The sequence below is a fragment of the Nilaparvata lugens genome, chromosome 7, assembly GCF_014356525.2.
Source record: "Nilaparvata lugens isolate BPH chromosome 7, ASM1435652v1, whole genome shotgun sequence".
NCBI lineage: Eukaryota > Metazoa > Arthropoda > Insecta > Hemiptera > Delphacidae > Nilaparvata > Nilaparvata lugens.
The window spans coordinates 62,725,225-63,013,582 of record NC_052510.1 but is presented as its reverse complement, the minus strand read 5'-3'; the positions used below and the strand labels follow the sequence as shown (position 1 = coordinate 63,013,582).

The 288,358-nt window shown below is 35.4% G+C and overlaps 7 protein-coding genes, 1 long non-coding RNA gene and 1 other non-coding gene across 11 annotated transcripts in view; 4 read left to right on the top strand and 5 right to left on the bottom strand.

The window, feature by feature from the left end:
- LOC111058203 overlaps window positions 1–16,994 on the top strand; it is a 42,854-nt gene extending 25,860 nt beyond the window's left edge. Inside the window, exons 9-16 of the mRNA XM_039433364.1 lie at window positions 3,867–3,979; window positions 5,325–5,507; window positions 7,589–7,805; window positions 8,864–9,078; window positions 10,918–11,103; window positions 11,648–11,789; window positions 13,103–13,653; window positions 16,122–16,994. Coding sequence (XP_039289298.1) covers window positions 3,867–3,979; window positions 5,325–5,507; window positions 7,589–7,805; window positions 8,864–9,078; window positions 10,918–11,103; window positions 11,648–11,789; window positions 13,103–13,653; window positions 16,122–16,343 — 1,829 coding nt within the window. The 3' untranslated portion in view covers window positions 16,344–16,994. The remainder of the gene's footprint in view (window positions 1–3,866; window positions 3,980–5,324; window positions 5,508–7,588; window positions 7,806–8,863; window positions 9,079–10,917; window positions 11,104–11,647; window positions 11,790–13,102; window positions 13,654–16,121) is intronic.
- The window catches only part of LOC111058202 (constitutive coactivator of peroxisome proliferator-activated receptor gamma), an 80,470-nt gene extending 37,399 nt beyond the window's left edge, over window positions 1–43,071 (bottom strand). The window contains exons 1-7 of one of the 2 annotated variants that reach the window (XM_039433366.1): window positions 42,855–43,071; window positions 39,842–39,989; window positions 31,130–31,345; window positions 30,311–30,580; window positions 27,433–28,030; window positions 25,817–26,019; window positions 20,540–20,696 (exon numbers count right to left, since the gene is read on the bottom strand). In XM_039433366.1, the coding sequence (XP_039289300.1) occupies window positions 20,540–20,696; window positions 25,817–26,019; window positions 27,433–28,030; window positions 30,311–30,580; window positions 31,130–31,345; window positions 39,842–39,989; window positions 42,855–42,940 (1,678 nt within the window). In that variant the 5' untranslated portion in view covers window positions 42,941–43,071. Of the gene's footprint in view, window positions 1–20,539; window positions 20,697–25,816; window positions 26,020–27,432; window positions 28,031–30,310; window positions 30,581–31,129; window positions 31,346–35,542; window positions 35,759–39,841; window positions 39,990–42,854 lie in introns of both variants that reach the window. The other variant, XM_039433365.1, reaches the window with a different exon arrangement.
- Window positions 15,601–16,123, bottom strand: LOC120352503. The gene is made up of 2 exons (XR_005571887.1): window positions 15,902–16,123; window positions 15,601–15,799 (listed from the first exon to the last, which is right to left on the bottom strand). It is a non-coding gene; the product is annotated as an uncharacterized LOC120352503 (long non-coding RNA).
- An 8,815-nt stretch (window positions 43,072–51,886) lies between the features above and the next one.
- LOC111051915 (serpin B5) lies at window positions 51,887–74,528 on the top strand. The gene is made up of 8 exons (XM_039433370.1): window positions 51,887–52,038; window positions 54,076–54,185; window positions 57,755–57,934; window positions 61,708–62,344; window positions 65,098–65,321; window positions 66,596–66,778; window positions 71,206–71,344; window positions 74,277–74,528. The coding sequence occupies exons 1-8, from the start codon at window positions 51,984–51,986 to the stop codon at window positions 74,393–74,395; spliced, it is 1,647 nt and encodes a 548-aa protein (XP_039289304.1). The 5' UTR covers window positions 51,887–51,983; the 3' UTR covers window positions 74,396–74,528.
- A 5,505-nt stretch (window positions 74,529–80,033) lies between these two features.
- Window positions 80,034–230,206, bottom strand: LOC111051914 (transmembrane protein KIAA1109). Its single transcript, XM_039432017.1, is given in 49 exon segments — window positions 80,034–90,813; window positions 95,028–95,166; window positions 98,102–98,319; window positions 99,145–99,288; window positions 102,058–102,262; window positions 108,058–108,404; window positions 113,009–113,156; window positions 115,869–116,029; window positions 118,080–118,239; window positions 127,531–127,659; window positions 130,489–130,647; window positions 131,780–131,960; window positions 134,118–134,264; window positions 136,508–136,601; window positions 137,907–138,054; window positions 141,064–141,105; window positions 141,107–141,169; window positions 142,886–143,058; window positions 146,855–147,056; window positions 149,025–149,168; window positions 151,491–151,758; window positions 155,026–155,146; window positions 158,343–158,534; window positions 160,420–160,522; window positions 166,697–166,873; window positions 169,285–169,401; window positions 171,925–172,060; window positions 173,021–173,235; window positions 173,979–174,258; window positions 176,168–176,180; window positions 177,828–178,068; window positions 180,891–181,050; window positions 182,478–182,723; window positions 188,588–188,716; window positions 189,646–189,854; window positions 194,934–195,182; window positions 197,736–197,855; window positions 200,048–200,242; window positions 204,109–204,327; window positions 207,830–207,952; window positions 209,109–209,298; window positions 209,987–210,147; window positions 222,858–222,955; window positions 223,811–223,966; window positions 225,990–226,140; window positions 226,919–227,056; window positions 228,390–228,497; window positions 229,462–229,560; window positions 230,171–230,206. Coding segments are annotated over 49 exon segments (14,505 nt in total). The 5' UTR covers window positions 230,192–230,206; the 3' UTR covers window positions 80,034–83,947.
- Window positions 230,207–230,245: 39 nt separating this feature from the next.
- On the bottom strand, window positions 230,246–251,710 carry LOC111049669 (transmembrane protein KIAA1109 homolog). Its single transcript, XM_039432016.1, has 7 exons — window positions 251,488–251,710; window positions 249,639–249,955; window positions 239,966–240,109; window positions 236,038–236,196; window positions 235,390–235,505; window positions 234,473–234,619; window positions 230,246–230,374 (listed from the first exon to the last, which is right to left on the bottom strand). Exons 2-7 carry the CDS (start codon window positions 249,880–249,882, stop codon window positions 230,246–230,248), a joined length of 939 nt encoding a protein of 312 aa, XP_039287950.1. The 5' UTR covers window positions 249,883–249,955; window positions 251,488–251,710.
- Window positions 251,711–251,955: 245 nt separating this feature from the next.
- On the top strand, window positions 251,956–252,039 carry Trnal-uaa. Its single transcript has one exon. It is a non-coding gene; the product is annotated as a tRNA-Leu (tRNA).
- Window positions 252,040–252,760: 721 nt separating this feature from the next.
- Window positions 252,761–280,006, bottom strand: LOC111059784 (malonyl-CoA decarboxylase, mitochondrial). 2 transcript variants are annotated; one of them, XM_039433361.1, is made up of 11 exons: window positions 279,525–279,996; window positions 278,031–278,159; window positions 276,830–276,979; window positions 273,110–273,265; window positions 270,849–270,919; window positions 268,171–268,298; window positions 266,594–266,700; window positions 265,186–265,330; window positions 262,472–262,681; window positions 258,535–258,640; window positions 252,761–256,696 (listed from the first exon to the last, which is right to left on the bottom strand). In XM_039433361.1, exons 1-11 carry the CDS (start codon window positions 279,639–279,641, stop codon window positions 256,582–256,584), a joined length of 1,434 nt encoding a protein of 477 aa, XP_039289295.1. In that variant the 5' UTR covers window positions 279,642–279,996; the 3' UTR covers window positions 252,761–256,581. The 2 variants fall into 2 exon arrangements, with proteins under 2 accessions (XP_039289295.1, XP_039289296.1); XM_039433362.1 differs by having other exon boundaries at window positions 253,381–256,696; window positions 268,171–268,295; window positions 279,525–280,006.
- Window positions 280,007–286,198: 6,192 nt separating this feature from the next.
- LOC120352499 overlaps window positions 286,199–288,358 on the top strand; it is an 8,927-nt gene continuing 6,767 nt past the window's right edge. Inside the window, exon 1 of the mRNA XM_039433360.1 lies at window positions 286,199–287,124. Within this exon, the coding sequence (XP_039289294.1) occupies window positions 286,523–287,124 (602 nt within the window). The 5' untranslated portion in view covers window positions 286,199–286,522. The remainder of the gene's footprint in view (window positions 287,125–288,358) is intronic.

The window sequence follows — 288,358 nt, the reverse complement described above, 5'->3', positions numbered from 1 at the left end:
CTTAATAAACTACAAGACAAATAATGTGCCATTTCTTGAATCAAACTAAATCAGTTTCGTCTCTAGGTCGATAAATCATCTAGTGAAACGCCAATAAAAAAGTTGAGAAATATTGAGAATTGACATAATATGAGAAAAAACTGGATAGTAAGGAAAGATACATTTTTACGGCTAGGATAATAATTTCATAGAATATTATTGATAAGATTAAAGTATCTTAATTATGTTGTAATTGCCATATCATTTATAGTATACTTTTGTTCCTGATATTGATTTCAATAAAGTATTATTTTAAACAGAACTGTTAATTTTATTCTTTCGAATTACCCAAGACTTTCCCATCAAAGATCGAGAGAGCAGATAAGAAGAAATGAGAAGGGGATATGTGTACTGCACTTCAACATAATATTCAATCAAGTCTTAATGCAAATACTTTATGGCTGGATTCAAAGAGAATAGTAAATGGATTTTCAATTCAACTACAATCCAATTTCTCAGACTTCTAGATAATCATACAGCACACAAGTTCATAATAGAAAATATTCCAAACAAGAGAATATAATATTTCATATCTCTGAACCAATACCAAAGGTCTGTGTCCAGTAGAATATCCCGTCATAAACTATTTGAATGGATTTATTTATTTGCCAGAGACAAAACACAATACTATTTTATTGGAATCAAACTTTAACCATATCTTAAAAAAAAAGAAGATACATCAAAAGTCTAAACATCCAAACAAATATGGATAGGCTGTCTGTCAATCATACCCTAACAATTTAAACATATTATGAAATTATGACTTCATAGAAAAAAATGTTTAAAAGACCTATAACAATGTCAAATAATAATACAGTAAACCACTTCCAAGTACATTATTGAGAGAAAAAAGGAATAAAATTAAACTAAAAAATCTAACAAAAAATAGTTACTATCGCTTTTCATAGACCATAATAATAATTCTTACTAACCAGGAATCAGATTGAACGATAACATACAAAACTCAAACTAGATAAGTTCGATGAATGGAATCAGGAGCTACATAACAAGAATATAACATTTTTTCACGACAGTTTGGAAGCCTAATACAGAATGTTTCAAAAATTAGAACACTTCTACTAATACACTGATAGAAATCCAATAGACAGCATTGAAGTCAATGCGGGATTCGAACCCAAAGCATGAATAAAATCATTGATTTGGTACATGGGTCACTACTCTAATATTATATCATATAAACTCAAAGCATGATTTCAATATAAACCACACCACTAACACAACAAAAACTAATTGTGTAGTTAAGTACTATCATTGAAATAAAAAACCTCAAATAGCACATAAGCTAATAAGATACACAAAAACATTTAATAAGTCAACGCGTGATACTAATAAATCTATACTATAATCAATTAAAGAACTGGCTTATACATGTACGGGGATATGAAAATTTATTATGTTTGACGCATCATCTGAACTACTGGACTGATTAAATTGAAATTTTGCATAAAGATTCTTAATTAACCGAGGATGGTTATAAGCCTATTTTCAATTTCTTTTAGATTTCATTGCGTCAAGTTTTCAGTTTGTTTTGAAATAGCTCCATGCTGAGCACGGGTTACCTGCTAGTCAACACTAAACTAATTGAAGCTATCAGAAATTTGATACAAAATGGGATGTGAAAAAATGATCCTGTATCATGTTAATAGAAGATAATAACGTCAAAATGGAGCAGCAACCAACAACATGAAGAAATCGTTACCAAAACGTCCAAGATAATTCAGCTTTAAAGATTTGGGTAAGGAATTAATAACTCAGAATAGACAAGGAATTTTACTTTACAGTGCATAATCAGTTACTGAGAGTCTAGAGCAACAAAAATGTTGTAAAAAAAACACTTCAAAAATCTATTTCAGCTGAAGTCAATAGGTAAAACTAATCTACAATCAATGTCCAAATTAACAAATCGGTGTATAAATTTAGCTGAAGTCAATAGGTAAAACTGAACTACAGTCAACGTCCAAATTAAAAAATCGGAGTATAAATTTCAACTCTATCAACAAACGAACTACTGAATCAACAAGCCCAATTTGTAAAAGGAAAAATCTATAATCAGCTTAATTGAATTGCACAAATCAGCAAGTGCAGGCGATATCATTCGCAGGTCATCAGGTTAAATACAAAATCAGTCAACAACAATATGAAATACTTCTTCACTCACTTTCTAGTAACGCCTCTGATAAGTTCATAGTTCAGTTCAAAAAGCATTAGAAATGCATCAAAAGTAATTTACAATACTTCTTCATAGTAGCAAATAACACCAATAAATTAGATCTGTGAATAACTAAGGAAATAGAACAGTGTGAAATCCAAAGCTAATTCTGAGTTTATCTATGGTATAAATAAAATAGGGCATTCAAGTAAAAGAAAAGTGCTTAACAATAATCGTGATTTCAAACTATACTGTGACGATAAAGAATTAATAATTGCATTGTAGTTTAATAGCATACTGTGATATAGTGCAGATCTGCAAGATAGTTATTTTGCAACACAGTATTCAATCTAGTGTTTACTACAGACAATATTTTATTTACGATTATGGATAAAAAATTGTGGATAATTCTGCAAATAGCAATTATTTGCTCGGCTCAAGTAACCAAACAGCCTGAGTTACAAGGTAAGTCGTAAATTTTGCCATAAAATTTGAATCTTGCAATCATAGAGTCTATTTTGATATTTTACAATCATAGTACATAAAATCTAATTTTAACTTTCAATTAACCAAATTATTAGAAAATATAGCAAGATAATCAAGATCAGTGTACATTAGGTCTATTTTCATCTTTCAATTAACCAAAATATTGAAAAATAAAGCCGGATGACCAATTATCTCAGACAAGTTTCGAGTATTTGAAGTTTATTGGTGTTTAAAAATATGACAAAATCATAGTAACTATGTCGTAATCACTGTGGTAAGGAGGAAGCTATTATTTCAAGGTTAAGAATGATAAATAATTACTATTTAATGATGCACTCAATAAAAAATGAATAAAGAGTATTTTCAAATTGTCTACAAAGCGAATTTTCTACAATAGAATTTTGTCAAGACCTTCTTAATAATAAATCGTTTAGAAAAAAATAAAGAACCGCTGGTTTAAGGCATATTTCCAAAGAATTTGAGAATTAAGTTTCAGTTTTGAATAACATTTTCAGTGAACCAGTAAAAAATGAATTGAGAGTATTTCCAAATCGTTATCAAAGCAAATTTTCTACAATACATTTATATTATGACCTTCTTAATAATAAATCGTTTAAGAAAAAATGAAGAACCGCTGGTTTAAGGCAAATTTCCAAAGAATTTGATAATTAAGTTTCAGTTTTGAATTAAATTTTCAGTGAACAAGTAAAAAATGAATTAAGAGTTCACAAAGAGAATTTTCTGGTTTAAGGCAGCTTCCCAAAGAATTTGAGAATTTAGTTTGAGTTTTGAATATAATTTTCAGTGAACCAGTAAAAAATGAATTAAAAGTATTTTCAACTAGTTTACAAAGCAAATTTTCTAGAATAAAATTTTATCAAGACCTTCTTTAAAATTAATTCTCTAGGAATAAATGGAGAACCGCTGGTTTAAGGCAGATTCCCAAAGAATTTGAGAATTTAGTTTCAGTTTTGAATTGAAATTTCAGTGAACCGGTAAAAAATGAATTAAAAGTATTTTCAACTAGTTTACAAAGAGAATTTTCAAGAATAAAATTTTATCAAGACCTTCTTAATAATAAATTGTCTAGGAAAAAATGAAGAACCGCTGGTTTAAGGCAGATTCCCAAAGAATTTGAGAATTTAGTTTGAGGTTTGAATTGAATTTTCAGTGAACCAGCAAACACCGCTGTTTCTACAAGGCAGTCTCCCTTCAGACCTCAACCGAAATATCTACCCAAGCGAAATTGAACGTATGTCGTTCTTCGATGCAGAAATACTGGATGTAAGTTCAATCAAAATATATTACTTAAATATAATACATAAGGTTGTCTTTCTACTGAATCAAGTGAATAAAACAATCATAAAGAGCAGTTTTGGGCTATAGTGAGGTCCACGTTATAATGGCAGTATTTGATTAACTTTGGCGTTGCTATCCTTGTCTATCATTCGACAAAGCAGATAGCGCTATCCTTTTCTAGCTCTACAACACTGCCATATATTTTTTTAACAATGTAGAAATATAATTATATGACCAAATATTTCCAATAATAATTTATTATTTAATTATTGAAAAAAAATATTTCTAAACGAATAAAATACAATAATTGATAAACAAGAATGAACAGTTATCAGAATGAAACGGTATCACCTAACTACTATAGAAGGCAGTGGCAAGTCTGTTTACCTATAGTGAGGTCTACGTTATAATGGCAGTGTTTTATTAGCAATGGTATTGCTATCCTTGTCTATCATGCAACAAAACGGATAGAGCTATCTCTTTCTCGCTTTGCTCTGTTGCCAGACCGTCTTTTAACAATGTAGAATTATTAACTAATTAATAAAATATTTAATCTCAATTATGTGAATTTGCAATTTAATTATTGAAAAATATATTTTCTAAACAAATAAAATACAATTGATTATTTGATAAACAAGAATGAACAGTTAATTATTACATAGGATATAAGGGTATCAGCTATCCTCTACATAAGGCAGTGGCAATACAGAGAATCGGTACGCTGTTCCGATATATTTCTTCACTGCCATTATAACGTGGACCTCACCATAGTTTCAATTACTTTTACTAATCGGCGCTATAGATATAATGGAACAGAAGTTGGGGCTGATTTTTTTCCATTGATATTGTAATAATTTCTTGTTTGATTCAATTTAAAAAATCTATATTATCTTCTAACTGAAACTTGTGAGGACGAGACCATATTAGGCGTTTTTAGACTAGTCGGCAGGGCAGGAAACTCGCCGATAACGTGAACTTCACTCATCATTCTGATGATACAGTATCATTCTGATGATACAGTATCATTCTGATGATACAGTATCATTCTGATGATACAGTATCATTCTGATGATACAGTATCATTCTGATGATACAGTATCATTCTGATGATACAGTATCATTCTGATGATACAGAAGTGACCTTGTGCTTCTTCATAAAGGAAGTTATCCTTCTTGAAATGTTTCCGAATATACAAGTGAAAATTTTGCTCTACTAGTTAGTAGTTGAATTGATAAGATTATTAAATGAAACGAACCGTTGAGAATAGTTTGAATTTTCAATAAATTCAATCTTCAACTATTTATTAAATAAAAACGATTTGAATTGCAGGAGGTCTGCGACAAAACCGAGGGCAACGTTGTAATATCACCGGCCAGCATCAAGTCAGTCATGGGTCTTCTACTTAACGGAGCCACTGGCAAATCGGCCGCGGAAATACAACAAACCCTGAGACTGCCCGAGAATCAGGATTCGGCCAAGGAGCAGATACAGTACGTTCACAACACATTGAAGGTGAGTGAAAATCCCAATTTATACATATTTAATAATAGCCTACATTGTAAAATTAATACTTTTTAAACTGAAATTGACCAACTTGATACAACAAAACCTGAGACTTCCCAAAAACCCAGATTCGGCCAAAGAACAGAAGATACAGTACGTTCACAACACATTGAAGGTGAGTGAAAAACCCAATGCTATAAATAAATATTATATGATTACATTGTAAATTATTATATGACTACATTGTAAAATTAATAATTTTTGAACTGAAATTGACCAACTTAATACAACAAAACCTGAGACTGCCTGATAACCAAGATTCAGCCAAAGAACAGATACAGTACGTTCACAACACTTTGAAAATGAGTGAAAATCCCAATTTATACTTATTTAATAATAGCCTACATTAAATTTTTTTTAATTTTTAAATTTTTTCAACTGAAATTGACCAACTTAATAGGCTACAACAAACCCTGAGACTTCCCGAAAACCAAGACTCAGCCTAAGAAGAGAAACAGTACGTTAACAACACATTGAAAGAAGTACCAAATCAAATAAAAATATATTTTCCAATACAATCACTGTGAATTCTCAACTAACCAATCAATATCTTAATATTTTGATATCGATAAGTGGTAGAGTATACATTACTGTTCAAAATTCTCCACTTACGTCATCAAATAAAAAGTCATTTCAAGTCAAGTCATACTAACCAATCCATCTCGATATTTTTCACTTTGATAATTTGACAAGTTTTGTATACAACAATAATCAATATTGCACAAAGGTCAATCAAGTTTTGATCCTTGAATCCTCGATGAAATATAGATTAGACATGAAGCATCTGATCAATATATTTTTAAACTATCAAGTTCTTCTTCTTATTATTCTCCTGTCTCCTTCTGAGAATAATCTTTAACCTCAGTGCCCGAACATCCTTTAGACCTCATTTTATGAGAGAGAGTATTTATATTAACTTTGCCAGCCATTTAGTTTCTGGATGTCATCACGTACGTTAGAAAAAAATGGAGGGCATTCTCATACGTTGTACCTATCATTCCTACTCATCATTGTTTTATCATAATGATTTACCATCATCCGTTGTACTTGATCATTCCTACAATACGAAGAGTGGTGGCTCGATCCTCGGTTACCCGGCACATAGGCTAACACTTCTGGAGAAAGACCCACACTATTGCGCAATAAATATTATAAATAGACTCCACCATAATTTTAAAGATTTCTCCAACTTTCCAAAGAGGACCGGAAGGATAAGGGAATTTCTGTTAAAAATAGCGCCATACACGTGGATGAATGTGTGGATGTATTGAGGGAAGAAAATTGAATATCATAGAATTATTACAAAATAAAAATTTCCTTTAAATTCACTGAAATTAAACGATTTCTTCCACGGGGTGCTCCTAGCGGCAGTGTTGTTTTTGACGTCCCCTCCTTGCACTATTATATGTTCTGTGTTTTATTATTAATAAACGATGTATTATTATTATTAAGTGACGATTCAATCTTGCGAAGCTTGTCTTTTTTATGCAACTGAATAAATGAAATTTGATTTGAGTTCTTTTTCCACGTAGATCAACCCTCAGCACTGATTCTGCTGCTGTAGGTGTACATTTCTACAACTCGTAGGCTCAACTCACACTTACGCGACTCAGGTCGAGAAGAGACTCGACTCTAGCCGAGAGCATGTGTTTTCAAATGGTGACGTCGCGGAGACTAGAATCGACTGGTCTGAGACCAGACCAGTCAATTCTAGTCTCCGCGACGTCACCATTTGGACACACATGCTCTCGGCTAAATGGTGACGTCGCGGAGACTAGAATTGACTGGTCTGGTCTCAGACCAGTCGATTCTAGTCTCCGCGACGTCACCATTTGAAAACACTTGCTCTCGACTAGAGTCGAGTCTCTTCTCGACCTGAGTCGCGTAAGTGTGAGTTGAGCCTTAGTTCTGTCCCTATTCCTCCTCCTCCTCCTGTCTTCCTCATCTTCTTCCTTTTCTTCTCATTCTTCTCCTTCTCCTGTCTTCTTCCACTTAAATTTAACCTTCATCTCTGTTTTTGCGATTCGCAGAACGCCTCCTCGCCAGGCGTCACCCTGAAATCGGCCAACGCGCTGTTCGTGGCCAAAGATCTGCGTCTGGCAGACGGCTACCGGCAAACGGCCATGTCCGAGTACCAGGCGCATGCGCACTCGGTCGACTTCCGCTATCCGCAGACGGCCGTGCGCACCATCAACAACTGGGTCAACCAGACTACCAACGGCGCCATACCCGCCATCGTTAAAGCCGGTTAGTTCACACCACAATAAATCAAGAGTTCAAATCAAGATTAATAAAACAGTGATCAAAAATTAAATTAGAAGTATCATAAAGTGATCAAAAACAACACGTTTGCCTCCATGTTTTTGTTTTGCTCTTTTTGACCTCATTCCTTTTCAATTATTAAAAAATACATGCTGATTATGTACTTATAGAACATTAAATTCTCTTCAATTTGATGAATAATTCCTCTATTTTATTTATTTATTTCATTGGCAATTACAGATCATAATTATAATAAATATAATATGATTGGGAGAAGACAACAGGCATAACCCAAAACTGTCTTCTCCCAAATTTTAACAAATAAAAGTTTCAAAAAGAATAAGGTTAAGATTTCACTTTCACTTCAAAAAGTCCAATTTCCACTTCAAAACTAATGACTAAACTAAAAATTTTGATCTTTAAAAACTGATTAAAACAAAAATATTTCACTCAAAACTCTACAAATTGGAAATTTTTGAGTAATTTTGCAAAATTTTGAGCCTGAAAAGAAACACAACTTCACTATTAGCACAGCTGATTATAACTTATGCATTTCTTTCAACCAATGCAGCAGTTCAATGTTGAGTGTGAAATTTTTCACTCTTAGATCAAGTGACAAAGGGAATTCTTGGAACTCAATTTTTGACTTTGCAGCTTTGTTTGAACCAGTTGGGAGGTGAACATATCAAACGTTGCATTTTTTCATTTGTTGCTTACACGCTTCTATCTTGGGAACAATGCGGTCCATCGACATGACTAACCATTCAAAAAAGGAGCTTGAAGAATTTCCTACAATGTTTGTCAAGTTGAGTTTTGTAATACCTTCAATATTTAATTGAAAGTGTGAGTTTTTTAAGAACACAGGTTTTCATTCAACCTTGAATGAATCAAAACATGCAGTTTTAGGGCTTATAAATCTCCAAAAATTCATCGAAAAACTAATATACTAATCGTAGGATTGAAGAGCATTATATTCTATTCAATTTCATGTATTATAAAATTTTCAATTAATATTATTCAATCTTCATATTTTTGGTTGATAGGTATGCTGAAACCAGAAAGCAGCCTTGTGATAGTGAACGCCATCTACTTCAAAGCCAACTGGCTGACTCGGTTCGAGGCGAGCGAAACGAGTGTGCGCCCCTTCCACAAGACAGCCAACCAGATAATGTACACTCCCATGATGCACACCACCAACTTCCTCAAGCACAGCTATGTGCCCGCCCTTCAGGCCCAAGTGGTGCAGATTCCCTACCAGGTAACACCATACACAAAATATACCATGAGAAATTATGGTATAAAATTCTACACAGTTTTATTTGGTACAGGACCATGGTTTAGTGACCACACACGTCATATTTTCAAGCTGACTAAAGTTTCATTATGGAACGGTTCTACAACATCGACAGTGACTCAGTCGAATACCATAAGAAGATGGGTTAGTGCCCACCCTTTCAGTGAAAACGTTAACAATAGTTATTTGTGCAACTAGTGCGCAAAGTGACAGTTTGCTGCACCGAAAGAAACGTTTACGCACGAGCCGTAGGCGAGGGCGGAATGGTTTCTTGAGTGCAGCAGAGGAACTTTGCGAACGTATTTCACATTAAATTTTTCCTACAGTTACCATTGAATATGAAAAGTGGTTGATTATAGGTAAAATTATGGCTGAAATCCATCAAATGTTTGTCTGTATAATTTTGTTATTAATAACAACTTCAATTTATTTTAAACTTGATAATCCAATTGAAAATTATTAATCGATAATTTCTTCAAATTAAAAATTAAATTAAACCAATTAATTTGAATAATTTTGAGTAAATCTTAATTTCTAAATAATTTTTCAACCAATCAATTTATGATTGAAAAAAATATTATTTGAAATAATGAATAATTAGTAATATTCAAAATGTATAATTTAATGAGTTCTCATTTTTATTTATTTGGAAATCAGAAAAAATATAAATAGAACAAATTCGCATTCAAAATACATGCGAACAATGTCAACAGCTGATTGGGATGGCTGCAAGATAATACGCAAAGTATTAAGAGTACGCAAAGTAATACTTTGCGCACTAGAGCGGAAAAGTGATTCTTTGCGGCCTGCAATAAGTGCAGAAATGGTATCTGTAGGAAAAACTTATTTTGAGTTGATATATTTTGAGGATGAAATAGACTTGATACCCAATATTCAATTATAAATTAGTATATTTGACTTGTTACTGTAGAGGAAAGATAGCATAAGAGGATATCCCATGGTATAGGGCGTTTATATTCCAAATTTCTTGTTAACTCAAGCCAATAGTCCTAGTACTTGTTTACGGTTAAGCTATGTGACGCTGGTAGTCTCTCAGCGTGAGAATATCCCATGCTCTGGGTGGCTTATGTTTCAAAAACCAATTTATTACTGTCGATTATTACGTTTTTGGCAGGATGAGAGTGTGAGAACGGCTACTACCTCCGTAGTCAAAACCATAGTGCATTCTGGTGACGTCAGCACAGGTAGGGCTCCTACACCAATAAAAACATCAGCTGATATAGATCAGCTGAAATCAACGAATTTTCATTGGTAGTGCATTCTGGTTAGGTCAACACAGGTAGACCAACGTTCGGTCAAAACAATTTACAAACATTGACAATAAATAAGGCCCATTGACGGTTCAAATGATATATTCAGGCGAGGTGGAGCTTCCCTACCGACAGAAAGCCATGAGGATGCATTTTTAAGTTATTTTATGGCAAAAACTTCTACGATTCTTGTCTGTATTTATGCCAATTGTCTAACAATTATCATCGGTAATTTGATGTAGGCAACTAATTGTTTAAAATTAATCATATGTCGACAATTTGATGTGGGCAAACCATTGTTTATGACTGAGCAATTGTCCATGTCAACAATGTTATGTGGACAACCAATTGTTTACAATTAATCAATTGTTGACAATTTGATGAGTGCAACCAATTGTTTACAATTAACCGATTGTCAACAATTCATTTGCATGACAACAAGCACCACATGGTGATAGTTCTGTCTCCACATGACTATGTTTTGACTAGTAGATTTCCACCGCTATATTTGAAGGTTGATTGTTGCTCACAGGACAACAAGCACCACATGGTAATAGTTCTGCCGAAGAAGAAGGACGGCATCCACGAGGTATCTAGGGACCTGAAACACAACACCCTACTCAAGGTGCTTCCTCAACAGCAACCGTCTGAGGTCATCCTGCAACTGCCTCGGTTCACCATCGAATTCGACACTGATATTGTGCCAGCCTTGCAAGATGTAAGTATCCCTAAACTATGAAACGATATCTAATCCATCGAATTTGACACTGATATTTTACCAGCCTTGCAAGATGTATGTATCCCTAAACTATGAAACGATATCTAATCCATCGAATTTGACACTGATATTTTACCAGCCTTGCAAGATGTATGTATCCCTAAACTATGAAACGATATCTAATCCATCGAATTTGACACTGATATTTTACCAGCCTTGCAAGATGTATGTATCCCTAAACTATGAAACGATATCTAATCCATCGAATTTGACACTGATATTTTACCAGCCTTGCATGATGTGAGAGTAAACATTATTTTTATCAATTATTGCTACTTTAAATGAATTATTGCAACATACAGCATCTATATATCTATAATAATATAATAAAGGAAAGAACTGGCTTATACACGTACGGGATAGGAAATACACTCTTTGTTAATATACTATAATTATTCAATAATTCAGAACTAAGCAACTTTTGCCAAATTTCTATGGTAACCTATCCCAAAAAAATATAGAAATGTGAAAATTTGTGTTTCAGCTGAAAACAAGGGAGATATTCAGCGATAAAGCTCATCTACAGAACATCGCTGAGGGCAACAAAAAGCTGAAAGTGGACTCCATTGTGCATAAAGCCCGTATTGAGGTCAATGAGAAGGGAACCTATGCCGCGGCTGTAACCGGTAACATACTTATCTTAACTTCAAATTATTATTTGCTATTAAGTTATATATTTAATGGTAGAAACAGCATAAAGCTATAGACTACACACGTATAAATCAACAAAAAGGGTTTCCCATAAGGCCGCTACAATATTTCAAGATTTCAAGCTATTTCTTGTGACTGAACTATATATAACATTAGGAGCAGATAAGGATTGAAACTTGTCCAAATATCTATATCACATTGAAACTACTTCAGTATTTATTATTATTTATATATTATTTGAAGCGAATAAATACAATATACATGAAAGAAGAGATAGATAATAATTTCCCAAACTTCTATTTCTTAATTTTGTTTCATAAACCATTATGGTTGAAATATTTAGTTATTATCAAATTTATAAATAAATAATTCTATCAAGTCAAGTACGATGATTGATATAACCTACTCTAGAACATGGTACGCCATAGTGGAGTAGGTCAATTTCCACACAGAAAAAACTAAACAAGTAGAGGACACATTATAAGAATTTTTTGTAACTAACTATTGTATGTAATATTGTAATTTATCTAATTAATATTGTAATTGATGTTGTAGTTTTAGTTTTTTGGGAAATAAACATTTATTTATTATTATTATTATTATTATTATTATTATTTATATCAATAATTAGGATTACAAGCGTTTGACAGGAAGTTGCTGATATTATATGTAATTTTTGTGAATTATAAAAATTGGTATAATGACCTCATTTAGACTGTAGGCCTATTAACTATCTAGTTTTAATTCAGTTTTGGATTGATTCTGTTGTTATCTCCCAATCATAGTTTTGATTTTTTGCTTGTGTAAATATATCAACCACAAACGATTTCAAGTGCCTTTTGCAGAGTGCTAGTTTAAACTGAATTAAATTTCGTTTGTTATAATTTGGTACATTTTGAGGATAAACCATTAGGGCCCCTTTTGCATCAGAAAAAACAAACTAATATTTATGTCATTTCCTATTCTAATAACCAGTTGACTACTAATATTATTATTTTGTATTTTCTCATGCAATAGGCCCCTACTGATTCAATTCAGTTCAAGCTTTTACTGTGAAAGCAACCCATATATTCAGTTGCACAAAAGCCTGTTTAATTTTAATCTTGATTAAATTTCATTGGAAACAATCTGAGCAGGCTTATTTGAAAAGAAGGCTTCTCTTATTGGTTCTCGTGGCATTTAATTCAGATTAGGAGTTAAAAGTTCAACAGACTTTGGTGCAAGTAGGTGTTTCTCAATAATCTCTCCACTTTTCGCTAACCCTCGTACAATTTCTCTCCGTTCACAGAAGCCGGTCTAGTCCCACTCTCCACCCCGCAACAGGTGACCTTCACCGCCGATCACCCCTTCCTCTTCTTCATCTACAACAGTCAGACGGGCGTCTTTCTGTTCGAAGGCCGCGTGAGTCATCCCGAAGAATCCACGCAAGCGCAGTACGAGCAATCGCTCAAAAAAGCTGACAACAAGAACACAGTCATCGACCGAACTAAACCGACTCAACAGTTCGACATCAGACCACCACAGAACAACCAGTTTCCAACTAACCAAAACCAGTTTCCCACAACTAATCCTAATCCAACACAGTTCCCGCCCGCCAGGCTACCTGCAACCAATCAGAGCCCAGCCAGGCTTCCGACCAATCAGAACGTGCCAAACGTCCTCCAATCAGAACCCGGCACCCAACAGCCTTCCATAGTTGTCACGCAACGATCAACCTCCAACAACCCAACTGTCAACAGTTTCAACCACCAGCTCACGCCGCAGAAGAACGTGGTTGTAACACAGCAGTCTAGCAACGGACTGCCGCAGACCACAAACTTCCAGACCACCAAGAAAGAGGTAGTCACTGCTTGAAAACTGCGGTGATGGTAAAAACGTTTCAAGAAGCCGAATAAACATTATCTGTAAATCCTAAATTAGGCTTTGGTGAAGGTGGTTAAAACGTTTTGGTTGGGACGTGATCATATATAATCTATACTATATAAAAGAGCAAAGAATTGGCTAGGAATGGTACGGTGGTGGTTTAGAAAGGTTTTTCAAGTTACACGTAGCAATATCTTCTCAAAGTGAGAACAGAACGAGTAAACCTAACCAAGATTTTAATGGTTTTACAATCCGGCAAGACTAATTCAACCGACAGATGTTATTATTCTGAACAAATTTGAGGTTATGTTATTGAAGCGGTGACCATTCATAAGGCATGCGCCATAAGAATGCTCTGTCGCCAGTGTCAAGTGCTATCTGCAGTCACAACAGATCGAAAACTAACCTCAAAAAACAGAATCTAATATCAGCTAAATACACTTCTCTACTTTATTAACGGATGAAATTCATTCATAATTTAGCTCATACTTTGAATTTTGTAGTTTTTTTACCAAAAACTAATTGGAAGACAGCTATCAGTAGGTACTTAACCGGCGTTAGTTGGATTTAATTCCCCGTGAATGGCCTGTTGAAAATATTTTACGTGGATTAGTTTAACCGACGTTATTTTTCGATTTTTACTTTTGGGCAACCAAATTTTCTTCTTTTCAGCTAATCGCCGTTAAAATGGTACCAACTAATCAGAATTAAAAAATTTTTTACGCCGGTTAGTTTAATCGGCGTTATAGCTTGAAATTTCTGTTTTGTGCAATCAAAATGCATCGGTTAGCGCTAATCTCGATTAAAGTATAGCATTTTATCATGATTAAACGTTAACCGATGTACGTGCAACTGGGGGTGAGAAAGTAGCGACTGTTCGACACCTTGGTGGTGGTTCAAAGGTATACCTACAAGTAGCAGTGTATATTATATTGTAATTCCTGAATTATCATGAAGGTAGTTTTAAATGTTTCGGTTCAGACGTGACAATTATTAAATAGTAACATTAATGATGGTCTAATATTGAAGCATAACTATTAATATAATAGATTAGAACTAGATCACTAGATCAATTTCAATCGGAGCTTAATATGAACACTTGGAAAAACTTATAAAACAGCTCTATCATGCTCTTTTTGCGCTGAGAACTGTGAGGACTGCATCCACTATAAAGACAGCTCAGAAGGTGAATCATGGATATTTTTTAGCACTAATACGCTACAGCATCTTCTTTTGGGGGAGTAGTAAAAATAACTTATATACAATATTTAAGATGCAAAAGAAAGCACTAAATATTTTTAGCACTGATTCGCTACAGCATCTTCTTTTGGGGGAATAGTAAAAATAACTTATATACAATATTTAAGATGCAAAAGAAAGCTGTTCGTGTTTTGGAGGGCTAGCGGCCATCCAATTCATGTAGGCCCATTTTTAGAAAATACAGGTTTCTCACGGTCCCAGCATTGCACTTCCTTGAGACTGTAAAAAGAGACTATAGCACAAGAGCAAAGAGTTCAGCTGTATATCAGTACCCCGCTCACAGACTGACACTTTTGGAAAAAGGACCATATTATTCGGGACTCAAGCTCTTCAATTGTCTACCCGAAAGAATACGGTTATGTGGTAGTCATAGGCTTTTCTGGTCTTCAATTACTAATGTACTTGTGCAAGCGTGTCCCTATACAATGGAGGAATGTTGTGGTGCCTTCACACTTTGAGTTGATACAGATGCATATACTTTGCATAGAAAAATGTTCATGACATGTTACATGCCACTTGAGCTCTGCTCAGATTTGTGGCTTCACGTAACAAATGACAATAATAATGAATAAATAACATGAAATGCAATGAAAATATAATCCTTTCTAGACGGAATTTAAGATTTTGGTGAGGGTTAGACGTTTATTTTTCAAATTTTAAGTACCAATATACTGTCATCACCGAAAAGGAAAATCTAAGTCACGGTAGTAGAGCACTATGTGGAGGAATTTGGAGGCCAAATTTTCAAAATTTGGTGGAGGTTAAAAGTTTTCATTTCAATTTCAAGTAGCAATACTGTCATCATTAGAATAAATAATCTAAATTTTGGTGGAAGGGAAAAGTAGAGGCCAACTATTATTACCTCAAGTATTGATTTCGGTGGAAGGGAAAAGTAGAGGCCAACTATTATTACCTCAAGTATTGATTTCGGTGGAAGGGAAAAGTAGAGGCCAACTATCATTACCTCAACTATTGTTAAGAATTATTATTATCAACATCTCGGTAAACAGTAATATCTTATTGATGCCTCGGTGGTGGGGATATGAAGAGGCTAACTACTATAACCTCTACTATCACCAATCTATCAACATTAACATTACGATAAACATCTCATTAAAGTCTCGGTGGTGGGAAAATGTAGATGCCAACTACTGGACTAATTTTGTAAAAATTTCCCTCCTCAGTCCCACGTCTACACTCAACCAGGCCACATTCCGGGCACTTCACAGCAGATATTCTACTCCTCCTCCTCCTCCTCAGCGAGCAGCAGTCACGTGAGCACCTCGTCCGAGTCGAAAAACACGCACACGTCTTCGTTCAGCTTCACCCGCTTCCCTAACGGCGTCAACGGCCCCTATCAGACAACTGACGGCTCCGATATGCACGCGATACGCTTTCAGCTTTAGAATAGAGTCGCTCAAAATTTAGATTTAGGATTGAGTTTCAGATTTAGAATAGAGGAGCTCCAAATTTAGACTCAGAATTGAGTTTAAGATTTAGAATAGAGTAGCTCAAAATTCAGGGAAGAGTGTATTTTCCTACATAACTCGATTGAGGGAGATTCAGATTTTCAGAATTGAGTTCCAGATTTAGAATAGATTACTTGATAATTCAGGAGTATGAGTGGAAAAATGATTTCAGATTTAGAATAGAGACCTCGAATGAAACCGTGGGTTAGCGATACAATTTTATATTTATTAGAATAGATTTGTTCAAAATTGAGGGTTATGAGTGGAAAAATGTATTAATCAGAATCAGATAAATCAGATTTTCAGAATTGAGTTTCAGATTTGGAATAGAGAACTCAAATGGAAACGTGTATTAGCGATACAATTTTATATTTAGAATACATTTGTTCAAAATTTGAGTGGAAAATGTATTAATCATTTTTAATTATCATTACAACCTACATTCAGCTTTAATATTTGCTCAGAATCAATGATTCATTTGTGGAAATGTAAGAGAGATTATGTAAGGCAATAGCTGTCTAAAATATCAGCCTACAATAAAGAGATATTGGACAAAAGTGGATTCAATAAAATCTTTTCATAGAAATACTTGCTTCAATGTTGTCGATAACCTTGCCTACATCCTGAACAATCAAGAACTGAATGTCAACGTCACTCTAGCCTATCTAGGAGTAACTGTCTAAAATATCAGCCTACAATAAAGAGATATTAGACAAAAGTGGATTTAATAAAATATTTTGACGTGACAACGTCTTATAAATTGGTTTGCCGGGTGACACTTCAAGAAACTGCGTTACGTTCCCACGTTATGCGCTCACAATGAGAGCGAGTGAGAGCGTTCGTTTCGGTTCACGGTCGTCTGGAAAGAGCACGAATAGGAGCAGTGGCGAACAACGCAGCAGCAACAGCAACAGCAACCGGAAGGCATTCACCTGGAGAGAGAGTGAAACGGAGCAATCTCCTGCGACTGCGCCACTACTTAGTGAATAGGTTATGTGAATAAGTATAAGTGAATAGGTAGGTATAAGTGTAAGTATAATAGGTATAAGTGAATAGGTTATGTTGTAGTAATCACAATGTTGTGGTAGTTTTCAATCACAAAAGTAGTATAAATCGTTTCTCAGCCAATAATAATTTGTTTAACTTGAAAAAATGAGCGCGACTTGCTATGTAAAAATTGAATCGAGCACAGTTAGCCCGCCTAAGAGCGAGAGAGACAGAGTGATTTTGTTGAAGATGTGTGAAGGTAAAAATAAAATGTTGTTAATATGAAATTCAGTGCGAGATTCTTTGTATAAATTAATGTTTTAAATATAATTCTTTGTATAAATAAATGTTTTAAATTGATACTATTATTTCATCATTCTTCCTACTATAGGAATGAATATTCACATTCAAATTATTTTACCACTCAAAGTCGTTGTCACGTAAAAACTTTCGCCCGTATACCAACTTTACAGGCAACCATGCAATTTTTCATAGAAATACTTGCTTCAATATTGCCGATAATCTTTCCTACATCAATAACAATCAAAAACTGAATGTCAACGTCACTCTAGCCTATGCATCAGGAATATATGCAAAAGAAGAATACTCTGATCACAAGAGGTATTATCTAAAACTTCAGAGCTGAAGTGCGAACGCCATAACTATCAATAGAGAACTAACCACAATCAACCAATCGACAACCAAATTTCACGACATTATACTACCCAAGTTTTAGGATTTCAAATAAACAATAGGCGTTCTAATTATTTAGGCATGGTTGCACAAAAGCCGGTTAAATTTTAACCGTGATTAATTTCCAGAGAAGGCCTTTTAGAAAAGACGGTATCTTTGATTGGTTCTCGTGAAATTAATCACGGTTAAAAATTAACCAGCTTTTGTGCAACGGGGCCTAAATAGAAGGCCTTCTATGATTGGTTCTCGTGGAATTAATCACGGTTAAAATTTAACCGTCTTTTGTGCAACCGGGACTAAATGCTTCTGAAGTGTGGTGTTGGAGGCAAATGCTCGAAATAAGATTGGACTAACAGAGTCACGAATGAGGAGGTATTCCAAAGGGCGGTGGCAAAGAGATCTCTTCTGAATTTTCTCAGGGACAGACGACATTCTTGGGTTGGACACATAAAGGTGCGTACAGATTTACGCGCCGCGAACAAGAGCAATTCACTTTTAATCAGCTGATGCCAAGCTTTTTATATCTGTATCTTACCGTTTCTGTAAAAATACAGATACAATCAGCTGATTAAGAGTGAATTGCTCATGTTCGCGGCGCGTAAATCTGTACGCACCTTAATAGGACACAACGCATTCACGTCAAGTATTCTGGAAGGCACAGTCCGGGTCCTGTAGCTTTGCCTATCAGCGGAAAGCCACTAGACTACAATACTACCCGTTCAAAAATATCGAACATCTGTAGGAAGCTTCCTCCATCTAAGGATCTAGGTGCTATGGAGCGTATGTTTTTTTAAAAGTAGGAATATCACCCCGCGAACCATACCTTGCCAATATGCCGTTTCAAAGTCACGGAGGCAAAGCTACAGGGCGCGTAGTATACAAAGGGGTCGTGGAAGACCCCTGAAGCAAATGACGAAGTTTCTGGGTGCTATGAGCTATGTACAATGGAAGAGAGTAGTAGCAATGGACAGATTTGGGGTAACCGTCCACTGGAACCGTATTCAACCGATCCGTTCGGCCGTTGGATCAGACGAATCTGCCGGCCGTTAATTCGGCCGAATATGGTCATCCATTGGAACCGTTTACGTCAGTCTAGGTCAGTAGTTGGCAGAACGATTGAATATTGAATTAACTAATATCATAGCCACCAAAATTTTTCATAAACAATGATTATATCGAGGTTTTGAAGATTGAATAAACAAATATCCACTATAGTTGACCAAGCGAAACTGGGTCTCTCAAGGCCACTGCAATGTTGCCACTGGTTGCTGGTTGCCACCCCTAACTCGACCAGTCTATATACATTGACAATATTTCTACACCCTGAACATCGCTTTTCCTTCTCATACCTTCCCTCTTCCTGTTTTCCGTCACTACCTGTCACAAATTCTTTTGAGCACGTCAGGTTCAAAAGTTCTATTGTGTCATTCTTTGAAGTTAGAACAATAACATCCCCCGTTACCTCCTCCCATCATCCGCTATATTCTTCAACATCATGAAATGAAGGAAAGAATATTGTTATGTATAATGTATAACTCTTTCTTGAGTCATGACATCAAGAAATCCAATTTTATAATGATGGTTAGATTTTTCTTTATAAATGCAACTATTTATAAACTGAGCTATTACTTCATAAAGGTTACTTGAAGACTTTTATAATAATTAATTGGAAGTGGAGTGATGTAATTTTATTTTATTTTAGTCAATATTCTTGTAGTGCCCACTTCACTCTGCATTTTTCAATTTGCATGAATTCTCATTTGATTCCCATCACACTTCATCCAGGCTTTGGACAGATAAGACAAACAATACTCCTCACAATAGCAATACGTCACTATCACACCCTCTCTCACACACACATTCACTTTCTCTCTTACTAGCCACCCTTAGTACAAAGTGGCAACAGTGTTGGTAGAGACGGGTGGTGGTGTCAAGAGAAAGCTTTGACCTTGAGGGACCCATTTTCGTTTTTGGCCAACTATAGATTAGTTATTCATTACAATAATCTTTCCTTCAGATCCTATTTGTTCAGTATTCTTGTCCACCCACAGATTATTTTGAACATCATGAAGATGATATCTTTTGTCTCGCATATCCCACAATGGAACATGCTCTTGAACCAAACTTATCAACTTTTCAATAGCAAAAACAAACAAGACTGTGAAACAATTTTAGGTTAGGAACACTTTGTTGTCTCAGCTCGACTAGTTAGTTCGGCCGGATAGAACCGGAAAATTCCCGGATCGAAAAATTGATCGGCTGTGTGAACCTGTTGCAATGGACGAGCATCTATAGCTTTCTTTGTTGGGGGATCGTTCGGTCGCGTTCAGTAGTTCTCGGCCGATGCTAGTGCGGACGAAAACGGTTCTAGTGGACGGCCCACCTAAGATGGCGGGCTGCCAACCAATCAAACGATTGAGCTGGACGAAGAAGAAATGGATAGTGAGGCTTACCTTTGGGCATCCACGCTTCGAGGTGCTTTGGCTGAGGATTGTTGCGGAAAGCGCGGTCCACACACCACTCGAGCACCTTGTGGCAAGTCTCACCGGCAGGCAGTGGCTTCTCCATCAGCAGAATGCCGTAGATACGTCTGCGCAGGTTCATCGTCAACTGCAAACCGACATTTCAAGTTCTATCATTCTATCGACAAGCTCTGTAGTTGAATATTGTTGGCAACCGTACAAATCCCAAAGATATTATGTCACATAAATTGATTTTGAACAAATATAGTGGTATTCACAACATCTTATTCTTTCAATTGCGGAGAAATACCCCAACATCGCCCATACAATTAAATTATATAGATATGTTATTTAGGGCCGGTTTCCGAGCTCGGGATTTTGCTAAGTCCTAGACTTTAAACAGCTGGAGACAGAAAATTGGCTTTCCAAAACGGGGCATAGTCGCAGTATTTATAACAGTAGTCGCAGTTTTTAATTTCTCATTTCTATAATTGGAAAAATTTTTCCTTGACGGAATTAAACATTCCTAAATAATTCAAAATAGTTGAAACTTTACACTATTTTCTCTTCATTTTATTTTGTGTTCAATTTTCTAGTTTTTCGAAATTTGATTCAAATGTGACTATGACAATGACTGCAACTACGCCCAGTTTCGGAAAGCCAATTTTCTGACTCCAGCTGTTTAAAGTCTAGAACTTAGCCAAATCCCGAGCTCGGAAACCGGGCCTAAATTTTGTTTATGAATTAAATAGAGCCCTCATACAACAACAATTAGGCCTAAAGTGAGGTCCAAGTTATAATGACAGTGTTTGATTGGCAATGGTATTGCTTTCCTTGTCCATCATTCAACAAAGCGGATAGCGGTATCTCTTTCTCGCTTCGCTCAATTGCCAGATCATCTTTCAACAATATAGAATTGATAATTAATTGAAAAAATATTTCATATTAATTATGGAAGTTCATTATGAGATTATTGAAAAATATAATTTCTTGCTTAATAGAATATAGTTGATTATTTTAAACGAGAATGAACAGTTACATCAATAAACCTGTATCAGCTACCGTCTATAAAAGGCATTGGCAAGACAGAAGATAGGCAACGTTGATATCCTATCTTTCTCCACTGCCATTATAACGTGGACCTCACTATACAGCAATTCAATCACACAGAAAAACAGCAGAGCAGACGACAAAACAGGGAACAACACGCACTGGTTGACAAGAGTGTGGATGGATGGTTTGACAGCGCTGGCCTTCATTGGCCTTCGCTCGGAACGATGGCCAACAAAGGCGAGCGCTGGCAAACCAGCCATCCACACTCTGGCGCTGGCCGTCATTCGTAAGCATTGGGCAAACGTGTGGATGCGGCATAGTAGATCTTAATCAGATAGCTTTCTACTGCATAATGGGACCTTAATAATACTTGAAGCGAATAGAGCAATAATAGCTCCCCTAGAGAGAAGCTCTAAAGCCTGGTTTTCATTAGTAGAGTTCCCTGAGCAAGTACTAACTATCTTGTGAATCCCAAAACGTTCATGGTAGAGTACTAGTTTTTAGTAGAGTAGAGTGGGATAGCACCGTGGGATAGTACTCTACCACTTGCCTTCCCCCACCACCGCTCCTCACTCTACTCTACCACTACTATGCTAATGAAAACAGTCTCGAGCTAATAGAGTAGAGTCGTGCGGTAGGCTATCAAGTTTAAGAAGTATTGTTATTTATTAAAATGTTTAAGTGTTAATTCATTAAAAAGTATTGACATTTCAAGGTTAGTTCTGTTCACTAGACAACACACTTAACCTACTATTCTCAATTGTAGTGAAAACAGTTACTCGACCAAGGAAGTAGAGTAGAGTTAGTATGCCAGTTACTCGACCAGTGAAAACCAGGCTTAAATTGTATATAGATTGTCTATAGTCCTATTGAGACTGTCATGCTAGACTCTATTTGATTTCTGTATATGTATTAATGAGTGTGAAATAAATAAATTTAAATTTGAGTCCATTCTAGGAGCCGAGAGACGATGTTAACAAACAAGCGCGGGTGAGACTGGAATCTTCAGCACCAAGCGCGATTCACAGTGTAGCCAACTAACATCTTTGAGGGTATCAAATGCAACTGCACTGAAACAATCAAAGTAAAAGTACATCGTGATTCATATGAACGCATTGTGAACTGGTATCTACGAGTCCTACGATTGATGATCACCAGATGGAAATTACTGAGATATTGCAATGAATTAATAATATTATTTAACGAAAATCCAAATTAAATGCTGTAAATCACCCCGAAGACCTCTGCTACTGCAAATATTGACAATAGGTTAAACAGCTAGATGGAAATCCGATTTACAGTATTTAATTTGGATTTCCATTAATAATAATTATTAGATGGTCACCATTTACATATGTACACAACAACAAATTCAATATTATTATTGTCTCACCTTTTTGACATATACTAGTTGAATTGTGAATCTGATCATTTCCATGCACCGACTATAAGGACGAGACCACATTAGACGTTTTTTAAGGCGCCAACCCAATCAACCAATCGGAGTCCTTCCTGCCCTGCCGACTCTGAAAACGCTTGAAAACCCGCCTAATAAGGTCTCGCCCTAATAGTTGAATAGTTAATTTTAAAGATTTTTCCAACTTTTCAAAGATGATCGGAAGAATAAGGGAAAAAAGAGCGTCATACACAGTGGATGAATGTGTGGATGTCTTGAGGGAAGAAAATTACATATCATAGAATTATTATAAAATAAAAATTTTCTTTAAATCAACTGAAATTAATCGGTTTCTTCCATGGGGTGCTCCTAGAGGCAGTGTTTTTCTTTGACGTCTCCTCCTTGCACTATAGTATTTTCTGTGTTTATTATTGATTGTGACGATTCAATGGGCCATATGAATAAAGTTGAGCATTTGCTTATACTTCTAAAATATGGAGCATTTGCTTCATTTTCTATGAATAAACGTGAGCAAAACCGTTTGCTCATGCTCATCAAAAAATAGTTTGAGCATTTGCTCAAGAGTAAAAGCTTATACCCAAAACTGTATGAATAAACTAGAGCATTTGCTCAACTTTTGAAGCAAATGCTTCAAAAAAGGTAAGTCTAGTCTAGAGCAGATTATCACCTCTTGCTCATAGTAAAATGTCTCAACTAATTTGTATGAAGAAGAGGAAACTATACCAGATACGATCACAACCAATAGTTGAGAACTATAAAACTCTTTCTAGATTCAACCATGATATATATCACCATTATCCCTACAAAAGAATAAATACAAAAGATAGCTACCTGATATCAAGATAGCCATCACAAAATAGGAAATAGGCATTTAAGAAGATGAGTGTAGACGATTATAAGAAGGCTGGCTATTGATATTATAAGAATATGCTAAAGATTATTACAGAGATGACATTTTTTCACGCTATTATTCAACTAACCTAAAACTCTATTCATAAATAGAAAACAGAGCAGACGACGCAAACACAAGCGGTGCCCCCTACTTGCATATATTATTTAGCGCTTCCGTGAGCTATAAAAACAAAGTAAGGCTACAAAAGCGAATCAGCTGATGAAAAATCTTTAAAATACGTGAGCATTTGCTCCAGAGTTCAGGAGCACAAGGTAAGAGTATAAGGTAGAGCTTATTCATATATAAAAATGAGCAAATGCTTTTGCTTCTACCTTTTGCTCATAAGCATTTGCTCTGGTTTTAACATAAGAAGATATCCCATGGTATAAGTCATTTATGTTCTAAATTTCAAGCCGATATAGTGTTAACTCAAGCCGGCTACTGTCTATTATTACTGTTTTGGCCGGGAACGACCCGTTTATGTTCCAAATTTTAAGCCAATTCTTTGTCAACTCAAGCCGATTACTGTCGACTACTGTCTATTATTACTGTTCTGGCCGTGTAAGAGTGTAAAGGTGCGTACAGATTTACGCGCCGCGAACATGAGCAATTCACTTTTAATCAGCTGATGCCAAGCTTTTTATATCTGTATCTTACCGTTTCTGTAAAAATACAGATATAATCAGCTGATTAAAAGTGAATTGCTTATGTTCGCGGCGCGTGTATCTGTACGCACCTTAAGAGCGGCACAATATGAGAGACTACCAGCGTCACATAGCTTCACGAAAAACAACTACTAGGACTATCGGCTTGAGTTGACATTGAAATCTACATAAACATAAATCTTCTACATATATAGAATATATCTGTAAACGCTTAAAATTTATTTCCTTTATCTTTCATAAAGTCCGTAAAATATTAGACATTAAATTACTTAGGGTCCTTTACTTTGCCTATGTTCAATCGGTGCTGCAATATGGGTTAGTGGTATGGAGAGGAGCGTATGATGTTTTCATGAATAAAATTTTTACATCTCAAAAAATGATAATAAAAGCAATTCTTAATAAGCCAAGGGCTTTTTCTAGTAGTGAAACATTTGCCAAATTTAAAGTGATGACAGTACGTCAAATTTATATAAAGTAACTTCTCTATTATGCATGGATGAGGAAGGATGAATTTACAGTGAATAATAACGTTTCTATGTATAACCTGAGAGTTACATCTCATAACATTTATGATATCAACTATTCAGATTTGACAATAGTGCGAAGACAATTGGGGTATCTTAGCTCAAAAATAATAAATATCATGCCAAATGCATTGTCAGAATATCTTTCTAATAGGGGCAGACAGAGGATGGAACAGATAAATAAGTGGGTGATACAAAAATTTTTCTTCGACATCAGTCAAATATTATAATTACTAGTAATTTATTGTTAACTTCGATTTTTTGTAGCTTTGATTATTAGTAAATAAATTTTTATATTGTCTAAACAGCTGATACTCTCACTCAGCGGTCAGGGTTTTGCCCTTGCTGGGTGGTGCCATGTAATTTCAATTTATTTGTAAAATAGCATAATATTATAATCTAGAATATTTCTTTTGTAAGTTTTTTTTATTTTGTATTTTGTTTTTATGGGGGAAAAAAAAACACCCTATATACAATTGGATATCAGCTTATGAAATGAAATAATTCTTTATTAGGAGGAGAAGTCCTGTCTACCACTCAACCTCACTTATGCTATTATCAGATCCTCCATTTGAAATTTTCTTGATTGGGGATCATTTTTGGGATTTTCCCGGGTGCTCACATACTGTTGTAAATAAATAAAATAATAAAGTAATCGCAGAACAAACCCACAAACGTACACCGACTCGAGGCTCTAGTCACTCGTTCAATAAATACCTCGGCTCCGACGGGCAGATCGCGCTTGTAGAAGTCCTCCAGACAGCAACTGAGCTCGAATGGCCCCCCCGTCAGGATGGGCCAGATGTGGGTGGTGGCCAGCCCACTCCTGTGTCGCTCCAAGGCCACCGTCAATATTTCCTTCCACTGCTCCCTATTCTCCATGCCAGCCACCAGGTCGTCTATCACTACATCGTCTGCTTCTGCAAACCAAACAATAAATTACAATCTTCTGCAAACAGGGTAATCATAAATTATTGAACACATTCCATGGATGAATAAAAAAATAACAACTCTAGTGGAGTCTTTTCTCGTGGCAAACATTGAAGTAGCTTCTATAATTTGTTCTTAAGGGAAAATAAATGAGCAAATAGAGTAGATGACCTCAAGGGTAACCGTCCACTGGAGCAGTATTCAACCGATCCGTTGAATCTGCCGAATCTGCCGGCAGTTAATTCGGCCGAATATGGTCGTCCATTGGAACCGTTTACGTCAGTCTAGTTCAGTAGTTGGTTGAACTATTGAATATTGAATTAACTACTATCATAGCCACCAAAATTCTTCATAAACAATAATTATATTGAGATTTTGAAAACTGACTAAACAAATATCCACCAAATTAGTAATCTTATCTTCAGATCCTATTTGTTCAGCAATCCTTGTCCACAGATTCCTTTGAACATCACGACGATGATATCTTTTGTCTCGCATATCCCACAATGGAACATGCTCTTGAACCAAACTTATCAAATTTTCATTGACCATAGTTAAAACTTTATAAAACAGAACAAGTTCAAAAAGCAAAAACAGACAAGACTGTGAAACAATTTTGAGGTTAGGATGATGTCTCAGCTCGACTTCGTCCGGATAGAACCGGAAAATCCCATTCAATTCGGATCGAAAACTTGATCGGCCGGAGACGGCCGTGCACGGACGTATGAACCTGTTGCAATGGACGAGCATCTATAGCTTTCTTTGTTGGGGGATCGTTCGGACGAGTTCGGTAGTTTTCGGCCGATGGTAGTTCGGACGAAATCGGTTCCAGTGAACGGCCCACCTTAAAATAATCAATTATATTTTATTCGTCAAGAATAAAACCTGTAATGGTGGACCTTCTATTTTTACAGTTTTCAACCATTCAAAATGAATAGAAATCAATAGTGAGGTCCACGTTATAATGGCAGTGTTTGATTAGCTACGGTATTGCTATCCTTGTCTATCATTTAACAAAGCGGGTAGCGCTATCTCTTTCTCGCTTTGCTCTGTTGCCACATTGTCTTTTAACAATGTAGAATTAACAATTAATTAACAGAATATTTCATTTTAATCATGAAATTATTGAAAAATATAATTTCTTGATTGATATTATATAACTGATTATTCAACACGAGATTGTACCGTTAATATTACATCAATAAACCTGTATCAGCTACCGTCTATAGAAGGCATTGACATAGACAGAGGATCGGCAACGTTTTTCTCCTATCTTGCTCCATTGCCATTATAACGTGGACCTCACTATAGTAATTTTTTTTAATGAATGAATGAATTTTATTTGCCAAAAACAAAATTATAGAAAAATTGTAAATGAAATAGAATTGTTTGATTTTACTTACCACTCAATTTATCCAAGTTGTGACATTCCACCGACTTCTTGAGAAGTTCCGTGATCTCCACCATTTTCTTCAAATACTCCTCCGAATTCTCCACACTTTCTTCGACCGCTTTCTTGTCTCCGTTCTCTGCCACCTTCTCACCTTCTCCCTCTTCTTCTTTCTTCTCCTTCTCCCCTCCATCCACCTCCATCTTCTCTTCTTCCTCCTCCTTCTTCTCCTCCTCCTTCACCTCCATCTTCTCCTCCTTCTCCTTCACTTCTTCACTGTCGTCCATTTTCTCACCCACTTCTCCCTCACCTTCTTTCTTCACTTCTTCACTCTTCTCCTCCCCTTCTCCCTCCTTCTTCACCTCAGGCTTCTTCTCCTCTTCTCCGTCCTCTTTCTTCTTCTCTCCATCCTTCTTCAACCCATTGTTCTTGCCGTCATGCCGTCTCTCTTTCGATTCTTTTACTCTGGGCTTTTTGTACAGTATGTCGGCGGCTATTTTTTTATACATTTCATCAGTGATTTCTCCCTCGATTTCCAAGCTTTTGATGTAATTGGCGATATCTATTTGCTGTTTGTAGTGATTCTTCTTACTGATTCTATGGTGGAGTTCCTGCAAAAATAGAAAAAAATCATTAATCAGCGACAATCATACAGCGATGCAAAACTTTCAAATCATCGAAGAGCAAACAGTTCATTCTAAAGATGTATTCCCATAAAAAAAAGTAAATTCGTATGGCTTTTGTTGGTGGGGAGTCCCTTGCGGGAAGATCTCACCGCCTGAATATATAATTTAAGCCGTCAATGGGTCATACGACTGTCATACTTCAGCCGGGACCGACAGTTTAACGTGCCCAACCGATAACACGGGAGTGATCTGGTTAAAAAAAAAACTTTTGGTATTGAGAGGGTTTGACCCCGGGATCTCTATGCTGCCACGCAAGCACTCTATCCACTAGACCACGGATCACTCCAAAATATATATAAATTTATATCAGTATTCCCATATATCAGTAAAAGAGTCAGTGACCGGCACAGGGGGAAAAATATAATTCCCTTGATTTCCCTCTCAGCCCTGCCATAGAGAAAAGGTAGCATAAGAAGATACGGTATCCCTTTGGACTATTCCCTTTTAGCCCTGCCATAGAAAAAAAACATAGCATAAGAAGATATCCCATGGTATAGGTCGTTAATGTTCCAAATTTCAAGCCAATTTTTCGTTAACTCAAGCCGATTACTGTCGACTATTGTCTATTATCACTGTTTTGTTGGGGTGAGAGTGCAAGAACGACACAGTATGAGAGACTACAGCGTTACATAACTTCACGAAAAAGAAATACAAGAACTATCGGCTTGAGATAACACTGAAATTTGCAACATAAACGCCCTATACCATGACATACCTTCTTATACATGGTGCGCCAGAGAAACTCACTTATTTGAAAAAAATTCCGCGCGGTGAATTGGTCGTGTAGAGGGGCATGAGGGGTCGCATCTGGAGGAGGAACTTCTCAAATTTATCCTCCCTCAAGTAAGTAGCCATCATGCTCTGGTCTAGAGAGCAGCGGGCCTTCGCAGTTGATAGCTCTTTTCTAATAGTCGATCACTCTTTCTTGCTACGCAACATTCCTTCCGCGCTCGATTTGAAATTCCTCCTTACAGACTCGTTCCTGGCCGTCCCTGTCGTGGGTTGAATCATTTTGGGGAGTGTGGAAGTGTCGCTAAACCCAGAAATGAACTTCAACGAAGTTCAACCACAACTCCAGAAAATATCGAAAGAGTGAGGCAGTCAGTTGTGCGTTCTTTCCGGCGTTTGGCACGCAAACACGCAGCTGCTATGGCAATTTATGTTTCTACTGTTCAACGAATTTTCCATGAAGATCTTAAATAACATCCATATGAATTGGCTGTCGTTCAAGAATTGACTGAACGCGATTTTGTTGACCGTCAAAATGCATGTGATATGCTGATTGACTACCTGCCTGAAGACGCGGTCATTTTTTCAGTGAAGAGGCTCATTTCCTCAATGCGATTTTTTATGGGGTTATTTGAAATCCCTGGTTTATGTCGATCGACCACTGGCCATAGCACACCTCAAGAGCAACATTCGCGACGCTATTGCCAACATACCGATTGATACCAGCTGCAACGAGTGGATACAAACCTTAAAAATCAACTTCATCAGTGTATGCGAAATGGGGGTCGCCATTGATCTGATGTAGTTTCCAAGACTGCATTAAAAAAATTGAGATATTGTATTTTCATAAAAAAAGATTGAAACAATAATTAATGTACTTTTATTATTAAACGAAATCCAAATTAAATGCTGTAAATCACCCCGAAGACTTCTGCTACTGCAAATATTGACTACAGGGTAAACAGCTAGATGGAAATTCGATGAGCGCTACTATACAAAAATTATTTGTCAGCCCGGGAATCGAACCCAGTACCTCCTAATTGCTATATAGTCAGGAATACTGCACCTTAAATACCTTCAGCTTCATCTATTACCCACATTTGAAATTCAGCATTCCTGACCGGCAATTAGGAGGTACTGGGTTCGATTCCCCGGGCTGACAAATAATTATGTATAGTAGCGCTCATCGACTTTTCCATCTAGTTGTTTACCCTGTTGTCAATATTTGCAGTAGCGGAAGTGTTCGGGGTCGTGATTTACAGCATTTAATTGGGATTTCGTTTAATAATAATCATTCATTAATTAGCATTTGAACAAATGAAACTTCTAATTTATTCCCATCTGTACTATTTTTTTTATTGACCTTTCAAATAAATAAGTTTCTCTGACACACCTTGTACTATCTTTTCTCTATGTTTGAGTCGAAATACAAGAATTGAATATATTCTAGTTGATTTCGTAGAGGCTATGACTTACCTGTAAAAGATGTCTGGGCATAATATCGTTGCCGGACAACGTGGAAAACAGCGGCAAAAGTTCGACTTTGATGCTCAAAGTTTCGGCCAACTTTTCCCGGTCGAAGAGGATCGTCTCCATTGTGTTCAAGTTGAGCTTTTTGGCCGAAAAGTAGTACTTGGCGCCTCCATAGATCAGGAAATCCGTGTCCTGAGCCAGGATGCCGAAACAGTTGTTCTTTTTCGCGTAGAGCGCTATCTCCTCGTCGTTTTCCTTCACTGACGTGTGAACCTGTAATTATTAAAATATAAGTCTCAAGTCCTATTCTGACCTACAGGAATACACGACGATACGATGCTGATTGGGTGGGCGTCAGGGAATCAGCTGATAAACAATATTATCTGAACTAGAATATTGTTTTTAAAATGCATAATTTTGTTACGAGCAAATTGGATTAAATTGGATTTTCAAATGTACCGCCATAATGACCCCATAAAATGGCCGCTCCATAAGGAACACGAGTGTCATGACCTGTATTTTATAGACCTTGGATCTCTAAGCTGCTATAGTGAGGTCCACGTTATAATGGCAGTGTATGAAGATAGAAGAACAGCGTTGCCTATTCTCTGCCTTAATTAATTATATTTCTACACTGTCAAAAACAGAGTTGGCATCGTTGCGGAGCTAGAAAATGATAGTACTACCTGATTATTTGGATGATAGACAAGGATAGCAACATCAAAGTTGATCAAATACTGTCATTATAACGTGGACCTCACTATAGGCAAGCACTCTACCTACTAGACCATGGATCACTCCATTATATAAGTAGCAGCTCACCTCGCATCCATATTCCAGCTTGAGGAATAGCCTGGCGACATTGCCCACACCGGGCGGCAGAATGAAGTTCTCGTGGCGTACATAACGCCCGGTTTCCAGGGCGTAGAAGACGCGTCGGCAGTCGGCAATGGTTGCTAGGCGACGCTCCACCCAGCGCGGTCTCTTTGCCTCAACCGTTGGTCCGTCGAAGAAGAACACCAGTTTCACGTTCAACTCCTGCAATTAATCACAACAAAATCAACTATAAAAAAATCGAAAAACATCTACGGAACAATATCAACCTTAATACAGCTAATAGTATATACAACAGCCAGTTTAGTTTAGCAATATGGCCGCTACTCAAGTGGAAAAAGCTTATTGTGTTCTTGAATTAGCCAAAACAAACTCTGTTACTGTTGTGCAGCGTCATTTCAGAACAAAATACGGTAAACCACCACCAACAAGGCAATCAATTTATGACAAGTATGAACGTTTTGAAAGCAGTGGATGTGTGTGTAGAAGAAGAGTACTGGAAGACCTTCTTTACAGAAGAAAAATTGATAGTGTTCGTGATGTTTTGTACGAAGTCCAGGAAAATCGACTAGATCAGCGAGTTTAGAATTGCAAATTCCTCAACCTACTGTGTGGAAAATTCTGCGGAAACGTTTGAAAATGACACCTTATAATTGCAGTTAGTAAAAAGTTAAATGACAATGATAAAGTTGTACGTAAAAATTTTTGTCAAGAGATGAAACATTGTCTTGAAAATGACGACACATTGTTTAATCGCCTAATTTTCAGTGATGAATGCACTTTTCACATTAGTCGAAAAGTTAACAGACATAATGTACGAGTATGGGGAACAGAAAACCCAAGAGAGACTGTACAGCATATACGCGATTCTCCTAAAGTGAACGTGTTTTGCGCTTTATCTTGTGAAAAGGTTTACGGGCCTTTCTTCTTCCAAAACCATCAGTAACCGGAAGAATTTATCTGGACATTTAACCGAATTGTTAATGCCTCAACTCCATGAAGATAGTTGTAACTTCATTTTGTACAAGATGGAGCTCCGCCTCACTGGTACTCAGACGTCAGAGGTATCTGGATGAACATCTTCCTAGACGATGGATCGGCCGTGCAAGTGAGGAAAACGTTGTGTTTCAGCCGTGGCCACCTCGTAGTCCGGACCTTACGCCCTGCGACTTTTCTTGTGGGGCTATGTAAAAGACAGAGTTTTCGTACCACCGCTTCCTGTTGATATCGATGATCTTAAACAACAAATCACAAATGCTCTTGCTACAGTTAACCGTGAGATGCTTAGTCGTGTGTGGTCAGAATTTGACTACCGTGTTGATATCTGTCGTGTTGCAAATGGTGCACACATTGAACATCTGTGAATTTTCAATAAAAACTTCAAGAATTCTTCTATGTAATCATGTAAGTAATGATCTAAACTTTTAAATAATAAATTCTCTTCAAGCTATTAAAAATGTCTATTTCATTTGTAATCACCCGGTAATTATGTATAGTAGCGCTCATCGACTTTCCATCTAGCTGTTTCCCTGTTGTCAATATTGCAGTAGCGGAAGTGTTCGGGGGATTTACAGCATTTAATTGGGATTTCGTTGATAATAATCATTCAGTAATTAGCATTTGAACAAATGCAACTTCCAATTTATTTCCATCTGTAAAGTACTTTGTTTTTATTGGCCTTTCAAATAAGTAAGTTAGAGTTTGGTTGAGTTATAATACAAGAATGGAATATATTCTAGTTGATTTCGTAGGGGCTATGACTTACCTGTAAAAGATGTCTGGGCATAATATCGTTGCCGGACAACGTGGAAAACAGCGGCAAAAGTTCGACTTTAATGCTCAAAGTTTCGGCCAACTTTTCCCGGTCGAAGAGGATCGTCTCCATTGTGTTCAAGTTGAGCTTTTTGCCGAAAGTAGTACTTGGCGCCTCCATAGATCAGGAAATCCGTGTCCTGAGCCAGGATGCCGAAACAGTTGTGCTTTTTCGCGTAGAGCGCTATCTCCTCGTCGTTTTCCTTCACTGACGTGTGAACCTGTAATTATTAAAACATGAGTCTCAAGTCCTATTCTGACCTACAGGAATACACGACGATACGATGCTGATTGGGTGGGCGTCAGGGAATCAGCTGATAATCAGCTGATCGGAGAGCTGCTTCCTGCCCTGCCGATTCGTCCGCCGCAAGTGCAAACCGCCTGAAAAGACGTTTCATGTGGCTTGGCTCTAAAGGTGCGTACAGACTTTCGCTCTGCTCCGCAATCGAACGTCACTCGAGCAGGTGATCGAAGTGGAGCAAGAGTGGAACGCGAGAAGAGCTTGGCAAGCTCCTAGGTCGAACTAACCAATAGTTGAGCATGTTGTGGTCAACGTTTTTGTTTGTAATGTTTGTTAATAGTTACGATCTATGTGTTAGCAAATAAAATTACCAAAATTGATAATCATTATTAAATTAAATAATATAAAGTTATAAAGCATTTATAATAATAGGTACCGCGGCATATATTAGCATTAGAAGAAAGAAGCTGAACTCCCAATCAAGCCTTTCACCTTTGAAACATTGACAGACATCACCTTTTATAATAAAACATTAAATCATTTATATACTATAAATTTATTATATAAACATAATGTATTATTAGGCTACCCAGCAATCCACAGGTCAGATATTTATTTAGTTTTGTCACCCGATCAGCTGGATTGAACGTTTCAGATTTTTGTGAGGTTAGGTTGTAGCGAAGTCAACAATAAGAAAAGAGCGGATCGATCATCCTTCGAACTTATTTCGAACCCTTGCGTAACATCTCGCGTAACGTTCATGATCGGAGTGAGTGCGGAGCGTGTTCGAGGCGCGTATAACTGTATGCACCTTAAGATAACACGTTCTATAATATGATTCAGTCTCACAATATATCAGTGGCCTTATGGGAACCGAGCGAGCTACTTTTTATAGTGACTAAGCCTACTACAATTAATTTGGAGTGATCCGTGGTCTAGTGGATAGAGTGCTTGCGTAGCAGCTTAGAATTCCCGGGTTCAAACCCTCTCATAGCCAAAAGTTTTTTTAACAGATCACTCCCGTGTTATCGGATGGGCATGTTAAACTGTCGGTCACGGTCGAAGTATGACAGTCGTAAGACCCATTGACGGTTTAATGATATTCAGGCGGTTGGACCTTCCCGCAAGGGACTCCCCACCAACAAAAGCCATACGAATTTACTTTTTACAATTAATTTTTTTATTAATTTATTCCTCATAATTACAAAATAAAACAATAAACTATACAATATGCACTGCAATTATTGAATTAATGTACAAAATAAAATATTAGGAACTAATATTAGTAAGAATAATATTCGTATGGCTTTTATTGGTGGGTAGTCCCTGACGGAAGTTCAACCTCGTCTGAATACATAATTTAAACCGTCAATGGGCCTTACGACTGTCATACTTCAGCCGGAACCGACAGCTTTACGTGTCCATCCGATAACACGGCAGTGACCTGGTCAATACCTGTTGGCTATGAGCGGGTTTGAACCGTGATCTCTCAAGGTCTATAAATACAGGTCATGACACAATCCCGTGATGCATTGCAAAATCGCCATTTATGGGGTTCTAGTTCACCAATTTTCAAATTTATCAGCTGTTATCATTATAGATTGAACAACATGATGTGTTATATTGTTCAAGGGATATTGATGGCTTTGAATTGTAAGATAAATTGTTCCGACAGAATAATAATATTTAGATTCCAACTAGGAACTGAATTGTTGATTTTTAGATTAATGATGGGAACTTGAACTCTTTTTCAAGTTGGCCTCGCATATTTCTGTCTTGTCCTAATGCCTTATGAATCATAATCCTTAAGTTACAAAAATAAGAACAATTTTTGATAATGAATAATTGAAGCATTTATAATTGAATTTTCATTATTAAAAATTGAAAACCTGAATTCATATATTATCTGAACTAGAATATTGTTTTTAAAATGCATAATTTTGTTCCGAGCAAATTGAATTAGATTGGATTTTCAAATGTACCGCCATAATGACTCCATAAAATGGCCGCTCCATAAGGAACACGAGTGTCATGACCTGTACTTTAAGACTTGGATCTCTAAGATGCTATAGTGAGGTCCACGTTATAATGGCAGTGTATGAAGATAGAAGAACAGCGTTGCCTATTCTCTGCCTTATTAATTATATTTCTACACTGTCAAAAACAGAGTTGGCATCGTTGCGGAGCTAGAAAATGATAGTACTACCTGATTATTCGGATGATAGACAAGGATAGCAACATCAAAGTTGATCAAATACTGTCATTATAACGTGGACCTCACTATAGGCAAGCACTCTACCCACTAGACCATGGATCACTCCATTATATATAGGTAAGTAGCAGCTCACCTCGCATCCATATTCCAGCTTGAGGAATAGCCTGGCGACATTGCCCACACCGGGCGGCAGAATGAAGTTCTCGTGGCGTACATAACGCCCGGTTTCCAGGGCGTAGAAGACGCGTCGGCAGTCGGCAATGGTTGCTAGGCGACGCTCCACCCAACGCGGTCTCTTTGCCTCCACTGTCGGTCCATCGAAGAAGAACACCAGTTTCACGTTCAACTCCTGCAATTAATCACAACAAAATTAATATTATCAACTATCAAAAAATCGAAAAACATCTACAGAACAATATCAACCTTAATACAGCTAATAGTATATACATCAGTACTAGTCATTCGCAATGAAATTCTTCCAGCACGTCAAAGAAAAGACCAGTTTCACGTTCAATTCCTTCAATTAACTACAAACAGATAAAAATTCGACTGAGTCACTGTCAATGTTGTAGAACCTTTCCATAACGAAATAAAAACACACATATGTTGTCAAATTCTACACAGCTTTATTTGGTACAGGACCATGGTTTCGTGGCCACACAGGTCACATTTTCAAGCTGACTAAAGTTACAAGGTAAACATCGAATATGAATTGGTTCCATACATCTTTTTACACCTCATTCAACTAATTATAGTTTTAGATCAGTAAATAGATGCTTTGTTCCTCGAACAGATCTAACTATATGCAGAAGACAATTCAACTATACAACAAAAAGCTTATTAATTTTATGCCAGAACATTTCATTGCAGAAAACCTACAAAAGCACTTAAATTAAAAATTGAAAGCTGGATAAAGACAGAAGATATCATACCTAAAATATTAATTTGATGTACATAATATACTGTCTTCCTCAGTTCCTCTTAATTTATTATTAGTAGGGCTATACTCCCAGATTAATTTTCTCTCTCTGAGTTTAAGTTTTATTTTTTGTGTCATGTGTACTGTATTGTATTGGTTTTATAATTCTCTCTTGCTTACAAAAGGAATTGCATATATGCTACAAATGAATTACATTATGTTACTAAATGGATTACATATGTACAGTGAATTGTAGATTAATAATTACATGAATCATCTCTTTTTCTTTTGAGTTTTTAAATTATTATGAATTCATTCTAGTTTTTCTTCTCTCTTAGTATTTCACTCTTAGTACTTCTTCTTTTCGGATGAAATTTTTTCTAGTTTTTCATACATTCCATATGTTTCTTTTTTCTTTATTATATTTTTTCTATTTTCGACTGAATCTCAAGCCACTAATTATAGCCGACTTCACTATAAACTCGTTGCCGTCGCTCAAACTACTTAGTTTTGCTGGTAACGCCAATGATATATTATAATCGATTTTAAATGGAAAATATTTTAATTTTAAGTTTTTGTAATGTATTGTATATGAAAATTTTTATATTTTTCACATTTGTAAAGTTTGTTTAATGATTTTGGCAATAAATATTCTTTCTTTCTTTCTTCTTCATGTTAGAAATTTCCAATTACTATTTCTTTATATCAAAATGTTTAGTAAACTATTCTACTCAAGTTATGTTGGCTAACATGTACCAATTCATATTCGATGTTTACCTTGTAGCTTGAAAATGTGGCCTGTGTGGTCACGAAACCATGGTCCTGTACCAAATTAAACTGTTTGAATTTGACAACATATGTGTGTTTTTATTTCATTACAAACAGATAATATTATCATCTAGCAATATCAAACTTGATACAATAAATTATTATTATTATTAGTAAGTACAAGCATGAAGAAAATATAATATAAGAAGATACCCTATGGTATAGGTCGTTTATGTTTCAAATTTCAAGCCGCCGAGTACTTACTACTATCTATTATTAATGTTTTGTTGGGGTGAGAGTGTAAGAACGGCACATTATGAGTGACTACCAGCGTCACATAGCTTCACGAGAAATATAGGACTATCGGCTTGAGTTAACAGTGAAATTTGCACATAAAGCCCAGTAAGCTTACTCAAGCCGAAAGCCTAGTAGTAATTATTTTTTGTGAAGCTATGTGACGCTGGTAGTCTCTCATACTGTGCCGTTCTTACACTCTCACCCGAACAAAACAGTAAAATAGACAGTAATAGGCTTGAGTTATCGAAAAATCATCTTGAAATTTGGTACATAAACGACCTATACCATGGGATATCTTCTTATGCTAACTTTTCTCTATGGTAAAAGTCATTCTTACTCCTCCAGTCCGTCAAAGAAAAGACACGTTTCACGTTCACGATGCCGCATCCACACAATCGCCCAATGCCTACAAATGGCGTCGAGCGCGAGAGTGTGGACAGCTGCTTTGCCAGCGCTCGTCTACACTGGCCTTCGCTTGCCATGGCTCCGATTTTTGTCGAGCGAAGGCGAGTGGCCAGCCGAGCATCCACAAATGGTCACATTGCAGTGTGCATGGCAAGACCAACGTGACCAAGCTTACCAGCATGGAGTGTGACTTGGCAAGCTACTTGGGCCAATGTGTGGACAAGACATAACAATAGATAACTCGACTTAGCTGGCTAAAGCTGGGTTTTCGTTTGTGCGTAAATGCCGTCGTCGCCCACGACGGGGCGAGGATCTCTTTGTCTAAATAACCTAAAAGATTATGTTCAATTATGCTTTAATGAGGGAGGTTGATTTTATATTTTTTTACGCTTTTCAATGGCAATATGTTTATACTATTAAAAATGTTTTGATTCTCGAATAATAAACACAAATAATGAAAAGTTATTTGATCAGCTGTTTTAGCACACTTGAAATTTTGCCAATATGAATATAACAATGCTTGCCGTCGTCGACTGTGGAAATTTACGCACAAACGAATTTGCACCTTTACTCAAAGATACCTTTAATACCTTCTTTTTCATTCATTGTGTGATCGATGGCGTCATTGTATTCAATACACATAATTACAGAACAACTATTCAAATGGCAGATAAAACAGTGACCACTTTTAATGAAAATTCAAATCATCAATCATAAATTCATTCAATTATATTATGCATTATCACAAAGCAGCTTCCTGACGCCTGGAAGACAAAAAGGGATAGAATACGAAACACCAGAATAAGAGAGGAAGTGGCATGAGAGATGTAAATGTGAGGCTAGAAATGAGGCAGCTTGAATGGTATGGACAATGGACATATACAGCGGATGGATGACAGTAGAAAAGCGAAACAGTTTGTGAATGTGAGAGTGCAGGGAAGGAGAACTGTAGGACGACCGAGGTCCTCATATGAGGACAGAATTGAGGAGATTGGAAGGAGAAGAGGGAAGACTGTTCCGGAGATAAGAAGAATGGCGATGGACAGATGGAAGAATTGGGTCGAGGCTACCCCAACGCTGTAAAGGCATAGTGGGGAGAGACAGAGAAGAGCTTCCTGACGGCTCTCTTGAAGGCGGCCTCATCCAACTGCTTCACATCAGGAGGCAGCTTGTTGAAGAATTTTAGTGCAGAAACTCTATAACTGGCCTGTGAACGGTGGAGACGTCTCCTGGGGACACCCAGCAGCTCACGGTGCCTGGTGTTGTGGTAGTGAATGTCACTACGGCCAGCCAGGAGTATGCTGTATCTTCTTGACATACACCAAGCACAGGAGGATGTAAACCTAGCTCCGCAGTGCAGGCTGGTTGCTTGGCTGAATCGGACTAGGCGCTGAGACAGCAAATAAGAGCAGCGTTGATGGGAATGCGAGCGGCCGCAGTAACATCTTCCACCCAGCAATGGTCGGCGTAGTTCCGCCTAGCGGACAGACGAAAGATCAAACCAGTCGGTTATTTAATCCCTCCAGCCAGGCTCAGCCAAGCAGCCGAGACAATAGAACAATGGAGTGGCGGTCTTATTCGCGTTCATCAGCAGTTTTCTTTCTCATGATGATTTTTAATTATTTAAAAACATTGTTGACATTCTGGGCCTTTAGGCTAAACTTGGGGTTGCTGAGAACGAATCTGCAATCAGAATTTCCCTATCACGAAAAATAACGAAAAAAATCCAGCTGTTGATCTTCCGGCAACCGTTAACAGTCATCCTGCAATGCGGCCGAAACACTTCCAAGCCAGACACCCATCTCGAATGACAACAACGCCAAGCTGTGAGAAACCATCCTGCACTGCGGCGCTAGGTTAATGGCTGAAGACCGTCAGAACACCAAGGCGAGCAAAGATGGGCTTGCAGTGGGCAAGATGGTCGCTGCCTGTTATAATTCTTACAGCCCTCTTTTGCAGCCTCAGGACATCAGCAGCCCCCGCCGAATGATCCCCCGGGAGCAATATCGTGAATTCTCCCACTATTTGCAAATCAATATTTACCTTGAATTTGTCGAGCAGCTTGTTGACACGCTCGTGAAACTCTTTGAGTTGACCTCCAGCGATCCAGTCAAGGTCACCGTAGAGGGTTCGCAGGCAGTTGGTGCCATCTACCACGATGGTCGCTGTTTCAACAAAGTTGTTCTCCTTTCTGAAACAAACACGATCAAATAGTAAAGTAACGTTCAAATAGAAAAGCAACGTTCAAATAGTAAAAAAAACGTTCAAATAATGAAGTATGTAAATTAGAGTCGCGTACTAATTCAGGAGGGAGATGACAGAGTAGAGGAGGACCAAGAATGCGGTACATCGACGACGTAGAAAAGGACAGACGATTAAGGCTCAACTCACACTTACGCGACTCAGGTCGAGAAGAGACTCGACTCTAGTCGAGGGCATGTGTTGGTGACGTCGCCAAGACTAGAATCGACTTGTCTGAGTGTCACCATTTGGAAACACAGGCTCTCGACTAGAATCGAGTCTCTTCTCGACCTGAGTCGCGTGAGTGTGAGTTGAACCTAAGAAGTGCAGTGAATGGCCATATAGAATGATGGCAGCTGATTCCTATATCTACCTATAGTGAGGTTCACGTTATAATGGCAGTGTTTGATTAGCAATGATATTGCTATCCTTGTCTATCATTCAACAAAGCGGATAGCGCTATCTCTTTCTCGCGTTTCTCTGTTGCCAGATCGTCTCTTAACAATGGAGAATTGATAATTAACAAAATATTTCATCTTAATTATGAACATTCATTATGAGATTATAAAAAATATAATTTCTTGCTTAGTAAAATTAATTGATTATTTTAAACGAGAATGAACAGTTGATTAATATCATCAATAAACCTGCATCAACTACCGTCTATAGAAGGAATTGACAAGATAGTTTCGGCAACGTTTTTCTCCCATCTTTCTTCACTGCCATTATAATGTGTACCTCACTATAGTTGTCTTTTCAATAAGCAAACCAAGATACTTGTTTTCTCCTCATTTTGTTCAAGTTTTTTGCAAGGAAACCCAACTTAGCTTTTTCTATGGACCACAATATAGACGACTTGAAAGAAGAGAATCGTTTATGTATATGGAGGATATGAATGCATACCAACTTGTGCCATTTGAGGAAAGAAATGCTTTACATAATCTAGATAAACTTTTTGTATGGCTTTTATTGGTGGGGAGTCCCTGACGGAAGTTCCACCTCAGCTGAGCCGTCAATGGGCCTTACGACTTTCATACTTTAGCCGGGACCGACAATTAACATGCCCATCCGAGAACACTTAGGCTAGACTCACACCAGTTAGTCAATATTATAAGACAAGACATGATCAGACAAGTTTAGTCACAATACTTCACATTGTTGCTTATGTCACAGCTCCCACTGATTAGTCATTGCAATTAGACATGTCTTTATAAGCAACTATGTGAATTATTGTTGACTAAACGTGACTAGTCTTGTCTTGACTAACCGGTGTACGCCCAGCCTTGTTTAGTCACAATACTTCACAGTTACTGGTATTCCAGTAAAACATGCTCTGTATTACAATGTAATCTGTATTTTGTATGGAATAAAGAATATTTGAATTTGTGTTGCTTATGGGGTCTATTTGCAATGACTAAGCAGTGAGTGTTGCATCATAAGCAACTATGTAAAGTATTGTGTTTGATCATGTCTTATCTTGACTAACTGGTGTGTGTCTAGCCTTAGGATTTGATCCAGGATCTCTAGGCCGCTACGCATGCACTCTATCTACTAGAACTAGACCACGGATTATAGTTCTCCTTCCAATCCCAAGGAGATAAATCTGGATTATACAGTGTGGTAGTAACTAAATAGGTAGCTGATACAGCAGCGGTTTTGTGATCAAGAAGCAGAAATATGAAAGACTTGCCTAAATGCCGATTACCCATATAGTTTGCCTGTTAAGGTGCGTACAGACTTTCGCTCTGCTCCTCAACCGAACGTCACTCCAGCAGAGCGATTGATGATCGACCGGGGAGCAACAATGGTTCGACCGGGGAACGCGAGAAGATCTAACATCTTCCGTAACGTTCATGATGGGTGCGTGGGCGGCGCGACTGTAGTTCGATGGAGGAACGAGGGCGGTACGAGGGCGGTACGAGGGAGGAGCGTGCTCGGTGCGGGTTGGAAGAGCGTATATGTGTACGCAGCTTAATATCCTGATTATTTTCTAATAAAGTTGAATGTATGTAGTAAGGTGCGTACAGATTTATTTTGATTAATTCACTTTTAATCAGCTGATGCCAATCAGCTCATGTTCGCGGCGCGTATAATTGTACGCACTTTTAGATCGACGTTCTCTTGGTTTTTATTCAAGTTAAATCTACCAATGAAACAAATTAAAAGTTTGGAATCACAAAGCTAAAGAGTTTAAGGAAGAATATGACAAAAACGCCTGTTTTTCTTGCATTAAATCTTTAGCTTTATAATTTCAAACTTTAAATCTTTTTTTGTAGATTCAAGTACTATTCAGGAATCGTACCTCCTAATGATCTTATTAATTAAACTTAATTATTATTTAATTAAACATAAAATACAATTATTGAGGTAGTTAATATAAAATATGGTCAACCACAAATAACTTTGATTCAAATAAAAACCGTGTCGCCAAATTGTTTGGGCCAACTGACATGACTGGTAGAATACTAACCTCACATTAGTCGTTGCATCATCAGTCACATGTATTGTAAAAATAATTAATATAGGCAAACAATTACCGATTAGTTTGATAAAAAAACAGAAAAACATGAAGAAATACATAATTTATTAGTTTTTTATTATTATCAATAATTGCAAAAACATATTACAAAATGTATTGCTTAGTCGGCAAGTAAACTAATGCACACGGTAACAAGAAACAGGAGGTGCAAGAGGTAAGTTAGTTTAAATCTAATATTAAAAATATCAGGATAAGAGTAAAAACAATGGAAATTCTAATAAACTAAAATGAATTACAGATATTTAAATTTAGTATTGTTAGTGAAAATTGTATAACCTGTATTCCTCTAGAAGAGTTTGGATGTTGACCACCTTTGGGCTACAGTTGTGTTCGTAGAACGATTCTAATCTGAATACTCCCATTGTCAGATATTGTAAGTCAACATTAACTGGATCAAAATGTTAACAAAAGAGTAAATCTAATTAAATTTTACTACAAATTATCGGTATTTTCAACAATGTGGCAAATCATTTACACAAACACATTAGAGATGTGTCGTTCGGTCATGACCCGTTCGAATTGAACGGATCATTAAGGTGAACGAATGATCCGGATCACATTTATTCAAAAAACCCGTTCATTTGACCCGTTCATCAACCTGGGGTAAGCCCCTGTTTTTACCGTCTTTACACATCAACTGTGGGGGACCACCTTTTTTTTTTTTTTTTTGCTTGTCTATAGGGAGGCTATAGAAAATTAACCGTTCAATTGAACGGGTCTTTTTGAACGGGTCGCGGCAGTGAACGTGAACGACTGACCCGAATCAGTAAAGTGATCCGAACTTCCCATCTCTAAAACACATAGGTTACATAGTCCAATTCCCTCCAATCGACAAGCACACACCAAACAAGCAAAAACATGGTGCCAACAATGCCACAAAAATTTACCTAATGTGTCAAAAGCGTGGCTTCCTTTTCTATTTAACCGGCAAGTTTTAAACTGCTAATTGTTGTACAAAATACAATGAGGAGTACTTGAACTCTTTACTGTGCTGAATTATAAAGGATTAAATTATTCGATCAGGAGATTGTTCACTTATAACTTTAGAATATTACTGGTTTCATTGGTTAACTCAATCTTCCTGTATCATATAAGTTAGAAAATATTAGAAACACCCTTGAAAGGGTGACTTCTAAAATATGCTCCCAATAAGTGCCTAATAGATTAATATTTTGAATGTCTGCTTAGAAAAATCACTTTCTAAATGTTTAACGCCTACCTGAAGATGAAGTTTTAAACTTCAAAAGTATACTGACAATTTTTTAAAAGTCAAAACCAAAAACTTGAGCCGCGCAGTTATCAAAATATGAGCCCTCAGCATAAGATGCGGTGTAGGCCTATATGATCTCCATATATACAGTAAAATTTCATATAATAATATTAATAATATTGGACTCTTACTTTAGATACTAATTTTACCATAGGCCTATAGGTAGTCTTGAGAGAGAGCTGCAAATTTTATAGCAAGATAAAACTTTGTAATAAATGGTAAAAATATATTATTTAACTGCATACTTTTCGTAAAAGTTCTGAAAAGTCTCCTCATTATTTTTAAATCTGCAATCACTTTTCAAACTATCATATAAATGATATTATAATCCCCATATTCAAATGCCTGGCACAAGAATTTTATTGAGAATTTGTTGAATTACCGTATTATGTCATATTAATAAATAGAGTGTAGCATAAACTTGTCCTTATTAATGTGATCTATGATAAATGAAAAATGGTTTTCAACAATCCCTTCTTTTCATTTTTATTCCTCAACTTAATTGTTGCATAATAGCACTGTAATTGTTTGAATAGAATACTAGTAATTCTGTGAACAGTAGACCTCACGCAGTATTCTCATCCACAAGTACCTGATTGAAACTATAGACCTTATGGAAATACAGCAATAGACTGGCTTCATCTGTGTGATCACTTGTCAGCTGATTTATGATGAATAATATTCTATAGTCTGATTTTTACTCTAATGCAGTATTGGCGTATGAAGGAGGCTCATTTTTCCTTTTATATTATCCTTGAAATGCAAAATTTCCAAAAAAAACTTGTATATACGTCGACGTGCAATTAAAAAAGGAACATACCTGTCAAATTTCATTAAAATCTATTATCGCGTTTCGCCGTAAATGCGCAACATATAAAAATTAAGAGAAATACCAAACCGTCGACTTGAATCTTAGACCTAACTTTGCTCGGTCAATTATTATAACATGTCTCTTAGTCTTAATTTTATAATCTTGGATGGAATTGTGAGTATGAGCGGTGTAATGAATACAAGAGGTTGAATAAAAATGCAATTGTTAGAAAGACTGCAGAACTTGCAAAAATTCAGAAGACGAAAAGTAAAGGACTCTAATCCTACAATTTTTTGAGATTGATGTGAAGAGAAAATTATAGAAAGACCCATCAACATGAATATCAAGAGCTTATAAGAAATTGATAAGAAATTTGCTTGAAAAAATACCTGTTCTGTTTGTAAAAAAATGAGAGAGAGGCGAGAATGTTCTTCCAAAAATAGAATGCAAAAACCAAAATCATATACTAGATAGCCATTTAAAGAGATAATATCTTAGCATGTTTTGTTGAAAACCGGTTGGTTTATAACGTTCATTGCTCATTTCTTGTTAAGAGTCGTGGTGCACAAATGAATTTTGTAAAAAAGAAAAAAAAATAGTAAACTCGTTTTGGTGCATTTTCCTTGCTCAAATTTGTATTTCAAACCGATCTTGATCCTCAATTTGTTTCCATTTCAATATATTATTCACTATCGAGCATATACTATCATAATATTTTTGTTAATAATTATTATGTTATTCTTTATTGAAATTTTGGAGAGGAATAGTTACTGGCCCAGCCTGTCTATCCCAATCATATTTCCATGATCTGTACTTAAATTATTGTATTCACAAATAAATAAATAATTATATCTGGATTGAAAATTTGAGAAATAGTTTTGTGCATAAAGCATGTCGCTTGTCTCTCTCAATCTATTATAATGACTATAACAATCATGATAATGAATTCAAAATTTAAAAATACCAATATTGAAATTTTATAATAAGATTTATACCGGTAATAAACTACTTTGAGAATCAAGCTGATGATGTCATTAATTAATTAAACTGCTTTTACAATAATTATGGATGCTTTACCTCATATTGTTTACCCTTCTCCTAATCATTCATGTGATTAGCGTACCTGGAACTGTAATTTTTATAGAAAATTGTTATTTATAATCATTATGGAAATTAATAAGTTCCCTTTTCATAAAATCTATCTATTAAAATGGCACTAGTAATTTTCCATAATAATTAAAAATTCAAGTAGTCGTATTAAAATACTTTATTAGATTTGTATATATATAAATAACTAGCTGGCCCGGCGAACTTCGTACCACCAAATAGTTAAATGCATCTCATGACAAACTTTAGCTGGATGCACACCTGAGGAGGCGCGATGCGGCATTTTATGTATATAGATAATTTTCCAACTGCAAAATAAATAATTTACTAAAAATCAATCAATTCTGAACACCGAAGACATCAAAATTATTCAAAACAAAGGAATGTCTTAAGCGCTTGTAAGTCTTTAACCTGAGGCCGCACTGCTAGATGGATACACACAGAACAGTCATTTTGCTTTTACTCGGGGCGTTTAGAATAAAATTCATGGGCGGTTAAGGAGCTGCACTAACTACCAACGGCTGTTGTATGACGCAATGATTATAACAGCTGATTTTCATTTCTGAGTGTGGCCAGCTCACAAATCTTCTCCCAAAAGGATTACATGTAAACTTTGAAGGGCCGTAGGAGAGAGTCCTGAAGTTGGATTATAAATTTGATGGGCCATAAACCTGGTCCTGAACATAACGAACACAACTATAATTGTCCTGCGGCAGCTTGCTAGGCTGAATGATAAAAAACTACTGTTAACTGCTTACCATGGACTTATACTATCTCATATTAGGTATGCTATTTTAGTATGGGGTAATTCATCTCAACAAAATATGGACAGGGTGTTTAAGATTCAAAAGAAGGCACTCAGATGTATAGAGAAAGTGAATAGGTTAGACTCTTGTAGGCCTTTATTTAAAAAGCTTGGTCTATTAACTGTGCCATCTTTGTATGTATATGAAGTTGTAATGCATGTGAAAACGAGTGGTGTGATCCAGAATTCAGATGTTCATGAGTATAATACGCGAAACAGAGCAGATTATCATATAATGGGTCACAATAGTAGGTTATTTGAACAAAAACCAGATTATATTGGTAGGAAATTTTATAACAAGCTACCTCAAATCTTGAAAAGTAATGATGATTTGAAGATTTTCAAAAAACAAATTAAAAAATATTTAGTTGATAGAGCTTTTTATAGTGTACAAGATTCCTTTCAAACCTAAACTAGGTTGAACTACTTAGTGTTAGAATTATTATGTAATAACATGACTTGTCTTATACTCCATGACTGGAGTCTTTAGGACGTAATCTTAAAAAAAAAAATAAAATAAAATAAAAAAATCATCAAATTCGGAGCCCACATGAAAAAGTTATTGAATGTCAAAATTTGAGTCTCGATTTTTATTTATATATAGATATATATTATTCAAATTACTAGTAATTCTCCATAATAATTGAACATCCAAGTAAACATTGAACATCATATTAAAATACTTTATTAGATTTGTGTAAAATAGGTACATTACATATAAAAATCCTGTAGAAATTTCTGGCAAAATATGTTTTCGCAAATACTTTATAGGTACTCTAAATAAAAATCGGAAGTTTAAAGGGTTAGTGACCCGGTGTAAGGGTCACCGAGATCAACTACAACTTTTCTTATCTCTGCCAGCACTGGCAAACCAGTTTACTATGAAAAGTGGTTGACACTTCATTACGTTCACATTCACTTTAAACTGTCAGAATTCCGTAAATCTCTGCTCCCCGTTCAACCAATGCTGATTGAATGCCCACTGAAGAGAGATGAACTGCCCCTGAATAATCAACATAATTTATACCCGTCCAAATACGAGAAGGCTTGTTTTGCAGTAGAGTAGAATAAATATTATCTGATTATCAACTATCTGAACTGATTATTGTTCCAATTATGTTATACAAACTTTATTTATTCATTTAGAATAGAATTATAGTACTTTTTTGAAATGAAGGAAATAATAGATTGAAAATACAAATTATTACAACTAGCTTCAGGTTTTTGAAGATGGTGTGGATCACTGAACTAGTTGTTATAATTTTAAAGTTTGTATTTTCAATCTACTATTTTATTCATTAAAAAAAATACTATAATTCTATTTTATGAATAAATATAAGTAGCCTTGAATTCATACATTTATTTTATTTATTCTATTCATTCCATAATCTCAGCATCAAAATTTTGAAGCATCTAAATTTGAAAATCCACTTTGTGAGTACTTTGAGGACTGAAAATGTTGTGAAGTGAACACCTACAAGTGACTTGACCTATTTTGGACTATGTGTAACCTTATCTAAATTTGGGAGAAGAATAGCACAAGGTTATCTTATTTTTTCTCCCCTATCATCATTTTTTTTTTTTTTTGATGATGTACTTATTGTATGTTTGGTTGAATCAAATTAATGATTGTGGGAGAATCAATAGGATGAACCCAAAAGTCGTATTGCCTTTTTTAAAGTAAATAAATAAATTATGAAGAATAATAATGAATAAAATCAATGAAATAATTAAGGTGATTTCGACATATCTCCACAGAAAGTACAGATCTAGTACAGATCTGTACTAGATGCCTTGTAACCAAATTATATATCGTAAAAATCTCCACTTCAGATTAGTTATTGTTCTCGTTTCTCGTTTTACTACTGTATTCAATGTATGCAATAAAAGTATTCCATCATATTATTTAATCTACTTTATTCAATCATAGAATATTTGTGAAATGATAATATAATAATAAATAATAATTTTAATATTATTATATTGGGTGAACAAAATGTTTCCCAAAAGCTAAAGAAAAACAGGGGACAAAAATAAGGGCGACAGAAACTTTACTGTTCAAATTCAAGAGTAATACTATAGAGAAAATATAGCATAACAAGATAAGAAGATATCCCATGGTATAGGGCGTTTATGTTGCAAATGTGACTGTTAACTGAAGCCGATAGTCCTAGTAGTTATTTTTGAAGAAGCTATGTGACGCTGGTAGTCTCTCATACTTCTTACACTTTCATCCGTCCAAAACAGTATAATAATAGACAGTGGTCAACAGTAAATTGGCTTGAGTTGGCAAAGAATCGGCTTGAAATTTGGAACATAAACCACCTATAGCATGGAATATTTTCTCAAGCTATATTTTATCTACGTTTTATTTTCTCTAACTACTTATGTAGAGATTGTATATAGAGTAGATACGGTAATGTAATTTTCCTATCTCTTCAATCTGTTAATTTTTATTCAATGTGAAGATATTTTAGAGTTGGCCTTTTATAATAGGCCTACACATTTTTTGCGAATATCAATTCTATTGTTTTTCATTTCAACCATTGTTTTTCACTGTATTCCGTAATTATATTTGGGTAATTGTATCGATTGAGATTTCCTTCTCTTTTCATTCATGTGTGGAAATTAAGGAACCTCATTGAATTCCATTTGTTTTTCAATAATACAGAACTGATTACTTGATGTGCTACTTTGAAGATCCTGCACTGCATATTTTCATCTCCATGTGCCAAAGGCTCCAACTAGATCAACAATAACAACCTGATAAGAGTTAGAGGATCAGAAGGAGAACAGAGAGAAGGAGAAGAAGAAGAGGAAAAAATTAAAAAATAAGAACTTGATCTTGATTGTACAGTGCAGACCTGAAGGGCAATCTCTGGCTTGAACTTTGTGAATAATAAAGTGACTACCGTACCGTTAAACCACTCGAATCAGGTTCTTCTACTGTCATAATAATTTAAAAAAGTCACCTCTGGCTCAAAATGTATATATGTATGACTCCAGCAACTTAAAGGGCAACCAGTCGAGTCATCTTGACTCTACAGTGATGTCCATGTTATAAAGGCAGTGTTTGATTAGCAATGATTTGCCATTCTTGTCTATCATTCAACAAAACTGATAGCGCTATCTCTTTCTCACTCTGCTCTGTTGCCAGATTGTCTTTCAACAATGTAGAATTAATAAATATTTCATCTCAATGATGAATATTCATTATTTAATTATTGAAATATATTTTTTGCTTAGTAAAATATAATTGTTTATTTTGAACGAGAATGAACAGCAGTCAATATTACATCAATGAACCTGTATCAGCTACCGTCTATAGAGGACATTGGCTATAGAAGACAGAGGATTGGCAACGTTGATCTCCTATCTTTCTCTACTCCCATTATAACGTGGACCTCACTATTGTGACAGTTTATTTGAAAATTTGATTTCCACATTAGTTTTTATTTGAAAAATTGAATCCAATTTTTATTATTATTTTCTTGTTTTGAAAGAGCTCCTTTTGTAAAAATTGTTGATCCTTCATGAACTTCAAACTCAGCAAAATCAAAATCAAGAATAATTGTTATTGTTATAGCTTGTTGAATGAGAATTGATAGGTATAGAAGAATTTTTCCATAATTGAAAAAACTGTATTAATTTATAATAAATGTTGATGTGAAAAATAAAACAGTGTTTTTCAAATTGTTATTGTCATATCCAAATTACAGACTCTAAACATTCATTCTATTTAATGACAAAAAGTTCCAGTAATCGATAACAAAAAAAAAAAAAAAAAAAAACAGGCAATAGCCCTTTTCTAACACAATTTTCAAAAATCTGGTGTGGCGCACTCACACAACTTTCCTTGCCGTTATGAAAATTGATCACCTGACGCTAGTGTTCCCGCGCATCTCAAGTCTACTATTCAAAGATTTGAGCCAGCTGGTGACAGGGCAATAACGCTGGAGACCACTACCTCCGTAAACGGAGGTAGTGTGGAGACACACATGAGGTCTGCAATCTCTTCATAGTGAATGATTTTATAGAATCAACCATAATTTGCAATTGAATAATCACATTTTCTCGAATTTAAAGCTTATTTTCAATTTTAGGTGAAAATGTTACTGAACATTAATTGTAGAGATTTTCATGCTCAATCTACTCCACTTGATTTTTTTCGTTTCAATTGTATCTGAAGCCTGATAATTGGGAATCTATCTGCATTGATGGGGCGGAGCTCCTGAAATTTTTACAGATATGAGACTTGTGGCAGTTGATAGAGCTTATCAATGACTATTTTACCTATAAATTTGATCTAAATCGTTGGAGCCGTTTTCGAGAAAATCGTGAAAAATTCTGTTTTTGACAAAATTTTCGCCATTTTAGCCGCCATATTGGATTGCATCAGATCGAAATTGTTCGTGTCGGATACTTATATCGTAAGGACCTTAAGTTCCAAATTTCAAGTCATTCAGTTAATTGGGAGATGAGATATCGTGTACACAGACGCACACACACTCATACACACACACACACACACACACACACAACACACACACACACACCACACACACACACACACACACAACACACACACACACACACACACACACACCACACACACACACACACACACACACACACACACATACAGACCAATACCCAAAAACCACTTTTTTGGACTCAGGGGACCTTGAAACGTATAGAAATTTAGAAATTGGGGTACCTTAATTTTTTTCGGAAAGCAATACTTTCCTTACCTATGTTAATAGGGCAAGGAAAGTAAAAATATAGTCTAAATTTACAGGTTATATCCAAGCCCATGTTTCATAAAATCTAAGAAGTCCTGTAATACAGGAACAGCTGATTTTATCGGCTATATTAAACATGTAATTGGAATGGCGATTCTCCTGTATTACGTGACTTATAAGTTTTATGAATCAGGGCCCAATTTTTATTATTTTTAAAATAACATCATAGTACTCTTTTTTGAAAAGTTTTTGTGTTTTTAATTCTGTTTTTATAAAAAAAAACTTTTCAAAAAAGGGTAATCTGATGTTATTTTATGAATAAAAAAATGAGTAGCCCTGAATACATTCATTTTAAGGAGATATTTTTAGTTACTTTATTCAAACATGAATTTGAATACATCAGGACTCCAGTGATGACTCTTCAAATATATTCTTCTTAGTCAGTCGCGGACTCTGAGATCAGATTGTATCAAAACTACAGTTATATCGATGGGTGACTTTGCGAGGGTGGGTAGCAAGTTGTCGGCGGGGGGAAGGGTCAAAAGGGGGCTCCACCCCCCCGGACCCTGGGCTACAGGTCACTGGCTTCTGCTTGCATGTCCCCAGATCTCAGAGCAACTTTGGCTCCAAACTCAGTTACAGTCAACAAGTCACAGGAATTGGAATCAGCATGACCGGCTCTAATCAACTGACATTCGTCAGGGTGTTTCTACTAATATCGATAAGTAATTAACATTATTTTATTTTATTTACTAAAAAAACTGAATATTATCATAGTTTCAAAGAGTTTTTGATGGAATTAGAAACAGAAATAGCCTACTTGAGGTTAAGAGATTTTCCCAATAATTTTGAATTATATTTGCATAATCTGTTTTGAACAATTTTCGACGATACAGTCTAAAGCTGCGTTTACACCAAAGTTATTAACAAAATGTTAATAGCTTAATCCTTATAGATTTTATAAGATTGAACATAACTTATTATACATATGATGAACATATGTGTTTGTCAAGTTCCGTCCAATCTAATAGAATCTATAATGATTAAGCTATTAACATTTTGTTAATAACTTTGGTGTTAACACAGCTTAATAGACTGTAGTATGACTGTGTCGTCGAAAATATTTCAAAACGGATGATTAACTTGCAGTTCGTCGATCGTTATAGATAGGTAGTAAAATAGATGAGTATAATTTTTTTCTATACTCAACTGACCTTTTTGGAGTGTTTCTACTGATATGGATAAGTAATAATTATTATTTTATTTAATGTACTAAAAACACAGAATATCATCATAGTTTCGAAGAGTTTTAATGGAATTTGAGACAGAAATACTTGAGGTTCACCGGTTTTTATTCTCCCAATAATTTTAAATAATTTATAAGTGCATGCAGAGAAAGCAATATTATTTTTCATATCTACTCAATCGAGTTTGGTTAGAGTGTTTCTACTAATATCGATAAGGGATAATTATTATTTTACCTGACATACTGAAAACACAGAATACTATAATAGTTTCGAAGAGTTTTCAGTGGAATTTGAGACAGAAATATTTGTTTTTCACCGGTTTTTTCTCCTAATAATTTTGAATTATATAAGTGTCAATTTTCTCAATATTAATGTAATAATTGACAAATTTCAATGAAGTTGATTCACGTAGAACACATTTACTTTGAACAAAAATCGTTTAGTAGAAATATTATACTTTTTTTTTAATTTTGTAGATGACTTTGACCCTGCATTATTGAAAAAATATCATTCTCAATAAAGAAATTTCTATTCCTTATTCTATAAAAGTAAATTGTTATTTACTTGACTATAGCTTCAATAATAATATTGTCGTATCATTCTAAAATATATTTAGTATAATGTAGGACTACAGAGTTTAATTTGAGCAGCTTATATTGATACTTTCCACAATCTCTTTTTTCAATATGGAAATAGATCTTAGTTTATTTCTGATTGCCCTAATGTGTTTTGCTGATAAAAGTAGCCAATCTATTTTTCATTTTTCACAATACTTACTTTACTTTACTTTCGCTGGCTCTACAGTCCGGTGTGGACCTTGGCCTCCCTCACGATTTGCCTCCATGCTTCTCTGTCTCCTGCCTTTCTCCTCCACGACCGCACTCCCATGCTATGTAAGTCCTCCTCCACATCCTTTAACCACCTCTTCCTTGGTCTTCCACGCTTTCTATTCCCCATCATTTGTGCGTTCATCAAGTTGTTGGGTAACCTGTCTATTCCCATTCTTGTCACGTGACCAAGCCACCTTATTCTTTGTCATTTTTCACAATATATGACATTTTAATTTGCATTATCTATTTCTTGAGGTGAAATGGAAGAGATGTTGTCAGTTCCACACTTAATTTATTTAAGCGAAGCTAAAGTTTCAAGTGCATATTGAAGGCAAACTATAGTTTGTTTCAATGCACTTGAAACTATAGATTAACTTGAATAAATTATTGAAACTGACAATATCCCTTTCATTCCAACTTAATATGAAGAATTCAACAGTATATCTGTTCTTAGAGTGAATTTTATCAATTTTTGGTTGACGTTCATTGATGTGACTGAATGATTCCTTTTTTGTTATTAGTTAGAAGTCAAATTTCTTTAATAAAAAAATTTATTCACTTATTACTGTGTCAACAAGATCTTTTGGCTCAATGATTCCTTCTAATTTTCTGATTAAATCTTTTAAAATCTTCTGATTCTACTTTATTGTATGAAAACTAAGTGTATAATTCTACATTTTTTCAGTAAGCATAGCGGCACACCATGGATTTGCAGCTTCTACTAGCAAATACATTCCACATAGCAGCAATTTTGTCGGGGAAGGAACCAATGAATTGGCGACAGCTCTGTTACAAGTGAGTATCCTACTTGAAAAATAGCTATAAAAAGTATATACAAGTAAAACTGACCTACTTGTTGAATTTGTCAAAAGTTGGTCGTATCAAAGATTCATAAAAATAGAATGGAAAAATGTTTGAAATAAACAAATAGTTGATTAGATCTAATATTGAGCAGCGGTACCTATCTACTTCCATAGAGAAAAAATAGCATATTAATCTTTTCTCCAAGCTACTTCCAAACACAATAATTATCGAACAAAAATTTCAATATCTTGACTAATTTATTGAAATAGTTATTTGTGCAACTAGTGCGCAAAGTGACAGTTTGCTGCACCGAAAGAAACGTTTACTGCCCGAGCCATAGGTGAGGGCGGAATGGTTTCTTGAGTGCAGCAGAGGAACTTTGCGCACGTATTTCACATTAAATTTTTCCTACAGTTACCATTGAATATGAAAAGTGGGTAATTATGGGTGAAATTGCCTGAAATCCATCAAATGTAAATCTGTGTAATTTTATTATTAATAAATAAAATAGAATCCAGTATGTGTGTTTGAATGGCTGTGTGCTGTCAACTGCTGTCATCCACCACACTCCACCCCATCAAGATTCTTATAACGTGCACCAGTCACAGTTACCAACTTAATTTTGATTTTGCTGCACTGGTGCTCCAAATAACCTACTAACCATATAACCTATTTTGCGTTGCCATGTTGCAAATCTGGAGTGCAGGAAAAATTTTTCTCGCACTAGCGCACGACTTGCACTAAAAATTACAGTTTATCTGTTTCTACTACTTTCCACTGAATTTTCAACTTCCTTGGGTATTACTCGGATTTTTTTATTTTAATAAAATTGATAAGAAATTATCCTATTAGTGAGTTGATTGAAAAATATTTTTCTCATGAAAACCGATATAGTGAGATCCAATTTAAATTGACAGAATTCTTTATAAACAATATCAATGCTTCTAACATAACAAATGCTGACAGTTAGCAGTGGATATAATTTTACTTATTTTTAACCGAATTTTAACAGGAGTTGTGGAATGTATTTCAGACACATTTGCATCAGTGGCTTGAGAAAAACACACTCTATTCTTTAAATGAGTTTTTATCAGAGTTTTTTTTTATTTTCATTGAAGTAAGTTAAATAATATTTACTTTTATTACGGTACCCATAAACCATTTCATATTTGTGGAGATAGAAATAGTTATTTGTATATCTAGAGTGAAAAGTATGACTTTTTCTCCCTGAGGGAAAAAGTTTGAAGCCCGAGGCGAAGCCGAGGGCAACAATTTTCCTGAGGGAGAAAAAGTATTTTTCGCTCGTGATGTACACAATATTTTTCCTCCATCTACATTTTTTTATAGAAACTGCAAATTAAATCATTATAATAACTTACGTATTGGTGACAATGTTTCCTAACAACATAACCTAAAAACTAAAACCTAAAAACCGGTCGTCTGATAGGCACTGCTGATTGCGCTATCTATCGGCCAAAGTTGTAACAATCATATCAGCTGAGCTACCAAAAATGGCTGACTGCAGATCACGCGGTTCAGATTTGAATTGCAGAATGCAGATCAAGAATATTTGTTGGCTGGTATTTTGAATAGAATAAAATATTTTAAAAATTGTATAAATTTTTATCGTCTACCAATATAAGAATATAATATCATACAAACATATATTTCATGAGTTGATCAAATTTCTGGTTGTGGTATTGAATTCAGTTGACTCAATGACAGACACCTCTATTACGCTTTCTCATCTGAGCTTAGACCTTCTAACCTATTACCATGTAAGTTTTTTAAATAGAGATGCTTCCCATGTTATTTAAATGGAGTCACTTTTACTCCCTAGGGAGTTTTTCTGTTTTTTACTACCTAGAGCGAAAAAGTGACACTTTAGTATTATGTTTCAGGGAGTAAAGTAAGTACTTTAGCCAGTAGCTGGAGGAAAAATAAATTTCATATTATAAATTCGATTTTATTGATGTTTGTTATGGACCACGTTATAATGGCATTGGAGAAAGGTAGGAGAACAACGTTGCCGATCCTCTGACTTGTCAATGCCTTCTATAGACGGTAGCTGATACAGGTTATTGATGAAATACTAACTTTTCATTCTCGTTAAAAATGATCAATTATATTTTATCAAGCAAGAAATTATATTTTTCAATAATTTTATAATAAGTTTTCATAATTGAGATAAAATATTTTGTGAATTAATTATTAATTCTACATTGTTCAGATTCCTTTATTGATGTGTTTAACAAAACATAATTCAACTTACGTTCTAGCGTTAAAAATAAATACCAGTAGCGGTAAAATGACATGGTGAATCATATTAAACTAATGAGTTCTACAATAATATTGAGCAAGAAAATTGATGAAAAATGCAAAAGTTAAGGTACTACTGTAATGTTTTCACATGAAACGGTGAAGTTTGGACCTTAAGAAGTCCATTCTCAGAGAGGGTTTCAAGGATACCCTCCCCTTCAGCACTTAACCGTAAATAAAGTTAAAAATTCAAACGAAATATTATGTCTAAGCGAAAAAAAAATTAAGACTAAAAATATCAATAAGTAAAAACCAAATCATAGAAATGATAAATCATTCAGAGTTAAATCAATTAACAGAGAAAAGGATAAAAATAAAGAAAAAGTTAATTCCCAATAATATTAGAAAATCGATATGATATAATAATTGGAATAAAGAGGGAGTGAAAGTTATTATTAGAAAAGAGATTTGTTGATTCAAATCCAAAAATAATGTTAATAACAAAGGGAAATTATTCTACAAAAGAAATTAGTTTATGTAAATAACAAGATAATATGATTATGAAAGTTCATGAAGAAATAATAATAATAATTCTAATTAGGGAATTATGAAGGAGAAATTATAATACAAAAGAGAGGGTAAGGGATATAGAATGAGGTTGCTAAGATCCACTCGAGGAAGAGTTTGAATAAGAAACAATCTTATGCTAAATTTATGCACTAAGCTTATGCTAAACTTATGCGCATTTTTTATGCTAAGTTTACATGAATGAAATAAAAAGAGAAGACCCATCATTTTTACTTGGGAGTGGAGGAAAATAATTATTATAAAGGATAAGGATAGGGATTAAGGAAGGTTTAATTGAGTGTCATGCTGCTTTAGGGTTGGACAGTTTCAGCCATTTTTTCTAAAAGATAATGTCTCAATATACGGGTGAAGCCCGCTCGACTCTCTATGGACCTAATTTGATTTGGGAGTGCATACCATGCATTTTTAAGAGACGATCTGGCAACAGAGCAAAGCGAGAAAGAGATATCGCTATCCGCTTTGTTGAATGATAGACAAGGATAGCAATACCATTGTTAATCAAACACTACCGCCATTATAACGTGGACCTCACTATAGAATAATGTATTAATAGAAATAATGATTAAATTATTAGAAGACATAACCTTAATTCGGACATTTTATGTTACCTGAATTTGGGAGAGAAATAGTACAAGGTATTCTTAGTTTTTCTCTCCCGATCTGTGCTCCATTGTAAAAAAGAATAAATAAATAATAGATTTTGATAATTTCAGGGTTTCGTGAACGAGGAGAGGAATTTTGTGTTCAGCCCGTTGGGCTACTCGGTGATACTGGGCGTGATGGCAGAAGGGGCCAGGGGCAAGACTAGGGGCCAACTGGTGGAGGCCCTTCATTTGCCCGAGGACACAACGGCGGTTAGGGGCACATACAAAAGTGTCCTCAGCAGTATGAAGGTCAGTATAAGCCTAACAGTTACAAATTTAATTTAAAGTATAGAAAATAATGAGATAAATATCTAAATAAATGGATTTCCTCTCTAAAAAAGGTCGATTCATATTTACCTTGATAAATTAACAATCTTGTTGTTGTTGTTGTTGTTGTTGTTTTTCTTCTTCTTCTCCTTCTCCTTTTATTTTCTTTTTCTTTTATTTCTTCTCCTTCTTATTCTTCTTCTTCCTCGCATCCCCTGTCTTCTTCTCTTCCTGTCTCCTCTACTGCATTCATCTTCTTTTCCTCTTGCCTTCTTCGTCTCTTTTCTTCTTCTTCTTCGTCTCTTCTCTTCTTGTTCTTCTCCTATCTTTTTCTTCTTCTTCTTCCAAGTATTTATTAAATATGTAGAAAAGGATAGAAAAATGCTGCTCACTCCAGTAAGAGAAAGGAGAGGAAGAAGAAGGAAGGAGAGGAAGAAGAAGAAAGGTGATGAAGAAGAAGAAAGGAGAGAAAGAAGAAGAATGGATAGAAAGAAAAAGAATGGAGGAGAAGGAGAAGAAGAAGAAGAAGAAGAAGAAGAAGAACTACTTCTAAAGAAAAATATCAGCAAAACGTTTCTTCAAAGCCCCGTAGCTCTGTTAGTTATGTGGATAGCGATTTCAAATCATGTCTATGTTATTTGAAAAATAATTTTAAATAAAAATTGTTCTCATAAAAATTTCTTGTTCTCATAAATTTGGCTAGGATGCATCGTTCAAAAGTTATAGACAAAAAACCGAGGAGACTGCAATTTTCCAGCTGGGGAACTCTACTAGGGTTGGCCTACCTAGTGGAAATCTCAGGCCAAGCCTCTTGTCAACCAAAAAATTGAGAAAACTGCACGCTTGCGCCATCTAACGTAGAAAGCTGTAACTAGAATACTACAAAAATGGACATGCACTTATATTTCTCAAGATTCCATCTTTATCTTTTGTCCTATTCGAAAATGTCAAGGGACATAATTTGTAGAGAATTCTATGTTCTATCAGATTCATTGATTGATTTTTTCGATTCCTTAATCGATAAATGTACAATTTGATTGAGTTTACTCAAAAAATGAGAGCCACAGTAGTAGAAAGTAACCTTCAATCTATGACTATTGTGATCGAAACTCTCAAATTAATGCTCTTACTCTATGTAGTCTTATAGAAAATTCAATTCTTCATAAATTGTACTCAGGAAAATTTTTCATACGATGAGAAGTAAGACCGAAATTTTGGATAAACTAGGATGATGTCTGGTTTCTGTCGAATTCATCTTTGCCGCTAGATCCAACAATGGAGTAGTTAGTTCCGACTTCGGCCGACAGGTAGCAGGAGCGTTCACTTTTCTTTCAATTTTTTGTCAGCAGTCAAGGCAGAAAATCTCCTTCCTCATCTAATATGTGAAAACTGTTAGATCTATGTAAAAAATTGCGCTCTTCTCGGATTTTTGCTTGTAACTTCTAAACGGTGCGTTGTAGAGAAATTTCGCTAATGGTCATTTATATAGAAAAAATATTTCTCTATAAAATGGTGGTATTTTAGAATTAAATATAGAGAAACAGAAGGAAAACAGAGCTATAAAGAAAATTACAGTCCAGATTTTCACACACAGTAAGTTGTTCGTTACTAAAATATATTGAACAGTTTCTCTGAATCTTCTTCTTCTTCTTCTTCTTCTTCTTCTTCTTCTTCTTCTTCTTCTTCTTCTTCTTTTCTTCTTCTTCTTCTTCTTCTCTTCTTCTTCTTCTTCTTCTTCTTCTTCTTCTTCTTCTTCTTTCTTCTTCTTCTTCTTCTCTTCTTCTTCTTCTTCTTCTTCTTCTTCTTCTTCTTCTTCTTCTTCTTCTTCTTCTTCTTCTTCTTCTTCTTCTTCTTCTTCTTCTTCTTCTTCTTCTTCTTCTTCTTCTTCTTCTTCTTCTTCTTCTTCTTCTTCTTCTTCTTCTTCTTCTTCTTCTTCTTCTTCTCATCTTCTTCCTCTCCTTTCTTCTTATAATAACGCAGTTATTAATAATAAGGCTCTATGATAACGCAGCATTAAGCAAGAATCTAGTTATTTTGTGTAGGTATTCAAGATTCTATTGACAAGAGAGGCCTAGCTCTATCTATGTAGATCAAGGCTAATAAACACATAAAAAACACATACAGTAAGGAAGCTAGAAAGTCAAATAAAATTGGAATCACTGAGGAGAGAAAAAATCTGTCAAAGAAGTTAAAGTTTGAAGAAATTTGGGATGAGGAAAAACCTGTTCTCTAAAAGCTGCTTTGTAGGAATATATTGTCTCACCTTTTTAACTATTAGTACCGTATCTCAACTCATGGATATATACTGTATGTCTTCTCAGCATCTTACATTAGCCACATGGAATTTATAAGAAATTAATAATAAAGAATAGGTACAAAAAAAACAAGTAAATTATTATCGATGGCTTCTGGAGAGAGAAAATAATACCGCTTTACACAAAAAACTTCAGAGAGACTGATTATTAATAATGTTTATTCTACTATTAATTAAATTTATTATTATTAAATGGTAACTTCCTACTTATATGAGTACGGTACCTAGCCCCAATAACAAGAGTGACTCCAAAGATTTCTAAACATGTTGTCTTGAAATAAACATTTGAAGGATGTTGAAACATATTAGATTCACACTAAAATATGAAAGTTTTACACTTGAAAATGGCTCATCTTAAAGAGTTCAAACTAGGTGTTGTGATACAATGAAGGGTTAAGCCTCTATTTAATATTTTTCATTGTGTTTCATTACCCTACCCTACTTTCAAATGCCCTTAAAATAAAAGTGACTATTGAAATAAGGGTGCAATGATTTTCAATTTTTATTATAGGCCTACTATTTAGACCATTATTTTAGTATCAATGTTTATCTACCACTTGAACAGTTGGGTACCATTACTATATTTTTTCATGTATTATTTATTTTTAAACATTTTCATGCACAATTTGGATTTAGTCGCATGCTAGCTTTACACAGAAGAAGAACAATAAGCCTAGATTTAAAAATCTACTTTGGGAGAATATTATTAAGGACAGAAAATTTTGTGAAGTGAACAACTACAAGACTTAACCATAGAGAAACGATAGCATAAGTAGATATCCCATGTTATAGGGCGTTTATGTCGCAACTTTTACTGTTATCCCAAGCCGATAGTTCACATAGTTCTTCCCTATGCAGCTGTGTGACGCTGGTAGTCTCTCAAATTGCGCCGTTCATACACTATCACCCCAACAAAAAATTGACAATAATCGACTTAACAGTAAAAGTTGCGACATAAATTCCCTATACCATGGGATATCTACTTACGCTATTGTTTCTCTATGACTTAACCTATTTCGGACTATGTGTAACCTTATCTAAATTTTGAAGCGGAATAGCACAAGGTTACCTCATTTTTTCTCCCCATCATTTTAAAGATATGTAGGTACTTATTGTGTGAGGTTATTATTGAATGAAAGGGTGATATGATTTTTAATTTTCATTGTAGGCCTGATATTCAGATAATTATTTTTGTATTAATGTTTATCCTCCACTTTAAACAGTTGGGTCCTGTATTTTTCCATGCATTATTTATTTTTAAGCACTAGCAAGCACATTTTGGTTTCAGTAATGTTTGTTTTACACAGAAAAAGAATTAACTATTTATTCTATACTGTATTATTATTTTAGTATTAATGTTCACCTTTCTCTTGAACAGTTACTATACTATTTATTGTATTATTTATCCATTTTATTTAGAATTATTTTTATGATTTTTCAGTCATGCCTGCTTTGTACCGATGAAAACTCAGATGCCAACGACCCCCGGCCACAATTCAAGAACTGGTTCTACGTCTACAAGAACTTCTCAATTCACGACAACTTCAGAAAAGTGATCGAGGAAAACTACAACACCGAGGTGAAAAGCGTGGAAAGCCCTGACTGCTACGAGAGTGAAATGAAGTTCACATTTTCCTCTTTTGACACCAGCGGTGACAAGAAAGACGAAGTGGTAGAGGAAGAAGAAGAGAAAGAGAAGAAGGATGGAATGAAAGTGGAAACAGTGGAAGAAATAAATAAGGACGGGAAAGTGAGTGAAAAGAAGGCGGAGGAGATGAAGGTAGCTGATATGAAAGAGGAGAAAGTGAAAATTGAAGAAATGAAGGAGGAAAAATTAAAAATTGAAGAAATAAAGGAGAGTGTTGAAAAGGTTGAAGAGGTGAAAGATGAGAAAATGAAGGAAGAAAAGGTGAAAATGGAAGAAGAGAAGAGGAAGACATATGTGAAAGAAGAGGATAAAATTGTGGAGGAAACGACTTCATCGTCAGTCGAATCTGAAACTGAATCTAGTGCTACATTTAGCATGGAGCCGATTTCCTCTTTGAGTGTCAACAGAATTGCTGGCAAGAGTAAAGATGGTAAGTTGGTAAAAATTTTATATTTTTTGTTGGAAAATTCAAATTTTATCGTAACGGTGTAGGCCTATAGGCCTACTGATGGCGAATAACACTAAATTTTACATGGGATCCTTATTTTATTCCTGTATTTCCAATTTCTTTGAGATGTTGTGTAGTTTTCGATCAGGAGAACATAAGTAATTCATTCTTTTAATGATTGTTTTATTATTATCTTAAACTTTTACAACAGTACTCATGATTTTGTTGTTTGTCGGACGCGTTTATCAATGTATTCTTGAAATGTATGAATGCAGGGCTATACTTTATTTTATTTATAAAATAGAATAAATTATAGTACTCTTTGAAATTAATAAGATATAATAGATTAAGAATATATTCAATTTATTCTTCCTATCCCCCTAACAACAATGATCAGAATAGAAGCTTTGTTTTATGATAGTACTAACTTAACCATACTTATTTGATTTTATGAAATAAATTATATTTTTTTATGTAAAGATGCCAATGAGAGTGTTAGACGTGTGTATGAATTTGTATGATAATAGATACCGTATTCAGTTCTATGAATTCATGATATAATACGATTTTTTCAAGTGATGATGCCGATGAGAGAGTTAGACTTGTGCTTGAGTTTTATAGAGGAATATGTTTAAATAACTTATCAGTCAAGACGACTATTTGAAACTTTGGTTTTGTGCAATTTTGGAAAGAACGGTATCGCCGATTATAGCTAAAAAATTAAAGAAAATTGAAAAATAGGATATACAAAATTGATGGAAGATTGTCATGATGAGAATACATTGTGTCCGTATATTTTTGTTGTACACTCTGTAAACAAAGAAGAATATCAATATCAATTGAACAGATAATTTAATTGATATTAACAATATCAATTGATATTCAAATATTAATAATTAAACAAATAATTTAATTGTTATTTGATAATTTAATTGTTATTAATAATTTAATTTATATTGAACAATATCGATTGATATAGGTACTGAAAATATTTTTAATACTGAAATATTTAATCTGAGGTAGGTACCTATGTGTCAATAATTGATATGTTGTTAAACTGATAAAATTCGTTCCTGATATTATTAATAAAATCCACAACATAAATACCAGTTGGATGCTGATATTAATATTATTTATTTATTTATTGGAAAGAGCCAACAATACAATACAAAAGAAAAAACAGGTTATTGCCCAAAACTTTTATATTTCCTATTTTTTTCCAAAATATTTGTTGGATATATATGTCGTCAAACGGACGAAATTTTTGTGATAAAACTCAGGGTTTCAATCTTTTATAGATCGGTATAACCATAGACAAATAGGAAATTATCAAGGTATCATACTCTTAAATTAAATGTTATCTTCACTCTATGGTATGACTTATATTGGCTATTATAGTGAGGTTCACGTTATAATTGCAGTGGAGAAAGATAGGGAAACGTTGCCAATCCTCTGTCTTGTCAATGCCTTCTATAGACGGTACGGTACCTAGCTGATATTGATGTAAATATCGGGGCACCGAGCTTCGCTCGTTATTTATTTATTGATAAACAGAGCACAATTCTTCAAAATGATTGGGGAAGGACAAACAGGCACAGCCCAAAACTGTTTCTTCCCCGAATTTTGATTTATACACTATAAATGGTCCAATAAGTACCTAGGTTATGTTTCATACACTTGGATTCAGGTCCAATTTTCAGTCAAAATATTTAAAAACAAAAAAGTTCTAATTTAGATTGTTTACAAACCAAATTGAATAACAAAATAACACTCACTAATCACTTAAAATGATATACCGGTACTCTAATTTAGAGTGATAAACCATGTCAACAGATCAGATTATTTTGATAGGTCTATTAAAATTTCTAGATAATATTTCTCGCGAGATACGGTAAGCTGTTTGAATGATTACACAGCTGATGTCCCACACAGGCACACGCATCTTCTGTTATCGACAGACTACGAAATCTGTTCTTCCAAGGATGAATTTATTATCCTTCTAATGTCCTTCAGAGAGTTTTTCCAGGGATGAGACCTAGTGCAATCGAATCTTTATTTTATAAACCTACTATGTTCTGAATTTCGTGAGAATCGTTAGAGCCGTTTTCGAGATCCGGTGAAATACAAACATATAAACATCTAAACATCCAATCATATAAACAGAAATTGCTCGTTTAATAGTATAGGATATTAACTGTTCATTCTGGTTAAAAAAAATCAATTATATTTATCAAGAAATAAATTATATTTCCAATAATTTACATACGGTAATTAAGATGAAATATTTTGTTAATTATTTATTAATTCTACATTGTTAAAAGACAATCTGGCAACAGAGCAAAGCGAGAAAGAGCTATCCGCTTTGTTGAATGATAGACAAGGATAGCAATACCCATTGATAATCAAACACTGCCATTATAACGTGGACCTCACTATAGGATTCGATATTTTATAGATAGGTATAACCAGAGACGAATAGGAAATAGTCAAGGTATATTTACTCTTAAATTAAACGGTATCTTTACTCTATAACTTGTATAATTAAATAATGAATAATATATATAATAAAATTTCAAATTAAACAGCTTTTATAATGAAAAAAGGCTTCAATAATAAATAAAATTATAGCCTAGGTAATTTTAATCTCCCAAGAAGAACATTTAGTTGAAAGAAATTTTTGTGAGAGAGAATTCAAGGATTGGTTCGAATTTTTAAAATAAAATTATAATTTTCAGGATCCGAGAAAAACATACACTCAAAGATGATCACTTTCAACGGCCTCTATTACCGCGGCAAATGGGGATTGCCGGTCGAAAAAGTAGCAAATGACTCTGGTGATATGACATTTTATCTGTCGGAAAATGACAAGAAACAAGTGTCAATGTTGAGGGCCCAGGGAATGATTGAGAGTGGAAAGGTTGATGCGCTCAACTGCGATGCTGTTGAATTGCCGTATGAGGTAGGCCTATGCATTTTCATTAAATATTCAATTTATTAATAATTATTCCACTTTGAACTATTTTTACGACACTACAGAAGCATGTAAAAGCATTTAAAAGAAGCATTCAAAAGCATGTCTGCTTAATTATTCTATCAGAAAGATTTAGTTCATATTTTATCATTTTTCAATAGTTAAGCCTACTATATTTTCTTGCTTCTATTTCACTTGTGTATGATATTATTACAAAAATTGTAGGTATGTTGAATTTTTCTAATGAATAAAATATTATTCCATTATGATTAAATCCTTCAATTTTAATTAAATAATTGTTCATCTATTTCACTATACATGACGAAGTTAATAATCCGTTTTTGACGACACTGTATACAGTCTAATTTTTGAATAATAGGTAGTTAAAAAAAATAGGTAGATAATTAAAAAATAGTACTCACATGTGAAGCGCTTCCGGTATTTATAAAATAAGTCTACATATGAGAAAAAAATTAGAAGTTGCATTTGTTCAAATGCTAATTGATGAATAATCATTATTATGAATTATTATTCATAATTATTATTATAAAATTCGAAGAAGAAGAAGAAGAAGAAGAAGAAGAAGAAGGTCATGTGTGAAAATTCCCTTTTTGGGTACACAAATTCTACATTAAACTGTTCTACGTCTTTTATGACAAAATCTGAAAAATTGTTGCTAAAGTGCGATATAAAGTACTTTTAACATGAAGAGGAGAAACCCATTTCTCCCTCCACAGTTTGTAGTGTGGACACAGACGGACATCCTGCGCACAATTGGATGCGCCGTGTCATTTTGCTTCATGTTCTTGTGATGAAAACATCTCTGTGACATACACAAACCAATATACCTGCTGACCAGTACACTACTTGGAACATTGCCAGCAATAGATGGAGGGGAGTGTTGCCGCGTCGCGCTACAAAGCTCTCTCACTCAAAGGAGAATGCTGCTAGGTAGTGGGAATGATTAGTAGAGGATAGAGCATCGGACCTCTTCGTCTTCGAGAAAGAGAAAGAGCCGTGTTGATAGTAATTTATCTCGCACTTTAGTAGACTAAGTTATAATTCTGAAACAATGATAAAATTTGTTGAATAAGAATTAATATTGTGGAATTTTTCCAAAATTGAAAAACACACTTTTATTTTGTATGCGTATGTGACAAAATAAAACAGTGTTTTTTAATTTTGAAGCAATGATTGTATTAAACTGTTGTATTATTCAAAGGAAGAATAAAGTTCATTTTCATTTTTTAAATTTTTTTCAGGGAGGTAAATACTCAATGCTTCTTTTGCTACCAAACAGCAACGGCCTGAACAAGCTGATAGCAGATATGGCTGGATTTTCACTGAGCAATATCTACAAAGAGCTGAGCTCAGCACAATCCGAAGTCTACTTCCCTAAATTTATGTTCCAAACCATCAGCAAACCAGAGCAAGTTCTTAAGAAGGTAAAAATATTGTGTCAAAAATATTTTTCAAGATTAATCAAGATAGAGAATGTATTTGTAACGTTTAAATAAACTAGAGAGTAATATTAAGATAGTATGTATTTGTAAATAGAATTTGTAGAGTGGAATGGCGGCAAATGTTGGAGGAGGCCAAGATCCGCTTTGGATTGTCGAGCCAATGAAATGATGATGATGATGATGATGATGATGATGTATTTGTAACATTCAAATAAACTAGAGAGTACACCGTGATTCAAAAAGAATACCTCAACTTTGAAAATTGATAACTCTGCAAAGAATAAACGGAGAGTAAAGCACTATCTTGCATCGGTTTGAGGAAGCTCTGAAGTTGGTTAGTTCCTTATTTAGTCCCATTGGCACTCATCTGTCCGTGCCTATTTGAATGAAAACTATCCGAGGCAATGGATCGGCTGCTAAGCAGCTCGAGACAGAGCACTTCATCACTGGTCTCCAAGAAGCCCTAACCTCACCCCCTGAGATTTTTTTCTATGGGGGTACGTTAAAGATAAAGGTGTATCGACCGCCTCTACCAGCTAACATTGAGGAGCTCAAACAAGAAATAACAGCAGCTATACAAACTGTTACGCCCGATATGCTACTGAGGGTGTGCAACGAGTTCGAGTATCGTATTGATATCACTCGAGTGTCTGGAGGGGGTCACATTGAACATTTGTGAACTTGTTTTCTAGTGGGGGAAAACTTAATTTTCGCCACACTGCACAGAAAGCAGTTGTTTTCCAGTCCCTACGTAGATCTGAAAGACATTGTTTGCAGACGACTCTCGTCTGACGTCAGAACAGGTTTCTTTCCGGCCGCTAAATTTCAAGTGTGCTAAAACAGCTGATCAAAAACTTTTCATTATTTGAGTTTATTATTCAATAATTAAAACATTTATAATAATATCATCTTATTGTCATTTGAAAGAATAAAAAAGTATAACCTCCCACATAATTGAACGTAATCTTTTAGGTTATTTAGACAAATCAGAATTGAATGACCGAAACCGGTCTTTCTAATTATCAATAAATCAGTGGTTTTTTGACAATTTCTTAGTCTTTCATTCAATATGAATAATTACCACAATATCAACTTCTCAAAACTACACAAAAAGTAAAACAAATCAGAATAAAAAATAAAAATACTTGGACAATATCCTGATATTCAGATTACCTCAGATTTGCTAGAGCTATGACCTTCCACTTTTGCTTTCGGAAGTGCTTAATAAACAATAATTATTCTCATATAAATATTGTTTATTTTTTGTGTGGCGAAAAATAGCGTTCGCACCACGGGCAAAAATGTTTTTCCGGCTCTAAATCTTTTCTAGTCCTCGGCCTACGGCCTCGGACTTGAAAACCGGAAAAGTCTCATTTTCGGCCCTAGGTGCGAAATATACTATTAATACTCTTCATTTTGATTCATAACCCAAATTTCTATTATGTTTCCTTGATTAAATAAAGATTTTCAAAGTTGTGGTATTCTTTTTGAATCACTGTATAATGAATTAACATCATGGATTTTTGCAGAATTGTCAAAAATTAAAATAGCTCAAACTTTCAGGAATGATAGTAGGCTACTTGACGAGAGGAAAAATAATATTGTTTTTAGAAAAAAATATTTTTAAAAAATATCTGACTGCTAGTCGTTTTTTCTAAAAGCAAAAAGTGATTTAATAATAAGCAGTTCGTGATGGAAAACAACATTGAAAAATAATATTGTATCACATTGGCGAATTCACTCCTATTTTTGAGTTATATAAGCATTTGAAGATGAGTGATTTTCCTTCTCGCAGAGTGGAGGAAAGGTTTTTGTTTCAGTGAATAACTCACCCTGTATTGTAGCAAAACGTGTCTAATATTATAGCACGACACTTGTTAGGTCAACCTCATCATCAAAATCTGGGAGATTTGCATTTTCCATGAAATCCATAATTAAGGTACAGTGTGTATTTGTAACATTTAAATAAACTGGAGAGCCCCCGGGCTGGAGAACTCGCTCAAAATGGTGCTGATATTCTGCCAGCAGTACGGTACTATTAGAAGCAGTGGAAAATAGTTCAATTTCAATTTATTTCAATTTATTTAATTTCAATACACATCTCATTAAATACAAAATTCATATATATTTTTAATCCCTCTAGCTTTAAGCTATTTGAGAAATATTTAAAAAAATACTAAAAACTATAGAAAAAATACTAACGTTGCAAACTTGCAGTATTAGGGTGGGCACACACCAGTTGGCCAAGACAAGACAAGACAAGACTAGTCACGATTAGTCACAATACTTCACATAGTTGCTTATGGAGCAACACACGCCGAGACTAGTCAAGACAAGACTAGTCACCATTAGTCACAATACTTCACATAGTTGCTTATGGAGCAACACACGCCGATTAGTCATTGCAATTAGACGTGTCTTCATAAGCAACTACCGTATGTGAAGGATTGTGACTAAACGTGTCTTGTCTTGTCTTGACTAACTGGTGTGTGCCTAGCCTTAGTACAGGGTGATTTTTTAGTCCTGTTACCCAATTTTTGATTTAATTTATAAACGGAAATTTGGGTATTAATAAAAAAATAATATTTGTTATTTACAAAAGAAAATTGATATTTTATTACTCACATTTCTTAGTTACTTGAAATTATTACACCATATGCTCAAAATGTCCACCCATTGAGGTTATACACGCTCGGACTCTTTTCACCATATTAGCAGAAACCTTTTTCAGAGTTATATTGGAAATATTCGTGATTAAGTCTGTAATATTGGCTTTCAGTTCATCAATATTGTGAGGATTGTTTTTGAAGACCTCAGACTTAATGTAGCCCCACAAAAAGTAATCGATTTCTTAGCAAAATATTGTTTCAGAATGAAAACCCGTTGTTCTATGGTAAAATACATTCTGTTCATAACACGACCGGAATCATCACAAAATGTTACACAGCTTAAGGATAATAAACTCGCACTGCCTTGTGTATACTGAGTGAGTAGGGCTACCAACTTCGTGCAACAAAACAAAATTTCCCTTTATTAGGGAAAAATTACCATGTATTAAAAATAGGGTAACATGACTAAAAAATCACCCTGTATTAAGTTATTCATGAGTCCAGACACTATATACATTGGAGCTTGCAATTTATATTGTCGTTCTCATTTTTTAATATGTTTGGATACTTGAGAGAAGTCCAGAACCAATTTTCCATGCTGAATTTCCTTGTGGTAGATACAGAGTGGCCCAAAAACCTGTATTTTTTTACTTTACTTGCCCTATTACCATAGGTAAGGAAAGTATTGCTTTCCGAAAAAAATTAAGGTAGGCCTACCCCAATTTCTAAATTTCTATACGTTTCAAGGTCCCCTGAGTAAAAAAAGTGGTTTTTGGGTATTGGTCTGTATGTGTGTGTGTGTGTGTGTATGAATGTATGTGCGTCTGTGTATACAATATCTCATCTCCCAATTAACTGAATAAATTGAAATTTGGAACTTGAGGTTCTTACAATAAAAGGATCCGTCACGAACATCTTCGATCTAATGCAATTCAAGATGGCGGATAAAATGGTGAAAATGTTGTAAAAACAGGGGTTTTCGCGATTTTCTCGAAAACTGCTCCAACGATTTTGATCAAATTTATACCTAAAATAGTCATTGATAAGCTCTATCAACTGCCACAAGTCCCATATCTGTGAAAATTTTCATAACGGCAAGGAAAGTTGTGTGAGTGCGCCACATTTTTATTTTTAAAATAGAATTATAGTACCCTTTGAAATAAATAAAATAATAGACTACAAATAATAAGAATACAAATTATAACAACTGATACTTAAAATAACAAAACTATTACGGTAGTAAACGTTTATTTGAAATTCATTTGTAAAACCTAATGATGGTGTGAACACTGAAACTAGTTGTTATAATTTTTATTCTTAGTCTATTATTTAATTAATTTCAAAGGGTACTATAAGTAATTCTATTTTATAAAAGAAAGTGCCTCGTATTTTTAGTTAATTGTCCAGTTTTCAGCTATTTCCGCCAATTCGCTCTTTGCTCTGGAATTTTTTTAAAGACAAATCTATCATCTTTCAAAACTCAGAAGTTGGTGCATTAAAATGATCTATCTAATTTCCATCTAGCTGTTCACCCTATATTGTCAATATTTGCAATAGCAGAGATCTTCGGGGTGATTAAGTTAAGTCTCATCACTCATCTGAGGAAACACAAAGGAGAAAGACCCTTCGGCTGTGAATTATGTGTGATTACAAGGCAACACAGAAATCACATCTCATCATTCATCTGAAGACACACACAGAGAAATTAATTTGGATTTTCGTTTAATAACAAAATTATTGATCTATCTATAATATAAGGTATTTGAAAACTCACTCAAGCAATGTTTTTCTATATTTCAGTACGGAGTTGAAGACATTTTCACTGAGGAAGCAGACCTTTCTGGCATCAGTGAAAATGAAGGATTATTTTTGGATGAGCTAGTTCAGTTGGTGACTATTGAGGCCGACGAATCCAGCTCACAGGCTAACTTCTTTTCAGGTGCGTTATTTAAATCTTAAGATTCATCTTCAACATTATTTCATTTACAATGAAATGAAACCCCTTTCAATTCCCTTCACAAACAAATTATTTTGCATATCAGAATTAAAATTGATTCTGGGTAAATTAATAGATCAAATAATAGGTACCATTGCTTACTAATAGAATCATTACCGTATTCAACTTCAATGATTACCGTATTTTTTTATTTGTTGATTAATATTTAACTGCAGCAAAAACACTAAAAAATCAAAATCCTTTTGGATATTGTAAGCAAGATATGCCTTCACCAAATATGTAAAGGTGGGAAAAAGAAAAACAAGATAAGATCGTACAGGTTTTTGATATTTTAAACAAATCAATAAATTATTTATTACAAAATTAGAAATTATGAAATAATAATAATCAGATGAATATTTGAGGGGCTACTCGCTTTGCTGATCTGTGGTCGTTCAGTTTATGATAACAATAACAATGAAAAACTATTTAGAATTATGGATCTTACTTTACCTTAACAAAATCCTTTGGCCTGTTCTTCAAAAGGTCCAGTTAAAACACTCCCGAATTTAAAATAAAAAATATAAAAAAAACTCTGCCAGTTGATGAATCAAAAACACCAGTTTTGCCTACAAGATTCAAATCCTGAAAACACAATTATGTAGGTTTAAACTGCCCGGACTGTGACAGCCTATAATTGAATTCTCAAGACAGAATCCTTCAGGTAACTAATGCCTTAACTCAACAACTCACTTCACAAACGGTTCAAGTATACGGGCCACGAAAGAAAAATTCCAAATCTATTTATGTGAAAAACACATGCAGCCTTGATTCACAGACCAAAAGTCAACTCACTCTTGTTTGTATAGCATGGAGCTAAAACCCATAGTATTGTCTTCACGAAACGTGATAAAACACACGTTTCATCTTTGTACATTGGAGATCTTCTCGCTTTATCAATTATATTTAATAATTAAATCCGCGACCAGATTTCCAATTCACAAAATAATATTACAAAAATTGAATAGGTTCTGATGTCATGTATGACAATATTAATTGCGGATATCAAAATTAGAAATAGTTCTGAGTAAATCGATAGATCAAATAGAGCAGGTATCATTGCTTGGTAATAGAATCATCATTTAACTGCAATCGATTATTATTCAGTTGTTGATTAATATTTAACTGCATCAGCAAATACCATATTGTACCTACAATTTAAAGGATTGTATATAATTGAACAATTTTATGAGGCTAGTATAGTAGCCTAATAAAATTGTTTGATTATATATAATTAAAAAATAGTTTAATTATATAATTAGGCTAGTATAGTAGCCTAATAAAATTGTTTAATTATATAAAATCCTCTGAACTGTAGGTACATTGGTATTTTCGGTTGCAGTTGAATATTAATCAACAATAATTATTATTTTGCATACTATTGATTTCACTTCAAAGGTCATAAAAATCTGGTGTGGCGCACTCACACAGCTTTCCTTGCCATTATGAAAATTGATCACCTGACGCTAGTGTTCACGCGCATCTCAAGTCTACTATTCAAAAATCTGAGCCAGCTGGTGACAGGACAATAACGCTGGAGACACATGATGTCTGCAATCTCTTCATAGTGAATGTTTTAATAGAATCAACAGTTGTCAACAGTTTGCAATTGAATAATCACATTTTCTCGAATTTCCAGCTTATTTCCAATTTTAGGTGAAAATGTTACTGAACATCAATTGTAAAGATTTTCATGCTCAATCTTTTCTTGAAATTTTTTGTTTAAATTTTATCTGTAGCCTGATAATTGAGAATCTAAAATCAAACTTTGCATAGATGGGGTGGAGCTCCTGAAATTTTGACAGATATAGGATTTGTGGTAGTTGATAGAGCGCTTATCAATGACTATTTTAAGTATGAATTTGATCAAAATCGTTGGAGCCGTTTCCGAGAAAATCGCGAAAAACCCTGTTTTTGACAACATTTTTGCCATTTTAGCTGCCATATTAAATTGCAATTGATCGAAATAATTGTTCGTGTCGGTTCCTTATAGGAGAAGGACCGTAAGTTCCAAATTTCAAGTCATTCCGTTGATTGGGAGATGAGATATCGTGTACACAGACCAATACCCAAAACCACTTTTTTGGACTCAGGGGACCTTGAAACGTATAGAAATTTAGAAATTGAGGTACCTTAATTTTTTTTCTGAAAGCAATACTTTCCTTACTAGGAAATAGGGCAAGGAAAGTAAAAATAAATCAAAGTACTGAGGTACTTTTATTTTTTATTTTATTCATTAAAAACACACAAAACTAGACAAAACAAAATTACAAAGAATTACGAAACAAATAAAACACAATAAAATGTTACAAATATAAAAAACCATGGGCTTTGTGTTTGGGTGTGTTGGAGAAGAGAAAAAAAAGAGAGGAAGATACCTAGCCAACTATGGTTTCCCATGTAATAGGCAGGCAAAGAAGAGAAGAGAAGTAATGAGGAAAAAAGGGAAGGAAGAAAACAGAGGAATAGGTACTCAAAATAAAATCTAAATCTCCGAGTACCTTGCATGAGAGTAACAAATCTTGGCCCGGTTGCACAAAAGCCTGCTAAATTTAATATCGATTAAAACCCATGATAGAGTACTTTATTGAAGGCTTCTTGCATTGGTTCTTGTGGCATTTAATCATGATTAAAATTTAATATGCTTTTGTACATTTCATTAATGCTCCTCATTCAAACAGTGTTGCCAGATTGAATGAATTGAATCTAACTGTTAGAATTAGAAACCTCAGAACTGCTTCCAATTTTGAATTTTCTCATAATTCTCAATTTCTTATTTTCAATATTGTTCTTTGCTTATAAAGTTGATCTACTTTTCTTCCATATAAATTATTTTGTTTGTATTTTTTCTGACAAATCTACTTTGTTCCAGCAGTAGGCGCTGTGACCAGAAACAATTTCCAGACAATCAAATTTAATCGGCCATTTTTGTTCTTCATTCGAGACAAGTCTGAAAATGTGATCCTAGCTGCGGGAAAAGTCATTAACCCATAGACAAGGGTTTCATAAATTATGTATTTCTTGAAAACATTTTGAGAAAGTTCTAGAAACTTATAACTTATTTATAAACTAAGTTATTTATTATTATTGTTTGATAAAAAATTTGCCCATAAAAAAATTGGCTCCTCGTTATTTATTAGCCTATTATTTTAGAGCTCCCTAGCACATTTGCACCATCACGGTTTAAACTGAGATTGATCAGCTTTGGGGTTAAACTACAGTAACTATATAACTGGTTATAATATAAGACGTTTCGCTACAATACAGAGTGGGTTATTCACTCAAACATAAAATCTTCCTCCACTCTGAGAGCAGAAAAATCAATCTTCGAATGCTTATAACTCGAGAATTTATTCATTTATTAATTTAATAATTTAGAATTACACAACTTACAGAAACGTAAGCCTGTGGTACGTTTCTGTAAGTTGTGTAATTCTAAATTATTAAATTAATAAATGAATAAATTCTCGAGTTATAAGCATTCGAAGATTGATTTTTCTGCTCTCAGAGTGGATGAAGATTTTATGTTTGAGTGAATAACCCACTCTGTATAAGCCCAAAACGGTTCCAATTATTCTAATTTATACAACAGTCCAAATGTAGCTAGGTTATGTGTCACTTAACATTCTTCAATTACACACTCAATTTACAATAAAAACACAAGAATTATTTTCAAATTGAAAGAACATTTCTAAATAAAATTAAATCAATTAAAAAATTCCAACCTTTGAAAAGATTATAAAATTTTAAAATAAGATTTAAATAAATTTTATAGAATAGGACAGAATTTCTGTGTTATTTGTGATGCTGTGGTTTTTTGTAAAGTGTGAAGTTTTTAGCTCAAAAATTTCTAGTTTCATTTGAAAATTTATACTTTTTGAATGATTATTAAGTTACTGTTCTGGATTTTTTGTTTTTAGACTCTAATAGTATCTACTTGATTCAAAATTTGCTCGTTTATCAGAGTATTGAAGAGCGTAAATTGTATTTTGAAAAGTGAAAGTGACATAACCAACATTTTGATTTGGACAGTATAGTATAAATTGGAAATGGGACAGTTTTGGGCATGAGCCTGTTGTGCCTTTCCTCTTGTTAAGTATTTGTGCACAATGTGATAAATAAATAAATAAATAAATTTCACCAATGTGGTGACATATAATTTTTTTTCTCGTCAAGTACTATATCATTCCTGAGAGTTTGACCAAAAGTAGGGTATCTTAAATTTGTCTGGAATTTGCATCATAGACAGAGCTTGACTTCAGAAATGTCGGAGCCAAATAAGGCCCGCCTAGTTACTATACACGGTAAGTTATACAGCTACAAACATCAAATTTGCAAATATTCAATTGGCCATATCTCCTGAACGGTGACGAATTTTTCAATTTCGATTGCAGAATCGTGTTCCTACAACAAGGAGCATGAGTATTCCAAGTGTCAGCAATTTTTAGATTTTAAAAAAATGGGCCTTATCTCCTGAATGCATGAGTGTTTTCTCAATTTTATCAGATGCCTGAGTTTGTATCATCAAGATCTTTCTATCATTTAGTACCAAATTCAACTAAATCAGATAATCCGTTGTGAGTTCTTTAAAATTCATGATGTAACTATATATAAAGCACTTATTGAAATGGGCTGCTTTTAAATTAATAAAACAAAATAAAACTTGTAGCACCCTTTATTTATTAAAAAACTTAAAATAGTTGAACAACTAGTTTCGGTTTACACCATCTTCAGGTTCTAAAATAAAAATATGGCCATTTTTATTTTAGAACCTGAAGATGGTGTAAACCGAAACTAGTTGTTCAACTATTTTAAGTTTTTTAATAAATAAAGGGTGCTACAAGTTTTATTTTGTTTTACCTATATATAAATATACATGATGTATTTTTCCATGAAAATTTATCAGTAAAACCAAAAGTAACTTAGATTTGGCTGAAATTTGCACCATAGATAGAGCCTGACCTGCGAAATGTCAGAGCAAAATTTGGCTGAAGAAGAAGAAGAAAAAAAAAGAAGATGAAAAAGAAGAAGAAGAAGAAGAAGGAGAAAAAGAAAAAAGAAGAAGGAGAAGAAGAAGAAAGAGCTTTGAACATACAATTTTTTTAATGGTCATATCTCCTGAACGATAGGGAATTTTGCAAATATGATTCCAGATTCATGTTTCTCGCATCAAATACCATAAGATCACAAAGTTTAAGTGAATTTTTTTCACGAAAAATTGATGTAATCCATTGACTAAACATCGCGAAACACACTGAAACGAAAAGTATCTCAGATTTGGCTTAAATTTGCATCATAGATGAAGCTCGACCTGAGAAACGTCAGAACCAAATTTCGCACCCCCATCTATACAGAGTGAGTTATGAAGCTGCATACATAAATTTTTCAAATTTTCAAAATGGTCATATCTCCTGAACGGTAAGGAATTTTGCAAATATAATTATTCCAGATTCGTGTTTCTCGCATCAAATACCATAATATCACAAACTTTGAGCGATTTTTATTTTTCACGAAAGATTGATGGATTCCATGGACTAACCATCGTGGACCATACTGAAACAAAAACTATCTTAGATTTGGCTTAAATTTGCATCATAGATGAAGCTCGACCTGAGAAATGTCGGAGCCAAATTTGGCACCCCCATCTATACAGGGTGAGTTATGAATCTGCAAACATAAATTTTTCAAATGGTCATATCTCCTGAACGGTACGAAATTTTGCAAATATAATTCCAGATTCGTGTTCCTCGCATCAAATACCATAATACCACAAACTTTGAGCGATTTTTATTTTTCACAAAAAATTGATGGATTCCATGGACCACACTGAAACAAAAACTATCTTAGATTTGGCTTAAATTTGCACCATTGATGAAGCTCGAGCTGAGAAATGTCGGAGCCAAATTTGGCACCCCCAGCTACTATACAGGGTGAGTTATGAAGCTGCAAACATAAAATTTTCAAATTTCAAAATGGTAATCCTGAACGGTAACAAATTTTTAACTTGGATTGCAGATTCGTGTTCCTCGCATCAAGTACCATAAGTAAGCCAAGTTCCAGCAATTTTCAGATTTTTCAAATAGTCACAAAATGGGCCATATTCCCTGAATGCATTAGTGTATTTTCAATTTTATCTTATGCCTGAGTTTGTCTCTTCAAGATGATCTAGGTATGATTTGGTACCAGAATCAACCAATTCCGATCATCCGTTCTGAGTTATTAGATGAAAGATTTTTATTCTCAATCATTTTTGCAAAAATTCATTGATTTCATGAAAAATGCAAATGTCCCACATTCGGGTGATATTCTGCTATGGATAGAGGTTGATCTAAAGAGTGCCTTGCTATAATCATAGAGAAACAATAGCGCAAGTAGATATCCCATGGTATAGGGCGTTTATGTCGCAACTTTTACTGTTATCTCAAGCCGATAGTTCATGTAATTTTTTCCCGTGAAGCTGTGTGACGCTGGTAGTCTCTCATATTGTGCCGTTCAAACACTCTTACCCGGTCAAAACAGTAAAAATCGACAATAATCGGCTTGAGATAACAGTACAAGTTGCGACATAAACGCCCTATACCATGGGATATCTACTTACGCTATTGTTTCTCTATGCTATAATATAGCTACTGTAGGTTTAACCAATAAGAAAACACATTATAATAAATTCGGCAATACCTTCATGTAATCATAGATGGTGCGTAAGATCATTATTCTCAACCTTATCAAAAAATACTTGGATTTGTTTCACAACTATTAAACATGCTTTTCATTTTATTCTATTATTCATCAAAATATTATTCGATAAAAGAGAGCCTAATAGGCTAACAATCAGAGGATCAAGCTATGTGAGCCATTTGGTTAGTTTTAATACAAATTATTGTGTCTTTTTTGCAATAATTGTTGTGCAAGTGAAGAAGAATCAATAAATCATTATTATATTATTTCCTAAATAGTAAATAAATTTATAAAACCACCGAATAAGATGTTGTGACAGCTCCAAGTATTTTTACAAATAAAGTTGATAACTTATAGTTTGGAATCCACTAGGGAACGAAGTTAAAAATCTGGTGTGGCGCACTCACACAACTTTCCTTGCCATTATGAAAATTGATCACCTGACGCTAGTGTTCACGCGCATCTCAAGTCTACTATTCAAAGATCTGAGCCAGCTGGTGACAGGACAATAGCGCTGAAGACACACGAGGTCAGCTATCTCTTCATAGTGAATGATTTATTAGAATCAACAGTTGCCAACTGTTTGAAATTCAATAATCACATTTTCTCGAATTTCGAGCTTATTTCCAATTTTAGGTGAAAATTTTACTGAACATTAATTGTAGATTTTCATGCTCAATCTTTTCCACTTGAATTTTTTTGTTTAAATTGTATCTGCATCCTGATAATTGGACTTTGGATAATTGGACTAAAATCGAACTTTGCATAGATGGGGCGGAGTTCCTGAAATTTTTACAGATATGGAGCTTGTGGCAGTTGATAGAGCTTATCAATAACTATATTAGGTATAAATTTGATCAAAATCGTTGGAGCTGTTTTAGAGAAAATCGCGAAAAACCCTGTTTTTGACAACATTTTCGCCATTTTAGCCGCCATCTTGTATTGCATTTGATCGGAATTGTTCGTTTCGGATCCTTGTAGTGTAAGGACCTTAAGTTCCAAATCTCAAGTTATTCCGTTAATTGGGAGATGAGATATCGTTTACACAGACGCAAATACACTCATACACACACACACACAGACCAATACCCAAAAACCAATTTTGGACTCAGGGGACCTTGAAACGTATAGAAATTGGGGTACCTTAATTTTTTCGGAAAGCAATACTTTCCTTACCTATGGTAATAGGACAAGGAAAGTAAAAATGTAAGAGGTATTTAGAAGGAAATGAGAACTAAAGGTGAGACCATGTTAGGCGTTTTTCCAGGCGCCATCCCAATCAGCCGATCTGAGAACTTTCTGCCCTGCCGACTCTGAAAACGTCTAATATGGTCTCGCTCTAAGTCTATTTCTCCCTAACCATTCTCGGTCCACGTTATAATAGCAGTTGATGAACATAGGACTACAGCGTTGCCGATTGTCTGCCTTAATTATATTTCTACATTGTTAAAAACGGATATGGTAACGTTGTGGAGCTAGAAAAGGAGAGCGCTATTAGCTTTGTCGAATGACAGACAAGGATTGCAACACCAATGTTAATCAAATACTGCCATTATAACGTGGACCTTACTATAGTGTGAATCTGACTTTGTATCAGTCTGCAACGAAAATTTGACGAACTGAATTGCTCGAATTCCCATTTGTTTCAGTATCTCAAGAAATGTTCAAAATAGGTGACCTTGATGATATGAGAACCTCCTGATAGGTTAGGTTAGGTTAGGTTAGGTTTGGTTAGGTTAGGTTAGGTTAGGTTAGGTTTGGTTAGGTTAGGTTTGGTTAGGTTAGAACGTGTAGCTAGTGGAGGAAAAACTGTATAAGTATGAGAAGGAGATGAGAAAAGACAGAGTTTCAGTACACGACCTTGGTGAAATGAGACTCTTCTGATAGAAGGAACGTGTGGATAGCGGAGGAAAAACTGTAAAAGAAAGAGAAGATGAGAAAAGACAGAATCATATCAATGGTTAACTACATTTTACTTCGATAAAAAATACAAATAATTGCAGTTATGACTAGAAGGTATATGAACAATGTACAATATGTTCAGCTGCATACTACACGGTCCAATTTCTAACCCTCAATTATTGGCAACACCACCAGGAACCAAAACAAAACATAAATTACTGATGAATAATAAATTGACCATAAAATATTTGGGTAGAATAGTTGATAAACAAGAAAACTATTACTTAATTTCTCTTTCAAAACATTACACAGGAAGGAGAAAACATATTTTGTTCTTAGAGCAGCAGGACAGATTAGAAATACCATTTTCATAAATTAAAAATTAAACTGATACAGAGGATATATATAATCATGGAATAAACTACCGTAACAGATATACTAACTAGAATAATATAGATGTATATTTCTTGGTTGATAGACTATATTTGGTCATGAGAGCGTTTTCCAAAGAAAAATTCAAGTTGTTAAATTAAGCTGTGTTTACACCAAAGTTATCAACAAAATGTTTATTTTTCCGTCATTATAGATTCTATTAGATTGAACGGAACTTGACAAACACATCTGCACATCATGTGTATGATAAGTTATGTTCAATCTAATAGAATCTATAAGGACGGAAAAATAATCATTTTGTTGACAGCTTCGGTGTAAACACAGCTTAATGTTGCACAAATCATGTGTAAAAATTAGAATTACAATACCGAAATTTAAAAATATAATGTTCAAATCTGAGTAACTACTGTATTGCATTTGAAATTGTAAAATTTCAGTTTTCTACTAACAAATTGCAATTTTTAAAAACCAATCATCCAAATCAATAATCCACCAAGCTAGAAATATAAAACAAATTTTCATAAATATATATCACCGATCAACTAACTAAATTACTGCTTTGAGAGTAAATTATAATATTGGATAATAGTTAAAATACATAACCAACTCATCAAATATTACACATTTATACAAGTGAAAACACTTAATTAAAACTGGCTCCACAACAATAACAATATTTCTTTGGACTTAACACGTTATACAATATAAATTTTATATTATGGCACTGATCTATAGTGAGGTCCACGTTATAATGGCAGTGGAGAAAGATAGGAGAACAGCGTTGCCGATCCTCTGTCTTGTCAATGGAGGGTAACTGATACCGGTTTATTGATGTAATATTAGTCTAACTGTTCATTCTCGTTTGAAATAATCAATTATATTTTTTCAAAAATTTCATAATGAATTTAGAATTAATTTCATTTTTACATTCTTAAAAAACAATCCGGCAACCGAGTAAAGCAAGAAAGAGATAGCTCTATCCGCTTTGTTGAATGATAGACAAGGATAGCAATACCATTGTTAATTAAACACAGCCATCATAACGTGGACCTCACTATAGCAAAACTACACATATATACACTGTGAAATCTACAAGCATTTCATAACCTTATTTACAGTAAACATAAAATTATTATGAGCGATAGTTGATACAGAATGTAAAATAAATTTCTATATAATACAGCTCTATGTGCATTTTGAATCAATTTCAATTATTTTTGAGCTGCATAACATTTAATCTTGTATTTACAATAGAAGGATAATCACAATGATAATATCAAGTGTACACTAAAACCTACTGTGGAACTAATAAATTGAATAAGAAATATAATTAAATACACTGAATTAAGGATATGGTATTATATATGGCTCAATATAGAATGTTATCTACATTGATAGAGTTCACTCATAGCTTGGACTCTTAACCAAAGTGTGAGATTGATTAGATATATGTATTGAATGAAAATCTTCTACAATTCAATATCTTGTCAATTTCCACATTATTTTGGAAATGTCAAGGTTCAATTATATAGCTGTTTTCTTGATATTTAAATCTGCATTTGTTTTTGCTACCGATTCGAAAGATGCTTTTAATTGTAATCTGTTATTTAATTTGATAGATACAATTTTCTATATGGATTTCATTTGATAGTATTAAAATTTTCTATACTCTATATGGTACAGATATATCCTATGATTCCCGTCACATTTGCAACATAAAAAACTTAGAAAGACATGCTTCAAACTGTCCAAAAATAATCGAGACAAAAAACTTGGTGATTAATTTCGTCGTGGATCAGAAAGTTTCAGTGCTAATCAAATTGAAAGCAGAGTTTAAATAGAATAATTCAAATAGCCAAGCTAGATTTTCTCATAGGTTGCGTTTGATTCTTCTTTTATTGGAAGTGACTAAAAATGAGCATTTTCGAAGAATAAGATTGTCTAATTCAAGTAATTTGTTGAGCGATCTTTCTTACTTCTCATCAATTTCAACTCCAAATTATGACGATCAAGTTAATAGTTTTATTTTATCTTTAAATAATGTGCTCTACATTCAATTATATCAAATAGTTCTTTTTAACATGCATATAATTCCTTACTATTATAGAATTCAAGTTACTACATACATAAAGATGAAGAAAAAAGTTCACAAATGATCCATTTCAAGCTACGAAACAAAATTTCTCAATTTTTACTGTACTCTACAATTTTTCACAACCAATTGGTTTTTTCCAATTATTTGTTTCAAATAGTATTAGGAATGCTCATTAATTTGATTGCCCTAATCTTGATCTAAGAAATCTCTAGGTACAAAACAAAAAACTCCAATTTTGTAAACATTTTCACAACCGCTTCTTTTATACTTTCAGGATGTTTCCTAAATGAATATCAATTTCAATGATTCAATTGCCTTAAATGCTGTAATTTTCTACCTGTAGCTATCTATCTAACGCTATATTCAAAGACATCTTCACAACCTGCTGCCTTTCAAGATAGATTTTCTGCCAAATAATAATAAATAATTCGATGGTACGACGCCTTAATTGTAGCAAATTATGGTGATTACAATTGATATCATCTGCGTTTGAAAGTGCTGGAGAAACACAACCTTTCTAGGACAAATTTTAATGTAGGAAATGAAATAGTATAAGCCAAGCCTCTTTATTCATTACCAATCCTTCTATGATCATTATTGTGTAAGAGCCATTGATGATGAATAAAATAACAGATGCTCATATCTATTCATCTCTACAAAACATAAATATTTGTATTTTCTGATAATTTTCACAACCTATATTGACTTGCAACAAATTAGATATCTCTGTCAAATGGTCATCAATTCAACTTTTCGACATCTTGTCTCTTTCATAACAGTTTTTGTCAGTAAAACCTAAATTTCAATGATTGGAACAGACCGCTTTAATTGTAGAAAATTATGATGATGAATATGTCTACAATTTATCCATGACAAATAAGAATATTTCTTCTTAAAATGTATGTATTCAGGGTAACTTTCTTTATTTATAAAATAGAATTATAGTTCCATTTATAATTATAACACAAAGTTATAATTTGCATTCTTAATCTATTATTTTATTAATTATTCCAAAGGGTACTATAACTCAATTTTATAAATAAAAGAATATTTCTATTTTTACTATTATTTGACAACCTGTTGACTCTTTCCAAGCAGTTTTTTCAGGAAAATTGTTATCAAATCAATGATTCAACCTGTTGACTCTTTCAACGCCGTTTTTCAAGAAAATTGTCATGTATTCAATGATTCAAATTGTTGACTATTTCAACGCAGTTTTTTTCAAGAAAATTGTCATCTATTCAATGATTCAACCTGTTGACTCTTTCACCGCCGTTTTTTCAAGAAAATTGTCTTGTATTCAATGATTCAACCTGTTGACTCTTTCAACGCCGTTTTCTCAGGAAAATTGTCATCTATTCAATGATTCAACCTGTTGACTCTTTCAACGCAGTTTTTTTCAAGAAAATTGTCATCTATTCAATGATTCAAATTGTTGACTCTTTCAACGCCGTTTTCTCAGGAAAATTGTTTTCAATTCAATGATTGGACCGCCTCAACTGTTGCAAATTATGGTGATACCTATGACTAGCCGCCATTTTGGGATCCTCCCTAATAATCTGCACCATCCTCATCACCAGAATCGCCAAAACTTTGTCCAAAGGATCCATGAAACCTCTCTGCATCCATTTGGGTATCGTAGTTCTAGCATGCGAGAATCCCAACTTCTGTAGGATATAATCGACACCGTAGGGCTCGATACTTTTACCACCCCACGACAAAAGCCGGACGGTAGGCTCGAGATGCCAAGTTTTACACAGAAAGTTTCTCCAGTCGTTGGAGAACTTTTCGCTAGCCTCAAACGCAGCCTTCTCGCGTTGTTTCTTCTCCTCACTGTTGCCCGCTCCAAAACTGTCGTCTCTACTCTCAGACGACCCTCCTCCTCCATCTTCGGGCGACCTCTTCCGCGAGGTCTGAGGCTCAGGACTGCTAGCCCTCAACCCTTGTCCAAAACCGGTCATCCGGTCTTTCTCCCTTATATACGATGTAATCAAGTCATGCAGGAAAAAGAACGCCTCGGCGTCAACTGTCACAAAAATATGGTCCTCAAACTCTGTCACAAAACTACATTCAACCCGTGGTTTATCGTCAACTACATCAGGAATCAACGGCGGTTGCAGGTGTTCGGTTTTTAGATGTAGTTGCAACGAAGGTAACGCGAAAATTACCTCTCTAGTGTGGTTAGGATCAGTTGGTTTGTTGGCAGACCTGGTTCTAGCCGTGTTAGAATCACTGTTCTCCATACGCTCCTTCTCCAAACTGGGGAACCTATCAATACTATCAATATCACTGCAAGCGAACGCATAATGAAACCATTCCGACAACATACGGAACTGCGGCGGGAACAAAATGTTCCTACTAACCTTACAAACGGTCGCCATACTATCGTGTTGCTGTATGTGGGGTTGCTCCCCCGTCATACCCAAACTGAAAGTCAGCGTCTGCACAATATGCACATCGAGGTTCTCGTTGGTGTCACTGGACATCACTTCCTGAGCCTCGGTCGTGAACGAGATGCAAGGTTCTTTGAGGGAGAAGAGAGCCCACGACTTGGATTTGAAGTGTATGCCGTGGAAGCAGGCCAATGAGATGTTGTTGCCATGGAGTTCCATTGTGCCGCCGAGAACGGTACCTGAATCGGGCAGCGGGAGACGAACTGTTGATAGATGTAACCCTGCTACCTGTGACAAAACTTTCTGCCAATGTCGGTGGTGTTTTGCGTCTTGAATCACCTTGAATGAAGTTTGTTGGGGTTGGGGGTTACTTATTTCCCCGCCTCCTTTTTTACCCCTAGCGTGTTGTCCCCTCCTTCTAAAACTACTACCCTGGTTGTTGCTCTTATTCCGCTGGGAACCCAAGGACGAGAACACCCTCTTACTACTCTTAAACTGCTGCGAGAAAAACTCATCTAGCTTGTAAAACATCTTCATCAAGTCCACAGTTGTTGACTTGGATATCATCAGCTGCAACTGATCCCAACCCAGATCTCCATGCACAAAGATTGTTGCCGGGCGTCGAGTGGGGTTGAAAGCATCGATTGACGCCTTCCTATCCGTCATCTTCCACTCGTCTCGTAACGACACATCCAGCGAGCTGACTCTGCACATCAACACACCTGTCCCCATGTAATCTAACCTCAACTCCAACGCAAACAGCTTCAGACCGATGGTGTGGTCTGGTTCAGTACCGGGGTCCTCCCTGATCAAAATGAAAGTGTCCACTTTACTGATCTCAATCGTTCCACCTACTATACCTCCCTTAGCTTCCAGGGCACTACCTCCTAGTCCTAGCCCTATAAACATATTTTTGTGACCTGTACTCCCTATCGACAGTCTCCCTTCAGACCTGAAGTTTTTCGACAACCACTGAACGTTGCCCATAACGTTACCCATGTTCATATGGACATTCAACCGTTTAAAGTTCACCGCAAACAGTACTAACGTTTCCCAAGCAGACGCTGTAGGTTTGAGATCAGACGGACTAGCACTTTCAGAGCTTGATCCACTTTTGCCTCGTTCTCTCAACCTGGCATGTCGAGCTAAATCACTCTCCAGATTCAACCTCAAGTTTTTATCTCGACCTGAGCTCGATATTATCGGACTTCGCTCGCTTTCTATGTCGTGATCAGGACTTGAATCTTCACTGTACACCGCCATGGTACTCAAATCACCTAGAAACAACCTTCTAACTATACTGCGACGGTACCATGCTTTGGGGAACGCTAGAATCTCGGTTAACCGTCTCATATCATACTTAAACGACGCTGAACCAATATCGATAATCGTGGAAAACCTGATGATCGCTTGACTTAGGTCAGAACCACTACTTTTCATCCCCTTAGCACTCTCGTAGTTAGTTTTCCGACTACGAGACAAATGAAACTTGACAAACTCCACATTAATACTCAGGGAATCCTTGCGTTCACTGTCACTCAACGGTGACCACTGTGTTTCCTTGTGGCTAGTCTTCTTACCACCGTAGGGGTGGAAAATATGCACGGAGAAATCAGCTAAACAGCCGGTTACACTCAAACCGCCCATAGCCACAGACGGGGACGAAGTGGTGTTGAAACTAGCATTCATGAAATCACTCTCCAACTCGGCTCGTTTCGACGAGAACACAATGTCTAAGCTGGGTAGTTGTAGCATACATTCCACCCTGGATACAGGCAGACACGAGAATCGAAACGTTGAGGGTTGCATGTGGAAGTAGACTATCACATCTACCGGGAATGAAGCGTAGGCATATTGTCCCCCAGATGTAGCCCACGGACTAGGGGTAAGTTCGTCATCTCGATCCATAGCGAACATAGAGTTCATGGGCCGAGAGTCTGGGAACGGTGATGTCTTTTCATTAGCTGGTATCGGTTCCAAAGTCTGCTCCAAAAACTCCAAGATATGCGGGGAGATGATAGTTTCCTCGGGGATACTCTGTAACGTGGTCCAAGCAAACAAACTGGCTTTCTTAGTGCCGCTAGTCTTACCACGGGACATGGAAGTGTTGTTACTAGCTTCTGTTCCATCCTCAGGGATGGTTTTCGACTCGTAATGGACCTTCACATCCAACCCAGGTATGTGGAAGATGGTCAGATCGGCCTGAGTGATGTTGGCCGCGTTTGTTTGCATTTGCAGACTCTGGCGCAATCTGGTGGTGGACGTGGACGCTTGCTGGTGGCGATCCTTATGTGAGCGACGGTTCAAATTCGGACTGGAAGGCGGGAAATCAAACATACCTCCCGAACAACTTCGCTCCTTCTTCATACGGGTTGAAAACTTCAACTCATCCTCCCTACCTAAATCTTTAGTATGCAACACACACTTCCCACTGTTTATCAACACTTTAACATCCAGTTCAAAATCGATGTTAGGTTCGTGTGGTTTCATTTGAGACGTTGTAGGGTTACAAGAGGGGGAAACACCGCCTCCTTGATCTCTCGTCGTCTCCGGTTCAACTAACAACAACGTGCTACCATCATTCGAATCAAAACTAGATTTGTTGGGGGATAATTTAGACCTCAATAGCTCTGTACTCTCATTGGTCGCCCAGTCCAGAAGATTGTCATCAAGGGGTAGACTAATTTCCGAGCTCCCACTGGGTAGTGACGTTTGTCTTTCACAAAATGTGACCTTGGGGGGTGCCGCCCCCAACCCCAACCCCTTAGTTGTCGCCCTTAACGACGCCGACCGACTGGGACCCGAATGGGGGGAGCTTTCGAAACTCGCCGACGTACTAGCAGCCCTAGTTTCATCGGGGGAATCCAACTCCAAATGTTGTTCCAAAGTTTGAGTGGGAACTATGAAGGAGCGTGACCTACAAGCGTTAGTTTTCGAGGCGCCTTTCGATTTTACATCACTAGTCTTCACGTTCTGTCTGCGCAACCTCTGTATCATGTCACGTCTGAAATCTTTGAACACCATCGCTTCCAACTTGTGCAGTTTCTTCATTTCATGTTCGATTGTACCTTGGGACGCCCCCAACGATCTCAGCACATTTATAGTTTTAGCTTGCTCGTTCATCTCCTTCTCAATCAATTTAGACCGTATTTTAGCGTCGATTGAAGGATCCAACGCGAATGCCGGCAGCCCATCACAGGTTAGGTTGTGACTTCTCTTCAACAACATACTCTCCTGAGAGGCATCCTGGTTATCAGCGGTATCCCCATCATCACTGTCGTAACTCCCCGGTATAATTATCTCGTCCTCTTGTACAGCTGTTAACATAGTCAATGTATGTCCCAGAGCAGACAATTGTTTCCCAATGTTCACATCTAGATGTATGTCGACACCTTCCATGGCCCATTGCACATTCAGGAACCACTTGGCGTTCTCAGACTCCAACCTCTGAGCAGCCACTGTTCGACTGCACACCTCGTAGGTGCCTTCCGACACCACACACAGGTTCATTGCAACAGTCGTCTCACTGGTGTCCGGTTTCCAGTCATCCAGGGACGTTTCAAAGTCATCCGCAAACCTCAAACACAACCCTACAAACCTACCCTTACTCACTAGTGACCCTGAGCTGCAGGCAGATATACTGGTAGATTCCAAGGTCACCACCACGGCAGCACACGAGTCGCTGTCTATGAATAGGGGTCGGTTCAACCCCCAGATACTGGTAGGCGGGGGGAGAGGGTTGAGAGGTATACAAATCCCCATATCTTCCACTGTCAACTGGAGAAACAGCGTGCCCAAATGGGGGCTGGTGGTTAGTTTCTCGAAGGGGACCTTCTCAAAAACTTGTTGTGTTGCAGTCAACACCTCCTTGTTCAAATTCGACCTCTGCTCACTCCAATATTCATACGCGTTCTTATAATTCAACCAAACCAGTATCGCTTTATCTACAGCTATCGGCTGAATATAGACTAGGGGACGTTTCAATGTGATCAAAACCACTTCCTTATCCTCACTTCCAGAGCCAACAGTCTCACCTTCAAACGCGTTTCTCAACCCGATCCTAGTTTTGAAAAACGCAAACTGTTGGTACTCTGGTTCGGCTTCCTCAAACAGCACATTCCTAATCAACTGTCCTAAACTGAGATTAACGTCAACCGCCGCTTTACAGAACACTTTTAACGAGGCGTTAAGCTGTTGAGTACAACCGGACACGTTTTGAACACGGTTAGACAACTGGAAATCTACTGCACCAGTCTCCAGTCTCACGGCACAGCTTGTAGGAGTCGTAGCAGTCAATTGTATGCGTTTAATATGTATTACTAGGGAAAACAAAATTCTCTTGATACTGCTTGATGATGAATTAGCATCGTCCGAGTCCTCACACCACAACGGCACCGGTTTCTCGCCTCCATACACCTTCTGCACCACCTCGTTCACCTCCTTCATAAACACCTTCTGCACAAACACCAGATGATTCAACAAATCCGTTGTCAACGAGTGTTCAAACACCCCAATATCAGCCACTGCACTGATGTAGTTACCTTGTCTCAAAACTACCCCATCAGCGAAATTCCCATCCCTCGTGCTTGCACCATCTTGAACATACTCGGCTTGCACATGGACTTTGGGCAGTTCTATGCTAGCCTCTGAAGGGAGGTTAGCTTCGGTGACTTGAACTTTGGTTGAGAACGACAGGGAATGACGTGGGAGATCTATGATGAACTTGGCTTTACTACCGGTCACACCTTTGGAGGTGACTTGATCCATCTTGTATTGTGCTTGGAGGGAGGGTAACAGAGCGGCTGTTATACTCAGACTCTGCAAAACCACGTTGAACGTCATGACGAGTGGTTGTAACAGAGGGTTCGGCTCCACCATCTGGTGTTTGACACTGGTGTGGGTTGATGCAGGGTTGAAAACCCTCGCCTGACCGGGAGACTGTTGGGTGGCCGAGTCCACATCATCTACCGTTGTCCCCCTACTCATTCTGCTACTAGTTCTTGTAACCCTCAGTTCCTGTAGAGTAAACGAAAGCTCTTTACTACTCCTAGTCATCATACCATGCAACGCTACCGGGTGCTGAGGTATATCCACACTGACCGCGCCAATAGTCAACAACCCCGAGTTCTTATCCTTCATTCTACGAGTTATACTAGAGTACAAAGCCTGTGATTTGCCCACCGTAACCTTCACGACAGTTTGTTGGTTGGGTGCTACACCCTCCAGTAGAACAATCATGGTACGACCGACATGTCCCGTGAGGGAACACTCCATACTAGCGGGGCGTGTCTTTTTCTTAACGGTTAAACTAGAATGTAGGTTTGTGATTTCAGCTTCTAACTTTAAACCGCTCAACGTGGCTAGTAGCCTGGTACGATGGATTTTAGCTACAGCGAGAACTTTTAACCTTGTACGTTCTCCGGCTACGAGGTTCAACTCCCGGGGTTGTTGGGAAGGGACAGGGGTTGAAGGGTTCTCCCCCCGCTCGATATCATCAGTAGATTTCACCTCAGGTAACAAATCATACTTTCTATTACCTTTATAGCCTTCCGACACATCTCCCGCCACTGAGAACCGGCTATGCGCGACGGTTTTCGTTTCCGGCATGGTTGCGTACAGATCTAGCAGATAGTACACCGTTTTCCAGCAGCGTGGTGTCATGGTGACGGTTTCCTTTTCGGTGGTTGGACTGGGCAGTTTGACGCCCGCCTGTCCGGTCACCACGTCGCCCAGGTTGATGTAGCCGCGCACGCTTTTGCTGGTTTGCCGCAGCTTCTGCGCGAACGTCTGGTGTTTGTGGGGCGATTTGACGGATGATGACGGCGAGACTAGCGACGGGATGGCGATGTTCAGCTGTTTGGTGCTGGGAGACCGCGGCAATGTTGCCGATTTCTTCTCCTCCTCCACTGAGAGCAGGCTCTGCGGTAGGGCGAGGTCTGGTAGATTTAGACCTGAAGAAAGGAAAACAATTATATTGTTTCTTTAACATGTGAATATTTCTTATTTTATAATTATTATTGAACGAAAATCCTAAATAAATGCTGCAAATCACCCCGAAGACCTCTGCTACTGCAGACATTGACAACAGGGCTAACAGCTAGATGGAAATTCGATGAGAACTACTATCCAAAAATTAGTTGCCAGCCCGGGAATCGAACCCGGTACCTCCCAATTGCTAGTCAGGAATGCTTGCCCTTACACCAAACTGACAATCTCTGGTGTAAGGGCAAGCATTCCTGACTAGCAATTGGGAGGTACCGGGTTCGATTCCCGGGCTGGCAACTAATTTTTGGAGCATTTATTTAGGATTTTCGTTCAATAATAATTATATATTAATTAGCATTTGAATAAATGCATTCTCTATTTAATTCCATCTGTAATTTCTTATTTTAGTGATAATAATGTAAAATGTTTCTTCTATGTTTGGTTTTGAAGCATCTAAATTTAAAAATGATCTGCTATTTAAAGAATTTAATGTCATGACTGTAAGGCAATTATAATTGAAACATTTAGCAAAATATATTATTAAGTATAAAAACAAATCTTTATTAAATGATATAGTTCAATATGATTTTAGACCAAATACAACCTATAAATACAAAACTAACAGTAGTTAGAAGACAGCTCATTTATAAATGTACAAGATTTATAAATGAATCTGGAAGCAAGAATTAATTACAAAATACTTTACTAAAAAATTGGATAATAGAAAACTATTTCTTTTCAATTGAAAGCATTATCTAATTTTCTAAAACATATTTTAAAGCGTGGATTATTATTTTTTCTCTATTATTGTATAAAACCAGGAAACAACCAATGTAACAGATTTATTCAAGCATAACTAACTGATTGCAACTCTCACCAGCGGGCATTCCTTTTGCTGGTGATGCCAAATTACACATGAAAAAATATACTTTGTGAAAATAATTAAGAACTGAAAATTTTGTGAAGTGAACAACTACAAGACTTAATCTATTTTGGACTATGTGTAACCTTATCTAAATTTGGGAGAGGAATAGCACAAGGTTACCTTATTTTTTCTCTCCCTATCATTTTTGATGGTATACTTATTGTATGAATCAATCAATAAATAAATATTTCATTGACAAGTAGGACTCCGAAAGGGTCTAATTAAAGACTTGACAAACTGAAATCTTGATCTACTGAAATCTTGAAGAGTTTAAAATGGGCCTATAACCATCCTCGGTGAATTAGGAATCAATATGCAAAATTTCAAGTTAATCAGTTGGGTAATTCAGACGTGTTGATGCGTCATTCGAGAATTTCCTATCTTGTACGTGTGTAAGCCATTTCTTTCCTTCATTATAATATTTCATATGTTATATTTAAAGCATCCAGTGACCTCTTATTAAAGGGGTATAAGGACTTATCATGTCAATTTTAAAGTTGAGTAATTTTTCTTTTGATTGATAAAATCACTGGAGGATGAGTGATTGCAGTTGAAATTCTCATTAAACTCACGTATCGAATAGAAACAACATTTAATAAGCTCTTTTTTTAATTCACTAATTATTTTTTTTAATATTAAAATTTTTATATGTAAAATATAAAATATGACATTATAATAGATAATGTCAAGTTTATTGTAATTAACTCATTGTCTTATGCAATACGATTCAAACTAATTTTCACAATTATTACAACAATAATAATTTTGATGGAGTACTCAAAGTGAAACTATCATTTATTTATCACATTGTGCACAGATACTTAACATGAGGAAAGGCACAACAGGCTCATGCCCAAAACTGTCCCATTTCCAATTTATACTATACTGTCCAAATCAAAATGTTTGTTATGCCACTTTCACTTTTCAAAATACAATTTACGCTCTTCAACACTCAGATAAATGAGCAAATTTTGAATCAAATAGATACTATTACCCCCAGTTTTTCGTACGTCAGTTAACGTTTAATCACGATTGAATGCTGTACTTTAATCGAGATTAGTGCTAACCAATGCATTTTGTTTTCACATAACAGAAATTTCAAGCGATAACGCCGATTAAAATAACCGGCGTAAACAATTTTCAATTCTGATTAGTTGGCACCATTTTAACCGCGATTAGTTGAAACGAAGAAAATTTGGTTGCACAAAGGTAAAAATTTAAAAATAACGCTGGTTAAACTAATCGACGTAAAAGATTTTTAACAGGTCATACACGGGGAATTAAATCCAACTAACGCCGGTTAGGTACCTACTGATACGGTAGCTGTCTTCCAATTAGTTTTTGGTAAGAAACTAAAAAATTCAAAGTATGGGCTAAATATATGAATGAATTTCATTCATTAATAAAATATAGGAGTGTATTCAGCTGATATTAGCATTCAAAATTAGATTCTGATTTTTGAGGTTAGTTTTGTTGTCGTCTGTTAGCAGCATAGCACTTGACACTGGCGACAGACAGAGCATTCTCATGGCGTATGCATCTGTATTGAATGGTCAAATTCACCGCTTCAATAACATAACCTCATTTTTACCTTGAAACATACCTATCATTATCAGTTTTCTATTATGTAAATATTCTCTCCTATTAGAATTGAAATCATACTCATTTTTTCATTGTCTAATAATATTGGACCATGATCTCGTTTGTCAATATTTTTTCAGTTTCAAATTCACTGTTTCAAATAACCTTAATTATTTTGTGTCAGTTAAATTACAGTGTTGCCGGATTGTGAAACCTTGAAATCTTGGTTAGTTAATTACCTGTAAACTTAATCGGGATTAAAAACTAACCGATCTTGGTGGAACAGAAATGAATCCGTAAAACTAACGCTGATTTGTCAATCGATGTTAATGTTCATATTTAATATGGATTAAAATCAATACTGTTAAATATGGACATTTACGTCGATCAAGAAATCAGCGTTAGTTTTACGGATTCATTTCTGTTCCACCAAGATTTCGGTTAGTATTTAATCCCGATTAAGTTTACCGGTAATTAACTAACCAAGATTTCAAGGTTTCACAATCCGGCAACACTGTAATTTAACTGACACAAAATAATTAAAGTTTTTTGAAACGGTGAATTTGAAACTGAAAAAATATTAACAAACGAGATCATGGTCCAATATTATTAGACAACGAAAAAATGAGTTTGATTTCAATTCTAATAGGAGAGAATATTTACATAATAGAAAACTGATAATGATAGGTATGTTTCAAGGTAAAAATGAGGTTATGTTATTGAAGCGGTGAATTTGACCATTCAATACAGAGGCATACGCGCATGCGCAATAAAAATGCTCTGTCTGTCGCCAGTGTCAAGTGCTATGCTGCTAACAGACGACAACAGATCGAAAACTAACCTCAAAAACCAGAATCTATTATTGAATGCTAATATCAGCTAAATACACTTCTCTATTTTATTAATGAATGGAATTCATTCATATATTCATACCATACTTTGTTTTTTTTTTACCAAAAACTAATTGGAAGACATCTATCAGTAGGTACCTAACCGGCGTTAGTTGGATTTAATTCCCTGTGAATGGCCTGTTAAAAATCTTTTATGTCGATTAGTTTAACCAGCGTTATTTTTCGATTTTTACCTTTATGCAACCAAATTTTCTTCGTTTCAACTAAGCGCGGTAAAAATGGTGCCAACTAATCAGAATCAAAAATTGTTTACGCCCGTTAGTTTAATCAGCGTTATCGCTTGAAATTTCTGTTTTGTGAAACCAAAATGCATCGGTTAGCACTAATCTTGATTTAAGTACAGCATTTAATCGTGATTAAACATTAACCGACGTATGAAAAACTGGGGGTTAGAGTCTAAAATCAAAAAATCTAGAACAGTAACTTGATAATCATTCAAAAAGTCTAAATTTTGAATGAAACTAGAAATTTTTGAGCTAAAAACTTCACACTTTACAAAAAACCACAGCTGAGATGACAAAACTGATTATTGAAGGATATTCTGAAGTATGACTGATACTGAAGGATATTTACTCACAGTAGTCCCATTACTGAATGATATTCTTGAAGCGTTTTTTTTTTATACAATATAATCAGTATTTCAAATTCAAATTTACTTGTTTCTTGTACAAAATTCATACATAGTCACATAATTTTTGTGAAAGTAATCATCAATTGTTCAAAAAATAATAAATTTAATAAAATATTTTAATTGCAATTTTACCGGAATTATTAGCTGGAGGCGTCTTAGGGACAGGTTTCGAGTTGTCGGGTTGCTGCTCCTTGAGCTCCAGTTGTGTCTCCTTCACATTCTGATACATGTTGCTGATCTGATGCAACAGTCTCAGTAGAGGCATGTTCACCTGCACATTCCAATTCAAACTATCAATAAAACTCAACATATTCACACAATTGCAAATAGTACTTACATTTGATTTTACAATTGTATTTAAATAAAATCAACTTCAAACAATATTGACTTAGTTTCAACAAATAACATAAGGGTAAGATTACATTGGATGTATGTCTGTGCAAGTTCACTTGGGGTCATTCATGACCAAGCGCGCAGATGAGAAACAGAATCTTGAAAGAGCCATAGAAACACGTGTGAATATAAAGAAAATAAAAATCTCAGTACCCTTTTTTTGAAATATTTTATCACTACATGTTTCGGACATTTATGCCATTTTCAAGTGATATGAAGTAAATAAATTTAATACTACTGGAAGATTCTTATTTTGATCATATGTTAGTGTATTCATATGTTTTTATGAACTAGGACTGTAAATTTTGGGTTTAAATTTGCATGATTCTATCAAAAATGGGGTTATTGGTGTCTAATTGGATTGAGTTTATTATTTTATCTCTGTTTAATTTTGCTGCTTTATAAATATGGAATTCTTCTTTGACATTCAGTTTTTGACTTCTATTACCATAATTAAGTATTTTCATATTGGAATTTATATCTGTAAAATTATGGCCTGAATCTATCAAGTGTTCAGCAAATGTCGACTTTTTTGTATAATTTTTAGATTTTAGTGCTTGGATATGTTCTTGAAACCTGATATGGAAATTTCTACCAGTTTTCCCGATTTACAATTTGTCGCAATCACTACATTTAAGTTCATAGATTCCAGATTTGTATATCGGGCAAACGGGTAGAAATTCCCATATCAGGTTTCGAGAACATATCCAAGCACTAAAATCTAAAAATTATACACAAAAGTCGGCATTTGCTGAACACTTGATAGATTCAGGCCATAATTTTACAGATATAAATTCCAATATGAAAATACTTAATTATGGTAATAAAAGTCAAAAACTGAATGTCAAAGAAGAATTCCATATTTATAAAGCAGCAAAATTAAACAGAGATGAAATAATAAACTCAATCCAATTAGACACCAATAACCCCATTTTTGATAGAATCATGCAAATTTAAACCCAAAATTTACAGTCCTAGTTCATAAAAACATATGAATACACTAACATATGATCAAAATAAGAATCTTCCAGTAGTATTAAATTTATTTACTTCATATCACTTGAAAATGGCATAAATGTCCGAAACATGTAGTGATAAAATATTTCAAAAAAAGGGTACTGAGATTTTTATTTTTTTTATATTTATATTACAAGTAGCCCTATACAGAAAAGAAATAAAAACACGTTGTGACTTGTATGTAGCTGCTCGCACTGAACGCAACCAGCAAGTGCACGCGTTCAGTGTCAGTGTTTCTATTGTCCTTTCCAGATTGTTTTTCATCGCATGGTCTTGCTTGAACACGCGTGTACTTGCACATCCAATGTGATCATACCCTAAGAAGTGAATCCACTCACCCGCCTGCAGAAATACGTCGAAGACACAAAAATTCGTTCAGGTTTTCGACTGTACTTGCTTATCGCTCATGATTATTGCAACGTTAGTGGCCAGCCTTATGGTCAATCGCACGAAAATAGTCCGATGGAAATGAAACGGCTGGGTACCTACTCACTCCCCCGCACACATAGACGTTGCAAATTGTCAGGTGTATTAATAAAAAATATCGGGGATCGAGCTTCGCTCTAGAGTACAAAAACATGAAAAATTTATTATGAAAGAAGAAATTATAATGACATTCATACAGAAATGTTCTATCTAATCACAGTAAATTGAGATTAATTCCCAGAGGAATGCAAAAATTTCCCTCACAAAGGCCCAGTTGCACAAAAGCCGGTTAAATTTTAATCCTGATTAACTTCACGTGAACCAAATCAGAGATACCATTTCAAAAAGATGGATCTACTGGAATGAATCAGGATTGAAAATAACCCGGCTTTTTTGCAACCGGCACTTAGTACCTGATTGAATGATTACAAAAGTTCAACAGCTGAGTCATAATTTTGACACAGTCCCACACACATGAACTCGCTCACTCATTTCCATCACCAACAGACGATGAAATAATTATTATCAGCTGTTTTTCCAAGGATGAATAACAATTATCCTTTTAATGTCCTTCAGCGTGTTTTCCCAGGGATGAGACTAGGTGCAATCGAATCTTTATATTATAAACCTACTATGTTCTGAATTTCGTGAGAATCGTTAGAGCCGTTTTCGAGATCCGGTGAAATACAAACATCTAAACATATAAACAGAAGTTGCTCATTTAATAGTATGGAATTGAACAATAAGAATATTGATTTTCATTTATAATCAGCTGTGGAAAAATTTAAGGGTCGTTTCAGCTTACACTGAATTCAATCTGCTGGTGGATTAAAACTCAAAACGGACCACATTATAACGGACAATACTTGATATAGATCCAGTTTGAAATGGAATTGGTTTAAACAGTTACTGTTACTGTGCCACAGAATAGATACAGAATGGAAACTTGTAATCAAACGCCTATCTAACCAATGCTTTTTACATTACCCCAATACTAAACACGTCACGTGACCTTGGGAAGTTCCAATCCTGGTCTTTTGATTGGCTCGTGGCAGTGAACGAGATCAATTGATCCGGATCATTAAAGTGATCCGAACCTACCATCAATACTATTACAATGCGGCGCTTCCTAACAAGATGGCGGATTTTGGCGTCAAGGTATAGCCAAGTTTCCGTACTGTATGTATACTGTGACTGTGCAAACGGCACTTACCTGGAATGTTGTGCACTCATCTGTTCCAATTTCCATCAGACTATTTTTGTGTGGTTGACTTTAGTAGTAACTTGTTTATACTCGATATTTCATCAATTATTATAGTATTATGGTTTTGTGAAACTAATGCTGACATTAATAAGTGATTTTGACGCACCTGTTGAGCGATATATCGCACCGACACATTGAGGTTGAGTGAGGTGCTGAGATGCTTCTTTAGTTGACCGCGCGACACATAGAGCATGTTGCGTCGCTGCCGGCTGAGGTCGTCCACTATGGTCATATCGGCCACACGACACACCTGCAGCTCCACACCCACGCGCTCGCACAGCAGCGCCGGCGTGTCCGGGGGCATCTCCAGCCAGAACTTGGAGTCTGCAAGCAAGAGAAAACTCAATTAAAATGCGGTACAAAATAGATGCAAAGTGAAATTTGTCTTTCAAAGCTCGAGAAATGCGCACAATTTAGAAGAGCCGGCAGGATCTCCAGCCACAACTTCGAATTATCCATCGAGTGTTAGAATGGCACAGTATGAGAGACTACCAGCGTTACATAGCTTCACCAAAAACAACTACTAAGAAAACCATAAGCTTGAGTTGACAGTGAAATTTATAACATAAACGTCCGATACCATGGAATATCTTCTCATGCAATCTTTTCTCTATGATGATACTTTATCCACAAAGCAAAGGGAACCAGACAAACTGAAATTTTGCACATCTGAAACTCTCCCGATCAGCTGATCCTCGCAATTTTTGAGATATAGCACATATGATCGATACCTGAAATCTCTATACATCCATAGAGCGTTCAATTATCAAGGTCGCTGGAAACGTCTAGGACAGAAAGATGCAACAGAATCGTTATGCTTATCATCTTTTTAGGAGTAAATTATATCGACTCTCTTTCAATTTTTGATTGGCATCATTTCAGAATGGATGTTTAGTAGTTTTCAAACAGTCAATTTGAAATTTATAGCAGGAAGAGTCAGTAGAGATATTTGAAAATTACAGGCAAATATTTTTCTAATATTTCTCTCAGTGAATAACTAACTCAATCAAGATCTTGTAAATGAAGAAGTTCAGTTCAAACAGTCATCATTCCTGTGCCTTGTAAAATTATAATGCACATAACTATGAGTGCAAATCTACTTATATTTGACAAACAAAAACTTGAAAAACTAATAAAATAGTTTCTTACCAGATTTGGACGATAGAGGCTTCTTGACCTTCTTGTCTTGCAGTTTGCCCACTTCACTGACCACTATGTCGATTCTGATCGCTTCCATGCCACCAATCAACGACAAATTCGAGCCCCATGAGTCCAGCGAATTTGTGCCTCCACCTAAAAATACATTCACATTTATTCATAATTTACAATAATTGATTTAACAAACACACAAATAATTGAGTGCGATAGGTAACACAAAACACAAACACAATAACATCAGTCTCACTATCCACGCACAAGTCTAGAGCTCATGTGGGCATCATCCACAGCAAAAAATAAAAATAGAAATCTATAGAGTGAGACAGATCGATTGAGAAAAATTAAATCATTGCTTGCACAAAACAACATAATAAAATTTTATCTAAAGATGATAGAGCATATTAAAATTAACTAGAACATCTAATAATAATATCGAGTGACCTGGCTTGGCTCATGTCTGGTGTCAGAGTTTTCAGGTCGCAACTGATCAATTTCAGGACCTCTGACATGACCTAACGACTGCTTTATAGGCAGCCGGGACCGACGGTATAACGAGTCCATCCTAAACACAGATAACATGTAATTGACTGAGGAGTATAGTTTCGACTCGATTGGCTTTTGTCGTTTTGTTTGTACCGCAGTTATTGTCCGATTTGGATAAAATTTGGTATACAAGTACTTTGAAACAAGTCGCAGAAACGTATGTGTAACGATTTTTGATAAGACTTCCGGTTTTTTTGTAATTTGAAAAACCGCAGACCAACCTCCTTCCAGAAAGTCAATTTTTTGTATCTAGCGCCGTTATTATCATACCTATCATACCTATAGGTATACTCATACCTATTATCAGTAAAATTATAGAATTTTGCCTGCTTATACAATTATATGAATATTTCATGAATAACAGCTTATTGTATCCCTACCAGTATGGTTTCCGACCTAATCACTCCACAATTGATGCGGTTGAAAAAATTGTGGACCTAATCTTGCAATGCTTTGAGGAGAAATGTATGGTAGGATCCAGTCTAATAGACCTGAGCAAGGCCTTTGATTTGGTTTCGCATGAGATATTATGTAAAAAACTTGAATATTATGGTATTGTAGGCAAGGAGCTAAGTCTCCTAAGAAGTTATCTTCAGGGTAGGAAGCAAAGGGTTATCATAGATGGTAAATGTTTCAATTTCTTGAATATATATGCTGGTGTTCCACAAGGATCGGTACTTGGACCGTTTCTCTTTTTGGTATTTGTAAACGATTTTAGCTTCAATGTATCGGGTCTTTCCGTGATGTATGCTGATGACACCACCTTAATTCAGTCAGATGTGAGCATAGAAAATATCAATAAGAAGCTTGATGGATCTTTGGTACAAGCTAAAACATGGTATTCAACCAATAAGCTTAAGATAAATGAAGAGAAAACGGAGAAAATAATATTTCAATTGGGACACTCAGCAGGTCTTGACAAAGAAGTTTTGAAACCAGTGAAACTTTTGGTTATAATCTTGGATGCTAAACTCAGTTGGGAGGAGCATGTTGATGGTCTATGTAAACGCTTAGCCAGAGTAGTATATCTTCTGAGGCGACTGAAAAATTCTGTAAGCTCTGATACAGTAATGATGACATATGGTCTTTTTCACTCTCATTTGGCTTATGGTGTTAGAATGTGGGGGAACTCAACAACACACAAGAGAGTCTTCATATGGCAAAAAAAAAGCTATTAGGGCTATCCTAGACCTTCCCCAGAGAGAATCATGTAAGCCACACTTCATTAAACATGGTATTCTGACCTTGCCATCTTATATATTCTATATAATGTTATGCATGTGAAAAAAAGATTACAGAACTTTCCCAGACACAGTGATTACCATACCTATAATACAAGGAATAAAGAAAACATTGTTACCCCTAAAATAAGACTGACCAAGAGTTTGAAAAGTCACATGTTCTTACAATTCGCTTTGTTTAATAAGTTGCCAGTAAATGTTAAAAACCTGCCTGTTAATAGATTTAAAAATGCAGTTAGTTTGATTTTAAAACAGAATGGTTACTATTCGGTCGACGAATATTAAAAATCATGATGATGTTTGGTGCTTTGAAATGTAGTAAATGTTAGTGTATAATCAGTAACAGTGTGGTTTTCCAGGTGTTTATCAAGTACCATGCAAAAATAATAATAATTACAATAGCCTGCTTTTTTATAATATTTTATTGAATTTTTAATATTTTGATAGTATTGTATTGTAATGTTTCCTGACTTATATTTATTATTAAGTATATTTGAATATGACTTTTTATGTGTATGTTTGTATTCTAAAGCTTTACTGCATATTGACACTGCCTATTGCGATTAATTTTGTTCAACGGCAATAAAGAATTCTTATTCTTATTCTTATTCTATTTTGCAAGATACAGCAATTTTTATTCATTTCAAAATGAAAGATCATTTACAGTACGTTAAGAGTAAATCTTGCCCGCACGCAATAAATATAAGTCAGAAAATTGGCTCTCATTTTTTAGAATAGAAATTGTGCCGCTCTAAAATGCGCTGTATTTAATGAATGGTATTGATGAATGATAAAGGAATGCTATCGATCTACTTTTCGATGTGGCATGTGCACTGGAAAACCTGGCAGATGATTAGACACATGATTTTGTTGCACAGTCGTCAGAAGGAGCTTATTTATGTCTTACTTTCATTAATCTGAAAATTAGATTCATGAGCGAAGTCTAGTGTACGCAGAACTACTAGTTATAACTAGATTAATAATTGAACATATTGTCGGCTAATAACTTGGTGTTGATTTTTTGCTGGGTGCGTTCACCATGAAGCCGACGAAACATTTCAACAGATGCACTAATTAAAACAACCGACCTAGGTGAATTCATGAACAAAAATCTACTAACCATAGTTGCCAATCATCTGCTGAGGCATGACTCCCAGACTGGAGAGGAGTGGCTCGAATATGAGATGGGCATCTAGCAGACGTAGGGAGTCGTGCATTGGATAGAGGCTGTAGCCAGCGGCAGCCAATAGCAGATAGTCCGGGTTCACAATGCTGCCATCGTGAGTGGTCACGTTCACCTGCGTCATCTTTGTCTGGTTGTTTGTCTGCAACATAAACCACTCAATTTTCACTCGATTCATTGTCAGTAAAGCACAAAATAGACACTCAATACTAGTAGTTCTGTAAACAGTAGACCTCACGTAGTTTTCTCATCCACAAGTATCTGATGTCACCTGTTCTAGTTGATTCAGTTGAATCACAATTCACAGTTGAATCATAATTTACTCTTACTAGTAGTTCTGTGAACAGTAGACCTCACGCAGTATTCTCATCCACATGAAACTGATTGAAACTATAGACCTTATGGAAATACAGCAATAGACTGGCTTCTCCACACATCTGTGTAATCACTTGTCAGCTGATTCATGATGAATAATTCTATAGTCTGATTTTTACTCTAATATTGGCGTATGAGGGAGACTCCTTTTTCCTTTCATATTATCCTTGAAATGCAAAATTTCCAAAAACCTTGTATATACGTCGACGCGCAATTAAAAAGGGAACATACCTGTCAAGTTTCATGAAAATCTATTATCGCGATTCGCCGTAAATGCGCAACATATAAACATTCAAACATTTAAACATTAAGAGAAATGCCAAACCGTCGACTTGAATCTTAGACCTCACTTTGCTCGGTCAAAAAACTGTAATTTGCTTTCTCCATGATCAAAACTCACTTATGTTAATAAACTCAGTTCACGTTTGAATTTGTATCCCATATGATAATTTATGCAGGAAAATATTGATACTGATGGGCACGCATCATAAAAAATATTGAAACCCTACCTTATAGAAATAGACACGGCCAGACATCTGTGTAATGCATGCAATGAATAATTCACTTGCCAGCTGATTGATTATGAATAGTTCTATAGTATGATTAATCCTATCTTCAAAGTAGATGATATATATAGTGATATCAGAGTATGGAGGAATTCCTTTTCTTTCCATATTATTCTTAAAATGCAAAATTTCAAAAAACCTTGTGTATATATCGACGCGCAGTTGAAAAAGGAATTATATTCCTGCCAAATCTCATCGAATTCTATCAACGAGTTTGGCCGTAATCGCGTTACATACAGACAGACAAAAACAAATCGATTTAAAACATAGACATAGTATTCAAACTAAGTAGAGTTTATTGATTGTTTCTTCTTCATCATGATTCAGAAATATTGTTGTTAATTTATTCTGTGCATTATACAATAATACAATCATAACTACGTTCGGTCAATTATTGTACAATATTGAAAAACTAACTTATATGATCAGGCCACATGGACGTTTGATCGAAAATCTTATAAAATCATCCATGCACAAGCTAACACACATTAAGCGTTTTTTCAGGCGCTAATGAGCCAATCGGAGCGCTTGCTGCCCTGCCGACTCTAAAAACGTCATCTGAAAACGCCTTAAAAAAACGCTTAATATTGTCTGGCCCTAAAAGCTCATGTGGGCATCATCCGTAATGGAAAATCTCACTATAGGTGCCACGGACCACAACTGAACTATTCTCGAAGGTACCATCCCTCAGACTCACTATTGACAATATAAATAACCTTAGAGAAAGATAGCATAAGAAGATTCTTTTATTTTTACTTTCCTTGCCCTATTACCATAGGTAAGGAAAGTATTGCTTTCCGATAAAAAATTCTAAATTTCTATACGTTTCAAGGTCCCCTGAGTCCAAAAAACTGGTTTTTGGGTATTGGTCTGTGTGTGTGTGTGTGTGTGTGTGTGTGTGTGTGTGTGTGTGTGTGTGTGTGTGTGTGTGTGTGTATGAGTGTATGTGCGTCTATGTACACGATATCTCATCTCCCAATTAACGGAATGACTTGAAATTTGGATCTTAAGGTCCTTTCACTATAAGGATCCGAGACGAACAATTTCGATCAAATGCAATTCAAGATGGCGGCTAAAATGGCGAAAATGTTGTGAAAAACAGGGGTTTTCGTGATTTTCTCGGAAACGGCTCCAACGACTTTGATCAAATTCATACCCAAAATAGTCATCGATAAGCTCTATTAAATGCCACAAGTCCCATATCTGTAAAAATTTCAGGAGCTCCGCCCCATCAATGCAGATAGATTCCCAATTATCAGGCTTCAGATACAATTGAAACAAAATAAATCAAGTGGAGTAGATTGAGCATGAAAATCTCTACAATTAATGTTCGGTAACATTTTCACCTAAAATTGAAAATAAGCTCCAAATTCGAGAAAATGTGATTATTCAATTGCAAATTATTGTTGATTCTATTAAATCATTCACTATGAAGAGATAGCAGACCTCATGTGTGTCTCCAGCGTTATTGCCCTGTCACCAGCTGGCTCAAATCTTTGAATAGTAGACTTGATATGCGCGGGAACACTAGCGTCAGGTGATCAATTTTCATAACGGCAAGGAAAGTTGTGGGATTGCGCCACACCAGATTTTTAATGTTGTTAAATCGTTAGTTCAGATAGCTCACCAGGAGATGAAGTATTCTAAGTCGGGTACTTGTGCTATGTAAATCGTCGATGATACAGTCTGACTATTTAACATATTTTTGTAGGCTAAACTTGAATTGATATAAGTTATTGATTGTAGTTTTTACACTATTGTTACCTGTATAGATTAGGTACTGTGCCGAGCACTCCTTTTAATTCAGGCCTTTTCCCAAGTTATAATAGTAAATTTAATACGCAATAGACTAGAGCCATTATTGTAAGTGAGTTAGCGAAATAAATTATTTTCTCTCTCTATTATGAACGGCCATGACTTCGAGTTTCCCATGATAGATATTTAAAAATTGTGGCTCCGAGTCGTCGAGGAATGTAGATTATGGAATTATCTCTAAAACTTAGCCTTCTTGTCGCGACATAAAGTGCGATAAGTTGGAAAACAGCAAGCATTGAAATTATAACAAACTACCGATTTTGCAGTTACTATTTGGTCCAAAGGCTCTAGAAGCCTCGCGACGATTGGTCAAATTGATTCCTTTCGCCCAATAGGAGACCTGTTTCTAAATACAGTAGTGGGGGGATTCCCCAACCGCGAGACCAGATTACGTTTCGGAGGACACTTTGCTAGGAGCACTACGAGAGTAAAGATGTAGTCATTATGTTTCGCCCTTTTTGGGCAAGTTTATAAGTTTATTTTATTAGTTAATGTAGGAGCTAGTTTTATTTTTATTAAAGTTTAAATTTTCTAGTAGTGCCATGTCCTGAAAAGTTTAATTTTGCTTCTTCTTCATGTACGAATAATTGTTTCTTCAAATAACCGCTAAGGTACGTAAAATAAGGTTAGAATATAATTTAGGGAATTTAATTAATTGAAACTTCAATCAAAAGATTTTATCAACAAAGCCTGTTATTTTTCAAGTTAATAATATTGATTGAGAATAATCCTTTTGATTTTATTAGTGATGGAAGATAATTATAATTTTTTTTTCTAAAGAAGTATAGAAAGTTTTCAGTTACGTTACATTTGAGTTATTGTTTCTGGAAATATATTATCGTAGAGTATCGCTGAAAGTCAGGAAGATAGCCTTTAAATTGGAATGAAATTTTTAAGATTATGTTCATATTGAGTTTATGACATTTTTTTAATTTATATTTTTCAGACTCTGTTTTCTTATGTCATTAAGGCTTTCGAATGATTTAGTAAATTTTTTATGATAGAAATCTTAATAGACGAAGAAGAAAGTTTTTCTTTTCCAGGAAATTAATGTTAATGAATGTTCAAATTTTAATACAATTTAAATTATTTTCTATGTGTCTACTAATTTTATTTAATTAAAGGTAAATCAAATCATAAACTCTGGAATGTTCATTTTTAATTAAGGTTCTGAGCAGTTTTGGGCGAATGCCCGTTATTTACACTTGGATTGCGTCCTAAAGTTCATAAATAATAAATAAAATAAATGTTGGCTAGCGCACAAGTTTCCAACAATACTAGCCGAGCTACTATATGAAAAATTATATTTGATTTCGCAAACCAAACGAAAAATATCACATAAGTTAGCATCATTTCAATCTGAATTATTCCTTTTCTAAGAGTATTATAGTCTATCAAGTTATATAAAAGTTAACATCATAATTAATGAAGTATTCATTTTCTAAGAGCATTATATTAATTTATTACGGGTGTTTTCACAAATGTTGCATTGTATATTAATGACACTCTGGCAAGTAAATTTGTTTTAAATCTGTTAAATTTTGAGAATGAAATCAGAACGTCAAGATAAAATCTAAATTGAATAACAGAATAAACTCCTGTTTTAGCTTTTGATGAATTGTAGGAAGAGTTAGAAATTAATGCTGTAATACATTTATTTACAGCGGTTCATGTGTGTCCCCAAACCAACTTCATGTACTACCACCACTTTGGTTCCGCAATTTTATGTAACACCGCTTCAAGACACCCGTTCAGACGACAGGTCTAGGGACGTAAGAGGACTTCGCCGTCAAGCCAAATTCAACCGGTAAAAGTTCACCGCCAAAAACAAGGTACTGTAACCCCGACGATAAAGCAACGTACAGACCAACGAAAGTGCAGTGTAGTGAAACAAAGGTTCATTCGAGAATGTCAATCAAAAGTGGGGATTCAAAATTATTATGAAATGGGTTATATGGGTTACTATCGACGAAACTTGGGTTCAACGGGCTTTTCTTTCTTGAGTAATTCCATGTTGAAATGAACTTGTTATTTGATGACTGATCTTGTTTGGTTTTGTGACGTATTGCTATCTAAACGGGGATAGTAATGCGCCCCCGAATCAGATGAAGAATGTCAACAAAGTAACATGATATTGTTGTTCTGTTGTTCGATTTTAGTTGCCAATGTTTATTGAAGTTGTTTGTATTTTTTTTAATTATTTCAAAGTGTAGTGTTAGTTTATAGTAGAAACCTATTAAATCAGGCATGGCAAGATTAATTGAAGTTTTCTTGACTCTAGCCCGTTCACCTGCATGAATTAGGTATAGACTCAGGTATTTTCTAGATGTGTCGGCGTATTTCTAAATTCTAAATTTTATTCAAAATTATCTTCTTTATCAATTTTTAAAAAAGCACAGGCACACAACTGCGCCACTACTGCTGAATGTTTTGCGAAAGGCACAGTACTCTTTCCTCGCGCACGGATGAGCAGTCCATGCGGGGAAATAATTATTCTATGATTATTCTATTTTATTTTGTACAGTGTTTTATATTGAATAAAGAAATTGAATTGAGATATCCCATAGACGGAAATGAATATTGGAAGTTGCATTTGTTCAAATGCTCATTAATGAATAATTATTACTAAACGAAAATCCCTATTAAATGTTGTAAATCACCCCGAAGACTTCTGCTACTGCAAATATTGACAACAGGGTAAACAGCTAGATGGAAATTCGATGAGCGCGGGAACAGACAAATAATTTTTGTATAGTAGCGCTCATCGAATTTCCATCTAGCTGTTTACCCTGTTGTCAATATTTGCAGTAGCAGAAGTCTTCGGGGTGATTTACAGCATTTAATTGGGATTTTCGTTTAGTAATAATTAGATATCCCATAGTTTATGTACCAAATTCTCTGTTAACTCAAGCCGATAGTCCCAGTAGTCAATTTTGTGAAGCTATGTGACGCTGGTAGTCTCTCATACTGTACCGTTCTTACACTCTCACCCGGCCAAACAGTAATAATAGACAGTAATCGGCTTGAGTTAACAAAAATCGCTTTGAAATTTGGAACATAAACGAGAACGACCTATACTATGAGATATCTACTTATGCTATCTTCTCTCTATTATTATAACCTACCCTTGTAGGTTTGTTTGTTTGTCTTCAAACTTATCAATAAACCAACGTCAACTCACCCAATAATCGCCCTTGGGTATACCGCCAACAGGCGCCGCCGCCATCTTGCTTTCCTCGTTGGCGGCGGGAGTTTCAAACTCCTGCTGTTTGGCCATCCACGTGTACAGGTCCTCCCCTCCACCACCGCCGCCACCACCACTGTCCTTCTGCGCATGCGCACTGTAGCTGGGCGAAAACGACTGCTGCGTCTGCTGGTTGTTCAGTTGGTCGAGAGACGTCAACGAGTGATGACTGTCACCCGTTCCTACGCCTCCACCGTTGTTGGCGTTCATGCCACCCACACCCTGTAGAGTCAGGCTAGGATGGCTAGAGTGTGACTTGTAGTCTTCTTTCAGCGTTGAATAGCCTGCAATTTATACATAAATTTATAAATATTTGATACTTTATAATTGTGTGATCGGCCGAAACTAATCTTGTCAAAAAAGGGTAATATAGTCTGTGCAAACCAAAGGCTAGGCACACACCAGTTAGTCAAGACAAGACATGATCAGACACGTTCAGTCACAATACTTCACATAGTTGCTTATTTGTCTTCATAATTTTTCACTGCTTTTATGCTTTACACTTCTTATTAAGGTTGTGCATTCAATATTTTTTTTCCAAAAAAATCTTTCTTCTTTTTCTAATCTATTGGAAAGGTTATTAGGACATAATCTATGCAATTAAAATATTTTTATCAGCTTCTGTTAGCTAACAATAGGGCTTCAAAAGTCACTTTTTTGAGGCAGATGGTACACATACCCTACAAAAACTACTGGTCAGAAAAATTTGAGAAAAATATGCAAGTATCCTCTTCAATATAGCAAAAATTACGTCAACTTTATTTTAGAAAATCTGAAAAAAATTAAATTTTTATGCATTTTAAACTCCTTTTTCACATTCAATGTTCGTTCTATAGATTTCAAATTCATAGCAACTTGTAGCGCTGTTCTTGATGAATAAAGTTGATGCTTAAACTTCTTTTATAGACACAATAATAGCCGCTAGTGAATAGTATAGAGCGATCTAGCGGAATTAGTTTGTCCCTAGAGCTAAGCAATCGACGTTAAGCACATTTACCTTGTAAATACATCATAGACATTGATTATTTATTATCCAACCGTCTTCTCGATTGAGACTAACTGTTGAAAATTGTTCCCCTAGTTTGTTTAGTAAAGGACAGTAATCTGAAGTTAAGCTTAAACTTTTTATCAAGATACTTTATCTATTTTTGAAGTTAAGTTAAGTGTCTTAAAATAGGAACAGTCCTTCACTATATTTATATAGATCAGTATTTTAATTAAATATTGATAATCCTTACATGTAAGGCTAGGGGCACACCAGTTAGTCAATTCAATACAAGACATGATCAGACACGTTTAGTCACAATACTTCACATAGTTGCTTATTAAGACATGTCTAATTGCAATGACTAATCAGTGTGAGTTGTGTCATAAGCAACTATGTGAATTATTGTGAGCAAACGTGTCTGATCATGTCTTGTCTTGAATTGACGAACTGGTATGCGCTTAGCCTAAGATTGCAGCATTGCTTTCATGGCGTACAGTGCAACCAGATTTCACAGAATCCAGACAGCCTGTGAGTTAATTGTGTAAGAGAAAGCGTAGGCCTTTTTGATGGAATCAGCATAAAAACGGCAACAGTGTGCTCCCTTTGTTACATTGAAATAACATTGGCCATAAAGCTCCGTGCTGCAAACTAAGGTTTCCAAGGACTATAGTTAGTAGTACCCTTATTAAGTACCCTTATCAAAATATTTGCATTGAATATATTTGATAATTCATCATGACAAAAACATGAAATCATTCCTCCGGCTGTTTCATCACATTATAGCACACACTTCAATAAATTAAGGCACGGTTGCATAAAAGCCGGTTGAATTTTAACCGTGATTAATTTCACGAGAACCAATAAATTAGAGAAGGCGTTTTGAAAAGACGGCTTCTCTGATTGGTTCTCGTGGAATTAATCACGGTTAAAATTTAACCGGCTTTTGTGGAACCGGGCCCAAATGCTTCTGAAGTGTGGAGTCGGAGGCGAATGGTCTAAATATAGAATGAACTGACAGAGTCACAAATGAGAGGTGGAAAAAGGCGGTGGCAAAGAGATCTCTTCTGAATTTTCTCAGGGAAAGACGACATTCTTGGATTGAACACATAATAAGACAAAACGCATTCACGTCAAGTATTCTGGAAGGTACAGTCCGGGTCCTGTAGCTTCTCTGATTAATTCTCGTTGAATTAATCACGGTTAAAACTTAACCGCCTTCTATGCAACCGGCACTAAGTTTTTTTTAATCTGAAATGTTGTAGAATTATTATTGAAATGGACTCAATCACAATATCTTAAATTGACCTACAACCCGGCTCGTATACACAATCTCACAATCAGTCGTTTATTACTTTCCTTGCCCTATTACCATAGGTAAGGAAAGTATTGCTTTCCGAAAAAATTTAAGGTACCCCAATTTCTAAATTTTTATACGTTTCAAGGTCCCCTGAGTCCAAAAAACTGGTTTTTGGGTATTGGTCTGTGTGTGTGTGTGTGTGTGTGTGTGTATGTGTATATGAGTGTATGTGCGTCTGTGTACACGATATCTCATCTCCCAATTAACGGAATGACTTGAAATTTGGAACTTAAGGTCCTTTCACTATAAGGATCCGACACGAACAATTTCGATCAAATGCAATCCAAGATGGCGGCTAAAATGACGAAAATGTTGTCAAAAACTGGGTTTTTCGTGATTTTCTCGGAAACGGCTCCAACGATTTTGATCAAATTCATACCTAAAATAGTCATCGATAAGCTCTATCAACTGCCACAAGTCTCATATCTGTAAAAATTTGAGGAGCTCCGCCCCATCAATGCAGATAGATTCACAATTATCAGGCTTCAGATACAATTGAAACAAAAAAAAATCAAGTGGAGTAGATTGAGCATGAAAATCTCTACAATTAATGTTCAGTAACATTTCCACCTAAAATTGAAAATAAGCTTTAAATTCGGGAAAATGTGATTATTCAATTGCAAATTATTGTTGATTCTATTAAATCATTCACTATGAAGAGATAGCAGACCTCATGTGTGTCTCCAGCGTTATTGCCCTGTCACCAGCTGGCTCAAATCTTTGAATAGTAGACTTGAGATGCGCGAGAATACTATCGTCAGGTGATCAATTTTCATAACGGCAAGGAAAGTTGTGTGAGTGCGCCACACCAGATTTTTTTATTGTTTATTTTATGTTATGCCGCATCTTCACGTTGGCCCTGTAAGCTGGACAAGCCTGCAATGTGACCAGTGGCCAATGAAGGCCAACCGCCCATCCACACACTGGCGCTGGTCGACATTGGCCTTCATTGGGCCAACATCTGGATGCGGCAATATAAGCTGCTGTCAAACAGCTGCTTTGTTCGAAGCCTCTCACTAATGACATGACATGCATGACGAGCATGTGTGCACACACATATTATGCTCGACACACGTGTCCTGTCGTTGAAGACCACCCTACTATCTAATATCACTACGAGTTTCTTACTTTATGATAATAGCATAGATAACTATAGTGAGGTCCACGTTATAATGGCAGTGTTTGATTAGCAATTGTATTGTTATCCTTGTCTATCATTCAACAAAGCTGATAGCGCTATCTCTTTCTCGCTTTGCTCTGTTCGCTTTTTAACCTTCCGGGGGTCGCGCTGTTACAGCGTTTACAACAGCGCTGTACAACAGTGTCAGCTTTTTTTTTTTGCTGCACAAATATATTGAATGGGGTGGTGTCAGTGATGAGTCACCTATACATTCCAAACCTTTTCTCCCATCATTCCACTGAGTTGTAAAAAGTACAACAGTGTCAGCTTTTTTTGCATCACAAATTTATTGAATGGGGTGGTGTCAGTGAATGAGTCACCTATACATTCCAAAACTTTCCCCCCATCATTCCACTGAGCAGTATCAACCGAGCAATGGTTCAGTCTTTAGGTGTCATTTAGTCGCCACAGTGCATAAGATAGGGAAAGACTGTATACGGACACTTTAAACGAACCAATAACACAGAATTGATGGCTTTGCTTGATGTACCTTATTGGGCTATGAAATGGTAATCATCCAAGGCGTAAAATAATCCAAGAAGATGGAAAAAGTAATTATGCAATTAATATTTTTTAACAGTAAACAGTACATAATACTTGTAAAATTGGATGTTGTAAAAAATACAACACGCGACTGCTCGTGTGATTGAGTAGGGCACGATTACCGGAAAGTTAACAATGTAGGAATGTGATTAATTAACAACATATTTAATCTTGATTATGAAAATTCATTATGAAATCATTGAAAAATATAATTTATAGCTTGATAAAATATAATTGATTATTTTAAACGAGAATGAACAGTTAATATTACATCAATAAACCTGTATCAGCTACCATCTTAGAAGGCATTGACAAGACAAAGGATCGGCACCGTTGTCCTCCTATCTTTCTCAACTGCCGTTATAACGTGGACCTCACTATATCTAATATCACTATGAGCCGGGTTCCGAGCTCAGTATTTAGCCAAGTTCTAGACTTTAAACAGCTGGAGTCAGAAAATTAGCTTTCCAAAACGGGGCGTAGTCGCAGTTTTTATAACAGTAGTCGCATTTTTTATTTCTCATTTCTTGGAAACGGTTTTCCTTGACGACATAAAACATTCCTAAATAATTCAAAATAGCTGAAACTTTACACTATTTTTTCTTTATTTCATTTTGTGTTTAATTTTCTGTTTTTTTCTTTTGAAATTTAATTCAAACGTGACTTTGACAATGACTATGACTACGCCCCGTTTCGGAAAGCCAATTTTCTGAATCCGGCTGTTTAGCCTAGCTAAATCCCGAGTTCGGAAACCGGCCCTAAGAGTTTATTACTTTATTAGAATAGCATAGATAACTAGTACTTGATGAGCATAGTTTACCGATAGCTTTTTCGACAGTGTTTCCACCCTGACTGTCGACTCGGCGATGCTGGAATGGATTGGTGTTGTTGAGCAGTGGAAACACAATGCTGGCTCGAGACGAGGCAGGTGGATGTGAAGGCAGCAGAGACTTCTTTCGACCTCCAGGCTGCAACACAGAATCAATCATCATCAAATGAAAACTACCTGACATTGGGTCGGCTGAATAAAAGCTAAAAATTGCTAACTCTAGTAGTTTCAAGACTCGGTTGAATTGAAATTGATTTATTTCTTCTTCTTCAACAAAATACAATATGTATACAATATTAAATGTGAAGAAGGCTCCTCATATAGGCAAATGCATGTGAGTGAGGAGCGAGTTACAAATACAATTGAGTATTCTATACTTATAAGAATAAAGACAAATCATAGAAAAGTAAAGATTTCAGCTTTTAGAATAAATTATTGATAAATAACAAGCGACAAAATACCTATAATAAAATCTAAAATACCTTTGAGTAGTATAAAATACAGTATCTTTTCAAGTAAGGTAACTTACACTTTTCAGGCATAGATGGATGCCAGCATGCACTCCGAAACACACACACACACACACACAACACACACACACACAACTTAAACAACTCATAATCACTATTGACATAAGTAGAAATAATATAATCTTCTAGTTCATTACAACTAGAATTGTTGTAAACTATTGAAAGTTGTACTGTTGTGAACATGTTAGGTTTGTTGATGGATTCCAAGCTTAATTGGGGGGATCATGTGAACAAGATATCATTGAAATTGAGTAGGTCACTTTTTGCATTTAGAAATATTGTTAAACGGGTGCCTAAAACAACAGCAAAAAGTGTCTACTATGCACTGATTGAATCCCACATTGCTTATGGCATTGAATTATGGGGGAGTACCTCGAAGCAAAACATTCAAAGAATTTTTGTTTTGCAAAGTCCGCAATAAGATACCTGGAGGGGCTCAAATTTCCACAGACATGTCGGGAGTCTTTCAGTAGCCCAAGTATTTTAACTGTTCCATCATTCTACATTTTCAAATCAATATTACATGTGAAGGATAGGTTGAATTCATTCCAAGTTAACTCAGATATTCTTGGCTATAACACTAGAGGAAGGAATAACATTTCAGTTGAGAGACATAGGCTGAGTGTATGTGAGAAAACACCTACTTATAGGGGACAAAAGTTTTTTGCGAAACTTTCGGCTGATTTGAGAAGTAATGTTGAAGAAAAACAATTCAAAACAAAACTATATTCTCAGTGAGAAGGCTTTCTATGAGGTTGACGAATTCTTGTTAAGAGTGAAAAAAAATATTATCTAAATTTTACAAATTTAATGAATTGTTAAATGTTATTAGAGTTTTATTTTAAGATTGATATTTTATGTTATTATGTTATTTATCTGTGACGTTTTTCAACTGTATTACATTGTTTTTGTTATACTTTTGTTGAGAATAAAATATTATTATTATTATTATTATTATTATTATTATTATTTTATTATTATTATTATTATTAACTAATACTCGAGATCCACTCATCAACAATTTTTTAAAATGGCCAATTCTTTTATTTACTGTTTTTTATAGTTTCAGGTAACTTAGAAAAATGTATATAGATTTTATAATGAGACGATGTGGAGGTGATTGTTTTTATTAAACGAGGAAAATGAAAACTACTGAATAAAGTTGACTAGCACTAACTAGACTTAGGGGGAACTAGAAATATTCCGGTCACCCTAGCAACATACCTGAATTACAACACTTCTTTAAAGTAACAACTTGATATTGTCAACACTTGAAACGACTTCTTTCTTCCTCCGGGCTACACACAAAATCAATCATCATTTAGTGAAAAGTACTGGTATTGAAATTAACTGATATTGTAAAAACCACTGGTTCATTAAAAAATTTGAGACACTAGTTTAGGTTGTTACACGATTATCAATTTCTAGTAGACTGTAAGATTTAAGCATCGACCATCAGAATATATACAGTGTAATGCCTATTCCACACTCTCACCAAGTTGCTGGCCAAGTGTCTTCCTTACTGCAATGCGAACATTTGTGGATGCTCAGCTGGCCACTCGCCTTCGCTCGACAAAAATCTGAGCGATAGCAAGCGAACCAGCCGTTCACAATCTCGCGCTCGTCGTAATTTTTACACACTTGACAAAGAGTGTAGATACTCGTGAAGTGAAGCCCTACTATTGGCCATCAACTGCTGACCAATAAGGCCGAGCTCTACTACCATTGGTCGAGACTAGACACGCCCAAGTATTCCTAATATGGTCATGAGAACTGTTTTATCCAGCAACCAATAAAGAGAAACTTGGCAACTAACAACACCAAATGGATAGTAAGAGAAAGAATAGAAGTTGTTCAACGGTTCTCATGACCATTTTTGGAATACTTGGACGTGTCTAGTCTCGGCCAAGGACTGTAGAGCTCAACCTTCATTGTCAAAAGCTAACGGCCAATTGTAGAGCTTCCCCCAATTTGGATTTAAAAATAATTAGTATAGATGGCCTATCATATGTTATATTATGAACCACATTGAGAAATTGGAACCATATCTTGTTTCCATCCACTAGCTTTCAAATGTATTTCGTACATATTGCCAATGTGCCAACAATCCTGTCTGACCGACAGGTCCATGTGAGTACAGTTTCAATTATTTTGTGAAATAGTTTAAACATAGATATAATCTTCTTTAAATTAGTGCATTTACTAATGTTTTATAAAGCTGTTTTTTTGTGAAACAATAAAATCAATTCAAAAACAAATTCAATTCAATCCTTGAATACTTGAAAAATTAAAATTATGTAAAATTGTCCAAAATCGCCTACCTGTTGCAACTGGACCGAATTTGGCGACGTGGGCGAACTGAACACCAGGCTGTCCAGAGTGAGATGCGCGTTTGGGGGAGAGTGGGGAGGTACAGGACCCCCTGGTAACACCCCCTGGCCCGGTGACGTCATCACTCCCCTCCCACCGCCCGCTCCCATCCCTGTCAAATGCAGCACAAACACAATTATTTATAGTTTGGAGAGAACAATAAAATTTCATAATACAAGAGGAAATATTTACTCAAGTTATCTATGGATAGACAATGGGAGAGAAATAGTGCAAGGTATCCTGAGTTTCTCTCTCTCGATCTGTGTTTTTATGAAAATAAAAAAGAATAATAAGATAATTGAAGAAAAATTTGAAGTTGCAGCGGCTTTATGAGAACCGAACTTATTCTTGTGACTGAACCATCTCTAACAGAAAAATGCAAATTTTGAATAATCTATCCAACAGTCAATTACAGAATGGTATCAATATTTTTGACTGTAGTTGGGTGAGAAAATGGAATTGATAAAATTGTATATATTTATTATTACAATACTAGCACTCAATAATTCATAAATTAATATCGAATAACATTGTTATGATAGTGACTTCACCAAATCATCATGTTTAAATTTAGATTTATTAGTTGTATGCTATAGAAACTATAGATGATGATAGGCTGGCATTAATCAACTAGTATAAACACACATAACTACTAAAACGACTATAATATACCAACAAAGTCAGTAACTACAAAAAAACGTTAATCAAATTTATTAGATTAATGCCTGGTTTCTAGGACATCTAATGGACCATTAGATCTATAAACTTAATAAGTGTCTTAGAAACTGAGCCTAAAGCAAGCTTGACAGTAATCAGTTAGGCTAGGCGCACATCAGTCAAGACAAAACAAGACACGTTTAGTCACAATACTTCACATAGCTGCTTGTGGCGCAACTCACACTGATTAGTCATTGCAATTAGACATGTCTTCATAAGCAACTATGTGAAGTATTGTGTCTAAACGTGTCTTGTCTTGACTAACTGGTGTGCGCCTAGCCTTACATGTAAGGATTATCAATAATTAAAATACTGATCTAGATAGATATAGTGAAGGACTGTTCCTATTTTAAGACACTTATCTCAACTTCAAAAATAGATAAAGTATTTTGATAAACAGTTTAAGCTTAACTCAAGATTAGGCTACTGTCCTATACTAAACAAACTAGGGGAACAATTTTCAACAGCTAGTCTCAATCAAGAAAGAAGGTTGAATAATAAATTATCAATGTTTGTACTGTATTTACAAGTTAAATGTGCTTAAAAAGCAGTGTAAAGCATGAAAGCAGTGAAGGATTGAATGTTCAATTTCTTTTCAAAAGTGTGAGGGAATTGAATTTTTTGGAATTAAATCTGATCTAAATTATTACTAGGTCTAATTTTTTTTTTATTGCTGAAAGTGTTTTCATAAGTTTTGTATTCAAATACCCCCAACCATCTTTAGGCTGATATAAGAACATTACACAAGTCCAGTAGAGTAATCACTGAATTTAGTATTTTAGAACACAAAACACATAAACGACAAAACAGAGAATGCAACGCCGACCAATAAGAGTAGTGTGTGAAGTTGAATAAACCCACTAAAAGTTAATAAATATATGGAAGTTAATATGACTATTAGTGCAGATAGTTGAAAAAAGATAGGTGAATGGAGGAGATGAAGTAGATGAGAGCAAAAAGGTAATAAGGAGAAGAAAGAAGGAGAATAGATATCGAGGAAAACACATGGAGAAGAGGAGGAAAAAGCAGAAGAAGAATTGGAGGCAAACCATATGAAACGTCTCTCAAACAAGTCGGCAGGGCAGAAAGCAATCAGATTGGCTGAATGGGTTTGGTTTTCGGGAGTCAGCTGATAATCAGCCAATCGGAGAGCTTCCTGCAATGTGAAGGGGCGACTCGTCCGCCGTCAGTGCGAAATCGTCTGGAAAAACGCTTCATGTGGCTTGGTCCTGAGAAAAAAAGGTAGATTATAAAAGGCGATGACAGACTACCGACCTTGAAGTTACGCTTGAACATTTTGCTAGGAGAGAGTAAGTAGGAGGACGAGAAGGAGAAGAAGAAGAGAAAGAAGAAGAAGACAGGGAAAGAAGAAAAGTAAGAAAATAAAAAAGAAGAATAGTATGTTTGTTTGTTTGTCTAGTGTTTGTTTGTTTGTGTCTACCGACCGTTGTTGTTAGCACGCTTGAGCAGTACCCGTTGCAGTGCATGTACAGCCTGGGCGGTGGCTGCCCCCGTGGAGGCATTCAACAGCATCGCATTCTCGTCGGTCACCTCATCAGCGTCGCATTCCTCACCCCACCCGTCACCGTCCAAAAGCAAATTCTCCTAGCAACACACACACGTGCCGTCCTCAGTAACAAGCACCCCTAGGCGTCAACACTTCCCCAGGGCGCTAGAAGCACCCACTGGGTGGTTGGGGAACAAGCCAATCCAAACTCATCATATTACAATTCATTTCAATTTTGGGTATTTGAATAGAAGAAGAATTAGAGCTACAGTGAATTGTAGGGCCATATTCACAGATTGTATCTTCGGCCTCATAATTTTATAGGGTTTTCAATGTTGAATTTAATGTTCAATTGATATAAAGTTGAATTTGTGTATTGAAATAGAAAAAGAATTAGAGCTACAGTGAATTGTAGGGCCATATTCACAGACAGTCTCTTCGGTCCCATAATTTTATAGGTTTTCCAATGTTTAATAAATTGATATAATAATGAATTTGTGTATTGAAATAGAAAAAAATATTAGAGCTACAGTGAATCGTAGGGCCATATTCACAGACTGTCTCTTCGGTATCATAATTTTATAGGTTTTTCAAAGTTTGGAATTTTCTAATAATTATTACTTGTAACTGATTTATTCATTTTAGAAGTACTTTTAAAATGATTTTTGTGTTCCGAATTGTGAATTGGAGTAAGTAATTGTAAAATATTGAAGTGCTAGCTACATTTGAACTGTTGTATAAATTAGAATTGGAACCGTTTGGGCGTTAGCCTGTGGTACTCTTCTGAAATTTGTGTGATTATGAATGATTGAATGAATAAATAATTACATAAATAAATATTCAAATGCGATTCTTCAAACTAACACTTCAGACTGAGTCCTGAATGACAATTTTATAATTTTGTAATATGATGAGTTTGGAAGTAGTTTCACAGAAAACACACCTAAATCATCAATGGTCCAATCATTTTTCTGTCAATCTTTCATAGAGCTTCAAAAATATAATTTGTGGCCTATTTATTCATATTGCAAAACTATAGATAAATGTATTCAGAATCGATCAATCACAACCACTAGAATTATTGTGTTCTTATAAAGTTTTCTAATGTTTCTAGATTTTAGTTAAGTATTTTGTCAGAAAAATGATTGTCACCAAAGATGAAACTAACATAGACGCTATGCCACCGTTGCCAGATTTACAGAGCCAAGAAGAGAACACACAAAACAAAAAATAGAACACAAGTGCAAAATTTATACACAGAATTCGAATCAAGTGCATCCTCTCCCTTGTAGAAGCTAAGCTAAATTAGTTTAAAGAATAACACACAAGATGATTGAATAGAATCACACATGTAAAAATATTATATAACATGTATGTAACATATAACACGTAGAGATATGTGTGGCCCGTAGACACCAGCGCTTGTTTCTGTAATGGAATGTGACAGTATATTTAACATGTACAACCTACTGAGGAGGATATTTACAACTTCTCAAGAAAAGAGACACTTTTATATCAATATTTCTATTATATGTCATGTTTATTATTAGTGTGAAGTATTCCAATGTATTGTTGTATATATGTTTGTTTATATGTTAATAAATTATAAACAAATTAAAATATGTTCTGTTTATTATTATCGTAAGAGCTATTTCATTTCATTTTCATTTATTTATCGTCACATTACATCAATTTTTGAGTAACACTCATTTGACTGGTGACATGTCAATACTAGAACAAAATTATATTTAAAAGACTTCTAACTTCTTGAAAGTAAAACAAATAAATACACTCTAAGATGTATCTCATCAAATTCACATGGAAATGAAAGTCACAAAAAGTTAAGTTACACTCTACAGCCCCTTTTCACAAATTAAAATTCGGCAGCAGAGTATAGAGCTTTCTCTACTAGCATTTTTCGGACTGTTAGTTTGAATTTGTTTATTGAATCTAGATTTCTGATGGCTGCAGGTAATTTATTAAAATAACGTATTCCAGAGTAGAATGGAGTTTTTTCTAGAGCTGTGTGCCTATGTACTGGAAAAGCAATGAGACTACTATTACGTGTATTATACCCGTGATTATCTGTGCAGAATTGAAATTTATCTAAATTCTGTTTAACAAAAACTAACAATTGATAGATAAAAATAGATGGTAGCGTTAGAATGTTTAGGTTTTTGAAGAATGCTTTGCAAGAATCTCTTGATCTCAATCCACAAATGACTCTTATTATTTTTTTCTGGATTATAAAAATTTTACCGCTATCAACAGAATTTCCCCAGAAAATGGTTCCATAGCTTAGATATGAGTAGACATATGGGTAGTAGACGGTCAATGTCTGCTATGCTTGACTAAAGTTTTCCTATGTAACATTATATAATTATAAACAGCTGTGCTTAGTAAGAGAAGTTGTGTGTGTATTTTTGGGTTCAAAATTTTATGAAATAACTTGATTAATTCAATAAGAAGTGATAATTGAGTGTTATATTTAAATATGGTTTGGTGTTTTAATTTCTCTTAATTCAAATGTTTAGCTTATATTCATTTTTGGACCTTTTCCAATCATTGTATTGTGCTAACCTAATAACCTGATAAGAATTCATGGGCGATTTGTGGGTTAGTCGTTGGATTCAAGAAATCCATGAGGTGTGTTTATTATTTGGACATTTTTAGAATAGAAAACTGAACTATTCGAGAAAGCAGCTTGAAATTCATAGTATCATTTTGAATTGAAGATTTAAGATATAGTTGAGAATTTTAATCAATTTATTATACTGTGATAGAAGAGCAATACAATATCATAATAACCCAGGAATATAAAAAATAGTTATACCACTCTATTCATGTTGAACAGTGAACCAATAAATTCAGTCAACTTTTATTCATCGACACTTAGGAGAAAGACAGAGCTATGCCTCTTGTATTCTCCCAATCATATTATTGTATAATAAAATGATTTGAGAATGCCAATAAATGGAATACATAAATAAACTTGTGATCTTGATACCCTTAAATTAAAACAAATTAGCTTACAGAATTGCTATTTGAAGCTATGGTGTTTGCGAATTTCTAGAGCTTCAATCTCATAAATAATTTATACGGGAATAATTTATAAAAGGCCACTGAAGCTAAAGAGTCTAATGCAGTAGTCGAATGATTTGATCCAACTTCAAATTACGTTTTTGTAACAAAAAGGATCAAAAAACTGTATGAATCCTACTATTTGATAAAAGGATCAGAGCTACTCCAAGGGAACTCCAAAATTTAGATAACATTTTAAATATCTACTGGAGTTAGAGAGGGTGAAATCCAATATACTTTAGGTTTACAAATGTTTTTGGGCTTACAGAAATTGTTGCAAGTTTATTATTCAAAATGGCTACTCGGGTTGAAAACAAAGTTGTTGAAAATCTTACAACAGTCGTCACAAGCTTCATTCACATCGTCATCTTTGAAATGATCGAAAAGATTTCTGGTCACTGGTAAGCTTTTTCTAGATCGTACATTGAACGAACCTGTAGAATTATTGAGAAAAATACGTCAGTTGGATGAGTATTAAAAGTATTATTCAGTAGCTCTATTTTGAAGGATATTGTTTTATCAATATTATATTTTTAAAATTTTGTGTAGTAGGGCCAAATGACCACTTCAATGATTCAAGGTGGGACCTTGCTGTAAAGGACTCCCCATCAACAGAAAACCATAATAATAGCTATGATCGGAGGGATTTATTTCAAATTTCTCTACGAAATAAACGCTAAAAGTTGCCACTATGGCAAATATTTATTTAATCACAACTTTTAATCATGAGTTCATCTCGAAACGTCTTGAAGTGAACTGTTTATTCATTTGTTAATTGGTATTATTTTCAATTATATCATACAAATGTTCTTATTAACATGTGTAACTAATCAAGAGAATCTTTATTAGTTTTAAAATATTTAGAATCACATTTCCTACATCATTATTATGTGTAGTACTAAATTATGCCAACAATAATGGCTTTAATTTGGACTGTGTAGTGTGATCATCATGTTTATGATTGATTGTTAAATTCTATATTTTCCATCCAGAGTTCAATAACAGATTTATGTAATATACTGAATAAGAATTCATATTGATAAACTAGAGAGCCCAAACCAAGTCTTAGCATACATTTTTGAAGCATAATCGCAAGAATTAATTAATCTCAATTATCCAGTGAATTATGCTCGATTCTATAGCTAGAGGACTATTTTGATTCAATCAGAACCCATAAAAAATAACGACACCAATTTCTATTGTAAATAATGCTTTTAACATGAACTTTCCCCATCATGCCAAGTGCACAAAGACAAAAAATGTCGACATACAGATATAATAGTTGTTTTTTACCAAAAGTTGAAGAAGAATAAAGAACCAAATTGAGTCGGAGAGTTTACAATAGGAATTGTTATGATTAATTTAGTTTGGGAATAATGAATCCACATTTAAACTGAGAAGGTTTTGAGAGCTTTAAATGGAATGTTCAAGAACAAAAATGAATTCCAAGTTTTTCATGATAATCTTTAAATCTTTGATTATTTATGATTAACCACATTGGAATTTAGCTTTACTTCGATAAAGCCGAGACATTGATTAAAACTCAATCATGCATCAATCAGGCCGTTTATAGAATTATTATTACGTTATGAAACTCAAACTAATAGCGGTTTTTAATAAACTGTTGAAATCAAATACATAATATATACGTAATTAGATTGAAATACTTCACTGTTGATGGTATACTTTTATTAATTTTCACTACATCATATTGAACAAAAATTGGAATTTGATATCTTGAATAGAGGAAGTATTCCAATTTTAGCTAGCTATAATAAAACTCACCTATTTTATTATCTATGAAAAACTGCTAGTTAATAATTTGTTTTTGAACTATCTTCGATGACACTACAGTCAATTTTTTCGAATAATCTATATCCATACTAGCCGTGAGGCTCGCTTCGCTCGCCATATCCGTCTAGCCCCGACTGGATCGTCCAAGAATGAGATCAGCAGGCTCGCTTCGCTCGCCTGCATTTTTCATTTGAACATTTTTATCATTTGTTAGGACGATCCAATCGGGGGTCCAGACTAAACGTCTGGCTAAACGGATATGGCAAGCGAAGCGAGTCTGACGGCTAGTAATATAATATTCCTAGGAATAGCTCTGATTGAAGTAGCAGTGCCCAATCAATTTTTCCGCGATAAATGCATTTCAATCTTCAACTTGGTGCCAACCTAACAAACTCAACTTAATGCCAACCTGACAAAATTATTAATTTAGTTACCAGTTAACAACTGTTTCGAAGAGGTACTCTCTCTAGATCATAGTTCTATATTAACATAATTATGGTATGGCCTTTTTTCAATTATAATTAAGAGAATAAGAAGAATATACATGCTAAAAGACGAACTTTAAACCCTCAAAAACCACCCTTAGAGTTAAAATATTGCCAAAAGATTTCTTAGTGCGCCTCTAAAGGGCCAACTAAACATACCTACCAAATTTGAACGTTTTTGGTCCGGTAGATTTTTTGTTCTGCGAGTGAGTGAGTGAGTGAGTCAGTCAGATTAAAAATCTACCGGACCAAAAACGTTCAAATTTGGTAGGTATGTTCAGTTGGCCCTTTAGAGGCGCACTAAGAAATCTTTTGGCAATATTTTATCTCTAAGGGTGGTTTTTAAGGGTTTAAAGTTCTTTTTGCATGTATATTCTTCTTATTCTCTTAATTATAATTGAAAAAGGCCATACCATATGTTAATATAGAACTATAATCTAGAGATAGTTCCTCTTGGAAACTTGTTAACTGGTAACTAAATTAATAATTTTGTCAGGTTGGCATTAAGTTGAGTTTGTTAGGTTGGCACCAAGTTGAAGATTGAAATGCATTTATCGCGGAAAAATTGATTGGGCACTGCTACTTCAATCAGAGCTATTCCTGGGAATATAATATTACTATCCGTCAGGCTCGCTTCGCTCGCCATATCCGTTTAGCCAGACGTTTCGTCTGGACCCCCGACTGGATCGTCCTAACATATAAAAATGCTCAAATAAAAAATGCAGGCGAGCGAAGAGAGCCTGCTGATCTCATCCTTGGAAGATCCAGTCGGGGGTCCAGGGGGTGGGGGTCCAGGGGGCGGAGCCCCCTAGCTAGACGGATATGGCGAGCCTGACGGCTAGTAGTTATTAAAAACTAGTACTCACGTGTGAAGCGCTTTCGGATTTTTAAATCCATTTTCAACACTCCAGTGTTCAAAAACGTTCAAAAAATTTGACTGTAGTTTTGTCAAAAATGAACTAGAATAGAAGTAATGTGAAGAAATATTTGATTGAATCGAATAATAGTCATTGATCAAGTTTGTATTGTGAATAAAAAAGTGGAAGATTCTCAAAGCTTTTTAAAACTTTAGTTCGCTATAGAAGTGCAGTGGGCTGCTATTTTAATTTTAACAGTAGTGTTCAAGCAGAAAGTTGTACATGTTAGGAGAGGAACATAGATAGGGCAGGTACAGAAAATTTAGGGCAGATTTTCAAAACACATCTCACCCTTACTGTCAATATAATCCTGGCAGATAAAAGATTCGGATGATTGGACGGGTTCTCCGCAGTAGGGGCAGGAAGACAGCATCTCTGATGGACTAACAGCCTAATCCAAAACATTAGTCAAAAACAAAATTCAAACAAAAATTAACAAACACCGTCAACGAAAACTATTTACTCTAGTGACGTCCACGTTATAATGGCAGAATTTGATCAATATTGGTGTTGCTATCCTTGTCTATCATTCGACAAAGCGGACTGCGCTATCCTTTTCTAGCTCCGCTACGTTGCCAGACCGTTTTTCAACAATGTAGAAATATAATTAATCAGCAAAATATTTAATCTCAATTATGAAAATTGAATATTTGCTCATTGGAAAATATTTTTTCTTGATGAATAAAATATAATTGACAATTTTTAACAAGAATGGACAGTTCATATTACACCGGTATCAGCTATATTCTATAGAAGGCAGTGGCAAGGCGGAGGATCGGCAACGCTATTCTCCTATCTTTCTCCACTGCCATTATAACGTGGAACTCACTATAGAAGAAAATCTTTCAAGACAGTCTTTCAAGATCACAAGTCTTCAGAAATTGTTATTTAAAAACTTATTTATTCTCCAGGATGTGATAAATACTTCAAAGATAATCATTCTTGAAAGCAAAATAAAAACAAAAAATAAGAAACTATCAAGAAAATATTGGCTACAATGAAAACATTATTCAAAGATGGCATAGCGGTCAATATCATCTACTAATAGTAAATATTAGAATATTAAATACAATATGAAACAAAAATACAAGAGATCAAACAGTGTTAATGTCAAGTGCCGGTTGCACAAAAGCCGGTAAATTTTTAACCGTGATTAATTCCACAATCAAAGAAGCCGTCTTTTCAAAAACGCCTTCTCATGGAATTATTGATGGTTAAAATTAACCATCAATAAGACCCGGTTTCTAAGCCTTCTATTGAATCTAATAGACCATTAAATCTACAATTTATTTATAATAAAATGTACAGGTTTAATGGTTCATTAGATTTAATGAGTGTTACAGAAGCCAGGGCCTTTGTCGAAATTTATCACAGATTTTTATTCAAATTATCGTTGGCAAAGAGTGTTAACCGGCCTTACTCCAATTTGGAACAAATGAAAGATTTGGTATAACTAGAAAAATATTTCATTGAAAACTAAAACAAAATCATGAAACATGTACAGTTTTACTTTCCATGTATTAATGGGCCGTCCACTGGAACCGATTTCGTCCGAACTAGCATCTGCCGAAAACTACCGAGCTCGTCCGAACGATCACCCAACAAAGAAAGCTATAGATGCTCGTCCATTGCAACAGGTTCATACGTCCGTGCACGGCCGTCTCCGGCCGATCAAGTTTACGATCCGAATTGAATGGGATTTTCCGGCTCTATCCGGAGGAAGTCGAGCTGAGACAACATCATCCTAACCTCAAAATTGTTTCACAGTCTTGTCTGTTTTTGTTTTTTGAACTTGTTCTGTTTTATAAAGTTGTAACTATGGGCAATTAAAAGTGGATAAGTTTGGTTCAAGAACATGTCCCATTGTGAAATATGCGAAACAAAAGATATCATCGTCATGATGTTCAAATGAGTCTGTGAACAAAGATTGATTGATAATGAATAACTAATTTAGTGGATATTTGTTGAAGTAAGATTATTGTAATGAATAACCAATTTAGTGGATATTTGTTTATTCAATTTTAAAAATCTCAATATAATCATTGATTATGAAAAATTTCGGTGGCTATGATAGTAGTTAATTCAATAAAAGGCAACCAGACTGACGTGAACAGTTCCAATGGACGACCATATTCGGCCGAATTAACGGCCGGCAGATTCGTCCGATCCAACGGCCGAACGGATCGGTTGAATACGGTTCCAGTGGACGGTTACCCTAAACTGTTTTCAAATCAAGTTTTTCTGTAAAATTGAACCTAAAGGAGTTTGACATTAAGACTCTTAGCCGACACTACAAATAAAAAGTAGTTCAAACCTTTTATATTAATATTTATTAAAGGTTTGAACTACTTTATGAGAAAACTAAAAAAAAAAACTATGAAATAATAATGTTTATTGAAATCTTATCATTGAGAAATAAATATAGCTTGGCTATTTTCTGTTCCATTGTTATAACAGAGAATCAACAAATGCACTGGACAAGAATCAAAGATAATTTATTATCAAGAATGAAGATAAAATAAACAAGATAATATTATCATTAATATTTAATAAGCCATGAAACATCTGACAAACCCAGGGGGCCTTGAAACGTATAGAAAACTTGAAATCAGGGCACCTTAATTTTTTTCGGAAAGCAATACTTTCCTTACCTATGGTAATAGTAATAGGGCAAGGAAAGTAATAAGGGGGAAATTCCCTTGGCATGTGGTTCTAGTATGAAAAATAAAGTTCGACACATTTAGTGACCTGGTTGTTCAAAAGCCTGTTAAATTTTATTCTTAATTAAATGCTACTAGAACCAATCAGAGAAGGCGTTTTTGAAAAGACGGCTTCTGATTGGTTCTCGTGGCATTCAATCATGATTAAAATTCAACAGGCTTTTGTGCAACCGGGACAGAGTATGCTAATTTTTAACGACAAAAGAAGAAAGCTAATTCTTCAAGAAAGAACTAATTTTCTCCAAGATTCAATAAGGATTTAACTAAGATTTGAGATTTAAAATACACTCCATGTTAGAAAAATCGAAAACTTCAAACTTATGTACAATTCAGTGCAGCAGAGTTCGTAAACCCTTTTGGCGAAAGTTTAAAAAAATAAGTTTGAAACATACCTCGTCAGGGTCTGGTACAGCAAACGTCACGTTCAAAGGTTTCACAAGGTGTTTACTCTTGAAGTTATGCTCCAGTAGCAGAGGTGTGTAGAGAATATTCTTCCATTGACGACTCAATACAATCACACCCTGTAATATAGAAAATTTGATTAAAATTAATAAATAATTGGAATTTATTCAACGCATTAATTTATTAAAAGAGTCATAATCAATATGTTTTATTCGAATGATGAATGTTGAAACAACTCAATTGAATTATTCAACATTTTTTGAACCACATTAGATAAGTCTCAATATCAGGGGACCGAGCTTCGCTCTGGAGTGTAAAAGCATAGAAAATTTGTAACGGAAGATTGAATTTATATTTTTTTATTATTCATTATTTTTTCAGTTGTATAATTATTTTTACAGTAACTTATATGAGGAGGTACAACAGGCTTATGTCCAAAACTGTCCCTTTTCAAATTTATACTACAGTCCAAATCAAAATCTAGGTTAAGCTACTATCACTCATCAAAATAATTTCCAGCTGTTTTTCCAAGGACGTATTTATCCTTTTAATGTCCTTCAGCGAGTTATCCCACGGTTGAGACCTAGTGCAATCGAATTTTCATATAATAAACCTACTTTGTTCCAAATTTCGAGAGAATCGTTAGAGCCGTTTTCGAGATCCGGTCACATACAGATATATAAACATACAAACAGAAATTGCTCGTTTAATAGTATAGGATTTCAAACAGTATGAACAGTGAATGAAGATATTATAATATAGATTAGATTAATTTTATTCTATGAATTCTTCCCAACTCGGTCAACCATTAAGGGCCGTTTGCACAGTCAAAGCTTAAACTCAATTCAATCAGCTGGTGGCTTAAACTCAAAATGAAACATATTATAACAAACTAGACTTGATACGAATTTAATCCAGTTTAAAATGAGATTTAGTTTAAGCCGACACTGTGCAAACGGCCCTAAGTTGCATTACTCCATGTATAATTTTTAACCAGATTAGAACTTTTGACAGAAAGCATTAAAGAAAATATAAAAAATGAGAATAAAATATTTTGGTTTAATTGCCAGGTGGTAGGTCTATTGTTAGGGGCGTTACACCCTTCAGTCTGCTAGCACTGCCTGGTTGTGGGTTCGAATCCCGCCGGTAGGCAAGAACGTTTCAACATCTCATCTATCACCCAGAAACTCATTCCATTACCCACACACTAGAAAAAATCTTATTAAATTGAAAATATCTTAACTTTTGTACAGGTACATAAGAACAGTGTCAAGACAAGTAAACGAAACCCAAATAGCACACAATAAATAACAATCAGATATCTGTAAACTCTTGTAGATAAACTATTTCTACTGGGATTGGCACTACTGTAGATTGGGAGGACAGGGTAATTGGTAACAAAAAATATTCCTTGAACCTTTTTCTAAATTTTTCAACATTTTGTATTGCCTGTATTTGCATAGGCAGCATTGTCAAGAATTTTCTTTCCATGTAGTGACTCTTTTTCTTGAAAAAATCTGCATGTGTCGCTCTGTGATTTCCCCAAATCAAGTATTATTAATATAGCTGTGAAGCTCATTTCTTAATTCTTCCAACGGGAAATTTCAAATATGCATAAAATAGTATCTTAAGTCACAAGGACGGGAAGGGCCGTTTTGCAGGTGAGAATGATGTTTCTAGTCGAGGCGTTAGCCGAGACTAGAATTTCATTCAAGCACTGCAAAAGACATTCACGTCCAAGTAACTTACACTATTCTTTGTCATAATGATCTATAAAATAATAATTATTGAGAAACAGAAAGCATTACCTGCTTGTGCTGACATTACTACATGCATTCTATAAACATAACCTAGTTTACAAGTTTCGAATCAGGAATATCTTGATTGTAGTTGACAAAACTTCCACCTGGAGCGCTAAAAGGCGGCTTTAGGAACAGTTTTGCTGTTCCGAATTCGGAACTTGGAAACATACTCGACTGTAAAGAAAACATATGATTTTATTACAGTAAGTTATAGTCTTAGACCATTTATAGAATAGACACGCTGGGAAGCCTAGCCTCTGAAGCCAACAACTAACTGCCAAATCCGCCCATCTTGACGTCACAACCAAGCTAACAACAATGCATTGAATAACAACAATGTAAGTTAAACACCACAAACACCTACACAACAAACTTTTGTGACGTCAAGGTGGGCGGATTTGGCAGTTAGATGTTGGCTTCATCGACTTTCAATATGAATATACAATGGGCCGTGTCTAATCTATAACTGGTCTAAGGTTACAGTATGCTGTAATGAGAATCATATGTTTATTTGTTCTACAATCAGCTGTTTACCGGCTTGATTTCATGGATGTAAAACAGCTGAAATTGAATGACTATGACAAAAAATATATTTGCGCACGTATTTCACATTAAGTTTTTCCTACAGTTACCATTGAATATGAAAAGTGGGTAATTATGGGTAAAATTGCCTGAAATCCATAAAATGTTTTTCTGTGTAATTTTATTATTGATAAAAACCTTAATCCTAAAATCCTAAAGTCCTCATTGTCGTTGGTCTAATCATATCTAATACTAATAATTAGCGCGTTGTGCTTGGTTGCACCTCTGCTCACTATAGCAGCCCAGTCACTGTTACCAACTTCATTTTGATTTTGCTGCACTGTTGCTACATATAACCTACTAAGTATTTTGCGTTGCCATGTTGCAAATCTGGAGTGCAGAAAAATTTTTCCCGCACTAGAGCGGAAAAGTGATTCTTTGCGTTCTGTAATCAGTGCAGCAATGGCCACTTTTCAACGTAACTGTAGGAAAAATATATTGTCCATAAATTGTTAGAATGCCAAGTTGAGAGGAAAGTAATTTTACGGAGTCCATCCTCTTTATATGGGCATGATGGATGGGCACTAAAGAAAAAATAGCCATCACATGTGAGCACATACTAACCTGTCTGAGTGTGGACAAGTGAGGCAGATCGGACTCTTTAAGGTTCTCCTCGACACTGGTTGTGTTTTGCAACAAATACTTCTGTAGCACAGAGCACAGCTGACACGAGGGGTCCTCCTGTAGGGCCTTCGACAGTGGTGTGAACCGGCCGTAGCGACTCTGAAAATCAAACAATTCATAATAAAATTAATTACTTATTATGTTATAAACCAATGTTGATATACACAATAGAACAAAATAAATGTTATACATGTGCCGCAGAACCTATTAAGCAATGTCCAAAAACTATAAGAAGTGACACAGCATAGGTAGAGAAATGTTTGTAAAGCAAAACTCTAATCTTTTCAATTTGAGGGGAAGCATTCATGAGCATAACACACAGTCAGGTAGTCACATTGATCTGGGGCGTGCTAGGCTTGCCAATACACAAAAAATGTACTGCTATATAGGAGTGAAAATTTTAAATAGGTGATCACTGGAAGTACAAAATTATGATGTTGATAGTTTTAAGAGAGCAGAGCAAGGATAGTTGAAGAATAAAGCATGCTGTTCTGTAACTGTTATTCGCACATGAAATATTCAAGTAGCCTATTTGTATTTTAATTTGTAATATTATAAAGGTGCGTACAGATTTACGCGCCGCGAACATGAGCAATTCACTTTTAATCAGCTGATGCCAAGCTTTTTATATCTATATCTTACCGTTTCTGTAAAAATACAGATATAATACTTGTATACAAAGTATCAATGTTATTGTATCCTTATGAAGTGACTTTTGTCAATGCAATTATTTTGTTTGTGACAATGAAAACATTCTTGGTTCTTGATTCTAAAGTTTATAATTTTCTAAACCGATAAATCTGCAACTTTATATTGAGAATATGTTCTGAAGATGGCGATCATTAGGTCGGACATGTCGAGTATTGATTCCATGGACGTCTGATCTTCATTGAAACGTTTCCCTCCATTTATGAGTATAAACAAGGCTACTGTATAAACAGTGATTACATAGCACCATCTATAATAATATAATAAAAGAAAGAATTGGCTTATACACGTACGGGATAGGAAATTCGCGAATGACGCGTCAGAACTACTGGACTGATAACTTGAAATTTTGCATATAGATTCTTAATTTACCGGAGATGGTTATAGGTCTATTTTAAATTCTTCAAGATTTCAGTTTGTCAAGTTCTCAATCAGACCCTTGCGGAGCATGGGTTACCTGCTAGTGTTGAATGAAGAGATTGATTGATTGATTGATTGATTGACTGATTGATTGATGGATTACCTTGGATGGCATGTGTATGCTCTGCACATCCAGTGCCTCGGCCATGAGGCAGGTGACAATGGCGGTGCATCTCCTGTAGCGACAGCGCAGCATGTGCACCACGCGGATGGCAAACCGGTTGCTAGGGTTCATCCACGCGTTGATGGCCGGCGAAGCCGTGCTCAACAGGTTCCAATCCAGTCTATAATGAAACAAATCCATACAAAATTGTTAATGCTGTTGGATTAATATATTTTAATGATCTGTTAATAGTAACAAACATTGCAATCATTATCAGAAGGTTCCAATTTAGTCTAAATAAATTTAAATAGTCTAAATTAGAAATATTAGCGAGCGAAGTCATAAGGTGCGTACAGATTTACGCGCCGCGAACATGAGCAATTCACTTTTAATCAGCTGATGCCAAGCTCTTTATATTTGTATCTTACCGTTTCTGTAAAAATACAGATATAGTCAGCTGATTAAAAGTGAATTGATCATGTTCGCGGCGCGTATATCTGTACGCACCTCAAGATTCAAGCATTTTGCATTTCTCTTTATGTTTATAATATGTTTAGGATTTATGTTCCGCATTTACAGCGAAACGCAGCAATAGATTTTCATGAAATTTGACAGGTATGTTCCTTTTTGAATTTTGCGTCGACGTATAGATACGGTTTTTTGAAATTTTGCATTCTAAGGATAATACAAAAGGAAAAGGAGTCTCCTTTGAACGCCAATATTACCGTAAAAATCAAACTTTAGAATTATTGATCATAGATCAGCTGTCTAGTGGACTATAATACTACCCGTTCAAAAACATCGAACATCTTGAAAATATATCCTCCCATCAACGTTAGTAGACAGTTGTCTACTAACTTTGTCTTTCCATAAGCTGAGGCCATGATTCTAGTTTGGAATTTGGAGTTATTGATAGAAAACAGTTTTTTTTACATTTTTCTTTTTTAATCTGATGATTAAAATTGCAACAAATATTATTGAAAAGAAATTTATTTCTGAAATCATGAAAAGTGAGAAATGAAGTTTGTAGGAAATCAGCATTATGGTAGTTTATTTTGTTAATTTCAACACACCGATTTTTCGCCAACACGAAAACACAGAATGTTCTCTGATGGGTTGATTGGATTGGCGTATCGACGCCAGCCAGACCTGATAACAGCGCTCACACTCACATTCCGGGACGACACGTCACAGTACGATAGGACAGAAAGCTCTATGTTTATTTAGGATTTTCTCTAGACATTTTAAATTGATAAATTATTTATTAATTTTTGAGAAAACATAACAACAGGTCAATGTAACTTACTGAGCGCGAGGTCTACTGTTCACATAACTACTAGTTTCAATTCAACAATATTTCATATGGCTAACATTATTCAAGTTAATTTATCAGGATGAACCTGCTCTTGGAATAAACTTTGGTATGTGCATAAGAAAATCGATAAAAAAGTTGCTTCCTATAGTGAGGTCCACAGCATTTGATTAACATTGGTGTTGCTATCCTTGTCTATCATTCGACAAAGCAGATAGCACTATCCTTTTCTAGCTCCACAACTTTGCCAGATCGTTTTTCAACAATGTTGAAATATAATCAATTAACGAAATATTTAATCTCTATTACAAAAACTATATTCTCTAGACGAATAAAAAATAATTAATTATTTTAAATAAGAATGAACAGTAGTTAATATTACATCAGATATAACGGTATCAGCTAAGGCAGTGGCAAGGTAGAAAATCGGGAACGCTGATGTGCAATCTTTATCCACTGGCATTATAACGAGAAACTCATTATACCATAGAAGGCGGTGGTAACAGATAATTGGCAACTCTTTAGTCCTATAATTATTTTCACTGATACTATCACGTGATCCCACTACAGTTATTCATCTTTTTAATTGACACTTCATTTCATGAAAAATACATTGACTTTACAATAAACTGAATCAGCCAATCTATAATTTAATATTTTCTTATTTCGGACTTTTTCACCTATAAATTTGGAAGAAAAATAGCACAAGGACTATCTTATTATTTTATCTTTCAATGTTATTACATTAGTGTCATTTGCATTGTAAATAAATAAATAAATAGAATAAATAAAGGAAAGAATTGGCTTATACACGTACGAATAGGAAATTCACGAATGACGCATCATCACGTCTCAACTACTGGACTGATTAAATTGAAATTATGCATATAGATTCTTAATTTATCGAGGATGGATATAATCCTATTTTAAATTCTTCTAGATTTCAGCAGGTCAAGTTTTTAATTGGACCCTTTTAGAGCACGAGTTACACAATAAAAATAATGATTTTGCAACAGACTTTCTTACCTAGTATAGTCGATCTTCCTTGTAATGGGTGCCCTGGGCGGTGCGGCGAAATTGAACCAGACCGTTTGCACCTGAATGACACACGAAGAGGCGTTCTCATCCCCTCCAACCCCCACCACAGCATTGCTACCCACCCCAGGCTGGCCACTGAAACAAACAAAAATAATCTAAAATTCCCATACAAAACAACAACAGCTCTATTCATTTAATTCAGTTTCAACGTAGAAGAGGCAGCATAGAGGAGTGGTGTTGAGGAATAGAGAGAGCAGATATAAAAAGATTATAATATTAACAAAGATTTATGTAACAAAAATAATGTAACTTGTGTATTTGTTGAATAAAAAAAATCTGGTGTGGCGCACTCACACAACTTTCCTTGCCGTTATGAAAATTGATTACCTGACGCTACTGTTCACGCGCATCTTAAGTCTACTATTCAAAGAGCTGAGTCAGCTGGTGACAGGACAATAACGATGGAGACACATGAGGTATGCTATCTCTTCGTAGTGAATGATTTAATAGAATCAACAGTTGCCAACAGTTTGCAATAGAATAATCACATTTTATTTTATTTTATTTTATTTTATTGATTCAATGATACAAAATTATTATTTAAAATAATTTGGGGAGGATCAACAGGCACAGCCCAAAACTGTTCCTCCCCCGAATTTTGATTCATTAAAATAGTCCAGAAAAAAGGTTATGTTTCCTTCACTTAATAAAATTTTGTCTTATTTTCTCACCAAACACTTGAAACAATTATTAATTTTGAATTTAGAAAGATTAAGATCTGAATTGATAACAAAATTTCTTTTTACTTAGCACTCGAAACTGTAAAATAAATATAAATTTGAAATATTTTGTTCCGAAAATTAAAACAATCTTCTCCACTAGAATTTTGTCGAATTCCAAACTTATTTTCAGTTTTAGGTGAAATTGTTACTGAACATTAGTTGTAGAGATTTTCATGCTCAATTTTTCCACTTCAATTTTTTTGTTTAAATTGTATCTGAAGCCTGATAATTGGGAATCTAGAATCAAACTTTGCATAGATGGGGCGGAGCTCCTGAAATTTTCACAGATATGGGACTTGTGGCAGTTGATAGAGCTTATCAATGACTATTTTAGGTATAAATTTGATCAAAATCGTTGGAGCCGTTTTTGACAACATTTTTGCCATTTTAGCCGCCATCTTGAATAGCATTTGATCGAAATTGTTCGTGTCGGATCCTTTTAGGGGAAGGACCTCAAGTTCCAAATTTCACCTTTCCGCTTTTTTTGGACTCAGGGGACCTTGGAAATTTATAAATTGGGGTACCTTAATTTTTTCGGAAAGAAATACTTTCCTTACCTATGGTAATAGGGCAAGGAAAGTAAAAAATTGTATCTGAAACCATAAAGAAAAGATAACAGAATATTAAGCAATCTTTTCTTTACGGTCTCAGATTCAATTTTTTATTCAACAAAAACACAAGTTGCACTATTTTTGTTGCTTATATCTGAGATACAGAGTGAGTCATATGTATGGGAACCCTTCAATAAGTTTGAGACTGTTGTAGATATAATATTGTATTTTTTAGGATAAGTTATTTGTCGAATACTCTCCCTTTTGACGTACAACTGAATTTCAACCCCTCATGAAAGGGTGACTTAGGGGTTGTAACTAGAATATTTCAAATGTGAACACCCATTATGTGGTACATCATTTTAAAGGTCTTTTTAAAACTTCATGACTTTCAATTACTTCTTCTATGACTTTCATATAGGAACATTCCAAATGAGATCAGAGAGGCTGAGGTGTGGTGTTTGGCCGTGTATGGATGGGGTGTCGACAGGTGGCTATATAGCATTGGCTGGGAGGCAGCTGAAGCCCTTCTCTGCTCTCGTTACACCCGCCAACAACCCTTGTAGAGATAAAATTCCTTGACATCATTAAGTGCGTTTTCTTGACACGATATAAATGTTATTTTTTCCTTTTTTTTAATGATAAATTAGTCCTTTCTCTTATTTGTAACCTAGCATGACACGGTCTCAGTGCCATCCTTTCTCATTATAAATAAGTTATCTTTCTTTATTCTACTTATTTTTTTAAATATTCATTTACTTTGTAATTATTATAAATATATTTTGTGATTGTTAATGTGTTGTCCATGGAACCCTCCTCCACAAGCAGACGACTGGTCTTTGTGGGGGAATTCCGTGTACTATATGTATCTCGCTTGCTATTTTTGTAAAGTACCTATGTTGTAAAAAAGGAATAAAGATTATTTGAATTTGATGTAACTTGTGTCCGTACGGGATAGAGGTTCTCGTGAATATTGTTGAAACGTATTTGACATTTCATATAGCCAAAAATGAAGAGTATGAATAGATGATAAATGAATACTCACCTTGTATTTGGATCGTTGGATGATTCGTTAGCAGCCGCATCGTGAGCCGAAGAATCAGACGAGAATCCGGCATTTGTAATAGCATGAGCTGCACCTAAATTGAACAAACAACATGTTAAAATTGTCAGCTTTCAGGTCACATCAAACATATATCTATAGAGAGATCCAAAGATTAACTTGCTCCAATACCTATCTTTCTCCACTGATGAATAAAATATAATTGATTATTTTGAACAAGAATGAACAGTTAATATTACATCAATAAACCTGTATGAGATACCGTCTATAGAAGGCATTGACAAGACAGAGTTTCGGCATCGTTGCTCTCTTATCTTAGAATAGAATATCTTTATTAGCCTCAATAGAATATCACAATAATTTGACATATAGGCCAGTCAACACAATACAATATCTTTCTCCACTGCCATTATAACGTGGACCTTACTATAGCAAAAATGCAAGACACGATTGATGCAATTTATATTTTGTACCAAATTACTATTCATCTCTAGTTACATCTGGTAACACCTAATATTATTGCTGACGCAGTATTCCATTGTAATGCTCGATCATAGTACTTTTAGTCAGTCTACTGCCAAACTTCACCGAGAGCACTTCTCTCTTATTCGCTATATATTTATTTACTAGTAGTTCTATGAACAGTAGACCTCACTCAGTATTCTCATCCACAAGTACCTGATTGAAACTATAGACCTTATGGAAATATAGCAATAGACTGGCTTCTCCACACATCTGTGTAATCACTTGTCAGCTGATTTATGATGAATATAGTCTGATTTCCACTCTAATATTGGCGTATGAAGGAGGCTCCTTTTTCCTTTTATATTATCCTTGAAATTCAAAATTTCCAAAAACCTTGTATATACGTCTACGCGCAAATAAAAAAGGAACATACCTGTCAAATTTCATGAAAATCTATTACCGCGCTTCGCCGTAAATGCGCACATATAAACATTTAAAAATTCAAACATTAAGAGAAATGCCAAACCGTCGACTTGAAACTTAGACCTTGACAAGACAGATGATCGGCAACGTTTTTACGTAAATATTACATAAGATATACTGGTATCAGCTATCCTCTATAGAAGGCAGTTGCAAGGCGGAGGATCGGCAACGCTGTTCTCCTATCTTTCTCCACTGCCACTATAACGTGGACTTCACTACAGTAAAACTTAATTCATCTTTCATGATGATACTGAAACTGAAGCCTAATCATAGGCAGGTATAATAATATAGTCTCCAATGATTTAAAAAAATAAAAAATTCAGACCTGAGCCAGTCAGGTCACTTGATATTATTATTATTTGAAAAAGAGCCATTATTTGATACTATAATCACTGAATAAATTTTAAGTATAAAATAAATTTCAAATACATACCAGTTGGCTGATGTGATTGGTCATTTAATACAGAAGCATTTTCCACTTCCTCTCTCGATCTCACAGAGTCTGTATAATGAGTCTCAGTTTCTCCTTGTTTTATTTCATCTCCGTTATCTTCTTTGTCGTATTTTGAGCGCTTCACAACCTGCAAGAACCAATAATAAATCACAATATAATATAACAAGGATCAGACCAACACAACTAGATACAGTTACGTGAAAAGTAAGTACAGTTAAACATTTCATTTAACTAAGAACAGTTAGTATAGTTCAATTTATTCAATTCACAATAAAAGACACAAGATACATTTACATAGACAACATAATCTAAAAACAAATTTGTGAATATTAGATAAACATCTCATTTTCAATCTCAAGTAGGTTAGGTTACTTACAACTGAGTAGTGCTCACTTTTATTCTTAGGGCTACTGGAAATATTGAAACATAAACAGAGAGGGGCAGAGGAAACGCATGTTTTTCGAACCGTTAATACTCGGCGACGGGAGGGAGTATTGCCTTGGACCAAATGTTGGCAGACGGTCCATACTATGCCATTTCAGTTGCTATGAGCAGCACTTATTAAATTACAAAAATGGTTAGCTGCTAATATGTTAATTCTGAACAAAGAAAAAACCAAAGAAATACCTTTTCGAACTACTAAGGGGGGTAGCTTAGAAACTGAAGGCAATAATATAGATTCTGTAAGTAGTATAAGAGTTCTTGGAGTGGTGATTGACTCTGATCTTTCATGGAAACCACATCTGGAATGCCTGAAAGCCAAACTAAATTCAGCAATTTTTATTCTCAGAAACCTGAAGGCTTCTCTGGATTCGATGGCTCTCAAAAGTGTGTATTTCGCCCTGTTTCACTCCCTCCTGAACTATGGAATTATTTTTTTGGGGTAATTCTAGCAGTGTAGTGGCGGTGTTTAGACTTCAGAAGTGGGCATTGAGGGTGATGTTAGGGGAATCAATCCGAACTAGTTGTAGGCCCTATTTCAAAAAACTTGGAATTCTCCCACTTCCTAGCCTATATATTCTGGAAACAATCTGCTTTTTAAAAAAACGCATAAATGAATTTAATACAGGAGAAACATTTCACCAATATTCGACCAGATACAGGAATAATTTGAGAGATGCACACCGTAGTACTATGTATGAGCGAGGGGTGAGGAGTTCAGGTATCCGGATGTACAACTTATTGCCATCTCACATAAAAGAAAAGTCAGGTAAAGCTTTCAGATTTTTATTGAAAAGAGAGCTGCTATCCATATGTGCCTACTCAGTGGAAGAATACAAAGATTTTTACAAACCTCAAGATGGAGGTTTGAGAAGATAGAAAACATGTTACTGTTTGATTAATGACAAATTGACATATCCTTATACCCCTTTTACAGGTGGTCATTGGAACCTACAACATCGTGAGTTCACTGTCGAGCAGTTTTTTTTTAGAATCAATGAATCTGTAGTCACAGTGCAACGCTTTACCGTAAATAGTTTAGAGTTGGGCGTCGAGGTGCAATGCCCGATTGGAATACTGTACTCGCTCTGGAGTACTAGCTCTGTGATGAAGAAGAAACCACCTGGTCTTCTCCGTTCAGTTCGTACTCCGGAAAATGTAGAACGAGTCAGAACAGCAGTTGTTACTAGTCCTGGTCTCAAGACTAGACGACACTGACTCTGTCTACATTTTCAGGAGTACAAACTGAACGGTGAAGACCAGGTGGTTTCTTTTTCATCACAGAACCAGTACTTCTAAACGCTGCAAGCCATCGGAGTACAGTATTTCGATCGGGCATTGCACCTCGACGTCCAACTCTAAAATATTTACGGTAAAGCGTTGCACTGTGACTACAGATTCATTAATTCTAAAAAACTGCTCGACAGTGAACTCACAATGTTGTACGTTCCAACGCTCATAGCACCTGAAATGGCATAGTATGGACCGTCTGCCAACTTGGTCCAGGGCAATACTCCCTCCCGTCGCCGAGTACTAGCGGTTCGAAAAATATGCGTTTCTCTGCACAACTCTGTAGAATAGATCAAGTGGGTACCCATTTATTTAATCACGACACAACTAGTTTCAACTCTTCAAAAAACATTTTCAAGAGATTACGCTCTTTATTTGATGAAATATCAAATTAAATTCTTGTAAATAGTTTTGAAATAATGATATTCCATTTCAAACGTGGATTGTGAGTCTTATGTTTTGCTAGTTTAATTAGATATCAGCACAAGGAATGACTTAGGCCCAGTTGCGCAAAAGCCGGTTACATTTTAATCGTGATTAATATCAACCAATCAATTCAATTCAATTTATAATATTGCATCCCAAACATCCCAATAATCAGACTGAGGATAAGTCAAAAAAGAGCAACCTAGGGGAGCTTCTCAACACATATCAAAATTCATCTAAATTCAAAATTTATAGTTTTCATGTTTATTTTCGACTAGAATTGTGTGAAAATTGTACACCTGAAATTCTAACCTCATCTTGGACTGTGTCACCTACAAATTTGGAAGAAAAATAACACAAGGACTACCTTATTATTTTATCTACCAATGTCTCATTTACCTATCTACCTATGACATTAGTCTCATTTGTATTGCAAAATAAATAAATATCATAATCACATTGATAAAATACTGTAATTATACAATAGTCACATGAAATATATTAATAAATATATACATGAAAAACGCAGTTAGTCAAGAGTGCCTATGTACAAGGGCCTGGGAAGAATCAAAGACAAGGAACAATAACATATCACTCCTGCAGAAACTCATCCACAGAATAGTATGGTCTTACAAGCAACATCCTCTTTAACACTCCTCTGAATCTTCATAAGTCCGCCATGTCTCTAATATCCCGAGGGAGTCTATTATATATTTTTGAGCCCATATATTGTGGAGATTTTTCAAACATGGCGGTTCCATGAGCAGCCACTGACAGGGAGGCTGAGTGCCTTGTATTGTAACTGTGGATTTCATTACTGCGTGTGGATCAAAGAAGCCTTCTCTGATTGGTTGTCGTGACATTAATCACGATAAAAATTTAACCGGCTTTTGTGCAACTGGGCGCTTAGTATTTTATCTACCAATTTTTCACATCAGTGTTGTTTGTAACATAAATAGAATATTATTAATTAGCTCACCTTGAATGCAATTCCTTCAAGTCCACACTCAAACATAATGAAAACCCAATTTCTCCTCGGATAGTCCCACCATAGTTGGTGCATCTTCACCACAGGTATAACGGAACTGCAACAAAAACAATCATATGGTTAATTTAGGACCAGAAGACTAAATAGAAAGGGTATTAGGGTATTAAATACTAAAGGATATTACAATTGATATCAACTAAAGACCTCGATTTCAAAGATTTAAGACCAGCTTCATTAACCAACGATTTATGAGCTTCAAAATCACTTGAAAATTAAGTGCGAGGGTGAATAATGAGATGATCAAATATCCATGCCTATTCAATGGGATTCGAACCCGCGACCAGGTAGCACTTAATACTTAACTACTTAAGGGTGAACGCCTTAGACAACTCGGCTATCTGGCCGGCAATCTGCTCTTATAAAATAAAATTGCCTAATAATTATTGAACTGTACATAATAAGAAAAAATGCAATTTAGAAATTACTTAAACCTTTAAGATAATATTGCCTACATTAATTCGCGGAGCTTTGAACATATATCAATGTCCATTCTTTGGAAAGAATACACAGAGTATACTTCCCAGTAACTCTCTACCAAAGAATGGAAGATAGAGTTAGAGTTCTTCATTTATGTATGTTGGATTATATGCTGGCTTAAAAACTTATTTGAATTGAATGACAGTATTGCTAATTATTCATAAATTATGAATAGGGATAGAGATAAAGAGAGGAGAAAAGAGAGAGAAAAAATAGAAAATAATTAAGGTCTGAAAATTTTGTGAACAACTACAAGACTTGAAATATTTTATTTATAAATTTAATATTTTGGACTAGTGCCCGGTTGCAGAGTCGTCACATAAAGTTAAAATCAGGCATTTAACTTATTTATGAAGCCATAACTCCACTTTTCGTTGCACAGATGTCAAAGTAAACTTTAGCTCCCATAAAACTAAAAACGCCCAATTAAACACATGATTCCAATGCAGAGTCGTCAAAAAGAGATTATTTATGTCTCCAATAGCTGAAAACGGTCATTTAAGTTATGGGCCCAAAGTCGTGCTGTTAAATATCTACTCCCACCAAATGCATTTTAGAGGTTGTGATAGCTTTTTTTGAAAGATGTTTATGAAAAACCATCTATATATAAGTAAATTATTTTCTTCTCTCCATATGTTTTTCAAGTTGTTTGTAACCTTCAAATCGCTAAATATGGTGAGAAATCTCGCCAAAAGCCAAGAGTCACCATATTGTTTATCAATTTTATGTGAGTTCTTTTAGGTCTGTTCACAGTGATGTCGATTGAAACTTTCCCCGATGCCAAGACATTGGTTGGATAGAAGCATGTACGGAAAAAGTGAATAGAGCTGCAGTGTGACTTATGTGTGATGCTAATTCGAGATTTATAGCTAAATGGGCTTCAGCAAACGACTGTGCAACGACCAACCATTTATGTCAGTGATTTTAAACTATGTCTCACATAGCTATGTTTGATTTTATGTAAAGGTGCGTACAGATATACGCGACGAGAACTTGAGCAATTCACTTTTAATCAGCTGACTATATCTGTATTTTTACAGAAACGGTAAGATGCAGATATAAAAAGCTTGGCATCAGCTGATTAAAAGTGAATTGCTCATGTTCGCGGCGCGTAAATCTGTACGCACCTTAACGACTCTGCAACCGGGCATATGTGTAACCTTATCTACATTTTGGAAGAGGAATAGCACAAGGTTACCTTATTTTTTGTCTCCCTATCATTTTGATGATGTACTAATTGTATGAATCAATAGAATCGATTGATTGGTGGACCAACCTTGTCATCGGCATCAGTGGTATTACGTGACTGCGGTGGCGTGGTGTGGGCACTGCTACGTGAACATGTGGTGAACATGACACGTGAGCAGTGGCTGGGGATGGCCGTGATGACAGCGTCCTTCAGAATCGAGCACTCGTTCCTCAATCGTCTCAGCTGACCGTGTGCTTTGCCTAAAACACAACAACAAAATTATCAATCAATAAATATACATCAAAATAAAAAATATATACTTCAAATTATAGAAAACTTAAAATAAAAATATTTTATTCAATAAGTTGCACACTTGAGAACATATGATCTATCCTATACTATTAAACGAGCAACTTCTGTTTATATGTTCATATGTTTAGATGTTTGTATTTCACCGGATCTCGAAGACGGCTCTAACGATTCTCACGAAATTCAGAACATAGTAGGTTTATAATATAAAGATTCGATTGCACTAGGTCTCATCCCTGGGAAAACTCGCTGAAGGACATTAAAAGGATAATTATTTCGTCGTCTGTTAGTGATGGAAGTGAGTGAGCGAGTTCATGTGTGTGGGACTGTATCAAAATTATGACTCAGCTCTTGAACTTTTGTAATCATTCAATCAGGTACTTAGTGCCGGTTGCAAAAAACAGGGTTATTTTCAATCCTGATTAATTCTAGTAGATCCATCTTTTTGAAATGGTCTTCTCTGATTTGGTTCACGTGAAGTTAATCAGGATTAAAATTTAACCGGTTTTTGTGCAACTGGGCCTTTGTGAGGGAAATTTTTGCATTCCTCTGGGAATTAATCTCAATTTACTGTGATTAGATAGAACATTTCTGTATGAATGTTATTATAATTTCTTCTTTCTTAATAAATTTTCTATGCTTTTGAACTCCAGAGCGAAGCTCGGTCCCCGATATTAATATAATGGAGGAAAGAATCGGCTTATACATCTAGGGAATATGAAATTCACGAATGAAATTCATGAATGATCATCAAGTCTAAACTACTCAACTGATAAACTTGAAATTTTGCATATATATATATATATATATATATATATATATATATATATAATATATATATATATATTCTTTACTTAATTCTAGCTAAAATATAAATAGAAAATGGTGAATTAGTTTTCACATTACTTGCTTAAAAGAAGAACTATTAAATGGATAATTACCAGTAAAATCGAGGACATACTTTTTGACATACTTATCTTTGTTTCAATATTATGTTTGCCATCACTCTTTCTTTCTTTTTTTATTCTTTCTTTCACCCTTATTCCACTTATTCATCATCTTCTTTTATTATTATATTATATAATTTCTTATTTCATCTTTTGTAAGTTCTTAATGACTCATATTGAATTGTATTAGACAACTCTCACCTGCGCACAGAATTTTCCTTGCAGGTGATTGGTTTCTTATATTTTTGCAGAAAGTTTTTTTTTTTGTATAGTTATTGTATTGAAGAAAAATAAAGAGTTTTAGTAAGTTAGAGTTTAGAGTTAGTTAGTTAGTTAGAGTTTTGGTATAGTTATTGTATTGAAGAACCAATAAAGAATTTTTTATTAAAAAAAAATTATTTCAATGCACTCATATGTACAATTTTTCATCAGATATCTTCAAAGTAGTCCCTATTGAAAACGATAACACACTGATACCGGATTTTCAAATCCCTGAACACTCCCTGGAAGTCGGCAACCTCTATGCTGTCTAGAGCCCTCGTCGTAGCACGTTGAACGTTTTCCAGAGTCCCGAACCGCGTCCCCTAAAGTTGTCTCTTGATCTTGGGGAAAAAACAGAAGTCCGGTGGTGCCATATCCGGGCTGTAAGGATGATGTGGTAACGTTACCCTCGACTATTTGGCCAACTGCTCGGTGACGAGTAGGCAGGTGTGCGACGGAGCATTGTCGTGATGGAGGATCCACGAATCGGCAATCCCCGGACGGACTCGATGAACCCGGGCGGTTAGTTGACGGAGCACCTCTCTGTAGTACTGGTCGTTCACAAAGAATTTGTGCCACCCGGCCAACCCCAAGATCAAGAGACAACTTAAGGGGACGCGGTTCGGGACTCTGGAAAACGTTCAACGAGCTACGACGAAGGCTCTAGACAGCATAGAGGTTGCCGACTTCCAGGGAGCGTTCAGGGATTTGAAAATCCGGTATCAGTGTGTTATCGTTTCCAATAGGGACTACTTTGAAGATATCTGATGAAAAATTATACATATTTTGCCAATAAAAAATTTCCTGAGGTCAGTCCGGTTACTTATTATACAGACCCTGTACGTTGCAACTCCCTCATTCATGAAGAATCTCAGTGTGTAGGGAGCTTCCTTCATCTAGGGATCTAGGGTCTCTGAAGCCTCATGTTTTTGCAAAGCCGTGAATGTTACCCCGTGAACCATAATTTGCTTATATCCCGTCTTAAAGTCACGGAGGCAAAGCTACGGGATACGTACTGTAGATACCCCGCAGGGATTCAACGCCCACTGATCACTTCACGAATTTCAGCGAGAGCAAAATAGACGATACTCTAACGCTAACCACAGACAAGGATGGCAAACTAAATGTTAATCAAGTACTGCCATTATAACGTCGGACCTCACTACATATATTGATAAACTTTCTTCTATGTTTGGTTTTGAAGCATCTAAATTCAAAAATCTACTTTGTGGAAATAATTAAGGACTGTGAAATTTTGTGAAGTGAACAACTACAAGACTTAACCTATTTCGGACTATGGTGTAAACCTATCTAAATTTGGGAGAGGAATAGCACAAGGTTACCTTATTTCTTTTCTCCCTATTGAATAGAAACACAAATATGTTGTCAAATTCTACACAGTTTTATTCGGTACACGACCAAGGTTTCGTGACCACACCGGTCACATTTTCAAATTGACTGTCAACTTCATTGACGGTCACGAAACCTTGGTCGTGTACTAAATAAAACAGTGTAGAATTTGACAACAGATTTGTGTTTTTATTCAATTATGGAACGGTTCTACAATATTCACAATGACTCAGTCGAATTTTTCTCCCTCATTTCGATGATGTACCTATTGGGCGATATGAATAAAACCAGAGCAAATGCTCATGAGCATGAGCATGGAGCATAAGGTTTTGCTCATGAGCATTAGGTAGAAGCATAAGCATTTGCTCATTTTTATATGAATAAGCTTTACCTTATACTCTTACCTTATGCTCCTGAGCTCTGGAGCAAATGCTCACGTATTTTGAAGATTTTTCATCAGCTGATTCGCTTTTGTAGCCTTACTTTGTTTTTATAGCGCACGGAAGCGCTAAATATGAAAGTAGGGGGCACCGCTTGTGTTTGCGTCGTCTGCTATGTTTTCTATTTATGAATAGAGTTTTAGGTTAGTTGAGTTTAGAATTTTGAAATAATAGCGTAAAAAAAGTCATCTCTATAATAACCTTCAGCATATTCTTATAATATCAATAGCTTCTTATAATCGTCTACACTCTCATCTTCTTAAATGCCTATTTCCTATTTTGTGATGGCTATTTTTATATCAGGTATTTTGTATTTCTTTATCTTTTATCTTTTGTATTTATTCTTTTGTAGGAATAATGATGATATATATCATGGTTGAATCTAAAAAGAGTTTTATAGTTCTCAACTATTGTTTGTGATCATATCTGGTATAGTTTCCTCTTACTCACACGAATTAGTTGAGCCATTTTTACTATGAGCAAAAGGTGAAAAGCTGCTCTTGACTAGATTCACCTTTTTTAAAGCATTTGCTTCAAAAGTTGAGCAAATGCTCTAGTTTATTCATACAATTTTGAGCAAAAGCTTTTACTTTTGAACAAATGCTCAAACTATTTTTTTGATGAGCATGAGAAAAAGGTTTTGCTCACGTTTATTCATAGAAAATGAAGCAAATGCTCCATATTTTAGAAGTATAAGCAAATGCTCAACTTTATTCATATCAATCAATAAAGAATGAATTTCGACTCACTGATATTAAGTGTGATAACACTCTCCTGCTGCTGTTTCTCGCAGGTCTCTATGTAGACCGGTTCGCCTGTGACCACATCTGCCTGACCTGAGGAGCCGGTCTGATGGCCCAACAGGAATGCCTTGCCTCCCTTGGCCAGCGACTTCTTCACGCCGCTCGGCTGCACCGGGGGTCGCTGAAAGGTCTGTACCACTTCTCGAGCCTGACATTTATCGTAAAAAGATAAACAATTACAAATAGTAGACAGTATAGTAATGAATCAAATACACAAACAGTAGGTACAATAGATTGATGGATTGAGTACTTTATTTATGTAGATTACAATATACTGGCTTATACACTTATATACAATGGCTTACAATACAGCAAAATTATAGATGAATTTACATAATATAGACTAAGAAATTAATTATTGAACTGTATATGATATGAAAAAGTAATTTGTAATATAATAACTATAGATATTATATTGTTATGCATCTACATAAATTGGCGGAGCTTTGGACATATCAATGTCCATTCTTCGGAAAGAATATTAAAAATATCCTCCCCACTAACTCTCTACCAAAGAACACATACCATAGACACATACGTGTGAATACTGTAGAAGAAATTGTGAATTAAATCTTAAGCTAACCACACTCGTAGAAAGAAAACAATTACAAATAGTATTTCAATAGACAATAGTAAACTAATAATAGTATTTCAATTCTATTTTAAATTTATGATAATTTGTGATAGTATGGATGAATGCAAACTTATAAAAATGTTAGATAGTTTTCAGTTTTAGATTTTGATTATTGACAGACCACAACAAGCTCATATTATATTGTGAAAGGTTTAAGAGAAGAATAATTTATTTGATGCAAGAAACATTCAAACATGCCATTCAACACCAGATACTTTCTCTATATCAAAGTTCAACTAGATTATCTATTCAATACCATACAGAAAAGATGGCATAAGAACATATACCAAGGTATTGGTCGTTTATGTTCCAAATTTCAGGGCGATTTTACGTTAACTCAAAGCCGATTACTGTCGACTACTGTCTACTATTACTGTTTAGGCCGGGTGAAAATGTATGAACGGCATGGTATGAGGGCCTACCACCTTCACGAAAAAGAACTGTTGGGACTATCGGCTTGAGTTAATAGTGAAATTTAGAACATAAACGCCCTATACCAATGAATATCTTCTTATGCTATATTTTGGTTGTTTATATTCCAAATTTCAAGCCGATTACTGTCGACTACTGTTACTGTCGACTACTGTCTATTATTACTGTTTAGGCCGGGTGAAAGTGCATGAACGGCACAGTACCAGCTTCACGAAAAAGAACTGCTAGGACTATCGGCTTGAGTTGACATTGAAATTTGGGACATGAACGTCCTAAACCAGTGGTTCTCAAAGTGTGGGGTGAGACCCCCAAGGGGGGCGCGATAAATGCTCAGGGGGGGGACAAAGCTTTGTTGGAAAATTCTTTAAATTTACTTCTAAAATAATTACGACCACCAATCTTTCTACTTTTAAAATTCTACTTAAAAATATTTGAATGAGAACTTGAATGGTTTGGCATGGATTCAAAAGCCATTCCAATTCTAAATCAATGAGTGCTCCCTCAACTTGATAGAAAATGAAAACCTCATTGATCTCTAAAGTGACTATGCGCTTAAAATGGAGTATGAAGAATATTCTCTCACATACTTCTGGATTGGTGTGCACAGGGAACATCCAATTTTGAGTGAAAAGGCATTGAAGATATTGACTCCATTTGAGACAACTTATTCGTGTGAAACTGGGTATTCTTCTCTAGCTGCCATGAAAAGTAAATTTACATCAAGACTGGATGTGACCCAGGAACTTAGAGTAGCATAATCAGAGCTAACACCTCTTTTCAACAAACTCTGCGAAAAAAACAAGCTCATCATTCACACTGAAGCTCTTTTTATTGTTAATTACTATGAGAAACAAAAGTAGCAACTATGTACTATAGTAGCTATAGTACCTGAATAAATAATAATTTTTTGTATAGAATTTGTTGTTATATGTAGGGAGGCCCGGCTTACAGCTGAATTATGCAGGGGGGCTCGAAGTGAAAAGTTTGAGAACCACTGCCCTAAATCTTCTTATGCTGTATTTTCTCTATGGTGATGATTAGTTGACTGACCTGTTTGCCACAATGAAACCGGGCAGTGACTCCGTCCAAAGACACGGCCAGCAGTGAAACACAAGTCAAGTCTCTGATGTTGTCAAGCGCTGAGAACGAGATCACTTCTTCAACAACAGACGCCTGCAGCAGGGCTATATTGATCTGAAATATTACATCAATAAACATTGATTACAGTAAGTAAATTGATATTCATGTAAATAATCATACAACAGCATGTGATTCAAAATCAGTTTTTTTCAACACCAACCATGCTATCGTTCTTTCATGATAACATGCCACCTATAGTGAGGTCCACGTTATAATGGCAGTGGAGAAAGATAGGAGAAAGACGTTGCCAAACTTCTGAATTGTCAATGCCTTCTATAGACGGTAGCTGATACAGGTTTATTGATGCAATATGAACAGTTCATTCTCGTTTGAAATAATCGATTATATTTTATTAAGCAAGAAATTATATTTTTCAATAACTTTATAATGAATTTTCATAGTTAGGATGAAATATTTTGTTAATTAATTATGAGGACTGCGTTAATTAATTTGAGTTAATTGATTAATTAAAGAGGGAGCACTGCGACAAAGAGATAGCGCTATCCGCTTTGTTGAATGATAGACAAGGATAGCAATACCATTGCTAATCAAACACTGCCATTATAAAATCAAATCAAATCAATTTATTCCTCTTTATAAATACATGTTACAAAAAATTATAGAAAGCATTATAGGAAATTTTCTTCACGTGGGCTATGATGGCTGTGTGCGAAGAAGAGACCGAATCACTTAATTTATTCATTTTAAAAATTGAGTCAATTTTCATTTTATAACGTGGACCTCACTATACAATAAGATTCACGTTAAAAGTCTGCATTTGTTTAACATTGATGTTGCTATCCTTGTCAGATATTAGACAAATCAGATAGCTCTATCCTTTTCTACCTCCGCAATGTCGCCAGATAAATCATTTGTTGACTAAGGCTAGGTTATGATATTCCAGTATATTTTATGTAATATTAGCTGTTCATTCTTGATCAAAAATATCATTATTTTAAAAAGCCGGTAGATTAGATTAGGCTATAGTGAGGTCCACGTTATAATGGCAGTGTTTGATTAGCATTGGTATTGCTATCCTTGTCTATCATTCAACTTCACTGGGGATCACCCTGGACAGAACTCTCACTTTTCGTGAGCACCTGGGGAAAGTGAGGGAAAGTGAAAAAGAAAATAACAACCATGGTGAACTTGTTGCAGAAGCTAGCTGGATCTTCTTGGGGCAGTAGTGCAAACACTCTCAGAACTGCATATTTGGCGCTTATCTACAGTGCTGCAGAGTATGGTGCCATACTCATTTGGTGGACACAGTGCTAAATAGTGCAATGCGCGTGGTCACTGGTTGTTTGATGCCAACAGACACCAATTGGCTTCCAGTTCTCAGTCACATCCCACCCCCACAACTGAGAAGAGAGGAGATTGCTATAAGGGAGGTGACGAAGATCGATGCAATACTAACACTTCCAATACATATGGATCTACATCCAGATTCTCCTGCTGCATTGCGCCTTAAATCCAGAAAGCCAATCTGGCTTTACCCCTATGAAGCGGGATTTACAAACTCCACAGCACAGAAGAGGTCTGGTATGTGGGAATCTCAGGAGGTGAAAAATGAAGAGCTTGTGTCTGATCCAGGCAGCAGAGTTCCTGGATTTGAGTTGCCCCGACAGCAGTGGGTTCGCCTAAACAGGTTCAGAACTGGCCAGGGAAGATGCTATAAGAGCATGCATATTTGGGGATTTGCAGAGTCCCCCAATTGCGAGTGTGGAGAGACTCAAACCATGAACCACATTGTCTCGTCATGTCCATTGTATCATTTTCCTGGAGGGTTGCCTAGATTGCACCTGGCGGATGAGGAGGCTGTGCTGTGGCTGAGGGAGTTGAACGGAATTTGATGTTAATCCGAAAAAACTGATTGTAAGTTGTTAGTTTCATGTATATTAATTAATATTTTATGTTATGACAAATCCAAATTGGTAGGCTCCATTTTTTACTCTTGACTTTTGTTGCCCTAACCACTGCGACACCAGACGCTTATATATATATTTAACAAAGCGGATAGCGCTATCTCTTTCTCGCTTTGCTCTTTTGTCACATCGTTTTTAACAATGTAGAAATATAATTAATTAACATAATATTTTTATCTTGAGTATGAAAATTCATTGATATAAATGCTTAATAAAATATAATTGATTATTTTAAACGAGAATGAACAGTTAATATTACATCAATAATCCGGTATCAGTTAACCTCCATGGAAGGCAAAGTGACAAGACAGAGGATCGGCAACGTTGTTCCCCATCTTTCTCCACTACCATTATAACGTGGACCTCATTATAGGTCGTCCAGTTCCTCAACTTATGGTCAATTTTATTTTGTGAAAATATTTAAATAAATATAAATTTACAATTTGTTTACCTTGGGAAATATGACAGTGCCCTGCACCTGTGTGGCAATACACTCCTCGTAGACACTGTGAGGCTGACTGGGTCCACCGCCCCCACTAGGGCCGCCGCCCCTTTCAGCCGTACTCCGTTTGCTGCCGCCTCCCTGCAAGCCTGACAGGTACTTGTCCTTCTTGAGCACATTTGCTGCCTCCACACGCTCCATGCAGCCAAAGTGCAGGTGATTGAGCACGCTTAACGGGTGGAGCGTGCTAAGTGTTGGTGTTAGTGCGTCTATGAACCTAAAAAAAAACAACATTTGCATTTTTCACAGTAAATAACATTCAACCTACAATAGTCAGAAGTTATAGTTCTGGGGTAATCAAACACCTATTTAGAAAGAAAAACTTTATTTTCAAACACATAATTGACCGAGCGAAGTGAGGTCTAAGATTCAAGTCGACGGTTTGGCATTTCTCTTAATGTTTGAATGTTTGAATGTTTACATGTTTATATGTTGCGCATTTACGGCGAAGCGCGGTAATAGATTTTCATGAAATTTGACACGTATGTTCCTTTTTTAATTGCGCGTCGACGTATATGCAAGGTTTTTGGAAATTTTGCATTTCAAGGATAATATAAAAGGAAAAAGGAGCCTCCTTCATACGCCAATATTAGAGTGGAAATCAGACTATAGAATTATTCATCATAAATCAGCTGACAAGTGATTACACAGATGTGGGGAGAAGCCAGTCTATTGCTGTATTTCCATAAGTTCTATAGTTTCAATCAGGTATTTGTGGATGAGAATACTGCGTGAGGTCTCCTGTTCATAGAACTACTAGTTAAAAAATATATAGCGAATAAAAGAGAAGTGCTCTCGGTGAAGTTTGGCAGCAGTAGACTGACTAAAAGTACAATGATCGAGCATTACAATGGAATACTGCGTCAGCAATAATATTAGGTGTTACCAGATGTAACTAGAGATGAATAGTAATTTGATACGAAATATAAATTGCATCAATCGTGTCTTGCTTTTTTGCTATAGTAAGGTCCACGTTATAATGGCAGTGGAGAAAGATATTGTATTGTGTTGACTGGCCTATATGTCAAATTATTGTGATATTCTATTGATGCTGATAAAGATATTCTATTCTAAGATAAGAGAGCAACGATGCCGAAACTCAGTCTTGTCAATGCTTTCTATAGACGGTAGCTGATACAGGTTTATTGATGTAATATAAACTGTTCATTCTCGTTTAAAATAATCAATTATATGTTATTGAGCAAGAAATTATAATATTTTTCAATAATTTCATAATGAATTTCCATAATTAAGATTTATTTATTTATTCTTATGGCTTTTATCGGCGGAGAGATCCTTTCGGATGTTCTGCTTTGCCGTATTACCCAATGTTATTTCCTATCAACACTCAAGTTTATAGACTATGTCTTGGGTTCTTCATGTTTTCTCACTAAAAATTTGCACGTTCACTTCCTGAGTTTCTATTTTATAAAAGTTAAAATCAAGAAAACTATTTTCATACACAAAATCTCATTTAAAAAGCAAAAACTTAATTTCATAATTAAGATGAGATATTTATCTCTTTTCTGTATAGGGCTACTTGTAATATCAATATAAAGAAAATAATAATCTCAGTACCCTTCACTTGAAATATTTTATCACAACATGTTTCAACATTGATGCCATTTTCAAGTGATCACTGATTAGAAAGCCTATATTTTCAAGATTTTTTAACAACTTAGTAAAGTTCAATGTGAGCTCCATGAGTGGCACGGCACACGTCGAAACGGTATTCTACCTCTTCCCATGTCCTGGCGAGCATGTCTGGGGGAACGGACGCCACGCAATTCACTATTCGTTCCCTGAGATGGCGTACATTTCGAATTTTCTCCGCATATACAAGATTCTTGATATGCCCCCAGAAGAAAAAGTCCAACGGAGTCATATCAGGGCTCCTTGGTGGCCATGGAATAGGTCCTTCCCTTCCAATCCACCTGTTGCCGAAACGAGCGTCCAGTGACTCACGGACACGCAAACTGAAGTGTGGCGGCGCCCCATCTTGTTGGAAATAAACTAAACCTTTCTCCGCCTCAATGTCATCCAACTGAGGATAAACATACTCCTCTAACATGTCACAATAGACATCACCATTGATATTCCTTTCGTCAAAAATGAAGGGTCCTATGACTCTGTCATGCATAAGAGCACACCAAACATTCACTTTGGGCGTGTCACGTTCGTACTCAATAAACTCATGGGGCGGCTCTGAACCCCAAACTCTGCAATTATGCCTGTTTACAGTTCCGTTCACATGAAAAGTAGCTTCATCACTAAAAACCACACTTTTTAAAAAATCATTATCTTCATCAATTTTATCCAGCTTGGAAACAGAAAAGTCGAATCTCTTAACCTTGTCTGCCGGTTTGATATGGTGTAAAAGTTGAATCTTGTAGGCAGTTAAACGAAGTCTTTTATGAATTACCTTATGGACTGTTGATCTTGGTAACCCCAACTCCAGACTGCGTCTTGTTAAGGATTTCTTAGGGCTTCGAGTGCATGAAGCTCGGATTCTGTCCACATTCTCTTGAGACACACGCGGCCTACCCGGCGACTTTTGCTTCAAAACACTTCCTGTTTCCTTGAAGGCACTTAACCACTGACGAATTGTTTTGTCTGTAGGCGGGTCAACACCATAAAACTTAACCACTTAACCACTGACGAATTGTTTTGTCTGTAGGCGGGTCAACACCATAGTAGCTACGTCGAAAGTTTCTTTGTACAGAAAAAACAGAATTAGTTTCTATGAGCCAAATAACACATTGAGCCTTTTGTTGAGGCGTCGCCATAGCGCGGCAGTCCAGACGACACTGACTTCCTGCCGCAGCCGCTACGTCATTTCAAGGTCAACGCTCCGCAGCGCTGCCAACTGTTGAGAGAAACATTCCCAATTGGTATGAGTAAAACTCTTTGAGCTGCTTGTTTCAAAGGAATTGATCAAATTTTGCTATCTTTTATAGTTGAAAAAATATTAATTTTTTAAACCCCGGAGTTCTTTTATAGACACCCTGTATTTATAAGATGAAATATTTTGTTAATTATATTTCTACATTGTTGAAGGACGATCTGGCAGCAGAGCAAAGCGAGAAAGAGATAGCGCTATCCGATTTGTTGAATGATAGACAAGGATAGCAATACCATTGCTAATCAAACATTGCCACTACAACGTGGACCTCACTATAGCACCTTTACTTGTCTGAGGCCGTTCCAGGCCAACCAGATGTAATATAAGGCTGTAACAATTATCAATCACAGTTGTCATATTTGAATTGAACAAATACTATTTTATTTTTTCGGTAGTATACCTTGTAATTTTCTTCTATTCCATTATTACAATCACTTGCTGGTGGAATCAACAGGATAGCTGAAGCTCAAACCTGTTCCTATTCCAATAAATACAACACAGTTCAAATAATAGGTTATGAAAAAGTCACATTAAGGATTTTATCTTATATCTTCAAGAAATACTATGAGTTGTGAAGCTTACCTCTGGAGAGATTCAAGAACAAGAGGACTGACAAGGACATCAACGTCACCCTTCATCTTTATCACAACTGTTGTCCTAGTGCCAGATTCGTTCCTCAACGATAGAAGTTCTTCTTGTATCCCTGAAAACATGAAATAAAGATATGAATTAGTTATTTGTGCAACTAGTGCGCAAAGTGACAATTTGCTGCACCGAAAGAAAACGTTTACGTTTTTGAAAAACGTAATAGTTTAAGAAACGTAATGGTTTTTTTGAGTGCAGCAAACGAACTTTGCGCACGTATTTCACATTAAATTTTTCCTACAGTTACCATTGAATATGAAAAGTGGGTAATTATGGGTAAAATTCCCTGATATCCATCAAATGTTTTTCTGTGTAATTTTATTATTAATAAAAACCTTAATTTATTTAAAATTGAATAATGATAATTGAATTATAATGATTAGTAATTCAATTGAAAATTTATGTGACTGCTTGAAGGGGGTTTATGTTATGTAAGCATTGAAATGACTATAATGAAGGCACATAATGGCAAGGCAACGTTGTTCTCCACTGCCATTCATTATAACGTGGGCCTCACTATGAGTATTACCAACTTAATTTTGATTTTGCTGCACTGGTGCTCCTTACAACCTACTAACTATTTTGCGTTGTCATGCTGCAAATCTGGAGTACGTAAAGTACTCACTTTGCGCACTAGTGCGGAAAAGTGATTCTTTGCGGCCTGCAATCAGTGCACAAATGGTCACTTTTCAAGGTATCTGTAGGAAAAATATATTTTTTGTCATTAGTCATTCAATTTCAGCTGTTTTACATCCATGAAATCAAGCCGGTAAACAGCTGATTGTAGAACAAATAAACATATGATTCTCATTACAGCATAGTAATAGTCGAGTTTGTTTCCTAGTTACGGATTTGGAACAGCAAAACTGCCGCCTTTAAGCGCTCCAGGTGGATGTTTTGTCAACTACAATCAATAAATTCCTGATTCGAACCTTGTAAACTGGGTTATGTTAATAAAATGCATGCAGTAGTGTCAGCACAAGCAGGTAATGTTTTCTGTTTCTGAATTATTCTTTTCTAGATTATTATGACAAAAAATAGTGTAAGTTACTTGGACGTGGATGTCTTTTGCAGTGCTCGAATGGAATTCTAGTATCGGCTAACGCCTCGACTAGAAACATCATTCTCGCCTGCAAAACGGCCGTTCCCGTCCTTGTGACTTAAGATACTATTACCAGCTTCAATATCATAACAACTGAAAGTGCAATTCCTTGGCGTTGACTCGAACCCTTCTAGTTACGCCGCAACTCTACTGCTTACTGTATACTATGCCATGTTTCACAGTCGTGTCTGTTATGGACTTCACATGTGGGGACACTTTGGGCGACTTGGTGATGTGCTGCTTCGGCAGAAAAAGGCTGTTCGAGTGCTGACGGGCAGTGACTACATGGCTCATTGCTGGCCACTCTTCAACAAGTAAAAAATACTTAGTGCCGGTTAAATTTCAACCGTGATTCCACGAGAACCAATCAAAGAAGCTGTATTTTCAAAAACATCTTCTCTGATTGGTTCTCGTAGAGTTAATCACGGTTAAAATTTAACCGGTTCGTCTTACAGTTGCAAATCAGTACATTGTTGAATGTGTGGTTCGCATCAGAGACAGAGCTAGGAGTGCTGATCTCGTGGTGAGATACATGGCTATGGAACCCGTCAGACTCACATTATCAACATGCCAAGATGCGTTTAGCAACAACTCAGAGGTGTTATCCTTTCATTGCATTCAAAATGTTCAATAAGCTGCCAGAGTGAGTCAAGGATAGTGCAAGTGATAGACAATTCCGAGCAGTTTTGAAATCTTTATTGGTGGAGCCTGAGTGAATTTGTTGATAGTGAGATGACATTTTGAAACTTTCTTGTGACATTTTTTATAAACTCTTGACACAGTTTATCCAGCAGCGCTGGTCAATGACTTAGGATAAAACTAAACTCCATCTCAGCATCATCATTTCAGAGACCTCCAGTCTGTGTTCATGGACCTCATATAAATAAATAACGTGGACCTCACCATAGTTCAATTAACAAATACCGGGTGTTTCAAAAAGAACGACCCAATTTTTAACAGTTATATTTATTTTAAAAAATGAAGTACACAAACCAATTTTACATTAAATTACTCACAGAATTGTCAAGTTTATGATTATGTATTTTAAATATTCTATGTGCCCTCCTTTTCAGGCTCGGGCGACATCTAGACGGTAGCCAAATTCATATTGAATGAAAAAGACTAAGAAATTGTCAAAAAACCACAGATTTATTGATACTTAGAAAGACCGGTTTCGGTTATTACACAATTGTCAATCTCTGATAAACTTACAAGAGCAGCAGAATTTATACTAGTAGGCGAGTACTGCTATTGGTCAAGGGCATGAACGCCTGCCATTGGCCCAGCTAGACAGTCTCCTCCCACTCATGGTGTGACAAAATGGCGACTTGAGCAACAGAATTGCCATGATAACAAAATTTTCCCAGACTGTTAGCAAGATGTCTTCTCGGACTGTAGCTACTGCTTCAGTTATCCTGGTTTTTAGCTCCTCAATATCAAGTGCTGAGGGATGAAAAACGTTTAAGATCGTGTTTATGTTCCTCCCTTATCACTTGATATTGATGAGCTAAAACCCAGGATAACTGATGCAGTAGCTACAGTCCGAGAAGACAGACATCTTGCAAACAGTCTGGGATGAATTTGGCTACCGTCTAGATGTCGTCCGAGCCTCAAAAGGAGGGCACATACAACACTTATAATACATCATCATAAACTCGATACTTCTGTGAGTAATTTGATGTAAAATCGGTCTGTGTACATCATTTTTTAAAATAAATATAACTGTTTAAAATTCGGTCATTCTTCTTGAAACACCCGCATTTTACATGGAAATATTAGATTTTCTTTCATCGTATCATCACTGTTTCACTAAGGAAATAAAGCAGGATTCTCGCAGACAGTGAAAGTGACCGGCAAAGTGCAAATATATAATTCCCATGAGTTCTTATTGGTCTATTCAAAAAGTAGGGTACACAGAACATATTTTATATTACATCATCATAAACTTTATACTTCTGTGAGTAATTTGATGTAAAATTGGGTTGTGTACACCATTTTTTTGTAAATGAATATAACTGTTAAAATTGGTATAAAGTTATATTCAATAGTTAAAATTGAATAGAACTGTTCAAAACATACGTTTTGAAACACCCTATACTATGTTAAATTCTAAAATTTGAAAATGTGTCTAATGATTCTTCAATAGACTGACCAGCGTCGATATCGTTGCTAGTATTGGGGTTGAATATCTCGGTGTGGTCCCAGTTGTAGGGGTGTGTGGGCGTTTTGCCCGAGTGGGGCGGGGGACTGTTGCACTGATTCATGTCCTTGCCGCTGCGGTTGATCATCTTCAGCGACGTGAAGCCCTCGGTCAGCGCCTCGAAGCGCGGCGTGTATCTGCTACCTGCAACAGGCATTGAAAATTGAATGATTTATTCTCAAAAACACAATAATATAACATCAAAACAGATTAATTGGAGGCTCCTCTAATGGGAACATACCTGTGAGAGAGAAGGAAATAATCACTTGTGTAATCTTATCTAAATTTTAATTTGAGAGAGGAAGAGCACAAGGTTACCTTAATTTTTCTCTCCCTATCTTTTGATGATGTACTTATTGTATGAATCAATAAATAATAGAGAAATGAATTTAATGCTTTGTAATAAGAATCGTACTTCTATAATAAAGGAAAGAATTGGCTATACACGTACGGGATAGGAAATTCACGAATGACGCACCATCAGGTGGTCTGAACTACTGGACTGGTTATCTTGGAATTTTGCATATAGATTACAGTTCTTTATTTATGCATGTTACAATATTTACTGGCTTTTACACTAATTTGCATTAATTTCTGAATAACGAATTTTACAAAGTATGAAAAATTGACCCCGTGGGAGACCCAGGCAGAGATGGAGGCAACAGGTTAAGACTGACATGGAGAGGCTTGGAGCGACAGAAAGAGATGCTGAGGAGCAAACTACGTGGAGACAGTTTGTTAGTGCGGCCAAATATCAACTTAGATATAGATGGCCCTGGGAGTAAGTAAGTATAACAAATTAATCAATGAGAATAAAGATTGAATGCAATTTGAATAACGATAATATAATATTGTGATGCAACTTCATAGATCGGCGGTGTTTCAACAAATAATTGTTGATTCTCTGAAAAGGACATAAAATAATATCCTTCCCATCAACACAAGGTCGTAGATTCTTGATTTACCAAGGATGGTTATAAGCCTATTTTAAATTCTTCCAAGATTTCAGTAGGTCAAGTTTTGAATTATTCGCGGAGCACGAGTAGAATTCAAGCAGATAATAACAATCAATGAACTTCTGTCGATTTTGGGAAACGAGATATGTTGTAAACAAACATTTGAGAGTGGATTTTGAAACAGTGAGACCAATTCACAGTAAAACCCCAATTTTTAGTCATAGTCTAAACTGAACAATCACAGTATGTGATTCAGTGGGAATAGAAGCATTGTGAACTGGTATTAATAATTAAAAGCTAATATGCGTCATCACTTTCAAATCATAAGTGCAATCGTTATGTATTGTTCATTCATTCATTCAATCGTATGATCCGACGCCAACAACAGCCTTGAAATTATTTTTTCCTACAGTTACGTTGAAAAGTGGCCATTGCTGCACTGATTACAGAACGCAAAGAATCACTTTTCCGCTCTAGTGCGGGAAAAAATTTTCTGCACTCCAGATTTGCAACATGGCAACGCAAAATAGTTAGTAGGTTATATGGAGCAACAGTGCAGCAAAATCAAAATGAAGTTGGTAACAGTGACTGCTGTGGCTGCTATAGTGAGCAGAGGTGCAACGAAGCACAACGCGCTAATTATTATTCATTATATATTATAACCAAGGACAACGAGGACTTTAGGATTTTAGGATTACCCACTTTTCATATTCAATGGTAACTGTAGGAAAAACTTAATGTGAAATACGTGCGCAAAGTTCCTCTGCTGCACTCAAGAAACCATTCCGCCCTCGCCTACGGCTCGGGCGTAAACGTTTCTTTCGGTGCAGCAAACTGTCACTTTGCGCACTAGTTGCACAAATAACTATTTTTCATTTTCAGAAAATAATTAATAATCAGGTCTTAGAACCTCGTCTCCAAAGCATAAAATATCAGTTTCAGGCCTAGCCTACGAGTAAAAATATACCTAACCTAACCTAACCTTCTTCCAGGGTCACTCTCAATTCTTTTATGTATTGTTAGCTCTCATTTCGATGAGCAAACTATGTAGAATTGATTAATGATCGACTCACCAACATACACCAATCGGCCATCATTCATTTTCTGGAATAGAGGCACGGTGAAGGCATCAGACCCATACGGCAGAGACGACTGGGCCCAATTTGTACAGCTTACCTGATTGGAAAGAAACAGAAATCATGAAATCCTTAAAAAATCTGGGGAAAAATGAACACTAAAAAATTATGATTATGATTATGAAACTATGAAATTGCAATATCTGATTGTACATAATGAATAGCAATATATTCACTCAATTTATTTGAAGCTGGATTCGAAAATATAATTGAAGTTGTAATTGGACTATTACCCCCTATTCAGCCCGGCCGAGCGAGTATAATCCGATTGGAACTTTTGGTACTTTCACTGTTTATTGACTCTGTTGTGTGGAAACTTGGACGCTGAGAAAGGAGAATAAGAGGAGGCTTGAAGCATTGGAAATGTGGATATGGAGAAGGATGGAGGGGATCAGTTGGAGGGATAAAGTTACAAACGAGGAGGTGTTGAGGAGGGTTGGGGAAGAAGGAGTCTGCTGGATGTGATAAGGGGAAGAAAGAGGAGATGGCTGGGACATTGGATGAGACGGCAATGCTTGTTGGTGGATGCCATGGAGGGGACCATTCAGGAAGGAGAGGAAGAGGGAGAAGAAGATACAAAAATGTTGGACGACATCAAGGAGGGGATGAGCTACTATACAACGAAGCGACTGGCGGAGAATAGAAGAGAGTGGAGGGCTGCTGCCATATAGAAGGACCTGCTTACGAGCAGAAAACTACAGACAGACAGACAGATGAAAAATTGACCCCGTGGGAGACCCAGGCAGAGATGGAGGCAACAGGTTAAGACTGACATGGAGAGGCTAGGAGCGACAGAAAGAGATGCTGAGGAGCAAACTACGTGGAGACAGTTTGTTAGTGCGGCCAAATATCAACTTAGATATAGATGGCCCTGGGAGTAAGTAAGTATAAAAAATTAATCAATGAGAATAAAGATTGAATGCAATTTGGATAACGATAGTATAATATTGTGATGCAACTTCATAGATCGGCGGTGTTTCAACAAATAATTGTTGATTCTCTGAAAAGGATATAAAATAATATCCTTCCCATCAACACAAGGTCGTAGATTCTTGATTTACCAAGGATGGTATAAGCCTATTTTAAATTCTTCCAAGATTTCAGTAGGTCAAGTTTTGAATTATTCGCGGAGCACGAGTAGAATTCAAGTGGATAATAACAATCAATGAACTTCTGTCGATTCTGGGAAACGAGATATGTTTGTAAACAAAGATCTGAGAGTGGATTTTGAAACAGTGAGACCAATTCACAGTAAAAACCCAATTTTTAGTCATAGTCTAAACCAATGGTCGCCAAACTATGAGCCTGTGAGCTAGAATAGCATTTATAAATCTTCTAGTGAGCTACCAAGGGATATTAGAATGAAGAATGTACGGTACGCGGAATGAAATTTTCACACTTTTATTGCCTATAAAGATACATTTCTAGTGTTGAAATCTACTTATCTCATAGCTAAAAGTATAACAAAAGTTGAAATGTACATTTCAATGAGAGCAGTGGAACTCTTTTTGGTCATCAAGTATTTTCTTGATGTTTGGAGTGTACGTTGTAGCCGCCATTCTGATGCAGTTGTCCAATTGTTCATCAGTCAGTCTGTTCCTAAATCGATTTTTAAGAATTTCATACTTGAAAAAGATGCTTCACACAAGTAGGTAGAGCTGAACATAGCTTTTAACCTCAATGCAACTTGAATAATATTTGGATATTTTTCTTTGGGGACTTGAGGCCAAATATTTCCAGTTGTGGAAAGTGATCTGAGAGACAGATCATTTTGAAAATCCACAAATTCCATTTCAACTGGAGCCTGATCTCCACCAAAATGTTTCACAACACAAGCTGCAAAATCTTCTGCATAGATCTCTACAAAAGAGAATTGATGAATTTTACCATATTTGATATGCTTTTAAAATCTTGAAATCGTTGATCAAACTGTTGTCTCAAGTCTGAAAGAATTATAACGTATTCTTGGTTATTGCTGCGGTGCTGTGGAGGTATTTTCCCGTCATAATTTCTTCAGACTGGGAAAGTGTATATATTCAAAATGAACTACATTCTGTTGCTCAAGTCGCCATTTTGTCACACCATGAGTGGGAGAAGACTGTCTAGCTGGGCCAATGGCAGGCGTTCATGCCCTTGACCAGTAGCAGTACTCGCCTACTAGTATAAATTCTGCTGCTCTTGTATTTAGTTCAAATTTATCAGAGATTGACAATGGTGTAATAACCGAAACCGGTCTTTCTAAGTATCAATAAATCTGTGGTTTTTTGACAATTTCTTAGTCTTTTTCATTCAATATGAATTTGGCTACCGTCTAGATGTCGTCCGAGCCTCAAAAGGAGGGCACATAGAACACTTATAATACATCATCATAAACTCGATACTTCTGTACTTCTGTGAATAATTTGATGTAGGAGTGGTCTGTGTACATCATTTTTTAAATAAATATAACTGTTTAAAATTCGGTCATTCTTTTTGAAACACCCGCATTTTACATGGAAATATTAGATTTTCTTTCATCGTATCATCACTGTTTCACTAAGAAAATAAAGCAGGATTCTCGCAGACAGTGAAAGTGACCGGCAAAGTGCAAATATATAATTCCCATGAGTTCTTATTGGTCTATTCAAAAAGTAGGATACACAGAACATATTTTATATTACATCATCATAAACTTTATACTTCTGTGAGTAATTGATGTAAAATTGGTTTGTGTCAACCATTTTTTTGTAAATGAATATAACTGTTAAAATTGGGTCATACGTTTTGAAACTCCCTATACTATGTTAAATTCTAAGATTTGAAAATGTGTCTAATGATTCTTCAATAGACTGACCAGCGTCGATATCGTTGCTAGTATTGGGGTTGAATATCTCGGTGTGGTCCCAGTTGTAGGGGTGTGTGGGCGTTTTGCCCGAGTGGGGCGGGGGACTGTTGCACTGATTCATGTCCTTGCCGCTGCGGTTGATCATCTTCAGCGACGTGAAGCCCTCGGTCAGCGCCTCGAAGCGCGGCGTGTATCTGCTACCTGCAACAGGCATTGAATATTGAATGATTTATTAACAGATTAATTGGAGGCTCCTCTAATGGGAACATACCTGTGAGAGAGAGAGAAGGAAATAATCACTTGTGTAATCTTATCTGAATTTCAATTTGAGAGAGGAAGAGCACAAGGTTACCTTAATTTTTCTCTCCCTATCTTTTGATGATGTACTTATTGTATGAATCAATAAATAATAAAGAAATGAATTGAATGCTTTGTAATAAGAATCGTACTTCTATAATAAAGGAAAGAATTGGCTATACACGTACGGGATAGGAAATTCACGAATGACGCACCATCAGGTGGTCTGAACTACTGGACTGGTTATCTTGGAATTTTGCATATAGATTACAGTTCTTTCATTTTTTTTTCAATTTATTAAAAACACACAAAAGAAGACAAAACAAAATGACAAAGATTTACGAAACAAATAAAACACAATAAAATGTTACAAATATAAAAAACCATGGGCTTAGTGTTTGGGTGTTTGGAAAAGAGAAAAAAAAGAGAGGAAGATACCTAGCCAACTATGGTTTCCCATGTAATAGGCAGGCAAAGAAGAGAAGAGAAGTAATGAGGGAAAAAGGAAGGGAGAAATGGGGGGAAGGAAGAAAACAGAGGAATAGGTACTCAAAATAAAGGTTTTTATTTAAGCATGTTACAATATTTACTGGCTTTTACACTAATTTGCATTAATTTCTGAATAACGAATTTTACAAAGTATGAAAAATTGACCCCGTGGGAGACCCAGGCAGAGATGGAGGCAACAGGTTAAGACTGACATGGAGAGGCTTGGAGCGACAGAAAGAGATGCTGAGGAGCAAACTACGTGGAGACAGTTTGTTAGTGCGGCCAAATATCAACTTAGATATAGATGGCCCTGGGAGTAAGTAAGTATAAAAAAATAATCAATGAGAATAAAGATTGAATTTGAATAACGATAATATAATATGTGATGCAACTTCATAGATCGGCGGTGTTTCAACAAATAAATTGTTGATTCTCTGAAAAGGATATAGAATAATATCCTTCCATCAACACAAGGTCGTAGATTCTTGATTTACCAAGGATGGTTATAAGCCTATTTAAATTCTTCCAAGATTTCAGTAGGTCAAGTTTGAATATTCGCGGAGCACGAGTAGAATTCAAGTAGATAATAACAATCAATGAACTTCTGTCGATTCTGGGAAACGAGATATGTTGTAAACAAACATTTGAGAGTGGATTTTGAAACAGTGAGACCAATGAACACTAAAAAATTATGATGTTAAAACTATGAAATTGCAATATCTGATTGTACATAATGAATAGCAATATAATATTCACTCAATTTATTTGAAGCTGGATTCGAAAATATAATTGAAGTTGTAATTGGACTATTACCCCCCCATTCAGCCCGGCCGAACGAGTATTATCCCATTGGAGCTTTTGGTACTTTCACTGTTTATTGACACTGTTGTGTGGAAATCCAGCTTTATTATTCTCAATATAAGCATTTGCGTGATTAATCAGCTAAATAATACTTGAAAGTACTAGTATTTGAAGTTCTATGCAACACTTTATTCTATTTATACATAAAAAACGTATTCAATTTTCCTGTACTTTTTAATCTATAAATCTATCTCTTCAATGCATCTATACTATTCTAGCTATCAATCTATCTGTATTATTCAATTTTAATCTTACAAATTAATATGTTCCCAATCAGAGCTCAGTGATGATTGACATATTATTAACAAAGCTGTGCCGTATATCAAAACCCCTTAAAAATCCTACTAGTAGTTCTGTGCAATTAATCTATTTAATCAATTAATCAATTTTAATCTATAAATCTATCTCTTCAATGCATCTATACTATTCTAGCTATCAATCTATCTGTATTATTCAATTTTAATCTTACAAATTAATATGTTCCCAATCAGAGCTCAGTGATGATTGACATATTAACAAAGCTGTGCCGTATATCAAAACCCCTTAAAAATCCTACTAGTAGTTCTGTGCACAGTAGACCTCGCGCAGTTTTAAACCGCAGCCTCCTCTTATACTGTCCATCAGAGTAAATCCTGTCTGTATGTCGTGTCGGCGAGATATCGGTGTGAAAACGGCTAATGGCTGTTGGGGTTGGTGTATCAAAAATGCTAACATCAAAAGCTAATCTCCTTCAAGACATACTGGCAACAGGACAGCCCGAGTTTAAAGCAGAGAAAGTTCGAGAGACAATACTATGCTATTTTAGTTATAAATTGCATGCGTTATTGAACGCAATCAATAGTTCATTTAATAGTGCATAAAAGTTGCATTCAATGAGGCATGCAATTTATAGTCTACACAGCAGCTGATTTTTTTACCAAGTTACATTGGGATATTGAATTGCATGCGTCATGGTATGAAATTTATAATCAACTCGACAGCTGATTTATGATGAATAATTCTATAGTCTAATACGATCAAATCAAGAGCTGCGTGTGATCTGTACCAGAAATGTAAAATTGTTGACGAGATAAAACGGAGGCGTTTGAGTCGGCTGGGATACGTTGAGAGGATGAGTGACTCAAGAGTTGTAAAAAAGGTCTTCAGGAACAACCCAGGAGGGAGAAGGCTGAGAGGACGTCCGAGAAAGCGTTGGCTGGAGGATGTGGAGGACATTAGGAAGCTGGGTGTCAGGGGATGGAGACGTAAGGCTGTCGATAGAGACGAATGGAGAGGCTTTTTGAAGGAGGTCAAGGCTCTGAATGAGCAGTAGCGCCAAGGAGTAAGTAAGTAATTCTATAGTCTGATTTTTACTCCAATATTGGCGTATGAAGGAGGCTCCTTTTTCCTTTTATATTATCCTTGAAATGAGAAATTACCAAAAAACATTGTATATACGTCGACGCGCAATTTAAAAAGGAGCATACCTGTCAAATTTCATGAAAATCTATTACCGCGTTTCGCCGTAAATGCGCAACATATAAAGATATAAACATTTAAACATTAAGAGAAATGCCAAACCGTCGACTTGAATCTTAGACCTCACTTCGCTCGGTCAATTATTTCCTTTCAATTATTCAATTTAACTTGTTCCTAATCAAATTTAACCTGCGATAAGTAACTGACGAAAAAGCTTTACATCAAAAACGTCAATACTCTGTATTATTTTTCAACTATTAGAAATTCACTTGTTGCGTGTCTCACCTGTGACAGATGGTTGACATAGCTGGACATGAGCAGAGGCGATTCGACGATTGGCTTGTTGACCTGCATGTGCAGATTCACCAGTGTCAGATCTTCCTGCGACGAAACAGCTGATATGAAAGAAGTACTCGATATGGAGTGTGTGTCGGATGAGTCCAGTAGAGCAGTTGACGCCTCCTGAAATGAAATTCAATGAAAATACAATAAGAATTGAGAAAAATAAAGAATAAAATTGAGAAAATCAACAGTGATGTTACATTTATACATTGCAAGTTATGCAATTGGGAGACGGTAGAATGAACTATAGTGAGGTCCACGTTATAATGGCAGTGTAGGAAGATTAGAGAAAAGGGTTGCCAGATCTCAGCCTTGCCACCCAAACAGCTGATACTGGTATATCTGATCAATTTAACTGTTCATTATTGTTGAAAATAATTAATCATATTTTATTTGACAAGAAAATATATTTTTTAAAGATGTGATAATAAATTTTCATGTTTGAGATAAAATATTTTGTCAATTAGTTGAATTTCTACATTGTTGATAAACGATGTGGCAACATCGCAATGCGTGAAAGAGATAGCGCAATCTACTTTGTTGAACGATAGACAAAGATAGCAACACCATTGCAAATCACATTGATATATAGTCTTTAGTGAGGTCCACGTTATAATGGCAGTGTCTGATTAGATTGGTAGGCTGTTGCTATCCTTGTCTATCATTCAACAAAGCGGAAAGTGCTACCTCTTTCTCGCTTTGCTCTGTTGCCAGATCGTCTTTTAACAATGTAGGATTAATAGTTGATTAACAAAATATTTTATCTTGATTATGAAAATTCTTTATGAAATAATTATTTAAAGATACAATTTCTTGCTTGGTGAAATATAATTGATTATTTTTAACGAGAATCAACAGTTAATATTACAACAATAAGCCTGTATCAGCTACCGTCTATAGAAGGCATTGACAAGACAGAGGATCGGCAACGTTGTTCTCCTATCTTTCTCCACTGCCATTATAACGTACACCTCACTATATCACTTTGAGTTGAATCAAAATGACGAGCGAATCACTCAATAGAATATCGCAAACCAAGTTGGAATATCCAAGGAACTTGTCAGCTTCATTGTTGAACAATTGGGATACCGTAAAATCTGTACACGCCGTCTGACAAACGAGAATAAACAGAATCAATTTGAATGTTGTGAACAACTTTTGAAGCACTACCGTGTCAAAGGAGACGACTTGTAGATCATTGTTGGGAAGAATAAAAAATTGAACAGCCTTTAAACGATCACTTTCTCAGTATTCAATTGGATCATATTGAAAGTGTTTGGTTCTATCAAAGGTAGAGCTTATCCTATACTATTATAGGCTGTGTATGGATTCATGACTGTGTATGGCCTTTACATCTACAAAACAATTTCACATGTAAAAAATACATGAGCACTCATTCAGTAGGAAATCAAATGTTCACGATTACCATACAAGATATACCGGGTGTCTATAAATGAATATCGGGGTTTTAACGCTTTATAAGATCTATTACATTATACTTACAGTTATAAATGATATGTCAAATGAAAGAGCAACTCAAACAGTTTTTGTTTGTTGGCACCAGTGCGCATGTGCGTGAAATGTTTCCGCGGCGATCCGCTAGAATGCGGTTGTTGCAACAATTACAGAAGACACACTACTCAACGTTTGGGAAGAACTCGGCTATGGACTTGATGTGTGCCGTGTGTCAAATGGTGCTCACATAGAACACTTGTAAGCTTGTATATAAAACTGTCTGAGTTGCTCTTTCATTTGACATATCATTAATAACTGTAAGTATATTGTAATAAATCTTATAAAGCGTTAAAACCCCGATATTCATTTATAGACACCCGGTAGAAATGATTTCATTATAATGGAACATGGGATAGAAAAATTTAAACAAAGTCCAACATATATGGAAATGAAATTCATGAGTAGCCTCCCGAGTAGCATCAGAAGCGAAACGGATATGGCAAGATTTAAAATCGAGTTGAAAAAGTACCTAATAGAGTTAGAAACATAGTTTTGAAGAATTTTACCGGGGGAATTAGGGACACATTACCTACCTTGTTTGTTATTGTATTGTCTCTTTTTATTGTGTTTCTTTCTATCTTTCTAGTTTTATGTTCAAGAATTAGAAGTATTTTTTTTTTAATGAAATGACGCATTCATGTACAATATACATTCTAAGTCGAATTCATAGTATATCTATTTGTAATTGATGATGTGTTTGTCTTTTGAAGTGTGAATAAATTGTTATTTTGATGAGTGATAGTAGCTTAACCTAGACTTTGATTTGGACTGTAGTATAAATTTGAAAAGGGACAGTTTTGGGCATAAGCATGTTGTGACTCCTCATATAACTGTAAAAATAATTGTACGACTGAGAAAATGAATAAATAAATATACACTATTTATGAATTCAATCTTTCGTTACAAATTTTCTATGCTTTTAAACTCCAGAGCATTATAACCCCGATATTATAAGACTATGCCAGGTTTTCCAATGGCAAAAAATATACCTAATTTAATGTATCTAATCTACTCACCAGAGTATCTGTATCAGTTCCAGTCGCACATCTAGGGCTAATCGATCTCGGAGCAGTATGTCTCAGAAGCGGTGTTGCCAAACCTATATTCGTCTTCAGCTCGTCTCCATTCAGACTCTGAAAGTGATCATTGCAAGCAATTAGATGATTACAAAGGACTAATAATAAAACACAAATATTTAAAACGAAGACCATTTCTTCTTATTTATTGCATTGAATACGCTTATCATATTTAAGAATATGATAGCGCAAAGAGTGCAAACGTACCAAAAATTTGGTTAGTTTTGGAGACAATTGACATTAGTTCTTACACTACCAAAGCAACAACCAAGAAATGTTCAGTTTGTACAAGCAAAACCAAAGACGGGTGCAACAAAGGAGATGGAGATGGGGAAGCCAATGATGAGTATTTGGAGAAAGCTCCAACCAAATTGTATGTACTGTTACAACAGAGGAGATTCAACAAGATGATGATAAAGATAACAGCGATGATACTCTTAATGAGGTTCAAGAGGAACTGAATGATGAGGATGATCATTTCGAGCCAGCAACAAGACCGATTAGCTCAACTGAAAGATTACGGCAAAAGAGAAATTATTTTAAAAAGTATAACAGTTATAAGAATGAAATGGAAAATCAGATGGGATACACCTCTGATAACTTCAAAAATAGAAATGCACAAGAAATATCAAAAGAGGAAAAAATTATGAAAATACAAGCTCTACTTCATGACATTCAACGAAAGCTTGGTGCCCATGGTAATAGACATACTTTTAGTTCATTTAACGTCAATAGTCCAAAGTAGCGAACGGCGTTCTGAAACTGTCTGGCAGTGTGTTACCAAGATATTCACTGTCAAACGAAATCTTTTGAAAAAACGAAATTTTTTTTGGTTGTCATGGAAAAAAAATATAATATGGAAATCTTTAGTTCAATTTTATCATCAAAATTTTTATAGTTTTTGCTTTTTAAATGTGATTTTGTGTTTGAAATTAGTTTTCTTGATTTTAAAATTTATAAAATAAGAACTCAGGAAGTGAAAGTGCAAATTTTTAGTGAGAAAACATGATGAACCTAAGACATAACCTATAAACTTGAGTTTTGATAGGAAATAACATTGGGTAATACGGCAAAGCAGAACATCCGAAAGGATCTCTCTGCCGATAAAAGCCATAAGAATAAAATAAATAAATAACTGTCAAATTGTGTATTCATTTTTTTGGACCCCTCTGTATAATTGAACAATTATAACGATACAATTACATCAAAATTCTTTGTAGCACTTTAATCTTTATTGATTCTTTATATCACAAATGACAGTGTATTGCCAGGTCTTGCAAGACCCATTGCATACTAACACTACATTATAATGGAAACAAATGAACAATTAGCATATTCAGAACAAAAAATAAATATGCAGATGAGTAACAAACAAATGAGTTACTTCTAGAAACAAAGAGTAGAACCTATTAACCTTCATACACTTGATAGTCTTTGAAATACTCTTTTCCTACAGTTACGTTGAAAAGTGGCCATTGCTGCACTGATTACAGAACGCAAAGAATCACTTTTCCGCTCTAGTGCGGGAAAAAATTTTCTGCACTCCAGATTTGCAACATGGCAACGCAAAATACTTAGTAGGTTATATGGAGCAACAGTGCAGCAAAATCAAAATGAAGTTGGTAACAGTGACTGCTGTGGCTGCTATAGTGAGCAGAGGTGCAACGAAGCAGAAGCACAACGCGCAAATTATTAGTATTATATATTATAACCCAGGACAACGAGGACTTTAGGATTTTAGGATTAAGGTTTTTATCAATAATAAAATTACACAGAAAAACATTTGATGGATTTCAGGCAATTTTACCCATAATTACCCACTTTTCATATTCAATGGTAACTGTAGGAAAAACTTAATGTGAAATACGTGCGCAAAGTTCCACAAAGCACATTTTTCTCGAATTTCGAGCTTATTTCCAATTTTAGGTGGAAATGTCACTGAACATTAATTGGAGAGATTTTTATGCTCAATCTTTCCCACTTAAAATTTTTTGTTTTAATTGTATCTGAAGCCTGATAATCGGGAATCTAAAATCACACTTTGCATTGATGTGGCGGAGCTCCTGGAATTTTTACAAATATGAGACGTGTGGCAGTTGATAGAGCTTATCAATGACTATTCTAGGTATAAATTTGATCAAAATCGTTGGAGCCGTTTTCTAGAAAATCGCGAAAAACCCTGTTTTTGACAACATTTTCGCCATTTTAGCCGCCATCTTGAATTGGATTTGTTCGAAATTGTTCGTGACGGATCCTTATATTGTAAGGACCTTAAGTTCCAAATTTCAAGTCATTCCGTTGATTGGGAGATGAGATATCGTGTACACAGACGCACATACAGACCAATACCCAAAAACCACTTTTTTGGACTCAGGGGGCCTTGAAACGTATAGAAATCTAGAAATTCGGGTACCTTAATTTTTTTGGAAAGCAATACTTTCCTTACCTAAGGTAATAGGGCAAGGAAAGTAAAAAAAACATCTTTGCAGATTAATTACTACTACAATATCATTGCATAGCATAAATTTACTACTATACTAATATACTAATATAATGAATGGTCAATTTAGCTAGCCTTACATTGCTCCTATGTTCAGGTGTGTGAATCTCATGGTCGGAGCGGTGTGTTGAGAGTCTGGTCCTGTTGTCACCCGTCACAGAATGCAGTGTTGCCGTTCCTCCAGCTACGATACTCATATCGCTACCGAAACGTTTCCTACAATAAAAAAAATAGTCAACACTAATATAACCACAGAATTATATAGGACATGATATATTTGATTTTATTTGATTATATACAGGATTATAATTATATCTACTGAAATATCTACAGCATTGAACCAATGTAGGAAAGACCTGACTCTTCTCATAGCGACAAGATCAGAAAGAATATCAAGAGAATATTTCACACAATAGCGGAAGTATAAACAGAAGGATTATTTACATCAATACACTTCAAATTATCAACACATATTCTTTGAACCATTATACAGATTTAGTTTGTTGTCCAAAGAAATCGATTCACTCCTTCGTCCTTTTTGAATATATGAAAGGATAACATTGAAAGAGCAAAAGATTGTAGTGACTTTTCATCCATGTGACTGATGATTTGTAGTTTGGGAGTTATCATACAGACCGCCTATCCTTTAGGGTAACCGTCCACTGGAGCCGTATTCAACCGATCCGTTCGTCCGTTGGATCGGACGAATCTGCCAGCCGTTAATTCGGCCGAATATGGTCGTCCATTGGAACCGTTTACGTCAGTCTAGTTCAGTAGTAGGCTGGTTGTCAATTATTGAATTAACTACTATGATAGCCACAAAAATTTTTCATAAACAATGATTATATTGAGATTTTGAAAACTGAATAAACAAATATCCACTAAATAAGTTATTCATTATAATAATCTTATCTTCAGATCCTATTTGTTCAGCAATCTTTGACAATCAGACACGTTTAGTCACAATACTTCACATATTTGCTTACGAAGACATGTCTAATTGCAATGAATAATCGGTGTCTGTTGCGCCATAAGCAACTATGTGAAGTATTGTGTCTTATTATGTCTTGTCTTGACTAGCTGGTGTATGCCTAGCCTAAGGCATCAGACTTATTTACCCATAAGTTTTTTGATGAATTAATACGATAATATTAACAAAAATACGATTTTAATTACCTGTTAGCAGCATTATCATGCCGGTATATGCCGATGGAATGTCTGAGCGAGGAGGAGCGACTACTTGGCAACACACCACTCATCAACTCCTCCTCGGCCGAAAAGAACGCCTCTGATTGGTTCTCGCTGCAGATCGACATTGTGCGCTCCGCCATCTTGTCATCCAGGTGACCAATAGAATGGTCCGAATCGGAGGGCAGCACTGCTGTTGGACCCTGCAAAACCAATATAACAATTATTAACAGAAAAACAATTAAGAGATTCTTTCCAATAAATTATGTCAAGTTGAACAGAAACAAATATACTAGTAACTGGATTAATGGTTTTTGAATAGATAAATAGTAAATGTATACATTGCCTCTGGCTGCGAACCACACGTCCAAATGGCCACATGTAACGAGCGCGAGCAGAGCTATTATCCAACGGCACTGTAAAGTCAGTAGGCAAGTATCAAAGAGGAGTTTAGCGTGCGTTGCAGTGGAGCCACCTACAGAAACGTCTAGTCATCCCAGACGTGAACACTGCTGCAGTTCCGGCGGTACTTGGGCCGGTCAAGGCCCGGACGTATCCTCTAACTTGTCTACAAACCTGGAAAAATACTTGTGGTTCCCAATTGTTGGAAACGTCTCCAAGGTAGGCGCGTCCACGTTTACCAAGCAGACATCCAGAAGGAACGCGAGCGTTTCGGTAAGAGAGACAAGTGGGAGGGGGGTTTCGACATACTATGATGACACCTCTAGAGACAGAAGTGTTACCCATGAATCCCACAGTCTGGGATATTTCAAATGTATACAAAATTATGCCGCATCCACACTCTCGCCAAGTGCATACGAATGACGACGAGCGCTCGCCTTCGCTTGCCATCACTCCGATTTTTGTCGAGCCAAGGCCAGCCAAGCGAAGGCGAGTCTGTGTGAGATCTACTGTTCACAGAACTACTAGTATCTATGATACGCACCTGCACATTAACACTGTTGACCAGCGCGCTGTACTGCTGCGCGGTGGAGTTGAAATAGTCGACGGCCAGCTTGGAGTCGGAGACACTTGACTTGGGTGTGGGGTCGGCCTCGGGCACACTCAGGATGGACCTCGTGCGCTCGCTGCTGTTCAGACGCGAATCCGAGTCCAGTTTGGGCGGCAGCAGACTGGTCGGACTACTCGAGTCCAGTAGGCGGGCGTAGGGCACGTCACGGCCTACACCGCCACCGCCCCCGCCACTCCCACCGTTGTTCACCGTTCTGTAGAAAAAAATGTTTTAGACTTTTCATACTCATAAATGTCTATTATATTCTTCATTCTTTATTGATTAATTGACCGAGCGAAGTGAGGTCTAAGATTCAAGTCGACGGTTTGGCATTTCTCTTAATGTTTAAATGTTTAAGGGCCGATTTCCAAGCTCGGGATTTAGCTATGTTTAAGTTTAGAAGGGACGGATTCAAAGATCCAAAGGTTCAAAGAGCCTCACATGTCAACCGAAGCTTACTGTGTGTCCCAAGTCGGGATTTAGGGCTCCTTTTTCCTTTTATATTATCCTTGAAATGCAAAATTTCCAAAAACCTTGTATATACGTCGACGCGCAATTGAAAAAGGAACATACATGTCAAATTTCATGAAAAATCTATTACCGCGTTTCGCCGTAAATGCGCAACATATAAACATTTAAACATTCAAACATTTAGGGCCGGTTTCCGAGCTCGGGATTCAGCTAAGTCCTAGACTTTAAACAGCTTGTGTCAGAAAATTGTTTTTCCAAAACGGGGCGTAGTCACAGTCATTGTCATAGTCACGTTTGAATCAAATTTCGGAAAACTAGAAAATTGAACACAAAGTAAAATAAAGAGAAAATAGAGTAAAGTTTCAGCTATTTTGAATTATTTAGGAATGTCTAATTTTGTCAAGGAAAAACGTTTCCAATTTATAGAAATGAGAAAATAAAAACTACGACTACTGTTATAAAAGCTGCGAGTACGCCCCGTTTTGGAAAGCCAATTTTCTGACTCCAGCTGTTCAAAGTCTAGGACTTAGCTGAATCCCGAGCTCGGAAACCGGCCCTAAATGTTTGAATGTTTATATATTTATATGTTGCGCATTTACGGCAAAACGCGGTAATAGATTTTCATGAAATTTGACAAGTATGTTCCTTTTTTAATTGCGCGTCGACGTATATACAAGGTTTTTGGAAATCTTGCATTTCAAGGATAATATAAAAGGAAAAAGGAGCCTCCTTGATACGCCAATATTAGAGTAAAAATCAGACTATAGAATTATTAATCATTAATCAGCTGACAAGTGATTACACAGATGTGTGGAGAAGCCAGTCTATTGCTGTATTTCCATAAGGTCTATAGTTTCAATCAGGTACTTGTGGATGAGAATACTGCGTGAGGTCTACTGTTCACAGAACTACTAGTACATCATCAAAATGATAGGTAGGGAAAAAATAAGGTAACCTTTCACTATTCCTCTCGCAAATTTAGATAAGGTTACACATAGTCCGAAATAGGTTAAGTCTTGTAGTTGTTTAATTCATAAAATATTCAGTCTTTAATATTTTTACAAAGTAGATTTCATGTAGATGCTTCAAAACCAAACGTAGAAGAAATATTTCACATTATCATGTATGATTATGTATGTTAAGATTAGATTAGATTTATTCATTTATGTATGTTACAATATTTACTGGCTTATATACTAATTTACATTCAATGACGATAATGCTAGTTATTCAACGAATTTCACAAAGTATAAATAATTTATCAATGAGAATAAATAAAGAAATGCAATTAGAATAACGATAATATAATAATGTGATGTAACTTCATCGATCGGCGGTGTTTCAACAAATAAGAGAGAGACTATGGCTAGAAAAGCCGATACTCATAGATATGATACAAAAAATAGAGAAACTATGCTTCACTACCGCACAGAACAGCTATTTTTTAAAAAAAAGCAAACATATATGGGCCTTGAATTTAATAGAAAACTTCTTACTTATTTGAAAAAATGTGAAGATCTCAAGGTTTTTGAGGAGTTGAATATCTTTTTGATGGGTGGGGTATTCTATACCATAGAAGAGTATGTGGCAAATAACCTAGCTACATTTGGACTGTTGTATAAATTAGAATTGGAGTCGTTTTGGGCTCAAGCCTGTGGTATTTTTCTGAAAGTTTAGTAAAACTGAATAATTGAATAAATAAATAATATTTATGTGTATTTTTAATTGTTAATTTTTTATTTATTTTTTAATAAAAAAGTTTGTTAATGTTAATTGTTTATTTTTAATGTTTAATTGTGTATCTGAATAAAAATAGAAATCTGTTCACAGCTCATGTAAAAAAGTACAGTTTTCGTTCGCCTACCATTTTTCCAGTACCACGAACGGACCTAACTGTGTGTAGTAACTGTGCAATTTGATCATATATGCCATAAATTAATCAATTGTATACCGGAAAATTTTCTCATGAACAGGATCTCAAAGTCAACTTTGCAAGTAATAGAGGATTGGATAAAATTGCAGGATGAATTCAATAATATCTTGTGGTAATTGAAAACTTCTGTACCTATACTTTTCAATTTTTCTTTTCTTTCTCTTTCTCCTTACTTTCTTCTTTCGTTTTTCATCCTTCTTTCTCTACACTTCTTCTTCTTCTCTCTCTCTAACATTTATCTAAAATTTTTGTTAACATAAAAGTGTTTTACATTTTCCCTTACAAGCTCTATCAGTTTACTACTATGTACCTATGCCAGCGCACAAACCTAGGTTTCGCTGGCTTCGTCAGATAGAAAACAAGTTACTTTTAATTTAAGAGTTTATGTGTTATTGGAATCTTATTATGTATTTCTTGCTTGTCTATTATTTTTATGATTCACAGTCTTCATTGTATTTTTTCAATTTGAAAAAATAAATTTGAATTCTAATTTGAAAAATAGTTATTTGTATATCTAGAGTGAAAAGTACGACTTTTTCTCCCTGTGGGAAAAGTTTGAAGCCCGAGGCGAAGCCGAGGGCAACAATTTTCCTGAGGGAGAAAAAGTATTTTTCGCTCGTGATGTACACAACATTTTTCCTCCATCTACATTTTTTTATAGAAACTGCAAATTAAATCATTCTAATAACTTACGTATTGGCGACAATGTTTCCTAACAACTTAACCTAAAATCTAAAACCTAAAAACCGGTCGTCTGATTGGCACTGCCGATTGCGCTATCTATCAAAGTTGTAACTATCGGCCAAAGTTGTAACAAATATATCAGCTGGGCAGGCTACCAAAAATGGCTGACTCCAGATCACGCGGTTCAGATTTGAATTGCAGATCAAAAATATTTGCTGGCTGGTATTTTGAATAGAATAAAATATTTTAAAAATTTGTATAAATTTTATCGTCTACTAATATTAAGAATATAATATCATACAAACATATATTTCATGAGTTGATCAAATTTCTGGTTGTGGCATTGACTTCAGTTGACTCAATGACAGACACCTCTATTACGCTTTCTCATCTGAGCTTAGACCTTCTAACCTATTACCATGTAAGTTTTTAAAATAGAGATCTTTCCCATGTTATTTAAATGGAGTCACTTTTCCTCCCTAGGGAGTTTTTCTGTTTTTTACTACCGAGAGCGAAAAAGTGACACTTTAGTATTATGTTTCAGGGAGTAAAGTAAGTACTTTAGACAGTAGGTGGAGGAAAAAAATATTTATATCTGATGTAATATTAATTGTTAATTTTTGTTAAAAATCCTTACTAGAGGAGGTGTCCGTGACAAAGGACTCATTTCAATGAATGAATTACCGATTACTAGCCGACGTATATGAGAACCGACGACCCAAACGATGTCTTGACACAGGACACGGGCGGACTGGGCGTGGCCATCGGCTTGCCAGTGCTGCCAACCTGCTGCTGCTGTTGTTGCGGAGAACTGGTTCCGTGTTGTTGCGGTGAACTGGTTCCGTGTTGTTGCTGGTTGTTGCTGTTGTTGTGAGACTCTGTCACCGACCGCGAACGCTCTACGCGCGACTGAAGGCCTGGACTGTGGTCACCCATCTAGTCAAACAAATATATCATCAATATAATAGCTAGGCAAACAAATATTATCAATATAATAAATTGAAAGTTGAAAGGAATTAAAAACTTTCTAATGAAGAACTGTCCTGTCCTGTCGTGTCGAAGAATTGAATTGAATTGAATTTAATTTATTTATTTCCAGAGAATAATACAACATATTATAGAATATAATACATACACAGGGTATAGCAACTACAAAAACTCAAATTAATTCAATTCAATTTTTTTTCAATTCAATTTATTAAAAACACACAAAACAAGACAAAACAAAATTACAAAGATTTACGAAACAAATAAAAGACAATTAAATGTTACAAATATAAAAACCATGGGCTTAGTGTTTGGGTGTGTTGGAGAAGAGAAAAAAAAAGAGAGGAAGATACCTAGCCAACTATGGTTTCCCATGTAATAGGCAGGCAAAGAAGAGAAGAGAAGTAATGAGGAAAAAAGGAAGGGAGAAATGGGGGAAGGAAGAAAACAGAGGAATAGGTACTCAAAATAAAGGTAAGCGAGTCCACTGAAAAATGAAAAAACTAATGAAAAAAAAAATGCTGGAGCAGAAATCTCGAGTCATATATCTAAATGGAAGAAGAATTACTGTTTGTCCAGTTTTTTTATATCCAGTTTAATTTTTCCGCTGATCTTATTGTCCATGAGAAAATGATTTGGAATGAGGTTTATTATTTTAGTACCTATGTAAATTAATTGCCTCATACATTCAATATTAGTGTTATAGGTTACATATTTGTTAGCAGTGGCCCTTAGATTATAATAATTAAGAGTAGAGTTTATTGTGAGAGGAAAATCGGATCTATATTTTATTAAGTACTCAATTACGGTTTTTATATATAATTGACGTATAGTCATGACCTCAAAATCACTAAAAACCATATCCGTTGGATAGAGCCTGGGTTTGCTTAATATAGTTTTAATTATCAGTTTTTGTGCTACAAATAATTCAGCAATATGACAGTTGAAACAGCCTCCCCAAACAACTATGCCATACTGCAGAATTGACTTGACTAGAGCATGATACATCATTTTCAGGTGGTTCTTATTAAGAATTCTGTTAACTTGGTAAAATTTAAAAGATAAATATCTAATTGTTCTACATTCTCTAAATAATTAAGAGAAATAGGTGAATGTTAAAAGAGCCAAACAGTTGTAATAGTCCAAATACAGACCCATGAGGTCCATAAGAGCGAACAACAAAATGTTTGTAATCTATGGGTCGGTTTCCGAGCTCGGCATTTAGCTAAGTTCTCGACTTTAAACGGCTGGAGTCAGATAACTGGCTTTCCGCAATCGCAGTCCACGTTTAAATTAAAATATCAGGGCACCGAACTTCGCTCGTTATTTTTATTTATTGATAAACAAAACACAATTCTCTAAAATGGTCCTGTTTATATTTTACAGCTGGCTATAGCCTACGTCAGCTTATGAATTTCGGGAATGAAATATTTTGATTTTCACAGACGCACTCGCTCACTCACTTTTTTATTATCCACAGACGACAAAAGTCTCAGCTGTTTCAGCCAAGAATGAATTATCCTTCTAATGTCGTTCAGCGAGTTTTCCCAGGGATGAGACCTAGTGCAATCGAATTTTCATATCATAAACCTACCATGTTCCAAATTTCATGAAAATTGTTAGAGCCGTTTTCGAGATCCGTTGGACATAAAGAACCATATAAATATCCAATATATAAATATATACAGAAAATGATCGCTTAATATAAGAGGAATTCGAAAAACTAGAGAATTGAACACAAAAAAAGAGAAAATAGTGTAGTTTCAGCTATTTTGAATTATTTAGGAATGTTTCATTTTGTCACGGAAAAATGTTTCCAATTATAGAAATGAGAAAATAAAGATTATCATAAAAACTGCGACTAAGCCCCGTTTTGGAAAGCCAATTTTCTGAAACCAGCTGTCCAAAGTCTAGAACTTAGCTGAATCCCAAGCTCGGAAACCATGCCATAGTGCTAACTGAAAAGTTGAGATCATCTAATGAAAGGAAGTAGACACTTTCTAATGAAGAACTGTCTTGTCCTGTCCTGTCGTGTTGAAGAGAAATCGGTAAATGTTGAAAAGAGCCAGTGTTGTAATAGTCCAAATAAAAACCCATGAGGGTCCATATGGTCGATTAACAAATGTTTGTAATCTACAGGGTGTCTGATAAGTCACTCCCTATTTTTATACAGCTGTAATTTATTTATTATATAAACCAATTTGGTTAGAACTACTTTTGTTGTTGGATAGAGCACTCCTTGAGGTTTTGTTCAACACCAAATTTTCATTTGTTTCAGTTTAGAAATGCCCCCTCTCTTGGCTGTGGAAGAAGAGCCAAAATAGCAGCTCGTTATGAGGTCTGGGGATCTGTGGTGCGAGTACAAAGGTGGCGGAGGGCTGAACGAGGGATCCATGCAACACTGGATGCAAAAACTGTTAAAAATTGCCATTCCAAATTACTCACAACAGGGAGTGTCGCAGATGCAAGACGATCAGGAAGACCATCAACGTCAAGGACTGCAGAGAATATTGACAGAGTTCGTGAAATGTTCATCAGGAGCACTAAGAAATCACTGCATCAAGAATCTCGTGGCCCCCATGGTTTGATACTGAGATCTTTCTTGAGAATCGTTGCAAGAGAGTAACGTGAAGGACCACTCTGGTTCTAAATAAAGAAATTATAGCTGTATAAAAATAGGGAGTGACTTATCATACACCATGTATATGCTTTTTTTATTGAATAAAGAATTTATATTTGAATTTGCTAAATAATAGAAAAGTAGAACTTACTTTGACTTGCACCGAACTCTGTTTGCTGGCATCTGTGAGCACCATGACATTCTCGTGAATGGTGACGTCGAGCGAATTGTAGGGCGGAGTGTGGAACACCAGCTGATTGTCGTGAAGGATACTCTGTCCAAAGCCGGGGTCTTTGCCCGTCTCATTGATCCTAACCAAAGCAAAACACAATTTAAAATATGCCTATAACCATCCTCTGTAAATATAAGTCCACTATTTCAGACGTGATGATGCCGCATTAGTGAATTTCCTATCCCCTACATGCATAAGCCAGTTCTTTCCTTTGTTACATTATAGATTAATGTATTTCTACAATGTGAAAAACAAGCTGGCAACGTTGCAGAGCTATAAAAGGATAGCGCTATCTGCTTTGTCAAATGATAGACAAGGATAGCAACACAAATGTTAATCAAATACTGCCATTATAACGTGGACCTGACTATAGGTCAATTTAATTTATTGTGATTCATTTAGAGTATAAAATCAACCTTCAAAATTCAAAATTTTAAATCATCATTTCTAGACCAAAAATCAAGTGACGAAGCAGTGTGTGACTATATAACCTTATCTTTTGGACAACATTAACATTTTATCAAAATTTTTGGAGAGAAATAGTACAGGCTTAGCCTAGTTTTTCCTCCAATGTCATAATTGTATTATGATTATAGTATTTTATATAATAAATAAATAAAATAAATAAATAGGTTATGTCCTCTAGTCGCGTCTCGAGTCGTCGCTAAGGCTGGGCACACATCAGTTAGTCAAGTCAAGACAAGACAAGACATGATCAGACACAATACTTCACATAGTTGCTTATGACGCAACACTCACTGATTAGTCATTGCAATTAGATATGTCTTCATAAGCAACTATGTGAAGTATTGTGACTGAACGTGTCTGATCCTGTCTTGTCTTGCCTTGACTAACTGGTGTGAGCCTAGCCTAAGGCTGAGCGTACACCGGTTAGTCAAGACAAGACAAGTCATGTTCAGTCACAATACTTCACATAGTTGATTATGAAGACATGTCTAATTGCAATGACTAATCAGTGTGAGTTGCGTCACAAGCAGCTATGTGAAGTATTGTGACTAAACGTGTCTGCTCTTGTCTTGTCTAGACTAACTGATGTGCGTCTAACCTAAGGAATTTCATCTTTAGTGCCGTTTCCACAGTGAAAGTTTAAACTAGATTTCATTTCAAACTGGATTAAATGCATCCGTTCTAATGTGGTTGGTTTCGAGTTCAAGCCACCAGCTGATTAAATTCGGTTTAAGGCTGTTCGGCACACTTTTCTATTCTCATTTAAATTGGATAATCTTTTCAAAAAATAATTTTTAAGATCATTATAAGAGTGAGAAAAAGTGGCAACTGAAATTTTTTAAGTGGTCTAATAACTCGCTTATTAGACCGCTTAAAAATTTCAGTTGCCACTTTTTCTCACTCTTATGATAATGATCTTAACAATTATATTGAAAAATATTATCCAATTTGAATAATAACAGCCTTAAGCTTTGACTGTGCAAACGGCCCTTAATGTCACAAATCTTAAACAATAAATAAAAAACGTTTGCAACCAACCTGAAAGCGGCTATATTGACACCATCGACCCCATCCTGTCTGGGCTGCGGCTTGAAGAATCGCTGACCGTTGCGATTCTGGCCGAAGAAGACGCAGCCGCCGATGCAGCCGCAACGGGCAGATGAGCCGCCGCTTGCTGACCCGGCTGCCGTGGCCGTAGCAGGCCCAACCCCCACCCCGCCACCGCACTCACTGCTCCACAGGAACCACAGCCGCTTGCTGCGTTCGTCATGCGTTTTCAGGTATCTAACAAATATAAAAGATCAGATAAAATCATTCTAAATAGCAGAAAAATATTAGATAATATAATTGTAAAAAACATAAAAATATTAGATAAATCGATGCATATACATAATAGAAAATTTAGTAAGGGGCACATTGCATAAACAAACATATAAATAGTTTCACATCAATGCAAACCAAAGTTCTATAGTGAGGTCCACGTAATAAAGGCAGTGCTTGATTAGCAATGGTGTTGCTATCCTTGTCTATCATTCAACAAAGCGGATAGCGTTATCTCGTTCTCGCTTTGCTCTGTTGCCAGATCGTCTTTCAACAATGTAGAATTAATAATTAATTGACAAAATATTTTATCTTAGTTATGAAATTATTGAAAATGATGATTTCTTGCTTAATAATATATAGATGATTATTTTAAACGAGAATGAACAGTTAATATTACATCAATGAACATGTAACAGCTACCGTCTATAGAAGGCATTGACAAGACAGAGGATCGGCAACATTTTTCTCCACTACCATTATAACGTGGACCTCACTATAAATAGATTAATTATTTTCAACCTCTGATTGGCCATAAATGAAAGTCGAATGTTTAGTGAATTTCTCACTAAAATTTACTTACACTTATGATCATTATTCTACAACATAATTGCCGTGAAGGTCATGGCATTTGTCATACCAGTCAGTGAACCAGCCTAACAAAATCCTCTTTATAAAATGCTACTGCCAAATAAATCAATTTATAGAATTGAGTTCAAGTGGGCTATGACGTTGTTTTACAGTGCTTCCTAACTAACGAGGAAGTTTTGAAGCTCTGCCCTCAAAGTCACGTTTTGAGTATGTGGAAATGATGTAAGTTACTAGTGGCCAAGTCAGGTTGGGAGTGTCTCGATTAGACCAGGTTTCGTTTACACCAGGTCCTATTCTACAATGAAGCTGAAAACCTGGTCTAAACGCACACCTCGGCTGAACGAGACGGAATGCTTCGATTAACCCAGTAGTTCGATTACACCAGGTGGTCTAATCGAGACACCTGGTGTAATCGAATTACTAGGTTAATCGAAAAATTCCGGCTCGATTAAACTGGTCTAATCAAGCCATGGGCTAAACGATACGGAATGCTTCAATTAACCCAGTAGTTCGATTAGACCAGGTTTCGTTTAGACCACCTGGTGTAATCGAGCTACTGGTTTAATCGAAGCATTCAGACCAGGTGCTGGTCTAATCGGAAAAGTCCGACCTGGGGTAATCTAACACCTAGACTAATCGAGCACCTGGTCTAAACGAAATACACCCGTCAGGTTGGTGGGTATTCAATCAAAGACAATCAAAGTATTCATATAAATAAAAACTTTGTTACACAAAATAACATAATAGGCGCTGCCTGCAAAACCAAGGGTTTGAGTGCTGGCAGCGAGTACCAAAAAAAATCATAAAAAGTACAATACACAAGTGAAAGAGAAGAAAAATTAATACAAATATGTATGACAATAAAAATGTACAGAATACTGATAATATGAGAAAAGTTGAAGTGTAATACAAATGGATTCAGTTACTGCTATATTAAATTTTAGGATTTGCTTTTGTTGTTCTATTTGCTATTAAGTTTTCTGGTAGCAGGTTGATGAGTCTATTGCAGATGTAAGGAAATTGTCTTCGGCATACAGTCATGTCAGTTCTGTTAATTTGATAATTATCTTGCATTCGAAAATTGTAGGTTCGAGCTTGAGGTGTAAATAGATTTCTGTTTTTAATTATGTATAATATTATGTTTTTCACAAATAGTTGCCTAACTGTTAAAACTGGGAATTCTGTAAAAAGGAGATTTGTAGGGTAACGTCTGGGTCGACCAAGTGCTGCTTTAATTAAGTGTTTTTGAATTAAGGAGATTTTGTTAAAATGTACGTCCAATGCCCCACCCCATACCCTAATGCCATACTGTAATACTGACTGGGCGTAAGCAAAGTAAATTAATAGTAATATATTTAAATCACCTAACCCGTTTAACCTGTAAAATTTATGTATAATATGTTTCATTTTTTTACATATATTATCAATGTGAGCGTTCCATTTGAGTTGTGAATCTAACATGACTCCCAGATATTTTGTCTCCCTCACTCTTATCAATGCCTGACATACACAGTTTTCATCCCTCTCCTGTAACCCTTCCAACTCTACATAATGATTATAATATGTACAGGAGTCTGAGTGAGTTTTTACACCATCTTGAAATAGCTCTGTAGGGATAGACCTTTCTGATGGAGAGAAAAGCATGTACACACTTTTTTTTATGTTAAGTGTCAGCGTGTGGTGATCCAGCCAAGATTTAACCCTAGCCAGACCAGCCTCGGCTAAACACTTAACCTCCCGCCAATTTGACCCAGTAAAAATTAAGGCCGTGTCATCTGCAAAGGAGATGGAATGGCATCCATTGATGTCAATTTTCAATAGATCATTGATATATACCAAAAATAATAACGGGGAGAGCACTGTACCCTGTGGAAGACCGTAGTCGGTCAATGTCAGTTTACTGGTGTCAAGGATTTGTATTCTTTCATGCAGGTAACTTTTAAATAAATTTAACACCGTTCCCCGGATACCTATTCTCTCTAGCTTACGTAGAAGGACTTTATGAGGAATGGTATCATAGGCCTTTGCCAGGTCCAAGAACACAGCCAGAGTTTTTCTACTGTTTTTAAAGTTTTCCGTTACAATTCTAACCAACTCAGTCATTGCATCTTCGGTGGATTTACCCTCCTGAAACCGAATTGATTTACAGCAATAAATTTGTACTTTTCAAGATATTCGACCATTCGTTTTTTTATTATCTTTTCAAATATTTTAGACAGGTTGCTTATAAGGCTGATAGGACGGTAGTTCTCGGGAGCTTTTTTGTCACCTGATTTATGGAGAGGAATTATTTTAGCTATTTTAAAATGTGAAGGAAAATGGCCTAACTCGAAACATTTATTAAACAAAATTGACAATGGTTTGGCTATGAACTCTGCTATATTTTTCAAACATATGTTGCCTACTCCATCCACTCCCGGAGAGGAGTTACTTTTTAAGCTTTTAATCATTATTAGTACCTCTTCATAACTTGTTGGATGCATAAAGAATGATTTTGGAGTGTCAGCCGCTGCACAAGGTGGATACTGTAAGTTAACTGGATTTCGTGTGGACCTGTTGAGGATTTTCTCTGCATAGTTTCTTCCTACTTCTGAAAAATATTTATTCATAATGTCTGGGTCGATTTCGGGTGGTTTATGTGTACGTTGTATGTCTAAAATTTCCTGTATGCAGTTCCAAGTTTTCTTACTATTACCTTTGTAATTTGATATTTTAGTCCTGTAATAATCAAATTTTGTTTTTTTAATAAGTTTATTCAAAATATTTCTGTAAGTCTTATACCTATTTTGTAGCTCCATATTAAACGGTTGACTGTTCATTTTTTTGTGCATTTTGTCACGTTCTCTGATTGATTTTATCAGCCCTGGAGTTATCCATTTTTTTAGTGGTCTATTTCTATTTTTAATTTTTATCTGTTCAGTGGTTAGTTCTATGTAGAATATTAATTTGTCATAGAAATTACTAATTTTTTCATCTAAATTTAAATTTTCATCATACAAGTTAGTTTCATTTTGCCAATTCTCTTGTTTTAAATAGTCAATCAATTTTGTATAATTAATTTTTTTAGTAAATATCTCTCTAATTTCTTTTGTATTTGTGATAGATTTTGTTATGTGAAAAGTTGTACAGAAATGATCAGTGATGTATGTTTTTTGTATGGAGCTAAGAACATGACTTTCCTTAAAATTCACATTTTTCCAGAATATATGATCAATACATGATTTTGTATTACATGAAATGCGAGTAGGTTTATTAACAAGAGATCTCAGACCATACATTTGTAATAGGCTACTATATTCATTTGATAAATTATTATTCCGCAGAATGTCAATGTTCAGATCTCCGATCATGATTATATTTTCATTTTTTTGAACATTAGACATACTTGTGTCCAACTCATTCAGAAATGCTTCAATATTAGAAGAAGGAGATCTGTAGACTGCAATAAGAGTAAAAGGACAGCTGAAAGCTTCTAATCTAATCATGATTATATCTGCTTCCGAATTTTCACAGTCAAGATAATGTACATCAATCGATTCCTTCACAAAAATGCACAAACCGTTACTTTTATTTAGTTGGCCTGGCTTATCTATAACTGTATATCCATCTATGCTATAGTCAAAAATATTATCTTCAGTCATCCAAGTTTCAGTTAGAACTATTACATCGTATTTTATTTTACAGTTTTGAAGAGTATAAACAAATTCATCAAAGTTTTTTCTTAAGCTACGTATATTCATGTGTATAATATTAAAAGAGACAACATTATCTATTACTTCATCTAAATGAGAGTTAGGATCAAAATTTAAAATATCATCGCTCTCAATCGTATCGAAACATTCCAAATCAATCACCCCATCAAAGCCATATTCATCATTCATCAGTAACGTTAATGAAATAAGGAAAGTTATAATACAATAACAGAAATGAGATTAAAAAAAAAGAAGAGGAAAAGAGTTAAATTAAAAAAAAAACAAAACTTTTAAGTTCACTAAAAGAAAAACCCATTATAACCAGCCTACTGCGCAATTTTGAATATTTTTAGGAAATATTGGACATTTGTATAATTAAATACTAATTATATTCTACTAAATCATCATCGCTCATAATTCTCCGAGTGCGAGAGTTTTCAGATTTTTTAACAAAAACTTTGCAATCACGGACCCAGACAAAGGTTAGTTTTTTGTCCTTTTTTAAATTCTTAGCTTTGCCAAGTAGTCCTTTGTAGTAGGGAGAGAGGTGTTCATTCACATATACGTTTGATAAGGGCAGCTTGTCGCATACATCGGTTGATTTGATGCCTTTCTTTTTGCGTGCCGCGGTGATCCATTCTGTTTTCTTCAATCTGGAACTGAATTTGGCCACGATGGAAGTGGATCCTTTAGCGGTTGGCATCCTGTGGACAATAGATAGGTCTTCATTCTTGAACTCCACATTCAACGATTTTGCGACGGCTTTCATGACGACATGTAAATTCTCACCCTGGGTTTCGGGAATACCTACTATTTCAACATTGTCCTTTCTAGTATATTGTTGTAGATCGTGAATTTCTTTTTCTAGCCTCTGAACATGTTTTTTATCCTCCAAGTTTTCTTTTTCGAGATTGAGAAATTTTAGTTTTAAAGAATTATGATCCTCCGTGAGGGTGTTGAGTTGCGTTTTTATAGCATCTGTTTTGGTGTTTAACTTTTCCAATTTCGTGTCCAGGTCGCCCAATTTTGAGTTGAAGAAGGATTTCAGATCGTTTATTTCCTTACGTAGATTCTCTATTAGATCAGAGGATAATTTTTTTAAGGTAATGTCCGACTGACCTGCGTTATTTTTATCCTGCTTACAGCTCGCACATTTCCACGCAGCTCTGGCTTGCGAGTTCATTTTTTTAAACTTATCGACGGACTCCAGTCTAGTACACGCAGGGTGGAACACTTTCGCACACTCACTACACTTCACTGAGATATCCTCTTCAGCGAGATTTATTTTACAGTTGAAGCACTGTGCCATAATGGATGAATTATTTGAGTAAAAAGTTCGTCCTGAGAATTTATCACGCAGCGGCAAAGGTCACTGATTAGAGCGGAGCTACTACCGACACGACCGCTCTCATCGAAAGCTGAACTGATACTGAATACTGAAAGCTGAACTGATACTGGGTGATCGGAAAGAAAAATTACCCTCGTATTAAGATAATGCACTAAGAAAAATATATAAAAGACTTTAATAAAAATAAAAGTTCTTACTTGTGCTGAACTATGTGAAGATTCCTGTCCGAATTTGACAGAGAGACGGCTGCTTCGAAAATCAAGGGACCAAAAGATATCGAACCAACCTCCAACCATACATCACTTCCATCTCCACTCGCCAAAGATCTGAAATAAGACACATTTTCTTCTAAAAACGAATATATTGTTGTATCAGAACAGCTAGTTTTCATCAGATCATAATTTTCAGCCAATGATGTGCTGACTCTCCCTTGTATTTTCATTTTGGAATATTTGATGTTTGTAAAAGATAACCTTAGTATTTTCAATTTAAGAGGAGACATTCATGAATATAGATCTGGTGATCGGATTGATCAGAGTCGGGTCAGACTTGCTAGGACGCAAAGAATGTACAGCTATTTGGGTGTGAAAATTTTTAATCATCTGAAGTTAGAAATTTGAACAGTAGAAGATTTGAGTCTATTGTAACGAAATGTTTGAAGGAGAGAGCATTTTACTCGGTTGAAGTGCAATGCCTATCCATAATATTATTCTTTCTAAACTGCTTCAATTCTGGTCTGTTCTTAGATTATGTGGCTAATTTATGTCAAATTTTCATGAGTGAATGTTTTATATGAGCAATAATGTTCAAGTGACTTTTGTCTATGCAATCAATGTTTGTTAGGATGGATGTGTGGGGTTACAAGAAGAGATAAAATAAGAAATGAATTGATCAGAGGCACTGTAAAAGTTGGACCACTGGGAAAGAAAATGAAGCAGACAAGGATGAGGTGGTTTGGGCATGTACAGCGACGGGAGGAGGATTATGTTGGACAGGATTTGGTTTTGGATGGTGTGAGAGGACGAGGTAGACCTAGGATGAGGTGGGGAGATAGAATAGCGGCTGACTTGCGGGAGAGTGGTTGGAGGAGAGAGGAAGCATTGGATAGGGCCTTGTGGAGAGGCAGACTAAGAGGAAGGAATGCCGACCCCATTTAAATGGGATAAGGCACAGTCAAAGAAGACGAAGAAGAAGAAGAAGAAGAATCAATGTTTGTTTTGACAATAATCAGATTTGATCAGATACATGGACTAACCTGTGCTGAGAACGCCCACTGCCCGTAGTGTTAGTGTTGCTACCCCCTCCCTCCTGGCCCTGCCCTTGTCCACCACCACCGCCCCCACGACCAAAGTGGTTAGCAATGGCCATGAGTTGACGCATGCGCACAGCTGGCAACACTCCTGTCATGCCCGACTTCACCTGGTTGCCGTGCAGGTTGCAGGTCGAGAACCGGATTGGCGATGCCTGTAACACACCACAAAACATCAATGCACAAAACACCTTTTCCAATTGTACTTGAGAAATTATCAATTGTAATTGAGAAAAGTCATTTGTATTTGAGAAATTCAGATAGCAGTCGATTACATCATTTGAGAAGTTATCACTTGTAATTGAGAATAGTGAGAAAATGTGTAATTGAGAATAGTGCAATTGAAAAGTATAATTTCAAACTTTACTTTATTCAAATTGTTTCCATATTACACAAAATCTGGTGTGGCGCACTCACACAACTTTCCTTGCCGTTATGAAAATTGATCACCTGACGCTAGTTTTCCCGCGCATCTCAAGTCTACTATTCAGTGATTTGAGCCAGCTGGTGACAGGGTAATAACGCTGGAGACACACATGAGGTCTGCTATCTCTTCATAGTGAATGATTTAATAGAATCAACATTAATTTGCAATTGAATAATCACATTTTCTCGAATTTAAAGCTTATTTTCAATTTTAGGTGAAAATGTTACTGAACATCAATTGTAGAGATTTTCATGCTCAATCTACTCCACTTGATTTTTTTTTGTTTCAATTGTATCTGAAGCCTGATAATTGGGATTCTATCTGCATTGATGGGGCGGAGCTCCTGAAATTTTTACAGATATGGGACTTGTGGCAGTTGATAGAGCTTATTGATGACTATTTTAGGTATGAATTTGATCAAAATCGTTGGAGCCGTTTCCGAGAAAATCACGAAAAACCTTGTTTTTGACAACATTCTCACCATTTTAGCCGGCATTTTTAATTGCATTTGATCGAAATTGTTCGTGTCGGATCCTTATAGTGAAAGGACCTTAAGTTCCAAATTTCAAGTCATTCCGTTAATTGGGAGATGAGATATCGTGTACACAGACGCACATACACTCATACACACACATACACACACACACACACACACACACAACACACACACACACACACATACAGACCAATACCCAAAAACCACTTTTTTGGACTCAGGGGACCTTGAAACGTATAGGAATTTAGAAATTGGGGTAGCTTAATTTTTTTTCGGAAAGCAATACTTTCCTTACCTATGGTTATAGGGCAAGGAAAGTAATATATGACAGTTACTACAAATTGAAGCAATCATTATACAATAAATACCTTATCGTAACACATGTCGTGAGAATCTATTTAGATTTCCATATATAATTACGTGACTATCTAGTATTACATAATAATATTTCATTTGTTTCTTATTTTCAATCTGAGATTTAAGGTTTCAATGTGATTTAAGGTGTCAGTTGTAGATCAGAAATCAAATTAATAGCACAACTATTAGGACCGGTTTCCGATCTCCGGATTTAGTCAAGCTCTAGACTTTAAACAGCTGGAGTCAGAATATTAACTTTCCAAAACGGGGCGTAGTCGCAGTTTTTATAACAGTAGTCACAGTTTTTATTTTCTCAATTCAATAATTGGAAAAGTTTTTCCTTGACGAAATTAAACATTTCTAATAATTCAAAATAGCTGAAACTTTACACTATTTTCTCTTTATTTTATTTTGTGTTTAATTTTCTAGTTTTTTGGAGTTTAATTCAAACATGACTTTGACAATGGCTACGACTACGCCCCGTTTTGGAAAGCCAATTTTCTTACTCCAGCTGTTCAAAGTCGAAAACTTAGCCAAATCCCGAGCTCGGAACCCGGCCCTTATTGTCCACAAATTGAAATACAGCAAATCATCAAAACCGAACATACAGAGTACCAACCCTGCATTATTCTACCTACTTAGAATTTCAGGCCACACAACTGCAGTAAACACGTCATACATAAGCCTGGTTTTCACTAGTAGAGTTAGTGGTCGAGTAACTGCCGAGCTAACTCTACCGAGCCAACTCTACTCTACTTACTTGGTCGAGTAACTGTTTTCACTACAAATGAGAATAGAAGGTAAAGTGTGTTGTCTAGTGAACAGAACTAACCTTGAAATGTCAATACTTTTTGTCACTGCCATTAAACCTGGAAGAAAGTTTCCTGAAAATTTCGGTCATTACCTGCAATGTAGAGTTATAAAAAATAGTGTAACTTAATTGGTAAGTGTAAATTAATTAACTTGATGGGGAGCGGTTTGATTCAGTCGTCGCGCTGATGAGCTATCGCTTTTAATTCAATTTTCTTTCACAAAGTACAAAAATATCAACCATACATTACAAATGCAATGAATTACAATCAATTCAAATGGACAATATTCCTCACACAAAAATAATAAATTAAACAATAATAGTATCAATAGTTCTATTCCTAAATATAGTGAGGTCCACGTTATAATATTTTATCATTTCCTTGATAAAATAATCAATTTAATGTCAAATTAATCAAGAAAATATATTTTTTCATAATTTGATTCAAAAATTTGCTTTATAACTGAGATCAGATTTTTATTTTTATACACATCTGAAATGGCGTCTAATTTAAAAAGCTGTGATACAAAAATCTGAATTTCAAAACAACAGAAATCAAGTTATTTGGTAGGTATTCTACTCCAATTTCTTCTAAAGATAATAGAAAAATGGGAAATCCTATCCAAAGAAAGGAATTTTAATGTAAATAATTCTGAAATAACCTTTCAATATTATTTATACCAGTACGAGTAGGTCTAACATATACGTGTAGCCTAACTGAAGCATGGATGAACAGAAATTAAGTTATTTGGTAGGTATTCTACTCCAATTTCTTCTGAAGATAATAGAAAAATGGGAAATCCTATCCAAAAAAAGTAATTTTAATGTGAGTAATTCTGAAATAACCTTTCAATATTATTTATACCAGTACGAGTAGGTCTAACATATACGTGTAGCCTAACTGAAGCATGGATGGAGTCTAGGATGGTTAGTTATCAACTTTTAAAATGTCATTTGCGGTATTTTAATTTGTGTTTCTCATACGGTAATGTCTAAAAATTATTTTATTGTTTCAAAAATACATTTTAAATTAATTATACGACTTGTGTTACTCAAGTATTTTGATATAATGAAGAAAAAAATGGCGGCTGAGAATTGTTTGTCTACTTTTGTACAGTCACTGTGAAAAGTAAAAAAAGAATATTCTGGCAAACTGACAACATTCCAAGCGAGAGAGAGATAGCGCTACCTGTTTTGTTGTATGATAGAAAAGGACAGCAACAGTATTGCCAATTGTACACTGCCATTATAACGTGGACCACACTATAGTGAAAATTATAATGTACAGTCAAACTTGATGGATTGAGGATTATTTTATCATTACATTATTATTCAACACACCTAATAGCATAAGCTTGCGGAAATCTACTGGCATAAGTAGAAGTAGCACCTAATACTAAGAGAGGGAAAATGCTGAACTCGAGGATTTCTAAACATAGGTTTGACAAGTTAAGAATCCTGCACCTGGTACTCCCGTTGGAAGGGTGACCGCTTAAGCCAACTCCTCTATATCCTGATTCATGAGTTGTAAAATCGCTTTCCCGGTGGATCGAAAACCACCTAAACCAGTAGGTCCAATCAACTCTCATTATCATCCGCCTCATTACCCACGCACAAGCCTAGAGCTCATGTGGGCATCACAACGATCCTCATACAATAATACCATAGAGAAACGATAGTATAAGAAGATATCCCATGGTATAGGGCGTTTATGTTCTAATTTTCACTCTTAACTCAAGCCGGTAGTCCTAGTAGTTGTTTTTGGTGAAGCTATGTGACGCTGGTAGACTCTCAAACTGGGCTGTTCTATGGCCTACTCTCACCCGAACAAAACAGTAATAATAGACAGTAGTCGGCTTGAGTTAACAAGAAATCGGCTGGAAATTTGGAACATAAACGACCTATTTCATGGGATATCTACTTAATGACCGAGCGAAGTGAGGTCTAAGATCAAGTCGACGGTTTGGCATTTCTCTTATGTTCAAATGTTTATATGTTTCGCATTTACGGCGAATCGCGGTAATAGATTTTCATGAAATTTGTTTCTTTTCAAATTGCGCGTCGACGTATATACAAGGCTTGTGGAAATTTTGCATTTCAAGGATAATATAAAAGGAAAAAGGAGCCTACTTCATACGCCAATATTAGAGTAAAAATCAGACTATAGAATTATTCATCATAAGTCAGCTGTCTAGTGGACTACTAGTAGTTATGTGAACAGTAGACCTCGCGCAGTTATAACGACGTCCCAAACCATAAGCACATCCACACTGATACACTAACTATTTATTTGATCAGATCATGCTTACACAAGATTTAATTATCATATAACGCTTTCCGGAATTTAGCGCGAAAAAACCAGAAGACATTTAGGCGCCCAGACAAGCTGTTATAAGTTTTTTGCATTCTATTTGATAGTGCATAAAAATTGCAATCAATGAGGCATGCAATTTATAGTCTACACAGCTGTTGATTTTTTACCAAGTTACATTGAGATATTGAATTACATGTGTGTCATGACATGCAATTTATAATTAACTCGACAACTGATTTATGATGAATAATTCTATAGTATGATTTTTACTCTAATATTGACGTATGAAGGAGGATCCTTTTTCCTTTTATTATCCTTGAAATGCAAAATTTCCAAAAACCTTGTATATACGTCGACGCGCAATTTAAAAAGGAACATACCTGTCAAATTTCATGAAAATCTACTACTGCGTTTCGCCGAGAATGCGCAACATATAAACATTTAAACATTAAGAGAAATGCCAAACCGTCGACTTGAATCTTAGACCTCACTTCGCTCGGTCAATAATACTACCCGTTCAAATCATCAAACATCTTGTAAATGTTTCTTTCCATCAACGTTGTAAACAGTTGCAGCCAGACCTGATAACAGCGCTCACACTCACATTCCGTGACGACACGTCACGGTATGATAGGACAGAAAGCTCTATGTTTATTTAGGATTTTTTCTAGACATTTTAATTTGTTAAATTAGGCCATTTATTAATTTTTGAGAAAACATAACAACAGGTTAATGTAACTTACTGAGCGCGAGGTCTACTGTTCACAGAACTACTAGTGATATCTTTCCTCTATGATAATACTGAGGGTAAATTGAAGTCCTGACTTACCCACAGATTGATAGCAGTACCCGCCTCGAGCAGATAGAAGTCGATCTGATCGACGGCCACCCTGACCATGCGGTACTTGATCTCGTCGGTGGACGGACACCGGTAGGAGCCATCCGGGTCGCTGTCACCGCACTGGACGGGGGGCAGGCCGTGGTGACAGGCGGGCGGCAGGTGGGGAGGCACCAGCTTGTTCTCAGAGTCGCAGATCAACAGCAAAAGCGTCTCCAGGCCTGTTATCAGGTGGTACATCTGCAAAAATAGACACAATATTCAAAACTACACTATTCTAATAGTTTGGGGAAGGTTACTTATTGTACTTCATAGTCACAGATCAAAACTTCAGCGCCTCAATGACGCTCCGTATAATTGGGGCCAAACAGTTTGAGGTTAGTCCTGTTGTTCTTCCATTCATCGAATTTATTAATAAAATGATAAATGTGCAAGTGAATAAAATAGATAAAAATAAAAAGTTGATCGTGAAAATCATCATTACTTTTTTTTGCTGATGATGATGCTCACATGATCTCTAGGCTTGTGCGTGTAATAAAAGTAAGTTCATTTGGTTGTTTTTGGTGAGGAGTCCCTTGCGGGAACGTCTCCCTCGCTGGAATATTTATATCATTTGAGCCGTCAATCTTCATACCAAAGCTGCTATTCTTCAGCCAGAACCGACAGTTTAAAGTGCCCATCCGAAAACACGGGAGTCACCTAGCTGAAAACTTTTGTTCGTGTTTGGGTTTGAACCCAGGACCTCTGGGCTGCTGAGCAAGCACTTTATCCACTCGACTAAGGATCACTCCATGAGAGGGATAACGACGATGAAAGATGAGTGGACCTACAGCTTCAAGTGGGTTCCGAACCACCGGGAAGCGATTTTTAAACTAATAAATGGTATTTAGAGGAGTTTGTCTCTTGAAGTGGTCACCCTCACAAACAGGCGCATGGAGCACCAAAGTAACTTATCTTATTGATAGCTTATCAGTGCGACCATGAAAACAAATCACTTCCCTGTGAACTATACAAATTGTTATAAGAGTACCATTGACATTAACTACAAGAATATGGCTTCAGCCTGCAAACAAAATTCAAGGGCTCATTTTAAAGCAACGCATTGACCCATATGAATAAAACATAAGGTTTTGCTCATGAGCAAAAGATAGAAGCAAAAGCATTTGCTCATTTTTTATATGAATAAACTTTACCTTATGCTCCTAAACTCTGGAGGAAATGCTCACTTATTTTTAAGATTTTTCATCAGCTGATTCGCTTTTGTAGCCTTACTTTTGTTTTTATAGCTCACGGAAGCGCTAAATATGCAAGTAGGGTGCACCGCTTGTGTTTGCGTCGTCTGCTCGGTTTTCTATTTATGAATAGAGTTTTACGTTAGTTGAGTTTAGAATTTTGAAATAATAGCTTGAAAAAATGTCATCTCTATAATAATCTTCAGCATATTCTTATAATATCAATAGCCTTCTTATAATCGTCTACACTCTCATCTTCTTAAATGCCTATTTCCTATTTTGTGATGGCTATCTTTATATCTTTTGTATTTATTCTTTTGTAGGGATAATGGTGATATATATCATGGTTGAATCTAAAAAGAGTTTCATAGTTCTCAACTATTGGTTGTGATCGTATCTGGTATAGTTTCCTCTTCCTCATACGAATTAGATGAGCCATTTTACTATGAGCAAAAGGTGATAAGCTGCTCTAGACTAGACTCATCTTTTTTGAAGCATTTGCTTCAAAAGTTGAGTAAATGCTTTAGTTTATTCATACAATTTTGAGCAAAAGCTTTTACTTTTGAGCAAATGCTCAAACTATTTTTTTGATGATCATGAGCAAAAGGTTGTGCTCACGTTTATTCATAAACAATGAAGCAAATGCTCCATATGGTAATAGGGCAAGGAAAGTAAAAATGAGCTCGAAATTCGAGAAAATGTGATTATCCAATTGCAAACTCTTGGCAACTGTTGATTCTATTAAATGGTTCACTATGAAGAGATAGCAGACCTCGTGTGTCTCCAGCGTTATTGCCCTGTCACCAGCTGGCTCAAATCTTTGAATAGTAGACTTGAGATGCGCGGGAACACTAGCGTCAGGTGATCAATTTTCATAACGGCAAGGAAAGTTGTGTGAGTGCGCCACACCAGATTTTTACTCTAATATTGGCGTATGAAGGATTCTCCTTTTTTCCTTTTATATTATCCTTGAAATGCAAAATTTCCAAAAACCTTGTATATAAGTCGACGCGCAATTAAAAAAGGAACATACTTGTCAAATTTCATGAAAATCTATTACCGCGTTTCGCCGTATATGCGCAACATATAAACATTTTAAACATTAAGAGAAATGCCAAACCGTCGACTTGAATCTTAGACCTCACAATTTTTGTTACAGGAGCGAACCGTCAACAACAACGTCTACATCGGTTCAACCGAGCAGTGCATCGAGCAGTGTTGCAAGCAATGCTGCAAGCAATGTTGAAAGCGCAGCCTCGCCAACCGCCGACAGCCGTATGTGCAAGATCTGCTACATGGAGGAGATGGGCATTCTGTTCCTGCCCTGTGGACAAGTATAAGCAAATGCCCAACTTTATTCATATGGCCCACTGACTTTCAATTCGACCAACGTTTTATAGCTTCTAGACTTCTAGCTACTAAGAAAAATATCACTGCTCTCACATTTCATTTTGTTATTACAATCTTTGATATTGTGGAGTACCCAGTGAGCAGTTTGAATTTAGTTGGAGCTAACTGGATTGTAAAGCGCCACTTGCCAGAGATGACAACGAAAACTCACCTGAGGTGTTGTCATTTTGCCAGTCAACTTGCCCAGTTGAATTTCAAGCAGCCAGGCGTATTCAACCGTCTCCTGGTCCACTCTGCGTCCCTCGTCACTGAAGTGTGCTTCTCCTCTCAACTGCAAACATACACAAGTAATATAGCAATATGAAATTGATCCAACATACTAAATTAGGCCTACACCATAACTCAAAAGTATGATACAAAGCATAGTGATTCAACTACTGATATGTATGGAATCAAAATAATTAGAGAACCAACACAGTGAAGATGCGAATGTAACAATATAAGGATGAAACAACTCGTGAGGATTCATCTATATGGAAGTCCACGTTTCAATGACAGTGAAGAAAGATGGGAGAACAGCGTTGCCGATTCTCTGCCTTGCCCCTGCCTTCTATAGAGGATAGCTGATACCGGTATATCTGATGTAATATTAACTGATCATGCTTGTTTAACATAATCAAATATATTTTACTCATCAGGAAAATATACTCTTTTATGATTGAATAATACATTTTCGTGGTTGAGATTAAATATTGTGTTGATTAGTTACATCTACTTTGTTAAAAAACGATTTGGCAACTTTGCAGAGCTAGAAAAGAATAGCGCGATCTGGTTTTTCGAATGATATACAAGGATAGCAACACCAATGTTAATTAAATACCGCCATTATAATATGAACCTCAGTATAGTATTCCAGATTAAATTACAACAGATTATTACTTGATCCATTCCGAACTGTTATGTTTGTTTTAATCAATAAATAAGAATAGAAGAATAAAATAGTATAGAAAGAATGCTTTATTATTCGTGATAACATAATACAATAAATGCAAACATACATTTACAGCTATATTAGACAATCGTCAGCCGTAATCAATCATTTATAATTTTTTTCATTTATTCATTACTCATGAATTACAATATAAATCTGTAAACTGTACAATATACACTGCAATAATGTACAGCATCAAATATTAGCAACTACCTACTGGAAGGAGCCAGCTGAACTTGTTTGTGTATAATGAATGGAAATACGGCATTTTATTGTATTTTTTTCTTTAGCCGAAACATGTCGTGTCAAAATAAATTAAAGGGTACTCAGATTTATATTTTTACTAGCCGTCAGGCTCGCTTCTCTCGCCATATCCGTCTAGCCAAGGGGGCTCCGCCCCCTGGACCCCCGACTGGATCGTCAAAAAATGAGATCAGCGGGCTCGCTTCGCTCGCCTGCATGTAGACCTCAGCGGAACCTCTGTACCGAATTTGAACGTATTATGTCAATTTGATCTCGGAAAACACCTGTTACTATATCGGCGTATCTTTGGCGAACAAAATTCTTCCACCTCAGCTAAAACCTGTGTACTGAATTTTTTTAATATATTTCCACCAATTATTGAAAAAGGTGAGGAAACGCAGAAAAGCTGAGAAAACGCTAATTTTGGGCGTATCTTTGGCGTCATTTCAAATTCCTTCTCACACAACATTATTGCACCCCAGCTGAGCTTCTGTAGTAAATTTGAACATTTTCTGTTCATTTGTTCTCGATAAAGCTGAGAATCCGTTCTTATTGCGCCTCTAAAGGACCAACTGAACACACCTACCAAATTTGAAATGTTATGTCATATTTTTATCATATGTTAGGACGATCCAGTCGGGGGTCCAGACTAAAGGTCTGGCTAAACGGATATGGCGAGCGAAGCGAGCCTGACGGCTAGTAATATAATATTCCCAGGAATAGCTCTGATTGAAGTAGCAGTACCCAATCAATTTTTCCGCGGTAAATCTGGACCTCCTAAACAGGTATTTAGGAGGTATGGATAAATTGGTATTTAAGAGGTCCTGGATAAATGCATTTCAATCTTCAACATGGTGCCAACCTAAAAAAGTCAACTCAACTTAATGCCAAGCTGACAAAATTTTTAATTTAGTTACCAGAACAACTGTTTCGAAGAGGTACTCTCTCTAGATTATAGTTCTATATTAACATTATGGTATGGACATTTCAATTATAATTTTAAGATATTGGAATAAGAAGAATATACATGCTAAAAGACGAACTTTAAACCCTTAAAAACCACCCTTGGAGTTAAAATATCGCCAAAAGATTTCTTAGTGCGCCTCTAAAGGGCCAACTGAACATACCTACCAAATTTGAACGTTTTTGGTCCGGTAGATTTTTAGTTCTGCGAGTGAGTGAGTGAGTGAGTCAGTCAGTCAGTCAGTCAGTGAGTGCCTTTTCGCTTTTATATATAAATATATATATATATATAGATTTATATTTAAATGAATGGAAAATATGTTCACCTGTAATCCAGACAGCATGAGATGTCCCTGTTTCATATGCTTTTCGCGACTGGATCTGTTAGCTTTGTCCGAGCTGAGTAGGAAGGCCGGAGAGAGCAGCAGCTGTAGTTGAGTTTGCTTGTAGCCTTTTTTCATTTCAAAGCCGAATCTGTCCAGCAGTATGATTGGACAGGGCGGGTCATTCTCGTTGCAGTTCTAAAAGAAAACATGATAGAATACATTTTATTATAAATTATAAACAAATATTTCTAATTAAAACTTATCCTTGATAAACAAGGCAATTAACCATCACAATTAATTGGCACAAAGACAAGCATAATGTTGAATAGGCTATAGTGGAGTCCACGGCAGTGGTTGATTAAGACTGTGCAAAGGCTAAAAATAAACTTTCTACTGGTGATATTTTTCAAAGTTTTTAGATTTTTATACTATCAAAATGAAAAAGTTTTCTCATGAAAACATTTTCCCAATCATTACTTTTTAAGATATGAGCCGCTTAAAGTTCAAATTTTTGGGACAGAACATTTCAAATTCGGTAAGAGATAAATCCATGAGATTTACAGGACAGATTCTTCATGGTTTTGTTGATCTAGTAAACCAAAAATTTTCTGAAAAAATCGATTTTTGAAAAGTTATTCAATTTACCAAAAATAACTCAACTATTGGTAATTTTTGGTAAATTGAATAACTTTCTTAAAAACTGATATTTTTAGAAAATTTTTGTTTTACTAGATTAACAATGCAATGAAGAATCTATCCCTTGAATCTCATGGATTCATCTCTTACCGAATTTGAAATGTTCTGTCCCGAAAATTTAAACTTTTTGCGCTCATATCTCAAAAAGTAATGATTGAAAAAAAATGTTTTTTTGAGAAAACTTTTTCATTTTGATAGCTTGATGATATACAAATCGAAATTTTTTTGTAAAATATCACCAGTAGAAAGTTCATTTTTAGCCTTTGCGCAGCCTTAACATTGGTGTTGCTATCTCAGTCCATCATTCGACAAAGCAGATAGCGCTCTCCTTTTTTACCTCTGCAAAATCGACAGTGTCGAACTCCTCCTACATGGCTGGATTCTTAACTTGGGAATAAAGAGTCCCATCATAGAGAAAAAATATAGCAGTAGCTATCTATATATTTATCTATATTTTTGCTTATGATGGAGTTTCTCTATGGAGCCACACAAGGTGGGATTAGCTTTCTAATGCTCATTTGTGCCTAAGGGCCGGTTTCCGAGCTCGGGATTTGGCCAAGTCCTAGACTTAAAACAGCTGGAGTCAGAAAATTAGTTTTCTAAAACGGATCGCAGTCGCAGTTTTTATAACACTAGTCACAGTTTTTATTTTCTCATTTCTATAATTTGAAACGTTTCTCCTCGACGAAATTAAACATTTCTAAATAATTCAAAATAGCTGAAACTTTACACTATTTTTTCTTTATTCTATTTTGTGTTTAATTTTCTAGTTTTTTGAAGTTTAATTCAAACGTAACTTTGACAATGATTGCGACTTCGCCCCGTTTCGGAAAGCCAGCTGTTTATCTAGGACTTGGCCAAATCCCGAGCTCGGAAACCGGCCCTAAGTGTATTCTTTAATTTAATCTATTCAATACAGTTGCTTTTTAGGAAATTATCCCATAGCAGGTTGGCAATATTTACAAAATTCAATAACAAAAGCAAACCAATCATTACAGAAAATATTCATTACATGCTAATCTAGAGAGTTCATGAGAATATTATCTTAAATGAATAATTTCATGGATATTACACTCATTACAATACAATCAAGAGAAAAAAAATCATAGTTCCTCAAATCATTGATTACACTTTTAGACAGTCAAATCCACATTGGTCCATCCTTCTCGTTCAAACAGAATGAGCGAATTTTCGAGCACCGCTCCAATAAAGTCGATAGGTTCCACATATCCCGCGTCGTTAGTGTGGCGTGATTATGCCTAAATGCATTCTGCCGTCCTTTATGAAAGAAAAAACACACATACAATAAGCCAAGGGCTTTTTCTAGTAGTGAAACATTTGCCGAATTTAAAGTGATGACAGTACGTCAAATTTATATAAAGAAACTTCTCTATTATGCATGGATGAGGAAGGATGAATTTACAGTGAATAATAACGTTTCTATGTATAACCTGAGAGTTACATCTCATAACATTTATAATATTAAATATTCAGATTTGACAATAGTGCGAAGACAATTGGGGTATCTTAGGTCAAAAATAATAAATATCATGCCAAATGAATTGTCAGAATATCTTTCTAATAGGGGTAGACAGAGGGTGGAACAGATAAATAAGTGGGTGATACAAAAATTTTTCTTCGACATCAGTCAAATATTATAATTACTAGTAATTATAAAAAAATTCGATTTTTTGTAGCTTTGATTATTAGTAAATAAATTTTTATATTGTCTAAACAGCTGATACTCTCACTCAGCGGTCAGGGTTTTGCCCTTTCTGGGTGGTGCCATGTAATTTTAATTTATTCGTAAAATAGCATAATATTATAATCTAGAATATTTCTTTTGTAAGTTTTTTATTTTCTATTTGTTTTTATGGGCAATAAAGATGTTAAAAAAAATTATCCAACAGAATAGAGTCATTTAGGCTATCTATAAGTCTTTTGTGTGTGTTTGTAATAGTAAAACACTCACTCAACAGTTTTACTTCAGGGGCAAGCTCATTAAACAATTTAATAGACATGCTTCTCCAATTCCTATGAGTACTTGCATACTGGTGAGAATCTTTCTGACATTTAGCCCGCTTCTAGTTGGATAATTATGAATGTCACCAATCACCTATAATCATTCAGTTTTTTTCATGTACATGAAGCACATGAATAAATAAAAAGATGGGAGAGTCAAGACCCATAGTTTACGGAAAAGAGGCCTACACGTTGCTGGAGGTGGTGCCTGACGATTAATTCTAATGACCATCTTCTTGCCCCAGAGCTGAATTTCATTGGAAAAATGGCTACAGACGTGAGCATAAAATACACTTATTCTTCCTGATTCACAATATGAGTGAGTCTACACAGGACAAATAAACCCTTAGGCTGGGCACACACCGATTAGTCAAGACAAGACTAGTCACGTTTAGTCACAATACTTCACAGTTGCTTATGGAGTCAAGTCTAATTGCAATGACTAATCAGTGTGAGTTGCGTCATAAGCAACAATATGAAGTATTGTAACTAAACGTGACTAGTCTTGTCTTGACTAATCGGTGTGTGCCCAGCCTTACTAAGTTCACCAGCTGTGAAAGCAGTGTGCTTTTTCCAATTAAAATTTGAGTGAAGCATGATACCCAAGAATTTCAAGGAGTCTGTGCCAGTGAACCTACTGTTGAAACTTACTATAGGTCACAGGTTTTCAGGAAGTTGAGACAGAAATTGATTGAAGCACACCAATACATTTCATTTTAGACCCATCTATTTTATATTTAGACCCAATAAAAATCACCGACTCCTTCCACTACCTCCGTAAACAAAGCCGTAGTGCATTCGTGTGACGTCATCACAGGTATACAGAGAGTTCCCAGGTATACATAGTTAAAATGAGAGCCTATCCTTTTTAGTCTAGAAAAGAGCGAAGGAGCACTACCTCCTTAAACAAAGCCTTAGTGCATTCTAGTGACGTCAGCACAGGTAGGGCTCCTACACCAATAAAACACTAGCTGATATAGATCAGCTGAAATCAACATATTTTTATTGGTGTAGGAGCCCTACCTGTGCTGACGTCACCAGAATGCACTAAGGCTTTGTTTACGGAGGTAGTGCTCCTTCGCTCTTTTCTAGACTAAAAAGGATAGGCTCTCAATTTAACTATGAATACCTGCGAACTCTCTGTATACCTGTGATGACGTCACACGAATGCACTACGGCTTTGTTTACGGAGGTAGTGGAAGGAGTCGGTGAATTTTTATTGGGTCTATCTATAAAATAGTTATATTGAGAGCATATAAACTCTCAACACACTTCTCTCATAATATGGTAAATTCTCTTTTGGTAAACCGAGGCCTTTAATGGTATTTTTGACACCAACTAACCTTGACCAGATGCGCCTGTATGTCGTGCATGGTGATGGAGACAGTGACCTCTAGCGGCCGAAACAGGCGCGGATCAAAGTCCTTCTTCTTGCCGCCAATCTCCTCCTCACTGGTGCTCACATTGTCACCCCCTCCCACTCCACCTACCCCCGCCCCTTTCGGCACTTCCGGCTTCTCGTTCATGTCGGTAAACACTTGGTCGTCGCCGAATATGTTCTCCTGAAAATGGAAAAATATATTACAATAATATTAAATTTATTGGAAACTTTATCGGTATATTTCATCATTATTGATATTGTATTTGACCGAGCGAAGTGAGGTCTAAGATTCAAGTTGACGGTTTGCATTTCTCTTTATGTTTATATGTTCAAATGATTATATGTTCCGCATTTATGGCGAAACGCAGCAATAGATTTTCATGAAATTTGACAGGTATGGTCCTTTTTAAATTGCGCGTCGACGTATATACAAGGTTTTTGGAAATTTTGAATTTCAAGGATAATATAAAAGGAAAAGGAGCCTCCTTCATACGTCAATATTAGAGTAAAAATCTGGTGTGGCACACTCACACAACTTTCCTTGTCGCTATGAAAATTTATCACCTGACGCTAGTGTTCACGCGCATCTCAAGTCTACTATTCAAAGATTCAAGCCAGCTGGTGACAGGACAATAACGCTGGAGACACACGAAGTCTGTTATCTCTTCATAGTGAATGATTCAATAGAATCAACAGTTGCCAACACAGTTTGCAATTGAAATAATAACATTTTCTCGAATTTCGAGCTCATTTTAAATTTTAGGTGAAAATATTACTGAACAATTGAAGAGATTTTCATGCTCAATCTTTTCCACTTGGATTTTTTTTTGTTTAAATTGTATATGAAGCCTGATAATTGGGAATCTAAAATCAAACTTTGCATAGATGGGGCGGAGCTCCTGAAATTTTTACAGATATGGGACTTGTGGCAGTTGATAGAGCTTATCAATGACTATTCTGGGTATAAATTTGATCAAAATCGTTATTAACGATTAATTGTAGAGAACATTAATTGTAGAGATTTTCATGCTCAATCTTATCCACTTGGATTTTTTTTTGTTTAAATTGTATATGAAGCCTGATAATTGGGAATCTAAAATCAAACTTTGCATAGATGGGGCGGAGCTCCTAGAATTTTTACAGATATGGGACTTGTGGCAGTTGACAGAGCTTATACTGACCTGTTGCCAGTATGTCTTGAAGGAGAATAGCTTTTGATGTTTGCATTTTTGATACACCAACCCCAACAGCCATTATCCGTTTTCACACCGATATCTCGCCGACACGACATACAGACAGGATTTACTCTGATGGACAGTATAAGAGGAGGCTGTGGTTTATAGCTGCGCGAGGTTTACTGTTCACAGAGCTACTAGTCTCATAATAATCAATTCGAATATCCAATGACAACTAAATAGATCTAAGGACATCTGCTACTGCAAATATTGATCGAAGAACTATAAAGTGAGGCCCACTTCATAATGGCAGCATTTTATTAAAACTGGTGTTGCGATCCTTGTCTATCATTCGACAAAACAGATAGCACTATCCTTTTCTACCTCTGCAACATTTCCAGATCGTTTTTCAACAAGGTAGAAATATAATTAATTACAAAATCTCAATCATTGAATCACTAGACAATATAGTCTCTTGGCAAACAAAATACAATATTGTACAAGAATGAACAGTTAATATTTCATCAGATATACCGGTATCAACTATCCTCTATAGAAGGCAGTGGCAAGGCAGAGAATCGTCATTGCTGGTCTCCTATCTTTCTCCACTGCCATTATAAAGTGGACCTCACTATAATATATTTTGTGAGACTAAAGGTATAGTGACAATATATATAGTGAGACTAAGTGGGCCGTCCACTGGAACCGATTTCGTCCGAACTAGCATCGGCCGAAAACTACTGAACGATCCCCCAACAAAGAAAACTATAGATGCTCGTCCATTGCAACAGGTTCATATACGTCCGTGCACGGCAGATCAAGTTTTCGATCCGAATTGAATGGGATTTTCCGGCTCTATCCGTCGAAGTCGAGCTGAGACAACATCATCCTAACCTCAAAATTGTTTCACAGTCTTGTTTGTTTTTTGAACTTGTTCTGTTTTATAAAGTTGTAACTAGACAATGAAAATAACTCAATTTATTCAAAGTGTGGTGTTATTAAGTGCAAATTTTAACTATAATTTGGTATTTTAATCATTCTAAATTCAAAATTTCTAGCTAATATATATTCTTGGACAGAACTTTGAACTTTAAATTTCCTTAGTAAGAACATAACCTATTTTTTCGGACATTTTATTATTTATCAAAATTTGGGAACAGAATAGTTTTGGGCTATGCCTGTTGTTCTATCCCGATCATATTCATATGATTTGTAATTATATCAACGAGTAAATAAATAAATAAAAGTTGATAAGTTTTGTTCAAGAGAATTTTCTATTGTGGGATATGCGAGACAAAAGATATCATCGTCGTGATGTTCAAAGGAATCTGTGGACAAAGATTGCTAAACAAATGGGATCTGAAGATAATATATTATAATAAATAACTAATTAACTAATTTAGTGGATATTTGTTTATTCAGTTTTCAAAATCTCAATATAATCATTGTTTATGAAAAATGTTGGTGGCTATGATTGTAGTTAATTCAATAATTGGCAACCAGCCTACTACTGAACTAGACTGACGTGAACGGTTCCAATGGACGACCATATTCGGTCAAATTACACCCAGCAGATTCGTCCGATCCAACGGCCGAACGGTTCGGTTGAATACGGTAGAAGTGGACGGTTATCCTAAAGGCGAACGCACGTACAGCAACAGACTAACGGATGAAAAGTCAAACGTCTGTGTGCGTTGCCACGGATAGACGTCTCTGCCTACCACAGAGAATCGGCAAGGCTGCCACTTTCATTATAACGTGGACCTCACTATAGCCTAGTTGACCGAGCGAAGTGAAGTCTAAGATTCAAGTCGACGGTTTGGCATTTCTGTTGATGTTTAAATGTTTATATGTTGCGCATTTACGGCGAAACGCGGTAATAGATTTTCATGAAATTTGACAGGTATGTTCCTTTTTAAATTTCGCGTCGACGTATATACAAGATTTTTGGAAATTTTGCATTTCAAGGATAATATAAGAGGAAAAAGGAGCCTCCTTCATACGCCAATATTAGAGTAGAAATCATACTATAGAATTATTCATCATAAATCAGCTGTCTAGTGGACTATAATACTACCCGTTCAAAAACATCGAACATTTTGGAAATGTATATTTCCATGAACGTTAGTAGACAGTTGACTATAATACTACCCGTTCAAAAACATCGAACATTTTGAAAATGTATCTTTCCATCAACGTTGTAGACAGTTGCAGCCAGACCTGATAACAGCGCTCACACTCACATTCCGGGACGACACGTCACGGTACGATAGGACAGAAAGCTCTATGTTTATTAAGGATTTTTTCTTATAAATTTCTTGATAAATTATTTATTAATTTTTGAGAAAACATAGCAGCAGGTCAATGTAACTTACTGAGCGCGACGTCTACTGTTCACAGAACTACTAGTGTAATTCGGGCTTAATTAATGCATACTCTAAAAGACCTCCATTGTGCTTTTTTCCAATATCCTCTTGAAGCCGTTTTAATCATTGCCATTTGTATTACCTTCAGATTGACAAAGCCTCTTATCCAGGAGCCATACAGCAACAGTACTGAAGGACCAATCTCAAGCTCCAGGCTTACTTTGTCCGGAGACATTGTTGAGGGGTCAAACTTTTGTCCTGTCTCCTACAACAACAGAAAATACAAACAAATTTATTTGATATTACTTGAATAATAACTAAAAATTGACAAACTGAAAACTTAACCTATTGAAATATTGAAGAATTTAAAATAGGGCTATAACCATACTCGGTAAATTGAGAAATTGAGATTTTATGACTATTAATTTGTCTATATTGAAATCTTTTTTATTGAACACACTAATTTTTCAAAGTAAGAATAAAGTGATTCATTCAACAAACAAAACTGTAACTGTGATTAGTCAAGCGCCGAGCTTCCAGGACTATCAATGGAAAGTGACTGCTTGAGGCCAGTTCCGCTAACAGAAAATAATAATCTTTCAAGTCACTGTCTTAAAAATAATGATGTCACTTAGAACCAAGTTACTTGGCTTAGAATGTTGACCCCTCATCTTTCATTAGCCTCCTTTTCTAACTTCAATATTGAAACACGAGTCTAAAACTGACCATCATCCACAGAAAAAAACATAAACAAAATGTTATAACAATTCTTAATTTGGGTCATCATTGAAAAATATTGATTCATTTATTGAAGCAAAGTGATTATGATTCAAATACATCCTAAAAGGATACATATGAAAAAGGATATCAATTAAATAAATAGCCTTCATATGAATGACCTTTCTAAGGATATCAGTTGATGATAAAGGATCTGAGAATATGAGTAATATCACAGAGAAAAGATAACATAATAAGATATCCCATGGTATAGGTCGTTCATGTTTCAATTTTTAAGTCGATTTTTTGCTAACTCAAGTCGATTACTGTTGACAACTGTCAAATTATAACTGTTTATATATGTGTAGGTCGTTTATGTTCCAAATTTGAATGTTGACGCAAACCTTCTATTAGCTCAAGCCGATTGCTGTCGACTACTGTCTATTAATACTGTTTTGTTGGGGTGAGAGTGTAAGTATGGCACAGTATGAGAGACAATCAGCGTTACATAGCTTCACAAAAAAGGCCTGCGTGGACTATCGGCTTGAGTTAACAGTGACATTATTGGAACATAAACGCCCTATTCCATGGGATGTCTTTTTATACTTTTTTCTGTATGGTGATATTGCAAATTTCAAAAGATGATACGAGGAAAGCATTAGTATAGATTGAATATTAAAAACTGAATGAAACTAACAACATACCTGTCTCCAGTGATGTATGGCGGGCGACTTTCGACTCCTAGGTATGCGCATGGGCGACAGAAGGATCTCCTCTTTCTCGGGCGTGGTGATGTCGGCCTGGGGCTCGGGTCCAAAGGGGGGCATCGGGTGGTAGATGTAGTTGATGCTCAGGGCAACGATAGGCACCGACCAGCAGTCTAGCCAACCCTCGCTGCAACATACAATTTATCCATCCCAATTAGCACAGTAAAACATATGAAACATAAATTAAACATTTTTAATTTTTATTAAATATAAAAATTTTGAAAATATTTAATTTAATTAACTAAAAATCAATTAATTCTGAATACCGAAGACAGCACAATCATTCGAAACAAAGCAATGTCTTTAGAGCATGTAAGTCTTTATTTAACCTGAGGCCGAACTGCTGGATGGTTACACACAGAATAGTCATTTTTTTAGTCGGGGCGTTTAGAATAAAATACATGGGAGGTTATGGAGCAGCACATACTCTTGTCTGCTATCTACCGACGGCTGTTGTATGACGCAATGATTATAACAGCTGATTTTTATTTCTGTGTGTGGCCAGCTCACAAATCTTCTCCCATAAGGATTACATGTAAACTTTGAAGGACCGTAGGAAAGAGTCCTAAAGTCCGATTATAAATTTGATAGGCCTTAAACCTGGTCCTGAACATAACAAACACAACTAAAAAAATCATCAAATTCGGTGCACACATAAAAAAGTTATTGAATGTCAAAATTTGAGGCTCGATTTTTATTGATATAGATTGTTAAAAAAACGATGCTGGAAAGCAGAGAATCATCAACGCTGATCTTTTATCTTTCTCCACTGCGATCATAACGTGGGCCTCACAATATAGAAGTAGTAATCTCACCTTCTTTGGCAAACATTCCTCCACTTCCTGGCGTTCTCCGATCGCAGATTGATGACTTTGCCATTGCGTCCCAGAACTTTGGCATTTTGATCGAGTGACAACAGGATACTTCGACTAGTGAATACAGACGGTAGGAACAGAGATAGGTCCATTCCTTCTCCCTGAAAAACAAATTATTTAAGATATCAATTTTATTCATCACAGTATATCATACATGTTATATTAGAAACATTAAGAAAGAATCCGAATTTATCGCAAACAATATAGAGTTCACCTACTTTAAATATGAGAATAAATCATAACAATGAATGAAGAGGTCCTTTTCTTCTCCCTGGAAAACATATTATTTAAAACATTTTAAAAAATCCAAATTAATCGCGAAAAATATAAAAAAGAATAGAAGAACAGACTATAAAGTTTACCTACTATAAAGAATTGGGATAAAAATCACAACAATGAATAAAGAGGTCCATTCCTTCTTCCTGAAAATAACTCTTGTCACATTTAAAAAGAATCAGTATTTATTGCAAACCTTTTGAAATGTACCTACTTTAAATGAGGATAACCATAACAATGAATAAACAACAGATGGATAGAGATGATCAGAATAGATAGATGGATATCTTTCTTGAACCATGAGAATATCTTTCTTAGATATAGATAGATATCTTTCATAAACCATATTATAGTTGCATAAGATCAAGCCAAAAAATCTGGTGTGGCGCACTCAAACAACATTCCTTGCCGTTATGAAAATTGATCACCTGACGCTAGTGTTCCCGCGCATCTCAAGTATACTATTCAAAGATTTGAGCCAGCTGGTGACAGGACAATAACGCTGGTTACACACGAGATCTGCTATCTCCTCATAGTGAATGATTTAATAGAATCAACAGTTGCCAACAGTTTGCAATTTAAAAATCAAATAATTTGATTTTTGATAATTTGATTTGGTCTCAAATTTCAAGCTTATTTCCAAATTTTAGATGAAAATGTTACTGAACATTACTTGTAGAGATTTTCATGCTCAATCTTTTCCACTCGAAATTTTCCATTTAAATCATATGTGAGACCTGATAATTGGAAATCTAAAATCAAACATTGCATAGATGGGGTGGAGCTCCTGGAATTTTCACATATATGTGACTTATGTCAGTTGATAGAGCTTGTCAATGACTATTCTAGGTATAAATTTGATCATAATCGTTGGAGCCGTTTTTGAGAAAATCGCGAAAAACCCTGTTTTTGATAACATATTCGCAATTTTATCCGCCATCTTGAATTGCATTAAATCGAAATTGTTCGGGTCGGATCCTTATATTGTATGGACCTTACGTTTCAAATTTCAAGTCATTCCGTTAATTGGGAGATGAATCGTGTACACAGACACTCATACACTCATACACACACACACACACACACACACACACACACACACACACACACACACACACACACACACACACACACACACAAAATTTGATAGCTGTGAACTTTATTATTATATGATGAAATTTATTATAAATTTCATCATTTAAATAAATTTCATCATATAATAACAAATTTAGGACAGAGAGTAATAAATAAATAATAACTAATAAGTAGTAATAATAAGTAAATAATAACAAAGGACAGAGAGTTGAGAGTGTGGAAGATTTTAGCTATCTGGGTAGCATGTTGGACAGAGAGGGCAGAAACGACAAGGAAGTAATAAACAGAGTACGGAAGGGAGCCCAATTTTACCAACAAGTAAGGACACTTCTGTGGAATAAGGAAATACCACTCAAGACCAAACAAACTCTTTACAGTAGCTACTATGTGCCGATTGCCAGCTACAGCTTGGAGGCCTGTACCACAAACAGGAGAGAGGAGAGCAGGCTGCAGGCGGGGGAGATGAAGTTCTTGCGGACATGCGTGCAGAAAACGAGGAGAGATAGAGTGAGGAACGACGAAATGAGGAAGGAGGTGGAGCAGAGGGAGACCCTATTGACCCACATTTCAAATGCAAGGCTGAGGTGGTACGGACATGTGGAAAGAATGGAGAATACTAGAACGGCGAAGGTGTGGCTACACGGAGAGGTGGAGGGAAGACGACCTAGAGGAAGACCACGAAGAAGATGGCGAGACCAGGTTAGGCGTGAGATCCAAGAGAGAGGACTGGACTGGAGGTTATCCGCCATCTTGAATTGCATTAGATCGAAATTGTTCGTGTCGGATCCTTATATTGTATGGACCTTACGTTTCAAATTTCAAGTCATTCCGTTAATTGGGAGATGAGATATAGTGTACACAGACGCACATACACTCATACACACACACACACACACACATACACACACACACACCACACACACACACACACACACACCACACACACACACCACCACACACACACACACACACCACACACACACACACACACACACACACACACCACACACACACAACACACCACACACACACACACCACACACACACACCACACCACACACACACCACCACACACACACACACACACACACACACACACACACACACACACAACACACACACACACAACACACACACACCACACACACACACACACACACACAACACACACCACACACACCACACACCACACACCACACACACACCACACACACACACACACACACACACACACACACACAACACACACACACACACACACACACACCACACACACACACACACACACACACACACACCACACACACACAACACACACACACACACACACACACACACACACACACCACACACACACACCACACACACACACACACACCACACAACACACACACCACACACACACACACACACACACACACACACACAACACACACAACACACACACACACACACACACACACACACACACAACACACCACACACACAACACACACACACACACACAACACACACAACACACACACACACATACAGGCCAATACCCAAAATCCACTTTTTGGACTCAGGGGACCTTGAATCGTATTTAGAAATTGGGGTACCTTAATTTTTTCGGAAAGCAATACTTTCCTTACCTATGGTAATAGGGCAAGGAAAGTAAAAATTAGACACACACACACAATAGAGTCCAAGTTAATAAATTAGTGAATGATAGTATGCTTATATGGTTTGAGAAGTGGTGGAGCATTGCAGGTCTATGCCGATTCTCTGCGTTACTACAGCCGTCTTTAGTAGATAACATTCCCTGTATATCCTCTTTACACTCTATATCATAGCCACCTATAATACAAGGCCTACGATATTGCAACGTCGCAGTGTAGGCCTAGAATCTAATACATGATTGGTGAAATAGATTTTAAAAAATACCACCTGGGGCCTATTTCACAAAGGTACAAGTATTGTTACCAACCGTGGTTACGGACAAGTACTTGTAGTTACAAGTTTACAAGTACTCACGTTTCACAAAAATTTATGATCTACAAGTTTACAATTAAATAAATTTCATCATATAATAATAAATTTCACAGCTATCAAATATATATATATATATATATATGTAATTGATAGAAAACAGGAATTAGAAATCAAAAAATCTACAATCCCTTTCTCCAATTTGAGTCTAATTCTTTTTTGATTTCTAATTTTAAATCTCCTGTTTTCTATCAATTCATTAGCTACACCTTTCCTTATTCATAACTCACTCAAATCTTAAATATCCCGTCTGTAACCGCCACCTAAATACCCCATAATGTCTCCTGAATCTGTACCCTTTTTCTCTCCATCCGTCTGCACCGCGTAATCTGTGGTTTCTGCTGCTACAATATTGAGGTTCCGTGCGTACTCTGTGGTCACACAACCGTTGGATTCAAAACTGCAGTCTTCTCGGTTGAGAAAGGAGACACAGTCTCCGAAAATTTCCCCTATTTCTAATTGACAGAATCCAAGGGCAGGGCAGTGGACTGTGGATTATAGTTGGTATAAATACCTACAAATAAATCTTTGAATTCTGTACATAAAAATACTGATAGCTTGAAGAGTGGTAAGTACGCCATAAAAGACTAAATGAATCAACAATATAAGATTTAATAATAATAAGATGATAATAGTAGGCAGATGGCCACATACAAAAACAATTGTGTCAAATTTCTTGGGATCAATAAAATAATGATAGGCAGGTGGCCACATACAAACATTGAATCAAATATCTTGAGATCAATAAAATAATAATAGGCAGAGGGCCACATACAAAAACAATTGTAAGTAGGTTAAGTCTTTGAATCTTTAAATAATAATAGGCAGATGGCCACATACAAAAACAATTGTGTCAAATTTCTTGGGATCAATAAAATAATGATAGGCAGGTGGCCACATACAAACAAACAATTAGTCAAATCTTGGGAAAATTACAACATGTGAATTAATGTAGAGAACTACAAAATTTAAAAGAAATTAGGTCAATGACATTAATGACAATTGAAGTATGACAATAAATACAAAGGTAGTAATAATGATACCTGAAATGAATATAAGTTGAGGGCAATAATGAAAGTTATTACTAAGGTACAATAATAATGATTAAAAAATGACAATAAGCTGTAAAAAATGCTCAGCAAATAACATACATAAAAAATATATGTGGCATAGGCCTTCAGTGCTGAAATGTCAAGATAGACTTCGACCAAACAATTAATAGGCGTCACTGGCCTTAGAATAACACTTAAAAGCTAAGGGTAGCTAATAAATATAATGAAGATTATCCAGGTAAATATAGGCGACATGGGCCTTCAATGAATTGAATGTCAAGACAGACATCAATTAGAACGAGTAATAGGCGACAGTGGCCTTCAATGAATCACTTGTAAAGCCAAGGGTAGCTGTCAAATCCAATAAACAAATAGTTACTACTATTGAATACAATTATAAGGCGTCAGTGGCCTCAGAAAATCACTTGTGAAGCCAAGGGTAGCTGTTAAATACAAAGAATAATTGCTACAATTGAATACAATTATATAGGCGTCAGTGGCCTCAGAAAATCACTTGTGAAGTCAAGGGTAACTGTCAAATACAATGAATTAATAGGCGTCGGTGCCTTAGTGAATTGCATGTCAAGATAGACATTAATCAAATAATAAGTAGGCGTCAGTGGCCTCAGTGAATTGAATGTCAAGATAGACATTATAAAATAATAAGTAGGCGTCAGTGGCCTCAATGAGTTGAATGTCAAGATAGACATTAATAAAATATAAGTAGGCGTCAGTGGCCTCAATGAGTTGAATGTCAAGATAGACATTATAAAATAATAAGTAGGGTCAGTGGCCTCAATGAGTGAATGTCAAGATAGACATTAATAAAATAATAAGTAGGCGTCAGTGGCCTCAATGAATCACTTGTAAAGCCAAGGGTAGCTGTCAAATCCAATGAATTAATAGGCGTCGGTAGCCTTAGTGAATTGAATGTCAAGATAGACATTAATAAAACAATAATGATGCATACGTAAATGAAAATTGAAAAGAGCGATTTACATAACCTGAATAAAATTTTGAAGAGGAGATGCGGCCAGGCAGACAGGCAACGACTCCGCAATACCAACAGGAACAGGACATCAGCAAGCGATGAAGTGATCAGGCCATGCGATGACAAGCATGGAAACGTCCACTACAGCAGGCAAATCCCCAATGGAAAAGTAGGCTGGAGCGAGTAGAATTCCAAACGATAATCCGATCTTCAAATTGTGGAATTTTTGGATTGATTTCAAACAGTAGAGATGATACACTTGAAAGTTTGAGGTTCACGAGGTGAAGCCAATTGTAGAAAAATGGCAACTGAAGCTTACACGAGGTTGTAAATTTAGACAAAGTTATCCAATTTTAACAGAGTAACTGAGTGAAGAACTCGATGAATAATTGAATCACACTGAAGAAAGAACAAACGAATTAATTTGAAGAATAATTCACACTTTAAAAAGGTTCTGTAGATCAAATAAATAGCGTTGAAACGCCACACGAGGTTGCAATTTTAGACAAAGTTATCCAATTTTAACAGAGTAACTGAGTGAAGAACTCGATGAATAATTGAATCACACTGAAGAATAGAACAAACGAATTAATTTGAAGAATAATTCACACTTTAAAAAGGTTCTGTAGATCAATTTAAGTCGATTTTTTGCTAACTCAAGTCGATTACTGTTGACAACTGTCAAATTATAACTGTTTATATATGTGTAGGTCGTTTATGTTCCAAATTTGAATGTTGACGCAAACCTTCTATTAGCTCAAGCCGATTGCTGTCGACTACTGTCTATTAATACTGTTTTGTTGGGGTGAGAGTGTAAGTATGGCACAGTATGAGAGACAATCAGCGTTACATAGCTTCACAAAAAAGGCCTGCGTGGACTATCGGCTTGAGTTAACAGTGACATTATTGGAACATAAACGCCCTATTCCATGGGATATCTTTTTATACTTTTTTTCTGTATGGTGATATTGCAAATTTCAAAATATGATACGAGGAAAGCATTAGTATAGATTGAATATTAAAAACTGAATGAAACTAACAACATACCTGTCTCCAGTGATGTATGGCGGGCGACTTTCGACTCCTTGGTATGCGCATGGGCGACAGAAGGATCTCCTCTTTCTCGGGCGTGGTGATGTCGGCCTGGGGCTCGGGTCCAAAGGGGGGCATCGGGTGGTAGATGTAGTTGATGCTCAGGGCAACGATAGGCACCGACCAGCAGTCTAGCCAACCCTCGCTGCAACATACAATTTATCCATCCCAATCAGCACAGTAAAACATATGAAACATAAATTAAACATTTTTAATTTTTATTAAATATAGAAAATTTGAAAATATTTAATTTAATTAACTAAAAATCAATTAATTCTGAATACCGAAGACAGCACAATCATTCGAAACAAAGCAATGTCTTTAGAGCATGTAGGTCTTTATTTAACCTGAGGCCGAACTGCTGGATGGTTACACACAGAATAGTCATTTTTTTAGTCGTGGCGTTTAGAATAAAATACATGGGAGGTTATGGAGCAGCACATACTCTTGTCTGCTATCTACCGACGGCTGTTGTATGACGCAATGATTATAACAGCTGATTTTTATTTCTGTGTGTGGCCAGTTCACAAATCTTCTCCCATAAGGATTACATGTAAACTTTGAAGGACCATAGGAAAGAGTCCTAAAGTCCGATTATAAATTTGATAGGCCTTAAAACTGGTCCTGAACATAACAAACACAACTAAAAAAATCATCAAATTCGGTGCACACAAAAAAGTTATTGAATGTCAAAATTTTTATTGATATAGATTGTTGAAAAAACGATGCTGGAAAGCAGAGAATCATCAACGCTGATATTTTATCTTTCTCCACTGCGATCGTAACGTAGGCCTCACAATAAAGAAGTAGTAATCTCACCTTCTTTGGCAAACATTCCTCCACTTCCTGGCGTTCTCCGATCGCAGATTGATGACTTTGCCATTGCGTCCCAGAACTTTGGCATTTTGATCGAGTGACAACAGGATACTTCGACTAGTGAATACAGACGGTAGGAACAGAGATAGGTCCATTCCTTCTCCTGAAAAACAAATTATTTAAGATATTAATTTTATTCATCACAGTATATCATACATGTTATATTAGAAACATTAAGAAAGAATCCGAATTAATTTGAAGAATAATTCACACTTTAAAAACGTTTTGTAAGTCCGATGAATTCAGATGAAAGGTTTAGACCGAAGGCGTAAATGCACCATCGACTATCCACCATTGAAGAAAACACGGAGACGCTGCAAGCCTGCAAGCTACAATGAAAAAGGCAAGCTGCCGGATGTGTTAGAAACATAGGCAAAGCGCTCGCAACCGAATGGTGAAAAAGTAACAAATATCTAAAAGGTAAGATGCCTAAAGACAAGATTAAATTCTAAAAAATCGAATAGCACAAATATTAAAATTGCAATGGCAAAAAATCCGACGAAAAAGGTACGAATAGAAGTATAGAAAACCAGCTGACTAGAGAGTGGCAAAGAACCGCGACTGAGACGTCACTGGTCAGCGCAGACGCACGAAAGACACAGCGCGCAGACAGACAGACATGATGACGACATGATGTCTACGTAGTAGCGGAACAAATAACAAGTGAAACCGTTCCATAGATGCTTTGTCAGATTTTACACTAATGTAAGTTTTTTAAGAGTATTTTCGATCTATTTATATCGTGTCTCCTGTTTTTAATTTATATTACAAACTTTAAAGTGTCTTCTGTTCTGTTATATATAATATATATATATATATATATATATATATATATATATATATATAATATATATATATATATAGTATATGTACTATACAGGGTGTTTCAGAAGTAGTGTCGATAATTTTAGGGTATTGTACCTGGATGCTAGGAGACTACAAATGTCATATTTGAAGTGTCCAAAACTCAGCGGTTATCCTTATAGCTGCCATTTTTTTTTTTCACTTAAAAATTTTTATCTCAAGAACGAAATGTTGTATTGATCTGAATTTGGCATGAATATTTATGCTATAAAGACTCAACTATAAAGAATAAAAAAAATTTTTTCGTTGAAATTTTTCAAAATGGCGGCCATTTTAAATTTTTGATGGCGAATATCTCGAAAACCGTCCATTTTACAGAAAATTTACAAGAGACAAAAAAGTTAGCAAATTTTTTCACGATTCCAATGATACCTAATTTATTAAGATTGGTCGAAGAATAACAGAGAAATTAATTTTTTTCGTACTGCATGCATGACCACTTTTCACCATTTAAAGATCAATATTAATTTTTTTTATAATTTCATGAAAACCGTTCTTATTACAGAAATATACAAGAATAACTTTCCTCCAAATTTTATTTTACATTGAAAAATATTAATTTCACTCAAATCGGTTCACTGATACTAATGCAGCAATTGCTCAAAATGCCGTCCTTCAACTTGATTACACAGTCTGCACCTTTCAATCATGGACCGTCGAACTGCTATAAAAGCATTTTCATCATCTTGAATGGCACCTGCTGCAGCAACCACTCTTGCCACAAGGTCTTCTTCGTTTTCTACTGGCGTGCTGTAAACAAGGTCTTTCATATGGCCCAGAAAAAAAATTTAAAGGGTTGAGGTCAGGTGAACGTGCGGGCCACGGTACTGGTCCACCCCGCCCAATCCACCGCTGACGATAGGTCATGTTCAGAAAGTCCGTAACAACATTTCCGAAATGAGCAGGGGCACCATCATGTTGAAACCAAATATTATATCTGTTTGCAAGAGGCACATCTTCCAAAAGTTCTGGTAGTATGTCTCTTAAAAAAGTAATGTACGTGGGAGAATTCAGACGATTAGGAAGAATGTATGGTCCAATCACGCGATTACCTAAGATACCCGTCCAAACATTCAGCGAAAATCTATGCTGATAACCACGCACTTTGACCTCATGAGGATTGTCTAAGGCCCAGACGTGACTGTTGCGAGAGTTGAAGATTCCTTCTCTTGTAAAGCTGGACTCATCGGTAAATAACACATTTTCTAGAAAATTTGGTTGGATAATGTCTTGCTGAAGAAACCAACGGGCACAGTTTACTCTTGGCTCATAGTCGCGTTCAACCAATGAGTGAACTTTTTGAAAGCGGAAGGGGTGAAGTCTTTCCTTGTTTAGTACACGCCACACAGAAGAAGCACTTGAATTGATTTGCTTTGCAACTGCTCTCGTACTCGTTCTAGGATTGAAATCGAATTCTGCAATACTTCCTCTTCAAAAGCAACATTTCGAACTGCTCGAGGCCTACCAGCAATTACCCTGTTCCGTTCAAATGAACCAACTTCTCTCAGCGATTGTGAGTTCTTGTGAACACCTTGTCGGAAGGGAGACGGCGGTTTGGAAATGCAGCTGCATACATTCTTCTTGCTTCGGTCGCATTGCCAAGAGCTGCTCCATACATGAAGTGAATATCGTGTACTCCAGCGAACTAAATTCCATTACAATAATTAAATATTTGTGTAGAAGCAACGTAAGAAATATTGAAACTGGAAATTTAAGATAGAAATAAGACCTAGGAAACGTGAGACTAAGAAATAGGAAGCACTACATCTGGTTCTTTACTTTTAATGAAACAACAATACTTTTACAAGACAAACATTATCATCTGAAAACCATTGTAAAATCATCTGTTTGCCCATATGGAGCCATACCGAGTTTCAAAGCTTCATCTTAAATACATCTGGAATTAAAAAATTAATATTGATCTTTAAATGGTGAAAAGTGGTCATGCATGCAGTACGAAAAAAATTAATTTCTCTGTTATTCTTCGACCAATCTTAATAAATTAGGTATCATTGGAATCGTGAAAAAATTTGCTAACTTTTTTCTCTCTTGTAATTTTCTGTAAAATGGACGGTTTTCGAGATATTCGCCATCAAAAATTTAAAATGGCCGCCATTTTGAAAAATTTCAACGAAAAATTTTTTTTTATTTTTTATAGTTGAGTCTTCATAGCATAAATAAATAATAACTAATAAGTAGTAATAATAAGTAAATAATAACAAAGGACAGAGAGTTGAGAGTGTGGAAGATTTTAGCTATCTGGGTAGCATGTTGGACAGAGAGGGCAGAAACGACAAGGAAGTAATAAACAGAGTACGGAAGGGAGCCCAATTTTACCAACAAGTAAGGACACTTCTGTGGAATAAGGAAATACCACTCAAGACCAAACAAACTCTTTACAGTAGCTACTATGTGCCGATTGCCAGCTACAGCTTGGAGGCCTGTACCACAAACAGGAGAGAGGAGAGCAGGCTGCAGGCGGGGGAGATGAAGTTCTTGCGGACATGCGTGCAGAAAACGAGGAGAGATAGAGTGAGGAACGACGAAATGAGGAAGGAGGTGGAGCAGAGGGAGACCCTATTGACCCACATTTCAAATGCAAGGCTGAGGTGGTACGGACATGTGGAAAGAATGGAGAATACTAGAACGGCGAAGGTGTGGCTACACGGAGAGGTGGAGGGAAGACGACCTAGAGGAAGACCACGAAGAAGATGGCGAGACCAGGTTAGGCGTGAGATCCAAGAGAGAGGACTGGACTGGAGGAGGTTGGGGGAGGAGAGGAGCTACTTGGACAGACAGACATGGCGAGGCATCGTAAACCGCACCCGAGCAACTGGAGACGGAGATCGATAATGATGATGAATAATAAATTTCACAGCTATCAAATATATATATATATATATATATATATATATATATATTAAATGTTCAATAAAAATGAAAAATAAATTCCATTCAAGTTCAATTCTACAATTCCTTTCTCCAATTTTAGTCTAATTCTTTTTTGATTTCAAATTTTAAATCTCCTCTTTTCTATCAATTCATTAGCTTCACCTTTCATTATTCATAACTCACTCAAATCTTAAATATCCCGTTTGTAACCGCCACCTAAATACCCCATAATGTCTCCTGAATCTGTACCCTTTTTCTCTCCATCCGTCTGCACCGCGTAATCTGTGGTTTCTGCTGCTACAATTGAGGTTCCGTGCGTACTCTGTGGTCACACAACCGTTGGATTCAAAACTGCAGTCTTCTCTGTTGAGAAAGGAGACACAGTCTCCGAAAATTTCCCCCATTTCAAATGTAAGTTTTTAAGTGTTTTCAATCTATTTATATCGTGTTTCCTGTTTTAATTTATATTACAAACTTTAAAGTGTCTTCTGTTATGTGCTATATAATTATATAGTATATGTACTATATATAATATATACTATATATACTGTGTATATATACTATAGTACACATAACCTATGAGGTAATACATTAATAACTATTTTGGAAATTTATTGAATTCAATTTCCTAATGCATATATTTCCAAAATAATGAATTATAGAGGGAAAAAATAATGAATAATTATAAATAATGAATAATTCCAAAATAATGAATTATAGAGGAATATAGGGCATTTTTGATTATTAGAAATATTTAAAATCATTTTAATGATCACTTGTAAATCCTTTACATAGCTTTCCACTTCGGTAGAAATTTCATAGTTACAAACAAGTAATTTCGACAAAAATTGTTGGCTACAATGAAAATCTTTGTGAAACACTTGTTCGTAACAAGCAAATCACTTGTAAACTTGTAGAAATTCATTGTAACTACAAGTTTACAATTCTGCTTTTGTGAAACGCTTGTAATCAGCTGTTCTCCAAAACCATGGTTGGCAACAACACTTGTAACCTACTTGTACCTTTGTGAAACAGGCCCCTGATCTATTTCACCAATCATGTATTCGATTCTAGGCCTACGCTGCGACGTTGCAATATCGTAGGTCGGGGCCTTGTATTAGAGGTGGCTATGTCTGTATTCTCCAAAAAAAATGTTGCAGAGCTAGAAAAGGATAGAGCTATCTGCTTTGTCTAAAGACAGACACAAGGACAGCAACACCATGATCACATTGGATGCAAGTATGTACAAGTTCACGCGTGGTCAGCACATGACCAAGCGCGCAGATGAAAAATAAAATCTGTAAAGAGCGATTGGAAGGAACACTCACAGTGAACGCGTGCACTTGCTGGTGGCGTTCAGTGTGAGCAGGTACATGCAAGTCACAAAATGTTTCAATCGCTCTTTACAGATTTTGTTTCTCGGCTCTTGCATGATCTGACGAGCACTTGCAGATACGTACATGCAAGTGATCATACCCTTGATCAGGAGATTAAAAGGAAAAGCTTGAAGCTTTCCTCAGGTGAAACTACATAACGTGGATCTCATTATAAGAACGATTAGCAAATTTATCAAAAGAGAAAAACAGTATTTCTACAAAGTTTTGAGAGCAAAAAACGTGTCTAAATTGACGCAAATAATAACCTGTATCCAGAATTTCAATGGTAACGTAGCAGGTAGGAAATCCGTGAACGGCAGTTCAAATGTTAATTCAAACAGCTCACCGCAGAAGGCCAGACACACTAAAAATGAAAAATTATAACGTCAAAACATGTATCAGAAATATATCAAGCAACAAAAACACAAAATCTAACATAATATTTTGTACTTGAATATGAGACACAAGCAAATAAATGATTTGCTGTTATCATCAGTCAGGGCAAGATCATATTAAGCGTATTTTCAGGTGTTTTCAGATTTCGGTTTTAGAGTCGGCAGGACAGGAAGCTCTCCGATTGGCTGATTGGGTTGGCGCCGGAAAAACCCGCCTATTATGGTCTCGTCCTTATTGTTTGACTCAAGAAGTACAATTGAAAAAACAGTTTTATTTTGTCACATCCACATTTATGATTCCACAATATCAATTCTCATTCAACAAATTTATTAAGTAGTAGTAGTAGTAGTAGTAAAAAATAATTCATTTTTTTATTTATTATTGGTGATTAGAATAAAATAAAGACTTGAAAATTAAATGCTGTACATGATTTAGAATTTTTTAGAACTACATTGATGATAATATAATCTTTGATCTTGTGTATATTTTTCTAATAAACCGGTCCCAAGTTTATATTATCTTCAATAGTTATTGAGATATTTTCAAAAAATGACAAAATTCAGTACATTTTAAGGAATATCTTTCTGGTGGCACCAATATAATCTAAAATGAGCAAATCTTATCTAAAATTTGATTTGGAGTCCGCTCTTGAGATCATATCTTCGATTGTTGATGAAATATTTCAACAAATGTGCACAATAATTCAGAACATTTCATGGAATATCCCATAAATTATTGTATTAGTTTTCATGTTTGATATTTCTATTACTTAATATAATAATAAATTGTGATGTGTCTATCACATTCCGTTTTAAATACTCACTATTCTCTTGGTTTTGTGAAGAGCAATCGACCCAGTTGTACTCATTGCAAGGCATTATGAACTCAAACTCTTTCATCAGCAGTGTGAGTTTCCACGTGTAGGGAATGAAGTGCAGCAGATCTGGACGAGCTTTGGTCGCCCAGTCGTTGACCATATCTGAAAATAATCAAATAAAAACTTTCATTTTATATTAAAAGTACAGATAAACAGTTATTTGATATTTTTCAATTAATTCAACAGCAAAACAACGATCATTCAAAAGGTTCGATTAGACGATCAACACGGGGTGACGAGAAATTATTGCAATCTTGGTTTGGTACTGATACACAATGTACCGTATTTCATCTAACCCTTAAGTATAAATATCGGGGACCGAGCTTCGCTCTAAAGTACAAAAGCATAAAAAATTTATCACGAAAGAAGAAATTATAATAACATTCATACAGAAATGTTCTATCTAATCACAGTAAATTGAGATTTATTCCCAGAGGAATGCAAAAATTTCCCTCACAAAGGCCCAGTTGCACAAAAGTCGGTTAAATTTTAATCCTGATTAACTTCACGTGAACCAAATCAGAGAAGACCATTTCAAAAAGATGGATCTACTGGAACTAATCAGGATTGAAAATAACCCGGCTTTTTTTGCAACCGGCACTAAGTACCTGATTGAATGATTACAAAAGTTCAACAGCTGAGTAGTCATAATTTTGACAGTCCCACACACATGAACTTGCTCACTCACTTCCATCATAAACAGACGACGAAATGATTATTATCAGCTGTTTCTCCAAGGATGAATAATAATTATCCTTTTAATGTCCTTCAGGGAGTTTTCCCAGGGATGAGACCTAGTGCAATCGAACCTTTATATTATAAACCTACTATGTTCTGAATTTTGTGAGTATCGTTAGAGCCGTTTTCGAGATCCTGTGAAATACAAACATATAAACATCTAAGCATCTAAACATCCAAACATCTAAACATATGAACATATAAACAGAAGTTGCTCGTTTAATAGTATAGGATGAATGAATTTGTAAACTGTATTATATCCAAATGTAAACTGTTTCAACTATGAAACTTACGACAGAGGTTGTATTATAATTATAAATTGTTTCACTGTTTGACAATGCTTATTGCTTTTTTGTAAAGTTTTACGGCAAATAAAATTCTTTATTCTTGATTCTTGAAGGCCAATAAGCACAATCTCAGTTTAAACTGAGATAAATCAGCTGTTCGTTTAAACCCTGAATGTAACAAATTATAATAAATGCGACCATATTTTCAAGTGATCGTGGTTTAGTGTTAAGCGTAGATCGTGCATATGACTCAAGGCCAAAAATTATGTCAATCTCAAGTTTTGGTTCCAAAATTCGTTTAAATCATGGACTGGAAATTCGTTTTCTGACTAGAAATCATCCTGAAATAAAATAGGTACACACTGAGGAAATATCTGACGAACAGGTTTGTTGAAATAGTTTGAGCAAGTTTTATTCATTCATACTTTTATATACAAATACACATAATCAAATCAATGAATGAGAGAAAATCACCAGCATTACCCAAAACTGTTTATTATATTGGAATGTTCGTTCTAATAACGACAACAAGCATTGAAAAATGTTTTCCCTTGAGATCTTTGACAAGCATGTTTGTCAAACATTCTAAGTGCCTGTTGCACAGAAGCCGGTTAAATTTTAACCGTGATTAATTCCAGGAGAACCAATCAGAGAGGCCGTCTTTTCAAAAACGCCTTCTCTGATTAGTTCTCGTAAAGTTAATCACGGTTAAAATTTAACCGGCTTTTGTGCAACCGGGCCTAACAGTGTTAATCAAGCTCACAATATTTCATTCAGCCTCTAGTGAGGCGAACCCACGTAGTAGTGGCAGTAGTTGATTAGCATTGGTGTTGCTATCCTTATGACAAAATTTATTATAAATAATGTTCATAATATTCATAATTGAGATATAGCCTAACACTTTGTTGGTAATTAATTATATTTCACTGTTGAAAAACGATTTGGCATATTTGTGGAGCTAGAAAAGGATAGCGATATCTCGTTTGTCGAATAGCAACTCCAATGTTGATCAAATACTGTCATTATAATGTGGACCTCACTCTAATCACCTTTACTGACTATTTGACATGAGTTGCACCATATAAATGAGGCAAACTAACCTTGAAAGAACTCCTTGTGCGCATAGATGAACCAGACAGTGGCCTTGCAGCCTGTCAGTGTTAGCATCCACTCCTGGTGGTCGTTCCATTTCAGCGGGTAGCGTGATTGCAGCGTGTATTCTAGCGTTTCACTCACCACTAAACTTCGGTACTGAAAATTTTAACATTTACAAGATTAGATGAAACCGTGGTAGATTTCTTTAAAATTTGATTTCTTCAATTCAATTCATTTTATTAATTTCATGCATAGCAATTTATCTTGTTTCGACTTGTTTTTCTCTTGTTCAGAAAGAAAGTTGTAAACAAGATTGAAGCCACGAAACCTGATTCATAAATATGTAATAATAGAAAATTGTTGACAATTTCTAGTTGTGTTCTTCATCGCTGTAATTTCATTTATTTAGTTGTTTTTGAATACAGTTACAGCTCATATAAATATGAACAACAGGCTAGGCTCAAAACTATCATTTTCCCAAGTTTTTATAAAGGATAAAATTTGCCAAAAAATTGGTTATATTTTCAGTGAAAAGATCTACTTTAATGCAATTTCCAAATTTATATATAAAGATTATTGGATTTGCGCCACTTCTAATTTAATGGAATAAAATAATTAGGACAACGTTAATCTTCTCAGAAAGTTATAACATGCACCAAAAAGTAATATAATAAGTGAAGTGACATCATACTATATAAGTGTGATGTTGGGTTAACTTGGTGTTAAGGCTTAAATACCGGGCCTAGGAAATTAGATTACATCTTAATACAGATGACAGTTACCTGTAAACTAGTGGTAGCTTCTAAATGCAGTAACTGCCCAGTCACTATCGAATCTAATGAACCCATAGATTTAATGGTCAATTGGATTCAATGAGTGTCCTAGAGACTGGGCCTAAGAAATTAGAATTGAATAGAATAAAGATGGAAATTACCTGTAAACTAGTGGTAGCTTCTAAATGCAGTAACTGGCCAGTCACTTTAGTCGTATATCCATCATTGGAGACAACCCAAGGCATGGTCACTTCCAGGTAAGAGCCCGGACCTATATTTATGTGAACTGCATTCGTTTCCTACAAGAAAAAAAATAGAAATTATTAATAACATTCGTCTCTCAGAGCAAAACAAATACAAATTATGAATAGTGTAATCATAGAGAAAAGACAGCATAAGAAGATATCCCATGGTATAGGGCGTCTATGTTACAAATTTCACGGTTAACTCAAGCCGATAGCCCTAGTAGTACTTTTTCGTGAATCTATGAGACGCTGGTGCCGTTCTTGTGCTTTCAACCGGCCAAAACAGTAATAATAGACAGTAGTATATAGTAATCGGTTTGAGTCAACAAAAAATCGACATGAAATTTGGAACATAAACTACCTATACCATAGGATATCTTCTAATGCTATGTTTTCTCTATGGTATAATCTATTGAGATGAATTAATAGCCTAGACAACTTAAGCTTTATGCCGGCGCCACACTCTTGCCAAGTCGCTCGCCAAATGACCATAGATCGCAATGTGATCAGAGACAAGATCAGTGATAGGGAATCACTTGCTTTCACTCGTCCAGTTTCCACAAACTTCGGAACGAAGGCAAGCCGAGCAGAGTGAAGGCAAGCGGTGGCATAGTAGCCATCCACACTCTCGCGCTCGTCGTCATTTGTACGCACTCGGCAAGAGTGTGGCGCCGGTATTAGAAGATATAATTTGATTTTGATTGATTTTTTATATTATAATAATATCGAGTGACCTGGCTGGCTCAGGTCGGGTGTCAGAATTTCCAGGTCGCTCCTGATCAATTTCAGGGTCTCATGACTGTACAATTACATGACCTAACGACTGTTTTAGGCAGCCGTTACCGACGATTTAACGTGTCCATCCGAAACACGGGAGTGGCCCGAGAAAATATCTTGAACGGACCAGGATTTGAACCCGGGTCTGGATTATAAAGCCAGCATCTGATCCACTCGACTACGCCTAATCCATTTTTTATATGGAAGATATAATTCAATGTTCTTATACATACCTAAGATCAGTGAATTAATACAAATTATTTATTTTATCTATTTATTAATTTATTCATACATTTATTGTACAAAATACTACAATCTTAATATAATTATGACATTGAAGGGAAAACTAGGCTGAGCCAGTACTATTTCTCTCAAAACATTCTGATAAAAAATTAATGTTGTCAAAGGTTGAGGTTATGTATGATATCACACACTGAGGTATTATTATGAGGGATTTATTGGTATACAGGACTCAAAATAGCAATATTTCTCATAACTAAAACCATGAAAGAATATTTACATTTTTTTTTTAATTGTGACCACAACAATATCGTTCGGATTTGAATATTCTTCAATTTCTAATTTATATTCAGTGATTCAAAGTACTAACCTTATTTTTTGAGAAGAGTATGTCGATTGTGGCATCATTTTGAGTACTTAATCTAATATCGAACGATTGCACTTGTCGTTTTTCACCAGGTAACGAAGGTTTTGTAACCTAAAAGAATATATAAAATAATTAGAAAAGAAATGAAGTTTGATAACCAAACAATATATAGATGAGTAGAATGAACAATAACAATGTATTCCAAAATGCAATAGAGAAAAACATAATCAAGGTTCAAAATACATGAAACTAAAACACAATGAAAAATGATCAAGTACTTTTCATTTTATTACAATACTCCTATAGAGAGGTCCACGTTATAATGACAGTGGAGAGAGATAGGAGATCAACGTTGCCGATCCTCAGTCTTGTCAATGCCTTCTATAGACGGTAGCTGGTACAGTTTTATTGATGTAATATTAACTGTTCATTCTCGTTTAAAATAATCAATTATATTTTATTAAGCAAAAAATTATATTTTTCAATTATTTCATAATTAAGATGAAATATTTTTTTAATTATTAATTCTACATTGTTAAAGGACGATCTGGCAACAGAGCAAAGCGATAAAGAGATAGCGCTATCCGCTATGTTGAATGAATGACAAGGATAGCAATACCATTGCTAATCAAACACTGCAATATAACGTGGAACTCACTATAGTTTCAACTCTTCAAAAATTTATAATTTTTATTGAGTTTGATAATCTATATCCCCAAAAAAGAAGAGTGAGTAGGTACATAAAACAAACTGAGTTATATCATAGAGAAAGATAAGACAAGAAGATATCCCATGGTATAGGGCGTTTATGTTTCAATTTTCAATGTTAACTCAAGCCGATAGTCCTAGTAGTTATTTTTCTTAAGCTATGTGACGCTGGTAGTCTCTCATACTGTGTCATTCTTACACTCTCACCCCAACAAAACACTAATAATTGACAGTAGTCTACAGTAATCGGCTTGACCTAACCTGACAGAATTAGTTCAAAAATTGGAACATAAAAAACCTATTCCATGGGATATCTTCATGGTATCTTTCCTCTATGATCAAACCCTCGTAAATGAATAATACTAACCTTTAAAGGTTGACAATCTTGTGGAAAGAAGAATTTGAACAAGTGTTCTCTTTGCCGATCCGCCCAGGGACCATAGCTGAAGTCTGTGCCTTTTCCACACTGCAATAAAATAAAGGAAATTTAATTAATTGATAAGAAATATCGTTGAAAATTCACGAATATTACCGTAAGTACTGTATCAGTAGAGTTTTATTTGGGTAATAATAATACTATTACAATTTTTATTTGTTTAGAATATATAAAAATTTTTAATACTGAAAATGTATTAAATATATTCAGTTGACTGGAAAACGTTTGTGAACTTATGAAACATGCTTCTTCTTCAGAGACAAATGGAATAGTGAAGCAAAATTATGAATTAATTGAGTGGTAAGTGAATTAATAATACACTTAATCAAATCTCATAGAAATTATATTTACACTGTGCCCTTCACTTCCACTGATACTGATATGCGGGAATTCAGCTTTAATCAAGGCTTTGCAGAATTATTTCATTCTATAGTTTGAAATTATTTTGGAAAATTTTATTTCAGACAGTGCTTTAGCTGAAATTTTCAGTGATCAACGTATAAATTATTACAGCACTTGTAACACATATTTATCAGCAATTGAAAGTAATGTGAACTGTTCCAAGTAATCGAACTACAACAAATAGTTGAATTTAATTTCATCCGGTCATCGGTGATGATTAGTTTATTTTACCCAATACATGGTTGAGAAAAAATGCCATTCAAGATCCAGTAGCCTACTCATCAGGTAAAAATAGATAAGGTCATTGATTGTACTAGCCTGGTTCATCCATATAGAAATAGAGATCAACGTTGTTTGAAGATAGGACGACAAATCCTTCTCCCATATACCTGGGCGGATCATCGGCCATGCCTGTATACTTCGGACTAGGAGCTAAGATCACCTGCAAAGTAAAATTCAGTTACAAAACAGTGTTTATCCATTCTAGCTTCAAATTATCATAGAATATCGTGAATTATCGTAAAAAACAACTGGATACTTTGGATTGATGCCGGTAGCTAATACGAAGAAATAGTGTTCTAATTCTCCCACTGTGATTGGACAACCACCAGAGGAAATTGTACTTAAAATATACACGAATTGTGAATCGGAGACGTGGGGAGAATGTGCTTGCCCGAAACTAAAACAGGAAAAAGTGGTCAAGTATTTGGGGATTATGGTAGACTGTCATCTCAAGTGGGACATGCATATAGAATTCATTTGTAAAAGGCTAAAATTTATATCTTATATATTTTACAAAATCCGTAAATTATTAAATATACAGGAGTTAAAACTAATTTATCATGGATACGTTCAGTCAATTCTGCAATATGCGTTAGGAGTATGGGGGGGAACTTATGATCACATAATAAATAGGATTTTTGTCATTCAAAAATGATAATAAAGACTATTCTGAATAGACCAAGAATTCATCCAAGCAGGGACACATTTGATGAATTCAAGGTAATGACCATACGCCAACTATATATTAAAAAATTCTCTACTACATAAGAAAAAATAAAGATAAATTTACAATAAGGAATAATCTAGCCACATATAATTTCAGGTTAAATTTTCATTATTTATTCAACATAAATCACACTAACCTAACAATATTACGTCGACAATTAAATTATTTAAGCACAAAATTAATAATTTAATCCCAAATGGTATGCAATTTTTAACTGAGGATAGACATGGGGCACAGATAAATAAATGGATAATTGAGACATTTTTCTTTACTCTCGATAATATTTTATAATATACATTTTTTTTCAACCTTATTTTTTTTGTTTACTTACGTGATTCTAAAATTTTGCCATATTTATTTTTATTTATAATAATAAAATAATATTTGATATAATAATATTGAACTGATGCTCACGCCCAGCGGACAGGATTTTCCTTGCTGGGTTGTTGCCTTAATGAATAGATTTTGATTTAAATATATTTAATTTATAATTTTTGTTTTGATTGTAAGCTATGTTTTATTTTTATTTCTATGAATTTCTTGAATAATTTATTGTAAATTGTATTGATGGCAAATAAAAAGAATTGAGAATTGAGAATTAATTGAAAATAGCTTCAAATTATCATAAAACTTGATAAAGGCATCATATAGCCGAACTTCGGCTATGTTTCAAACATGTGAGTAAACAACTTTAAAAAGGGTGCTTAGATTTATATTTTTATTTATATCATAAGATATTATTGAGACATGTATACTTTGGGCTAAAACCGAACCACTCTAATGTCTATTTGAGATTGAAGGATGTAGCTTAGGGCCCATTACACGGATACATTATAGAGAAAATATATCCTATGGTATATAGGGCGTTCGTGTTCCAATTTTTAATTTTAACTCAAGCCGTTAGTGCTAGTAGTACTTTTTTGTGAAGCTATGTGACGCTGTAGTCTCTCATATTGTGTCGTTTTTACACTCTCATCTCAACAACACACTAATCATAGACAGTAGTCGACAGCAATCGGCTTGAATTAACAGAAAATCGACTTGTAAAAATGTTGTTAAAATTAAATCGATTTGTAACATAAACGACCTATAACATGGGATATATTATTATACTAGATATCATTTCTCTATTGTCATATATAGTATGTAATAGGGGCAACTGGATAATGATTATATATTTGGACTAGTTTCACACTTTCATATGTAGCCTAATCGGAGAAAAAACCTTATTCAAAATACAACTTAATTCATTTCAGCTATGAAATGTTTTACATTTTTCTTCACCAATTCAACCTCAACAACTTCAAACAAATAATAACCCAAACCTAAACTCAACCCAATGTCATTACCGCGAATATATTGCTTCAAATTCAACTACCTACATGGTTAAATTATATTCGATTAGTAGGAGCCAACTCCTCTGAATATCATTCATAAAATCGCTTTCCGGTGGTTCAGAACCCACCTAAAACATTCATCTCTCACTATCATCCGCCTCATTACCAACGCACAAGCCTAGAGCTCATGTGGGCATCACCCTCAGTAGAAAAAACTACCTAGAACCACTACATATTTACTTCATATTCGACTACATATATAATGACTGTTCCATAGGGCCATCAGCCACTGAAATATTTCCAAAAATGTAAACCAAATCTCTTATGTTTTCAATCTATTAATTGTATTTCAATCCTTATCTTTTATTAGTTGATTACATATTAGTGTTGAGCTAGCTTAAATTGAATCTATAGCCTCCTCCACACTCTCGCCGAGTGACTGGTCAGTCACTGAAATATTTCCAACAATGTAAACAGAATCTCTTATGTTTTCAATCTATTAATTGTATTTCAATCCTTATCTTTTATTAGTTGATTACATATTAGTGTTGAGCTAGCTTAAATTGAATCTATTGCCTCCTCCACACTCTCGCCAAGTGACTGGTCAGTCACTGAAATATTTCCAACAATGTAAACAGAATTTCTTATGTTTTCAATCTATTAATAGTATTTCATTCCTTATCTTTTAATAGTTGATTACATATTAGTGTTGAGCTAGCTTAAACTGAATCTATTGCCTCCTCCACACTCTCGCCGAGTGACTGGTCAGCCACTGAAATATTTTCAACAATTTACACCAAATTTATTATGTTTTTAATCTGTGAATTGTATTTCAATCCTTATTAATTATTAGTTGATTACATATTAGTGTTGAGCTAGCTTAAATTAAATCTATTGCCTCCTCCACACTCTCGCCGAGTGACTGGTCGAATGTCAAACGTCTCAGATCGACGTAAAGCTGGATTCACACACTACAGTCACAGTGAAAATACAGAGTGGGGCAGAGCCGATTGACGAGTTTGAAGGGTTATAAGAAATGAACCGTTCAACTTGGATAAAAATTCTTTAAGGGGTTCAATTCAGTTTGAAATATGGGTTTTATTGTTAATTTTTGAAAATTATATCAGTTGAATGGCGGCCATAAGCATCAATACACTGATGTAGCGTATTTTTGAAGTTTTAAAACACATTTTGGCACACTGCGATTGGTAAGGCTCTTCTCTGATTCGCTCCTTTTGTTCTTCCAAGGTGTGTGGGCGATCTTTGGAAATTTTATTTTTGAGTTTTAATCTCATAGAAAGAAATCGCATATGCTTAAATCGGGTGAGCGTGCTGACCATAGTTCTTTGAGAATGGCAAGTTCACCGTCAATGTCATCTCCCAGCGTTATGTGGCAATGCTACAAACGTGTCTGCGCCCCAAATTGGAAGAACTTGCTGAGGAACATGACTTGGGAGAAATATGGTTTAGCAGGATGAAGCTATAGCCCACATAGGGCGCATTTCAATGAATGTGTTGAGACAAATGTTCACAGGGCGGCTTATCTCACTAAGGGTGCACTTGAGGTGGCCGGCACGCTCACCCGATTTAAGCATATGCGATCTTTTTCTATGGTGTTACCTCAAAAATGAAGTTTTCAAAGATCGCCCACTTACCTTGGAAGAACTAAAGGAACGAATCAGAGAAGAGATCCAGGCCTTATCAATCGCAGTGTGCCGAAATGCGTTTTAAACCTTCAAAAATACGCTACATTAGTATATTGCTTATGGCCGCCATTTAACTGATATAATTTCCAAAAAATTAACAATAAAAACTATATCTCAAACTGAATTGTACCCATTAAAGATTTTTTTCCAAGTTGAACGGTTCATTACTTATAACCATTCCAAACTCGTCAATCGGCTCTGCCCCACCCTGTATAATTCACATAAGTTCTAATTGGATCATCCCGTAGAGTGAGTATAAATAATTTCATTAGAGCTTATGAGAAATATATTTCCACTGTTCACTGTCACTGTTCATTTATTTATTTATTCAATGATACACAAAACACAATTCATTAAATTGTGTACGAGTCCAGCTTAAATCGGAGTGAAGGCGAGCGGTGGCATAGTAGCCATCCACACGCTTGCGTTCGTCGTCATTCGTACCAACTCAGCGAGAGTGTGGCGCCGGCATATTACAAGTGGAGTACCTTGAAATTCTCCGCTTTGCATTTGGCGATATGCGTGAAGTGATCGAGTCTGGAGGCGGCCGGCTTGGTTGAGTAGACAAAGTGCGCCTCTTCGACAAGCACCGACAGGGTCGTCGGAACTAGCCGGTTGCCGAAAACCATACGACCCTGAAATCCCAAACAAATTATCGATTAAACCGTGAACAAACAAGTACAATAATTCATTATTTATCGAACCATGCTTAAAATAGGGAAGAAGGGCATATTCACTATCTTTAAATAGTGAATAGTAATGAATGAAAGTGCCGAACTTTGCATGAACCCTGCAAGTCCCGGCGCAGCTTTCTGACAGAGACACAGGAGCTGAGCTCCTCTGCTCCACAGGCAAGAATGAGATTATGGCATGAGAGTACAGACGCCACTGACTTGGTGTTGAGGGAGCAACTTCCAACAGGAGCAGAGCTGTCATATGGCAAATGGAAAACTCTGAACCGCCTCAGAGTAGAGTGTGCCTGCACAAAAGAAAATCGCACAACTTGGAGGCAGATTGAGGACCCGTACTGCGACGGTGGCGATATCCAATCAGATGACCACCTCCTAAAACGCTGTCTTGCACCAGCATGCACTCGACAAGACCTCTTCGAATTTAATGACGAAGCTGTTGAAACAGTGGATTTTTATTTTAATTTAGGCATTTAATCATCTATCACCTGACACGCACGAACGAAAAATAAACCTGTATCAGCTACCGTCTATAGAAGGCAGAAGGCATTGACAAGACAGAGGTTTGGCAACGTTTTTCTCCTATCTTTCTCCACTGCCATTATAACGTGGACCTCACTATAGGGACCTTCACAACACAGGAAGATGAACTTAAAAAATCCAAGTTAAAAATGTCGAGACTGTAGGTTAAAATGAAAATTTACAAATATATTTACCGAAGAAACGTCAACTTTGATTACAGGAATGAGATCTCTCCAGCTTTTGCCCAGTGATCCAGCTCCAGGCTGGGGTCTCTCCTGTCTACTCACACACGACATCTGCGATTGTCGTTCTGCAAATTAAGCAATAAATAAATTATAAACACTATGATAAATGAATAAAACAATTTAGAAAATAAATTACAGATAGACTGACACTGTGCTGCATAAAATTCAGCTTGTTTCCTCAGCAACCTAAGCAGCCAAATTTAGCAATAAATCATTATAAATGAATAAGAGGCAAGCACTATTATAAATTAATAAAACAATTTAGAAAATACATTACAGATACCGGCACAACAGCTGGTTAAATTTCAACCGTGATTAATTTCACGAGAACCAATCAGAGAAGGCGTTTTTGAAAAGACGGCTTCTCTGATTGGTTCTCGTGGAATTAATCACGGTTAAAATTTAACCAGCTTTTGTGCAACCGGCACTTAGAGTGAAACTGTTTTGGGCTATGCAATCCATCCAAATTGAGTAGAGAAAATTGGAGTCCTTCTGAATTTTCTCTCTCAATCATATTAAATTATCTGTTTAGAATTAATGAATAGTAAATGCAGCATAGAAGCAGAGTATTGAATGTTATTCAATTAATTGATCTACCTGGATCGTTGGATGAGAACTCGTGGATATCGCAGGAGAACAGGTTGGGATCCAAACCAAACACCCGCTCTAAATGGCCATAAACTGCACATCGATTATAGACATGTAACTCGAATCCATTCAGCATCACTGATAAGCGAGTGTCAGAGTGAGACAGGTCTGAAATTGAAAGAGATAAACATATTGAAACTGATTCATATGCTAGGAAGTAGAAAAACAATGAATAGGAATATTGCTCCAACAAGGTCTCACTTGTTATTTTCCACGGAACAGAATTAATCTTCCGTCTCATCGGGCTTCTATGAATAGTTTATAATACAGTGATCAAAAAGTCCCTCCGCAGTAAAATACCGGGTGCTTCAAAAAAATGTATACACACTTTGAACTTTCATAGAAATTTATTTACCGTTCTACAAAGTACTGATTCTGTACATCGTATCAAAACGTCCAATGAGATTTCTCTACACACTGCTTGAATCTCATTCCAATGAATATCTAGGTTACGTGGTTTACGTTTGTACACCTCATCTTTTACTGTGCCCACAAGAAGAAATCCAGTGGTGTAAGGTCTGGAGAGCGTGCTGGAAACTCGATTGGCCCCCTGCGTCCTGTCCACTGGCCTGGCAAATTTTGATCCAGGTAAGCTCGTACGTCCCTGTGATAGTGCGGCGTAGCACCATCTTGTTGGAAATAAAAATCATCATTACCGTATAATGCACGAATGGCAGGAAATATGGAATCAGCAAGCATTGTTAGGTAATTAATACCAGTTACAGTGCCTTCAAATCGAAAAGGTCAAATGAGTCCCCTTGAAGACAAACCGCACCACACATTTACACCAGGCAAATTTACAGCTTTTTCAATTGTAATGTGAGTATTTTCTTCACCCCAGTAAACACAATTGTGCCTATTGACAGTTCCATTAAGTTTGAATTGGGCTTCATCCGACCAAATGATGCTACCCATAAATCCTGGTTCACGTATCACCATCTCCTGAATCCATTCACAATATTGCAACCTTCGATCTGGATCATCGTCATTTAGCTGTTGCACCAGCCTTGGAATGTAAACACGATACTTGCCTCTCTTCAGAATGCGTAGCACGCTTCTAGCACTTACATCACTTTCACGTGCCCCTTGCCTTGAAGATTTGTTACGAGACCGTTGAAACAGTTCCAAGACTGCCGTTGATGACTCATCACTTGTAGCTGTTCGAGGCCGACCTGAATGACCTTTATGCACACCACACACTGTTCCATGAACTTCGAATTTGTCTCGTACGCGTGTAATTGTTAATCTTGAAGGTGGTTCTGTATCATACTCCCTTCTCCACTGTCTTTGAACTTCATTTACATTCTCAAACTTCCAGTACCACTTAATAACCTGCTTACGTTCTTCAAAACTCAAACGTACGTCCGCCATGTTGATATTACAAATTCAAACTAACAATATAACATTGAGGGACGATTATGCTGCCACCTGGCGAAGAAATATAACATTAGCCTTGTAGAGCGGTAAAACTACAATTGTTTAAAGTGTGTATACATTTTTTTGAAGCACCCGGTATATTATACAGAAAAGCCTTTTGCTGTGATGACACAACAATGTATGATGACATGTGTGTGTGTGTATGTGTGTGGGTGCATGTAAACACATGTTCATCATGCATGTCCCACCGTTAGTGGACACCCTTACACGCGTATTTCACTTCTCATCAGCTGATGTTATTCTTATTGACCGAACGCGGTGAGGTCTATGTTTTAACTCGAATTTTCTTTTGTCTGTATGTATGTAACGCATTTACGGCCAAACGCGTTGATAGAATTATATGAGATTTGACAGAAATATTCCTTTTTTAATTGCGCGTCGATGTATACACAAGGTTTTCATGAAATTTTGCATTTCAAGGATAATATCATGGAAGGAAAAGGAATTTCCTCCATACTCCGATATCACTATATAAATATATCATATACTCTGAAGATAGGATTAATCAGACTATAGAACTATTCATAATCAATCAGCTGACAAGTGGATTATTCATTGCATGCATTATTACACAGATGTCTGGAGAAGCCATGTCTATTCCTATGAGGCCCATGTTATACGAGCGCTAATGCCGCGGCGTTGACAACGCTGAACCAAGTTATACACAGCGTTGTTGGCGCGCACTATGGAAGTACCATTGCCCAGTTAACGCGACGCTAAAAACGCCGCGTTAACGCCGCGGCATTAGCGCTCGTATAACATGGGCCTAAGGTCTATAGTTTCAATATGTTGTTTTGCAGTCATGGTATTATGATGCGTGCTCAACAGTATCAATATTTTCACATTTGAAAAAACAAATTTAATAGGCGCACCGAGGCGCCAGTTGAGGAGTCAACAGGTGAGACCTCACAATTATATTGGTTTAGAACTTGAAAGATTTACACTTTTCAAGCAATTTTGAATGACAATAGATTGGAGTTCATGCTTATTGTGCAATGAGAGTTTCTACTCATTAAAACAGTCGATGAGTTATGTAGTCGTTACCACGGAGTGAGAGACCAACTGAGACTGGTAACGCTGCAACTAGAACATGTGACACCAGATACTTGTGGATGAGAAAACTGCGTGAGGTCTACTGTTCACAGAACTAATAGTATCTGTATGAGTACAAAAACAGTTGAAATAAAGGGTGATTATAAGAGGACTTTACAACTTTGAAAGCACATAAATATGTTTATTGAAATTACTTAGAAAATTGAGAAAGGTGTCATTTTGTTACTGAACACTTCAAGTTTAAGGTGTGGGTGTTATTTTGGTTCAATGTGACAGCCGTTGGTAATGCGACATACATCCCACCGATAATCGATTTCTTGCCACACTCCTGGTACGAGTTCAAAGTTGTAAAGTCCTTTTATAATCACCATGTATAATAAGCATAGCATCAGCTGATGAAAAGTAAAATGCGCGTGTTCGTGGCACATAAGTCTGAACGCACCTTTATACATCAGCCGGGACCGACATTTTTCTAAGGATACTGAGATTATGGTTGGAAAGAGGAAGAAATTTCCAATAAGTTTCACGTGATTTGTTCCTTTAACGTTTTTGAACTTTTTATGAGCGTTCAAACTGTATGAAATTTGGCTTTGAACTTGATGATTGTACTTTTTTCAACTTTCAGCGCTCATAAAAAGTTCAAATCCCTCAAACAAAGGAATAAATTATATGAATCTTATTGAAAATTTCTTCCACTTTCCAAACATATCCTTAAAATTTGATTTTAAATGATTGTTTTCTAGTTATCGACGTTTTACAAAAGTATCGACAAATCGATATATCTCAAAAAATAAGGTCGATATAAGAAAATTCTACAAGACATTTTTTGTTGCAAATTTCATGCAGTTTCTATGGTCTTCAGCCGTTACACCTTTGTGGGACACCCTATAATATAGTCGAGATTTGAGTGTCAACTCACACTTCGACTCTCTTCTAGAGATGAGACTCGACTCTAGTCGGGGGCATGTGTTTCCAAATGGTGACACTCAGACCAGTCGATTCTAGTCCTCCGCGATGTCACCAGAGTCGAGAGCATGTGTTTCCAAATGGTGACACTCAGACCAGTCGATTCCAGTCCTCCGCGATGTCACCAGAGTCGAGAGCATGTGTTTCCAAATGGTGACACTCAGTCCAGTCGATTCTAGTCCTCCGCGATGTCACCAGAGTCGAGAGCATGTGTTTCCAAATGGTGACACTCAGACCAGTCGATTCTAGTCCTCCGCGATGTCACCAGAGTCGAGAGCATGTGTTTCCAAATGGTGACACTCAGACCAGTCGATTCTAGTCCTCCGCGACGTCACCATTTGAAAACACATGCTCTCGACTAGAGTCGAGTCTCTTCTCCACCTGAGTCGCGTAAAGTGTGAGTTGAGCCTAAAGTAATTACCTTCAGAGACATCCTTGGGCACATAGGCTCTCCACCACCGGAATATCATCCATCCATCCTGTATACGAGCCGTGTAGTCGTAGGTGATGTAAACTATGTCTCTGAACATTATCTTGCCCGACAGAACGCACAGTGTGAACGAACCTGCAATAAACAAGGACAATTATATAACATCATTTTCGTTCAACAGCGGAAGCAGAAACCTATCAAAAAATATTGACACCATAGTGTGGTGCACGTTATTATTTATTTGTGGATACAATCCTTAACAAAAACTTTGATGATAATAGAGCTCTTAATTAAAATATATAAATTTGGTGAAGAAATAAAGAGGATGAAGTATAGAAAGTTTTGCTACCAGTTTTGTGAAGCAAATAGTATTTTGTTATAGTGAGGTCCACGTTATAATGGCAGTAAAGAAGGATAGGAGAAAAAAATTGCCGATCCTCTGTCTTGTCAATACCTTCTATAGACGGTAGCTGATACAGGTTTATTGATGTAATATTAACTGTTCATTCTCGTTTAAAATAATCAATATTATATTTAATAAGCAAAAATTATTTTTCAAAAAAAATTATAATGAATTTTCATAACTAAGATGAAATATTTTGTTAATAAATTATTAATGCTATACTCGATATTATGAAATTCTTGCTTAGAGTGTAATTGTAGATTTTAGTGAAATTTTCAATATTTTTTGTAATTGTGAAGGAAGATTTTTGTTTGGATTTGTATTTGGAAAATGGTCAATCTGATAAATTCAAAATTGTAGTAGATACTTTTTTTGGACTCAAAATTGTGTGCGAGTTAAGTTATCATTACTTAAGTAACATAACCTTTAGACTGTGTATTCCAAATTAAGGTTTGAAGCAGTTTTGGGCAAATGCCTCCTGGTGTGTTTACCTGGATTGTATTTGTATATGAATGAATGAATATAAATACATTGTTAGAAGACGATCTGGCAACAGTGCAAAGCGAGAAAGAGATAGCACTATCGGCTTTGTTGAATGATAGACAAGGATAGCAATACCACTGCTAATCAAACACTACCAATATAACGTGGACCTCACTATGATGGTCTCTTGATCTACTCCGAGCTAGTTTTGATGTAACTCCAGTCAATAAGTAAACAAAATAAGAAAATATTGCTTATTTACTTCAATAACTACACGACGTTGTAAAATAACATCAAAACCATGTGAGTGTAAGCGTGTTTGACTTGTAGTATTATTTAATTAATATTTGTATTTCTATTATAATAGTTAATCAATTGACTGCACTCATTAATTCCTTTCTACGACACTATAAATACAAACAAAACGGGCTGGTCGATGTTTAGCTTTCAAATTCGATCGAAGCCACTAATCAGGTCTAGTAAATAAAGTAACTCAAAAATATTTGTAATGAAACACTGGAATGTTGTCTAGAAGTATCACGAATTTATAGAAAAACTAACAGGTAGCCCGTGCATCGCAAGGGTCTGATTGAAAGCTTGGCAAACTGAAAACTTGACCTACTGAGGTCTTGAAGAATTTAAAATAGGCCTATAACCATCCTCGGTAAACAAAATGGGACTATGTCTACTGCTAAACATGTACAGTTGTGAAATTCAGGTTGAAAGTCAATTAAAATTAAAATTGATTCAAATTTATTGCCAAATCAATACAGAAAAAATTACAAAATTGAAAAACAAAATTTAGTTTCATACATTGAGAAGCTGACAAACAAAACTACATAAGTTTTCATTAAAACTGAATAATGAAATAATAATTCATTTTGGCGTTACCAGCAAAACAAAGTTTGTGCGCTAGCAACTCAAATAGAGAAAAATGAAAAAAAGGAACTGAATGAAACAAAAATTTAGCAAACACTTTTAAAGAAAACGTGATAAATTTAATAATAATAGGCAATTTTATGCGCAATAGAATGGCTTAAGCCTTTTTATATTGCAGCTGTTAAGACAAATAAATGTATCAATCATATTAGAAGTGTCAAGAATCTCTTATCTGGCTTCTTGCAAAGATTTATGAATAAAGTAATTCATAACATAAAAGTCAACATAATACATTTCGACAAAAAAATATTCTCACCAAAATTTTGAAAACAAAACAAGATATAATATGAGAAATAATTGGTATACATCACAGGACAACATAATAAAATGAAATTAGGGCTTGAGAGGTAGTAAGGGGGAAATAAATAAATAGAACATGAGAATAAAATATTGGTTTATGCATAGAATTAAAATAACTTTGTTATAGTTCAGACACTGTATCACTTGTAAATATTTGAAAAAAAACACTTACTTTTCTTGGAGTATTGAGGAATGCATTTCACTCCTGAAGAGGAGCTTAAAATACTCAATACTCCAAGAAAAGTAAGTGTTTTTTTTTCAAATATTTACAAGTGATACAGTGTCTGATGAACTACAACAAAGTTATTATATAGTGTTTCGTCATGGAAAGCAACATCAATGATTAAAATATTTAATAATCATCATGAATATGTCAATCATGGAGGACAAATTATATTGGAAATTCGGAACGCTGACGTTGGAAGGAAAAAGAAATACTGGAATAAAAACCTGTACCAAATAAAACTGTAGAATTTGACAATATATGTGTGTTTTTATCTCATTATGGAACGGTTCTACAACATGACAGTGACTTGGTCGAATTTTTAAAGGAGATACTCTCAATTCGGCTCATTACACTATAAAGAGAAGAGAGGAGCAGAAAATAAAAAATCTGGTGTGGCGCACTCACACAATTTCCTTGCCGTTATGGAAATTTATCACCTGACGCTAGTGTTCCCGCGCATCTCAAGTCTACTATTCAAAGATCCAAGCCAGCTGGTGACAGTACAACAACGCTGGAGACACACGAAGTTTGCTATCTCTTTATAGTGAATGATTAAATAGAATCAACAGTTGCCAACAGTTTGCAATTGAAATAATAACATTTTCTCGGATTTCGAGCTTATTTTGAATTTTGGGTAAAAATGTTCCTGAACATTAATTGTAGAGATTTTCATGCTCAATCTTTTCCACTTGGAATTTTTTGTTTAAATTGTATCTGAAGCCTGATAATTGGGGTGAAAATGTTCCTGAACATTAATTGTAGAAATTTCATGCTCAATCTTTTCCACTTGGAATTTTTTGTTTAAATTGTATCTGAAGCCTGATAATTGGGAATCTAAAATCGGACTTTGCTTAGATGGGGTGGAGTTCCTGAAATTTTTACAGATATGGGACTTGTGGCAGTTGATATAGCTTATCAATGACTATTTTAGGTATAAATTTGATCAAAATCGTTGGAGCCATTTTCAAAAAAAAATCGCGAAAACCCTTGTTTTTGGCAACATTTTTGCCATTTTAGCCGCCATCTTGAATTGCACTTGATCGAAATTGTTCGTGTCGGATCCTTATAGTGTAAGGACCTTAAGTTCCATATTTCAAGTCATTCCGTTAATTGGGAGATGAGATATCGTGTACACAGACGCACATACACTCATACACTCATACACACACACACACACACACACACACACACACACACACACACACACACACACACACATAAACCTTAAGTAATATAGGACATCAAGTTACACACCAGTCTCAGTATTAATTTAACCACGGAAGAAAAAACTTCTCATTGATTTAATAACAAAATAAGTAGCTGAATATATTTTCAGGTTTTGTCCAGATCTAAATAAATTTTTGCATTATGTTACCATACTAGAACCATAGAGAAAATATATAGCATAAGTTTATAGAGAAAATATATAGCAAATTTCAAGTCATTCCGTTAATTGGGAGATGAGACATCGTGTACACAGACGCACATACACTCATATACACACACACACACACACACACACACACACACCACACACACACATACAGACCAATACCTAAAAACCAATATTTTGAACTCAGGGGACCTTGAAACGTATAGGAATTTAGAAATTGGGGTATCTTAATTTTTCCCGGAAAGCAATACTTTCCTTACCTATGGTAATAGGGCAAGGAAAGTAAAAAATAAGATAAATAGTTGAAGAAATCTCTATTATTAGTAAGAAATAGCTTAGCTTCAAATCAAATAATGAAGAAAAAAACAGCTGGGACATTTTTTAGTGCATCGCTTCGTTCAATACAATACCACTTACAACAGCAATGCATTGCTGCTAAACTATTAAAACACGATCATTATTGATCTCAGCTAAGCAAATGTATTAGAACAGATGTAATCTTTGACAAAGAAAGTAAATAGCATACTAATTGTGTTTGAGTAAGCAAGAGACAGAGAGTAAGTGACAGTGAGTATAAGAGAGAATAGAATTTTATTGATAATTATTACAAGACAAGACTATTGTGAGGTCCACGTTATAATGGCAGTATTTATCTAACATTGGTGTTGCTATCCTTGTCTATTATTTGACAAAACATATAGCACTAACCTTTTCTAGCTCCGCAACGTTGCCAAATCCGTTTTCAACAATGTAGAAATATAATTAATCAAGGCAGACAAACGGCATCGCTGTTCTTCTATCTTTATCCACTGTCATTATAACGTGGACCTCACTATAGAGATATATATGCCTTTCTATTTACACTTTAAAATATTAAAAGTGATGTAGGCGAAGTTAAGGAAAGAGAGAGAGAGAGTGAGAGAGAGAGAGAGAAAAGGGACAAGGGAGAGAGCAACTGTAAGAGAAAGAGCGATCTGTTGACTAAGAGAGAACACGGCTGCAGCTTTCATTTAAGTCAATAAAATTGCCCAATATGTACTTAGTTGAGGCACATACAAATCTAGATATGGGATGGAGAGATTCAATATCGTCACCCAACCTAATTAAGTAGGAAACTTTCAAAATGATCACATAATTTGAATGTATTTCAAACAGCTCTCGTTCCAAGTTTGAATCTTCTATATTTGTAAAATCAATCTGAAGATTGATATATTTTTATAGTATCACAAACGTGAGATGATTCTATTATTTTATTCTTTATTTATTTATACAAATGACAGTTGTTGTGAATAACATTGGGAGGAGAAATGATAAGGCTGACCTTGTACTCTTGAAAACATTCCTATGATCAAATACATAGAAAGAATATCATAGACACATATTTAATATTTTTATCTTTTCAGATGTTTATATCAGAGGTTCGATCATATCAAAATGATTTCTACAAATTGTAAGCCTTAGATTAGATATAGAATATATATGGTCTGTATTATTTGGTCTAAGGTTTATACAGTAATATTGTATTGACAATATACAGAGTTATCATAAAAGAATGGTGCGGTTTCGAACATTGTTTAAAGAAAAACCAAATTACCAACAGCTGATGTTGTTTATTCATCTAATTTGTCGTCTCAGGCAGTTTTTTACATAATTGATAAATTTAAATATGTGCGCCTTTAGTCGTTCGACAAAATATCCAAACGATAATCAATTTCTCTCCAAACATTCGCTAACATTTCATTGGTTATGGTTGTCATGGCTTCATTAATCCTGTTTTTAAGTGGTTCAGGTAGATTTTTTCTTGTAAATTTACATCAAAAACATTGTTTATTCACAAGAAATCGCGAACTGAACCACTTTAAAACAGGATTAAAGAACCAATGACAACCATAATCGAAGAAATTTTATCGAATGTTAAGAGAGAAATTTGTTATCGTTTGGACATTTGTCGAGCGACTAAGGGCGCACTTATTGAAAGTTATTAATCATGTAAAAAAACTGTTTCAGACGACAAATTAGGTGAATAAAAAACATTAACTGTAAGTAACTTGGTTTTTCTTTAAACAATGTTCGAAACCGCACCATTCTTTTATGATAATCCTGTATTCAAGTCTACAGATGGAAATAAATTGGAAATTGCATTTGTTCAAATGCTAATTGATGAATAATTATCATTAAACGAAAATCCCAATTAAATGCTGTAAATCACCCCGAAGACTTCTGCTACTGCAAATATTGACAACAGGGTTAACAGCTAGATGGAAATTCGATAAGCGCTACTATACAAAAATGATTTGTCAGCCCGGGAATCGAACCCAGTACCACCTAATTGCCGGTCAGGAATGCTTAACCTTACACCTAACAAATGCAACCAATTTATTTCCATCTGTAGACTGGCTGGGGCCGCTATGGCTTTGTATAAAATGAGCACTGCCATCCAGAGATTGTCAGTTTGGTATAAGGGTAAGCATTCCTGACCGGCAACTAGGAGGTACTGGGTTCGATTCTCGGGCTGACAAATAATTTTTTGTATAGCAGCGCTCATCGAATTTCCATCTAGCTGTTTACCCTGTTGTCAATATTTGCAGTAATTGTAATAATTTTTTTTTATTCAAACTGACAACCTGTTAACTCTGTTGTCAATATTTGCAGTAGCAGAAGCCTTCGGGGTAATTTACAGCATTTAATTGGAATTTCGTTTAATAATAATAATAATTATATATTCAAGTATTGACGATTATATCTCAATAATTGAGACGTTCCACATTATCTTGTGTTCTACAAATAGTATATTATTTAATTTATTTTGTATTTTGTTTTTGGCAATAAATAAATTATTTATACATTGATAGTTACAATATCATTCTCAACTCATGAATGATTGGGAAAGGATCAACAGGCTTAAAGCCCAAAACTGTTCTTTTCATAAATTTACATAGAAATTTTCCAAAAATAGGTTATGTTTATCACTTAATAATTTTTTTATTCAAATTATCTCAATAATTGAAAAGTTCCACATTATCATGTGTTCTACAAATTACATATATTATGTATATTTTATAATATGATATTGGCAATTTAATCAATTCATCTTGATAATTGAGACGTTCCACATTACCATTATGTTCTACAATTTGTATATTTTGTAGTTTATATGTGTATAATATTAGCAATATCATCAGTTAATCTTAATAGAGGAAAGGTTCAACACCATCAACTTGCGTTCTTCTGATTGTATCAGAGTGATACTAAAGTCAAGAAAATTAGTTACATAAATTCAACCTCTATTAGACTAATTTTCATTCAAAATTCGGGAATGGAATAGTACGGGATAAGCCTGTTTCGTTTCATTCTCAATCAGTATAAGATTATGTCATTGATGAATGAATGAATTTAATACATAACCGATGTATTATCATAGAGGAAGGATAGCATAAGAAGATATCTCATTTATGTAACCAAATTTCAAGCCGAATTTTGTTTATCTTAAGCTAATTACCGTCTATTATTAATGTTTTGGCCGAGTGAGAGTGTAAGAACAGCACAATCTACATGTTGGCCAATGAAGGCCAATGTCGACCAGCGTCAGTGTGTGGATGGATGGTTTGCCAGTGCTGGCCTTTGTAAGGAACTGCACCTTTACCAGGCTGGGCCAGCTTGGGTCGACATGTGGATGCGACATGAGAGACTACTGATTATTGTCGACTACTGTCTATTATTACTACGTTGATAGGAGTGTAAGAGCGGCACAGTATGAAAGACTACCAGCGTCACATAGCTTCACAAAAAATCTGGTGTGGTACACTCACACAACTTTCCTTGCTCATTGATCTATAAGCCTCATTCTTAAAAGAGGATAATTTCAGGGAATAACATTATGCCGATTGGCGGTTAAATAATTAAAACTATGATTATACTATTGTTATTGTTTTCAGAGTACATTTTCCTTTGTTTGAATTATGGAATTTGAGGATTTTTTAAGAGTTGTCAAAACAGCTGTTCTACAAATAAATATCGACATGTGTTCTTTTGAATAAACTGCTCTACCTACCTACCTCACGCACGAGAAGGAGGTTACAAAGTAAATTTCTCAGGGATGGGGTGGACCCCCTGTTAGTTTCCCAGGGAGGAGACTCATGCCAGTTAATAGAGCTGATAAATAACTATACAGGGTATGAATTAAAAAAAATCGGTCAAGTCATTTTTGAGAAAATCGTGATAGAAATTTAACAAAATTCATTCTTCTCAGGAATATTACGGAGCTCCTGCAATTTTCCCAGAAATGAGACTCATGTCAGTTGATAGGGCTTATAAATAGCTATCTAGGGTATAAATTTGAAGAAAATCGTTAGAGCCGTTTTCGAGAAAACCGTGAAAAATATGTTTTTTTAGCCATTATCCGCCATTTTGAATTGAATTTTATTGAATTTCTTATGGTCGGATCCTCATGGTATAAGGACCGTGTTTAAAATTTCAAGTCAATCGGTTAATTAGGAATGGAGTTATCGTGTTCACAGACACACACACACACACACACACACACACACACACACACCACACACACACACACACACACACACACACACACACACAGACCAACACCCAAAAATCATGTTTTTGGACTCAGGGGACCTTGAAACTTATAGAAAACATGAAATTGGGGTACCCTAAATTTTTTTGGAAAGCAATACTTTCCCCTTACCTATGGTAATAGGGCAAGGAAAGTAAAAAGAACATCTGGGACAATCAGCTTGAGTTAACAGTGAAGTTGGAGCATACGCGCCCTATACCAATGGATATCTTCTTATGCTATTTTTTTCTTTATGCTTCTATCTTCCTCACATGGATCAACGATCCCATTGGATGCGTGTATGTGCAAGTGCACGTCGAATCTTGCATGAGCCGAAAAACAAAATCTGGAAAGAGCCATTGAAACGCGTTGTTTCAGCTGCTCTTCCCAGATTTTGCATACTAAGTATACCATTCGTATTCATTTACCATTTCATTTTATTTTTTTTATTTATTTATTCATGGAGACAACAGGCAAAAAACCCATTTTGCCTCCTCAACACTATACAATAATTTCCAACATAATACAATTCTCAATAAAAAGAAGATAGAAAATAACTTATGAGAAAATAATAAATTATAAAAATAGCTAATTATAAAATTATGAGAATGAAATAAGACGAAAAATAGAAGAAATATATGACAGTCGTATATAGAATAATAAAAATAAATTAACTGAATTCAATAAAAAAAATGCACACATACCTCAGTAAACTAAAATCATTACTAGTATATAGACAAGAGGAAAAAAAGTGAATGTGTAATGTACTACCACTAGCCTTTATGAGGATAATTGAATAAAAGAAATGCAAGCGCAAATCACGAAATGATGGACCACATACTACAAAACTAAATCATACAAAATCCTTCGGAATTTGGAAGGGAAGAACCAGAAGATGTCCAAGTGCTCTGAATAAGTATTGAAAATTCTTTGAGCTCTACTCAAAGGAAAGTTATAATGGCTTACCGTTCTGGAGCGAGAAATATTCATTTCATATTGATCTGAAAGCAGTGTAGTCAGTTGTGCTTTATCTTCAGTTGCTATAAGTTTCTACGGCTGGTTGCACGAGACTAATAAAATTCAACCGTAAAAATACAGATATAAACTTCCCTGTTATCTGACTAAACCATCGCAACGAGAATTCAAAAACGATTCTTACTTCAATACAATGACGTCATTTTACGGTGGTTTAATATTTTTATTTATTAGGGATGATGCCCACATGAGCTCTTTGCTTGTTCGTGGGTAATTAGAAGCGCGAGGGTGATTTGATGAGTTGATCAAACGTCCATATCTAACGGCGGGATTCGACCCCGCGACCATAAAGTATAAACGATTATATTTACTCACCAACTCTGAGATATCCCTCGCGCACAAACAGTCGGTTGAGCAGTTTAGTCATGAAATAGCCCAACACCCTAGAGTTGTAGTAGGATATGTAGATGACCCAGGCCATAGTCGACACCAGCGACCCCAGCAGGAGGGCAAAGTTGCTGTCCATCTTCATGTTCTCCAGATTTCCGAACGTCGAGTTCGAAGCGAAATCTAACGGAAAGAAGTCCGACTTCTCCATCAAAGGCTTAATTGTACTCATGACTGGTTTCAACTTCTACGATACAAAGTAACTATTCATCTTTCGCTAACGGTGCAGTCTTTTCGATTACGATCTGAAAAACACAAAATGTTAGGTACTGTAAGTTACTGTACATACTGTCATTATTAGTCAAATTTATTAATCTATAGTAAGGTCCACGTTATAATGACAGTGGAAAAAGATAGGAGAACAACGTTGCCGATCCTCTGTCTTGTCAATGCCTTCTAGAGATGGTAGCTGATACAGGTTTATTGATATAATATTAACTGTTCATTCTCGTTTAAAATAATCAATATTATTTTATTTAAGCAAGAAATTATAGTTTTCAATAATTTCCTAATGAATTTTCATAATTAAGATGAAATATTTTGTTAATTATTAATTCTACATTGTTAGAAGACGATCTGGCAACAGAGGAAAGCGGGAAAGAGATAGCGCTATCCGCTTTGTTGAATGAGAGACAAGGATAGCAATACCATTGCTAATCAAACACTGTCATTATAACGTGGACCTCACTATATGTTTTCTCTATGGCTCAACTCACACTTATGCGACTCTAAAAGATTTCTACTTAAAAATAAGTCAGCAATGTGATACTTTGCTTCAGTGATCTATAATATAATAATGGAAAGAATCGGATTAGGTTAGGGATAGGAAATGACGCATCATCACGTCTGAACTATTCTACTGATTAACTTACTATTTTGCATATAGATACTTAATTTACCAAGGATGGTTATAGGCCTATTTTCAGTACCTCTAGATTTCAGTTCGTCAATATTCAATCTATTTGTGCTATAAACAAACCCTTGCGGAGCAGGTTACCTGATTGTTGTAAATAAAATAGTGTAAACTAAACAACAGTTTTATTTGGTCTATAAAGCACTCGTTTGTATCTTAACCTACATATTACTCGTGCTTTTATGTCCCTCTTTATAAAACCATGTTCCGGATAGACACGTTCAGTCGTTGGTCTCGGCTGCCTAAGAACAGTGGCTAGATCATGTCGGACGCCCTGAAATTGATCAGGTGCGACCTGAAAACTCTGACACCAGACCTGAGCCAGCCAGGTCACTTGATATCATTATTATAAAACCGTTGCCTAAAATAGTGTATACAGCAGTTTAAATGAGTTTTGAAGCAATCTAATAATTATAAGAGTTTTAAAACGCTACTTGAATGAAGAAGATATTATAAAAGCTGCAGTGGGAAATAGTTGGAATAAGTTTCAACGTTTGAAATTTGAACAATAACATGGCACAAAGTCTTATCACAAAATTCTGTGAATTGCACACACTTGAGATGGGTCTATCTCAAATTCTGAAAGTTGAAAGTAAATTTTAAATTGCAATGTTTTTGTAATTGTAGTGGATTAAATAGAAAGAGATAAATGATAAGATGGAATTTGAAGAACAAGAATTAAAGCATACAGAAAACAATATCAGATACTGCCTAACCTAATATATATGTGTTCTAAACTACAATAGTAGTAGACAAGTTTGACAATTATTGTAGATCATTCTAGAAGACATTAATAGATTTTATGTTGTTTATTCAAAAACTGTTTAGCCGTAATAATTAAATAATAGAAAAATTTGCACTTACAATGCTCATCACTAGTGACACTTCAATGCATCTGAATCATTTTTTGAAGCATCAATGTCTATTATTTCTTCTATAGCTACATTTTACAAATTTCACTTTTGAATGTCACATATTTACAGTTGAAATTCATCAAGGAGCACAACTACAATTAATAAAAATCTACAATTACTCAAGTACAACTTTAGAGTACCTACAGCCTAAAAAGCAATGCCATGATTATGTCAAAAAGTGAACATTGAAGCAAGGCAAGCAACTTATTCTCATACTGGTTATTGATAAGATAATTAATTTAATTGTGATTGTAAAATGAAATTTTCAAAAGCAAATTCCATTTAAAATAATCAATGATTGAAAAATAATCCTATTGAATTCTACTTCATCAATCATAAAAATTATATAAATTTGTTAATAGCCTATCAACAGTTCTATATCCGTCTAAATAGCCAAATTCGTACACTATTGTACAACGTCAGGTTGGCCGAGTGGTCTAAGGCGCCAGATTTAAGCTCTGGTTCCCGGTTGGGAGCGTGGGTTCGAACCCCACACCTGACAGTACTTTTTTGCTGACTGGAGAGCTCTTAAAAAATTCAGTTATGCTCAATATAGTTACTATTTTAAAAATTTTAAATAATTATTAGATTCTAATTCTACCTGACAGTACTTTTTTGCTGACTGGAAAGCTCTTAAAAAATTCAGTTATGCTCAATATACTAGTTTAACAAATTTCCAATATTTATAATTTGTAAAAAATTAAGGTCCAATGCTATAATACGTATTTGAGAGCTTTTTATTAAGCTATGATAATAACAAATCCTGAATTAAAAATATAGTATTTAAATATACTGTATTTAAAAATACAGAATCTAATATAATTTCCAGGATACAACTTTCTTTTTAATTGATAAAACAACAAATACACACAGATCATTGAATCGCTCTCTGTACTAAATTGTTCAATCCTCAATATAAATTCAATAATTTTTCTATTGGCCTAGTTATAGTTCTAGCTTAGAGGATGAATTTATTTAGATTCCTTGCCTATTTACTTGGACATGAATATATAATTAAATATTCTCTTTTTTTAATTATCACAGTTTCAATCTATTTGTATTCTGCATACATCATAAAAGGTGAAATACATATTATTTTGAATACCTATCCTGATTCACTTTTAGCATTAAGTACCTACTCTAAGCTTTTAGTACGGTAATAGTATATGTTACTTTTGCAGGTACCTACATAACAGATTATTGAATAAAAATCACATACATTATTAATAAAAAATTGATTTATCTACACTCCACAATAATACAAACAAAATTTTTCAACACATTTGGACATTGATAAACAACGACACAATCAAATTTCTCAGATTATCACAATATCAATATTTTTAATTTTTAAAACATTTTTCATAGACATTCATGAAAAAACATTTAATATCAAAAGGTAATCAACACATCAATATATTTTTTAAAACATTTATCACAACGTTCATTAAATAAAGATCACATCAATTTGAAATTTATGGAAGAGAGGCCTTCACTAACTTCGAATGGATTTTACAGTAATAATAAATTATGGAGATGGGGAATTTAAAATATTCTACACACAATAAAAATCTAACATCAAATCACATCAAATAATTAGGTAATAATAATCAATTTTTAAATTTCTAGTAAAGGAATCATACTAATCACAATTAAATTATCAGGTTTACAAATAATACGGTATAGCAATATCTCAATTTTTTATAAACATGAAGTATGAAACGATTTCAATTAGTAGAAATGTGAAGCATTTAATAGATCTTCAAAATATTTCACAAACATAAATGATTAAGAATTACAAGCTTACTGGAAATACTAATTGTCATTGAGATAATGTTTTTTACTCTAACAATTATTATTGAAGAAGACAAATCAATGGAAGTCTTAATGGGTAAATGGATTTATTTATTTCTAAAACTAGCCGTCAGGCTCGCTTCGCTCGCCATATCCGTCCAGCTGGACCCCCAACTGGATTGTCCAAAAATGAGATTAGCGGGCTCGCTTCGCTCGCCTGCATTTTTCATTTGAGCATGCTTCATTCCATCAGAAAGTCAAAGTACTGAGAAAACGCAGAAAAGCTGACAAAAACGTTGGAAAAACGCTGATTTTGGGCGTATCTTTGACGTTATAACAAATTCCTTCTAACACAACATTATTACACCCTAGCTGAGCTTCTGTACTAAATTTGAACAATTTCTGTCTATTACTTGATGAAAGAACTGAGAAAACTACGCTAATTTTGAGTGTATCTTTGGCGTTATTTCAAACTCCTTCTAACACAACATTATTACACCCCAGCTTTGTTTTCGATAAAGCTGAGAAAGCGCTAAAAACGCTGGGAAAACGTAGATTTTGGGCGTATCTTTGGAAATTTTTCCAAATTCGTTCTTAGTGCGCCTCTAAAGGGCCAACTGAACATACCTACCAATTTCGAACGTTTTTGGTCTGGTAGATTTTTAGTTCTGCGAGTGAATCAGTCAGTGAGTGAGTGCCATTTCGCTTTTATATATATAAAATGTAGATAGTGTAGGGTGATTTTTTTTCTCAAGTTTTATTCATTTTCTATTTTAGAGACTTGTGCGTGATAAAGTGGTAGATAAAACTTCCTTCACTATACACTACAGACCAGCAAGAAAAACTTGAAATAAGTATAATATGTTTCAGAAATGTATTCATATAAAAAGGGATATTAAAAAGTGCCCATTAAAAATTGTGGTACAGTGGTTTATTAATTACAATAGTAGTCACCATAAATATAATCACAGATTCTAAATCACCTCATCAGTGCTATATCATGATATCCAATAATTATCAACATAATATAATTCAAAAATCAAATACTTTCAAATGAATAAATATAAAAGCATATTTAATAGTATTGTGGCGACGTCTGCAGACAGACAGAGAAAATCCCTCCCCAGGGGTTCAAATGTGCAACGCACACAACCGTCCGCCTGTTTCCATAAGTCTGCTCACATCTGAATGTAGACATTTCATTTTTTCTCATTCCGTTTTTTGCCGTGTGCATCCACCTTTCAAATATTGTTTTTCAAAACTACAAATATCGTCTGAGATACTTTATAATAATTTATTCTTTGGTCAATTTCCACCACATCTTCGCTTATTAGAGCAATATCCAAACTAAAGTTATGAATGTGGATAATGTCTCCAGTCTAATATTAATCATTACAAATATTATTGAATTAACATTAATAATAAGTGACGAAGCAGTGTGTGATTACATAACCTTAACTTTTGGACAACATTGACATTTTATCAAAATTTTTGGAGAGAAATAGCACAGGCTCAGCCTAGTTTCTCCTTCAATGTCATAATTGTATTATGAATATAGTGTTTTATACAAAAAATATATATAAATTTAACTTCTATTGGTGGGGGACACGTGGATTGTTAAATATCTCCGTATTGATTTATTCATTCATTTTTACAACAAGAACCCTTCAATGTTTAGTGAACATAATTATAGAGAAAATATAGCATAAGAAGATATCCAATGGTATAGAGCGTTTATACTCAAATTTCCAATGTCAACTCAGGTCAGTAGTCCAAGTAGTTATTTTTCGTGAAGCTATGTGACGCTGGTAGACTCTCATACTGTGCCGTTCTTACACTCTCACCTCAACAAAAAAATAATAAGCTCAGTAGACAGTAGTCGACAGTAATCGGTTACAGTTAACAAAAATGGGCTTGAAATTTGGAACATAAACGCCCTATATCATGGAATATCTTCTTATTATGTTATATTTGCTTTATGACATAACGCACCAAACCATTATAGATTTAACACTAAATACTTGAAATTCAAGCCAAATATGAGAACCTTATCCAACAACCAGTATGAATTAATAATATGGTGCTGTTTCAATTTTTTATGGGAAAATATTTCTTGATACCTACCCATAATTCATGATAATTTTTTTTCATGATTTCCCTTACCTTTACCCCTTACTGAATTCATCGACCTTCTCCCTTATTATCTTATTGTACCTTCATCTCCAAAGTTACCTTAATTTACATTTTCCTCAATTATATTTATTCAATTAAATTATTCTATATTACTCAAATTTCAGAAAAGTGCCACAGGCTTAAGCCCAATTTATATTATCTAAATTTTCAGTAAAATAACTGCTATAGTGAGGTCCACGTTATAATGGCAGTGAAGAAAGATGGGAGAAGAATCCTCTGTCTTGTCAATGCCTTCTATAGACGGTAGCTGATACAGGTTTATTGATGTAATATTAACTGTTCATACCCGTTTAAAATAATAAATTATCCTATTATATTAAGCGAGCAATTTCTGTATTTATATATCTGGTTATTTTTATATCTGGTTATTTATGTTTAACGGATCTCGAAAACGGCTCTAACGATTTTCACGAAATTTGAAACATAGTAGGTTTATTATATAAAGATTCGTTTCCTCTAGGTGTCATCCTTGGGAAAACTCGCTGAATGGCATTAAAAGGATAATTCATCCTTGGCTGAAACAGCTGTGGATAGTAAAATAGTGATTCTGTGAAAAATCAAAATATCGCATCCCCGAAATTCATAAGATGACGTATAGCCAGCTGTGAAATATAAACACGATCATTTTAGAGAATTGTGTTCTTTTTATCAATAAATAAAAATAACGAGTGAAGCTCGGTGCCCCGATATTATTTTATTAAGCTATAAATTATATTTCTCAATAATTTAATAATGAATTTTCACAATTAAGATTAAATATTTTGTTAATTGATTATTAATTCTACATTGTTAAAAGACGATTTGGCAACAGAGCAAAGCGAGAAAGAGATAGCGCTATCCGCTTTGTTGAATGATAGACAAGAATAACAATACCATTGCTAATCAAACACTGCCATTAAAACATGGACCTAACTATATGCAAGAAAGTAGCCCCTCAATACTTCCTCTAGCATGATGAAATTGCAGTGACAATAAGAGTAATAGTCAATAATAGTCACCTTATTTTGCAACCATCAACTTTCTTTTCACAGTCGTTGCGATGAGATTAAATCTGTTGTCATATTTTAGATTTTGCACTTTTGCTTATCAGATCGATAAATTGTTCAGTAGCATTTATTTTCTTGTTCTCCAGATAATTTCTGCTATTCGATTCGGTGTCGTCCAAGAAATATCTGTAATCAAAACCGTAAAACTCAAATCAGATCAATTTGGAGAAAAATATATAGAGCAACTCACTACATTAGGACATTATTGAAAGTAGAGGAATGGTGAATTTAAACCTGAAGTGAATAGATCACAGGGTTTTTCTCAGTAATAATAATAATATCGAGCGACCTGGCTGGCTCAGGTCTGGTCAAGAGTTTTCAGGGCACAACTGATCAATTTCAGGGCCTCTGACATGACCCAACGACTGTTTTTCAGGCAGCTGGACCGACGGCTCAACATTTCCTCAGTGTGAAGATGACCAACAACATTTCGAAACGTAGCCACTGCTAAAAGTAAGTGTTTCTACATCTAAAATGTTTTCCTATTTGAAGTATGAATTGATAGTGGAGAATAATGGATTCATAACCCTGTAAATAGATCAATTATTTGGAAAAAAGACAGAAACTAATTTCATTAGTACTATTAAATATAGTGGAATGATCAATATTCAAGGGAAGGTTTCCGAGCTCGGGATTCAACTAAATTCTAGACTTCAAACAGCTGGAGTCAGAAAATTAGCTTTCCGAAACGGAGCGTAGTCGCAGTCCTCAATTAAATTAAATTTCTAAAAACTGGAAACTTGAAACCAAAATAAAATAAAGAGGAAAAAGTTTGAAGTTTCAGCTATTTTGAATTATTTAGGAATGTTTCATTTTGTTAAGGAAAAACGTTTCCAATGCGAAAATAAAGATCTTCATAAAAACTGCGACTACGCCCCGTTTCGGAAAGCCAATTTTCTGACTCCAGCTGTTTAAAGTCTAGAACTTAGCTAAATCCCAAGCTCGGAAACCGGCCCTAAAACATGAACTTGAGTTTGAAATCTTAAAAAATTAATAGAGAATATTTGAGCATTAATATTACCATGGTGAGATTCTGGTTATAAATAAGCCAGCACTGATCAAAATTAGTTTGCTATCCTTGTCTGTGATACACAAAGCAGATAGCTCTGTCCTTTTCCAACTCCGCACCGATGCCAAATCTTGTATGAACTATGAGGAACTATAAAATGGACTACCAGAAAATATAATCTAAACTAGCAGACAACCAGTGCTCTGAAAGGGTCTAATTGAAAACTTGACCTACTGAAATCTTGAAGAATTTAAAATTGGCCTATAACCATCTTCGGTAAATTAAGAATCAATATGCAAAGTTTCAAGTTAATCAGTCCAGTAGTTCAGACGTGGCGATGCGTCATTCGTGTATTTCCTATCCCGTACGTGTATAAGCCAGTTCATTATATTATAGATATACTATAGATTATGAGAATTTATTACTAAATCGTAAAAAGATGTATTTTCTTGGTGAACATAATATATTAGAGATATAATTGATCATTATAAACAGAGCCAACAATTAATATTACATCAGATATGGGATGATATATGAATTTTTTTGTGATTGTGAAGGAAGATTTTTATTTGGATTTGTATTTTTAAATTAATTAATCTGTTAAATTCAAAATTATTGTAGTACATACATTTTTTGGACTCAAAATAGTATGTGAATTAAGTTATCATTTACATAACCTCTAGACGGTGTATTCCAAATTAAGGTTTAAAGCAGTTTTGGGCGAATGCCTGTTGTTTTTACCTGCATTGTATCTATTGTCTATGAATAAATGAATAAATGAATGAATGAATGACTTGAATCTTTCTACTATAGAGTTCAGTAGAAACAGAGAATTGGCAGCTATGCCGTCCTCTCATTACTACTGACTATAACATGAATCTCACTATAGTATTAAAATGAAAAAAAAAACGTGGAGGCGTTGGAAAATAAATTTTGAAAATAACAAGTAACAAACCTGTAGTTGACCATCATGCCGCAAGAATTTGAAAGACCTCTTGGAGTCAGATCAGCTAGCCAATTCAATCTCCACATAACTGCGCCGTTCTTCAAATGGAAATTAGCTACAAAAATATAAAAAATCTTCAAGGTTTTGGAAGGTGCGATACAAACTATTCTAGATTAATTCTAAAGCAGCTCCGTTCTTTAAATGGAAATTAACTGAAAAAATAAAAACAATATTTAAATTGCTGAAAAGTAGAACACAAACTATTTCAGATTGTTTCTAAATCACCCAACAGCGAGCATGTTTTACTTTTGCTGGTGGAAATTTTCATTTTCATTAAATGGTTCATGCTAAGTATTAAAATAGTTAATTTTTATTATACTGTATCGTGCAATTTGTATAAAGATGGAAATAAATAAATTTGAATTTGAATTTGAAATCAGTCTGGACACATACATTAATAGCGGCTACTATAAGGTCCACGTTACAATGGCAGTGTTTGATTAGCAATTGTATTGCTATCCTTGTCTAGCATTCAACAAAGCGAATAGCGCTATCTCTTTCTCGCTTTGCTCTGTTGCCAGATCGTCTTTTAACAATGTAGAATTGATAATTAATTAACAGAATATTAAATTTTAATTATGAGAATTCATTATGAAATCATTGAAAAATATAATTTTTTGCTCAATGATATATAATTGATTATTTTAAGTGAGAAAGAACAGTTAATATATCCTATTATATTAAGCGAGCAATTTCTGTATTTATATATCTGGTTATTTATGTTTAACGGATCTCGAAAACGGCTTTAACGATTTTCACGAAATTTGGAACATAGTAGGTTTATGATATAAAGATTCGATTGCACTAGGTCTCATCCTTGAGAAAACTCGCTGATCGACATTAAAAGGATAATTCATCCTTGGCTGAAACAGCTGTGGATAGTAAAAAAGTGAGTATGTGAAAAATCAAAATATCGCATCCCCGAAATTCATAAGATGACGTATAGCCAGCTGTGAAATATAAACACGATCATTTTAGAGAATTGTGTTTATTTATTTTATTTATTTATTCGTGGACAGAATCACAAATCATATAAATATGATTAGGAAGGAACAACAGGTTTGGCCCAAATCTATTCCATTCCCAAATTTGGATAAATTTATAAAATGTCCAAAAAATAGGTTATGTTTCTACTGTAAAACGTTCAAGTTCAATTTTCGTCCAAAAATATATATAAGCTAAACATTTGTTCTGTTTATCAATAAATAAAAATAACGAGCGAAGCTCGGTGCCCCGATATTTACTGTTTATAAACCGGTATCAGTTACCCTCCATAGAAGGCATTGACAAGACAGAGGATCGACAACGTTGTTCTCCTATCTTTCTCCACTGACATTATAACGTGGACCTCACTATAGTTGCTACGGGAACGCGGAATTGAAGATGTCCGGAACTCAAATGTACATGGCATTTCCAATTCCGTGATCCCACCGTAGCTTGTGGAAGCTACTATTGTTCCTGAGGGCATCGTGCTCAAGTTTTCTGGAAGGTCTTGCAGAAAAATAGTTATTTGTATATCTAGAGAGAAAAGTGCTGTTTTTTCTCCCTGAGGGAAAAGTTTGAAGCCCGAGGCGAAGCCGAGGGCAACAATTTTCCTGAGGGAGAAAAAACATTTTTCACTCGTGATATACACAACATTTTTCCTCCACCTACATTTTTATAAAAACTGCATATAAAATAATTTTTAAAAACGTATGTGACCAAACAATGTGTTACAACATAATCTTAAAAGTAAACAGAAACAGCTGGCTTGTAATCACAGTTCTCCTCCGACAGCACTATCTGTCGGCTAAAGTTGTAACAACAATGACAGCCAAAACTACAGCTATGATGAAGTTCCCGTTTCAAATTTGATTAGTAATAAGTAATATTCGTTGGCTGATATTTTGAATAACATGGAATAAAGAAAAAATATATACATTTTTTTTAGTATAGTGATATGAAGTTTGTAATAATAATTTCAGCATACAAACATAAATTTTATATATCGATCAAATAATGTCTGGTTGAGGTATTGAATTTAGTTGGTTTAATGACTACTCTATATGCTTCCTCATCTGAGCTTAGACCTTCTGACCTATTCCAAATGTACGTTTTAAAATAGAGATGCTTCCCATGTTATTTAAATGGAGTCACTTTTACTCCCTAGGGAGTTTTTCTGTTTTTTAGTACCGAGAGCGAAAAAGTGACACTTTAGTATCATGTTTCAGGGAGTAAAGTAAGTACTTTTGACAGTAGGTGGAGGAAAAATAAATTTCATGGAGCTTCAAAGATAGACTTGAGATTATTATTTTATATGTTGATAATGAATTAATAGATAGAAGAGTGCGTGGATATAAAAGAATAAACGGTATTAACTATTTTGTTGACTGGAAAATTCATGTTTATTGGAAAATCATGGGCGAAAGAATCAGTGGAAGAGTCCTATAATGAGGTGCACGTGATAATTGCAGTAGAGAAAATTGGAAAACAGCATTACCGACTCTCTACCTTGTCACTGCATTCTATAGAGGATAACCTAGCTGATACCAGTATACCTGATGTAATATTAACTTTTAATTCTTGTTTGAAATAATCAATTATATTTTATTCGTCAAGAAATAGTATCTTACGTAACAAGGATGGGAAGGGGCCTTTTGCAGGCGAGAATGATGTTTCTAGTCGAGGCGTTAGCCGAGACTAGAATTTCATTCGAGCACTGCAAAAGACATTCACGTCCAAGTAACATACACTATTTTTTGTCATAATAATCTAAATAAGAATAATTGAGAAATAGAAAACATGCCCTGCTTGTGCTGATGTTACTACATGCATTCTATAAACATCACCTATAGTGCGGTCCACGTTATAATGGCAGTGGATAAAGATAAAAGAATAGCGATGCCGATTCTCTGCATTAATTAATTATATTTCTACACTGTCAAAAACATACTTGGCATCGTTGTGGACCTGGAAAAGGATAGTACCACCGGCTTTGTCGAATGATAGACAAGGATGGCAAAACCAAAGTTGATCGAATACTGTCATTATAACGTGGACCTTACTATAGTTTACAAATTCCAAATCAGGAATTTTGTGGAAGTTGACAGAGCAGAATTGCTTCCACCTGGAGCGCTGAAGGTTGTTTTTTGTAGCAGTTTTGCTGTTCCTATTTCGGAACTAGGAAACATACTCGACTGTGAAGGAAACATATGGTTTCATTACAGTAGAGTATGCTGTAATGAGAATCATATGTTTATTTGTTCTGCAAACAGCTGTTTACCGGATTGATTTCATGCATGGAAAACAGCTGAAATTGAAAAAAAAAATATTTTTTATGATTAAATAATAGTTTTTAACCCACATTAAATATTTTGTTGATTTATTACATTTCTACATTGTTGAAAAACAATCTGGGAACAGTGCGGAGGTGGTAGAGGATAGCGCTATCTGCTTTGTCGAATGATAGACAAGGATAGCAGCACCAATGATAATCAAATACTGCCATTATAATGTGGACCTCACATTTTTCTTGTTGAAAAACGATCTGGGAACAGTGCGTAGGTGGTAGAGGATAGCGCTATCTGCTTTGTCGAATGATAGACAAGGATAGCAGCACCAGTGATAATCAAATACTGCCATTATAAAATGGACCTTAACACGGTATTTAGATGAAAACGGTAAGAGTCATGAAATGTGAGCGCAGTGGCCAGCCAGCTAGATTGCGTCATCGCCACCAACAGTGGTTTTTAACACCTATGTTAATAATAATTTATGAAACTTATTTGTTAAAAAAAACAGATGATTGGATATAAAATGACGTCAGCTACACCGGAAATTCAGCACAAACATGCGCGTGACACCCACCGTCTTCTTCTATATACCGTGGACCTCACAATATTCTTACCGACACTGTCGAAGGCGTATCCCCGCCGCTTCTCAACGTAGAGATAGTGCGCACAGCTGACGAGCAACGGTGTCCTCAACAGCTGAATCAGCTGGGCATCCTGGTGCCAGCTGTTGGTCACCAGCTGTTTACGCAGTTCCAGCCAATCACAGTTGAGATGCTCGTGAACCGGTTGCCACACGTCTGAGTTCACTATGTTGTCTTGGTCACCTGTCGAAATCAAATAAAATTCTAATTCAAGTTTATTTATCTTTAATGATAATTACGAAGTTTGAACTGGAAATTTAATTCAAAATTCATACTATCAATGTGGTGTGCTGTCAGCTGTGCTTTTAGAATATTAAGTTATTTGGTCCTGCTAAATTATTTGAATGAAAAAGACTAAGAAATTGTCTAAAACCACAGATTTATTGATACTTAGAAAGACCGGTTTCGGTTATTACACCATTGTCAATCTCTGATAAACTGTTTATGATTAAATCTTTATCAGAGCTTGACAATGGTGTAATAACCGAAACCGGTCTTTCTAATTATCAATAAATCTGTGGTTTTAAACAATTTCTTAGTCTTTTTCATTCAATATGAATAATTACCACAATATCAACTTCTCAACTACACAAAAAGCTAAATTATTTCTTTAATATGAGAATATTTCCTATTTTGGATAATAATGTGAAATTATTATTATAATTATATAATAATGTATAAGAATGTGAAGCATCTAAATTTAGAAATATACTTTGTGAAAATAATTAAGAACTGAAAATCTTGTGAAGTACTACAAGTTTGTTTTGAATAACTACAAGACTTAACCTATTTCGGACTATGTGTAACCTTATCTGAATTTGGGATAGGAATAGCAAAATGTTACCTTATTTTTCCCCTTCCTATCATTTTGATAATGTACTTATTGTATCAATCAATAAAGAATAAAGAATTCAATAACAAAAAATTGAATGAACCGGAACCTTAGATTGAAAAAACAGTCCTCAAAAAGGGCGAAGCCACACGAAGTGTTTTATCAGACGAGTTGGCAGGACAGGAAGCTCTCCGATTGGTTGATTATCAGCTGATTCCCGAACGCCAACCCAATCAGCCAATCGGAGTGCTTCCTGCTCTGCCTACTCGTCTAAAAACGCTCCGTGTGGCTTGGCCCCAAGGCGTACGCACACAGCCGCAGACTGACGGAGAAGGCATAAAACGTCTACTGCATGTAGACATGAACAGATATATGCAGGCCGACGGACGGACGTCTGTGTGTGATACACATTCAAACACCTGTGGAGGGAGTTCTCGTCTGTCTGTCTGATGAAGCGTGCATATGCCTTTACACGGATTAACTAGTAGTTCTGTGAACAGTAGACCTCACGCAGTATTCTCATCCACAAGTACCTGATTGGAACTATAGACCATATGAAAATACAGCAATAGACTGGCTTCTCCACACATCTGTGTAATCACTTGTCAGCTGATTTATGATGAATAATTCTATAGTCAGATTTTTACTCTAATATTGGCGTATGAAGGAGGCTCCTTTTTCCTTTTATATTATCCTTGGAATGCAAAATTTCCAAAAACCTTGTATATACGTCGACGCGCAATTAAAAAAGGAACATACCTGTCAAATTTCATGGAAATCTATTACCGCGTTTCGCCGTAAATGCGCAACATATAAACATTTAAACATTAAGAGAATGCCAAACCGTCGACTTGAATCTTAGACCTCACTTCGCTCGGTCAATGATTTCCTTCCCCAATCATTTTAATGATTTGCGTTTTGTGATTATTGAATGAATAAATTACAGTAAAGTCGTTAGCCTCACCCAGGTAGGCACGTCTCTCACATTTAAATATGATGTGGTGCACTGTCTGCTCCATCGCTCCACAGTCACATAGTGGGAGTCTTCAAGTCCCCATTTGAAAAATGATGCATTGCATCTCCCATGTTTAGACCGAATTCTGTTAAGTGCCACCCAGATGCGCCGGGGAAGTTCAAAACCAGGAGTCCTAGAGCCTGAGAAATAGCTCTCCGGCATTCCTGGGCCTCCGGCGCCTCCTCACTCATCTTCTGGTCAGAGAGTACCTCTAGTCTCTTAATTGCTCTGCCATCCTGATCGCTGGCCTTCTGGACTTGAGTTCCCTTCTATTTGAGTCTGGAATGTCCTGATCGCTGATTGGGGCTTATTCTTCTATAGAGCCGAAGGAGAGCTTGTGCTTGGGAGTATGCCACTGAGCACTTGGAGCCAAGAAACTGGAGTAGTAGGTAAAGTGTGTTTTCTAGTGAACAGAACTAACCTTAAAATTTCAATACGGAACAATACTCGACTCTACTCTACTAGCTCGAGACTGTTTCCATTAGCATAGTAGTGGTAAAGTAGAGTGAGAAGCGGTGGTGAGGGAAGGCAAGTGGTAGAGTACTATCCCACGTTGCTATCCCACTCTACTCTACTGAAAACTAGTACTCTATCATTAAAGTTTTCATTGGGAGAGTTCACAAGATGGTTAGTGCTTGCCCAGGGAATTCCACCACTAACTCTACTAATGAAAACCAGGCTTTGTTTAGTACGCTGGAGGAGAAAGGAGTCTTTCTGCCGGGTTGAAAACATACAAGAAAAACAAATTGTTTTTTAAAACGATTTCATGTATAGATTGATATTGTATAGTATTAATGTTGATATAATATGAATTATATTTGATCTATTTTATTGGCCTACCTTTCTCAGCACCTTTAATTTTATCCAGTAGCCAGTTCTTGAACATTGGTATCGGTGATAAACTGGAAAACTGTGAGACAAGCGGAAACTCAGCTTGCAGTTCACACACAACTCTTTTGATCAGGTAATTTCCCAGTTCAATTCCCTGTAAAAATGACAATATAATCATCCATTAATTCTTTGTTTAGAATAAGGTGGCTTGGTCATGTGACAAGAATGGGAATAGACAGGTTACCCAACAACTTGATGAACGCACAAATGATGGGGATTAGAAAGCGTGGGAGACCAAGGAAGAGGTGGCTACGGGATGTGGAAGAGGACTTGCATATCATGGGAGTGCGGTCGTGGAGGAGAAAGGCAGAAGAAGGAGAAGCATGGAGGCAAATCGTGAGGGAGGCCCAGGTCCACACCGGACTGTTGAGCCAGCGAAAGTAAGTAAGTATGTAATTCTTTGTTTATTCATTCACAAATCCCCATTATTAAAAGAAATTATATTGAAATGAGTTATTGGAGTATATTACTTGGGATAGAAAATTACTATAGTCCGTGCAAACCTTAGTTTACAGCACGGGGCTTAATGGAGATATTCCATGATATGGGGCGTTTATGTTTCAAATTTCAAGCCCATTTTTTGTTAACTCTAGTCGACTACTGTCTACTAAGCTTATTGCTGTGTTGTTGGGATGAGAGTGTAAGAACGGCACAGTATGAGAGTCTACCAGCGTCACATAGCTTCACGAAAAATAACTACTTGGACTACTGACCTGAGTTGACATTGGAATTTGGAACATAGACGACCTATACCATGGAATATCTTCTCTGTATGATGATATAGTGAGGTCTAAGTTATAATTAAGGTTGAGGTTGAGATTTTTGGACATTTTATTAATTTATCAAAATTTGGGAATGGAATAGATTTGGGCCAAGCCTGTTGTTCCTTCCTAATCATATTTATATGATTTGTGATTCTGTCCACGAATAAATAAATAAATAATGACAGTGAAGAAAGACAGAAGAACAACGTTGTCTTGTCAATGCCTTCTATAGAGGGTAACTGACACCGGTTTATTGATGTAATATTAACTGTTCATTCTCGTTTAAAATAATCAATTACATTTTATTAAGCGAGAAATTAAATTTTTAAATAATTTCATAATGAGTTTTCCTAGAAATTATTGAATATTTTGTTGATTAATGATATTTCTATATTGTTAAAAAACGATGTGGCAACAGAGCAAAGCGTGAAAGAACAACGCTATTCGCTTCGTTGAATGAAAGACAAGGATAGCAATACAATCGCCAATCAAACACTGCCATTATAACGTGGACCTCACTATAGTAAAATGTATTTGTGATTTGAAACTGATTCATTCATAAAATAATCGAAATTCATTCATGAAATAATCACCTGAAGTCCCTTTTGAGTGGAAGTGATGGAATAGAAAATGGCGGCTTTCACACAGGAAGGGTCTTCAACAGTATCAGCAGCGGTGACACTCATCATTTGAATGTCAACTGAAAAGAAAATTATTAAAAAATATAAATAGGTAAATTATTAATCTCACTTTGGACTATTTATGTGCCAAAATCAAGGAATTGAAGAAGTTTTGGGCAATTGCCTGTTTCTCTTTCCAAATATCGTGTTTGTGACTGTTCTAATAAATAAATAAATAAATTAATAAATGAATAATAATTTAAATTTTATAATGGAGTTTTTAAGCTCGTTTCATACTGCTGCAACAAAATTCACTCTATATCAAATTATTTACACCCTGGATTCTTTTCCAATATAGTGAGATCCATGTTATAATGACAGTGGGGAAAGATAGGAGAACAGCGTTGCCGATTCTCTGCCTCGTCACTGCCTTCTATAGAGGATAGCTGATAGCTCAGTGTATCTGATCAACTGTCATTCTTGTTTAGAATAACCAACCATATTCTGAATGAAAAAGACTAAGAAATTGTCAAAAAACCACAGATTTATTGATACTTAGAAAGACCGGTTTCTGTTATTACACCATTGTCAATCTGTGATAAACTAAAACTAAATACAAGAGCAGCAGAATTTATACTAGTAGGCGAGTACTGCTATTGGTCAAGGGCATGAACGCCTGCCATTGGCCCACCTAGACAGTCTCCTCCCACTCAACGGTGCTTAGTCGCCTGCTAGTCAACGGTGCTTAAGCCGCCATTTTGTCACACCGTTGAGTGGGAAGAGACTGTCTAGCTGGGCCAATAGCAGGCGTCATGTCCTTGACCAATAGCAGTACTCGTCTACTAGTATAAATTCTGCTGCTCTTGTATTTAGTTTTAGTTTATCACAGATTGACAATGGTGTAATAACCGAAACCGGTTTTTCTAAGTATCAATAAATCTGTGGTTTTTTGACAATTTCTTAGTCTTTTTCATTCAAAATGATTAATTACCACAATATCAACTTCTCAACTACACAAAAAGCAACCATATCTCATTCGACAAGAAAATATATTTTTCAATGATTAGGATACTTATATATTTCTACATTATTAAAGAACCGACCTGGCAACATTGCGGAGCTAGAAAAGGATAGCGTAATCTGCTTTGTCGAATGATAGACAAGGATAGCAACACCAATGTTAATCAAATACTGCCATTATAACGTGGACCTCACTATCGTGTAGACTCGATTTTTTACAGTGTTTAAGTAGTTATTATTTTGTTAAGAGAAATGCCAACCCGTCGACTTGAATCTTAGACCTCACTTGGCTCGGTCAATAATAAAGGAAAGAACTGGCTTATACACGTACAGAATAGGAAATTCACGAATGACGCGTCATCACGTTTCAACTGATTAACTTGAAATTTTGCATATAGACTCTTAATTTAATGAGGATGGTTATAGGCCTATTTCAAATTCTTCAAGACTTGAGTAGATCATTTTTTTAATTAGACCCTTGCAAAGCACGGGTTACCTGCTAGTAATTTTATTGAGTAAATATAGCCAACCTGACATCCTTGAGTGAGCAGCGACAATCTCCCTGGTGCTGGCCGATATCTCGTCACTGAGTGCCGTATGCAACACCACTATCGGCTCATCTGGCATGCTCTTGTGTGTGAACACAAAGCATCGTCTGCTAAAACAAACACAAATAAATTACTTTTTGGGTAGTTGAGAAGTTGATATTGTCGTAATTATTCATATTGAATGAAATAGACTAAGAAATTGTGAAAAAAACACTGATTTATTGATAATTAGAAAGACCGGTTTCGGTTATTACACCATTGTCAATCTCTGATAAACTAAATCAAGAGTACTAAAACAAGAGCAGCAGAGTTTATACTAGTAGGCGAGTACTGCTATTGGTCGAGGGCATGAACGCCTGCCATTGGCCTAGCTAGACAGTCTCCTCCCCCTCAACGGTGTGACAAAATGGCGGCTTAAGCAACAGAATCGCCATCATGATAATAAAATTTACTTATAGTACAAAATAAGAACCAAGAAAACAAGTGTGAAAGATGATAAAACAAATATGTAAATGGAAAAACTATTGACTAATGTAAGCTTACAATTTTATGATAAAACTAAATTCGTAGTGTTGTACTGGTTGAAATAAATCTGGTCATTTAAACTATACTGGGAATTTTCCTTAATTACTCTTGTTATTTCTAAAGCCTCTAGAATATTCAAAGATCTGCCTTTGTTATTAACATGAAGAAACTCAACATTCTCCTTAACTGTGAACTTGTGATTATTTGTTATCAAATGTTCTGCAAAGTTAGATTCCCCATTTTGTTTATTCCAATCTCTGATGTGTTCTTTAATTCTACTTTTGAAACTTCTACCAGTCTGACCCACATAACAAGCATTACAATCATCACATTTAAGTTTGTACACCCCGCTTTTATCCCAAATATCAATTTTGTCTTTACTCCAGCTAAATAGACTATTTAAAATCGGTTTGGTCTTGAAGTTTTCAAGTTTTCAAGTCTAGTTTTTCCATTTACATATTTGTTTTATTATCTTTCACACTTGTTTTCTTGGTTCTTATTTTGTACTGAAAGTAAATTTTATTATCATGATGGCGATTCTGTTGCTTAAGCCGCCATTTTGTCACACCGTTGAGGGGGAGGAGACTGTCTAGCTAGGCCAATGGCAGGCGTTCATGCCCTCGACCAATAGCAGTACTCGCCTACTAGTATAAATTCTGCTGCTCTTGTATCTAGTTTTAGTTTATCAGAGATTGACAATGGTGTAATAACCGAAACCGGTCTTTCTAATTATCAATAAATCAGTGGTTTTTTTTGACAATTTCTTAGCCTTTTTCATTCAATACAAATAAATTAATTTCTTCCAATTCTTCAATCTCAATTATGGAAATTTATTACTTGATCGTTGAATCTGTATAAATATTCAGTAGCCTTGTTCACACTCATCAGTGTAGGGAACCGCTCCAATGTAGATCCAACGTACATGGAATCAATACTCCACATAGGCATGACATCAACATTCCTGAAAAGGCTGAGATCCAGTCATCTGATCATGGGTAGACGTTTATTTAATAAATTGTTCTTCAAGTTTAGAGAGATGGGAACCATGGAGTTCAAAAAAACTCTACATATGTGGCTTTGCTCAAACCCTTTTTATGATGTTGAAGAGTTTTTTCAGCTGCCTGAATCCAGCATAGACCTGTAATGCTTCACAACCGTTGAAACCATTTATAGGCATAATAATTATTTATTGGCTTGTACTCTATTATGTATTTGTTGTAATATTTTGACGTGATCTTGTGCATCTATAGATGTTTCATGGATTGAGAAATATATCTGAAAATAAATTTTAATGGTGTATAAGATATATGATAGGCAGTACTTAATAACCATTGGTGTTGTTATCCTTGCATATCATTTGACAAAGAAGGTTGCTTATCCTTTTCTAGCTCCGCAACGTAGCCAAACTGTTTTTTAATAAAGTAGAAATATAATTAATCAATCAACAAAATAATTTAGTCTCAGTTATAAATAATATATAATTAATACTCAAGTATTACTCATTTCATTTCAAATTATATTATTAAAATACCGGGTGTTTCAAAAAGAATGACCCAATTTTAAACAGTTATATTTATTTTAAAAAATGGTGCACACAAACCAATTATACATCAGATTACTCACAGAAATATCAAGTTTATGATAATGTATTATAAGTGTTCTATGTGCCCTCCTTTTGATGGCACATGGATGTATGTACACCATTTCCTCAACACCAACTTGCCTCAACGTCGGATAGGGCGCACAGGACCGCAAGACTTGGCTATGCATTCCTGGCCTTCACGGTCCCCTGTCATAACACCGTATGTTTTTTCCTGTGGAGATACGTTAAAGATCGTGTTTATGTTCCTCCCTTAGCACTTGATACTGAGGAGCTAAAAACCAGGATAACTGATGCAGTAGCTACAGTCCGAGAAGACATCTTGCGAACAGTCTGGGATGAATTTGGCTACCGTCTAGATGTCGTCCGAGCCTCAAAAGGAGGGCACATAGAACACTTATAATACATCATCATAAACTCGATACTTCTGTGAGTAATTTGGTTTGTGTGCACCATTTTTAAAAATAAATAGAACTGTTTGAAATTGGGTCATTCTTTTTGAAACACCCGATATATTAAAAACATTGATTCGCACCTGTAGGCACCTACGCGCTGCTTCAAATCGGCCCAGTTTCGGACTGGGTGCACCGCCTCGTATTCCGATATCTAAAACAAAAATTCAATCATTCACCCTTCTAAACCCGGCACATTATTCTACTATTGGCTTAGGCTCAACTCACACCTACACACGACTCAGGTCGTTAAGAGACTCGACTCTAGTCGAGAACAAGTGTTTTCAAATGGTGGCAGTCGCGGAGACTAGAATCGAATGGTCTGAGTGTCACCATTTCGAAACACATGCTCTCGACTGGAGTCGAGTCTCTTCTCGACCTGAGACGCGTAAGTGTGAGTTGAGCCATAGAGAAAAGATATAGTGAGGTCCACGTTATAATGGCAGTGTTTAATAAGCAATTTTATTGCTATCCTTGTCTATCATTCAACAAACCGCATAGCGCAATCTCTTTCTCGCTTTGCTCTGTTGCCAGATTGTTTTCAACAATGTAGAAATATAATTAATTAACAAAATATTTTATCTAGATTATGAAAATTCGTTGTGAAATCATTGAAAATATGATTTTTTTGCTTGATAAAATATAATTGATTATTTTAAACGAGAATGAACAGTTAATATTACATCAATAAACCGGTATCAGCTACCCTCCATTGAAGGTATTTACAAGACAGAAGATCGGTTGTTCACCTATCTTTCTCCACCGCCATTATAACGCGGACCTCACTATAGCATAAGAGGTAAGAGATAGCCTATTACTTAGTTTAATTATTTAGTTGATACTTTAATAATAAGTTTAATACTTAATTACTTATTAAGATTTGACGAGACACCTGTTCTAATAGTGTATACTGTAAACATAGAATGTAAATGCTGATAAATAAAATGAAATGAGGATATCCCATGGTATAGGACGTTTATGTTCCAAATTCCAAATTGATTTTTTGTCAACTAAAGCTAATTTCTGTCGACTACTGTCTATTATAACTGTTTAGAACATAAACGCCCTATGCCATGGAATATCTTCTTGTGCTATATTTTGGTTGTTTATGTTCCAAATTTCAAGCCGATTACTATCGACTACTGTCTATTATTACTATTTTGTTAGAGTAAGAGTGTAAGAACGGCACAGTATGAGAGACTACCAGCGTCACATAGCCTAAACAAACTACTAGGACTATCGGCTTGAGTTAACAGCGAAATTTGGAACATAAACGTCCTATACCATTGGATATCTTCTTATGCTATCTTTTCTCTAGATATTGGTTATAATAGGGGTATTCACGATCATTGAGTTAGCCAGCTAAGGGACACCATCTAAGTTTAACGCTAAACCACGTTTACTTGTAGATATGGTTGCATTTATCATAATGTGTTTAATATTGGGTTTAAACGAACAGCTGACATTTTTCCGTTTAAAACCTAGCATCTGTATACGGGACTCTACAAGTGTCGTTTGCAAAGTGCAAGTTTAAACTTAATTTCAATCTGAACTATATTAAATCCTCGTTCGTTACAATGATGTTCATAACAAGTTTGAGCCGCCAGCTGATTAAATGCAGTTTAAGCTTTAACAGTGCAAACGACCCTATGTCGAGCTATCTATATTCGGATATCGCAGTTATGATAACAGATTTACACATTGAGACAAAAATATAGCAGCTGAGATGTAGTTGGATTGGCTTTCTATCCTTGTCTGTCATTAGATAAAGCAGATATCTCTATCCTTTTCAAAGAGCTGACGGCGAAGAGGACAAAGTGAAATAAGAATAAGAAGGATGGAGGAGAAGAAGGAGCAGTAGAAAAGTGAAAAATTATTAAGAAGATGAGGAAGAAGAAGAAGAAGAGAAAAATAAAAAGAGGAGAAGGAGGCGGGGAAGGATGAAAGAGGAAAAGGTGAAGGTGGAGGAGGAGGAGGAGGAGGAGGAGGAGGGAGGAGGAGGAGGAGGGAGGAGGAGGAGGAGGCAAAGGAGGAGGAGGAAAAGAAGGAAGAAGAGGAACAGGAGGAGGCGGAGGAGGGAAGAAGGAGAAGGAGAAAACTGAGTAAAATATGAGGAAGAAGAAAAAAATTAACTATAATGGAGGAAATGATATGACAAGGTACCTTGTCACTTTGTGAAAATAATTGAGAACTGAAAATTTTGTGGAGTGAACAAGACTTAACCTATTTCGGACTATGTGTAACCTTATCTAAATGTGGGAGAGGAATAGCACATGGTTACCTTATTTTTTTTCTCTCTCTATCATTTTGATGATGTACTTATTGTATGAATCAATAAAGGTACCTTTTGAAGCATGAGACAGGGAGACTTCCAGGTCACACGTTCCAAATTCAGAAATCCAACAGAAAACCACAGTGACAACAGTTCTCTCAAATTACTATTGAGTTGCTGCAACATTATGTGGTCGTGGCACTGAGGGTCCAATTCACTTAGCAAATCCTGTCAACAGATCACAAAAAAGTCTTAAAATCAATTGAAAATTCTTGTTCTGACTAATTCAACTTATGGTTAACAATGTTCCAAAGTCAATTTATGTCATTGAGGGTTGAAGAAACGAGATGGGGCCGCGAAGACAATGGATGGACAGGTAGAAGTTCTAGTGACCCTTCAGTGGTCGCCTATTGTTATTGAATTTCGACATTTTCGTGGTCAATTTCCAAGGTTTCCACCCCGAGGAATATTTTGGTGGACCAGTCTGGTTACTTGAAGGCACTTTCAGCAGTAAACCAGTGATAGCATACAGTGATTGGATAAACACACACATTAATATCAATTATAAATACAAATTCAGTCAAACGTACGTGGTGTGTGTAGTCCACATCGATGTTTGGACTTACTTTTGTTTGCCATCCTTATAAATTCTATGAGATTGAATGGAGCTTGACAAACATACACATCATATGTTTGCCAAGTTGTGTTCAATCTAATAGAATTTGAAAGGACGCCAAAAAATCGGACGTTCAATAAGTATCGAATTGTATGTAACTCAAGTTGGTCTGTATACAGCTTGTGAGCAAGTTGAGTTTCATCAAATGAACGATTGGGAATAATACAATTACTGGATCACTGACTTAGATTCAATAATTGTAGAAAATACAAGTAACAGATGTAAGTTGCAAAGTAATAGCATAGAGCAACGATAGCATAAGTAGATATCCCATGGTATAGAGCGTTTATGTCGCAACTTTTATTGTTATCTCAAGCCGCTAGTTCATGTAATTCTTTCCCGTGAAGCTGTGTGACACTGGTAGTCTCTCATACTTTTGGTAGAGAGTTAGTGGAAAGGATATTTTTAATATTTTTTCCGAAGAATGGACATTGATATGTCCAAAGCTCCGCCAATTTATGTAGATTATCTATAGTTATTATATTACAAATTGCTTTTTCCTCCACCTACTGTCAAAAGTACTTACTTGATAACTTGAAACATGATACTAAAGTGTCACTTTTTCGCCCTCGGTACTAAAAAACAGAAAAACTCCCTAGGGAGTAAAAGTGACTCCATTTAAATAACATGGGAAGCATCTCTATTTTAAAAACGTACATTTGGAATAGGTCAGAAGGTCTAAGCTCAGATGAGGAAGCATATATAGTAGTCATTAAACCAACTAAATTCAATACCTCAACCAGACATTTGATCGATATATAAAATTTATGTTTGTATGCTGAAATTATTATTACAAACTTCATATCACTATACTAAAAAAAATGTATATATTTTTTTCTTTTATCCCATGTTATTCAAAATATCAGCCAACGAATATTACTTATTAACTAATCAAATTTGAAACGGGAACTTCATCATAGCTGTTTTTTTGGCTGTCATTGTTGTTACAACTTTAGCCGACAGATAGTGCTCTCGGAAGAGAACTGTAATTACAAGCCAGCTGTTTCTGTTTACTTTTTAGATTATGTTGTAACACATTGTTTGGTCACATACGTTTTTAAAAATTATTTTATTTGCAGTTTTTATAAAAATGTAGGTGGAGGAAAAATGTTGTGTATATCACGAGTGAAAAATGTTTTTTCTCCCTCAGGAAAATTGTTGCCCTCGGCTTCGCCTCGGGCTTCAAACTCTTCCCTCAGGGAGAAAAAACAGCACTTTTCACTCTAGATATACAAATAACTATTTCATATCATATACAGTTCAATAATTATTTTCTTAGTCTATATTATGTAAATTCATCTATAATTTTGTTGTATTGTAAGCTATTGTATATAAGTGTATACGCCAGTATATATTGTAATCTACATAAAGTACTCAATCAATCTATCAATCAATCAATACTGTGCCGTTCATACACCTCACCCCAACAAAACAGTAAAATTCGACAATAATCAACAGTAATCGGCTTGAGATAACAGTAAAAGTTGCGACATAAACGCCCTATACCATGGGATATCTACTTACGCTATTGTTTCTCTATGATAATAGATAAGTTGGTACTACCAGCTAGAATTGCCTTCAATAAACTATACGGGGTGGGGCCACTAATGAGGGTAATGAAGCGGAATCAGAGGACAATAGAGTTTGATAATCCAGAGTTAGAGGATGGACCTTTTTGGCCCAGTACACAAGTAGTGCGGCCCCGTCTCGTTTCTTTAGCCCCAAACTTGAAAATGATTGTTGTTCTAATATTCAACGTATGGTTAAATCGGTTATAATTTAGGATGTGATCACATTGAATGCATTTATGTGCAAGTTCAAGCTTTGTTTATGCATTACCAAGCGTGCAGATGAGAAACAAAATGTGGAAAGAGCAATAGGAACACTCACACTGTTAGCGTGCACTTGCTGGTTGCGTTCAGTGTGAGCTGCTACATGCAAGTCACAAATTTCTCTATCCAGATTTTGTTTTTTGGCTCATGGGCAATCTGAAGTGTACTTGCACATATACGCATACAATGTCATACCCTCAGTTTTGCCTTTTAAAAGTATGTTCGTAAGATCTATGATGCTATTATACAAAACAAAAACTACAAACACTCTTTTAATACTAAAAGTTTGTGATATTTGGAGTATCCTTGAAACCCTATAGTGAGGTCCACGTTGTAATGGCAGTGTGTGATTAGCAATGGTATTGCTATCCTTGTCAACAAAGCGGATAGCGCTATCTCTTTCTCGCTTTGCTCTGTTGCCAGATCGTCCTTTAAAGGACTACATTGTTAACACTGTAGAGTTAATAATTGATTAACAAAATATCTAATTTATTTGATTATGTAAATTGATTTATTAGATTCTTTAACCTGAATAATAATTATTGTAAATATGTAAAATCTATTTAATGCCAACCATAAACTTACCTCATTTAGAGAGGCTTTTGTTCAGTTGTGAATGTAAATAAAACTCTTTTATTATGGAAATTTATTATGAAATCATTGAAAAAAATCATATTTTGTTTGATGAAATATAATTGTGTATTTTAAACGTGAATAAACAGTTAATATTACATCCACCTAGCACCAAAACTCCACAATCTACTTCCTGCACAAATCAAGACAATAGAAAACCCAAGAAGAATCAAAATTGCTGCTAAGAACTGGATTATTTCAACTGGAAGACATCATATAGAAAACATAATCTCAAGAAATATATGAGCTCACTTACCCAACGTATTTGCAGTTTGCACCCCCACCCACAATCTATTACTACTACTAACACCTACTCTAGTACATGGGTTTCCCATAGTTGAGTAGGTTAATTTCCAATAGAATTAAGTTCCATATTTTTTTTATAGACCTATTGTATTGTAGATATTTTGTACTTTTCATGTTCTAATTGCTTGATTGTATTTTTTTTAGGAAATTAATTTATATATTATTATTATTATCACATCAATAAACCGGTATCAGTTACCCTCCATAGAAGCCATTGGACAAGACAGAGGATCGGCAACGATGTTCTCCTATCTTTCTCCACTGCCATTATAACTTGGACCTTACTATAGGTATCTAATCAGACGATTAAAATATTTAATTGAGATTAATTTTAGTTTAAATTACCAGCACATCGGTTCGCATGTCAACTAGGAACTTGACTCCTTTCTCTAAACGTCCCATGTGTTTGAAAAGCCAGGAATACTGAGGTGTGAGCAGAGTTTTCAGCTTTTCTTCAACTTTTATCATATGTCTGCCTCCGATTTCTAGTTCTGCCTGTAAAACAATTGATAATGAAACAATTAATCTGAGAAATATTAGAAGAAAACCCAAATTTTTAAAGAGAAATTTACATCAAACTGTTAGCTTTCCCCATAAATGACTGCTATGTCAAAGCTGATAGTTCCTCTCTATAGACTACAGAATTTCACTCAGGCTCGGTTGCACAAAAGCCTGTTGAAGTTTAATCATCATTAAATGCCACGAGAACAAATCAGAAAAGGCTTGTTTTGAAGAGAAGGTTTCTCTGATTGGTTATCGTGTCATTAAATCACGGTTAAAATTTAACAGGCTTTTGTGCAGCCGACACTCAGTTTCTTTATTTTATAGTTTTTATTAATATTGATAAAATAAATATTTTGTTAGCATTGATAAACTATAACTCTGCATGCATCAATAGTAATTATTGGTTGAAATTCATTATACTTATTGGAAAGTCAATACAATTGACAGATTATTCACCAAAATACACACTCATTAAATTATGTTTCCACATATAGTGAGGTCCACGTTACAATGGTAGTGGAGAAAGATAGCAGAACAATGTTGCCGATCCTCTGTCTTGTCAATGCCTTCCTACAGACGGTAGCTGATACAGGTTTATTGATGTAATATTAACCGTTCATTCTCGTTTAAAATACTCAATTATATTTTACTAAGCAAGAAATTTCATTTTTCAATAATTTCATAATGAATTTTCATAATCAAGAAGAAATATTTTGTTTATCAATTTTCAATTCTACATTGTTAAAGGACGATCTGGCAACAGAGCAAAGCGAGAAAGAGATAGCGCTATCTTCTTTGTTGAATGATGGACAAGGATAGCAATACCGTTGCTAATCAAATACTGCCATTATAAAGTAGACCTCACTATAGAAGTGAACCACGTCCAGCTATGGGTTTAAATATAAATTTAATACCTACATTGAAAGATAAAAATTCAAAGATATTCAAGAGATTACAAAGATAGATTTGAAGATGAAAAATACGTATAGAATAAATTGAATTAAATTGAACAATTGATTGAAATTATTTAAAGATAATTTACCATTTGTGAAGCAGTTTTACTGATAGACTCATGATCAACGGCATAGCTGCCTGCAAGTGTTTTCAGAAAGCTGTTTTTGTGAGGTTTCAGCAGAAATCTGTAGTTTGCACACAGTATTTTGATTTTTTTCTGAAACAATAAAATTTAGATTTAGTTAACTGAATTACAATAATTCAACACCAGTCAATCAAATTTATGATCAACTAATGAGCTGTGTTGTGAAAAATAGCTTTATTATAAAAATAATACTATATTTATGAATGAAAATATTAATCTGAGTACCCTTATAAATTATTTGTCATGACATGTGTTTCGGCTACTATGATGCCATTTTCAAGATGAAAATTAGACTTGAAAATGGCATTAGTAGCCGAAACATGTCATGAAAGAATAATAATTTATCTGAGGGTACTCAGATAATATTTTCATTTATATTAAAAGTAGCCCTAAAAAAAGACAATACTATATTTGTATGGTGACGGTCTACGACTCGCAAGCATTGGATAGTATGCAATCCTGAGGTCACTCATCAAAATCCATTTACTATCTACTAGCAGGTAACCCGTGCTCCGCAATGGTCTAATTAAAAACTTCACATACTGAAAACATCCAGCAGCTCACATGGCCTGGTGTTGTGGTAGTGGATGTCACTACGGGCAGCCAGAGTTTGCTTTATCCTCTTGAGATGCATCAAGCAGAGGAGGATGTGATGGCTGAAAACCGTCAGCACACCAAGGCATAGATAAAAGATAACATGATAAGAGATAGCTTATGCTATTTTTTCTCCATGACCAAGGGTAGCAAAGATGTGCTTGCAGTGGGCAAGATGGTCGCTGCCGTTATGATTATTCTCATAGCCCTCTTTTGCAGCCTTAGGACATCAGCCGAGTGACCCCACAGGAGCAATCCGTAGGTGATGTGGCAATGGAAGAGAGAATGATACATCATCGCATAATATCTCTACTGTCTAGGATTGTGTGGCAGAGAGGACCTTGAGTCCTAACTCCGCCCTTGATTTAAATCACAAGGCCCCTCATCTTGAGCAGCAGGAAGCAAATGTGGGAGAGTCAGCTGGTTACCTGCTGTATGTGAATGTTGTAGATGAGTTTGCAGTTTAAGACAAGACCCAGTAGCTTTACTGGATACTGAAGGTCACGCAGTTCTCGTGACAAGCTGCAGATGATCCCTTGGGAATAGTCATCATTCAGCTAGAATCGATTAGCCAGAAACCACAATTATTCAACCTACCGTTCTTGATAAGTAGGGACGCGTGTTAGACCCTATATTCAGAGTAGACCCCTACCTTTACATCAGAAATTTACAAGAGCCATACCTAAACTGTAGAAGAAGACTATTGTCTAATATTTAAAGGTGGGAAAAGGAAATCATAAGATTATAGTGTACTTACCAAGTCTCGATTCAAAAGAGATTACTTACCTATCAATTTACAATATTCTATCTAAATAAATTGGATGTCATATGAATTAATGTTACCTCGACAAGCCAACTGCTCAGGTTTCCATCCTGATAAGACAATACCTCTTTTAAGAGTTTTTTTAGCAGCCTCTTGATCAGCCTCTGTGCTTGGCTGTAAACGTTGACTGTTGTCATAGTCAATACAACTATCGTTACTCAATAACTTTGGAAGAACATATTCTTCAGGATTATCAATATTATCATGGATTGATCGGTAATTGTCTCTATCACCGTTGTCATTCATTGTTACTTTGGAAGAGCTAAAAAAATTGCTTGTCAACTTGTGAACAGAATTTGTACTTGGTTTAAACGGAACACGTTGAAAAAATGATGAATTCATAGGGAAGAAAGGGAATCCTCGTAGAATAGAATGGAGAGAACGCATTTTTTAAAGTCATCCTAAATTAACACCGACAATGACTTTGAAAATTCACTTTTTTAGAAGAGAATCACAATAAAGGTTAGGTTATGTGCACATCAACAGACGACAGAAACAGAATGAATCTCGACCAGTGTCTCGACTCTCGATCTCGATGCTCTCAAAGTATCAACAATATCGATCTACTTATCGGAAGGTAGAGCCCGGCAAAATTTGAATTTATTCATTTATAATAATATTGCAATTTATAAAAAATTATACAGCTATAAAGAAAAGAGAACAACAGGCTCAGCTAAAACCTTCTTCTCTCCTAAATTTTATCAACATTATTAAGAGTATGAAAAAGTTTGCATAGTTTTAATTATCATTGAGTTTCTGTTTGACTTGAAAATGTGCAATACCAGCACGAAACGGACGTCGTTACATCAAAAAATGTGAGTGTTTTTTCACTTTAAAGTTTTAAAAAATTTGATAGTAATATTATTAAAAGAAACTTTCATGAAACATATTATTGTTTAAATAATATTATCTACTGTGTTAAGTCAGACAATTAATCTAACGGCATTGGTTCAATGGAAAGCATACATATTATTCATAAAAAATACGGATATGAAGCCATCTAAATTCAAAATTTTCAGTTTCCAGATTTATTTGGACTAAAATTGTATAGATATTGTACGTGAAAGACTGACTTGGACTGTATGGATCATCACCAAAATTTGGAAAAAATAGCACATTATCTACCAATGCTATATTACTTTAGTGTCATTTGTATAGTAAATAAATAGTTCCTGCTATAGAATGCTTTGGCTGCAAGAAGACGGTAGTACAGATCCTTTGAAACGTTTGTTAAGGCCTGCAATCCAATAATATTGCCAGTAAGCTTATACCTATTTTTGTATTATAGCCTACTTTTTCCTAAATAAACTAGTAGTTCTGTGAACAGTAAATTACATTGACCTGTTGTTATGTTTTCTCAAAAATTAATGAATAATTTATCAATTTTAAAATGTCTAGAAAAAATCTTTAAAAAACATAGAGCTTTCTGTCCTATCGTACCCTGACGTGTCATCCCGAAATGTGAGTGTGAGCGCTGTTATCAGGTCTGGCTGCCGTCGATACGCCACTCCAATCAACCCATCAGAGAACATTCTGTGTTGTGTTGACGAAAAATCAGGGTGTTGAAATTTACAAAATAAACTACCATAATGCTGATTTCCTACAAACTTCATTTCTCACTTTTCTTGATTTTAGAAATCAATTTCTTTTCAATAATATTTGTTGCAATTTTGATCATCAGATTAAAAAAGAAAAATGTAAAAAAAATGTTTTCTATCAATAACTCCAAACTCTAAACTAAAATCATGTCCTCAGCTTAATGGAAAGACAAAGTTAGTAGTCAAACTGTCTACTAACGTTGATGGAAAGACACATTTTCAAGATGTTCAATGTTTTTGAACGGGTAGTATTATAGTCCACTTGACAGCTGATTTATAGTCTGATTTTTTTGGTAATATTGACGTTTGAAGGAGGCTCCTTTTTCCTTTTAAATTAGGTATTCTTGAAATGCAAAATTTCCAAAAACCTTGTATATAAGTCGACGCGCAATTTAAAAAGGAACATACCTGACAAATTTCATGAAAATCTATTATCGCGTTTTGCCGTAAATGCGCAACACATAAATATTTAAACATTCAAACATCAAGAGAAATGCCAAACCATCGACTTGAATCTTAAGGTGCGTACAGATATACGCGCCGCGAACATGAGCAATTCACTTTTAATCGCTGATGCCAAGCTTTTTATATCTATATATTACCGTTTCTGTAAAAATACAGATATAGTCAGCTGATTAAAAGTGAATTTCTCATGTTCGCGGCGCGTATATCTGTACACACCTTTAGACCTCACTCGGCTCGGTCAATTAGCATTTTCCCATAAAATTGTGAGCCATATTATTTCTCTCTCTATTGTATTGTCGATTTTTTGTAAATCAGCAAATAATATGAGCTTAGAATGTGTTTTTGTGTGAAAATTAATAAGAAATTATTTATATTTTTGTATATTTATTTGAATTAACAAATCGATGGAAGAGTAAGTATTCTTAAAACAAAAGCCACCCAGCAATATCATCATTTTTTAGTTCAGGCGAAACTAACAGAATATAAACTAACAAATATACGCTTTTTTGACAGATGGAAATAAATTTCCATATTAATAATATGGAAAATAGTTTAATAATTATTATTTTTGAATATAAAAAAACTTTTGAATTAGACAGTCTACTGATGATCCACACTAGGTAGAAACGATCGTCAGTACCAATAGTAAGTGCATTTTCACTTCATAAGTGGTTTAAAAATATTCAAGTTGAAATTTTGAAAGAGTACGGTAGGAATACTATAGCTGTGGGCCACTTTCCAATAGTCTACACCATACTTCACTTTATCATTACCTATATATGCTTCATTGTACTTTCATTGGCCAATTTCTGCTGATTTTATATTATGAGATCACCTCTTTTAATATGCATGTCAAATAAATTATTAAAACCGCTTTATTATTCACCACTTTTCTATCTACTAACCTGAAGTTTCAAGGTATTACAGATGGAAATAAATTGGAAGTTGCATTTATTCAATTGCTGATGAATAAATGAATGGGAAAGTTCCCGGGCTGACAAATAATTTTTGTATAGTAGCACTCATCGAATTTCTAGCTGTTTACCCTGTTGTCAATATTTGCAGTAGCAGAAGTCTTCGGAGTGATTTAGAGCATTTAATTGGGATTTTCGTTTGATAATAATTTTTCAAGGTATTGATACTTTTTAAGAAATGTTTTGATCATAAAGTTTCAAGTGAAAATGTTTCTATCATCGGTAGTAAAAATATAAATATTCACAAGGGATTCTTTATAAATCTTTCCTCTTCAAACTTTCGACGACTATTCATGAATTGAGTTGATATCCTTTTTTGAGAACTCTACCACTTCTCTATACTTCTAATAGAAAGTGGAATGAAGCCACAATTACAAGTAATAAGAGGTTGTTTTTAAGTACAACCCTTACTTGAGGAAAAGTGAATGATTAGGGAAAAATAGGTACTTTTGAGAGAAAACAGTTATTTCTGATGATAATTATTGATCATTACACCAACCTCCAAATCATCCTCGCACCATTTTCACAAGTCATTACAATAATGACAGACTACAATTACTAATAATTGCCCTCTTATCATGAACCTTCTTGGTGCTTAATACTTACTGTTTTTGAGATAATTTCGCGAATAATTTTAGAAAATGAATATTTAAAGATAATTATAATATCAGGGTGGATAAAAGAGTTACCAAACTGGAGAGAAACATCACAAGGGGGATAGTTTTCGGAACAATCTCATTGACTCAGAAGTATTTTCGGAGTAGTTTTCGTCATCTCTGCTTCAAAAAAACAATAACATATTTCCTTTCAATTAAGAATTTCATCTGCAAAAACACAAATATTCTTGGAAGGAATTTTCACTATTGTGTGAATCAGAAAATTTCTTTGTAAAATATTGTACATGTTCAACATAATATAAATTGACATCATTGACACTACAATAAAATTATTTTTTAAAAGTTCTCTCAGAAATTTACAGATATCTCTATCAAAAAGATGGACACTGATAGAAAGGTGAGTCACTAGTTTTAAAATGTCATAATAAGTTTCGAAAGTGCAATTCACTATAATATCAACATCCTATTATATTAAGCAAGCAATTTCTGTAATATCTGTTTATATTTCTATGTATGGTTATTTTTATATTTTTATATCTGGTTATTTTATGTTCACGATTTTCACGAAATTTGGAACGTAGTAGGTTTATGATATAAAAATTCGATTGCACTAGGTCTCATCCTTGGGAAAACTCGCTGAACGACATTAAAAGGATAATTTATCCTTGGCTGAAACAGCTGAGACTTTCGTCGTCAGTAAAAAGTAAGCGAGTGATTCTGTGGAAAATCAAAATATCGCATCCCCGGAATTCATAAAGCTGACGTAAAGCAAGCTGTAAAATATAAACACGATCATTTTAGAGAATTGTGTTCTGTTTATCAATAAATGAAAATAACGAGCGAAGCTCGGTGCCCCGGTATTATTATATTAAATTATATAACATACTATTTTAATTTCCACATGATAGGCTACCGTAGAGACAACTTCTAGATTGTTATAATCTTGCACTCCATTTACACTCTCATCTTAACTACAATTAAAACTTTTTTCAAGTCGTCTTCTAATTATTTTTTTCTAACTTCAATTTCAGTATTCGTTTTTTGTTTTGAATAAGAATTGTATATGAGCCTTATTGTTATGTAAAGGAAGCAGCATGATTATGGTTTTCACTTGTTGTTTCCATTGTAAAATATTGTGATTTAATAAATAATTTATAAATACTAAAATAGTCCTTTGGCTGGTAAACTTTTCCTGCTACAGAAGAGAGCCATTAGAATATTAAACAATGAAAGGCACGTAGTCATTGTAGACCATTGTTTATTGAGAATAAAATTCTGACTCTTCCTTCTATGTATGTCCTGGAATGTCTGTGTTATGTCAAAAAGAACCTGGATAAATTTAGCCTCAACTCTGATAGGCATACATACAATACAAGAGGGGCAAGTAATATAGGTGTCGAATGGTGCTCTTCCAGCGCATCATTGAGAAGCTTCAGGGCCCAATCTCTCAGATTTTATAATGCCCTTCCGTCATTGGTAAGAGACCTAGATACCACCCAATATAAAGATAGAGTTAGGAAAGGCCTAATAAGAGGTGGACTTTACAAGGAACCTGAATTTTATAAAATTTCACAGTCTATGTAAATCTGTTACTATTGTGTATGATTTAGGCTGTGTAAACTTAGTTTGTAATCTTGTTTAATAAGTAAATTTTAGATGTAACTGTGTTTTAGCTGTGTAGACTTTTGTATTGTTAATTATTTTGTATACTTGTGACGATGACCAATGTTTATTGTGAACCAAATGGTAATAAATATATTATTTATTTATTTATTTAAAAAAATGAAACTCCCACTTCCAACTGATAGCGTTCCTTATGAATAATATCAATGATCAATTAATCCAATTCTTGGAGTAAATTTCACTATGGATACAAGAGGTAAACCAGGTTGATCGAGTGGTCTAAGGCGTTACACCTACCTCGGGTTTGAGTCCCGCTGGTAGGCGTTTGATCATCAATAGTCGTTCAACTGTAGATAAATACTCATCTATTTCAATATCCATGACGAACTGCCAGTAATAATCCGTTTTGAACTTTTTTCAACGATATTACAGTCTAATTTTTGAATATTAGTTATTAAAACTAGTACTCACATGATGTGGAGTGCTTCGGATTTTTTAAATAAATTTTCTTACTGATGTTGAAATGGATTTAAAAAATCCGAAAGCGCTCCACATGTGAGTACTCGTTTTAATTACTAATATTCAATAAAATCTGGTGTGGCGCACTCACACAACTTTCCTTGCCGTTATGAAAATTGATCACCTGACGCTAGTGTTCCCGCGCATCTCAAGTCTACTATTCAAAGATTTGAGCCAGCTGGTGGCAGGGCAATAACGCTGGAGACATACATGAGGTCTGCTATCTCTTCATAGTGAATGATTTAATAGAATCAACAATAATTTGCAATTGAATAATCATATTTTCTCGAATTTAAAGCTTATTTTCAATTTTAGGTGAAAATGTTACTGAACATTAATTGTAGAGATTTTCATGCTCAATCTACTCCACTTGATTTTTTCCGTTTCAATTGTATCTGAAGACTGATAATTGGGAATCTATCTGCATTGATGGGGCGAAGCTCCTGAAATTTTTACAGATATGGTACTTGTGGCAGTTGATAGAGCTTATCGATGACTATTTTAGGTATGAATTTGATCAAAATCGTTGGAGCCGTTTTCGAGAAAATTGCAAAAAACCCTGTTTTTGACAACATTTTCGCCATTTTAGCCGCCATTTTGAATTGCATCAGATCGAAATTGTTCGTGTCGGATACTTATATCGTAAGGACCTTAAGTTCCAAATTTAAAGTCATTCCGTTAATTGGGAGATGAGATATCGTGTACACAGACGCACATACACTCATACACACACACATACAGACCAATACCCAAAAACCACTTTTTTGGACTCAGGGGGACCTTGAAACATATAGAAATTTAGAAATTGGTGTACCTCAATTTTTTCGGAAAGCAATACTTTCCTTACCTATGGTAATAGGGCAAGGAAATTAAAAATGAGACTGTATAGTGTTGTAGATAAATATGGTGAGACACGAGTGGAGTGAGTGTTTCAAATATCTCACGAGTGCTTTCAACTACAAATAACATAGACAGCTTTAATTATAAATCTGTAACGTTTCAGAAGTATGACAAGCTGAAAGAAGCCCTCAACGACATCACAGACAACCTGCGTCTGCTGCAGTTCTACCCCCCAAACCTGGTCGCCATCAGAGGGACACTTCTCTACATCTCCGTCCTTCTCCTGCTCATTCAACCGGCCATAGCTCTCTCTCACAACTGGTCCCAATGGAACTTCGACTCCCGCGTCTCAACCATCGACAACTTGACCTACTCTATTGGCATGCTCTGTCTGTCAACCGACCTGTTTCTAATGCCGCACAAAACAAAAATCCTTCTCGACATAATCAACTCAGATTTCTCAGTTTACCAAGAAGAAATCCGCAGCTACAAACGCGCCGTCTATGAGCAAAAGTGCGAACTAGTTAGAGAGATGACTCAGCAAGGCTATAAGATGGCCAAGATCATTACAACTGTCCTGAAGTACTTTTTCGCCGTTCATGTCACTATACCGATCTATGGTATTTGTTTCTACTATATCAAATCTGAGGACGTCGAAAAACTACCCCTACTAATCAGGATGTACTCACCGTTAACCTTCTCCCTAGAAATGCAAAGTATCGAGGAATATGTGATCATGTCAGCGCTACAACTGGCCTACATGTATTTATCAGTTATTTTCGTTATAATTCTGTTACAAATGCAGATTGTGTCGATATTTCATATCAGGGTCGAGATGAAATTGTTTAGAATGAGTGTGAAGCTGATTAATGGGTATTGCAAGGAAATGACCTTGAATGCAGATGGTGGCATGAATGGAGAGTTTGAAACTGAGCTGAGATTTATGATGGGCGAGCTGGCAAGACATCATCAAAATATATTCAAGTAATATCTATTTTTATTAACTGATTCAATCCTAGATATTGATTGAAATAATGATTAATAATTATCGTCAGTTATTAGTGATATACAGAGGGGCCCAAAAGTTACTAGCATAATCAATATATTACAAAGTTTACACTAGACACAAAAATGTTGTAAAGTTTCCCCATATTAAGGTGAAATGGAGATCAGTAAATACTGTAGTTATAAAGCTGAAGCTTTAGTTTCATTTTAGCTCAAGGGTATAGAAACAACTGTTGTAGGTACCACTCTATATGGTAGTCTTCATAGAAAAAGCTGAGAATGTGTTTGAGAATAAATAATATTATGGTTTAAATATATGGAAATTACTGTGATATTGCAATTATTCAAATGCTAATGACTGAATAATTATCATTAAACGAAATTACCACTCAAATGCTATAAATCACCCCGAAGATTTCTGCCACTGCAAATATTGACAACAGGGTTAACAGCTAGATGGAAATTCGATGAGCGCTACTATACAAAAAATATTTGTCAGCCCAGGAATCGAACCCAGTACCTCCTAATTGCCTGTCAGGAATGCTTATCCTTATACCAAACAGACAATCTCTTGATATCAATTATTATTATTAAACGAAAATCCAAATTAAATTCTAGCTGTTTACCCTGTTGTCAATATTTTCAGTGGAGTAGGCCTAGATGTTTACCCTGTTGTCAATATTTGCAGTAGAGTAGAAGCTTTCGAGGTGAATGACAGCATTTAATTTGGATTTCCGTTTAATAATAATTAGTATTATGGTATTGTTGATGTGGAATTGAAAAAAAAACATTTAGGGATTACTGTGAAGAGTTCAAGAAATGTGTGTATTTGGGGAAAATAGATGAAGGTCCAGTTTCTAGTACACTTACTAAATTTAATGGTCCTTCAAACATCCTACATAGATTCAATATGGTCCATTTAGATTTTAATAAGTCTCCTGGAAAATTATGACTAGGAGGATAGTGAGTCTTCAATGAATTGATGTCACTAAACAAATATCACTAAACAAAAATCCAAATTGAATGCTGTAAATCACCCCGAAGATTTCTGTCACTGCAAATATTGAAAATATATATATATCTCAAAAGAGATGGGGCCTACAGCAGTCAGATTTGTGTGAGTGTGGCCAAACACAAACCATGAGCCACTGCTGAATGCCCAATCCATTCTTATGAGGGAGACCTAAGAGAGCTGCATGAAGCCACAAACAGA

Bases quoted from the DNA above. Each gene is read 5' to 3' on its own strand.
- LOC111051915 (XM_039433370.1), top strand. From the start codon at position 51,984: ATGACCGGCTCTAATCAACTGACATTCGTCAGGGTGTTTCTACTAATA. The intron at 52,039-54,075 runs GTAATTAACATT...ACATTTTTTCAG, and splicing joins GTTTCTACTAATATCGATAA to TAAGCATAGCGGCACACCAT. The intron at 71,345-74,276 runs GTGCGTTATTTA...TTGTTCCAGCAG, and splicing joins ACAGGCTAACTTCTTTTCAG to TAGGCGCTGTGACCAGAAAC.
- LOC111049669 (XM_039432016.1), bottom strand. From the start codon at position 249,882: ATGAGTACAATTAAGCCTTTGATGGAGAAGTCGGACTTCTTTCCGTTA. The intron at 240,110-249,638 runs GTGAGTAAATAT...TGTTTATTGCAG, and splicing joins CGAGGGATATCTCAGAGTTG to GTTCGTTCACACTGTGCGTT. The intron at 236,197-239,965 runs GTAATTACTTTA...TTTCAATTTCAG, and splicing joins GCCCAAGGATGTCTCTGAAG to ACCTGTCTCACTCTGACACT.
- LOC111059784 (XM_039433361.1), bottom strand. From the start codon at position 279,641: ATGACAACAGTCAACGTTTACAGCCAAGCACAGAGGCTGATCAAGAGG. The intron at 270,920-273,109 runs GTACCTTTATTG...TTTTTGTTTTAG, and splicing joins CCTGTCTCATGCTTCAAAAG to ATATCGGAATACGAGGCGGT. The intron at 265,331-266,593 runs GTGATTATTTCA...TCATTTTTACAG, and splicing joins CCACTCAAAAGGGACTTCAG to GGAATTGAACTGGGAAATTA.